General features: G+C 50.4%; 8 protein-coding genes and 1 long non-coding RNA gene across 10 annotated transcripts; 3 read left to right on the top strand and 6 right to left on the bottom strand.

The window, feature by feature from the left end:
• Positions 1-22,971: 22,971 nt before the first annotated feature.
• On the bottom strand, positions 22,972-79,540 carry RPH3AL (rabphilin 3A like (without C2 domains)). Of its 2 annotated transcripts, XM_077311230.1 has the most exons (11): positions 79,384-79,540; positions 75,625-75,769; positions 71,483-71,605; positions 70,983-71,095; positions 69,834-69,977; positions 64,538-64,667; positions 53,189-53,278; positions 44,352-44,526; positions 32,726-32,839; positions 30,341-30,523; positions 22,972-23,947 (listed from the first exon to the last, which is right to left on the bottom strand). In XM_077311230.1, exons 4-11 carry the CDS (start codon positions 71,057-71,059, stop codon positions 23,913-23,915), a joined length of 948 nt encoding a protein of 315 aa, XP_077167345.1. In that variant the 5' UTR covers positions 71,060-71,095; positions 71,483-71,605; positions 75,625-75,769; positions 79,384-79,540; the 3' UTR covers positions 22,972-23,912. The 2 variants fall into 2 exon arrangements, with proteins under 2 accessions (XP_077167345.1, XP_077167343.1); XM_077311228.1 differs by lacking the exon at positions 75,625-75,769.
• Positions 79,541-91,380: 11,840 nt separating this feature from the next.
• Positions 91,381-96,650, top strand: LIAT1 (ligand of ATE1). Its single transcript, XM_077311903.1, has 3 exons — positions 91,381-91,513; positions 93,030-93,281; positions 96,104-96,650. Exons 2-3 carry the CDS (start codon positions 93,155-93,157, stop codon positions 96,520-96,522), a joined length of 546 nt encoding a protein of 181 aa, XP_077168018.1. The 5' UTR covers positions 91,381-91,513; positions 93,030-93,154; the 3' UTR covers positions 96,523-96,650.
• Positions 96,651-101,641: 4,991 nt separating this feature from the next.
• RFLNB (refilin B) lies at positions 101,642-109,683 on the bottom strand. Its single transcript, XM_077311970.1, has 3 exons — positions 109,390-109,683; positions 103,372-103,478; positions 101,642-102,558 (listed from the first exon to the last, which is right to left on the bottom strand). Exons 1-3 carry the CDS (start codon positions 109,603-109,605, stop codon positions 102,243-102,245), a joined length of 639 nt encoding a protein of 212 aa, XP_077168085.1. The 5' UTR covers positions 109,606-109,683; the 3' UTR covers positions 101,642-102,242.
• A 10,848-nt stretch (positions 109,684-120,531) lies between these two features.
• On the bottom strand, positions 120,532-165,869 carry VPS53 (VPS53 subunit of GARP complex). The gene is made up of 22 exons (XM_077311324.1): positions 165,742-165,869; positions 162,572-162,652; positions 159,565-159,614; positions 157,743-157,809; positions 148,844-148,930; positions 147,127-147,242; positions 145,375-145,494; positions 144,712-144,790; positions 143,565-143,708; positions 141,247-141,389; positions 138,763-138,904; positions 137,931-138,032; positions 137,039-137,133; positions 135,588-135,830; positions 134,503-134,653; positions 133,721-133,803; positions 130,661-130,739; positions 129,352-129,500; positions 128,358-128,427; positions 125,603-125,740; positions 124,762-124,866; positions 120,532-123,336 (listed from the first exon to the last, which is right to left on the bottom strand). Exons 1-22 carry the CDS (start codon positions 165,823-165,825, stop codon positions 123,166-123,168), a joined length of 2,499 nt encoding a protein of 832 aa, XP_077167439.1. The 5' UTR covers positions 165,826-165,869; the 3' UTR covers positions 120,532-123,165.
• Positions 165,870-166,770: 901 nt separating this feature from the next.
• Positions 166,771-194,836, bottom strand: LOC143824950 (uncharacterized). Its single transcript, XR_013226918.1, has 4 exons — positions 194,466-194,836; positions 188,921-189,019; positions 188,676-188,764; positions 166,771-167,075 (listed from the first exon to the last, which is right to left on the bottom strand). It is a non-coding gene; the product is annotated as an uncharacterized LOC143824950 (long non-coding RNA).
• Positions 193,655-215,889, top strand: TLCD3A (TLC domain containing 3A). Its single transcript, XM_077312811.1, has 5 exons — positions 193,655-194,145; positions 201,667-201,750; positions 208,031-208,244; positions 209,687-209,782; positions 212,650-215,889. The coding sequence occupies exons 1-5, from the start codon at positions 193,670-193,672 to the stop codon at positions 212,920-212,922; spliced, it is 1,143 nt and encodes a 380-aa protein (XP_077168926.1). The 5' UTR covers positions 193,655-193,669; the 3' UTR covers positions 212,923-215,889.
• A 3,219-nt stretch (positions 215,890-219,108) lies between these two features.
• On the bottom strand, positions 219,109-225,623 carry GEMIN4 (gem nuclear organelle associated protein 4). Its single transcript, XM_077312810.1, has 2 exons — positions 225,282-225,623; positions 219,109-222,430 (listed from the first exon to the last, which is right to left on the bottom strand). Exons 1-2 carry the CDS (start codon positions 225,394-225,396, stop codon positions 219,276-219,278), a joined length of 3,270 nt encoding a protein of 1,089 aa, XP_077168925.1. The 5' UTR covers positions 225,397-225,623; the 3' UTR covers positions 219,109-219,275.
• Positions 225,624-229,329: 3,706 nt separating this feature from the next.
• On the bottom strand, positions 229,330-241,999 carry GLOD4 (glyoxalase domain containing 4). The gene is made up of 9 exons (XM_077311577.1): positions 241,841-241,999; positions 240,360-240,409; positions 238,601-238,721; positions 237,866-238,010; positions 237,060-237,196; positions 234,643-234,729; positions 233,699-233,812; positions 232,456-232,542; positions 229,330-231,017 (listed from the first exon to the last, which is right to left on the bottom strand). The coding sequence occupies exons 1-9, from the start codon at positions 241,928-241,930 to the stop codon at positions 230,952-230,954; spliced, it is 897 nt and encodes a 298-aa protein (XP_077167692.1). The 5' UTR covers positions 241,931-241,999; the 3' UTR covers positions 229,330-230,951.
• A 1,401-nt stretch (positions 242,000-243,400) lies between these two features.
• On the top strand, positions 243,401-249,988 carry MRM3 (mitochondrial rRNA methyltransferase 3). Its single transcript, XM_077311145.1, has 4 exons — positions 243,401-243,783; positions 245,517-245,761; positions 247,557-247,724; positions 248,847-249,988. Exons 1-4 carry the CDS (start codon positions 243,503-243,505, stop codon positions 249,392-249,394), a joined length of 1,242 nt encoding a protein of 413 aa, XP_077167260.1. The 5' UTR covers positions 243,401-243,502; the 3' UTR covers positions 249,395-249,988.
• The last annotated feature ends 3,118 nt before the right edge of the window (positions 249,989-253,106 follow it).

Here is a 253,106-nt window from a genome sequence, read left to right as displayed (position 1 = left end):
ATCAAACCCCGTTTTCCAAATTAGAGTCTGCTGGTCTTAACCACTCCACCAAGTCAAGTCAGGGGTTCGCCAAGAACTGATCTGTCTATTCTCAATTCATTTATTTAATCCTTTATTTTAGAAAGCTATCTTGTGGCAGGGAGTTCTGCATGCTAATTACCCATGGTGGGAAGTGGTTTTTCCTTGGCTAGTCCCAGGGATACCGGCAGCCATCTGCTTTGGGGGACTCCAACTTTTATGGTTACAGGACTTGGGGAGGGGAAGCCCTATGCAGTCACGCCCACCCCAAGAGCAAAAGGGCCCAGACCGTGTAGTCTTTCCTTACAATGTCTCTGACGGTTCCCAATGCCCCTTTTCTGCACAGACCAATAGTGTACTAGTTAAAGAGCTTCAGCCTCTAATCTGGAGAACTGGGAAAGATGCTCCACTCCTTCATATGCAGCCAGCTGGGTGACCTTGGGCCAGTCACAGTTCTCTTAGGGCTGTTCTCACAGAACAGTTCTATTAGAGCTTTCTCAGTCCCACCTATCTCATAGAGCAGGGGTAGTCAAACTGCGGCCCTCCAGATGTCCATGGACTACAATTCCCAGAAGCCTCTGCCAGCAAATGCTGGCAGGGGCTCCTGGGAATTGTAGTCCATGGACATCTGGAGGGCCGCAGTTTGACTACCCCTGTCATAGAGTGTTTGGGGAGAGGAAGGGAAAGCGATTGTAAGGCGCTTTGGGACTCCTTCAGCTAGGGAAAAGCAGGGTACAAAAAACAGTTCTGGAGAGTCAGTGTGGTGTCGTGGCAGGCTCTAATCCAGGCTTGACTCCCTGATCCTCCACATGCAGCCAGATGTGTGACCTTGGGCCAGTCACAGTTCTCTCAGAGCTCTCTCGGCCTGACCTACCTCACAGGCATCTGTTGTAGGGAGGGGGAAATGTAGGCTGACTTGAGACGTCTTTGGACGGTAAAAAGCAGAGACCCAAAAAGAGCTTTCCTTGTTCCCAAGGTCTCCTGCTGCCTCCCTGCTCTGCCCTCCCCAACACACCTTGCCTGACACATTCAGACGGTTCACATGTGCCGGGGAGCGAGGCGAGGCGGTCAAACCAGCTGCAGCCCTCATTTCAGACGGCAGGTGGTAGAGTCCACCTTTGAATCTCCCTTCGCTTTACCATCTCTCTGCGAGCAGCGAAGCAGAATCCTCTTTCCTTCCCGTGCCAAACTGGGGCTCTATCTGTAAGGAGCTCTGAATGGAGAAGAGCTGCAAAAACCCCAGGAACACATCCCCCAGACGAGGGGCCAACTTTTCTCTACCTTGGGGCACCTGGAAAACCAACAGAGCTTCATTCTGGGTATAAGTTTTCGTCTGCACTCGGCTATAAGCTTGTACCCAGAATGGAACGTTGTTGGTCTTCAGTGACCAGTCTAGGCTTAAGGGGGTGGCAGGTTACAGTGGATGAGCGATAGGGGTGTGAGTGTCCTGCATAGTGCAGGGGGGTGGACTAGATGACCCATGAGGTCCCTTCCAACTCTATTCTTCCATTATTCTATTCCCGGTGCCACTGAATTCAAACCTTGTCCTGTTCCTCTAGCCCAGCATTTCCCATTTTATTTGCATGAGGGGCACTGCAGGCAAAGCGTGGTGAGGTGAGGAGATGGGGGACTGTTTTTATGTTTATTTGGCTATTTGTACCATAAAATCAGAATCCAGTAGCACCTTTAAGACCAACAAAGATTTATTCAGGGCGTGAGCTTTCAAGTGCAAGCACTCTTCGTCAAACTGTGATCTTCTTACATGGCAGGGAATATATAGCAAACATCAATTCTGTCCCATCAGTAGACTGTGTCAAAACCAAATACAGCCAATGATAATCCTTTGTCAAAACAGCCAATCAATCCCCTAGAATTCGATGTACTTTACAAAAACACAAGAACAGACCAAATTGCCTTTTATGACTGATCAAAGGCTCCCAACTTAAAAAAAAAAAAAGTTGTGTATGGAGGGTGTGGCAGGGGCGTGGCCACCTGACATCACTTCCGAGGTACCTCAAAGCCTGAAACCCGGGGAAAGCCTCCTTCAGACCAACACGGCAACTCACCTGCGTCTTGTGTCCACAGTGTCAGAGATGAGGCCATGCATGGGAACTGTGAAGCGTGTATATTAACAGCTTGGCTCCTTTGCTCTGCCAGTTGTAGAGGCCAACCTCCATGCTGTGGCCCAGCCAGCTCCAGTTCCTCCTCATCTGTTTACAGCTTGCTGCTAGCGCCGCTCTCCCCCACCTACATCCCTGCCCCACATCCATAAGCTCCTGCCCATGCTGCTGTGACTGCCCTGCAGGGTTAAGCCATGGGTAGCCCATCTGCCCATGGCAGGCAAACCAAACTCCCCCTGAGCCCATTCTGCACACACTGGATAATGCACTTTCAAAGTGCTTTTGCAGCTGGATTTTCCTGTGCAGAACAGGATAATCTACTTCTAAGGTGCATTGAAAGTGCATTATCCAATGTGTCCAGAAGGCTGCCCTTGGCCAGAAATGCTGATTCCTGAGGCCTCAGGAGGCACAAGACCTTCTCCCTGACAAGGCCTCCTGAATTGTAAGCTCCTAGGGGCAGAGACCTGTCCCTGCCAGTTTTTTTTCTATTACAACCCCCATCACCATCTCCAGACTCTTCTAAGAAAGCTTACACTTTCCCTCATTTGTTTGTTCATGTCACTGTGACCTGGAGCGTCTATGATGAAAAGCAGAGCTCTCGCTTTCTTTCTTGCCCCCCCCATGCAAAATCGGGCAGAACCAGCTAGCTGATGAGGAAAATGGGAGCTGATTAATGGGCTTTCAGCGAAGGGGAGACCCAGTTATTGGTCATGCCCTCCAGCGATTCACAAACCTCTATTTCAGCTGGCTTGTCTCAGCCACTAACAATGAATACTAATTAATGGGAAATCAAAGGCAGTTTGCAGTGCAGGTTATCCCTACCTGCTGGTGGGAAATCAACAGCTTTCTTTATGGGAAGGGGAGGGAGGGAGAGGCCAGCGGTTCCCAATTTGGGTGTAGCGGGAAGCTGTTTGCACTGGCAAGAAGCCAGGACATGAAGGAGCCATCCTGCCCATTACCAGGGTTAACTAGTCCAGGGGTAGTCAACCCGTGGTCCTCCAGATGTTCACGGACTACAATTCCCATGAGCCCCTGCCAGCAAACACTGTAGTCCTTGAACATCTGGAGGACCACAGGTTGACTACCCCTTTACTAGGCAACAGGCTCTGTGCTCCATGATTAGTTGGCAGTTTTGCATCATAACATTTCATCCTGGCCTTTGTCAGATGTTCCATGCGGGGACAGAAGCTGTAGGGAACAAAACGCAGGTTAGGTGGCATGCAACCAAGCTGGAAATACATGCAGTGTCCTCTTCAGATGTGAGGGTGACCAGTGGCCATGCATATCAGGGGAACTGAAGACTGCATGCCCTCCCGGCATGCAGGGTTGGGCAGCCCCAAACGCAGCCTCGGTCAAAGGCTCCTGTTCTTCCTGCGTTTCACGACCTTGCTTCCCCCTCTTACTACTTCCTGCAGAAAAGGCCTGCCTAGCAAGAAGCCCATGGGTTGTCCAAGAGGCAGAGTGGTCCAGACCATGAAAGCTACAGCTGGGATTAGTACTTCGGTTCTGGAGGCCTCCCTTTGAAAAGGAGGAGGAGAAAACTGATGAGGATGATCCGGGGACTGGTGAGCAAGCCCTGGGAGGAAAGGCTGAGGGACATGGGAATGTTCAGCCTGGAGGAGAGAAGGTTGAGAGGGGACATGATGGCTCTCTTGGAGGATCTGAAAGGTTGTCACTTGGAGGAGGGAAAGAGAAGGTTCCTGTTGGCAGAAGAGAGGACCCGTAATAAAGGGTTTATAGAATGGCACAGGCAAGGTAATTAGGGGAAAATATTTTTATAGTCACAGTAGTTCAGCAGCGGAATGGGCTGCCTAAGGAGGAGGTGAGCTCCCCCTCACTGGCAGTCTTCAAGCAGTGGCTGGAAAGAGACTTCTCCTGGATGCTTGAGGCTGATCCTGTCTTGAGCAGGAGGTGGGGCTAGATGGCCTGTGTGGCCCCTTCCCACTCTAGGATTCTATGAGTCTGTTCTTATTGTCTATCATGGTTGTTACTTACACATGGCATGCCAAGGCTGAAGGTCCCAGGCACAGGCCAAGAGGAACCAGTGCTTTTACAGAGCTAAGTTGGTGCTTTTGGGCACCTGATCCCCAAACAGGGCTCCTGACCTCCAGCCATCTGCAGCAATAGGGCTGCAGAGCCAATCAGAGAGCATGCAATAGAGCAAAGCCTGGAAAACGTATGCAATTTTTAATATGGTGTTAGTGAAAGCAATGACACATGTATAAGCAGCATAAGCTTAGCATTAAAATATTAAGACTCCACAGCAAGGTGCCCTCAGAAAGGTGCTTTTTGGGAAGATGTCAGGCGTGGGTTCAGGAGTGGATAACATGGACCCTTGGAGACCTAGATGCTTGAAACTCATGGTGCACCTCCCTGGGATGCCCCCTATAATCCCTACAAGTTCCATGCAGGTTGGACTTGGGGAGGACCAGATTACATACCCTCAAACAAGGTGCCCCCAGGAAACCTTTTTTGGGGAGCTATTAGGCACAGGCTCAGGAATGTATATAGTGGAACATAGTGGACATATAGAGCCTCTTGTGGCACAGAGTGGTAAGGCAGCTGACATGCAGTCTGAAAGCTCTGCCCATGAGGCTGGGAGTTTGAGCCCAGCAGCCGGCTCAAGGTTGACTCAGCCTTCCATTCTTCCGAGGTCGGTAAAATGAGTACCCAGCTTGCTGGGGGGTAAACGGTAATGACTGGGGAAGGCACTGGCAAACCCCGTATTGAGTCTGCCATGAAAACGCTGGAGGGCGTCACCCCAAGGGTCAGACATGACTCGGTGCTTGCACAGGGGATACCTTTACCGTTACCTTTAGTGGACATATAGTGGAACCTGGGCCTCTCCCCCACGCTTTTCAACATCTATATGCGCCCTCTGTCACAGCTGGTCCGGGGATTTGGGTTGGGCTGTCATCAGTACTCTGATGACACCAGTTCTATCTCCTGATGGACGGACTCCCCCCAGAAACATTTGCCAGCTGTTTGGAAGCAGTGGCTGAATGGCTCAAGCAGAGTCGCCTAAAACTCAACCCCTCCAAGACGGAGGTCCTGTGGCTGGATAGAAGGGGGCAGCACCAGGAAGTGTGCCTCCCCTGCCTGGATGGGGTGCAGCTTATGGGGTGCGGCTTATGGCTGTGCCCGCAGCCAGGAATTTGGGGGTGATCTTTGATGCCTCCTTGTCTATGGAAGCTCAGATCACAAAGGTAGCCTGTAAGACGTTTTACCATCTGCACCAATTCTTTTTTTTTACAGTGTAGAATCACCTCTGTAAGGCCTATGCTCAGCTTGGCATGCGCTGAGCCCTCCCAGAAGTCCAGGGGAAGGTTGCACTTGTCCAAGAGTACTTGCATCCACAATCAAGAGCTCCTCCTATGTTCTGCATCTGACCTCTGTCTCCAGGTAAGCCCAAGGGCATAAGGCACATGGCAGACGCACACAGGTTGGGAAAGGCCTGTGGGAGAGACCCACAGCTCCATTCACCGCCCCCCCCACGACATGGCAAAGCCAGACCATGTGCCAAGGAGCTGAGGGGGGAGGGGAGTCCTGTGGCTCATCAGCTCCTATTAGGTTAATACCGTCTAATTGTAATGCCTCACTCAGCGGTGAGCTGTCATTCGGAGAGATTAGCCAGCCGGCAGTTCCTCTCTGCTCCTCTCCTTTCCTGGGCAGAAACGGCCCTTTCATTTGTTTAAGACGTTTGTATTCTGCCTCTCGGTGGTGGCAGCCAAAAACACCCAAGGACCAAGAAAGCAACTTCGCTTTGAAGAAGAAGAGAAGAAGAGTTGGTTCTTAGATGCCGCTTTACCCGAAGGAGTCTCAAAGTGGCTTACAGTCACCTTCCCTTTCCTCTCCCCACAACAGACACCCTGTGAGGTGGGTGAGGCTGAGAGAGCCCTGATATTACTGAAGAAGAAGAAGAGTTGGTTCTTAGATGCCGCTTTTCTCTACCCGAAGGAGTCTCAAAGTGGCTTACAGTCACCTTCCCTTTCCTCTCCCCACAACAGACACCCTGTGGGGTGAGTGAGGCTGAGAGAGCCCTGATATTACTGAAGAAGAAGAAGAGTTGGTTCTTAGATGCCGCTTTTCTCTACCCGAAGGAGTCTCAAAGTGGCTTACAGTCACCTTCCCTTTCCTCTCCCCACAACAGACACCCTGTGGGGTGAGTGAGGCTGAGAGAGCCCTGATATTACTGAAGAAGAAGAAGAGTTGGTTCTTAGATGCCGCTTTTCTCTACCCGAAGGAGTCTCAAAGTGGCTTACAGTCACCTTCCCTTTCCTCTCCCCACAACAGACACCCTGTGGGGTGAGTGAGGCTGAGAGAGCCCTGATATTACTGAAGAAGAAGAAGAGTTGGTTCTTAGATGCCGCTTTTCTCTACCCGAAGGAGTCTCAAAGTGGCTTACAGTCACCTTCCCTTTCCTCTCCCCACAACAGACACCCTGTGAGGGAGGTGAGGCTGAGAGAGCCCTGATATTACTGAAGAAGAAGAGTTGGTTCTTATATGCTGCTTTTCCCTACCCGAAGGAGTCTCAAAGCAGCTTACATTCACCTTCCCTTTCCTCTCCCCACAACAGACACCCTGTGGGGTGAGTGAGGCTGAGAGAGCCCTGATATTCCTGCTCGGTCAGAACAGCATTATCAGTGCTGTGGCGAGCCCAAGGTCACCCAGCTGGATGCATGTGGGGGAGTGCAGAATCGAACCCGGCTCGCCAGATTAGAAGTCCTCACTCCTAACCACTACACCAAACTGGCTCTCAGATACACAACTCCAAAACCACAAAGCAGTTCAGTGTATGGCAAAGAGAGACAGCATGTCAAGAGGCCAACTTGCCCTGAACACAGGAAGATTCAAATGAAGTAGCACAACAAAATTTGAGCACAGGGGCCCCTTTAACAAAGATTTAGTCAAAGCGTGTGCATGCACACTTCCACAGACAAACACAGGAAGGTCCAGCCACTTTCAGGGAAGAACAATGGGGAGAACTAACAGGGAAGGCCTTCCCGAAACTTCTGCTAGTTTGGGGGCCTGGACTGAAAAGGCCCTGCTGCTTTCAGTGAGGGTCTGAAGGCCCCCAACAAAATAGAGTGTGGAAGTTGTGCTTTCCCAAAAGGTTCACCAGAGGGCTGAATTAAGCTGTTCCTTTTCATTCCTTTTATAAGAAGAAAAAGAAGAGTTGGTATTAAAGTATTAAAGCGGCTTACATTCGTCTTGGTACACCGGGGTCTCAGACAGAGGTCTTTCACATCCCCTACAGCCTGTTCCTTTAATTGGAGATGATGGGGATTGAACCTGAGACCCTCTGCCAGACAAGCAGGTGCTCCGTCACGGAGCCACAGTCCAGGGTCTCAGGCTGAGGTCTTTCACAACCTCTACAGACTGGTCCTTTAGCTGGAGATGCCAGCGATTGGACCTGGGATCTTCTGCCGTCCAAGCAGATGTTCTACCACTGAATTGTGACCCCTCTCCATGGGGGTCCAGGGTCCTGAGTCCAGGGTCTCAGGGTCTTTCCCATCACCTGCTGCCTGGTCTTTTAAACTGGAGACACCGGGGATTGAACCTGGGACCTTCTGTCTGCCAAGTATGTGCTCCTCTATCTAGAACTGCCAACCTCCAGGTGATACCCGGTTACCTCTTGCTATTATGATTGGTCCCCAGTGACCAAGATCAGTCAATCAATCAATCAATTGACTTTTGGTCTCTGTTATGTAACAACTTCATATAACTTGGTCTGAACGGCTGTAATAAAGTTTGATTGATTGACCAAGATCAGCCCCCCGGAAGAAAACAGCTGCTTTGGAGGATGACCCACGTGGCATTATACCTGGCCGAGGTCTCCCCCTTCTCCCGACCCAGCCTTCCCCAGGCTCCACTTCCAAATCTCTGGGTATTTCCCAACCTGAGCCAACATTCCCCCCCACATCACGAACCCCTGTTCTTGACCTATAGTTTTCATCCCTTTTGATGTTTGGCTTTTTCCTTCCTGAGACCCGCTTGAAAGTGCCCCTCCCACCCCCCTCAAAGCATCCTCCTGCCTTCCCTCTCTTATAGCCTCTTGCAAGGATGGCCTTGCTGGGAGCTCAGTCTAAACACCAGATGGCCGACTTGGCTGTTTTGGCACCTTGTAGATCAGAGGCAACTGTATTGCCCTTTCTGTGTGAATTGGGGTTCCTGCCCAAAGCAATCCCTTTCTAAGATATGTAACCCCCTTGGCTTAATGTCTCTGTCAAGAATCCTGCCTAATAAAATCAGAGTCCAGTAGCATCTTTAAGACCAACAAAGATTTATTCAAGGTGTGAGCTTTCGAGTGCAAGAATAAATCTTTGTTGTTCTTAAAGGTGCTACTGGACTCTGATTTTATTGTGCTCCTTCAGACCAGCATGGCTACCCATTTGAAAAAAATCCTGTCTGTGAGCTGTTTGCGAAGAGCTGATCTTTGTCCTGATTCCCCAAATAAAGACTTCTACTTGAAGCTTCAGACTGAAGGCCAAGAGGGATGTCTGTCGTGCAGATCTGCCGGGTCTCAACCGCTTGGTTCCTGACAAACCCCCCAAAGAGGGGTAACACCTGGGGGGTGTCACCAATCAACACCAGCACGCACACACACACACACTGTTGCTAGTCCCGAAAGTAAAACCAGAGGTGGGTGCCAAAGGTTAGTAAGAGGTGAGGAGGCAGGGAGTCATGTGCAGCAGGTAGCCCTGCCCCCACTTCCTTTCAAAGGATTTTTGACATCTCCACCATCCACCGGCTGGCCTCCAGGCAGCTCCAGCGATCTAGCCGTGTCCTCAGCGTGCCAAAAAATGATAAACCTATGAGCACCCGGCAACCGCGCAAGGAGGGGAGCCACTGAGGAAGCAGTGCCAAGTCCCGATCGAGAAGGGCAGGCCTGAGAAATTAATTTACAGCCAAGTTAGATTGGAAAGTCAAATCTGATCAACCCCTTCACAGCTCACAGCGGGAGGAGGCATCCACCGAGGGAGGGGGGGCCGGCCATTAAAAGCCTCCTGCCTCGGTTCACTTGGCCAAGCACAGCAGGAAACTTGCAAAAAAATAAAAAATAAAAACCAGGACTGATCGACATTTGCCACACCAACAAACGTGCGCCTGAACCAGTTTGGATGCGAGGGGTGTCCAAAATACAAGATTGGTCATTAGGACCGTTCTCATCTTGCCTGCTCTCTTAGCAACTAGCCCAATGTTAGATTCAAATGAGTAGCCGTGTTGGTCTGAAGTAGCACAATAAAGCCAGAGTCCAGTGGCACCTTTAAGACCAACAAAGCTCACGCCTTGAATAAATCTTTGTGGGTCTTAAAGGTGCTACTGGGCAATGATTTTATTGCCCAATGTTGTTCATTTCTTTTATGCCATTTGTATACGATTGATGCAGCAAATGGCTATTTTAATAATAGTATTGCTAGTTGGTAGGGGCTTTTTTTTGGGGGGGGGAGTCTGGTCAGGAAAAGAAGCCGGTGCAGTGGGGGAAACCTCATCAGTAGAGTGGCCAGGTGCCCCTATCCACTGGCAGGGGGTGGCGTTGCTAGCTCCGGGTTGGGGAACAAGATTTGGGGATGGAGCCGGTATAGGCCAGGGACATGAGTGGGGTGTAACGGAGTCCACCCGCCAAAAGATCTGCTGTCCCCAAGGAAACTGCTTTCTGGAGATCAGGTGTAATTCCAGGGAGGTCCCCAGGTCCCACCTGGAAGCTGGCATCTCTCAGGTGGAAACTAGAATTTTCAACCCTAAAAGCAGCCTGTGGGCAAAACTTTGCAACATCTACCTTAGACCAAGCCTGCCCAAGGAACAGTCAGTGGCAAGTTCAAAAATCATCAGCGGCCAGTTCTTAATTGACGTACCTAATGTTATAAATTGGAAGTATTAACAAAAGGCCCCCGATGTTTTCCGCTGGCAGTCTGCACGGCATGAGAAGATTTCCAAGGCTTAAGGCTAAATTACGGCTCTCGCACAGAGGAGTTAAACACCTCACAGAAGAGAAGCATCTCATGTGTGTCAGGAAAAAGGAAAAACCTTTCTATACAGAGTAAAACAATAGCTGAGAGTGATCTTCCTGGATATTACATATCTTAGAAGGTGGAGCTCCAAAAAACAACACTAGACCAGTATTTGTTGGGGCTACGCCTATCAGATTTCCCTTGACCACCCAGCTATCCTTCGTAATTGGTTTTAGATAAGAGTGCATCATTTAATAGTATTGACCACTGAGGAAGACCCAGTAGGGTCAAAATGCATTTGGTCCGTTCATGTGCAGTTAGATCTGTATCGTTTTTTTAATATAGTTTTTACTTGGCCAAGACCAGCCTTGCAGCTTGAAGCTCTCGAGGCTGAGAGGACGCACACGGCTGTGTTCAAAAATGGCGAACCCCGCAAGAGCGGCGCTTTGTCCTGAGAGAACGCAGTCCCTGGTTGTGTAAATAAATCCCTTTCACGCAGAGTAGGCAGAAGCCCTGGCCTGTCTTGCCATATCTCAGAAGGAAAGCAGGGTCAGCCCCAGCTAGTCCTTCAGTGGGAGACCCGCCAAGGATATCCAGGGCTGTTATGCATTGGCAGGCAACAAGGACAAACCCCCTCGGATCACCTCCTCCAGCACGAGGGAGAAGTCACAATCTCCCATTTGAGGCTCAGTCGTGGAATGATGCATCTCCGAAAGGGAGACCTCATTATTGTATTATATTTATTATTATTATTATATTTATATTTATACCCCGCCTCCCCCCGAAGGCTCGAGGCGGCTGTGGTTATGTGGTTGCCAACTCCACAGCAGCAAATTCCTGGAGATAAAAGTAAAGGTAAAGGTATCCCCTGTGCAAACACCGAGTCATGTCTGACCCTTGGGGTGACGCCCTCCAGCGTTTTCATGGCAGACTCAATACGGGGTGGTTTGCCAGTGCCTTCCCCAGTCATTACCGTTTACCCCCCAGCAAGCTGGATACTCATTTTACCGACCTCGGAAGGATGGAAGGCTGAGTCAACCTTGAGCCGGCTGCTGGGATTCAACTCCCAACCTCATGGGCAGACAGATTCAGACAGCATGTCGCTGCCTTACCACTCTGCGCCACAAGAGGCTCTTCCTGGAGATGGGGAGGGGGAAATTTGGGGATGGCAGGATTTGGGGAGAGGAGGGAATATAATGACATGGAGTTGAGTTTCCTGTGAGAGCAGGCACGGTGTAAGGGTTAAGAGCCGGATTGCAGCCCTGGCTGAGCAGAGTGGAAATACGGTGAGATGAGAGGAGAGAATTGGCCACAATAGTAAAATTGGCGAATCGAGTAAATAGAAGGCCATTGAGGGAATTGAATGATCAGAGGGGCTTCTTCCTGGATTTTGTGGACAAGTAAAAGTATTCTCTCTGCCTTTTGCTGCAAAGCAATAATCTGGCTCAGTGGTTCTCAACCTTCCTAATGCCGCAACCATTTAATACAATGCCTCATGTCGTAATGACCCCCCAACCATAAAATTCTGCAAGTGTTCTTTCACAGAAATTAAACCAAAACTGACCAATGGCATGAAGATCCATTGTTCATGATTGTATAGAAATTGTTTTTTCCCAGGTTTCTCAGTTCAGTTCTGCCTCTTGTCCCATCATGCCGATCTCGCTCTTTTCCGCTGCTCCAGACAGACAAACGCTCTATCTCGATCTACCCCGCAAGGCTGTTGTGTGGATGGTGCCCCCCCCCAGCCAAGCTGCTTGCCCTGTCGCAATCCCTGTGAAAGGGTCATTTGACCCCTCAAAGGGATCCTGACCCCCAGGTTGAGAACCAGTGGCCTAGAGCTTTAATAGTGGAATATACACAAGGGAAATGCTGAGTAGAGATGTTAATGTATTACGTATTACGCATGTTAATGTGGGAACTATTCATCTTTTGTTTACAAGTTCTATTCCAATGTACTTTTCTTGATGTTTTCATTGTGTTGATTCAAAATTGTATTTTTTTTTTTTTTAAGAGAGCCCTGGATGGGCCATCGGCAACTAATTCAACCGGGAACGAACGAGAGCGCGCAGGCCGATGAGAGGAGCCATTGCGTTCTCTGATGTGAAGAGGAGAAGTCCCATCAGCCTGGTCCCGGGGCCTTGCGGACGCCCAAAGCCACCAATCCAATTTCCGCGTGTTGTTTTACAAATGGGACAAGGGTAATTAAAGCGTCAGCAATGCCTCTCTGCCAGCCTGAAAGCAGACAGCCTGCTGCCACTGGATCTGACAAAGTCTCCTTGCCAAAGTAATTAACCTGATGCAAATTGCAATCCCGGAGAGGTCAGGCAGATGGAAAGCCACCCCTAGGGGGCCTTCAGCGCTTGGGCTCAGTATTCAGGCCGATGGGGGTGCTGAGTCCCAAACACCACTTGAAGGGGGGACGGCTGCTGGGTCTCCCCGTGGCCAGCAGCAGGGGATGGGGGCACATTGGCCAGATCCAAGTTGGGAAACGTAACGGAGATTTGAGTACGAAAACTGGGAAGGACAGGACCTCAGTGGGGCTCAGAGGAGAGCCACCTTGGCCTAGCGGCTAAGAGCAGCAGCTTCTAATCTGGAGAGCCAGCTTTGATTCCCTGCTCCTCCAGATGCAGCCAGCTGGGTGACCTTGGACTGGTCACAGTCTTGTTACAGCTGAGCAGTTTCTCCCAGAGCTCCCTCAGCCCCACCTACCTCACGGGGCGTTGTTGTGGGGAGAGGAAGGGGAGGCGATCGTCAGCCACTTGAATATTCCTTCTGGCTCTTCTTATAAAATGCTATAGAGCCCCCCCCCCCAAAAAAAGTATCTGTTTTCTCCAGATGAACTGATCTCTATATTCTCTAGATCAGGGGTAGTCAAACTGCGGCCCTCCAGATGTCCATGGACTACAATTCCCCGGAGCCCCTGCCAGCAAATGCTGGCAGGGGCTCCTGGGAATTGTAGTCCATGGACATCTGGAGGGCCGCAGTTTGACTACCCCTGCTCTAGATGGGCTGCAATTCTGGGGGATCCCCAGGTGGCACCTGGAGGCTGGCATCCCTAGCAATGGCACAAGGCAGCCCACCCATAGCGGGAGCCAATTCTGTCCACCAGTCTGCCTCCTCGCTTACCTCAGTGCGTGCCAAACATGCATATGACTGACTCCACTCTGGCCCTTTTGTTATAGCAGGAGAAGTATCTGAGCATGCACAGAGTGCTTTCTCCTGTACCAGTGAACAACTACAGCCTGCTTCCCACACTTAGGGTTAAAGAGCAGACGTTGTTTCCAAAGCAGGTCCCCCCAAAGTCCCAGCGCCCCCCCTCTGACCATGCACCCTCTGTGCTCCCATGACACCGTGCTGACAGCACTGTCCACACCTCTGCTGAAATGTTTCAAAATATCTCTGACCCCCAATATTCCCTTCTCTCTGCTTCATCTTCTGCCAAACGGCTCACTTCTGCCCACTAGGTAGTGCGTGGCCATTATGAAAAGTGACAGGCTTAACAAGTCCAGGGATCCCGAGCAAGAAGGCCCATCTGCCTCTTCCCACCGCCTCATCTTCTCTCCTGCGTGACAGAAGTCCTTGGGGGAGAGGCTGAACTTGCCAGATCTCCTTAAAGCAACCCCCCCCCTTCTTCCCCAGACAGAGAGAGTTGTGAATCTGCCCTTCTTCATTTCCCCTTGTTCTCATTTGCAGCCGCATTTCGCCTGTTTCCTCCTGTTTGTTTCTCGTGCACCATCAGCAGCCAGCTGATGCAAAGACGTTAAACGCTGCATACATTTAGACAGGAAACAGTCTACGTGAGAAGTCAGAAGATAATGCAAAACTGGTCCAGGCTAGCTCCATCTTGTCAGGTTGCGGCAGCCAAGAGGGGTCGGCCGGGATGGGAGACCATCTAGTCCGGGGTCACTACGCAGAGTCAGGTGAGGGCAAAGCACCTCTTGGGATCTCTCACCTTGAAGACCCCACGGGGTGGCCTTCAGTTCTCACTTGACATCAGTGTCCAGCACCACAGCCTTGGGGGCTTACGCTGCTCAAAGGAGGGAGAAGAGCCACAATTTTTAGCCAAACAATCGGGTGCAAAATTCAGTCGCATCCCTAAAAGGGGAGGGGGTGGAAGACTGACTCATGGTTTGCAAAATGGTTCTGATCCAGAAGCTGGTTTGATATAAAAAGATTTAAACATCATGTTTTGGACAAGTGGTTCGCGGCTTAGATGAAGACCCTGCCAGCTGGCCTCCTGTTTGGTGGAAAGGTAGAGGCCGGAGCCATCCCTCCACCCCCCCCCAGTTTGGCCACCCTTAGCCTAGGGCAACCGAAAGCACTTCCACTTTGGGCAACACCTGGGACTCCTTGCACCCCCACCCCCAGGGCTGCATGCACTCAACATGTTCAAGACCTGCCGGAGAGGGTGCCCATCTGCTCATGCCCCCAGCGTCCCAGAAACGTCCACCTTCATACGTGTGCATGGGATTTCACTTTGTTGGTTGGTACAAAGTGTCAGATGGATATAGAAACAAGTAAGGACACACCGGTGCCCTTTTTCAAAGGCAGGAAAAAGGCATGATTGATGCCCACTAGGAAGGACAAGCCTGACAGCCAGTCCAGTATTCGGTTTACCGGGATGTGATATCTGCACTAGAAGAAATATTCCACTCAAAAGCACCGCGGACGGGCCAGAGTGCCTCAGTCAGTGGACCGGTAATCTGGGCTCCTCTTGAAATTGTAAATCATCAGTTCTAGACGCAGAGGTATGCTAAGGACTCACTTTGCAGCCAGCCAAAGCCTTTCCTCTTTTGCTTTTAAAAATGGCTTTCATCGTAACAACAAAATTGTTGGAACTTTGTTGGAACCGCAACAATGTTAATGCACAGGTCTTTTTCGCTAGTGTTTCAGATTGCTTGCAAGAGTGTAGTGCTTTTCGGAAGGTGAATCCACTTTTCCCAATTTCCCTAGAAGCGCAACAATGAATCACTTTTAGCAGAACTGTTGCAGGATTGTTGCAGATTGTGTGCAACGTCTTGCGGAACTGCAAATTAGTAGTGTTTACAATTTGCAACCCTTCTGCTACATTAAACTTGTGCGGAATGGACCTGTGAAATGACCATTGGAAATTAGCAGTGGTTTCAGTTGGCTGGAAAGCAAACACAGTATTTAAGCACGTAATAATTTATGGTTGGTTCATGGGAAAAATGGGAAGAGAATGGGAAGTAATGATGCTGGAACAAGCAAAGGGGGAAAACTCAAAAGATGGCTTGCCAAACCTCTGCGACATTTTCAACTCTCTTTATGGCACAATTGGTTAGGACAGTCTGCATAGTTATGCTGTGTTTTTTCAATCGCCACAAACCAGAGATTATTATGCACATGTTTACCTGCATTTTCACTGTGTTATGTGCATTGGATTTTCTTTCTCCTCCTTTCAGCACTTATATTAACTTCTGGTCGCTGTTTTCCCAGGTTTTCTGAGAGTGGTTTTGTGCTGGTTTCCCCCTTTACTTTGCTTCCAAGCTGAAGGTAATTCAAATGCATGCAGATTCCCTCATATTCCCCCATTTCTACCTGCCCCTTGGTGGTCACTCCACTGCTACACTGAGGTCGTTCCTCGTACTCAGCACTTCCTACCATCCTCCTTCCTTCATCGAACCTGTGGGACCATGATATCTGAGGGGCCACCTCTCTCATTGTGCCCCCTGTAGGACACTATGTTTGAGTGAGAAAAATCTGCTCAGAGTTCCCAGCCTTACAGAAATCAAATTGGCCTCAACCAGAGCCAGGGCCTTTTCAACCCTGGCCACCGCCTGGTAGAATGCTTTGCCAAATGAGATCAGAGCCCTGTGTGACCTTAGACAGTTCCGCAGGACTTGTAAGACACAACTGTTCCACCAGGCCTATGGGTTGAGGACAGAAGTAGCACCATTGGTCTCTCGGTCTGACCCGGCCAGGCTGAAAAACCTACACTGCAGCTTTCGAAGGATGCCCCCCTTCCCAATTACCAGAGCCAATTTTATTGTTTTAATGTATAAAATTTTGGTTTTAACTGTTATTAATCTTGAGATTTTATACAGGGATTTAATGTATTGTAGAAATATGTAATCGACCCTGAGTTTTTGAACACAGGGCGGAATATGAATTTCCAAATAAATAAGAATAAGCTCCATTATTGCTTACATTTTCCATCTTTAAAAAAATTACAAGCACTTTTGAGTCTATCAATATGAGTTTATCGCTAATCTTGAATTGCTGGTGAAAAATGGGCAAGGAAAGCATTAAAGGTTTGGCTAGGGGTAGTGTGCATGTGTGCAGTTCATTTTTGTTTTAAGATTTGTGCCTTCAGGAGGAGACATTGAATAGGTGGCCAGAGAGGCAGCAACAGGGATGTCATGAAGGGAGGGATCAAATAGCCAGGCATGTGTTGTCCTAGTGGTGCCCTCCCCCCAGCACACAAATGGCTGTCCGAGCCTGTCCCCTTGCCAGTCTCTGGCAACTTGATAGCCATCTGCCCTTGCACTGGGCTCCCGCTTGGTGCTGATGGCTGGTGGGGAGGGGGGGCTTTCCAGAGCTGCTGAGGGCAGGCAGGTTTGTTGGCAGAGGAGGAGAAGGCTGAATAAAACCAGAATACAGTCACAGAACACTCTGGAATACAATAAGCTGCAAGCAAGATGGCTTGGATTCTGCATTAAGCTAATAGCATACTAATTATAGCCACTCCACAGGCAGTGTGAAAGCAACCCAAGCTGAACAAAATTAAGCTCACACTGGGGGTGATGAATACAATGCCTGCCTTTGCCCTTGGAGACACTCAACACCAGCTCAGACCTACCCTTAGTAGATGGGGAAAGGACTGGAAAAATGGAGATTTCAGAGAGTCAGTATCACAAGCCCTACCTAGAGTTTCCAGCTCCAGATTGGGAAATACCTGGCGATTTGGGTAGTGGAGCCTGAGGGGGGAAAGATTTAGGCCTCAGCAGGGTAGAGTGCTTCCAGAGCAGTCCATTTCACCAGGGGAACTGATCTCTGGCTTGGGGGTCAGTTGTGTCATGGACCAGGCAGCTCCGGAGCCAAGTGATGTAGAAGACTCCTCTATGGAAGATAGCTAGCAAACCTGGCCCAAATCCACAGAGCCACTGCAGGAGGAGACAGCCTCTGAGAAGCTAGGCGTAGATCCACAGCCAGTACAATGGCCCATCAGCCCTGGGGTGGCAACAGAGAGTCAGTTCAGCTGCCCTCTCACCAGAGCCTTGGGAACAGCATAGAAGGAAGACAAGGAGGGAACTGCAAAACAGAAGATTGGCAGCACAGCCCTGGCTCCGCATCAGCAATGAGGATGAGTGTTTCCAGGAGCAGGGCTGAGGCAGCTGGCAGGTGATTACCATGATGTTGTGATGCTAAAAACAAGAAAGGGGCTGCGTGGAAGCAAGTGTCCCTTAGTTACTAACCTTGCAGCCTGTATTCCGGACTGATTTCCTTGTCTCTGACCTGGCCTGTGGCTTAGAACTCTGTTCCTAGATTTCCCCAGGGACTCGAAGCTGTGTGTGCTGTCTAACCAGTATCTGGACTCTGGAATGGCATTCTGACAAACCCTGATGGCTAGAAATTCTCCCCGTCTGGCTGCAGTTATGTCTGCAATCAGGACGGGATGTAATCCCGGGAGACTTTGGGCTCACCACAGCACTGAGAAAGCTGTTCTGATCGAGCAAGAATATCAGGGCTCTCTCAGCCTCAACCCCCTCACAGGGTGTCTGTTTTGGGGAGAGGAAAGGGAAGGTGAATGTAAGCCGCTTTGAGACTCCTTTGGGTAGAGAAAAGTGGCATATAAGAACCAACTCTTCTTCTCCTTCAGTAGTATTAGGGCTCTCTCAGCCTCACCCACCTCACAGGGTGTCTGTTGTGGGGAGAGGAAAGGGAAGGCTATTGTAAGCCACTTTGAGACTCCTTCAGGTAGAGAAAAGCAGCATATAAAAACCAACTCTTCTTCTTTTTCTTCCAGATTAGAAGCTGCCGCTTTTAACCACGGTGCCCAGCTGCTCCTGGTAGTGAAAAGCTGAGTATAAAACCCAACCCTTTCTCTTCCAACAGAGGCCAGCCGTGTGTCTCTGCAAAACCCACAAGCCCGTCAGAGAAGCGACCGTCTCCTTTCACAGGGAGGTCAGCTCCGGTTTCACGTGGCAGCAGAGTGATCAGCTTTTCAAACTGGGAAAAATATTAATTCCACTGACTCTTTCGCCTTGCTCCCAGGAGCTTCCTGGAGACCTCCAGAGAATTAAAGCACAGGACCCCTTTTTCTCAAGGGCATACAAATCCATTCTCTCTGGGGTGTGCGACGGAGCAAAAACCCATCAGGACTAGATTTCCATGCTCTCTAAAAAGAAATTTCAGGAAAGACAAGAAAAATAGGAGACGGAAACCCTGGGAGGTAGCATCACTGGCCCAGAGGTTTAAATGCTCCCTCATTATAGCAAATAAAAAAAAATTGTTTCGAATCCAAAAGGCAGGGACCGAGCTAGGCAGCAACATTTGCAAGCCTTTGCTCCAGCGGCAGACGGCCTGCGTTGCCAGGAATTCTTGGGCTATGGTTGTGCATCTGACCTTTAAATTCTTTAAAATTCTGTGTGCTGATATTTATTTACCTTTTTAGTGCCCCTAGGCCCAAAGTAGATTTATTTGGGGTGAAGCGGAGCTATGTACATTGCATCTTCAAGGCTGATTATTAGGGAAGATAGAGTCATAGAATCACAGAATCGTAGAGTTGGAAGGGGCCATACAGGCCATCTAGTCCAGCCCCCTGCTCAACGCAGGATCAGCCCTAAGCATCCAAGAAAAGCGTGCATCCAACCTTTGCTTGAAGACTGCCAGTTGCCCCCTGTTTGTCACCGGTGGGTGGAGGAGGGTGGCATGCCCTCTATCATGAAGAGTGCCTCTGTTGTGCAGTGTATTGTGTGATATTGTGTGGTTTGTTTTGGTTGAAAGGTGCATGCCCCTGTATTCTCTTGACTTTAACGCTAGGGTGGGTGTAACGATGCTGCATTGGCAGATAAATCTGGGACTCGGCTAATGGATGAAGGAAGTGATCCGTTGTTTACCGACCAAAATCTCTTGATCCGGTGGCATTTATACACCTCTTTTGTCTACCAGAAGGAGTCTGCGGCTTATATTTGCCTTCCCTTTCCTCTCCCCATAACAGACTCCCTGCGAGGCAGGTGAGGCTGAGACAGCCCTGAGATTACTGCTCGGTCAGAACAGAAGAAGAGTTGGTTCTTATACGCTGCTTTTCTCTTAACAAAAGGAGTCTCTGGCTTACAATCGCCTTCCCTTTCCTCTCCCCACAACAGACACCCTGTGAGGGGGTTGAGGCTGAGAGAGCTCTGATATTCCTGCTCGATCAGAACAGCTTTCTCAGTGCTGTGGCGAGCCCAAGGTCACCCAGCTGGCTGCATATGGAGGAGCAAGGAATCAAACCCAGCTCACCAGATTAGAAGCTCCTAACCACTACACCAAGCTGGCTCTACCACTACACCAAGGCCACGCAAATGCTGTCATGCGCTGGTTTTAAAATGTTCCCCCGTACAGTTTCTGTACGCCAATAGCCCAAGTTGCACAAAACTGCCTCCCATCCAAAGCTTGGGTTCAAACTGGCAAAGGAAGGTTGCACCTGGGGGGGAAGAATGGACCTGCCAGCCCAGCCAGACCACAGTCCCTGTTGGCTGTGTTAAAACAAAATCCAAACTGCAATTAGCACAGAGAGCTCTCAGAAAAGAAATTGTGAAAGGGGTGGGGGTGGTTTGGGGAAGAACGGGTGGGGAGAGAAGCCAGGTATGAATAGCCTTGAGACTGAATTGCAGGGCCAAAGGTACAGATATATTTAGAGAGCCATATGATTTCGACAAACAATACACCGATTTCTTTGGTGGGAAAACGTTGAATGGCCCCTTTCATTGTCGGGCAAATTGAATGACAAGCCGAAGGCCAAGAACGAGGATTCTGCAGCTGCGATTAAATCCTACATTATGCTGGGTGGTTTTTAGCAGAAGGGGGGGCGGGTGGAATGTTTATGCAGGAAAATTAAAGATGGGACGACAAAAGATGTGTTATTAATAGCACCGGGGGCAGGAAGATGGGGAAGTTTCAGGGCCGGCTCCTTTCTCCTCCTCTCGGTTCTCCTCTTACTTCTGGGCTTGGCTCCTTGGAACGAGCTCTCCATGCTTTTGGAGAGCAACTATGAGCTTCCAGCAGGTGGGACCCGAGCGCCATGGCTTGGAGCTGCGGAAACCGCCCAAGGGAAGTCCCGAGATCCTGAGTCCCAACAGAGAGATTTCCCCACGGCATTCATGGGAAGCGAAGCAGTGGGGGAGCACTGACAGCACGGCAAATGCCGCAGCTGTTTTGTTTGGTTTTTTGGTCATCCATCTTACTACAAACATGGTGGCCACCTCCCTGCCTTACATTTTTGTCCCACTTTTCAGCCAGCTGGTTCCCAAAGCAGCTCTCAGCAAAGACCAACAGAAATAAAATCATAGAATCATAGTGTTGGAAGGGACCATCCAGGCTGTCTGGTCCAGCTCCCTGCTCAATGCAGGATCAGCCTGAAACCTCCAGGAGAAGTATCAGTACAGCCGCTGCTTGAAGACTGTCAGTGAGGGGGAGCTCCCCACCTCCTTAGGCAGCCCATTCCACTGCTGAACTGGACTGAGACTGAGAGCGAACAAATAAAAAACTGTATGATTAAGTGGATGCAAAAGCTAAACCATGATGTATCTTTAGACGAAGGGGAGCAACTATAGGGGGAAAATGTAAAGCTTACAAAATGTCAGGCCTGAAGGGAAAACTGGCATAAAACGTTGGTATGTAACGCCAAAAGGAATGAGTAGAATGTCAAATAACCATGACGATAAATATCAGAGATGTTATCAAACAATTGGTTCCATTGATCATACGTGGTGGCGATTATAATTGTTATTATTGTTGTTGTTATTAATTTAATTTATTACCCGCCTCCCCCTGAAGGCTCGAGGAGCGGTTACAAAATTCGGCTAAACCCCCCAATATCCCATTAAAACCTATATAAAACCAGAAATACAAAGAATACAAAATCTCATAGACCAAGAAACTGTGGCAAAAAAACTCCTCCTGAGCCTAAAGCCAGATCTTCTCCATCTAGAGGGGGTGGAGTAGAGCAGGGGTAGTCAAACTGCGGCCCTCCAGATGTCCATGGACTACAATTGCCAGGAGCGCCCTGCCAGCAAATGCTGGCAGGGGGCTCCTGGGAATTGTAGTCCATGGACATCTGGAGGGCCGCAGTTTGACTACCCCTGGTGTAGAGGGTGCTCTTGGTACCACCATTCATATGAGGGGGGGGAGAGAAGGTTAAAAAAGCTTCTTAGGGGGGGGAGGTTAAAAAATTCTGGATCAGAGTACACGCAATGCTACAGCAGACATTCAATATCAAATTTCCAATGTATTGTGATTGTATTTTAAGTGTTTTTCCTGAAGAATGACCAGCCAGCGCGGGAGAGTTTTTCTTCCATGCTACAACTGTGGCGAGATTGTTAATGGCCCAACAGGGGAAACAACCAGACCTACCTGAGATGACAGACTCGCTCGATAAAACCAGAGAAATTTGCAAAAGGGCCAAGCTAACAAGCTTGGTGAATAGACCATTGGATGAGTTCCAGGACCACTGGCGTGTCTACATCGACTACATAAGCAAATAGTCTTTATGATATATATATACATGAGTTTAGATGACCAATTGGGGATTGTTACACTGACTGTGTTTCTGTTTTCCTCTACCTTCATTTCTAACAAATAAAATAAGATTATGTTTTTTCAACCAGCCGTTAGAAGGAAGCTAGAAGACTCAGCGCTCTCAGTGGGAACGACATACAAACTCCGTGGAAGTTTCGATTAAAAGAAATCTCCGCTTCTGACAAAAGCTGGGGGGGAAGAGGCCTTCTTTCCTCTGTCGGCAGTAATGAAATCTGATAGAACGACGTGGAAGCCGGCCCGTGCTTCAGTGCGTAAACGGCACAAAAGAAAGAAACGCAACGGGAACATTAGAAGAGAGGCAGGATGAAAACACGGCAACGTTTGAAATTGGAAATGCAACAACATGAAAAATAACCTTTTGTGGACGGCCCCGGATGGCTTGTTCTCCTCAGACGGTGGCAGCTAAGCAGGGTTGGCCTTGGTTAGGAGTTGGATGGGAGACCAGCAAGGATGTCAAGGGTTGCTACGCAAGAGGCCGGCAATGGCAAACCACCTCTGCAGAAGTCCTGCCTTGAAATCTTTGCAGCAGGGTTTCCCAACCATGGTCCTGAGGCACCGTACCATACCGTGAAGGCCCCTCAATGATACCGCGGAAGGAGGAGGGTTCAAGATGGCGGCTGGGGAGAGCCCTCCCACCCCGTGCCTGTGTTTTCTGGCTCCAGGTGAAAAGGAAGGAAAATGGCCCTAAGGAATTTTGTTGGGCATTGATCACAACCAGGGCCTTTTCTGCCCTGGATCCTGCTTGTTGGAAGGGCCCTGACGGAACTGGCCATGTTCTGCAGGGCCGGCAAGATGGATTTCTTCCTCTAGAAAAAATCCATATAGGCAAGGCCTACTAGGACCTCTTGTCGAGAGAGGCGGGGGATAGATAGATAGATAGAGAGAGAGACAGAGACAGAGACAGAGAGACAGAGAGAGAGACAGAGAGACAGAGAGAGAGACAGAGAGAGACAGAGAGACTGAGACTGAGAGAGACTGAGAGAGTCAGAGAGAGAGAGAAAGAGAGAGACAGAGAGAGACAGAGAGAGACAGAGAGACTGAGACTGAGAGAGACTGAGAGAGACAGAGAGAGACAGAGAGACAGAGACAGACCACATAAGAAAAAACAATACATACAGTTTCAAGGGTCGAGTAAGCGACAGGTTTAATTCATGAAGAAAACCAAGAGAATACAGGGGCATAACCTTTCAACAAAAACCAAAACAAACCACACAACATCACACAATACACTGCGCAACAGAGGCACTCTTCATGATGGAGGGCATGCCACTCCCCTCCACCCACCCATGACAAAAAGGGGGGGCATCTGTCTGTGGACCAGCAAGCAGGGCAGAAAGACATAAGCCCAAGTTTGGGCTTGAGACACGAGCATGGGGGTGGGAGCGGGACAGCGCTTGCTCCGCAGAGACCCAATGGGTCTACCGCTTCCCTCGGCACCAAATCTGGTTGCTGCCCTCTTCAATTTCCTCTTCCTCAGAACAAGACCGCTGTGGAATGCTTTCTGCTTGCAGGGGACCGAAAATTCGTTGCCCCTTCACACCTTTCCTGCGAGGCCAAGCAGGTGGCAGAACGTAAGAGAATTCACCCACACACACATATACACACACACACACAAAATGTTTCAAGGCACACACAAAGTATAAGCCTTGTGGGCCCACAGCCTCTCCTTGGAGCAGCGCACGTCTCTCCGCTGTGCTCTCGTCGCTAGGCAGCATTGTAAGCACCCGACGGGAATGTCTCTAGAGGTCTCTAGATTCACCGGAACCTTCACAGTGGGAAGCACTCGAGATCGAAGGCTCGATGAAGATGGGTGGGGCCGATCCTCCAGGCTCCTCCGGGTCCCCCACCCCAACCCTTCCGGCTTCTTCTTCAGCGGTGAGAAGAGCGATAAGGAGGCATGGGCACAAGACGGACGGGCAGTCAGAGCGATGGCCTCATCTCCACACTGCCAAAGCCGGGTCACCGAGGCTGGTTCGCCACCGTGGCCTGCAGCTGCCGTTCACCCGAAGTTCCACGTGGCAAGCGGGGAAGAAAGCGTCTTGGATGTACAGGGTTGCCATCAGCGCCAGCGGCTGGTCGGGAGATGCCTTTTCCCTTTGGAAGCGAAGCAGACGAGATAAGACAAAATTAATTCCGCCTGGAAATAAAAGGTTGCCCTTGAAAAAAACAGGGAGGCCAAGATCGTCTGGAATGTAGTTATGCCCGCCTTTCTCCCCCATGGGGACCCAAAGCAGATGGGAGGTGGGAAGTAACTTCCACTCACAGCTGACTTACGGTGACCCTGTGAGGGGGTTCAAGGCAAGAGACATCCAGAGGTGGTTTGCCATTGTCTACCTCCATGCCACGTCCCTGGGGTTCCTTGGTGGTCTCCCATTCAAATGCTAGCCAGGGCTGACCCTGCTTAGCTTCTGAGATCAAGTTAACCTGGAATATCCGATTTACAAAGCAACTTACAACTAGGCAGGTGCACACACTCAAAAATTGTACCGTTTCAAGCCGAATCAGAATCACACAAATGACCCTTCCCTTTTTGGGATTTGGCCAAATCCGAAAAGCTTCAGGTCTTTTTCCTGTGCACAGTACACATATTCCCTTACTTCCCAGAGGAGAAGAGAACACCTGCCAAACAGCTGGTAATGACAGGTGCGCGGAGTCCTTCAAAGGTTTCCAACTTGGTGTAGTGATTAAAAGCGGTAACTTCTAATCTGGAGAGCCAGGTTTGATTCCCCGCTCCTCCACATGCAGATGGCTGGATGACCTTGGGCTAGTCACAGTCCTGATAGAGCTGTTGTCACAGAGCTGTTCTACCAGGACTCTTTCAGCCTCACGTACCTCACAGGGCGTATGTTGTGGGGAGAGGAAGGGAAGGCGATTGTAAGCCACTTTGAGACTCCTTTGGGTACAGAAAAGCAGGGTATAAAAGCCAACTCTTCATTTAGGCTTGAGGAGATCGAGGGCAGGGTGGCAATCCCAACACCACATTCCCCATGCCTTTAGGAGCCAGCTCCCCTCCCCCTTCTTAGGCACTGCCTGGGTAAGTGGGAGAGGGAAGCATTTAAAGGGCCCGCTAAGCAGCTGATGTGTCAGTATCAGCAGCTTCGTAGGCCCTTTAAATGCCTCCCCCTAAGGTGGCAACAGATAATATTCTTGTTGCCAGCAAAGGCTAGGGGGGAGGCATTTAAAGGGCCCACCAAGCATAGAGGCTGAGGCCTTTCCCCGATGTTGCTTCCTAGCTCTAGGATTCAGAGGATTAGTGCCTCTGAATGTGGAGGTTCCCCTCAAAGCCATGACTAGCAGCTACTGATAGATTTATCCTCCATCCAGTTCTCTTTTAAAGCTTTTTATTCCTGTGGCCATCTCAACATCCCACTGGCAGAGAATTCCACATTTTAATCTCCCTCTGTGTAAAGTAGTATTTCCTTTTGTCCACCCTGAACCTACTGCCCATCAGCTTCACTGGTTACCCTTGAGTTCTGATATTCTGGGAGAGAGAAAACGTTCTCTTTGTCACCCCATGCATCATTTTATGAATCTCTATCATGTCCCCTCTTAGTCGTCTCTTCTCTACACCGAAAAACCCCAGACTGTTCAGCTCCAACCCCTAATCATCTGTGGTTACCCCCACCCGCTGCACTTTCCCCAGCTCGGCAATATCCTTTTTGAGACACGGCGACCAGAACTGGATTGCAAACGAGCCACCCCACAGATCTATACCACGGCATTATAATATTGGCATTCTGTTCTCAATCCCTTTCACCCCTAACACAGAGTTTGCCTTTTTCAATCTCTGCAACACCCTTTCCTTGAGCTACCCACTACAACCCTGAGACCTTTTCCCCTCTGGGCATCAGCAAGTTCAGACCCCGTCAGCCTAAATTCCGGCCCTCTCTCATTCCACCTTCCACATTCAAAGACAAAACACAAACCGTGTGGGTTCCCCCCCCCCAGGCTCCACCCGCAGTTCTGGGCCCCTGCCACAATGGAGTACTGCGGGGGGCTATAGCGGCCACTAATGAAACGCTGATGGATCGCCACTTAGCAGCCTCTAATAAGGGAAGGTACAATGAAAGAGCAAAGCTCCTCGTGCCTTTCCCCCCTCCCCCTTCGAAGCGGCTCAGCCGTTATTCAATAAGACAGGGTATTAAAATGCAAATTAAGCCCTGTTCGAAAGGGGGTGGGAGGGAGAAAAAGACCACCGTTCCAATCTTAGATTTCCGTCACGCACGCTCTCCTCTTGGGGAGGTTTTTCTGCAAAGAGGGAATCCAGCTCTGCTTCCCGCTGATTTTTTTCATGACCCTCCAGTTCTACCTTCCCAGGGCTGGCGTTGGACCCTTGGTGGCAATCATTAAAAGCTCGCTAAAGGCTATAACGACGCGGGGAGTGATGGGTTGTGAGCCCGGCTGCTGTTAGATAACCCAGCCCCATGAATGCTTTCCAGAAGTAAGTCATTGCAGGACAGGAGCAGGAAGGAGAAAGCAGGGGGGGGGAAAAACTACAGAAACCAAAATGAGCCTGCTGTTTGCAAAGGTCTGCGAGGGAGGGGAAGTGAGGGCCTGCAGCCCATGCTGGACACCTGTCGCGATTATGCAGGAGTACATGAAAGCTGCAGGACGGGCCACCTGCCAGCAGGACTCGGCGGCCCCAAAAGAATTCGACAGACTACAGGACGCTGTCCGCCTTGTCACAGCCTAACCCCAGGATCGAATCTTGATCATGTTTTTATGGGGCGACACTCCCTAGCTTGGGCTTTCTCAACACTGGGGGTTCCTGATGACCCTGGAAGGGTTTCCCGAACGGGTGGGAGTGAGTGAATTAATTAATTGCATTTATATATGTATAAGAGCCTCTTGTGGCGCAGAATGGTAAGGCAGCCGACATGCAGTCTGAAGCTCTGCCCATGAGGCTGGGAGTTCAATCCCAGCAGCCGGCTCAAGGTCGACTCAGCCTTCCATCCTTCTGAGGTTGGTAAAATGAGTACCCAGCTTGCTGGGGGGTAAACGGTAATGACTGGGGAAGGCACTGGCAAACCACCCAGTATTGAGTCTGCCATGAAAACGCTAGAGGGCGTCACCCCAAGGGTCAGACATGACCCGGTGCTTGCACAGGTGATACCTTTACCTTTACCTTTATATATGTATATATGTGATTTTTGTTTATATGTGTGTGCGTGCATACATACATACATACATACATACATACATACATACATACACACATACATACATACATACATACATACATACACACACACACACACATACACACACACAAACATTTATTGTGATAAGCCCAGTCTTTCTTGGAGTTTCCAAAGGGACTACACGCAGTCCCCTTGTAAAGCTAAGAACATCAATGAGCTGTGAAGTAGCTCAGTCATAAGAACATCAGAAGAGCCCTGCTGGATCAGTCCAGTGGCCCATCCAGTCCAGCCTCCTGCCTCACACTGTGGCCAGCCAGTTCCTCTGGAGGGCCAGCAACAGGGCAGAGAGGCCGAGGCCTTCCTCTGATGTTGCCTCCACACTCTGGGGCTCAAAGGCTGATTGTCTCTGAACATGGAGGTTCCCTTCAGTCAGCATGGCTAAGAGTCGCTGATAGACCTCTCCTCCACGAATCAGTTTAATCCCCTTTTATAGCCACCTATGCCCCTGGCCATCAAATTCCGCACTTTAATCTCTCGTTCCCATTCCGTACACGTAGGACAACGCACCTTCATGTGCTTTGCAAAACAGGAAAATCTGCTTCTACAGTGCAATGAAAGTGCACGATGCAAGGCATGCGAAAACTGTGTCAGGTAGCCCCTTTTCTATCCCGAGAGGTTGCCCCGAACGGATCAGTGCCTCTCGGGGGTCCACACGTTGATTTATTCATGTCCTGACTTCCCACTACGCCAAAATGACATCGAACGCCGGTAGCATCATTGCTTAAGACGATTCTACAATAACGCCCCCACCCCCACGCACACACACACACACACACACTTCTTAACACGCCCACCCACCAAAGACGGCAAAGCGGCCTGAGTCAGCCTCTCCCTTGGGGATACTCAGTTCTACCGGCTGACTAAGAATTTGGCTCCCTCGCAGCAAGACAGCTTCCTCCAGAGGCTCACAGCTACGTTCCGCCCTCCTCCCCGCCCAGGTGGTCTCAACAGCCTTGGTCCTCCCCTAGCACCCACAGCCCTCTGATGCAGGGGTAGTCAACCTGCGGTCCTCCAGATGTTCATGGACTACAATTCCCATGAGCCCCTGCCAGCGTTCGCTGGCAGGGGCTCATGGGAATTGTAGTCCATGAACATCTGGAGGACCACAGGTTGACTACCCCTGCTCTGATGAATCACAAAGGGAAGGGTCTTTTGCTGGCAGGGAGGCCTGGTTTAGGCAGATCTGACACATCCTCAGGCCCCTGACTGCCAGGCACCTGCGACACAAGGTGGGCCAAGGGAGGGAGGTGCAAAAGGCAGAACTGGTTGGCAGCATAGGGGGAGGGGGGCAGGGATTTTAGATATTATTTATTTTCTCCCCGGTGGGGGCCCCCCAGAGCAGCTTGCATTGTTCTCTTCTCCTTTGTATGATCTTCACAACAATCCTGAGAGGTAGGCTTGGCTGAGACTGGCCTAGGTCACACAGAGAACTTTCACGGCGTGAATGGGGATTCAAACCTGGGTCTCTTGAATAGTAGCCTGACTCTGGCTCTCCAGTGGCGGCCTGGCTTAAAATGGTGAATCTGTGGGCAAGGCATCTTCCTCTTGCAGGGTGGGTTTTTTTGCTGGTTTTTCTTCCCCCCATTCAGGGCTGCTGGTGGTTAGAAGGCAGGGGCTCTCAGGGACTCAGGCAGTGGTTTCAGCCTCCCCTCCATCCACCCATGAGGCCAGAGTTATTCAGCAAAGCTCTCTCACCCTCCTGCAGTCTTTATTCCTCACTGTTTTTCCCCCCAAGCAAGCTGATTGGGGAAGGAAAGAGAAAGGGACTTCTGCTTGGAGCCGGCTGGTTAAGGCAGCAGCCTGTGATCGGATGAGCCGGGTTTGATTCCCCGTTCCTCCACCACATGCATCCAGCTGGGTGACCTTGGGCTAGTCACAGTTCCCTTAGAGCTGTTCTCGCAGAACAGTTCTCTTGGAAGTCTCTCAGCCCCACCGACCTCACAGGGCGTCTGCTGTGGGAGAGGAAGGGAATGTGTTTGTAAGCCACTTTGGGTAGTGAAAAGTGGGATATAAAAATCAACTCTACCCTTGTTCTCATGATGTTTTATATGCCATTAAAGGTTTTTTGAATTTGAATTTGAAAATCAACTCTTCTGCTGTTGCTGCTACGCCAGGGATTGCTGGTATGCAGATGCCGGAGGAAAAAAAACAGTTTAAATAAAACTTTCCACGCCTCTGTTAATTAAAAAAGACCCTCAGAAAGGCAGCACCCGCTGAATTTTCACCCCACCGAACAAAGTCACACTTTTTAATTTTAGTTAAAACTTCCCTGTTCTTGCCAACCTAATTTGCACCTTAAGAACCAGCGGGAAGCAAGCGTCAACAGAGAAGGTGCAACAACTGGAAACACTCCACCACAAAGAAAAAGATGGACAAAAGCAACACGTGGCCCTCACTTCTGGTTCCCACTTGGAACTAGGCGTGTGCACTTGCGGCCCGATCCAGCCCGATTTGGATTTGGCTCCCATTAAAGTCAATGACGCCATTGACTTTAATGGGAATTCCGATGTTTCTGCCTTTTCAGGGACCTTGGGGGGTGGAGGTTTCAGATATGGCCTCCAAACTTTCAGGGTAACTCCAGGAGGCTCTCCCCTGACCCCCCTCCAAATTTCACAATGCTTGGACCACGGGGTCCGCTTCCAGGGGTTCCGAAAGAGGGTGCCCATGCACTCCATTCTATCCAATGGGAAAGACTCTCCATTGGATAGAATGGAGCAGATGGGGGCAACCCTCTTTTGGAACCCCTGGAAGTAGTACAAGTGTTATAAAATTTGGAGGGCAGTCAGGGGAGCTACCCTGAAAGTTTGGAGGCTGTAACTGAAACTCAGCTTCCATACCTTCAAGTACCTTCGGGCTACGTGTCGTAAGGAGTGCGGACGTCTCATCTGGCGAGCCGGGTTTGATTCCCCGCTCCCCCACATGCAACCAGCTGGGAGGGGGAATATCAGGGCTCTCTCAGCCTCCCCTCCCTCACAGGGGGTCTGTTGTGGGGGGAGGAAGGGAAGGCGAACATAAGCCGCTTTGAGACTCCTTTGGGTTGAGAAAAGCGGCATATAAGAACCAACTCTTCTTCTTCTTCAGTAATATCAGGGCTCTCTCAGCCTCACACAGGGTGTCTGTTGTGGGGGGAGGAAGGGAAGGCGAACGTAAGCCGCTTGAGACTCCTTCGGGTAGAGAAAAGCGGCATATAAGAACCGACTCTTCTTCTTCTTCTTCTCCTCCAAGTGTTGCACCCCATCCCTTCTACAGCTCACTTCCCACTCCCCCCCCCCCCGGCTCAACTCACCAGCGGTGCTGCGGCTGGCGTCGCTGTCTTCGTCCTTGACGGGCAGGTCACTTGGACAGCTTTCGGTGGTGCTCAGGACCCCGCCCCGGTCACTCCCCAGGCTGCTCTGGCTTCCCGACAAGATGCTCCCCAGGGGCCGGCCAGCACTCCTTGTCGGGGTCCGGGCAGCTTCACCTCCGCCAGCTGGAGTGGAGGAAAAACAGAAGGTTGGAACTCTCCGCAGGTGTGTGAAAATTAGGATTTATCGCTTTCAAGAGGCGGCCAACGGACCATGATCGCCAATGGCAGCAAGGAAGGAGACGGAATTTCACCACTTGTTTGATCCAAATGTCCCAGTTTTGATTAGGCTTCACCCTCACAAGATATGCAAGCGGAGTCTTTATTGTTGGGAGATTTTTTTGCCTTGCGCCAAACTCCAAATTGATGATTTACAAATGATATTTTGACAAAAAACAGCAACATTATTCTCATTCCGAAGAAGAAGAGCTGGTTTTTAGACCCTTCTTTCCCCTCCCCAAAGGAGTCCCAAAGCCACTTACAAACACCTCTCCCTTCCTCTCCCCAAAACAGACACCCTCTGAGATGGGTGGGGCTGAGAGAGCCATACCAGCTCTGCGAGAACAGCCCTAAGAGAACTGTGACTGGCTCAAGGTTGCCCAGCTGGCTGCATGGGGAGGAAGAGCAGGGAATCAAGCCCTGGTGCTCTTGACACCACCAAACTGGCTCTCATTGACTGTCCATCAATTACCAGGTTCAGCTCAAGGTGCTGACCATCACGGGAACACACAAAGCTGCCTTCTGTTGAACCCAACCATCAGTCCAATAAGGTCAGTATTGTCTACTCAGGCTGGCAGTAGCCATCTAGGATCTCAAGTTGAGGTCTTTCAGGTTACCTGGAGATACCTGGGATTGCACCTGGGACCTTCTGCATGCCAAGCAGAGGCTCTACCTCGGAGCCACAGAGCCTCCCAAGTGCAAAGTCCTTCATGGTCTTGGTCCATCCTGCTTGCGGGACAGCCTTTCCCCGCTATGCTCCACCATGACAGCTTCAGGCATCGAAGCAGACGCCACCCAGGATATGGGCAAAATCGACAACTGCCTGCTCAGGTGCCTTCTCTGTGGTAGCTCCCACCTTGAGCTGGCCTGCCTGAGGAGGCCGGGAATGCTCCCACTCACATGGGATCGTGCAAATGATGCAAAACTCATTATTCAGGGGGCTTTTGGACACAGGTGACAGGGCTGCACAGTCACAAAATGGTTCAGAAAGATGCTTTAGTAAAGGGGCAGAGACCCTATTGTGTACGCTACTGACTGTCACTGTAAGTGCAATTTCTCCATCGCTTAGCACAGTCTTTTTTCAACTTTTTCAACACTGGGAAACCCCTGAAACATTCTTCAGGCTTCGAGAAACCCCAGAAGTGGCACAATCATGCAGATTAGGGCTGGGAAGCAGAGCTGTAGACACGCCCACCCAGGGCCCCTCCCCTTCCCACCCCTACAGGCCCATCATTGGCCATTTTGGGAGGGGTGGGTGGGTCAACATGACCATATATGGTCATGATTACGATGATGTCTGAAGAAACCCCTCCATTGGAGCTTGTCAATTATGCCCAATTGCCTCGGTTCTACACAAAACAATGTTTGCTTGGTTGTTTGGTTGGTTGGTTGGTAGATAAAGAAATGCCAAAATGTGTAGCAGATTAAATCTTCCACAATTTATTATATTACAAACTGCTGGATAGTCATGAGAGAGCATGGGAAAGGAAGCAAGGCAAAACACAAGGCCTGGAAAACCTGGGTATGTTCCTTTAATATTTTTTTTAAATGCGCCTTTTCTGAGACAGTTAGTGGAAAATCCTCCGCACTTCTGCACCCCAGACGTGCTTTCTTTCATGTGCAAAGAACTGCCTGCAGAGGATTTCCCCCCTCCGCAGAATTTTTTCCCACACCTCCTGCCCCCTCTTCTCCCAATAAATATTTAACAATCAAAAGAAGATCAGAAACATGTATTCCAAATTGCTCTTGGAGAGCAAATAGTGTTGTCTTCACATTGTTAAAGCGGGATCCGGAAGACCCGAGTTCAAATCCCCATTCCGTCACAAAACTCACGGAACGATCTTGGCTTTCTCTCTCTCTCTCTCTCTCTCTCTCTTCCCCAAACCTACTACTCCAAAAGAAGGTCAGGCCGGGGGAGACTCGGGTTCAGATCCTTCTGTGTCTGTTCAGTTCATTTCTTGCCCTTGGGCCAGTCAGTCTTTCCATGCCTGACCTTGCCGGGTTGTAAAGAGATAGCGGAAGGCCCTGAGGTCCTTTGAGCAAAGATAAAAACATGACGGAAACCTCTAGAAGTAGAAGGGCTTGTGCAAATGCACTCTTTTCTCTCACCTGTCTCATCTCGTGGCTTTTTTATCTTGAAAGCTCTCGACCTGGCAAGCAAGGACCGGTCATCCACGCTCGAAGAGCTGAAATCTGAGTCGCTCTCACTGTCGCTGGAGACCACTGTGGAATGAGAGGTGGAAGAAGAAGAAAGGTTGGTTTTCTTATCCCGCTTTCTGCTACCTGAAGGAGTCTCAAAGCGTCTTACAAACACCTTTCCCTTCCTTTCCCCACAACTGAAACCCTGGGAGGTTAGGTGGGGCTGAGAGAGTGCGGAGAGAACTGTGAGAACAGCCCTAAGAGAACTGGGACTGGCCCAAGGATGCACGTGGAGGGGAGTGGGGAATCAAACCCAGTTCTCCATATTAGAGTCCGTCACTCTTAACCCTGACACCACCATGCTAACTCTCCCCATAACAGGCTCCTTTTGAGGCAGGTGGGGGCTGAGGGAGTTCTGAGAGAAATGGTGACAGGTCCAAGTTATCCACTGGCCTTATTTATGCAAGTCTTTTTCTTTTCTTACAAGAGGCTGCAGCATAAAGGTCTGAGCTAGAACTTCCTTGCACACAGAGTTGGTTCTTAGATGCCGCTTTCCACTACCCGAAGGAGGCTCAAAGTGGCTTACAATTGCCTTCCCTTTCCTCTCCCCACAACGGACACCCTGTGAGGTGGGTGAGGCTGAGAGAGCCCTGATATCACTGAAGAAGAAGAAGAAGAGTTGGTTCTTATATGCCGCTTTTCTCTACCCGAAGGAGGCTCAAAGTGGCTTACATTCGCCTTCCCTTTCCTCTCCCCACAACAGACACCCTGTGGGGTGGGTGAGGCTGAGAGAGCCCTGATATCCATGCCTGGTCAGAACAGTTTTATCATTGCAGTGGTGAGCCCAAGGTCATCCAGCTGGCTGCATGTGGGGGAATGCAGATTCAAACCCGGCATGCCAGAGTCCACACTCCTAACCACGACACCAAACTGGCTCTTTAGTTCTGAATGATCCTTCACAGTAAAGGGGCTGCCTTCTTCCATACATCCTGGTCCAAGAATTCAGATCGCAGGAAGGTGTTTAGAGTATAATTTACTGATTGTGCTAAGGAGACTTATGGGTCTATAATTGGCCGGCAAAGTTTTGCTATACTGCCAGCAGAGTGCGGAAATCTTTGGCTATTGTTGATGCTGAATGACCTGACTGTCAAAATGCTGTATTCATGTTTTGTGCCTTTGTCAACTCCCTGATGCCAAATGTCCTGTTAATGTATGTCTGTAGATACTTTGATGCTGGTCAATGACCGTAATAAATAAAACAAACAAACAGATCGCAGGAAGAGGCTCTCCTGAGTAGCCGAATTAAAGATGCTTGTTTGGTGAGTACACAAGATGGGGACTTTTCAGTGGCAGCCCCACAATTATGGAACAACCTCCCTCATGGTCAATCTTATCTACCATATCATTTTTCTTGCACGTGTGAAGCAGGCTTATGAGTTTCTAGGGAAGCCCAGCTCTGCATGCAGGGGGAGGAGCTTCCTAGAACTCCTCCCCCTTAGAACTCCTCCCCCCTCCTTTCCCATCTTTTAAAGATTTCCGCCATCGGTACAATCTGACATGCTGGTACGCCAACGTTTGATTGGTTTTTTTCCACTGGGTTTGCACTGCTAGTTTATAACTTGCCTTGGCCCTGTTTCTTTCCTAGGCGAAAGGTGTAATAACATGGCAATTACATTTTCAATCAAACGTAACAGCTCGGCAATACGGAACAGGCGAGAGAAAACCGTTCCGCAGATGACGCTTAATTCATTTATGGACTTCATTGCCGGAAGCGGCGGTGACAGAGGGCCGTTGGCTACAGCGAAGCAGACAGAAATACAGTGACAAAAATTCTGACAAACGCTCTCCGTCATGACAGCTTAATGGGACTTCCATGCACAAGGCCAGCATGCCTCTGTAAAGCAAATACAAAGGCCAGAACCCCAAAACTGGGCTTGTCTACACCTGAACTGAACTTTCCAGCAGTCCCTAGCTGGCCCCTGCCAGAGTCAGCACGCTGGATCTAAGGCAGTGGTCCCCAACCTCTTTATCACTGGGGACCGGTCAACGCTTGACAATTTTACTGAGGCCCGGGGAGGGGGGGTAGTCATTTGCCGAGGGACGTCGCTTCTGCCACCTGAGCCCCTGCTCTGCTTGCTTTCCCGCCGGTGCCCCTGACTTCCCGCTGCCCGCTGGGGGGCACTGCCAGCAGCAGCTGAGCAGTGCTAAGACGAAGGGAAGCCCAAGCCATGGCAGCCGCTGGAGAACACCAAAGGTGAGCCGGCGGCAGAGTGGCAGGGCAGCCCCCAAGGCAGCCTTGGGGAGGAGGATGAGGAGGAGCCGTGGCCCAGTACGGACTGATCTATGGACCGGTCCCGGTCCCCAGACCAAGGGTTGGGGACAGCTGATCTAAGGTACCTTTGGCCCAATTCTGCAAGGTTTTTTCTTAAGACCTTACCGAGCCCATCCAAATGATATTTTTGAACGATAATGCTGACCGCGTTGTCATACACGAAAGTTATGTGCTCACTTCGCATGTCAAAGGTCAAACTGTGGGCAGCAGGACTGACACTTGGGACACCCTAAACTCTGGGCACAGGAGTATATTTTAAGGGCACACGCTTGACTGTGCATGCACACCGTTAGTTCCGTGAGCTTAAACATTACTGGATTTTGTAATGCGCCCATGTAAAAAGAGCCAGACTCTCTAAGTGTTGGGGTGTCCTGCAGCATTTGTATCATGTGACATGAAGATACCATATTGAGTCAACGTATTGGTCCAACAAGGTCAGTACAAGCTGCTGCTGCTGCTGCTGCTCTTCCTCCTCCTGCTCCTCCTCCTCCTCCTTCTTCTGCCTGGTCCTTTCAACTATAGGGCTGTCCTGGATGGGGCCTGAGACCTCCTGCATGCCAAGCAGATCCTCTCCCACTGAGCCATGGCCCGGCTCTTCCAACGGCGAACAAGGTGGGCATTGATGCATTCCTGACTTCAGCATTAAAACCCCTTGGCACAGGAGCAGGTGGCATGACCAAGCAAAAGCGATTGGGCTGAAGCCAGTTTTGCCTGGTCTAAAAAGAGTAGAAAATTGAAGCACTTCTTTCGGCTTTTGTGAGGGAACTGACCTAAGCATTCAGGATCCTCAACAGGTGGCTCGGCTAGGTGCCCGCTGTGTCTGGATGCCGACTTCTGTGCCCCTGCACTGCCTGCTCGACTTCCCAAAACACATGCTATGAGACGGATGAAAACACTCCAGTTGAGAATGTCAGAGATGGAGTTCCCTCCATGATGCCTGACATGGAGCTTAATCTGCAAGGCTCATTCCAGATTTCGAGAGGCACTCCTCTTCCCTGCACCCTTCCCCCAACACCTCACCAGCCCTATCGCCACCTGCACCCACAGGTGCCCGTGCTACCCACAGGTCCATTCCCTGACAATGCTGCGCAGTATGTGCAGCTGAGTGGCAGAGTATGCAAGCATGTCCTGGCCAGATGCCCCAGTTTCTTGGCCACTGCCCCACTCCAGCGTATGCTGACACCCCCCTTGCCTAGAAGGTGGCATTACACGGCTGGACAATATTGCTCGGAAGCAGAGTGTTGAATTGTTGTTTCTTTCCCACCCTGGCTCCCAGAGGGGCTATCTCTGTGCCCATCCAATGCCCACGGCCACCGACAATCTCCCACACATCAGGCTTCAGCGGAAGAGCTACTCGTAAAGGCAGCTTTGAAGCTCCCACTAGGCGGATGAAGAGCCACGACGAATAATATCGGCTGCCCACATCCACCCAAACATTTGGATACTGTGAAATTGCCTCTGAAAAAATCAGTTTGTGAAATAATATTCTTTTTGATGCGGGGGAGAGGGAAAGATGGTGTTTATGCTGCAACATTTCTAGGGTTGCTGGATCCCAGTTGGGAAACTCCTAGAGTTTTGAAGGTGGAACACAATCATCCCCCCCCCACCCCAGGCATCCACTTTCTCTGTGGAGAGAGCGCTACTGGTCTCTGTAGTGTGGAGATGTGCTATAATTATGGGGCGTTCCCAATTTGCACCCGAAGGCTGGCATCCCTAAAAATTGTAGTTGCGAGACCCTGCAGGAGGAAGGAGAGGCTGATTCTGTGAAGTCTTAAGGGGGTGGCAGGTTACAGTGGATGAGCAATAGGGTTGAGAGTGCCATGCATAGTGCAGGGGGTTGGACTAGATGACCCAGGAGGTCCCTACCAACTCTATTATTCTATGATTCTATGATTCTATGAAAGAAACTTGAAGCCGAGGCCAAACGTTTCCGTTATCCCATCGGACTGCAGATTTTAAACGGGGAAGGAGCATCACATTCCCCATGACTGGCCGACAGCCAGTTCTGACTTCCTTTTTTCAAGGGGAAAAAAAAACTAAACAAAACCAAGAATGTTCCAAAGGCAGGCCTCATTAAACATCACCCCCTTCTCTCAGTGTTTCTGAAAGGGGGAGAGAGAAGGGAAAGTGAGACAACCACACCTTGGTTCTGCTGACACAAACCTAAGGGTGCTACTGGAATTCAGCCGTGAAAATTGGCAAGCACTTCGGCTATTTAAGTACTATGTGGATAAAAAGGCAAGTCTAATTTAGCTACCAGCTGTTTGATGGGGGTGGGAACTGTGATGGATAGGGAAGACAGAGAATTCTCCCTTTTAGTCACAATGCCAATGAGTGACCATGGCAGCAGCACACAGGTGGCTCCCCGGGAGGCAAATCTGAGCCCAGTATTTAGAAGAAAAAGAAGAGTTGGTTCTTATATGCCGCTTTTCTCTACCCTTAGGAGTCTCAAAGCGGCTTACAATCCCCTTCCCTTCCCTCTCCCTGCAACAGACATCCTGTAAGGCTGAGAGAGCTCTGAAAGGACTGCTCTATCAGGCCTGTGACTAGCTCGAGATCACCCAGCTGGCTGCATGTGGAGGAGCGCAGCATCAAACCTGACTCGCCCGATTAGAAGTCCACGATTAGAAGTCCTCCTAACCACTACACTAAGCTGGCCCCCCCAACCTTTTCCAAAAGACCTGTTATAAGACAGAGGATGCATCACACCGTGAGGTGCAAACTGTGAGTCCCACTGAGGACAAAACATTTCCTCGGAATGCTGCTCTCCTCCTGTGCCCACTTGCAACGGAACATAAAGATCTTCCAACTTGATTGACGCAAAAGTAATTTCTCTCATCCTCCATCCACCCACGGCTTTGTCCAGGTGATTGTCATGTCTAATTCTTATAAACAAGATGTGCAGAAGAGAATTGAAAGCCAACCTTCCCCACTGGAAAACAACTGCTGTCCTCCTACTGTTTTCCTAGATTTCCGAGCAGAACATCTCGTTGGCACGAAGGACGTGCGATGCAGCTCGGATAAGCCCGAAAATACTCGAATCAATGCTGAATTGGGTTATTTTTCGGGTTTATCCGAGCCATATCACACCTCCCATTCGTTTAAATGAGCCAAACCGGAGAAGTTCGATTGGGGTGATTTGTGATTTGGGTGATTGAGAAAGACCCTGCCAAACAGCTAATTCTGAGGATCAGCTGTTTGGTGGGGACTTAAATGTCTCCCCAGAAGATCCCACTGAGGCTGTGAAGACCCAGTTCTGTACAGCCTCAGATGGAGTCTGCTGGGGGAAAAGACAGCTGATCCTGAGGACCTGCTGCTTGACATGGTCTTTAAATGTCCCCCCAGAAGACCCTTGCCTGAGGCTGCAGAGAGCAGGCTCTCCCAGATCCATTTAAATGCCTCCCCCCCCCCCCCCAGCATGTCTTCTCCCTCCATGCACTGTTGGGGGGGGGCATTTAAATATCCCCAAACAGCTGATCTGCAGAACGAAGCTTACCTCCCTGGCTCAGCTGTTTGTCGGACGGTGGCCGAATCAATTCAGCTGTACTTGAATCACCCAAATCTGAATCCCCATAATGGCATTCAGGTGATTTGGGTACACCCAAATCAAAGCAGCACCAATTTTTTTCCTTGGTGCACATCCCTAGTTGCCACTGTCAGGAATTCAGAACTTCAAGATTTGGTTCTGATTGGCACAGGTCACTGCAGGCTCAGATGTAAGCAACGTCTGATCCCGCACTTGACAGGGAGTAGGAAGTCCTTGAATTGGCTAGGCCAAGCATACGGTACTCAGAGCCTGGCCTTTTGCCTCATGTTGTCAATGGAACAGCACCTTCTACCGGTGGCACTTTATGCTATGTTTATGCTATGTTCATCCCCATCCACTTTACAGCAATATCTAAGGGAGCCTGGGGTTGAAATTGGGACAGTAGCCCACAGCTCCAGCCTCAATGTCTTCTTAACAGAGCTTGTAACATGAGGGCTGCAGCCTTCAGCCTGAAGGTTGAAGAACTATACCCTTTTGACATGCAGCGAACCCCAAAACTAATCTGGGTCTCTGGAACTGTCTACTGAGAATTCATGGCATTTAGTGCCATCTATGGCATGATGCACATCATGCTGGTTTTGAAAGGCCTGCACTGGCTCCTTATTCTCTACCCAATTCAAGGTATTGATGCTAAAATATAAAGCCCTGAATGGTTTGGGCCCCAGCTATTTGAAGGAGTGCCTTCCACCATACAGACCTGCCCAAGTACTGAGATCTCAAAGAGAGACCCTTCTTGTACCTTCAACTCTCTCAGAGACGCAGGGGGGCGGTGATATGCAGGAGGGCTTTCTCTGTGGTGGCCCCCATACTTTAGAACAGCCTCCTTGGGGATTCACCAGGCGCCTATTTTATATAGATTTCAGCATCTGGTGAAAACACACCCAGGCCTTTTATATCTAGTTTCCTATGTGCTGTCCCGCCAGAGAGGGAGTTATGTTTGAAATGTTTTTAATATATTTTAGATTATTTTGTTCCATAGTTGTGACTGTCCTGGGACCTTCAGGTGAAGATGTGGGATATAAATTCCCACATAAACAAATAATCATAGGAAAAGATCTTGGATTTTCCTACTGTTGCAAGACTGAGATCCCTGGCTTCAGTTTCATTCATCCCTTGTGCAAATCTGACCCACGATTCTGTACTATTCTGTGGTGTTGTTTCCTCATAAGGATTTTTTCCCTTGTTCAACATTCCTTGCCCATCAATAAATCAGCATCATGCACATCTCCGGCACAGACCATATAGGCACGACATATTATATTAAAACCTGCATAAAATGCATGCAGATTTACTTTCACTTCCAAGAGTAGAAAAAAGAAAAGAAGAGAATGAAAAGTCAACCAAAAGAATAATCAATTCTTTTCTTTTATTTAAAGGAAGGTAAGAGGTGTATGCTACCCTTGTATGGCCACGGCCCACGGCCAATTACAAATGCAGCCAAATGCTGCTGTCAGCATCAGCCCAGTGACAAATCGAGAGAAGGCTGAGGCCTAATTTGAGTTGGGTTTCCTTGGCAACATCAGGAAGAGCAAAAGCACCCTCGTGCCTCTGTAGCAATGAAAACGAGTGTATACCACACATTTTTCAAAAAGTTGGTGTACAGAAGCTCTTGCCCACCGAAATCCCATTTCCCAAAGCTTCTGCCCTAACACAATCACTTGGGTGCCATTTGAAAAGGACAGTACTGTATAGTGGTCAGAGTGTGCTTTTTTCCCCCATTTCCTTCTTAAACTACAGCATGGTCCCAGCCCCTCCAAGCAGGTCATTGGTTTCTCTTGCACAGGCTCAGCTACCACATCCGGTTAGGCCCCTAAGCGCTCAAACTGTCCCCAAGAGAAGGTTAGTAGTGTTATCAATAAGCCAAAAATGAAATAGGCTGCCTAAGGAGGTGGTGAGCTCCCCCTCACTGGCAGTCTTCAAGCAAAGGTTGGATACACACTTTTCCTGGATGCTCTAGGATGCTTAGGGCTGATCCTGCGTTGAGCAGGGGGTTGGACTAGATGGCCTGTGTGGCCCCTTCCAACTCTATGATTCTGTGATTCTGTGAAATCAAGAGGCCAAAATAATGAATCTTCCATTATCGTTCCATTTAGCAGTTAAAAATAAAATAAGGCGTATCTCTTGGCCGAACATAGGTTTGGTTTGTATTCCTTTGTACACATTATGATATTTTGTTAATTATGCTGAAACTATTTATTTGTAGGTTTTGGAGTGGCAATCATTGAGGAAGAATCAGAAAACGGGATAAATGTACCTGGGACCCCGTTCTGATTGCCAAGAAGTTGAATGATTAATATACTTAATATACCTAATTATTTTGGCCTTTTGATTCCGTTTTTGGCTTATCTATAACAGTGGGAATCAACGGTGCAGCTTCTTCGCATTGAATTAGTAGAGTTATCAGTCAAGGCAAGACTGGGTTGAATGACCTGGGGAGGGAGGGGATCTCTCGTAGGGTCAAGGGACAGTCAAGACCATTACTGATAAGACGGCCGGCTGAGGAAAGGGGCTCACAAGGGGGAGAATCTCCACGTCTCGACGGCTTCCTTGCTTTTACGCTGGCAATTTACAATTCTAGATGTAAGCAGGAGGCATTAAAATCCCCTAAATAAATAAAATCGATTTGGCTCAGCCGAAAAAAAAACACAAATGGCCGAGATGCACAATTTCCAGATGGACCGGTGGCCGGCGTCCAGGAGACCGGTAAACCTTGCAGCTGCCGGCCGGTTCTTTCCTCCTTAATGGCACCACGACCTCTGAGCTGGGAGAGCTTTGTTAGAGAGGTGGCTTTAAATGACCGGCAGGAAGAATGCCAATGCCCCCCCCCCGCCCCACGCTGCTTCCTGGGACGCCCCCAACGAGACCCGGCCCAAGGCATCGACACTGGCCGACAACCTCCTTTCTCCACGCGCCGACTGCAGAGGTTTAATCAACTGGAGGCCAAAAAGGGACGGCTAATTTCCGCAGACAGAAAGAAATGAAATTAAACTCATTCCTGCCTGCGGGGGAAGGAGGAGGGGTGACACTGCACCAATTTAAAATGCTCAAAGGGGGGGGAGTTAATTCGTGGCAAAGGGAAAAGGGGAAGCGACAAGCAATGGTTGGGGAAATCTGTGCTAAAGAGCCAGTTTGGTGTAGTGCAGGGGTAGTCAAACTGCGGCCCTCCGGTTGTCTATGGACTACAATTCCCATGAGCCCCTGCCAGCGAATGCTGGCAGGGGTTCATGGGAATTGTAGTCCACGGACATCTGGAGGGCCGCAGTTTGACTACCCCTAGTGTAGTGGTTAGTAGTGCTGAATTCTAATCTGGCATGCCGGGTTCGAATCTGCACTCCCCCACATGCAGCCAGCTGGGTGACTTTGGGCTCACCACGGTGCTGATAAAACTGTTCTGACGGGCAGGGATATCAGGGCTCTCTCAGCCTCACCCACCCCACAGGGTGTCTGATGTGGGGAGAGGAAAGGGAAGGCGATTGTAAGCTGCTTTCAGACTCCTTTGGGTAGAGAAAAGCGGCATATAAGAACCAACTCTTCTTCTTCCTCTTCAGTAATCTCAGGGCTCTCTCAGCCTCACCTCCCTCACAGGGTGCCTGTTGTGGGGAGAGGAAAGGGAAGGTGACTGTAAGCTGCTTTGAGACTCCTTTGGGTAGACAAAAGTGGCATATAAGAACCAACTTACGGAGCTTAAACAATTCCGCAGGGCCTGCAAAAAGGAGCTGTTCCGCCAGACATTTGGCTGAGACCAGACGTAATCAACAGCGACCGAAGGGCCCCTGCTCCCCCCCGCCCCCCTTCAGAATTCCACCAATAAGCCCTGGACCTGTTTGTACTGCTGCATTGTTGCATTATTATATTGTGCTGTTGCACTGTTATCTGGTTACAATTATTAGTTATTATTATAAGGTTATTCACATGTTTTTATAGACCGTTTTATGTATTGTTCCTTGTTATTATGTAAACCGTCCTGAGCCTCTGGGGAGGGCGGTATATAAGTATGATGATAAATAATTAAAAATAAATAAACTCTTCTTCTTCTTCGGCTGAAGGACCTGAAGGAATGAGGTTGCTGAACCGCACCACACAAGGTGATGGACCACGTATAAAGATGCTTTAAAAAATAAATAGCCAACAGTTAAGCCTCCATGGACCGAGACAATATATCTAAGAATCAGGTGAAAGAAGAACCAAAAGGGAAGCTTGCAAGGTTCTAACAGAGCTGTACCAGGAAATTGAAGGGCTGGACGAGCATCCTCCACACAGCGCCTGTGGGTACCACGGCACCTGCTGGCATCTTTTCTGGAACCTGTCCAATGCTTTAGGGAAGTGGGTGGAGCTGAGTCGGGCTTTTGCCCAGCTAGGCTTCTGATTGGCTGTTGAAGATCTGAATAAGTACGCACATGTTTGAAAACGTTGCTTTGGCTCTTCCCTGCGTGACTGACACTAAGCCACAGCAACGCTGTGGTGGCTGGCTGTGATTGGCTGATTTTGCCCCTGCGCCCACCACGTCGTATCAGCATTCCAGAGGTTCCCACAAGGTCAAAAAGTTGGGGCCTTGAGACAGGCACCTCTCTGGCCTGCTCCAGAAAGACATTTGGGAGCAGGCGTTTTGGGAAAACCTGGTTCAAGCCTCACTTTCTCCACCCCAGGATCTCTCAGGTAGCCTCCTGCCATGGTCATTTCGTAGGGTCATTTGCCATGTATCAGTAACCACAGCTTTCACTGTATTGCCACTTGCAAATGTAAGGGGGGCGGGGGGAGAGTTGGTTCATTGTCAATGACCTGCAAAAACCAGCCTGATTATAACGGCCTCTGTAGTTTGCGTCTGTTGCCGTCTCTCCTATTGCAGTCTAATTGCCAATTTACGTTTTTGGAAATGGGACCGTGGGACGGAGAGTCCGGTCTTGCAGGGATGATGCATTGTGCACCTTGAAGCCACCGTTTCATGAGCTTTCCCTGGGATTTTAATAGGGGGGGGGGGGTTTCTTGCGTGCCTGGGGGTGCGGCTTTTGGGGTTATATTACTCGCTGAAGAAGAGGAAGAGCTGGTTTCTATATACCTTGCTTTTGTCTGCCAGGAGTCTCAAAGCAGCTTACAATCACCTTCCCTCCCTCTCCCACAACAGGCATTCTGTAAGGTAGGGGGGCTGAGAGAGCTCTGCTCTGCAAGAACAGCTCTTAACAGAACTGTGACTGGCCCAAGGTTACCCAACAGGCTGCATGTGGAGGAGCGGGGAGTCAAACCCTGCTCGTCGGATTAGAAGTCGCCATTCTTAACCAACACACCAGTGCATCGCTTCCCGTTTTAGTATTAGCAAGAGCAATCGTCAGCTTCGTATCATTAACAATAAACAGCTTTTGCTGCTATGCCGAGTGTATTCACTGAGAAAGTGGACGGGGACCTGAGACTCCAGCTGTAAAACAGGACATTTGCACACAGAGGCAATCTATCTCTGACAGACAGCTGTTTGGAGACAACTGGAGCTCCTGGGTCCTGCTAGCAGATATACTCCTGTGCCCAGGTTCAGGCAGGTTAGTCTTTGTGCCAGACTAGATGCCCCATGGTCTTTCGTCCTGATCCAGCAAGGCTGCTCTTCCATTCCTGGACAGAGCGAGCTCTGTGGGTTGACACAAGAGTGACAGGCGACAAAGGGATTGGACTCGCCCCTCCCCGAGTAGCCCTGTTATCCGGCAACAGAGAGACGGAAAAGAAACACTGACCTCTTCCCCTGGCCCAGGTGTAGGAGCGAGCTGCAGCGACGCCTTTGACCGCCAGGGTCGGCGATTCCACAAGGTGAGGCCTCCGGGGCAGCTCTTTAGCCCTGCCAATGCTTTTCAAGGGCAAGATGTACTTGGGGAGGCCTTTGTAGAACCAGGCGCCGGATCGCTTCCAGACCTAAGGACAAAACAACAGGCAAGGGACAACAGTCACTACTCCAGCCAACCAGAAAGTGAGCTGCTTGTGCCAATCTCATGGGACCACCCAAAACGATGAATCAACAGAAATAAACCCTCCTGCAGCAGCCTGATGAGAAAGACTGAGCGTGCTCCTGGAGGCGCTGAGGACATCTTGAGGGCAGCTGAGAGTCAGGTGAGATAATGCTGAGATTGGCCAGATGCATTTCTTGGGAGGATAAAGCATCCTGGCGATTTCCAAACTGCATTCCCCAGATGTCCATGCTAGCAGGGGCTCATGGGAATTGTAGTCCATGGACATCTGGAAAGCCACAGTTTGGCTACTTCTGTGCTAGCTGCTTTTTGGCTCTTTGTTAGATGCAAGTCTTGCGGAAGTGGAAACTCCTAGAGTCACAGGGCACACTGGACAGCGGAGGACAGCTACCACAACTGAAAATGGGGCAGAACCTGCAAAACCAAGGCTTAAGTGCCCAGCTTGAATTTCAAAGGCTGGTCAGATCTGACTCAAATAATCCCCAATTTAATTTTATTTCATCTTTGCAAGAACTGCTGCTTCGGAAGGTGGGCTCTGGCATTATCCCCCTCTGAAGCCATGTCCCCTCGCCAGTTCCCGCCCTCCTCAAGCTCCACCCTTCAAATCCACAGCCATATCCCAACCAAGAGCTGGCAGCCTCAACTTAGTCGCACCCAACCACACCGTAGCAGGCAGCCACCCGAACTTCCAGGAAAGGTTGCAGCACCCCTGGGGAGCACTTGCATAACCCCAGGGTTCCCCGGTTGGGAATCCTTGCTCTAGAAAGTCTATGAGATTGGAATTCCTGCCATGCAAGGGTTGAGATCTTATCAGTGTACAGAAATCACAGTGCAAGACTGTCGCAGATAACGTCTGTCCCGCGGGAGGGTGCTCCAGTTTGTGACCCTGGCTTCAGCTGGTGGGACCCCCCTAGAACTAAGAAAAACAAGGTGGGTCTTTCAAGCTGGAAGTCCACCCACTTTTGCGCTACCCCTTGCCCTAAAGGCCAAGGACATGGGTCCCGGCTGCACAAGCTGGCAAAGACTCCCATGGAGGAGGAAAGGAAACATGCATGGCAGAGACGTGCCCCGGAGATGCCAAGGGATTAACCAACACTTCCTCAATGCTCTACAAAACCCAGAGGGCAAGCAGAGTGTTGTATTTAACACTGCGAGGCCAAAAGCATCTTCTGATATGCCAAAGGGGTTGCCCATGAGCGATTCGGCCTGAAGAGGAAGACGAGCCGAGAGAGAAGGTTTTCGCAAAGAGAAGAGAGGCAGCCAAGCTCCTGGAAGGCCTCGCCTTCCAATTTAGATGGTAAGAGCCAGATTGTGATGAAGGGCGATTATTAAACACATTTAATATACACAGTTTGCTACAAAGAAAAGGCAGCAAGGATGAAGCCAGGGTGGGGGTGGGGGGGTAGAGAAACTGAGGAGAAAACAAAGCAATACTCAAAAACCCAATTTTGCTTTGGCGGATGGCAGCAAAGCTAATAATGAACTAACAAAATGCCTCGCACCGAGGAGGAGGAAATGCCTTTAAAAAGGAAGAAAACAGAGGACAGAAGCGCTACGGGGGAGGAAAAAAAAGAAAACATTTCAGGCAGACGATTACAAAGCCTCCAAAAGACTTCTTGCCCAGGACAAAAGGATGAGAGAAGTTTTATCTGTGGCCTGCAAAAGCGTTATTACACAGAACTCTTTGCAAAGAGGGTTCTTGTGGGTGGGGAGGACACGTTGAAATCGCAGCCAAGTGTGAAATGTAGGAGGAAGCTGGGGTTGCCAGCTCTAGGGAAATTCCTGGAGATTTGGGGGCAGAGCCCGGGGAGAGCAGAGTCTGGAGAGGGGCTTTGCAGCTAGTTTATATTTAAGAACTGCGCTGATGCCTCCCGCTCTGCAATTCCCCAACAGTTGCGTGGGCCTGGCCCCTTCCCTCCAACCCTGGTAGAATGACGCATGTTGGTGCGCCAGCCTCAGAACCCAGGAGGAGCCTAAAATCAGGTGCTGGAATTCAGCTCTGGTGAGCTGCATCCCCCCCCCAAAAAGCCGTGGAGGTACTGAAAACCACCCCGTCCTCCGTCTTTCCCCCCACACGAACATACACCGAGCCCCCTGCGTTCAAAGCTTTCCAAAGGAAGCCGAAATTGTCTGGGGACAAATCCAGCGATTTATTCGGCAGGACCAAATTTGGCAGCTAAAGCCTGAAACAGCCACTGTTCAAGTTCCTGGCCTCATTCAAGGAACAGATGGGTGGAATCAAAGGAAGATGTTATAAGGTGGGGAAGCGGGGAGGGGGAGGAAGAGACCCAAACCAAAAAGGAGGCGAAAACGAAGACATCCAATTGGCAGTATCTTGGTGAAGGGCTGCTTTGGGGACCCCATTCACCTGAGAAACGATCCAAACCTGCTGAATATAATCTTCTCAAGTGACACAGGAGCTTACATCTCCCTTCCAGCAGATCTGCTCCTGTTTGCTTAATCCACACCATACATATTATTTTGTATCACTTCTTCTGCTCTTCCTAGTCATCCAGGGCCCAAAGTCCTGAAGGCTGCAAGCCTGAGGGCCCAACTGAACAATACAGCAGACACAAATGTCTTGCAGTGACGTTGCCAGGGCCCATCGCCTCAGGGGGGAGAAAGGGCTTCACTTTTTCTTCATGGACAGTTTTCTACAGCAGAAATGACTAAGAGAGGTCCTGATTGTCCAGCTATGGAGTTCCATGTGCTGCAATCCGTTGGTGAGAGAGCCAGTTTGATGTAGTGGTTAGGAGTGCAGACTTCTAATCTGGCAAGCCAGGTTCGATTCTGCATTCCCCCACATGCAGCCAGCTGGGTGACTTTGGGCTCACCATGGCACTGTTAAAGCTGTTCTGACCGAGCAAGAATATCAGGACTTTCTCAGCCTCACCCACCTCACAGTGTGTCCATTGTGGGGAGAGGAAAGGGAAGCTAACTGCAAGCCACTTTGAGACTCCTTCGGGTAGAGAAAAGTGGCATATAAGAACCAACTCTTCTTCTTCTTCTATATCTGAAGCCCCACAGTGGGACACACTGCCCACCTCCTCAGGGCCATTTCAACATGGGAAGGAAGGCCAATGAACTTTAGATGGTTTGGGCCTAAACTAACAAGGCTCCCCCTTTGCTGGCATACCTGAAACTAACTCTGGCCGTCACAGCCTTGGAGATGCCCAAGGAGTGTGTCATGTTCTCCCAGGAAGTTTGAGGGAGAAAGTTCACAGCGGATTTCCCCAGTGAGATACTTCCAGGTCAATGCTATGCAGGCTCACTCTGGTCTCGGTGGGTTGAGACCGGAGCAGCTAGATTTGACCTTGGGTGCTAATATTTGCCCTTGTGTGATGGCAGGGTGCATGGAGCACATGCTGCCCAGACCACCAGGCACGCTCCAGCCCATTCTGCTAGCGAGCGCAACAGTTTATATGATTATTGATGGCATAATATGCAAACTGCCGGCACGCTCACTTGCCTTCCCCAGCAATGGGATGAAGAAGGGGAACGGGGACGTTTGACCTTTTCAGTTGAGAGCCTTGCAAGGGCATTATTTGTACCCATCATTCACACCAGGCTGTCTCAACCTGGCTTTTGTGAAACCCTGGGCTTTCTTGATGGCCCTGGAAGGGTTTCCCGAATGGGTGAGAGTTAAGTGATTTTTAATACATATTTTTTAATTCGGTAAACATTTATCGGATGATGTGACCATATGATGATGATGACGATGATGATGTCATTCGTTCAGTCATGTCCGAACCTTGGTGATTCTCTAGGAAAGTCTCTGCCATGTGCCCCTGTCTCTGACTGCTTCTCTTAGTTGGTTCATGGTCATCCCTGTGTCGGCTTTGATCGTGTTGAGCCAGCGGATCCTTTGGAGACCACGTTCCCTTTGGCCGCTGACCATGCCGAGCATTAATGATTTTTCTAGCGAATTTGATCGCATGGTGTGTCCAAAGTAAGTGAGCTTTAGCCGTAATATCTTCCCTTCTAATGACATGGTTGGTTTGCTCCTCTCTAAAACTATCTTGTTGGTAACTTTGGCTGTCCGTGGTATTTGCAGCATTCGTCTCCAACACCAGAATTCAAAAGCATCTATTCTCCTCCTGTCTTCTCCTTCTGTCAGCACCCCCCCCCCAATGGCCAATTATGGGTCTGGAGTGGGTGGGAAAAGGAGGAGCCCCCAGTGGGTGTGTACATTGCTATGTTTCCTGACCATATTCTGCACAATCTCACCACTTCTGGGGTTTCTCCCTGAAGAATGTTTCAGGGATTTCTCAATGGTAAAAAAGCTGAGGTTTATCTACACTGATGCATTCTGGGGCTGGGAAATTATTTTTTAAGAACAACCAAGCCCGTGTGACTAAACCCCACAAAGGGAGTTAAATTCGCCCACTGCATCTCCAACCTTGGAGTCTGAAGAAGTCTTGCAGGGTTGGGGAGTTTCAGTTAAATCCTCATAAGAAGAGCCCTGCTGAATGAATGAATGAATGAATGAATGAATGAATGAATGAATGAATGAATGAATGAATTTGCAGTCATTTAGAGCAAAGCAACACTTAAAATATCAAGTGGATACAATAGACCAGTGGTCCCCAACCTTCCTGAGGCTGGGGACCGGCAGGGCAACTGTCCCGCCCGCTCATCGCACCATGCGCGGCCGAAATCGCACATGCGCGGCACTTTCGCGCATGCGCAAAAGTGCAGCGCATGCGCTATTTTGGCCGCACATGCGCAGTGCGCAGTGCGCAGTGCGGCCCTGATTCCCTCTCCCCGCCCTCCCGCAGTAAGAAGCTTCCCGGGCCACAAGCTTGCGGCCTGGGAAGTTTTTTACTGCGGGGGGGGGAGAGGGAGCCGCGGCCCAGCGGCATGGCCTTCACGGCCCGGTACCGGGCTGCGGCTCACAGGTTGGGGACCACTGCAATAGACTGTTTAAATTGATGAAAGGTAAAGGTAAAGGTAAAGGTAAAGGTAAAGGTAAAGGTAAAGGTAAAGGTAAAGGTAAAGGTAAAGGTAAAGGTAAAGGTATCCCCTGTGCAAGCACTGAGTCATGTCTGACCCTTGGGGTGACGCCCTCCAGCCTTTTCATGGCAGACTCAGTACGGGGTGTTTTGCCAGTGCCTTCCCCAGTCATTACCGTTTACCCCCCAGCAAGCTGGGTACTCATTTTACCGACCTCGGAAGGATGGAAGGCTGAGTCAACCTTGAGCCGGCTGCTGGGATTGAACTCCCAGCCTCACGGGCAGAGCTTTCAGATGTCTGCCTTACCACTCTGCACCACAAGAGGCTCTTTGATGAAATATAAAATGGCCAATAAAAAATTAAAATCCATTGTATTTTAAGCTGTAAAAATAGCATAACCCCCCCCCCAAAAAAACCCTACTATAATATCTATAGAAGAGCTAAGCAACTGGATGGCAGCAGCCCTCCCTAATTGGACATGCTTGGATAGAACTGGAGAATTTGTGCCACAAAGTGTGCACTCTCCCAGTTGGCAGCAGATGACCAAGATTAAGACAAAACAGGGCCTGGTTTCAAAAATTACACAGACTGTTAAGTTGAAAGCTTAATGGGGCATTAAGGTTGCCTTACAGAAGACTGCCCTTGAGCCGGAGTCACCAGCTCCCCATTCCAGGGACCTCTGCAGGACCTTGGAGAGTTCATCAGGGAGCAGACATTTCCTGACCATTGAGAAACCCCTGAAACATTCTTCAGGCTTCAAGAAGCACCAGAAGGGGCGCAATATGCAGAATACGGTTGAGAAGCAGAGCTGTGTGGTCACCCACCTGGGGCCCCGCCCTTTCCCACACCCATCATTGGCCACTTTGAGGCGGGGGCGTCAACATGACCATATACAATTATATCACCCAATAAATGCTTAACACATTAAAAAAATATATAAAATATTAACTCCCACCCATTCGGGGAAACCCTTCCAGGGCTGTCAAGAAACCCCAGGGTTTCACGAAAGCCTGGTTGAGGAAGCCTGCACTGGAGGGCCGAACTACACGTTGCATTTTCTAAAGCAGATCTTTTCAACCTTTTGACTGGGGAGGAATTTAAGCTCTGAGCAACCCCGATAGTGGTGACCTGCACCTTCGGAGAGGTAGGAGCCAGCCAATCAATCAATCAATCAATCAATCAATCAATCAATCAATCATTTGCCATTTCCATTCTGGAGAAGGCACTAGGACTGTCGAGCAACAGGGGAAGGCACTCCAGTGACGTCTAGTGATGTCAGCAGCCACAGAACCTCGGGGCGTTCTCGTGTAACATGTTGGGAATCTCTGTTCTAAAGAACTGGATCTGGGTTCCCTACACTTGACTCACTTTCCAAATGTCCTTTTGAAAGCCTGCAAGGGCTCCCAATTCAGCTCCGGGGCCAAATCAGGCCTTGCCAGGCTGAAAAAGGAACACATTATACCATCCGTCTCTCTGTCTGTGTCACGCTGAGGGGCAGCCTGAGCAATGCAGGGGTATCTGTGGGCCACGCAGAGTCCTGCTATGGCCGGCCTCGCTGCTGGAGGGAAGATGCAGCAGAAGAAAGAAGCTACCCTAGACTACAATTAACAAATTAACAATTTAACAATGGATAAAAATCGAAATATCTTATCTCTTCTTTTAATGTTAATCAAACAACCAAAAACAGACTCCAAAACGGACTCCAGATTTGTACCGTTTTCCACGTGGCATTTTCATCAGTGGCTGTTTCCAACTTAGTATGTGCTGAGGATCGAGTCCTTCACTACTTATATGACCTGTTATTCTTCACCTATATTTTAACCTATATTTTAACAATATATATATTGGCCTTTAGCTCACAGGTATGGGGAAGCTTAGTCAAAAGAGGGAAGATGCAGCCAAGCCACACATGTCTCTTCTCCCCCGCCCCCCCCCCAAACTCCCACCAGCCCTCTTTGCCACAGCCTTGGCCTCTCAACCAGCAAGTTTCCTAGAGCAGTGGCCCCCAACCTTTTTGTCAACGCTTGACAATTTTAATGAGGCCCGGGAGGGCTAGTCTTTTGCCGAGGGACATCGCCACCACCACCTGCTCCACTTGCTTTCCCGCTGACTTCCTGCTGCCCGCTGGGGGGCACTGCCAGCAGCAGCTTCACAGTGCCCTGCCGAGGGGGAGCCCCAGCCATGGCGGCAGCCGGAGAGCACCAAAGGTGAGCCAGCAGCAGAGTGGCAGGGCAGCCCCCGAGGCAGCAGCTGGGCAGGAGGAGCCACGGCCCGGTACCGACTGATCTACAGACCGGTCCCGGTCCCTGGACCGGGGTTGGGGACAGCTGTCCTAGAACAGGGGTAGTCAACCTGTGGTCCTCCAGATGTTCATGGACTACAATTCCCATGAGCGTTTGCTGGCAGGTGCTCATGGGAATTGTAGTCCATGAACATCTGGAGGACCACAGGTTGACTACCCCTGTCCTAGAGCACGTTGTGTTTTTTTGCACAATGGGCTTTATTGCTAGTCAGCAATAAAACTACCGAAGATGAAAGGGTTCCAATTTGGAGGGTAAAGGGGACAGTACTGCCTTCAGCCCAGTCATTTTCTCTCTCGTTCCCGCACACCCCACACGGCCGGAAGAGAAAAGAAACCAAACTGAGCCTAAAGGAGAGGGAGATAAAGAGAAGAATGGAAGCATTAGTCCTTCAGCCGCAGAAAAGGGAGCCAAAGGTTATCGCATGCCGACTACTGTTTACGACGAGGCTCGGAGAACCGGAGACGTTTTAGTGCCATCTTCGGCGCAGTGATTGTGAATTTTTATTTTATTGTCCTTCTAGGCAGTATTTTAAAAGGAGGCAATTATCCTGAGGCCTGTGGAGAAGTCAAATGCACCACAAAGAGAAAGAAAACGGCCCTTCAGATCAAGTCGGGTAAAAAGAACTTTGCGGAGTTGTGAGACACAATCCACCTGGGAAAACACAGAAATGAGAGCCGGAGTCCGGCTGGCTGCTGCACTAGCCAACCACCAAGCTTTGAGATGTGGTGCCGTCAGCTGGGGGCAGGGGGATTTCGGGCTTCAATGGGGTACAGGAGATTCACAACCAGCACCAAAGCCCTACACTTAGATGCCGTCACCTCCATGGTGTCGTGGTTAAGAGCTGAGGCTTCTAATCTGGCCAGCCAGGTTTGATTCCCCACTCCTCCACATGCAGCCAGCTGGGTGACCTTGGGCTGGCCACAGCACTGAGAAGGCTGTTCTGACTGAGCAGGAATATCAGGGCTCTCTCAGCCTCACCCACCTCACAGGGTGTCAGTTGTGGGGAGAGGAAAGGGAAGGCAAATGTAAGCCACTTTGAGACTCCTTCGGGGAGAGAAAAGCAGCATATAAGAACCAACTCTTCTTCTTCTTCAGTAATATCAGGGCTCTCTCAGCCTCACCTCCCTCACAGGGTGTCTGTGGTGGGGAGAGGAAAGGGAAGGCGATTGTAAGCTGCTTTGAGACCCCTTCAAGTGGGGACAAGCACGGTATAAAAAGCAACTCTTATACTCAAGGTTTAAAAAGCAAAAGAAATCTTGCATATCTCAATGGTTCTACTCCAGGGGGGTTTGAACTACACGGAAGAGGGGAGAATTTGCAAACGACAGAGACTCCTTTCCTCAATCAACCCACCTCGCGCTGCTCGCTGCAGATCTTGCACAACCAGAGGGGCCGTTTTGAGGTGCCCGTCGCCGTTTCAATGCCGCACTTGGTGCAGACTTTCTGGAAGACAAAAGATTCAGGAGAACACGGTGGAACAAGCAGCCCAAACAAGAACTTGCGTTGGCTCTAAACATCAATGTGAATAAAGTTCATGCAGAGAAACTTGTGTCAAATGTCCTCTTTCTTTTATTCTGAAAGGTTTACATTAAAAAAATCTTTTATTCTCCGTCCTTGTGAAAGGACGGAGTTCCTGGACACCCCCTCCCCACCCTTGCCAAATTTTAGCATGAGCCACAGGGGGCCAAACAAGTCAGCCAGTCAAGATTATTGCAGCTAGTCTGGCCTTTAACAACCTTTTGACCATGGAGGAGCCTGTGAAATAATTTTTCCGACTTCAAAGAGCCCGAGAAGTGATTTCAGCAGGCCACGCCTCCCTGCCACACCCCCAGAAGTGACATCATCACCCATGTTAACAGGCAGGCTCAAGGAGGACTGGAGAAGAGGAGAGACAGGAGATGGTTTAAGGTGGGAGTAAGTGTGAGAGCTTCTTGTGGCGCAGAGTGGTAAGGCAGCCGTCTGAAAGCTTTGCCCATGAGGCTGGGAGTTCAATCCCAGCAGCCGGCTCAAGGTTGACTCAGCCTTCCATCCTTCTGAGGTCGGTAAAATGAGTACCCAGCTTGCTGGGGGGTAAACGGTCATGACTGGGGAAGGCACTGGCAAACCACCCCGTATTGAGTCTGCCATGAAAACGCTAGAGGGCATCACCCCAAGGGTCAGACATGACTCGGTGCTTGCACAGGGGATACCTTTACCTTTAAGTGTGTAGGCTCCCAGGCACAGAAACCACAAGAGAACTCATGCTCCAAAGGGGGGGAGCTAGCAATGGACGTGGCCAATTCCCTAGCTTGTGGCTATGTCCACTAAGGCAGGAGGGGAAAGGCCATGGACCCCCTCTGGAGACCACACAATCCCTGATCTAACCATTTGATGCAACAAGGAAGATGATAAAAGAATACAAATAAAAACAGATATAGACAAATGTTAAAACATTATGTTAAAAGTATTATTAGAGCCATAAACTCAACAGTTAATTACTTCAGTTGAATCTTGGATCTAACTTTTTGGACGGAGATCCAACGGCATCCGCTGGGCTCCCCAGAAACCTTTCCCCACGATCTGAATTCAAATCAACCACCTGCGGGATCAGGGTTAGAAGATAATGCGGTTGATGCTGTGATTATGGAATGTTGCAATTCTTCTTGTCTTCAGTTCTGAGATCTGTTGTTCTGATGTTATGCTATGAATTTACACCGTAATATCCCTACGTTTTATGTAAACCACCCTGAGCCTCGGGAAGGGCAGTATAGAAATATAAGTAACAAACAATCAAGCCAGCTTGGTGTAGTGGTTAGGAACATCGAAGTCTAATCTGGTGAGCTGGGTTTGATTCATGCTCCTCCTCTACATGCAGCCAGCTGGGTGACCTTGGCCTTGCCACAGCACTGATAAAGCTGTTCTAAACGAGCAGTGATATCAGGGCTCTCTCAACTTCACCTCCCTCACAAGGGAGAGGAAAGGGGAAGGCGACCGTAAGCCGCTTTGAGACTCCTTCGGGTAGAGAAAAGCAGCATATAAGAACCAATTCTTCTTCTTCAGTAATATCAGGGCTCTCTCAGCCTCACCTCCCTCACAGGGTGTCTGTTGTGGGGAGAGGAAAGGGAAGGGGATTGGAAGCCCCTTTGAACCTCCTTCGGGTAGAGAAAAGCAGCATATAAAAACCAACTCTTCTTCTTCTGAATAAAATGTGCAAACAAGGAAACTCTGTGTGACACACAGGCATCACATAGGGAGAGCCAGCATGGTGTTGTGGCTAAGAGTGGCAGCTTCTAATCTAGAGATCCGGGTTTGCTTTTCTGCTCCCCCTACACATGCAGCCAGCTGGGTAACCTTGGACTTGTCACAGTCCTGATAGAGATGCTCTTACAGAGAAGTCTTGTAAGAGCTCTTTCATCCCCATCCACCTCACAGGGTGACTGTTCGGGGGAGAGGAATGGTTGGCGAATGTAAGCCGCTTTGAGACTGCATCAGGTGATAAAAAAGCAGTGTGCAAGAACCAGCTCTTCTACTTCATCCGCTTTGAGACTCCTCCGGGCAGTGAAAAGCAGGGCATGAAAGCCAACTCTTCTTTTTCTACGTCTGAAAAGCAAAACTAGTGTCTAGAGAGGATTCCCACCAAAAAAATTAACCCTAGGGTTTGCAGATCATGGACAGAACAAAATGTAACAGGGAGAAATCCCCTGGAGAAGAGGAGTTGCATTCACAAGTATGCTGATCGCTGGGGATTTGCAGATAGCGCCCCGTCAATATTGCCGATGACATTGTCTGAGAGCGTAAAAGGCACTCTCAGGTTTTGATCCGAAATATTTACTAGGTAAGGAACCCAACAAGTCACAAGGGCTCTGGTGTGAACATGTCCCCCCACCCACCCACCAACCATGCCTGAGGAAAAACCCCAAACAAACCCACCCACCCAAGGCTGGCGGATCAAGAAGTGCTTCAAATGAGATGTAAAGGGGGAAATTGCCAGAGCGCCACGGAAATCAATCCACCTGATGAGACAACAGCACTATTCTGGCACGCCAGGGGGAGGGGGGGCGAGTGGTGGGAAATTAAGGCCCGGGACTGAACCGCAGCAGCTGCGGATGACAGCAATGGCTATTGACTGAGATGAGGTGGGCCAGCAAAGCTGTCCAAACAGGCCTGCCTAGAGAAGTCCCTGCTGCACAACATGACAAAGGGAAGTAAAGCAACCTCGGATGGTGAATGCTACAGCCCGGTCTGCCATGTGGCATTTCTCTATTCAGCTTGCACAATGCAGAACCTCTCCTTGCAAAAAAAAGATACATATTTCCAGTATGCTGCTCCAAAGAGAGCCAGCAAAATTTGTATAGGGGTCTTTGGCCCCAAGGACATCATAGAATCGTAGAGTTGGAAGGGACCTCCTGGGTCATCTAGTCCAACCCCCTGCACTATGCAGGACACTTACAAGCCTATCATCCACTGTCACCTGCCATCCCTTTGAGCCTTCACAGAATCAGCCTCTCCATCAGATGGCTATTCAGAACCCACCACCTCCTGAGGAAGCCTGTTCCACTGAGAAACCACTCTAACTGTCAGGAACTTCTTCCTGGTGTTTACACAGAATTTCTTTTGAATTAATTTCATCCCATTGGTTCTGGTCTGTCCCTCTGGGGCGTCCCTCTGAGATAAATAGACCTCAACCAGAGCCAGGATCTGGTGGAACGCCCGCCTATAAGGGATCAGGACCCTGACTGGCTCCGCAGGGCTTGTAAAACAGAGATGTTCCCCCAGGCCGAACGGACATCACCGAATAAAGCTGGCCTCCCTATCGAAGCCCCGTTCGTTCCATCTGGGCCTAACAACATCTCTTGGCCCTTCTCCTCCTCTGGCCAAAGACTAGAAACAGGCAATGAAGGACACACCTGTTTCACCTGCTGAAGACTTTAATTAGTTGCTGCAGATTATATTTTTATACATTTTAACTGTTGTGTCTTACTCTGACATACCCAGCCCTGGGACTGGAGACACAATGCAGGTAACAAACATAATAAAAATAATAATTTTATAAAGCCCTTCCCAGAACTCCACCTGGTTTGGAAGCCACTTTCTGGGGCTACTGCAGGCAAGTCCCTGCAGGGATACGAGGGTCAGCACTAGGGTTGTGCGCGTCAGCCGCTATGCCCGAAGTGGCCAGTGCCACAGCTTTTCTACTTCTTGCAAATACTAGAACTCGAGGGCATCAAATAAGCTGATTTGCAGTAGGTTCAGGACTTGTTGGCCACTGTGTGAGACAGGATGCTGGACCAGAGGGACCAATGGTCCAATCCAGCAGGCTTCCTCTGATGTTCAGGATTTCAGAAATTTGCAGAAAACTGTGCTCAAATCATTAGCTGTCCACAACTTTCCTGAACCGCAACACTTTTCTCTGTTTAGGAATTAACTGTGCCTGCCCCATCCCACCCCACCCCACCCCTTTCCTGCAGCAGCTGAGATGCTCTGCATTCGAAAGCTACCGTTCCTAGGAAAGAAAAAGACAGTCAAGTGCTCCCCCCTTGTGGACACCGCAGGGATTTTTTAACCAAGCTACATACACTTAAAAGGGGGAAATATTCCATCCCCCCCTCCCTTCCCCTCCCCAATTACATCACGAAAGAATCAAAACAATTCGCTTTGCTTGGGGAGAAGGGAGAGAAGGCTTTGCAGGGATTACAATTTGCATTTCCTCAGGGTGCTTATATCTTAGCGGTGCCTCTGGATTCAAATTCTGTTCTTAAAATACTAGCTATTAAAATCTCCTCTCTGGGCCCCAGCATGACACACACCAGATTTGATGCACGCTTCTGTTAGTCAATATTCAAACGGGTCACCGTGCTGGTCTGAAGCAGCACAACAAAATCAGAGTCCAGTGGCACCTTTAAGACCAACAAAGATTTATTCAAGGCGTGAGCTTTCGAGCGCAAGCACTCGATAATAAAATCAGAGCCCAGGGTTTCAAGTGCTTGCGCTCGAAAGCTCACGCCTTGAATAAATCTTTGTTGGTCTTAAAGGGGTCACTGGACTCTGATTCTATTAGTCAAATTAGAAGAGAAGAAGAAGAAGAGTTGGTTCTTATATGCCGCTTTTCTCTACCCGAAGGAGGCTCAAAGCGGCTTACAGTCGCCTTCCCATTCCTCTCCCCACAACAGACACCCTGTGGGGTGGGTGAGGCTGAGAGAGCTATGATATTCCTGCTCGGTCAGAACAGTTTTATCAGAGCCGTGGCAAGCCCAAGGTCACCCAGCTGGCTGCATGTGGGGGAGTGCAGAATCGAACCCGGCATGCCAGATTACAAATCCACACTCCTAACCACTACACCAAACTGGCTCTCCATCTTCCGATGGCCCTGCACCTTGCATGGAAGGCATAAACTGGGAGAGGGGAGGGGCAGCACGGTCAGGAACAAATCAGTCGGGGTTCTTCAAGAATCTGGGGAACGCCAGGAGCTGGGCAGCAACAGTCTTACTCAGTTTCCCCAAATCACGCCCATAGGGTTCTCAAGATGAGAGACCTTCAAAGGCAATTTGCCATTTTCTGCCTCCCCACCAGTGTGTGGTACAGTGCAGGGGTAGTCAACCTGTGGTCCTCCAGATGTCCATGGACTACAATTCCCATGAGCCCCTGCCAGCATTTGCTGGCAGGGGTTGTGGGAATTGTAGTCCATGGACATCTGGAGGACCAAAGGTTGACTACCCCTGATGCTGTGGATTAAGAGCGGTGGCTTCTAATCTGGAGAACCAGGCTTGATTCCCTGCTCCTCCACGTGAAGCCAGCTGGGTGACCTTGGGCTAGTCACAGTTCTCCTGCAGAGCAGTTCTCCTAGAGCTGCCACGGCTTCACCTACCCTCCCAGGATGTCTGTTGCAGGAGGAGGAAGGGAAAGGTGTTTGTAAACTACTCTGGGACTCCTTTGGGTAGGGGAAACCAGGGTCTAAAAACCAGCTCTTCTCAGCTTTTCTTCCCCTTCAGAAAGGCGGACATCAGACTCCCAAGTGACCAGCAGGGGCTGCAAGCTACCATAAGGGAAGAGACTGGAAGAGCAGAACAGCAGATCTGTCTGCTACTTTATTTAATTGCATTTTTATACTGCCCTTCCCTCCGGGGCTCGAGGCGGTTTGCTCTTAGAAATTAGGCAAAGTTTGATGCATCACATATCTGAGAGGCCTTCCCCTCTTCTGCAGCCTTCGGAGACATCAGCTTTCAAGTTTATTTTCCTTGGAGCAGGCTTTCTCAACCAGGGTTTCAGGGGTGGGCGTTAATTTTTTAATATATTTTTTTAAATTTGTTAAACATTTATTTGCCAATTGGAGCCCACCCTCCCAAAATGGCCATTGGTGGGCCTGGAGGGATTAGGAAGGGGAAGGACCCCAGCTCTGCTTCCCCAACCATATTCTGCACCATCGTTCCACTTTCAGGGGTTTCTTGAAGGTAGAAGAGCTGAGAAAGGCTGCCCCGGAGACGTGTCAAAGATCCACCAGGAGAGTTTTCTAGAAATGCCGGAAAAACTGTTTTATACAGAACCAGCTCTTCTTCTCCTCGTTCCTTGGAGGTTTCCCTGTCCAAATACTAGCCTGGGCTACCCCTGCTTAGCTTCTGAGATCTAGCAAGACAGGGCTAGCCTCGGCAGTGATAAAAGCCCCATTGTATGAAGTGGGCATCTTGAACAGAGGGAAAGAATTATTTCTAGGTTCCTGTTCAGAAAGCAATGCATCCTTTGGCTCACGGTGCCATAGAGCACAGTCGGGCTGCTGGCAACCCCAATTCTCAAGGAAACCTCAGGCATATCCCCCGATCCTCAAACCCTTTGCCTTCGTTTCTGAAGGCGGCTAATCCCGCCCCTTCCAGCTGGCCAGCTGGGACAAAGTTCTCTGCCTCTTCTCCCAGAGCTGCTCTTTAATAGATGGGATTAATCGGAAGATTACCGGGAGTAAATTATCCACGCTACAATAAACCTGTTAGTCGTCGAGGTGCCGAGAAAATCTCTGCTATGACGGACTACGGCAGCCTCTCTCAACTTTTTTACCACTGAGAAACCCCCGAAACATCCTTCAGGCTTCGATAAACACCCCTAAGTGGCACAATCGTGCGGAATATGGCTGGGGAGCAGAACAGGGGACAGGCAGGCCGCTCCCCTTCCCATTCCCTCCAGGCCATTTAGGGAGGGGTGGGTTGACATGACCATAATGGTCATACCACCCGATAACATTTAACTAATTTTTAAAATATATTAAAAATTAACTCCCTCCCAAAAAAACAGGAAACCTTCCAGGGCTGTCAAGAAGCCCCAGGGGTTCACAAAACCCTGGTTGAGAAACGCTGTTCTGAGCAGCTTACAGCCGCCTTCCCTTCCTCTCCCCACAACAGACACCCTGTGAGGGAGGTGGAGTTGAGAGAGCCCTGATATTGCTGAAGAAGAAGAAGAGTTGTTTTTTCTCTGCTCGAAGGAGTCTCAAAGCGGCATACAGTCACCTTTCCCTTTCCCACAAGAGACACCCTGTGAGGCCGGTGAGTCTGAGAGAGCTCAGAGAGAACTGGAACTGGCTCAAGGTCACCCAGCTGGCTGCCTGTGGAGGAGGAGTAGGGAATCAAACCCAGTTTTCCAGATGAGAGGCCGCCATTCTTAATTACAACACCAAGCTGGCTCTTGGTGAAAGGCCAGTTTCATATACATATGGAAAACCCTTCCAGAGCTGCCAAGAAACCTCAGAGCTTCACAAAACCTTGGTTGAGAAAGCCTGGAGTAAGAACTTTGTGCACACAGACAGGGGAATGAGGAGAGAGAACGGACCGGCCCCTCTTCATGGTGCAGATGGGTCACTTTTTAAAATCCTCCCCTATTATAATTGTATGTATTTATTGTTTGATTCTTGCCCTGCCATTCCCCAAAGGGGCTCAGGGTGGCTAACAATAATAATTAGGTACAAAGTAAGCAATTAAGTATTTAGGCATTTAGAATCTAAGCCTGCAGGGAGGTGTCCTAACCACCTTTGGGGGAAGACCCCGGACTGGCTTGGTACCGTGGCTTTGAACTGTGTTCTGTACTCTGGAAAACTAGGTTTGATTCCCCCCTTCTCCTCCACATGCAGCCTGCTGGGTGACCTTGGGCCAGTCTCAGTTCTCTCAGAGCTCTCTCAGCCCCACATACCTCAAAGGGTATCTGCTGTGGGGAGAGGAAGGGAAAGGTGTTAATAAGCCACTTGGGGACCTCTTCAGGTAGCGAAAAGCGGAGTATAAACCGACTCTTCTTCTTTTACAAAAAGAGAAGCGAAGCAAGGTCTGCCAACCTCCAGGTGGTGGCTGGAAATCAGTTCAAATAATAGCTCTTAAGAGCAACTTCAATGCAGATTAAGCAGAGAGAGAGGGGAAAAGGTAATAAAAACAGGTTACACAATTAAGAAACTGGCAGGTGAATTTCCACCAGGCCAGACTGGATTATGAAGATTTTTGGTGGGGGGATCACTCGAGCATGAAATTGGGGTCACTATGGGTGGGCAGGTACTTGCAAGTTCCGGCATTATGCAGGGGGTTGGACTAGATGACCCTGAATGTCCCTTCGAACTCTATGATTCTTTGATTTCCCCTCCATTCTATGACGACAACCAGCACTCCAGCAAACCCTTGTTGGGGTTTGTACAGGCTCCTCCGATGTCTGAACCAAAAAGGTTCATATCACGGGTGATTCCACCCTTGCACCCCACTCCTATGCAACCAATGAAAGAAGGAAGCTGCAAAAATCGCTAATTTTAATTAAAAACTTTCAGCACAAGCCAAATAAAAATGGTGTGAAAATGAAGACTGGTCAGATAGTCTCTGGTATGGTTGCCAGCCTCCAGGGTGGGGAAGCAAGTAGATGACCATTCACGAAGCGCTTTGAAGCTTCTGAGCAAGCTGTGATAAGTGTAAGTCTTTATTCAAAACAACAGCTGAAAACCACAACCGCTGAATTGGTTTTTCGATGGACTGCCTCAGCAGCCAGCATCTGTATTGAATTCCTTACATGTAGGATATGTCAAACATGCAAGATATGTTGCATTGTTTACACTGTTTATATTGTTACAACTATCCTTATCCATTGTTGCTTCTCTATATATTTCTGAAACAGCCTAGGGGGTGGGACCTGTCCGGCTGTCCAAGTTAGAATAGGGCCAATCAGGGTGCAGCCAGCTTTGCCCTGATTGGCCCTGCCCCTGCAGCTCCCTCCCTCTGTCCCTGGACTGAGAGCCTCTTTGCTCTCAGATGCCTCAGTGCCTGGAGCCAGCAGCAGGTGAGAGGGCCCTGGGCAAAGGGTATGTGGAGGGTTTGCTAACGAGGGTCTCCTGGCCTGCTGACTGCCTGCTAAGGAGCTCTGTCTCGGCCCTGCTAATGAGCGGCCCAGCCCCCAGCCCCCGCACCGGCCCACTTGATTTGGCTGCGAGCTGTGGCCAAAGCCACCTTAAGCTGCCTGGCCAGGGGCCAGGGGAGAAGACCCTTTCAGGGCCTGTTCTAAGGAACAGACTTTGACGCTAGTCATTATTATTATTGTACAGTTGTTCATGTCATTGTGCATATGTTCCATGTTTCATGTATTATTCATAAGTTCCATGTAAACCGCCCTGAGCCTCTGGGGAGGGTGGTATATAAATATAATAATAAAAATAAAATAAATAAAATAAAATATATACAAAATCAAAAGACAAAAACTAAATAAAACCCAACAAATTGTATTCTGGTATTACATTTAGAGCTAGCATAAATGACTGTTTATAAACAGCCACAAAAAAAAAAAAACAGAATTTCACTGAGAAAATGTATCACGCGTGAAGAATTCAGTAACGCCTACAGCCATGGGGAAACAATGTAAATTGTGTGTTGCACAAAGAGAGACTTACTGAAAGCAATACAAATTCCAGAGTAAAATACAATTCCCTAGCATAAAATTTCTTGCGGGGGTGTAACGCTAAATGTAATACCAGAATGTAATTTGTTTGCTCTTTCTGATTTTGTATATATTTGACCTATTCTGCATCAGCCTTTCTCAACCTTTTTGCCATTATGAAACCCCTGAAACGTTCTTCAGCCTTCGAGAAAACCCAGAAGTGGCACAATCGTGCAGAATATGGTTTGGAAGCAGAGCTGTGGACACGCCCACCCGGGGCCCCTCCCCTTCCCACTGGCCATGGGGCACAGCGGGCAGCGGGAAGTCAGGAGCACCGGCGGGAAAGCATGCAGAACAGGGGCTCAGGCGGCAGCAACGACGTCCCTCGGCAAAAGACTACCCCCCCCCCGGGACCTCAGTAAAATTGTCAAGCGTTGACCAGTCCCCAGTGATAAAAAGGTTGGGGACCACTGCTCTAGATGTTTAGGGCCTTGGACATTGGTTAGGGTACACCCACACTAGCTCTGGTTGAGTTCTACACAAAGACTTGTGGACAGGTCTTCTGTTTACAGATTTCCACTGCATTTCCCCCCTAGGGTGCCGTATAAGAAGTTTTCACATCAAAAAGTATTGGGGGGGAAGCCGTATGGCCCATGAGTTACGAGCATATCAGCTTTTGTTTGTGAACCATGTGGAATTCTCGCTTTGGGTCCTGGTCTTCCTGGCAGCAGACAGGCCCGTGGGGGAAGGGATCCCTTCCGTTTGGGAAGTCACCATTCCCAATGAAAGCTCTTGCCCCCTTCACCCTGCCTTGCTATGGGGCAGAAGCAGTTCCCCTGAGAAGAAACTGAGCCCAAGACAGCACCAGGCACCCAGCGTAAACCACCAGCAGAGGGCAGCTTTGAGCCGTCCAAATCCCTGGCTCACAATCCACTAGCACAGGGGTAGTCAACCTGTGGTTCTCCAGATGTTCATGGACTACATTTCCCATGGGAATTGTAGTCCATGAACATCTGGAGGACCACAGGTTGACTACCCCTGCACTAGCAGCACCTTAATTATCTAATCTCATTTGACCTGACTGCTAGATTTTGGCCTCAACTCCTTTAGGCGCTTGGCCTTGAACATCCAAACTGAACCTCCCACAGTGGTAAACCAATATATCTGAGTCCAGTAGCACCTTTAAGACTGAGTCTGCCGAAGAGTGCTTGCACTCGAAAGCTTACGCCCTGAATAAATCTTTGTTGGTCTTAAAGGCGCCACTGGACTCTGAATTTATTGTGCTACTTCAGACCTCATTTGAATCTATCAATATTTCTGATGGTCCCTTGCTCTTTCATGCCAAACCCCCAAATTCATTTAGGTGTTTGGCTGTGAAAATCTAAATGGAACCCACAGGTTGGTCAGATATTTCTGACTGTCCCTTGCCCTTTCATGCCACCTGAAAAAGATGCAGCTAGCCAGCTCATTCCATCAGCTGGGAGGGCGGGATCGCCACAAATGGGTCATTTCTTAGTGATATTTTCAGGGAATAAGCTACGGCAGGGGTAGTCAACCTGTGGTCCTTCAAATGTTCATGGACTACAATTCCCATGAGCCACTGGCAGGGGCTCATGGGAATTGTTGTCCATGAACATCTGGAGGAACACAGGTTGACTACCCCTGAGCTACGGCACAGGAGAGTTTGTAGATTGTTTTCGAGGTTCAGGAATGATTGATTTCTAGGCTCCCCAGTTTTGCAGGAAGAGGAACAGTACTGGATAAACCAGTACCGAAAGCCAAAACCCCAAATGCGGAATATGAAGTCGACTACAGGAAAAGCCGCAAGACGCCAAATCAGCCACTCACCTTTTTGCAGTCCTGGCAGAAGACCGCAGTGCTCCCCAGCAAGCCGAGCGTCTCCCCACAGAGCAGGCACTGAGAAAGCCCGTTGCCCATCATGTTCTTCCGCATGTTCTCCAGCCGCTCCACCAGGCGCCTGCAAAGAGGAGACTCTGTTGGGAGGAGGCGTGGCCAAGATCCACTTCGAACTTGGCTGGAGCCTAGCTCCCCCAGGGTCACTGGTGGGAACTTCTTCCAACCAAAGGTCAGGTTCGGGCATTGCTTTGGAGGATGGCAGGTCCACAGCTGTGGGTCTTTCTATATTCCCTGGTCTGGTAAACATGAGATATGACAGCCACGCCCTAGAAGGAACTTCCAGGCTTACCAAAAACGACACCACTTCCCCACAGCAGGTCCCACCTTTCCCTTCTTTACCAGGGCTGCAAAACCGCCTCAAAAACCGGGAGCCCCAAAGTGGAACTGGCCCTCAGTGGCTTCGGGGATACCTGGCTTGGAGGAGGAGGAGGAGGAGGGCGAAAAAGCAGCCTCTTTCTGCCCATCCAAGAAGCTGAATGGGTTCACGCTCCTTTGCCAATCTGCCGTGTGACACGAGGCCTTCATTCCCACGCCACGTCTGGAACATGGCTGCCAAAGTGCAGAAGAAGTGATGCCCCATTTCTTGGGAAGGGGGTAAAGATTTGTACTGGGGGAGGGGGGGAAGGGATTCACTCTGCAACAGGTACAGAAACCCACCCCTGCTCATGAAAGCACAGAAGGGATTTCCCCCGGTCCCATCCTCACGTTCGCCACTCTATACAGAGAAGCGGTTAAGAGCAGTGGCCTCTGATTTGGAGAACCGGGTTTGATTCCCTGCTCCTCCTCCACATGCAGCCAGCTGGGTGGCCTTCAGCTAGTCACAGTGCTGTTCTCTCACAGAGCAGTTCTGTCAGAGCTCTCTCAGCCCCGTCCACCTCACAAGGGATCTGTTGTGGAGAGAGGAAGGGGAGGTGACTGTCAGCCGCTTTGAGACTCCTTCGGAGAGGGAAAAGCGGGGTATAAAAGCAAACTCTTCTGCTGCTATGCCCTCTGCTCCTCACATGCACGCAAGGCCACAAAGCACTCCCTGGCAGATCTGAACTGCTCAAGAAAGAATGAATGGCCTGTGGGAGTGACAGTTTAAGACGAGGAAAGTTCCCAGCCTTAGCACACCTCCTCTGGCTCTCGACAAGCCCGGAAATTAAAAGGCATCCGAATCCACTGGGCCAAGACGAATGCCTTGGAGGAACTGCAAATACTGCAAATTATGCTGAATTGCCAGCTGGGGTGCAAGGAGATACGGTTATTCATCCCTTAACTGTTGACATCGTGAGCCTTCCCGTTTTGCTCGTTTCTGTGGCTGGCTTTCCTGCGGTGTTGACTTCTTTGACTCCAATTTTACACTGCTGGCACAAGGACTGGCCTTTATTATAAAAGTAACAGGCAGGAAATAGCAAGGACCTGTGGGGAGGTCTTATTTCTCCTGCATGCTCTATCTATATTCTCCTCCCCTTCCCTGAAAAAAAGCCATTAGCCTCTCCTCTTTTTCCTGTTTCCTCACTATCCCACCCTCCAGCCAGCCTACCTTTACCTGCCCTCCCCCCTTTTTTTACCTTTCTCTCCCTCCTGGCAGCCTCTCCCTAGGAACCCCCAAGGACTTGTGAGGGGCAACTCATGGTCCAAAGAGATGTGCCAACATCCACAGCTGAGATCTGACATCCACAGCTGAGATTATGCCATTGGAAAGACTTGGCCATGCTCACGGTAAGGTAGACTGAGGCGTTTGCTCTCCCTCCCCCCCAGTTTGGTGTAGTGGTTAGGAGTGCGGACTTCTAATCTGGCATGCCGGGTTCAATTCTGCGCTCCCCCACATGCAGCCAGCTGGGTGACCTTGGGCTCGCCACGGCACTGATAAAGCTGTGCTGACCGGGCAGTGATATCAGGGCTCTCTCAGCCTCACCCATCTCACAGGTTGTATGTTACGGGGAGAGGAAAGGGAAGGCGACTGTAAGCCGCTTTGAGCCTCCTTTGGGTGGGGAAAAGCGGCATATAAGAACCAACTCTTCTTCTTTTTCTTTTCATAGAGATCTTTTCATGCCAAATCAGCTATTTATTTATTGAAGGATTTATATACCCTCCCCCCCTCAGACATACCATCTCGGGAGGTTGACACAATCTAAAAACTCGATAAAACCAATAAAAATGAACATAATTTTTTTAAGCCACAATTCATTCCTGTTGCAGCAAGCTAAACATTTATAATAATTCGTAATCTGCCCAGTTTTAAAGTTAGGAGGAATCAGAGGGGGGGGGGAAGGAGGGGAGGGAGGAAAGCCTGAGATTCAGAACTAATTTTCGTGGCTGTCTCACTGGCGCCGTTTCTGCACTCGAGAAAGTGCGGCAGGAGAGATAAGACCGCTTTAGGCTGCTCCTGAGGTGGGCTCGACTCCTCATGGCATTTTTAAATCTCTTTAAACCGTCTGCAACGCCCACGGGTCTTCCTTTTGCTAAGATTGCAAATTGTCCTGCAAATCTGAGGCTTTTTTTCAGTATTCTGGAAAGATTCAGCCGGATTTAGCTGTGCACCAATTTGGCTACATGGGGAATTAGACATTTGGGGCTTTCGTCACCCTGGTCGTGGTAGAAAGACTTCCATTTCATTGGAGTGAGGGGAGGGCCACTCCCCCAATGGTGACTTGGGGGTATAATCCAGAGGGGGCTCACCTGACACCCACCCATCGGTGGAACTGGAGGAAACTGGTGTCCCTGCTGTGGTACCAGCCCAGAAAGGTACAGGTGTAACTGACCAGTGGCAGCAAAGCCACTCCGAATGCAACCCATGTGTGAAATTTCCATTTTTTCAACAGAAACACCGAAGACACGAAACTGGGGAATGTCCCTCAACAGAAGGCTCGAGGCACATGGCCAACTGGAGGAGCAGAGGGGTGGAGTGGGGGGCATAAGCTAATAATTCTACATAACGGGGAGGAAAAAAACCCTTTCAATGGACTCGAGAAAATGGCAAACCAGCGCATAACTCCAGGCAAACAATTTCCCGGAGAATTACAGAGAGACGAGGTGGGCGACCGCTCACGGACAGCTTGCCGCTCCAAGCTCTACACAGCTTAAATAGGATTCTGCTCCCGGCTTTGAACCGCTCCAACCCCCCCTTGGTTCGGGCAGCATTAAACCGGCTGCGGCAATAAAGAAATCCCTCTTTTTAATGGAGTATTAAGGCGGCAGTTACCGTCCTTAACTCCCAAGGAGCCTCTGCATGCCGGAGGAGAAAGCCGCAATTATGCGCTACGGCAGAGGTTTTACAATGCGCGGCTACTGTCACGCTCCCGAAAGCAGAATCCATCTTCTGGGGGCGGATTTGTCACAACGGGAGTTCGGTCACAAATTCTGCTGCCCTGACGGAATATGCAATTTGTTTTCCCGCTGCAGGGCCCGTCTTATCAGCAAGAAGAGGCAAACCTTGTCTGTCTGTCTGTCTCTCTCTCACACACCACACACACAGACAGAGCAAGCAGGAACATCGCGAAAAGCGAAGGGTCAGCAGCAAAAGAACACACACACTCACGTTCACATGTATCTGCCTTGTGTTGGATCAGACCTTGCTCCCCCAAGGTCAGTGCTGTCTACTCAGGCCGGCAGCTGCTCTCCAAGGTCTCAGGCACCACCTGCTGTCAGATCCTTTAACTAGAGATGCCAGGGATTGAACTGGGGACCTTCTGTGTGTCAAGCAAATTATTTTCCACTGAGCCACAGTCTTTTCCCACGCAGCCTGCAGCAGGCCCCCGGAATGAGCCCTGGAATCTTTGGCGGAAAAGGAAGGAGCTCAGGCGTCCAGAAAGACCTTGCTGGGCATGAGATCCTGAAGAGCAGGTGGAAGTCAGAGGAGACCAGGAGCTGGGGCTGGATTTCAGGCCATGGAAGGCCCATCACTTCCCGTTGGGCTTGCTAAGGCGGTGCTGGTTGGCCCAAGTCCCCCTTTGTTTAGAGGGAGGGAGGTCCCAGGAGTCCATGTGGAGGCTGGTGCACCTTCCTGCTTTGTGGAGAGGCAGCAAAGCCTGGAGAGAAGGTGGGAATTACCCTGGCCCTCACCACACCCTGCTAGGGTTGCCGGCCTCCAGGTGGGGCCTGGAGAGCTCCTGGAATTAGAAATGACCTCCAAGGTACAGGGATCAATCCCCTTGGGGAAAATGGGTGCTTCAAAGGGTGGGCTCTACAGTGGTACACAGCCAGTGAGGAGGAGGTCAGACCAGGAAGCATCTGATGCACCTACAAGCATACCCCACTTCCCACTATCAGAAGGAGTTTCAACGGCTGACTATCGTCTTCCCTTCCTCTCCCTGCAAGACGCACCCTGTGAGGGAGAGCTCTGAGAGAAATTGCTCTGTGAGAACAGCTCTATCAGGCCTGGGACTAGCCCAAGGTGACCCAAGGTGGCTGCATGTGGAGGAGCAGGGACTCAAACCCAGCTCCCAGAGTAGATTAGAAGCCCAGCACTCTTAACCACTATACCAAGCTGGCTTGGCATGGAGTAGTGGTTAAGAGCAGCTGCCTCTAATCTGCAGAACCAGGCTTGATTCCCCACTGCTTTTCCACATGCAGCCAGCTGGGCGACCTTGAGCTAGTCACAGTTGTCCTAGGGCTGCTCTCGCAAAGCAGTTCACTTAGTGCTCTCTAAGGCCTACCTACCTCACAGGGTGTCTGTTGTGGGGAGAGGAAGGGAAAAGTGTTTGTGAGCCACTAAAAGACTCCTTTTGGTAGAGAAAAGCAGCCTATAAAAACCAACTCTTCTTCTTTTCAAATGGAGGAGCAAGGCTTGTGCTGCCAATCTCCAGGTGGTGGCTGGGGATCTCCCGAGATTACAGCTGATCTCCAGGGGACACGGATCAGCACAACTTGAGAAAATGCCTGCTTTGGAGGGTGACCTCTATGGCCACAGGCCCCACTGAAGTCCCTCCTCATGCCTCACATTGCTCGTGGTCCTTCCCCCAAATATCCAGGTCTTTCCCAACCTGGATCTGGCAACCCTAAGAGCAACCCCTTCCTCATGCTCAGCTCAGGAAAGCCTGGTGCAGCCATGAATGCTCCCATCACCCTCTGCATGCTCTGCACCCATGCCCCCACCACCGTCAGCAGCCACCTTCATGAGCATCCCTCACAGACACCTGATGAACCAGCCGTGGACTCTGCCTCCCTCCCAAACAGTCCTCCAGAGGGGCAGACAAACGGAAAGAGAAAAGACAGAAAGGCAGGAAGTGGCAAGCCAGGGTACCCGATTCTTTGCTGCTCAATCAGGTCGAGTCTCTCCGCCCGCCGGATGACCTCCAGGATGACCTCCATCTCCTGGGTGCTGAGGGCTTGCTTCTTGCGCTGCCGGTCCGTTTGGAAGGTGTGCACAGACCAGCCAGTCTGAAGCCTACGAGGAAGCAAGGGAGAGACGAAAGGAAACAGCTTTGAAGCTTAGAAGAGCAATGGCTTTAAAAACAACAACGAAGGTGTCGTTTTATTATTTACTATATATCATTTTTAATTTATTAGATTTCTATAGCAGCCCCATCCGGCATAGCCATCTCGGGGAGGGTCACAACAATACAACAGAACAGCACAGTTCAGCAATAGCAATAGAACAATGTAAAAGTTTGAAAAGTTGACATCTTTTTAAATGATCCTGTTCCCTGTAGCTGCCAAACGCAACCATCGGTCAGAAATTAAAACTCAAGGGCATCCAAAGCAAGCTGATGGGCAGTAGGTTCACGACAGACAAAAGGAAATACCACTTTACACAGAGAGGGATTAAAATGTAGAATTCACTGCGAGAGGATGCTGTGGCTACTAGCCCTGGTGACTGAGGGGAACCTCCATTTTCTGAGGCCCTAAACCTCTGAATCCCAGAGCCAGGAGGCAACATTGGGAGAAGTCCTCCGCCTCTGTTTTTATTCTTTTTCCGTTAAATTTATATGCTGCCTCTTGCCGATAAAGTGGTCTCAACTAACAACAGCTACAATATTAACAGGCGTCAGTTTAAAACATCACACTAAAAGGAAGCCCACATAAACAGACCCATCCAATGAAAAAATTAATGGAAGAGCTCTGCTTTGCAGGCACTGTGGGACTTAGATTATTCCTGCAGGGCCCTCGTACCGTCTGACAACTGGTTCCACCAGGACGGGGCTGCCACAAAGACGGCCCTTGCCCCTGGAGATGCTTGGCAAACATGGACTATTGATCCGATCCAGCGTGACTCTGCATACGTTCTTAAAGATGGAACAACAGACCAAGAGCAATGAGGACAACTCTAGAGCTAAGTTGTTTTTAAAAGCACATTGAAAGTCCCCCACATATAACCTGACAAAAATCGCACCCCCCCCCTGCTCCATCTACCCACTCAACAGGCCGAAAGGGGGCTGCCCTGGAGACGTACTTGGCCCTCAGAGCCAGCTGCCTGTCATTCGGACACACCCACTGGTCGTTTCCGTTGCCAAAAATCGTGTCGGCCATGGCACGGCGCCTCGGAGGTGACCGATTGCATTAAGTCTGCAGAAAAGAGAAAAGGCATTAAACAGCTGGGCAAGGCCCCCACCGCAAGAAGCCTGTCCGAGATGCTCACAGAAGCTCCCACCCCCCTGGCATTTTGCAAACAACAGAAAGCTGAATTATTCTTTTTTACATGAGCTGCGTGGTTCTGAAAGATGCTTCAATAATACTACACTACGGCATACAGCATGTAATTTTATGGTATGTCTTACCCGACTGTTTAATTTCAGCATTGTTTAAGATTGTTGAATTCTGGGCACAAGCTTTTCACGGGCATGCACACTTAATCTGTGCCCGACAGATACCCCAAATTAAACTGTGCTCATCTTAAGGGTACCACAGGACCCAAAATCTCTTCTATAGTTTCAAAACAACACGGCTACCCACCTGAATCTATATCATGTTAGTTGTTCTGCTCAGTTTCAGCTCTGTCCCAGATTGCTGCTTGGTTTCGGATCCCTACAGGCTTGGGCTGCCAAATCCAGATGGGGAAATTCCAGGAGAAAGAGTCTGGAAAGCACAGAGTTTGGGGAGGGGGGAGGCATCAATAGGGTACAACCCCATGGGGTCCACCCTCCAAAGCAGCCCTTTTCTCCAAGGGAACTCATCTCTGTAGTGTTGAGAGTGGCTGTAATTCCGGAAGATCTCCAGGTTCTACTTGGAGCCTACCAAACCAACTGCAATCCTAATCCTATTTCACTGCTTATTGGATGGCTCATCTTGTTGACTGTACCAACTTAAAACTTGTGACTGGCCTTGAGTTTTGGTGAGAAACGTAGACAAAAAAAGCAATTTTTTTAAAAAACGACAGCGCTGCTCACAAAAATTAACTTTGAAGCCATGTGCCACAGTCGGAGAGGCAGCCCCTCCCCACCATCCAGGGCCATCCCTCTGGGGTAAAAAGGTAAAGGTATCCCCTGTGCAAGCACTGAGTCATGTCTGACCCTTGGGGTGACGCCCTCCAACGTTTTCATGGCAGACTCAATACGGGGTGGTTTGCCAGTGCCTTCCCCAGTCATTACCGTTTACCCCCCAGCAAGCTGGGTATTAACTTTACCAACCTCGGAAGGATGGAAGGCTGAGTCAACCTTGAGCCGGCTGCTGGGACTGAACTCCCAGCCTCATGGGCAGACAGCTTCAGAAAGCATTTCTGCTGCCTTACCACTCTGCACCACAAGAGGCTCCCCCTCTGGGGTAGGAAAAGCTCAAACAAGACAGAAATGGCCCCGATCCTACCACTGCCCTTCAGAGTTAAGTAAGTTCAGGCAGGAAGGAGGAATGGAGGTTGGACTCTGAGTTTCATACCCCAAAACATGTCTAAACTACTGGCTCTCCAGCTGGGTAGTCCAACAACTTTGTTCACCACTCTTTCCCCAACAGGTTTAACCATGCCAGGTAACTGAATCTTCCATGTGCATAGGAAGTCTACCTGTGAGTACCAGATGCTGCTGGCAAAACTCCACAAGGAAAGTCTATCAGCCTTTGAGGTCTACTTATGAGCCTGATCCAGCAAAGCTGTAAAGCGGGGGGGGGGGGCAAATTGTGGCTCCCTAGATGTCCATGGACTACAATTACCATGAGCCCCTGCCAGCTGGCAGGGGCTCATGGTAATTGTAGTCCATGGACATCTAGGGAGCCACAGTTTGGCCCCCCCCCTGCTCTAAAGGGATTCATCCCCCTGCTTACTCCAACAGCTTTAACAAGGCACAGGCCCATGTGCTCACCCTCAAGAGCTGCAAGACTCACCCAGAAGGGACGCCACGACCCGCTGGGCGCCTATCCGCAGCAGTTCACAGAAGCTTTCCTACTAAATATTTAGAGGCGCCTATATTCAATATTTGCATTTCCTGGCAGCCACAACTGCCAGCAAGTAAATATAGCTCTGGAGGAGACAGCCTGAGAAAAAAGAAAAACAGCGCGCCGTTCGCCAGGTACATGTCAAAAAGCCAGTTTTGCTGCCCTCCAAACCCGAAAAACAGCCTGCACCAGGTGCCTTGACCCTCTTTCCCTCCCAGCCTCGGCCTCTCCTTTGGCAAGGTCCCCTCGCTATCTGCTTTCTCACACGAGGCTCCGTAAACTGGAGGAAACGCAGCTTGACCTTGGCCCCTCTGCAGGCCGGGAAAACACACGGACAACCACAGCAGCGGCCGTCTGCCCGGTTCCCAGCAGCAGGAGACAGAGCGCAAATGCCCACGTGCTCTGACTGTGAAGAGCCAAACACACTTCCCACCCAGTGCAAAGAGGCAGGGTTGGCACATCCCTCCAGCTTCTCTCCTTAAAAAAAATGCTAAGCACAACGGAAGAGTTGAGGACCACGGCAGAACATTTCTCCGCTCCCCATAAAGGAAAGCTTGGTGCAGAGGCTGCAGGTGCCGCAAGGCACGATGCTGGGAATTTTAGGGTCAGAACCTGGAATCCTGAATCCATCGCAAACACACGCCCAGTTCTGGTCCTCAGTGGCACCAAGGTAGACTGCGGCCGGCAGGAGAGGATTGCTATAGAGAAATAAATCCTGGGGAAATTTCAGAAAGGGGAGGTCGCAATCAAGCATTAGCACATATTTCAGCAATGTGGAAAGAGAAATGAGGGATGGATCCCTGACGTGCATCCTGACTGAAGCATGCACAGGGAACAGGGATGCCAGCCTCCAGGTGGGACCTGGTGATCCCCAGGAGTTACAGCTCGTCTCCAGACTCCCAAAACCAGTTCCCCTGGGGGAAATGGCTGCTTTGGAGGGTACATCAGTAAGAGCCAATCGTTGGAGTGTCAGAGTAGGATCTGGCGGACCCAGATTCGAATCTCTGCTTGGCCATGGAAGCTTGCTGTGTGACACTGGGCCAGTCATGCGCTCTTAGTTTAACTCAGCTTAAAGGGCTGCTGTGAGAATAAGATGGAGGAGAAAATAATGACATTTTAAGCTACTTTGAGCCATGACTAGGAGAAAAATCAGGGTATAAATCTTTAAAAAAAAAAACCAAGTAACACAAATTCTACAAAAATTGTTGTCCATTCCCAGTGGGGACTCATAGTTAAGCCTCTGTCAAACTCCCCAAAAGCAGATTTCTTGTTGAAGATGCCAGCCACGGACAGTATTTCCCACGCAAAAGCGCACACAGTCACTTAAACGCTACAAAGGCATTCCCCAAGAGAAACATCAGGCTAACAAGGTCAAAGCAATACAAATTTCCTTCCCAGGAGATATATGGGAAAGACTTCAGGCCTTTAAGCTATGAGGAAATACTACACAGATAAATAACGCCTAAACAGGTCAAGGAAACAGCTCACGGCAAGAACAGGTGAACAGGTAAGCAGCGGACACAGTCTTATCAGCATCCCCCTGGAAACCAGGCCTAGGTAGCCAAAGAGAGGAACAATTCTGCCTTTCCTAAACTTTGTTGTCCATGTTTGTCACGAGACCATGTTTCGCTTGTTGATATCCTGCCGATCCAAAACACTTGAATTTGCACAAATCGTTCAGGAAGGTAATGCAAAAGCAAATACTCGGGGATTTGCTTTACCAAAAGAAGCAGCATGGGATCAAACACATGGCTCCACGCCACTTGCACGCTGAAAATAACACTCCCAGAATGGGGAAAGCTGCAGGTTTAATGGGAGGGGAGCAGACAGGAGAAAGCCAAGAGAGAAAAGTGCATCATCAGAGACTCAGGGGTCAGTCGGCACAAGGGAGAAAGAAGGCCAAAGAACCGACATGGCTGGGAAATGCAGTGTTATCTCTCATCAACGCGCCCCTGCAAGTTCACCACATGGCGCATTGACCCACAGCCCAGCAACTAGGCAATAAAGCAGCTGTGGGCTACAGCAGGCCTTGCCACGATCTGCCAGTTTCCCACCGTCTCCCAAGGACTCCGCTTCGGGTCCGGTGGAGTCGCTTTCCTGTTTTTCCATCCACCGAGGCCGGTGCTGCTGTGTCATTCATTACCTTCCGCTACGTAAGCCGGCCCGATTGTGCCAAAGGAGAAACCTTAGCAACCCGAACAAACAACCCCCTGAGTTGCCATGACAAGGAAGCAACAGGCAAGGAGGGGAAGGGAAAGAGACACTGAAAAACCGCACTCCCTGTCCTGGGAAGCGGAGGCGAAAGGTGACGGAGGGAGGCATTCCCGGCAAACCTGCATTAGGATTTCAGTCACTGAAGGAGGAACTCATGTCAAATGCCCAGAAGGAAATCCTCCTGCTCATAAAAAGCTCCTGTACAGCGGCTTCCATCTGTTTCCAGGTGTCTGAGCAGGGGAGTCAAACTGCGGCCCTCCAGATGTCCATGGACTACAATTCCCATGAGAATTGTAGTCCATGGACATCTGAAGGGCCACAGTTTGACTACCCCTGGGTTTGAGAATGCACAATTTTCCCCAGATACCTGCTGCGAGCATTTCAAAGACTGCCTAGATGCTTTGACAGGCGGCTTGTTTTGCATTCAGCTGTGTGTTTATTTATTGACTCACTTTGTTTATATCCTCGATGGAGTCCCAGAGCATTTCTGCACCACTTAAATGTAGTGAAATGCTTACCTTATATAGTCTTTATACTCCGGCCCCTCTATACAACATCGCCAACATCCAGCGTCCAGGCAGCAAACTGTTCGCTACAGCCTCCGTTTTAAAGCACGAGTTGGGGAATCACATAAAGTGGATTCCTCGATCTATTTAGCGCAAGCTACAGGAGAGCAACCAGCAGGCAATCAGCAGAGGGAAGGTCTGGAGGCTCAAACGCGCTAAAGGTGCCTGCCTTGTCCCGCCCTCACACCCACCTCCCTCTCTCTTGTTCCTGGAGATGGGAATGTCTTTTTAAAAAGGTCTAACATCCCGGAGCAACGAATAGGCAGACACGCGTCCAGGCAATGATAGAAATAAAATTCCCCCCCCTCCCAAAGTGATAACACACATGCCTTTCCGAAGTTCCCCCCTCCAAAATCAGGAACGAGATTAATTTTTAAAAGTTATAGGCATATAAGCATTTATATGGAGAACTATGAATTTTTAAAAAATTAGCAGGCATCGTGGGACCTTTAAAGCATGGAGAAAGGGGATTGGCTGCCTGGATTGATAGACAGGTGGAAGAATCGCGAGTAAAGTGCATTGCTCTTTTTCAACATTTCCAGCAGGCAATGCGGAGGGTGAGAAGCGCAAAAAGGCAGCAGACAAAAAGCAACACAGCAAAAAGGTGAGGAGGGGCGACTCTATTTTTACTGCTGTGCGGAAACGCCCCCAGAGTAGCTTACATTCTATTCCTCGTCTCCATTTTACCCTCACAACAACCTTGCGAGGTGGGTTAGGCTGAGAAAGGCACCAGGAAGGATTTGAACCTAGATCTCGCAGATGCTTGTCCAACTAACTGCAGGCCCTGAACCCACTTGCAGGCTCATCTTGAGAATGGAAAAGCCAGGCTACAAATGGGAATTTTCAAACCAGAAGGACGTGAAATTCTGAAACATCCCTATTCCTTCCAATGGAGAACATGCCACCACTTTTTATCCTAGGGCAGGGTGGCCAAAACGGTGGCTCTCCAGATGTCCATGGACTACAATTCCCATGAGCCACTGCCAGCCTGTGGCAAACATCAACAAACCCTCAGGATACTTTTAATAGCATCAAGAACACAAACCCCAGTGACTGGCCCACCGCTATCAGTAGCCAAAGGCCCCAGCAGACCCAGAAGCTGTGCTCATCCAGAAGACCTGTCTGATGCCCCATTAAGGAGAGCATTCACAAATGCCAGCTTCCAAAAACTGCCTTCTGCCTATCTTCAGGGCAGATGTGACAAAATCCCCCTAGATTTGCATCACAGAGGCTGATTCTGGGAAGGCTCAAGGGGGTGGCAGGTTACACTGTCAGCGATAGGGCTGTGGGTGTCCTGCACTGTGCAGGGGGTTGGACTAGATGACCCAGGAGGTCCCTTCCAACTCTATGATTCTATGTCTCCGTCCTGGTGCCCTCAATCAGATTGAAGACCTTCCTCATTATCTTTTACAGAGCTGCTTTTATTTCAGGGTATCCCACATTCGCTTCGAACACGGGGGGGGGGGGGCGTACAAGCCCACCCCCTACTCTCAGGGATGCCTCCTTCAAGCTGCTATTGATCCGTCTGTATTTTATTTCCCTTATGGCTAAGCCCGCTCTGTATTTTTATCACGGTACTCTTAATTTCAGTATTTTCATTACATTTTACGGTTGTTTTTACGTGTCTCTTGTATGTTTAAGGCCTGTGCCCAGGAAATTAACACCAGGGAAACGCCGGCCTCCCTGCTCATAAAACAGGTAACGCTTCCTCCATTACGCCAACCTGCCCAACAGAAACTGATTCCCCTTTGGAAGGTTTTTAAGGAGGTGGTTTAATATTATAGTTTAACTAATCCATAGAACCATAGCTTTGGAAGGGATCTCCATGGTCATCTAGTCCAGCCCCTGTCATAATGTAGGAAACATAGGTACCTGCCCACCCGCAGAGACCCCGATTCCATGTCCAGATGATGTCCCTCCAAAAAAAATCTCACAACAAGGATTCTTGCCCCTTAAGTGGAATACAGACTCCTTCCCCACCCCACTCCTCCCTTGCCTCTCACTTCCACACCCCGCGTGGTCCCTCCCTCCTCCCTCTCTCTCTTAGACACACACACAAACTCCTTCCCCCCAATCCCCCCTGCCCTCTCCCTTACCTATTGCTTCCCTGATCTCATCCCTGCCCCTTCCCCGCCTTTGACACATATACCACACACACATCCTGTCTCCTCACCTTTTGCAGTAGGAGGGCCGCTGTGTTCAGCAGCCACCCACCACCTCACCTGGGTGACCTGTGGCTGGCTGCTGCAGAGCTACTTTGGGGCTCCTGCAGCGCTGTGGCTGAGCTGGCCTGGCCTCCGCCGGCACCAGCTCCGCGACTTGGCCAGCATTTTGTCGCCACAGTGGCCCTGAATCAGTATGTGGTGCCCCTATGGCTGAGCCAGCCTCCTTGGACGCCACCACCACCACTGGCCGCCTCCATGGTGGCTGCAACTCAATGTGTTTTGGTGCACTCAGTGGGCAGGACTTACGGCCTACTTCCGTTCCACCAAACGCACCAGAAGATGTGTTCCACATTTTAAAAAAGAAGAACAGAATACCTGGCCAGTTTGGCCTGGAAGGAATTCACCTCCTGACCCCAAAGCCAGCTTGGTGTAGTGGTTAGGAGTGCAGACCTAATCTGGCATGCCAGGTTTGATTCCGCACTCCCCCACATGCAACCAGCTGGGTGACCTTGGGCTTGCCACAGCACTGATAAAGCTGTTCTGACCGAGCAGTGATATCAGGGCTCTCTCAGCCTCACCCCACCTTACAGGGTATCTGTTGAGGGGAGAGGAAAGGGAAGGCGATTGTAAGCCACTTTGAGGCTCCTTCGGGTAGAGAAAAGCGGCATATAAGAACCAACTCTTCTTCTTCTTCAAAGTGGCAATGGGCATTTCCGTGGGCATGCAAGAAAGGGCCGCAAGAGCCAAGCACCGACACAATCCCTTCTGCCCACCCACTCACCTAAGTTCCCAGAATCTGCCGTCAGATGGCTCTCCAGCCTCTGCTTAAAAACTTCCAAAGAAGGAGAACCCACCACTTCCCGAGGAAGCCTGTTCCACTGTTCCATATATGTTAATTTCAAACATCTAAAGGTTGTTTGTTATCCATGTAACTGAATACTTGTAAACTTATTGTTATTACCCTCCCTGAGCCAGCAGGGAAGGGCAGGCTATAAAAATAAAGTTATCATTATTGCTGTTATTAATCAGGATTTTGAACGGAGGGTTGGCAATTCACCCCAGAACCTTCCTGCAACTTCTTAATTAACTCTTTCTCACTTTTCCTCGAATATATAAACTTTTTAAATATATATTTTTCCCCTCTCTGGTCCCATTGTCCATCCATTTCCATTGATTCACAGAACCATATCCTAGAACGAAATTCCCGGGGCTGCTTTTTGTATTCCTTCCTTCATAGCAATCTGTCTGGAGGGGGGAGGGGTCCACCCCATACCCCACCCCCAACCTTGTGCACAGCCTTGCACATAATAAATTGCCAACTTACTACTGCTGCTTATATGGGGAGGGGGGGGTTCCTAACTACAAATCACTCCCTGAGTTTGACAAGTGCTTTTGGGGGGGGGGAGGGGCAAAAGCAAACCCCCAAAACCTCCTACCTCCCGCGATCCCCCCCTCTCCCCAGGAGGCTTCGCAAACCACCTTTCTTCGGATAGATTCAAGAAAGGGAAAGTTTGCAGCAAGCGCGAGCAAAGTCCAAGCCGCTCACCTGGCCCGCTGCAGAGGGCGGCTGCGGCTGGACCCTCCCGGCGCCTCTGCCCGCCGCCGGGGAGCGCGACCCCGTCCACCGGACCGCCGCGCCGGCCCCAGCTGCCTCCCGGAGGCGCGCTCCGAGCCGACTGGCCTTAAATCAACACGGCGCCGGCAGCCCGCGCGGAGGCGGCGAAAGCGCGGCCTGGATCACCGGAAAGGACGGCGCGCCAGGCCGGGAGAGCAAACCCGCAACGGGCTCCTCCTTCCCGGGCAATGCCCGGGGGAAACCGGGGGTGGGCGGCGTGCCTGAGGGTTGTCTGGCCCCAAGCGCCCCCCTTCCCGTTGCATTTCTTCGTTTTGGTCAATCGCAGTCGGGCCAAGGGGGGGCTGGACTAGATGACCCTGGAGGTCCCTTCCAGCTCTACGGTTCTATGATTCCTTAGCCTTTCGCCATTGCCCTCTCTGGTAGCTGTTTATCTACTGTGGCAGGTCTCTGTAAATTACTCTCTTCCACCGCCCAGGAATGCATCTGTCCTTAATCGCACATCTGGACATTTTTATTCCCTCTCCTATGTTTTGCCAACTGGAGTTGGACCCAAAAGACTCATCATCTTACAACAGCTGCTTATTCCAGCGAGGCTCTTGAATCAGCTCAACATCTTCATTATACTGCGTGTTGGTTGGATACCTTCGTGATGCTGTTTTGCTAACTTACTTCTAATTTACTCTCTCCTTTTGAGCCTCTTGTGGCACAGAGTGGTAAGGCAGCAGACATGCAGTCTGAAAGCTCTGCCCATGAGGCTGGGAGTTCAATCCCAGCAGCCGGCTCAAGGTTGACTCAGCCTTCCATTCTTCCAAGGTCGGTAAAATGAGTACCCAGCTTGCTTGCTGGGGGGTAAACGGTAATGACTGGGGAAGGGACTGGCAAACCACCCCGTATTGAGTCTGCCATGAAAACACTAGAGGGCGTCACCCCAAGGGTCAGACATGACTCGGTGCTTGCACAGGGGATACCTTTACCTTTACCTATGTAGGCAGCCTGGAGAGTGCCATTTCATTGTCCGAAGGAGTGTGCATGCGCATGAAAACTCACGCCTTGAAGCAGACGTTGTGGGTCTTAAAAGTGCCACTGGACTCAAGCGTTGTTCCGCTGCTTCAGACCAACACAGCTACGCCCTTGAATCTCTCTTCTTTTCCAGGGGGTGCGCACACTGTACGGAGGGCTGAGATGCACGAGTGACACAGCATGTGGACACACTTCAGGATGTGTACCCTACACAGACCCAAATGAGCTTACAACAGGGCGGGGGATACTGTACAAATCAAGCAGTGAACAAACAGCAGGGACATCTTGGGCTGGGCCGGGTCTCACTGGCTTGTCTGAAGACGAACACACACAGAGGCAAACACAGCTAGGGTTGCCAGCTCTGGGGTGGGAAATACCTGGAGGCTTTGGGGGTGGAGCCGGGCAGGAGGAGAAAGGCTGTGAATCTGCTCTGGAGCTCCAGCGGACCCCCGGGGGTCCACGGGCCCTTGGTTTTGAATCCCTGCTCTAGGCATTTCCCAATCTGGAGTCAGCAGCCGTCCCCTCCTGTCAGACGACACAAGGCCCGCAGGATCTGACGCCAGCCATTTACACACAGGGGTAGTCAAACTGTGGCCCTCCAGATGTCCATGGACTACAATTCCCAGGAGCCCCTGCCAGCATTTGGACATCTGGAGGGCCGCAGTTTGACTACCCCTGCACTGAAGGCAACTTGCCCTGCAATTATTTCCAGCAGCTTTAAAAGATCTATAGGAGAGATCTGGTGCAAGGTCCAATTGAAAAAAGGGTGCGAAAATAAAATTGGGCAAATTCTGTTGCACGACGGAAATGCATCATCGGGAGACGGATGTGTTGGGTGGAAGCAACGGGGAAGAGAAATGCAAAAACCCTCTTCTTCAAGAAGAAGGAAGCAATGGGCAATTGCTGGCAGGGGCTCATGGGAATTGTAGTCCATGGACATCTGGAGGACCACAGGTTGACTACCCCTGCTTTAAACCACCATCAGTGGGTTCTGTGGGTCAACAGCAGAGCCTCCGGTGTGAATGGCAGCAGGAGAGCAAAAGGTGAGCAAAACTGTCTGAGGAAGAGGGCCTGCACTCGAGAGCTCACGCCTTGAATAAATCTTTGTTGGTCTTAAAGGTCCCACTGGACTCTGATTTTATTCTCCTGTCTTTGTTTCCCAACTGTTTCTCCACTCCCATTTTCCTGTCCTTCACCGCCACGGTCTAGGGAGATGCTTTCAGCGTTAAACACCCCTGATATTGCCTTTATGCGCAGAAGCACCAAGCTGCACCATTCCTTACGTTTCCTAGAAGAAGAAGAAGAAGAAGAAGAAGAAGAAGAAGAAGAAGAAGAAGAAGAAGAAGAAGAAGAAGAAAGGAGTTGGTTCTTATATGCGGCTTTTTCTCTACCAGAAGGAGGCTCAAAGTGTCTTACAATCGCCTTTCCTCTCCCCACAACAGACACCCTGTGAGGGAGGTGAGGCTGAGAGAGCCCTGATATTACTGAAGAAGAAGAGTTGGTTCTTAAATATGCCACTTTTCTCTACCCGAAGGAGTCTCAGAGCGGCTGACAATCGCTGAGAGACAGGTGAGGCTGAGAGAGCCCTGATATTCCTACTTGGTCAGAACAGCTTTATCAGTGCTGTGGCCAGCCCAAGGTCACCCAGCTGGCTGCATGTGGGGAAGCACAGAATCGAACCCAGCTCGGCAGATAAGAAGTCCACACTCCTAACTGCTACACTAAACTGGCTCTTGCTGCTTACATTTAATTTAAACGCAGCTCTGCATGATCGAGCCGTTAGCTAAACGGGCCGTGTCCGGGGTGTTTGTTTTCATTAAAAACACAACTAGTGAGCAGGAAACTTCATTCGAACAAAGGGCAACCTAATTGAAAAGGGATGCATGTGTATCAAAAGCTTGAACGGTAAAAACTAATAAAGTTATGAGCTTTTCATAACCATGCGTAAACAACTTTTGGACATGCGCAGATGCTAATCTCTCTACAGAAGATAGTGAGCTTTTTAATTTTAGCTTTAGGTTTTGCATTTTTTTAGCTGTTAAAACTTATTCTAGCTGTTTATATTTTGATCAGTGTTTTATGCTTTTAATTTTTACCTGGCAATGCAGGGAACTCTTAGAGCTTTTGGCGTTACTATAAATATGCTTTAATGGGCAAAGGGAGGGTAAAGGTAAAGGTATCCCCTGTGCAAGCACCGGGTCATGTCTGATCCTTGGGGTGATGCCTTCTAGCGTTATCATGGCAGACTCAATATAGGGTGGTTTGCCAGTGCCTTCCCCAGTAATTTGTGTTTACCCCCCAGCAAGCTGGGTACTCATTTTACCGACCCCGGAAGGATGAAAGGGTGAGTCAACCTTGAGCTGGCTGCTGGGATCGAACTCCCAGCCTCATGGGCAGAGCTTCAGACAGCATGTCAGCTGCCTTACCATCCTGCGCCACAAGAGGCTCAAAAGGGAGGGTAGAATGTCATTATAGGCTACTAATTTTTTTTCCCTAGGTTACCGCAACCTTGTGCCTTATCTCATGGCATTTGGCATGGAGCGCATTAGTTCCCATGCTACACAATGAAATGTCCTTCCTTTTGCTATCTTGCAGGCCAACGGTGGAATGTTTCTATTTAACCATTATTTTTCATCTTTAACTAGAAACTCAAAATGGAATTTCTCTGGTCCTTGTGCCACAAAGCTGGCTGACACATCCTTGGCTTCTACAGGTTCTGCACCGACGGGCTGCCGGCCACACACCGATGTGAAGAAGGCTATTTTGTTTGCGTGCAAACATTGCCCTTCATGTGCGGAACATATGCTCCGACATGCTGTTGCTAACAGGAATTGACAGTATGTACTGCAAACAGGGAGAGCCCCACGTTCTGCAGATAAACGCTTCCTCTGACTTTCACTCACACCCCTGCATTAATTTTCTGTTGTGACTAACAGGGTGGATCTTTGATCTCAACCTACAGCCCAAATCCAGCAAAGAGCTGAAGGGATAGGCAAGGGGGAAAACTGAGATCATCTCTGCCGTGAAAGGAAGCCACTTCATCCAGGTTGGAATGAACGGAGAACCTTCAGCGGCTCTCGGTGCCCCTCCATCAATGTTGCTGCACCCAAGAGGAGAAGGTTTAGGGGGCTTAAACTCAGAAAGCCATCCCCATCTGCACCAAACCATTCACCGGGAAACTGGGGAACTGGCAAGCTCCCCACCCATATCCAGTTTTGCTTCCAAGAGAGAAGACCGGGGAAGAGATGGTTAAGAGGTGTGTGTGGGGGGGGGGGGTTAATAGATGCAGGAAGGTGGAATCTCCAACAACCTCGGATGCCACAACAGCACTGCAACAGTTCATACTTAAGGACTGAGCCGCAATGGCACCAGGAAACTGAAAAGAAAACAGACACACAGTGGGGAAAACCTAGGATGCAAGGGTTCAGGAGGCTCCCCATCAGGATTCCCAGCTGCATCATATTTCCTTCCTAGTGGATTATCTCCCCCCCCCCTCCTTCATTGCAGGTTTACGAGCCTCCCACGCTTTCATTTCCCACTGCAGCACCCTTTCCTGCACAACGGGGAAAGGGCAAGTTATAAATCTGCATCGCAGGAAATGCGCACATGGCCTCGCCACGGTTACAGGTGCCGGCTCTGTGGCATTCAGCTGAGCGCAGACAGAACTGCCGGTTGCCATGACACCCCACATCTCTGAAGCACTCTGTGTCCACGACATGAGAGCACCACAAGGCAGCGTTACGGCCACAGATGTTTTAAGCCAGCAGTGACATCCTGTTCCGGAGTCCCCCTGTCAAGATAAGGCAAAGGCAGCCGGGGTAATCGGGCCGATAAAAAACATATTCCGCAGGCAGCTTTTCATCCCGAGCAGAAGGCGCCAGCGTGCTTTGCAAGATTAAACTTCTAAGAAACGTTTTGGCCACTTTCGGGAGCATAAAAGAGAGAGGCGGTATTTCTAATTACTGCCGGCGTGTGTGAGCAGCTCCAGCGCTTAATTCGCTCTGGCCGCTGAGACCCCCCCAGCCTTGTTAATTCAAGATAGGAACCGCAGAATAGAATCATAGAGTTGGAAAGGCTCCCACAAGGTCATCTAGTCCAACCCCTTGCACAATGCTGGAACTCACAACTACCTGCCCACCCACAATGACCCCAATTTCATGCCCAAGTGATTCCCCCACCCCACCCCGCACCAAAAAATCCCCAGAATCCAGCCTGGACGGGAAGAAATTTACCCACAACCCCACTTTAAAAAAAATCTTTATTTTGATTGCATTACAGTACAAACTCATTATTTCTGCCATGCTCACTTCTCTCCCCGACTCGCCTGGCCCGACCAATGGGCTGTGGGTGAAGAGCCACCTTGAGGGATGAGGCACACCACTGAACTCTGCTGCCCTTTAATGCCTTTGGCTTTACTGCAAGCGGTTGGCATCCAGGAGACGTGAGAACAGGTGGCTCCTGCATTTGAGTCTGTCCCCCCCCCCCATGGTCCCTGGCAACCCTCCTTGGATTGGGTGGTGATCAAGAAAAAGGGGGGGCATTTTCCTTATTTTGATTGTGTTAGGACGCAATTGCGTTATCGCATATAGTGCAAAGGGGGGGGCAGGACAGGAGGTGGGGACCGTCCATTCTCCCACCAGAAGTACAAAACACATGCCACAAATGGAGGCCTGATCAGTGACAGAGCAAACCACAAACGCAGAATGCCAGGTGCGAATTCAGAGTCTGCATTTCGAATTCCGTGCAGTGAGAACACGCCGGCAAATCACAACTGTGGAAACAGTCTTACTTTTGCTCCTGCCTTGGCAACTGGGGAGACAGTTAAGTACGCTCAAGGAGAGACATGGGACCCCAGGGGCATCTGTTTCTGACCCCACACTTTACCTCCCGTGCACAATGTGTGGGTGATAAAGTTAGGGAGGGTCAGAAAAGGAAGAACTTGGCAATCCCAGCTGCCCCACCAATTATTAAGCACACACAACGAACACAGGACCACCACTATCACTCCCAAGCAACACATCTTTGGAATCCTGATCTCAAAGGATCATAAATGTTCCCCAGCAGCCCTCCCCATGGTGCTTATTCGGAAGTACGTCCCATCTGTTTCCGTAAACCTTTCCAGGAAGCGCCTTACAATTGCTGAGGTCATGCAGAATACGCCCCCCCCCCCCATGCAACCCTTTCACATTTGCTCCTGGGAAAAGCAAATACAAAAGAGCAGGGAAGTAGCTGGGGCGCATGTTTTGCCTGCTTGTCTCTGGTGGAACCCCAGGAAGACGAAAGGCAGAACTGCTGCAGAGCAGAGGTCTCTAACCCTTTTCAGCCTGTGTCCACCTTTGGAATTCTGCCATAGGGTGGCGGACACAACAAAATGGTTGCCGCAGAAGAAGAAGAAGAAGAAGAAGAAGAAGAAGAAGAAGAAGAAGAAGAAGAAGAAGAAGAAGAGTTGGTTCTTATATGCCGCTTTTCCCTACCCGAAGGAGGCTCAAAGCGGCTTACAATCACCTTCCCTTTCCTCTCCCCACAACAGACACCCTGTGGGGTGGGTGAGGCTGAGAGAGCGCTGATATCACTGCCCAGTCAGAACAGCTTTAACAGTGCCGTGGCGAGCCCAAAGTCACCCAGCTGGTTGCATGTGGGGGAGCGCAGAATCGAACCCGGCATGCCAGATTAGAAGTCCGCACTCCTAACCACTACACCAAACTGGCTCCTCTCAGGAGGAGCCACACACGCAGAGGAAGCCCAGGTGCATGCGAGAACAGGGGTCCTTTTTGAATACACTGGGAAAGAGGAATGAGCCAAAACAAAGCAAAAACTGTGTTGGCTACAATATTCACTTCTCTGCATAGTTCATCAGGCCTTCAGTGGCCAATCAGAAGCCCTGAGGGGCAAGAGACCCTCCTGGCCCCACCGCCTTTCTAGAAATTCTTGGTGGGTCCCAAGGAAGGTGTTGTCATGATGCCCTTGGGCACCACGTTGGGGAACCCTGCTGCGGAAGATTCCTGTCATCAGACCCTGGAGAGACGCTTACCAGTCAGACAGCATTCAGCTCAGGCAAGTGAGGGTCTGACCCAGCAGCACTTGCGAAAATGTCAAACGTTCCTGTTATCTCCAGACTGCCTCAAACGAAACTCTTGGCCGTTCTGTGTCTGTTCAGGCATCCTCACAGAAGGGACTGGAAGCAAGTTCCTATGAGTCACTTCTTAATCCCGGCAACTTTGTATGCAAAATTATGCCACTCTATTTTAAACTGTCTTTATATGCAATCTACCCCTCAGCCATCGCTTGGCTATAATGTGGGGGGCGGCAAAGAATAAGACAGAGTTCTTCCCCCAGGGTTAATAACAAGAAGACCCCTCCTCAGGCTATGCACTAACATCTTGTGCACCCCACCCCAGGGTTGACTGCTGCGAGGTGTGTGCGTGTGTGTTTATGCTGCCAATCTTGTTTTACTGGGGGTTTTGGGGGGTCTGATGGTTATTGTTTTTTATGGAGTTTGATGGGGGGGGTTATAGACTGTAATCCGCCACAAGTCTCCGGCGAATGGCAGGCTAGAAATGCAACAATAAATACATTAAATAAATAATAAAAGTTATATTTTTATATACATACATACACACACATATACATATATTTTATATATCTGTTCCACTTAATATTTCTGGTAAGGGCTTGGAGGAGGAGCGTGTCTCATGGCTTAAGTGCCACTCAGCACAACACCCACTCAGGGTGGCTGCCCCGCCTCTGAGTGCCTCCTCCTCCAACTGGCTCACCTGTCTGTCCAGCAGCCAGCCAATTGCCTTCCATCCTCCACCCTGACCACCCCCTCCTTCTTCCACTTCCCTCCAAGGCTCGGAGGCTGCAGATCCCTGATGCGTGAGAGCTGTCCCTGCTAACAGCTTACTGCAGCCTTTCCAGGTCCCGGAGGGAGGGAGAGACTGTCTGCAGAGTTCTTCCACCCCATCTCCCTAATCTAGTGCCTGTTGTATTCCTGAATGCAATGGGCTTTGCCCCTCGTTATATATTATATATTATATAATTATATTTTATATATTATATATACAGATCTATAGGATCCCATGGGAACTCTGGAGAGGGTCCGTGGCCTTTCCCTTCCAGCCTTAATGGACTCAGCCACAAGCTAGGGAACTGGCCCCTTCCATTCCTTCCCCTTCCAAGTATGAGTGAGTTATCTTTTGGTTTATATGTCTGCATGCCTACCCCTGCCTTAAGCATCCTCCTGCCTGTCCCCCACTAAGTCCTCCTCGAGCCTGCCTGTTAACGTAGGTGGTGATGTCACTTCTGGGGGTGTGGCTGGCTAACATCACTTCTGGGGACCCTCGAAGCCTTTGAAATTATTACAGAGGCTCCTCCATGGTCAAAATATTGAAATATGCTGATATTGACTAATCTCGCCTTGGTTTTGCTCTTCCCAGCATCTCTTCACTGCCCACTAGTGGCAGATGCGAGAATGAAGTCTGAATAAAGCTCTCTTGGCCAGCAAATGTTGTTGTTATGTGCGAAGTCGTGTCCGACCCATCGCGACCCCATGGACAATGATCCTCCAGGCCTTCCTGTCCTCTACCATTCCCCGGAGTCCATTTAAGTTTGCACCTACTGCTTCAGTGACTCCATCCATCCACCTCATTCTCTGTCGTCCCCTTCTTCTTTTGCCCTCGATCTCTCCCAGCATTAGGCTCTTCTCCAGGGAGTCCTTCCTTCTCATGAGGTGGCCAAAATATTTGAGTTTCATCTTCAGGATCTGGCCTTCTAAAGAGCAGTCAGGGCTGATCTCCTCTAGGACTGACTGGTTTGTTCGCCTTGCAGTCCAAGGGACTCGCAAGAGTCTTCTCCAGCACCAGAGTTCAAAAGCCTCAATTCTTTGACGCTCGGCCTTCCTTATGGTCCAACTTTCGCAGCCATACATTGCAACTGGGAAGACCATAGCCTTGACTAAACGCACTTTTGTTGGCAGGGTGATGTCTCTGCTTTTTAGGATGCTGTCTAGATTTGCCATAGCTTTCCTCCCCAGGAGCAAGCGTCTTTTAATTTCTTTGCTGCAGTCCCCATCTGCAGTGATCTTGGAGCCCAGGAAAATAAAATCTGTCACTATCTCCATTTCTTCCCCTTCTATTTGCCAGGAATTGAGAGGGCTGGATGCCATGATCTTTGTTTTCTTGATGTTGAGTTTCAAGCCAACTTTGGCACTCTCCTCCTTCACCCGCATCAACAGGCTCTTTAGTTCCTCTTCATTTTCTGCCATTAGAGTGGTATCATCTGCATATCTGAGGTTGTTGATATTTCTCCCTGCAATCTTGATCCCAATTTGTGACTCCTCTAATCCCGCATTTCTCATGATGTGCTCTGCATACAAGTTAAATAGGCAAGGCGACAGTATACAGCCTTGCCGAACTCCTTTCTCAATTTTGAACCTGTCAGTGATTCCATGTTCAGTTCTCACTGTTGCTTCTTGACCTGCATATAAATTTCTCAAGAGACAAATAAGATGCTCTGGTATTCCCATCTCTTTAAGAACTTGCCACAATTTGTTGTGCTCCACACAATCAAAGGCTTTAGCATAGTCAATGAAGCAGAAGTAGACGTTCTTCTGGTACTCCCTAGCTTTCTCCATGATCCAGCGTATGTTGGCAATTTGATCTCTAGTTCCTCTGCCTCTTCGAAATCCTGCCTGTACTTCTGGAAGTTCTCGGTCCACATATTGCTGGAGCCTAGCTTGTAGGATTTTGAGCATAACTTTGCTAGCATGGCCAGCAAATAACCAATCACAAAACATGCTGTGGGGTGCCAGGACACGCAAGGTCACATGTAGTTTGTAATGGGCCCGCAGCTATGATTTAAACATGCAGAAAGTGTTGTGGTCCATTCGTCTCAGCTTGTATGTAGTCAGAGCAAGCTGGGTTAGTCTGTCTGAAGCAGCAGAAAGGAGCAAGTGTCTAGTAGCACCTTAAAAATTAACAAAATTTGTGGCAGAGTAAGAGCCTCTTGTGGCGCAGAGTGGTAAGGCAGCCGTCTGAAAGCTTTGCCCATGAGGCTGGGAGTTCAATCCCAGCAGCCGGCTCAAGGTTGACTCAGCCTTCCATCCTTCCGAGGTCGGTAAAATGAGTACCCAGCTTGCTGGGGGGTAAACGGTAATGACTGGGGAAGGCACTGGCAAACCACCCTGTATTGAGTCTGCCATGAAAACGGTGGAGGGCGTCACCCCAAGGGTCAGACATGACTCGGTGCTTGCACAGGGGATACCTTTACCTTTACCTTTACTGTTCACTTCTTCAGATACAGCTAGAACGGGGGTCCATCTGTCTTCTGTATTGGAGAGTGGAATGATTTCAAATGCTGAATGACAATAGCAGCCATGATTGGATTAGGTGTGATATGCAGAAGGGTAGCAGAAACGAGCACTAGTAATGAGAAAGGAAACCCAGGTCTTAATTCAGCCCAGGAGGATGCATTGTCTTGAGCTTCATTATCAGCTGCAGTTCAGCAGTCTCTGTTCCTAATCTCCCTTTGAAATTCCTTTGCAAGAGAACTGCTACTCTCAAGTCAGCAGCCAAATGTCTTGGAAGTTTCAAATGTTCTCCAACTGATTTTTGAATGTCGTAGTTTCTAATGTCACATTTATGTCTGTTGATTTTTGTTGAAGGTACCAGCCTGTTTGCCCAATGCAGAGGATGGCAGGGGATCGCTGACACGTGATGGCATAAATTGTATTAGAGCAGGGGTGGCCAAACAGTGGCTCTCCAGATTACCATGGACTACAATTCCCATGAGCCCCTGCCAACACCATCCAGCTGCAATATTCTGCAAGCTGCAGAATCCTCTGACATAATCTCAGCTGTGGCTTCTGTGATCACAATGGAATAGAAAGAGGCACTTTACGAATATGCAAGAGAAGAGGAGCAAGGCTCCAGCGAGAGGGAGCTACGATCCTCCTCATCTACCGCACCAGAGTCACAACAAGAGGGAGGGCTGCAATTATACTTTTTGTGCAGTGATAGAATAATTGTAGCAATCTTCCCTGCACCATGCTAACGGCATGACTTGCCTTGGAAAGCTGCCAGGCCTGAAGTTTATTAATTAGAACAGTGGGCCGATCATATTTTGTTTAAAGCAACAATAATGGCAGCGATAATTACTGTTTGGGAGAGCCGTGTCTCTTTTCGGGAGCGTTAAGCCTTCCTTATTATCCATATTCATTACGGTGAAGGTACCTGTGGGGCAAAGGATGGGAGTGCCATAAGATGAAACAACAAAAACCCAAACAACAAGCGCTTTTCTGGGTCTGACCAGTAGCCCATTCCACACTAGTCAGACTTGTGCCAATTTAGCAGATTTTCAGACTCCACAGAATGCTTCTTCTGGCTAGGTGCTAAGCAAAGCATCTGTTGGCGGCGAGTTCCAAAGTTTGTGCATGGCGTAAAAGAAAGGTTTCTTTTGTGTTGGCTTTAAAACAATTTGCAAATGACCTTGGATTCTGGATAAGCTGCAGCTGATTTTTCCAAATTTGGAAGAGGGAGACAGACAGACAGACAGACAGACAAGAAAGAAAGAAAGAAAGAAAGAAAGAAAGAAAGAAAGAAAGAAAGAAAGAAAGAAAGAAAGAAAGAAAGAAAGAAAGAAAGAAAGAAAGAAAGAAAGAAAGAAAGAAAGAAAGAAAGAAAGAAAGAAAGATATAGTTTACATAGTTCAAATAAGTAATTACATTTAAGGCTGAAATCAAATCATTAAAAGCCACTTTCTTTTTTTTTTAAAGACATTAAAATCTAATAGAACAGGGGTGGCAGGAGATCATGGGAACTGTAGTCCAGGCCACCCCTGTTATAGAAGATTCCTTTGGGGGGGTGCTTGGACTGTCTTCTCAACCCCACCCTTCTGGGCAGGGAACTACTTTGTCCCAAGCGCGGATGGCGCTAGGCCGGCTCAAGTTCCAAGGGATCGCTGCGACGTTGCCTAGGAGACGCGTCCTCGCGCGGGGAAGGGGGCGGGGCGTTGGAGCCAGCGGAGGCTCCCGGTCCCAGGAGGGGAGCAGCGGCGGAGGGGCCCCTCCCCCACCTCACCCCCTGTAATCCCTCGGGGGGGCACTGGGGGGGGGCAGGGGAAAGATGGGGAGGGTTCCTGGAGGGGGGGGGGCTTCCTGAGGAGAAGGGGCTGCCAACCCCCTGAAGGGAATAAATGCCCTCCCCCCTTTATGGAGACTTCAGTGGGGAGGCTTTACCAGCTGGAGGGAAGCATGGAGGGGGTTGCCAGCTCTGGCTTGGGAAGGCCCTGGAGATTTCGGGGGTGGAGCTGGGGGTGGGCAGGTTTTTGGGTGCGGCGGAGTCTCTTGCTCTGGATTCCACCCAGGGGAACTGACCTCTGGCTCCTGGAGACGAGCTGAAATTCCAGGGGATCCCCAGGCCTCACCTGGAGGTTGGCACCCCTAAAAGAATGGCATGCCATGAAAACCAGGAACCAAAAAAAAGGTTTTTTTAAAAAGGGAAATGTCTGTAGGCTGAGACTCTTTAGTTAAAGAGCAATTTAGGGGAGTGTTTTGAAGGAGAAGAAAGACAGTGGGGGGGGGGAGATAAGGAAGCCCTCAATTTTAAGGTGAAAGCGTCTCTTGTGGTAGGAGGGAGGAATGTTGTAGTCAAGGATGGCAACTCCGGGGGGGTAGAAGAGTAACAGGGTGATGGGTTACTGAAGGGAAAGGGGACAAGGGCAGTGTTCCCTCTAGGGGAATTGAGTAGAGCAGTTCCCATCCTGAGCGGAATAGAACTGCTGTAATCTCATTATGGGTTCTGGGCAATGCAAGACCCTGTGAGGCTCCAGGTTGCTCCTGAGCTAGGGATTCCTGCCTTCATGGATGGTTGCTCATGCACGTAACTTAGTGGACAGCTGATAAATTAGGATTCTGAGTGGGCAGCAGAAGGCAGAACAACTAGATCAGGGGTAGTCAACCTGTGGTCCTCCAGATGTCCATGGACTACAATTCCCATGAGTCCCTGCCAGCATTTGCTGGCAGGGGCTCATGGGAATTGTAGTCCATGAATATCTGGAGGACTACTGGTTGACTACCCCTGAACTAGATTACAGCACAGGAACACCCTACAGACACACAATATCTTTGAGGCATAAGATTTTGAGAGACCAAGCTCCCTTTGTCAGATCTCCTCAAAAATCTTGGTCCCTAAGGTGCTACTGGACTCAAATCTGGCTTTTCTACTGCCGACCAATACAGCTACCCTTTGCACCAATCTTAATAGAGGGCAGAGATACTGAAAGGGAGCAACTGGGTTGGAGGAAAATTACTGACATGATTATGGGAGGGGGGGGAGGTGGACAGACCAAGATGAGAAGGAAGGAACCATGTTAGTTTGTGAAAGAACAGCTGGATTTGAGTGAAGTAGCGCCTTATGACACTGGCAAGAGCTTCAGGGACATGAGCTTTCAAGAGTCAAAGCTCCCTTCCTCAGAAGAGACGGGGTGAGGCAGAGGAAGAAGAATTAGCTGGGGGGAGGGCGCTGAAGTAAAGGAAGATGGTCATTGTGTAGGGACCTCTAATCGTATTCTCTGCATCATCTCCATGCTCTGATTCATAGGATTCTTCAGAGGGTCCAGATGTGCCACTTCTTCATACAGGGATAGCCTCATCTGCAGTCTTTTACCTTCAGGCTCCACTTCAGCAGCAGCAGCAGCACCCGCAGGCCAGAAGGCTGTTGGGAGGATGGAGATGTATGCACAAAACCTGTTGCCTTATGCGGAAGGGGCCAAGCTCAGCAAGACACAGCAGGCCTTGGGAAAGAAGAAAAGCAAGAAGAAGAAGAAGAAGAAAAAGGGCACACAGGATGATGGTAGGTAACCTTCAAGGCCTGCATTCTTTTCAGCAATTCACGACAGCCCTACCATTCATTGCAGAGAAGCCAGCCATGCAAAGAAGAAGAGTTGGCTTTTATACTTTTCACTGCCCAAAGGCATCTTGAAGAGGCTTGCCATCCCTTCCTCATCCCACAATAGACACCCTGTGAGGTAAGTTGGGCTGAGAGAGCTCTGAGAGGACTGCTCCGGGAGAACAGTTCTAACAGGGTTCCTTTCTGTTGGGTTCCCTGCTGTAATTTTTCTCCGGGTTGATCATAGGATTTAGTTATATCCTAATGTAAATATGCATTGTTTATATGGCATACATAAGTGATCCAGAATATCTGATTGATTGATTTGATTTATATACCACCTGTCCCGGTAAGCCAGCTGTGTGCAGTGTGCAACATGATATATATACAATACAAGCAAATATTTTTAAATTAATTTTAAACGTTTTTAAAATAGCCGTTAAAAACAACTTCTCGTTGGGAAAGTGTCCATTGTCAACATTCACAGACAGACGGTGGTCTGGATCTCCCATTGGTTGAAGGTGAATAATAGTGTTAGGGAAAGTTAGGGCCACATGGAGCAGGGGTACTCAAACTGCGGCCCTCCAGATGTCCATGGACTACAATTCCCAGGAGCCCCCTGCCAGCGTTTGCTGGCAGGGGGCTCCTGGGAATTGTAGTCCATGGACATCTGGAGGGCCGCAGTTTGACTACCCCTGCTATGGAGGTTTGATGTTCACCTTTCATCAGCCCCAACCAAAAGCCTTGCAGAAGAGCTCCATCTTGTGGGCCCTGTGGAACTCTGCTAGCTCCAACATGACCTGAATGTTAGATTCAAATGGGTAGCCGTGTTGGTCTGAAGTAGCACAATAGAATCAGAGGCCAGTACGGAGAGTGCTTGCACTCGAAAGCTCAAACCCTGAATAAATCTTTGTTGGTCTTAAAGGTGCTACTGGACTCTGATTCTATTGTGCTACTTAGGACCTGAATGTGTTCTTGGAGGTCATTCCACCAGGTTGGGACCAGGACACAGAAATGTCCTAGCTCTGGTTGAGACCAGACCTGTATCCTTGGGGCCAGGGATCACCACTTGGTTGGTGTTAGCAGAGCATAACACTCTTCCAGGGGGCGGGGTGTAGATAGAAAGGCAGCTTCTCAGACCTTTTCCGCACCAAAGCCACCACACTGGGCTGCTGCCAGGTGTTTCAGCCCAGGCAGGTTGCCCAGCCTTTTCCTGGGTCTGTACGGGGGAGCATTTTCCCCGCCGGACCCAGTCCACCCCAGATTTGTGCCTCCAGACGAGGCAGCCAGGGCGGAGAGGTTCCGCTGGGTGGCTCCACTGTTGGGAGAATTCCTTTGTTTTTTTAAGGTTACAGTGCAATCCCACCTTCTTAAAAATTAACAAAATGCCCTAGGTGGCTACTTGGCACTGTGTAGCACCACAGAGCCGCCTGGGGCACTTTTTTCCCCTTCCGGGATGCCGTAAGTCAATCAAAGGCAGGGAGGAATCAGATCAGGACAGCCCAACTCTTCCCTGCCAGATGACCCTGGCTCAACGTAGGCCCCAGTGGCACCTGTGGCAAGGAAGGGAACGCAGAAGAATCCACATTCCCTTGCTGTGGAGCAATGGAAGGCCTGAGTCGAGTCAGCCCCAGGCCAGTGCCAATGTCATCTGGAAGTGGGCATTAGCCCTGAAACGGGACAAGCACCAGCCCAGGCGGAATTCCCCGTGTAGCAAAGGTCTCAGGTACATAGGACCTGGACCGTGAATGGCCTTGTGGGTAAGCACCAGCACCTTAAGCTTGATCTGGAATTCAACTGGGAGCCAGGGCAGCTGTTGGGGTATCCCTTTCTGGCATAGGCGGTAGCAGTGATCATCTGCTTCCATGATGGAATCAGATATTTAGCTAAACTGGAATGGAGAGGCCAGAACGATGAATTGTAACACTGATAATCAAGTGAGAAGGAAGGGTAGCATTTTAAGCACATGCACACCTTCTGTTGCCCTGGCCTGGATAGTTGGATGCTGTCACATCTCAGATGCTAAACTGGGAGAGCTTAATACTTGGATGGGAGACCCCCATGGAATTCTAGGCTGGCTATGCAGAGGAAGGTAAAGGCAAAACCACCTCTGAACAGCTCTTGCCTTGGAAACCCTAGAGTAGTGGTTCTCAACCTGGGGGTTGGGACCCCTTTGGGAGTGGAACAACCCTTTCACAGGGGTCGTGGCAGGGCAAGCAGCTTGGCCGGGAAGGGGGGGTGCCACCACTGTTGCTGCTCCTCCTGAAGCCAATTTATATACAATTTATATGTCATCATGAACAATGGATCTTCACACCATTGGTCTGTTTCGGTTTAATTTCTGTGAAAGAACACTTGCATCATTTTACGGTTGGGGGTCACCACAACATGAGGAAATGTATTAAAGGGTCATGGCAGTAGGAAGGTTGAGAACCACTGCCCTACAGGGTTGCTGTAAACCAGCTGCGACTTGACTGCGAAGGAGAAAACAAAATTAGCTTCTTGTTGAAACAGCAGAGGGCGCGAGTGCCTTCGCATTTCTCCAGCAGTAAGACGTGAAAATGTTCTGTGTGGGAGAACTGAGGGGGTGCAATATTATATTCAGGAATTTTGTCCTGCAACTCTTGAAAATTGCTTCAGATAGGCCTGCTGAATTGTTTCTGAAAGCTCTTAATGCATTTTCCCAACACAAGTATTTTCATGTGTTCCGTTTAGACCCGGCCCCTGCCGTAATCACTTTGTGGAAATTGCTCAGGATTGCACTAATACCATTCTTTTCGCAGCAGAAAAGCAACCAGGCAAAAGCAAAAAGCAGCCTGCGTTCTTGTCCTCCCCTGAAATGCGCAGCAGCACGCCGATGGAAGACGATGCCGCAAAAGAAGCCGCAGGCAGGACAACGCATCAGCTCCTCACCTCCATATCCAACTCTTCGTTATTGACCGAAGGCCACTCCCATGAATCTAACGAGAGCCTTCGATGGAACGGGATTCTGGATGATCCAGTGGCAGAAGAGGAGAGGCTGTGGCAATACAGACTGAACAGGAGGAAACGCTACGACGCATACATCCATCACAGCCTACCTCCGGAGCCGTCCCTCACACTCAAGCACCTGCCACAGCTCTGTAAAGTGGCTCATCTGAACGGTGACCACTTGTTCTGTAAGACAGAACTCCCCACTGCTTCATCACAGAATTCTAAGCCATGACCACCGCATCAAAGGGGCAGGCTGCCTGGGTTCCAGTTATTTCCCAGGAAATGGTGTAAATCTTTCAACCCATTCTTGGTTCTTCTTCTCTCTCTTTTTTTAAAGCAAAGAGAAGAGTTTAATATGCAGCTAGGTTAACTGTTTCTTTAATTATTCATTCTTCATCAATTGCCCAAGCAATACTATTATTTAAAAAAAAATCAAAACCTTACATGGATGGTTATAAAATAAAGCTTGAGAACACCCATCTAACCTTCCCCTTCCATAACTACTGACCAGCAGGGGGTGGGACTAGATGGCCTGTATGTCCCCTTCCAACTCTATGATTCTATTAAGCAAGGCGGATTAAAAATAGGGGATTTTGTCACAACCCGAATGCAATTTAAATATATATGGTTCTAGTCAAAGCCACCAAACAATTAAGTTATACTTTCTTTTTAAAGCGTGCATTCAAGTCTCCAACACCAGCAGAATAATTTTCTTCTGAGCCTTTTGCGCTACAAGATTAATCAGTATAAATTGACTGTTGTTCCTCTCTGCTTGGTCCCCAAATTACCAACTGGTATTGTATCCCCCAACTGTTGCTTGAGAAAGTGCAGAGGGTGCTAATTTTGGATATGAGGGGTCCCATCCCAAGAAAAAGAGCCTCTTGTGGCGCAGAGTGGTAAGGCAGCCGTCTGAAAGCTTTGCCCATGAGGCTTGGAGTTCGATCCCAGCAGCCGGCTCAAGGTTGACTCAGCCTTCCATCCTTCCGAGGTCGGTAAAATGAGTACCCAGCTTGCTGGGGGGTAAACGGTAATGACTGGGGAAGGCACTGGCAAACCACCCCGTATTGAGTCTGCCATGAAAACGCTAGAGGGCATCACCCCAAGGGTCAGACATGACCCGGTGCTTGCACAGGGGATACCTTTACCTTTATCCCAAGAAAACTTTTCTGGGATTAAACCCCATTGAATAACTTTTTTTTTGGGAGGGGGACATTTGTAACCTGCCACAAGCCAGCTCTGGGAGTGACAGGAAATAAATAAAATAATAACTTGAATAGGAGGCTGGATTGCCTCGTAGGCACCCAGCTTCGGCCAGACTTTCCGCTACAACCTACTAGAATGTTTAGATCTGTTTATTTATTCACGTCTCACTCTTCTTCCAAATAGCTCAGGGTGGCATATGTAGTCTGGCCTTCCTGTTTTGCCCCCAAACATCTTGTGAGGTAGTTTTAGGTCATATGGTTCACCCATGTCCGCAGGTGGTTTTGTGGCCAAGGAGAGCCAAAAGTCAGTCTCCCCCATCTGTTTAACCCCCTATCCACTACAGTTGGCTCTTCTGGGCATTTCCACATCCCATAATAGTCTACAACTACAGGGACATTTTCGGTGTTGATTCAGTGTTAAGTTTTCAGTATCTCCAAAATGTCCCTTTTTGTAGGGTTAAGCATTTGAAATAAGCATAATGAAATAATGATACACAAAAATACTAAATTATCCTTTAAAAGGAAAGCCTAAATCCCAATCTGAATAGCTTTTACAATATCAAGTTCGCATCCTATTTCATATATAGGAATCCAGCAGACAGAATAAAATAAAACCTGAAATATGAAAGAACAAGCCCAGACTGTATTCCCCTTACAGGTTTATTCAGCGGTAATTTTCGGCCGCGCTCAGCCAATATTGTGGGAGAGACACCCTGGGCATTCACAGTAACCATCAACAAGTATCAATGAATACAATGCACTTCTATGTGTTCTTCGGACTATTTATTGCTAATTTAAAAGGAGAAAAATTAAAGCAAATTGTACAGTCTCAGGAGTGGTAGAAACTGCATCACAGCATCGACAGAGTGATGGCCAGGTCTCCCTGAGGATGCAGAAATGTCAGTTAACTTTGAAATCATGTTCTGACACTTTTTAAAACATTCTTTATTTAAAAGGAGTGAAGACCAATCGTGTTTAAAGACGCACAGAGGCAATGGCCAGGATGGTTTTAAAGGATGAAGCTTTTATTGTAGAAAAACAAGATCAGAGGAACTCCATGGCCTACCTATCCTAAAATTCCATGTCCACCGCTGTGTTCCCAAGAAGTGTGTTGAAAGTCATAGAAGCAGCCTTCAGATTATAAGAGAAGCCCTGAGTTTCCACTAGGGTGGGGGTAGTCAACCTGTGGTCCTCCAGATGTTCATGGACTACAATTCCCATGAGCCCCTGCCAGCATTTGGGTATGAAGGGTATGAAGAAGAGCTGATTTCTGGTACCCCGCTTGTTAGTATCCAAAGGAGTCTCAAAGGGGCTGACAATCGTCAACCCCTCCCCTCCCCACAACGTCCTGTGAGGTGATGCTGAGAGAGCTCTGAGAGAACTGTGACAGTCCCAAGGTCACCCAGCTGACTGCACGTGGAGGAGTGAGGAATCAAACTCTGTTCTCCAGATTAGTGGCCACCAAGCTGGTGCTCAAGAAGTCCCTTTAGGAACACAGTAGATCTAATCACCACTAGTCTAATTCCGCCTCCTGTTTCCAGCACTAGCTGTCCGAGGGCCACTTGGAAGCCCTGCCCTTTACTAAGCGCTCTGCGTGTTTCCTTGCAAGGACGAGTATCACCTAGGAATCGTTGGAGATCATTCAAATGCCTGCGCAAAAGCATGCTTTGGATGCTGGCCCAGCCATTCCTACAGCGAAGTGTTGCTATCGCAAAATTAAAACTGCCGGACCAAAGGGTTCAAAAACAATCCCTCACCAGCAATCTCCTTCCCCCTCCTGAAACCTGTTCCACACACTAGGCATATCTGTGTAGTTCAGCACTCCCGCTCAGGAAGCTTCTGGCACACTCTGGACATCTACGCTCCCTTTTCTTCTTTCTCTGCTGACAAAAGAGAAGCAAAAAATACCAGAGGGGCAAAAGAATTACCTGAGCGGACAAGTCCTAATTCCTGGCCAGTGAAACCTTCACCTTCCTATGCCTGGCTTCTTCTGCTTCACACGCCACCAAGAGTGTGGGGAAAGGGTACAGAACACATCGACAACCCTTTGGTGTTCAAGAATACAGTCATGCTCTCTTCCCTGCACTTCTGTCATGTAACGGATCTTTCATAGAATGCTCTTCCTAGTCTCACGACGCTTGTTACAGCTGCTGGGGGAAAGCATGCATTCCTCTCCTGCATTAACTTTGCAGCCTATTTTTGTACATTTTAATGTATGCTTTGTACATTAAAAAGGGAGAGCTTGGATGGGGCTGTGGCTCAGTGTCAGAGCACGTGCCTTAAGTGCTGCAGGTCCCAGATTCTACTGGCACATCCTACTTGAGGACCTCAGGTAGGAGGTGTTGGGGAAGACCTTTCTTGGCCGTGGGCTCTGGGGACGTGCTGCCAGAGCAGACTGGCTTCGCAGAAGACAATCGTATCCATATGATCCCAGTTGGGTAGCCCTGTTCACCTGTCTGTAACAGCAGAAAAGAGCAGGAGTCCAGTCTGAAGAAGTGAATACTGACTCACAAAGAGCTGTTTTGTTTTGTTTTGTACCCCCACTTTTCACTACCCGAAGGCTCCATGAAAACAGTTCTTAGAGGCCTGTGATGAGACCAAAGTCACCCAGCTGGCTGCACGTGGAAGAGGAAGGGGGAATTGAACCCCGGTTCCCCAGATTAGTGTGCGCCTCAACCACTACACCATGCTGGCTCTCCAAAAACAGCTCATCCCCTGCGAGAAATTTTGTTAGTCTTTAATATCCTACTGGCCTCTTGCTCTTTTCTACTGTGCAGCCTTTCCATTCTGAGCACTCCTCAAGAGATGCCAACTTCCAAAACAAAAGGACATAATTAAGAGTCTAAAATCTTTGGTAACTATTCAGTAACCCCTAACAGGCCCCCACCCCACCCAAGTTCTCAAGGACTGACTTGCTTACTGGCAGTTTCCCTCCCAACCCAATGAAATGCAGGCTGCAAGTAACATGTCAAACTCTCTGCATCTATTCAAGTGGGTCGCCGTGTTGGTCTGTAGTAGCACAAGAGAATCAGAGTCCAGTGACACCTTTAAGACCAACAAAGATTTATTCAAGGTGTGAGCTTTCGAGTGCAAGCACTCTTCCTCAGAAGTTCATAGTTTGAGGAAGAGTTCCTGCACTCGAAAGCTCACGCCTTGAATCAATCTTTGTTGGTCTTAAAGGTGCCACTGGACTCTGATTTTGTTGTGTCTCTGCATCTAGACCAGGGGTAGTCAAACTGCGGCCCTCCAGATGTCCATGGACTTCAATTCCCAGGAGCCCCTGCCAGCATTCGCTGGCAGGGGCTCCTGGGAATTGTAGTCCATGGACATCTGGAGGGCCGCAGTTTGACTACCCCTGATCTAGACAGACAGTAAGTGATCCCTTTGACCCACACTCTGGAGATGATGGTAAGAGTTTTCTTTCTTTTTTAACATGTTGTACTTACAGCTTCAGGAAACAAGCACTGTTTTAGTTGTGGAAGTAGCAGACTGAGGCGTGCTTCAGGCGTGCATAACCAGCTCCGTATAGCGGCGCCACAGAAACAAAAAGAAATAGCAACACAAAACAACCTCCCCTTCTCATAATGAAGCAACTCTGACCACCAGCACCACCTGCCTCGCAGGAGAAGCCTAAAACACCTCTCAACACTTCCCACTTGCAAGAACCACCAATCCCCAAGACCAGCCGTGAAGTGACCCACCCACATCGTCCTCTCTGGAATCCCACACTAACCTGCTCCCCTCTAAACTGCATTCTGGTCTCTCCCATAGAACACCGTCCCGCAACTCACGCCTACTTCTCAGCGATGTGCAGAGAACACGCATGTAATGTTCCCCCCTTTGGGTCAAAGAGGGTCTCCCCCTGTCCCGCCCTCGCTCTCAGCGTTTAAAGTGCTGCTGCCAACGAATCCCGGCAGTTCTGAAGAGCAAGGACTGGGAATTTCTTTAAAAGAGTGTTCCTGGTGTTCTCCGGACAAACGTTTCGTTTCATAAGAACACACAACCTCTGGCACGCTGAGCCACAGCGAGCAGCTTGCAGTGCGTTAACTGAAAAGGAGAAAAAATCTCATTAATTCACTAGGCAGAGCAGACAGGCAAACCGGGTTGATGCAAAACTATTTGAACTGTCTAATGAAAATTCAGTTTCCCCCCCCCCTCTGGAGAACTAAACAAAAGGAAGAAGCAAAAGAGAGCATAAAGGCTATCGTGGGGAAAGAGCAGTATCCGTCATGGGGGCCTGTCCCCTAGCCGGCCTGCCCTAGCACACTGACCACTCTCTATTTTTACACAGCGAGGTTCTGTGACAAGTGAAAATAAATTATGGCTTCTGATTCCCGGAAGAGTTTTAAAAAATCAAATCCTTAATGCACATGGGCAACCGACAGGGCTTCTGCAGCTTGGAGAGTCAATTCAAGGGTGTTTTCCAACCGAAGTCGGCCATCCTGTTCTGTGGAAGTGAGTAAATTTGCTCTGCAAAGAGATTCCCTTCCTTTTCACCACGTAGAAGGCGGGACTGGGATGAGGACCCTGGCATCCCAGGAGGAAGCAAACAATTTCTCGGGGACAGGGGAGGGGGAAAGGAATTACATTCCTATAAGCACAAGAATTAAGTGCAGGCCGACAGGCTCCTTGGGGCCGAAGAGGGGCACGGGGACAGAGGTAGCTGCGGACGGAAGTCATCGGAGAGGCAGGACAGTCAAGCGCTCCCGCCGCCCCGTTTCAATGGAATGAGAGGGCTGAAGAGGAGCAATCAGCAATCGCTGCAGGAGCCCTCGGCGGACTCCAGCTCCACGCTGGACAAAAAGCGCCGCGCCGCCTTCTTGCAGTTGTAATCCAGTGTGGTGGTGTAGACCGTCGTGGTGTGCTTGGGGTAGATGATGGCGGTGCTGGTGAAATGCCTGGCCTTGGGGCGGGGCTCGAAGCGCATCTCGGCCTTGTAGCTGCGCCACGTGCTGTGGGGAACGCAGATGACCGTCTGGCTGCAAGAGGCCACCCCGAGCCCCATCGGCATGTAGACGTTGTTAATGAAGTGCTTCTCCGAGTCATATTTCACCGAAGAGGTATACCTGGGGGTGGGGGGGGCAACGAGAGGCGGGGAGCAAGATGGTTAGCATCCTAACTGGCATAAGCTAAAGTCTCTTTCTTTTTTTATTCAAACTTAGCCAGAACTCAGCTTTTAGCAGGGACTGTAAGACGGAGCTCTTCCAGCAGGTCTATGGTTGAGGCCAGTGCAAAGAGAAGATCTGTGGGCTCCCCAGAAGGGAGGGAGGGAGGGAGGGAGGGAAGTATTCCTCCACATTCTACTAGTGGTGGCCAGCAGTTCTTCCCTAGTCCCCAGTGTGGGAGGTGGGGGGTTGGTTTGCCACTGCGTTTGTTATTGTGTTTTAGCGGGGGTTTTAGGAGACTTGTAACCCACCACTAGCTGGCTGGTCTATGGTTGAGGCCAGTGCAAAGAGAAGATCTGTGGGCTCCCCGGGAGGGAGGGAGGGAAGTATTCCTCCACATTCTACTAGTGGTGGCCAGCAGTTCTTCCCTAGTCCCCAGTGTGGGAGGTGGGGGGTTGGTTTGCCACTGCGTTTGTTATTGTGTTTTAGCGGGGGTTTTAGGAGACTTGTAACCCACCACTAGCTGGCTTTGCTGAGATTATCGGGAAATGAATGAATGAATGAATGAATGAATGAATGAATGAATGAATGAATGAATGAATGAATGAATGAATGAATGAATGAATGATGATGAAGTATCAGAATAATCTTCACCCTGCCGTTCTCTGCAAGGCCACCAAAATACACTGCTCCAGAAACACGCAGCCTCAGGAAGCCCTCTTGCTCCTTCACCCTCAACCGCAGAACACCAGCAACTGTAAAACCAAAATGTACCTGACATCCTTGGGAGGTAACGGGTCAAACTCCACCCCTTCGCCGAAGGAGAGAAGGCACAGCCGGGAGGTGCAGCCGGGGAGCAGAGGATTCGGAGAGGAAGCATTCTGCAAACGTCCCAAAGCAAAAGAACAGTTTATTCATTTATATTTGGATTTCTCCACTGCCACTCCCAAAACCAGTCCGGCTCATGGCGGCTTACAATAAATTAGTTGCATCGATGCAGGCAAGGTAACGACCCATTGTGAAAGAAATAACGTGTGAGGGGAACTGGGCGGGGAGAGAAGTCAGAAATTAAAGCATGGCCAGGTCACTTGAAAGATAAACAAGCAACTTCCCAGTTGCCAAGGCGATTCTAGTTAATGAACTTGGGAGAATATAAGTTTTTTTCAATTGTGCTTGCTCAGACAGGGAGTCCAAACCAGGGTTCTGGAGTCTCCTGGGGCTCTGCAAGAGCTCCCCAGAGGTTCTGTGGCTTTTCCCAGAAGTTCAGGCAGCCGCTGACATCACCAGACGTCACTGGAGCCCACTTCTCCTGTTGCTCTGCAGACCTAGCCTCTTTCTCCACAAGAGAAATGGCCAGTTGATTGATTGGCTGTTTCCCACGTCTTACTTCTGCGCCCACTTCTCTGAAAAGGCAAGTCACCGCTTTGGAGATTCCTCGAAGCCTGAAAAAATATTTCAGGGGTTCCTCCGCAGTCCAAAGTTTGAAAAAGGCTGTCTCAGAGGTTGTGGGTCATTTTATCCTGAGCCTGCAAGTGAGCAAATGCTCAAAATGCTCCGGCTAGTCCCACATGCCTCCAGCGCAAATCTGTGTGACACGCATCAGTCCCGCGACAGGCACGCCATATTTCCGACAGCGCGTCAGTCGCGGGATTGATGCGTGTCACACAGAGATGCTCTGGAGGCATGTGGGACTAGCTGGTGCTCAAAATACCCCAACACCACTTCCGATGGCTCTTACTTGAACCATGTCGACGATCATCGTCACAACACCAAAGTACTCCGGGTCTTTAGCTCCTGTACGTCATGACCATTTTTACTTTTTTGAGCCAACGGGGGAGAGAAACCAGCAATTTCCCGAAAGCCACCAGGCCACAGCGTGCTGGAACAGAACCCCCAACAATTCCCCCAGAGAGGTGGCAGCGGCAGCTACTGTCCAGGCCTCATTCAGAGGCTTGGAACAAATTTCTGGTTCTCCGCACCCACCTCTTAAAGTCGATCCAGTCTTCAAGTTGCAAGGCAACCATCTTTGGTCTCCATTCTTGCTGTGACCAGAGTCAGTGGGAATCAGGGCAGGGACCAGCCACTAAAACCTGTAATCCCATCCCTGAAACACTCGACATAAATGAAGCAGCTGCCGATTATCCATCCCTTGCCCTGCTGCCCCCTTCTCCCATCACCTCCCCCCCCCTCCATCCTCTCCACCTGTTGCCTTGCATTTCAAGGGCAAGCTCTGCCTGGGGCCCAGATCTTTAACAGGCAGTGGTGCTCAAGAGTCACAGCTGCGATCCCCCCCCCCCGGCCCACTCCCACAACAAGCAGTTGTTGACTGGGGATCACCCCGACTCCCTGGTGGGCAGCATGACCAACAAATGTGGGTCAAGGTATTTTTAGCAGCTGCTGGCCTCTGAAAGGCTGGGGCGGAAGCAGGGGCTGTGGGCTGGAGAGAGGGAGGGAAATAAAAGACAAAGAGCCACAGGCAAGAAGTCTTTTTGCTCCTATGCTGCAAGCAAGCAAAGAAGTGATTTCATTTTGTTCCCCTCCTCTTCCTCCGAGATTGATGTCGGGGTTGGGGAGACATCTGAAGATCGCCAAACCGAGTAGATTCAGGGGGGTCGCCGTGTTGGTCTGAAGCAACAGAACCAATTTATAGTCCCTGGGGCACTTTTAAGACCAACAAAGTTGTATTTGAGGTATGAGCTTTCGTGTGCACATGCACTTCCTCAGAGACAATGTTGTGGAATGCAAGTCTTCAGTCCATACGTATAAGCAAGTGTGAGGGTAAATTTAACATACAGCGTAATTGAAATGGTTAACGGATTCCAGAGATAAATGGGGAGGGGGGGAAGGAAACAGCAATTTGGATTTGTTTGTATTCACTTGAGCTGGAATTGCATAGGAAATATTTGGTGCACAATAAATGTATCTAACAAGGCCTGAGTTCAGCGGCATCTTTAAGGCCAACAAAAAGCCTGAGTGGTGTAGCGCAGGGGTAGTCAACCTGTGGTCCTCCAGATGTCCATGGACTACAATTCCCATGAGCTCTTGCCTGGCAGATGCTCATGGGAATTGTAGTCCATGGACATCTGGAGGACCACAGGTTGACTACTCCTGGTGTAGCGGTTAAGAGCAGCCGCTTCTCATCTGGCAAGTCGGGTTTGATTCCCCGCTCCTCCAGAGGCAGCTAGCTGGGCAACCTGGGACTAGTCACAGTTCTGACAGACTGTTCTCACAGGGCTGTCCTGCCAGAGCTCTCTCAGCCTCACCTACCTCGCAGGGTGTCTGTTGTGGGGTGTGGAAGGGAAAGCAATTGTCAGCCATTTTGAGGCTCCTGCCAGCAGTGAAAAGTGGGGTATAAAACCCAACTCTTTTTCTTTATTCTGGGTATAAGCTTTTGGGTGCATGTTCGTTCCCAGAATAAAACTTTGCTGGGCTTAAAGGTGCCACTAGCCTCCAACCTGGCTCTGTGGCTTCAGACCAACATGGCAACCCACTTGAACCAGCCTTTAAAGAATGGTTCGTCACAATATGACCCAGCCCAGCCTTCAGAGTGCCAGTGGCAATGATGTCCATCTCTTCATTTGTGAAATCTGCCACCTCGCCTGTCGTGGCATCAGTTGGACCAGAGAGTCAAGACGGAGGGTGGAGGCTCCTGCTCTATTTGCCCCAAAGAAACATGACCCTAAATGCAAGACAAACCCTGAGATAAAACATGTGCACACTAAGCTAGTTCTTGCAGGATAGAACTGTAACTTGTATGCAAATATAAGATGAACCCTCCCCCATTTCTGATGGCACGACTGGGGGTGGGACCCCAAACACCCCTTGTCTTCTAAGTACAGAATATTTTATAAGGGAGCAATATTATTTGCTGGGGACACCCCCAGGTCTTGGGCTAACACCCTCCCCATGTTAGCTGCAGTCTGGGATTCCTGTGCAACCTGTATGTGGGTGAGAAGGGACCTAACGGCCAGCATGAGCAACTACTAACAGGAGACGACAGGCTGAGGAGAAGAGAAAAACAAAAGAAGAGAAGATAAGCTACTTTTTGTACACCACTTATTACTACCTGGAGTCTCAAAACGGCTTACAATCACTTCCCTTTCTTCTCCTTGCAACAGGCACCCTGTGAGGTAGGTAGGACCGTGAGAGCTCTGACAGAACTGCTCTGTGAGAACAACTCTAAGAGAACTGGGACTAGCCCACAGTCACCCAGCTGGCTGCATGTGGAGGAGGAGTGGTGAATCAAACCTGCCTGTCCGGATAAGAGGCTGCTGCTCTGCTAGTTCTTATTTGGGAAAACAGAAGCATTTGGGACTTCTTTGGCCTGCAGCTGGGTCCCACACCATCCCAGAGAACATGTAGCAGTTCTCCATCGTCAGGATCACACCATTTCCTTTGGGATGGAGCTACCCCTGCATGCCTACCGGGGGCTGCCTTTCAGAAACATTAACCGGTACAAAACAGGGCAGCCAGGCAGCCATCAGGGGCTGGTTGCAGAGACTGCATCCCCCCCCCCCCCCACAAGTTGAAAGATAGGCGCCAGTTCCCAAAAGACCATCTCCTCCCATCGTCCAGCCCAACAGTTCAGATCTGGCTCTCAAGCCCTGCCATCTGCACCCCCACCTTCAGAGAAGAGGCGGGTGACAATCAGAGACAGGGCATCCTCAGTGCTGGCACCTGGCCTTTGGAATGCCCTCCCGCTGATGGCTCACCTGACACCGCCTTTAACCTCACCCCCGGCTAAACACCTCTATTTATTCTGTATCCTTTCCTATAGGCATTCTACATATTGGCGGGAGGAGCAGTGCATGCTGGGAGAATTCTATCTGTTGCGTTTTGTCAGTTGGCGTCAGTTCGTGTCAGTTAACGGAATCTCCCTCAGTCAGTCATTGCCTCTGCTTCTCCGTACTTGTGTGTTTTGAGACACAGCCAGGGTCTCAACCAGCTGCTGTCACAAACAGAAGGGTGTTACAAACAAAGTGCACTTCAGCCAGAACGCACGAGGCTGAATCTATGTTTATTACAGTTTTGCCAGCTGAGGAGAAGAGAAAAGCCTGCCAGCTGTGCCAGAAACGTCCTTCACATTTTTTTAACTGTGTATATAAGGGAATGTGCTTAACAGTTACTCCAAGAAAACTGAATGATTAGTTCAAGAAAAAGAAAAACTGCCCAAGTGAAACACAACCTGATCTCAACCGAGACGGCAACGTGGTCGCAAAAGAAAACTTCCCCGCTTACTCTGCCTGGGATTCTGTGGAGCCTCAAGGTTCTCACACAGATTCTCATATTCAACATAGGTTTAAAAATCACGAACTCAGCCTCAAATTCAATTTTTACAATACTATTGACCCAGGCTTTAATGGGGAGATTTTATCTTATCACCTTGGGTTGTTTCTGTTTTATGGATAGCTCTTAGGCAGTTTATGGTCGAGGGCTTGCGTTTTTAATGGCTTGGGTTGTATTATCAGAGAGATCCAGGTTCGAATCACGGTTTGTGCGAAGGAAGCTCGCTGGGTGACCTCAGGTCAGTCACCCTCTCTCAGCTTAACCTACCTGGCAGGTGTGCAGTGAGGATAAAATGGAGAAGAGGAGAACCATGTGGGTCACTTTGGGTCCCCATTGGGGAGAAGTGTGTGTGTGGGGAGGTTTTTTTTTACTAATGAATGGTTAATGGTTTTTAATCATATGCTGTCTCGAGCGAGACCCTGAAGGGGCAGCGGAAAGTCTACATGTATAAAGAAGCATAATTCACAAGTCGACCTTTCGAAAGGACACAAGGGAACAGCCCCGCCCAATATAATACAGGGGTAGTCAACCTGTGGTCCTCCAGATGTCCATGGACTACAATTCCCATGAGCCCCTGCCAGCAAACGCTGACAGGGGCTCATGGGAATTGTAGTCCATGGACATCTGGAGGGCCACCTCTTAGAGGACAAAAGGCACAGGGAGGCATCCCTCTTCTGGTAGGCAACAGGGCTGCAAGGACCACCTAACTTGTTGCACCTTACGGCGGAAGGCCACATGCAACCACAGCAAGAAGGAGCTATCTCAAGAAGACGGCACAGTCAAGCAGTACAAATCTGCCAGTCCCCGGGCAAAGCAAGGCACCCGCAACCTCACCTTCGCCTGCATAGCTCTCATTCCGGCCTACCTAACAGGGCTGTTGGTCAACATCTGGCAACCTTTTGAGCATGGAGGAGCCCCTGGATTATTTGTCAGGCTTCAAGGGGCCCGGGAATGGAGTCCAAGCAGGCTGCAGGGGAAAACCCAGGAGCTCCCATGGAGACCCCGCTGGGAATCTCTGGCTCTGCAGCTCTGGAGAGATGCTAACTTTTCCTTCTCTTTCGCCCACCTGGCATCAGGATTCCAGAGGTGGCACATCTCCCCCCCCCCAGTAGGGTGCTGGGGCAATCCACAAAGAGACTGCAAGCTGATTAGGGGGTTCTACAATAATGTATTTTATTAAGATCCTCTGTCCTTATTTTCCTTTGGGGGGGGGCAGAACTCAATGCTCGTTTTCGGAGCGAGTCCTTCCTCGGTGGCTTAAACAGCGTCTTGCAAAAGATAATGGTTTTCGAATCTGCCCGATCTCAATATAACCTCCAACTATCACCTTGCCCGCTGGGTTTAACTTTCAATAGTTGTTTATGTTGGATCGTGGACTAAGCCTACGGAGGTCCCAAAGGCGCTGGGGCAAGGCTGCTCCTGTTGAATCTCTGCCTGCCACGCACCTGCCTAGGGGGAAGCAGGGCAGGGGGTCGCACGAGGCATGGCCAACCCGCGCGCACTCACCGCCTTGGGGGTCGCCGCTGCTCCGGCCGGCTCGGGCTCCTGCTGGGCGAGTCCGCGCTCGGGGCCGCTGCAGGCGCCCGCGGGCAGCCAGTTGGCGGGGCTGGGGCTGGGGCTGGGCGGCAGGCCGGAGTCGGGGCTGTCGAGGGGCCGCTCGGCGCGGCGCTTGGCGTCCGGCCACTCGGGCGCCTCCTGCGGCAAGCTCAGCCGCCCCACCATCGCCACTGCCGCCGCCGCTCTGCCCGCCACCAGGCCCCGGCCCCGGCCGGCCGCGCCCCGCCTCCTCCGCGCCGCCTCCGCCCCGGCCCGCGCCCACGCCGCCCGCGGCAGCAGCAGCAGCAGCCCACCGGGGAGGGCGAGCCCGCGCATGCAGGGGGGCGGAAGGCAGCCTCCGGGCAGCTGCGCGCCCTCTCCAGGCGGGACGTTGTGTCGCCCGTGCTCAGGTGTGCTTGCAGAAGAAGAAGAAGAAGAAGAAGAAGAAGAAGAAGAAGAGCTGGGGGCTTGCGAGCTCGCTTTGCACGACCCAAAGTGGTTGGCGATCAGGCGCCCTGAGGGGGAGGGGGAGCCGAGAGAGCTCTGAGAGAACTGGGACTCGCTCAAGGTCACCCAGCTGGCCGCGCGTGGAGGAGCACTGGGGAATTAAAAAACCCCTGGCTGTGAGCTACTGCACTCTGCTGAGCCCCAAGAAGAGCTGTTTTTGCTCCCCTGCTTTTTACTACCCAGAGGAGTCTCTAAGGAACCCTGTCTCTGCCCGTAACAAACACCCTGTGAGATAGGTGAGGCTGAGAGAGCTCTAAGAGAACTGTGCCTGGCCCTAGGTCATCCTACTGGCTGCATGTGGAGGAGAAGGGGGGAATCAAACCCAGTTCTCCAGATCGGAGGCCGCCGCTCTCAGCTGCTACACCAAGAATGTGTTGGGTCTGCTATGGAACACTGTTTTTTATCAGGCATGTCCTTTAGGCTGCAGACCGATACACACCTGAGAGCTCCCTGTACATTTTTCCTTAATGCTGTTTCCTCCTCACTCCCCATAAGGTTTACTGTAAAGCTAGGAATAAGTTAGTTACCCACCCCTTAAAAAGATGTCATCTCACAAACAGAAATTCATGAAGAAACACAACAAATGAGAAGATTCTCCTGGCTTGGCCATCACACCCCAAGGAGAGACATTGCGCCATTAACAATCTTGAGGTGGCATTCCTCTCAGACAGAGACACAGTAGACAGCCTCCTTTGGAATTGGTCCCTCCAACCTTCAATTCAAGTTTATTTTTCCCAGCAGTTCTCTTTGCAGCATGTTAGTCTACCACATTTTTACAAGGAGTTTACAGGAGCATACACGGAAGCATACCCTTCTCTATTTTTATCCTCACAACAACCCTGCAAGGTAGGCTCACAATGAACCCATCATGGCTGAGTGGGGGGATATGAACCCACATCTTCTTGTTCACAACACTTCAGTTCATGCTGAGATTAAAAACTCGAAATTCTCCTTTTTCAGACCACTCTTTCCGTGCTCCGGAGACTCATATTCTAAGAACCTTGAGAGAGAGAGAGGAAAACAGCCCTGTCTCTTTCTGGGAGTGACATTTGCATGAATGGAAGCAGTTGGGAAGACGTGCAAATGAAAAACAGGCCTGCAAAACCACACTGGTGGCCGGGGGATTGCTGGAAACCCATTTCACACTTTGGGAGTGAATCACAGAATTTGCAACTCAGCAGCCTTGTCTGGGAAAGAGTGTTTTTTCAAAGGTCAAACTGCTTTTCGAGGAATGTGGTGCTTATTTGCGGGGGGCATTTTCCATCCAGCCGGCAGACGCGAGCCCTCCAGCTCCAGTTCAGTTGTACTGGGCTATTTATAGGTTCTGAGTAAGAGGAAAGAGGCTGTCCAGCAGAAGCAGCCTATGACTGAACCACTGGCCAAAAGAGGGGGTGTGTGCCAGGTCTCAGCACCAGAAGCACTTTGCAGAGAGGGAACCCCTCTTGGGAAGAGACAGGCGGAGGGACAGCAGATCCCATTCCTGAGTGGGGAGAACTCACTTTGTGTGCGGAGAGACTCACATTTGACCGTCTTCCTTTTAAAAAAGACCCTTGAGTAGCAAAAGTCGGAAAAGGTCAGAGTCACTCAGTGCCGGGGAAAGCAGACCCTCATGAGCTGGGCAGACCAAAGAAAGCAACATGTAGAAAGCAGCCCACCATGGAGAGCTGATGGGGTCCTTCTGTGGAGCAGGCTTCCTCGGGAGGTTGTGGGTTCTCCATCTTTGGAGATTTTTAAACAGAGGCTGCAGAGCCATCTGACGGAGAGGCTGATTGTGTGAAGGCAAAGGGGTGGCAGGTTACAGTTGATGAGTGTCCTCCATAATTGGACTAGATGACCCATGAGATACCCTCCAATTCTATGATTCTGTGACCCCTGGTCTTTTCCCAAGCTCTCTTCTTTAGCCTCGGAGATCTCTTCCGGCACTCAGATTTGGGGCCTGCGTCTGACAGCCCGATAGCACTGAAAGTTGTAAGGTGTGCTGGTGGGAATTGCTTCAATTACTTTTGAAAAGGTTTGAGACAGGAAGATCAGGATAGTGGGGTGACCCTGGAACAAGCTGCATATCCCACACTGGTCAGACCACACAGGGAGTCCTGGCTGCAGTTCGGGAGGCCTCACTTCAAAAAGGACATGGACAAAATCGAGAGGGTGCAAAGGAACGTGACCAGGGTGATCCAGGGCCTGGGGAGGAAAGGCTGAGGGACCTGGAAATGTACAGCCTGGAGAAGTGAAGGCTGAGAGGGGACAGGATGGCTTTTGATTTGTCCAGAGTCAACATTTATTGTTACAGTCATTCAGACCAAGTTATACAAGCAAAATCATAAGAGACCATGGCAGTATGGTTACCACTCTTGTCACTTGGAGGAGACAACAACATCAGTGAAAGAAGAAAACACTGTGGCACAGCTGGCAAAACCAACCAAAAAAGTAAAGGTAAAAAGGTAAAGGTATCCCCTGTGCAAGCACCGAGTCATGTCTGACCCTTGGGGTGACGCCCTCTAGCGTTTTCATGGCAGACTCAATACGGGGTGGTTTGCCAGTGCCTTCCCCAGTCATGACCGTTTACCCCCCCAGCAAGCTGGGTACTCATTTTACCGACCTCGGAAGGATGGAAGGCTGAGTCAACCTTGAGCCGGCTGCTGGGATCAAACTCCCAGCCTCATGGGCAAAGCTTTCAGACAGCTGCCTTACCACTCTGCGCCACAAGAGGCTCTTTAAAAAAAAAAAAAAAACCTTTACCTTACCTAAAAAAGTAAAAGGTGCATATAAATGTTGCCTTATTTTTATTCCAATGTGCGCTGCGTTTCCAGCATTGAATACCTTGTTCCACCTTCACAATCATAACATATTTCATGCTCCAGATTCAACCCTAGATGTTTTTCCATTCCTACCTACTTGCTGTAACATTTCATATATCAAAAGTACAAAGGAAAGTCAATGATACATCTCATAACGAGACAATGAAAGCGGCTTCTGCTCAAAATCCACTTCCTTATACACTTCTATTTAACTTGTTCCCATGCTGCTTCAGCATTGCAATAACATAATTTTAAAACTGTTTCTCATTCTCCATTTGTCTTCTGCTTTCATGATGCTCCATCTCTCCTCAAATGTCGGAATTGATCTGTTTCTCAACTAGGTTGTCAATGTCATAATTGGCCGATTTAGTTTCCCATTCTTCTAAGCTTGGACAGACCTCTAATTTCCATTTTGCTGCTCAATAATTCCAGCTTTAAACATTACAGTTTAATGTTAATATTATTATTGTTGTATGAAAGTGGTTATGTAAACTAAGTTCTATGTACCGTTTCTATATTTGATGTAAACCACCCTGAGCCTCAGGGGAGGGCGGTATATAAATAAACAAACAAAAGAGCTGCTTTCACCATATATTTAAATATTTCTTCCGAAATTGTCAGTACTTTATTAGGCAGTATTGCTAAACGCATGTTCTTAGCTCCCATAGGCAATGCAAATTGTAATATGTTCTGCCCCTTCCTATGTATTTCCTTCCAACATACATTTTCTTTTTTACAAGTCCACCACATATGATAAAAGGTTCCATCCATGTCTTGATGTTTCCAGCATTTCCCTTTTTAGTTTTTGTCTACTTTCTCAACATCCTTTGGGGTCTTAAAAACATTTTGTACGTGTCCAAGCAAGGGTGCAGGGCCCATGGCTGCCTCCTGTTGTTGGCTGCACCTGGCATGCAGAGGTAGATTGCCTATGCACATGGAGTTCCATCTAGCCATTAGGGCCCACCTTCCACATAAAAAGATTTGAAAGGCTGCCCTGGTTCCTGTTTCTTTTCTACTGGCAAAGGTTTTCCTTCCAAGACGTTGGAGTACCTGCCTCAGAAAAGCGTGCCATGTTTCCATGACGAGGCTTAAGATAATCTGGTGGCCATACGGAATCATTTGCTCCATGCACCTCCTTACCCAACCTTGCCGATAGTCTCATGTAAACAGAGGTGCGCCTTTTCTACCAAGGGATTGAAGCGACATGGCCAAAGGAGCACTGCGATGTTTGCACTCATAGCTGAACCATTTGCCAAGGCGATAAAGCAGAGGCGTCGGCCAGGAGCCGTTGGGGCAAAATTGCTCATGTGTACCAAACAAAGGTGGATTTTGACCCTGCACACCCGCATAAATCCTGGGACATAAATTCCATAAATACCTCACGGTGAATCACCACTGACAGACCTCTGTTCCAGATGCTGATCCAGTCCCGGCTTGAAGCTATGTGTGGAGCTGCTGCCACTTCCTGCAGCAGTGAATCCCACTGGTTAATGACTCTTCTGGTGAAGAAGTCCTTCCTTTGATCTGTTCAATGTTCCCTGCTCATTGATTCCACTGAGTGCCCACAAGATTGGCAATTTTAGGCATTAGGGGTATCTGATTGGTTGGACCAGCCAGCAGGAGACGGGGGCAGCTTACCAGGAGCCAGAAGAATCAGGAAGTAAATGTGACGCCCCTGGGTCTCCTGGAGGTGACATAGCACATTGTGGATATCAGTGGTGATGCTCTAGTTTGTGGGCAGAACCTGTATGGTAGAATTAGCTTCTATGCACAGTTTTGCCCCAAAACCATTGCCCAGCCCCCAACGTGACTTCCGGAGATGCAGAGATCGTGTTGATTTCGGGGTTGCTCCCTCTCCACATCTGGTAAATTTCCACAGTTTTTTAAATCTAAAAATGGGGGGGAGGCTCCAGACCAGGGGGTTTCCTTCCAGTGGGGATTGGACACCCTTTTGAGCATCCAGCTGCTAAATATTTTAAGCTGGGTGGGGTGAGCCCTTTGAACTTGACCACACATCTCTATAGATCCAGCTTGGTGTAGTGCTTAGGAGCACCGAATTCTAATCTAGCCAGCTGGGTTTGATTCCCTGCTCCTCCTCCACATGCAGCCAGCTGGGTGACCTTGGGCTTGCCACAGCACTGATAGAGCTGTTTTGACTGAGCAGTGATATCAGGGCTCTCTCAGTCTCACCTCCCTCACAGAGTGTCTGTTGTGGGGAGAGGAATGGGAAGGCGATTGTAAAGAAACAAAACGGCATATAAAATCCAACTCTTCTTTTTCTAATCTGGAGAGCTGGGTTTCATTCCCTACTTTTCTAAATGAAGCCAGCTTGGTGACCTTGGGCTGGTCACAGTCCTGTTCGAGCTGTTCTCATATATCAGTTCTGCCAGAGCACTCTCAGCCTCACCTCCCTCACAGGGTGTCTGATGTGGGGTGAGGAAAGGGATGGTAATTCCCCCCTAGTTTTCCTTGACAGAATTAGCAACTGCTTGGCCTTTAAAAGTTGCAAGCCGAGAAGAGAGTTGACCGCAGCACCCAATTAAGATGCTTGTTCAAAGCCACATTAAAAATTATCAGAATCTCCTTGTACTGTGTTCCCCACTCAACCCAAAATATGACAAATGAAAATGACAAATGCCAGAACTGAGACCTCGACTTCTGCCTTCCTCAATGGCTGTTCCCTTTCAGTGTCCGTAAGATTCGTTCCAAACCGTTCTGCAAAGGATTATATCATCAAAGCATGGGCATCAAGCTCACAAAGTGGCGGGGAGGGAGATGCGGAACGCACCGTTCCTTTGTGAGTTTGGAACAAGTCGTCATATAGACGTTGAAAGAGAATAACTACTGAGGGAGGGTTTCTTCCGAAAACATGGTCGAAGCCGAGGTCCCTGTTCTGACATTTCCCATTTTCATTTATCACATTTCGGACTGAGTGGGGATCACCGGACAAAGGGAATCTGAGAATCTTTATGTGGTGTTGAATAAGCATCTTAATTGGGCTGCCGTGGTCGATTCTCTTTTCGGTTTGTATCTCGCTTGGATCGACAGTCTTTCTCCCGCTGGCTTTGGAAAGGGTCAGGCCCCCGTGGAGTAAATCAATATTGCAGGCAGCAAAAGAGAATTTGATGCGCAATTGCGGACTGGGCAGAAAGAGCAATGTACTGCTGGGTTTTTCGTCAGGCCTTGCGTGTGTGCTTACAAGCATGTCCCTATTTCTCCCTATTAAACCTTGAAGTACATGCCTAAGGGGTCTGGCTGCCTACAGGGGTGTCACTATTGCCTCTGGCTTGTGCCATGGCACAATGTCCCAGGATTGTTTTGGGTGTCTTTTGGGTGTCTTTCTCCCTCCATTCCACCCCCACTGTTTCTCAGGCCCCTGGGCCATCTGGACTCCTATCATGCTCTGCATGTTTAGCTGTCCTCCCTGCCTCTAGATTTGTTGTAAATGGTGCATACTCTTTGACAAGGTGATGCACCCTGTAAGATCACATCCTGTGGGAACAAATGGCACAGGGGGAGGGGGATGCCTGGCTCTGTATCTGCTCCAAACTTCTATGTGCTTTCCACTTTAGCGACAATGCCTCCTATGTAGCCGTTCGTCGTCTCTTTAATAAACTACTGAAGCTCAGAATTTACCTTTGGGGGGCGAACTGCCATAGAACATGACGGGGAAGCACTTAGATCTCCCCAACAGCGACTAGATGTTGCTCCCTGCAGAGACGCACTGCTCAGGACTTCCATCTGGCCACAGTGGCATGTCCCTTTAGCTGATGGTTGAGGAAGGAGCACCAATGGCTGGGCAGGGAGTGGGGAAGAGGTTCCCTCTGAATGCAACACTCAGCCACATCTCCCATTCTGTGCTCTGTCGGAGCTTCTCGAGAGTCACTGCTGGGGAAAGACTCCTGGAGGTGATGGGCAGGGAAGTAAGGAAACGCTTTCCCCAGGTCCAAGGACGTCTCAGCAACTATCTCGGCCTGCCAGCCGCAGCGGGCGAACCCGATCCGTCAGAGACATTCCTCGGCCCCCCCTCGTGCAGCGGCAAGTCAGCAGCCAGCGGCGTCTGTGGCTTGTAGCTATGCACTTTGGTGGGAACGCCGGCTGCTTCCTCCAGGAATTCCACATTCTTCTCACGATGGGTGTCTTGTTGAAACTGGATATCGGAAACACCGAGGCCCAGCTGAGCGGGCGCTCAAGAGGCAGATGGAGGGAAGGGGGAAGAGTCGGGATTTCCTTTGGGGCTGGAGGGCCGGGTGAGGGGGGGGGGCTGGGGCCAGGCCAAGTGTTGCTAGGTCCCTCCACCACCAGCCTCCAGCACAGGATGGGGCTAGGGTTGCCAGCTCCATGTGGGGAAGCTCCTAGAGATCTGGGGAGGACAGGGACCTCAGGGGGGTACAATGCCCCAAAGAACCCACCCTCCAAGGCATGTTTTCTCTGTGGTCTAAACATGAGTTGTGATTCTGGGGGTTCCCCAAGTTGAATCTGGAGGCTGCATTCCCTAGCTGGACCCCCCCCCCCCCAGGAGGTCACAACCTGTAAGCTGAAAGCTCTTTAGCCAGAGACAGAATGCGTTGTGTTGAACAGATGCTTCAGCCTCCACTTGGCCTGCATTGCTTGATTCTAGCCGGCGTGGCACAAGAGAGACGAACAGGATTTTCGAGGTGAAAGCTTTCAAGAGCTAAAGCTCTCTGCACGTGGTATCTGGAGAAGGGAGCGTGGGCTTTTGAAAGTTTATACCCCCCCCCACCCCCCAAAAAAATCCTGTTCATCTCTGTAGCGGAACGGGCCTGCTTTTGCCTGCAGGCCCTGTTCCACCCATCCCTCCAAAAGTTTACCCAACAACTGGATAGGATTTTCTTTCTCAAGTAACCCGCTGTCACCAACTGAACCTTCATAAGGAATTGCCTGCTGGGAGGGTCAAGACCCCTCGCTTCCTTTCCCCAGACCTCAGGCCTTGCCTCTGTGTCTCCCACTGCCCAAGGCCTGGTCACCACAGGGACAGTTTACTGCCTTGTGATCCCCTGGCACTTGCCAACTGCCAGCCTTCTCCCTGGCACTCCTTTTACAACGGTGTATGCAAGATGGTGAAGGTCTATGTCAGGGGTAGTCAAACTGTGGCCCTCCAGATGTCCATGGACTACAATTCCCAGGAGCCCCAGCCAGCAAATGCTGGCAGGGGCTCCTGGGAATTGTAGTCCATGGACATCTGGAGGGCCGCAGTTTGACTACCCCTGGTCTATGTGGTACAGAGCCACTACCAGCATCCAAAGTTATGGGTGTTAAAAAGAAAGTTCATAAGCGTACATTTGGCACAGCTCCAGATGGAGCAAGGGATCCAAAGGAACTAGGTAAAACACAGCTTCTCTGTCCCTTTTTCTATATATGCCAGCTTAGTGTAGTGGTTGGGAGCACCGACTTCTAATCGGGCGAGCTGGGCTTGATTCTGTGCTCCTCCTCCACATGCAGCCAGCTGGCTGACCTTGGGCTCGCCACAGCACTGATAAAGCTGTTCTGACCGAGCAGGAATATCAGGGCTCTCTCAGCCTCACCCACCCCACAGGGTGTGTGTTGTGGGGAGAGGAAAGGGAAGGCGACTGTAAGCCGCTTTGAGCCTCCTTCGGGTAGAGAAAGTAGCATATAAGAACCAACTCTTCTTCTTCTTCTTCTTCTTCTTCAGTAATCTCAGGGCCCTCTCAGCCACACCTCCCTCAAAGGGTGTGTGTTGTGGGGAGAGGAAAGGGAAGGCGACTGTAAGCCGCTTTGAGCCTCCTTCGGGTAGAGAAAAGCAGCATATAAGAACCGACTCTTCTTCTTCTTCAGTAATATCAGGGCTCGCTCAGCCTCACCCACCTCACAGAATGTCTGTGGTGGGGAGCGGAAAGGGAAGGCGACTGTAATCTGCTTTGAGACCGGGTAGAGAAAAGCAGCATATAAGAACCAACTCTTCTTCTTCTTCAGTAATCTCAGGCCTCTCTCTGCCTCACCCAACTCACAAGGTGTCTGTTGTGGGGAGAGGAAAGGGAAGATGAATGTAAGCCGCTTTGAGACTCCTGGTAGAGAAAAGGGGCATAGAAGAACCAACTCTTCTTCTTCCTCAGTAATATCAGGGCTCTCTCAACCTCACCTCCCTCACAGGGTGTCTACTGTGGTGAAGATAATTCAAGAGAGAAACAGAGAGAGGCTCCTAGAGAGTTTGGACCCCCACCCCCACCCCACATATACACACACACTGGTAAATTCTTTGCACGCCAATTAGGCGTGTGCACCTGTCAAATGCTTGGGTGGGAAACAGCTTTCCCACCCACTCCTGTCCTACAGCGCACAGCTGCAGAGCAGCCACGGCATGCCCAGGAGATACACCCCTCCACTCCCCTGTTTGTGGCTTCTGACCTATCCCTCTGGGGCTGATCAAGGGGCTTGTCCTTAGTGGAGGCATCAAACTGTCAAGCCACTAAGCGCCTGAATTTAGACAAGGGATGACAGCCACGCTTTTGAGTTGAAAATTTCAGTGTTTCTGGAGATGTTTTGGCAACTCGGGGCAAGAATTGGAGCAAAATGTATGCAAAGATGCAGAGAGTGGTTTCTTGCAGCCCAGGACATGGGATATTCAATACCCAGGGTTTTTTTGGTTGCTTTATAGAGAGAGTACTTTTGGCCTTCAATATGATGTTTCGTTTCATTTATGGTACAGTCAGGGATTTTGGTTTGGGGGGGGCATCATCTGGATATGGAGTTGTGGGCCACTGTGGGTGGGCAGGTAGTTGTGAATTTCCTGCATTCTGCAGGGGGTTGGACTAGATGACCCTGGAGGTACCCTTCTACAATTCTATATGTAATGTAGCCAGGAGATCTGAGGTCTAGCAGCCAGGCAAGGGACTTTCAAAGATTCTTTCCCTCTGCTTCATGACCCCTGGCGTTCCTTGGAAGAACTATCACCTGAGTCTTTGGAGCTCTCCCATCCAAGTAGTTTCCGAAATCTGACGGGATCAGGCTTGCCTGCGCTATCCAGATCAGGATTTCATCTCCCCTAAGAAAAGGGAAGCTTTATTTGAACAATATCAGCTAAAAAGGTTTCTGCAACCCAACGCTCCAATTCCAAAGTGCAGCCACCCCAATACGCCCCCCTCCTGAACCTGCAAAACATTCCCTGGTTCAGCATTGTCCAACAAGAGCTTGCAGGAAAGACTCCAGGACGAAACATGGCCCATTAAAGACAAAATGAGCAAGGGATGTGCTTCTTCCGAATGACACCCTTCACGGGCTGCAGAGATGCCCTTGGGTTTGGGCGGCCACTGTCACCGCAAGGACATCAAGGGTGAACAGATAATGGCTGGTCCTTCCCTGGCGGTTAAGTGGAATGAAGCCATCTTGGCCCAGAGCAGCCCCCCATGGAGCATCTCTGCTCTCCTGAATGCCACCACCACTACCACCCCAGACAACTTTTGTGTTTCTGTAACATCTATTTTTATACGGTGGCCACCTCATGAGAAGGAAGGACTCCCTGGAGAAGAGCCTAATACTGGGAGCGATCGAGGGCAAAAGAAGAAGGGGACGACAGAGAATGAGGTGGCTGGATGGAGTCCCTGAAGCAGTCGGTGCAAGCCTAAATGGACTCCGGGGAATGGTAGAGGACAGGAAGGCCTGGAGGATCATTGTCCATGGGGTCGCGATGGGTCGGACACGACTTCGCACCTAACAACAAAACATCTATTTTTAAAGTACTGCTGATGCTCAGACATGCAATTATCCAATTTTGCACTACCCATCTTGGACTCCGGCTGTGCTTGGTAAAAACAAGCGTCCAGAATCATTTCAGACACAGGCCGGGTTTTCAAAAAGGAGCCCCGGGTCTCTTTATTAATAGAATATGTACAACAAAAGACACCTTAAAGCACCGTCCAGAACCGTTCGGGCCTAATAAATACAGAAGAGATCATTTTCAAGTCAGTGGAAAGGGCGAGGGGGGGAGGGAGAGCAGATTTAATTATTTAATTGGGGTGCGGGTGGAGACTGGCCATTGGAAGGGGTTCTTGATGCCGCCCCCTGTGCTCCATTTTAAGTCATTTTTGTACGGGGGGGATTCATTGCTGGAAGCAAGGAATGAACGCAGCGACGGTTCTTTCTTCCTTTCCCCTTTTTGGCCTTTCTGGAACCTGGAATGTGGAGTGTGCGCATGTGGAGAGGTGTGGTGGCGGGGAGGAGGAGGGGGACATAGCAACCCTGCCCTGTTTGCTCTTGAGGGAAGGCCACCCATAAACCTTAGAGCAACGAGTCACACCCGCCCCTTGACTCATCTCCCTTCTGCCGGCCGACTTGCACTGAGAACAAGCTCGGCGTGACCTGGATCGTGACTAAACAGGGGCAAAGGGCCAAGGGAGTGAGACCCAAGACTCCTTGGGAGTAGAGCAGCATCTCCAAAGGTTCGGAGCCCCCTGGAAGGCACCACCTGGCTCTCTGCACTGCCAACCTGAAGGCAGGGCTGGCTAGAAAGACGGGTGTCCAGCACAAAGGGGGCCCTGTGGAAGGGGAGGACTGTGGACCTATGACCCCACCCTCCCTTCTGCAGAATAAAGCGGTCCCACCTTGGGAATTTAAATTCCGTCAAGTCACCCAACATTCCAAGGATCACCATCATCATTTCTATGGTTACAATCCCCTTTCTGAAGTGGGTCTGGCGCTTAAGAGCCCTGGCCTAGGCTTGGCTGGCTGGTTGGCAGGGACCGGGGTGAGTAACGGAGGGGCCCCCTCCAGACGTCCGGCCCGCAGATCTCGGTTGTTCCACAACACTGCCCAGTCGGATGGGATGGCTCCTGGCCGGTGGGAAGCTGAGGGAGATCGGGCAAGCCGTGAAGCGGCCCCTGCTCATCGCCAAGGGAGGACACGCCAGGGAGCTGGGAAGGCCTTGGGCCAGGAAAGGGGCACCTCGCCCAGGAATCTCAGCCAGGAAACAAGGAGGAACAGTCAGCAAAGGACACAGGAAACGAGGAAGGGGCGGGACGGCTGGGTAAGAAGGCAAACACAACTTGAGGAAGCCCAGCTAGCAAATCATCCGTTGGCTTTTTTTCCGGCAGGATGCAAAGCGGCTCTCCTGCAGAGTTAGAAATCAAGGCTTTCCGAGGCCAGCCCTAGCTAAGCTGGCTGGTTTTAGGAACACGTCACCGACTTCAGGGCTCCAAGCCCTTTCCTAGCAGCTCTGGAGGGCCGTGCAAGATCTCCAATGGCTGGCCTAACAGGAGGGTGAAGCAGGCCGGCGAGGGACTGCTGAACAAGGGAAGCTCTGCAGTTGGAGAAATGCAGGATGGCCACCCCAGGGCTGAAACGTACACAAACACACATATGTGGACGTGCACCCAGGGCGATGTCTTGTACAGCTTGCCTCAGGCCGTGTCACACTGTCAGAATGTGTTCTCCTCCCTCTCCCCCGCCCACCCGCGCAAGCTGCACGAAACATTCCTGGGGAGGGAGCAGAGCGAGGAGCCCCCCCCCCCCCCCGCATGCTCCTCAGTGGCAAGCCCCAGATTCTTGACCCTGGTCCTTTGGAGACACCCAGGCGGAGGAAGCCGGAGGGAAACAAGGGAAGGGGGACAAAAATGGCCACAGAAAAGGAAAGAGGAACAAGGGAGAAATGAAATGGGAAGGCTCTGCACTTCAGGCCGCACCTGCAGGGGATCTTCAAAAGGCCAGGTTGCAGCAGCTTTAACTGACCAAAGTTGGAGATCCTAGACCAGGGGTCGTCAAACTGTGGCCCTCCAGATGTCCATGGACTACAATTCCCAGAAATCTGGGAATTGTAGTCCATGGACATCTGGAGGGCCGCAGTTTGACTACCCCTGTCCTAGCCCTTCTGCTTAACGGCCAAGGGGACGCCCTGTTCCTCCCAACCGAGATCCAGTTTGGACCACCCTTTTAGGGGTGGCTTGCAGGCACCCTCTTAATGTAACCACCGGGCCATATGCAAACAGCAGGGCCCTAATAGTGCTGCACTCTGGTGCGTGGGAAAGTCCCTAGGAGAAACGGAGGACACGGAACGTGAGGGGACAGGGGGAGGTGAAAACAGCACATTTGCAACTCTTGCCCTTTGGTCAGGTTTGTGGCTGCTCCTGGCCATTTAAAGAAAGGGCAGGTGGGGAACAAGCAGGAGAGTTCTCCATCGAGGGGAAGATTCGAAAGAAAAGAGTCTGTTGCCAGCAGGCCAGAGTAGAAGAAGCTGGCATAATCCCCTCCCCACCCCCCACCCCTGCGTCGTGAGGTTCTCCTGACTGTGGGTTTGGGGAATGTGCCTAGTGCAAGGAAGGGGCAGGAAGGGTCTCACGGAGGAAAGGGGGTGGATCCAGAACAGACGTGATCTGGACCAGGAGTGCAAACTCAGACAGGGGGTGGAATAGGGAAGGGCCTCCACCCTGGGCAACAAAGGCGAGGAGGGCAAAAACACACCCTGCCCTCTTCACAGCCTCTTTTTGATGAGCTTCTCCAGCTTGCGGATGCGGGAGGACTCCTGCTCGGGCGTGGCGGCCGCCAGGGAGAGGGAGGCCGCGTTCTCCACCCCGGAGGGAGGGGCCGGGAGCCTCTGGCGGAACAACTCCAGCATGCTGCTCTGCTCGCTCCGCTTGAGACCCTGCCGGGGGAAGACAACCAAGGAGGGGGTGGTCAGTCACAGGGAGGAGGCGGCCTTGCGCTCAGGAAGAAAGGGAGGGGGCAGCTTTGCGGTTTCACCACTGGTTCCTCTACACCAGTGGTCCCCAACCTTTTTATCACCGGGGACCAGTCAACGCTTGACAAATTTACTGAGGCCTGGGGAGGGGGTAGTAGTCTTTTGCTGAGGGGCGTTGCTGCCACCGCCTGAGTCGCTGCTCCCCTTGCTTTCCTGCTGCCCGCTGGGGGGCGTTGCCAGCAGCAGCTGCGCAGTGCCACGCTGAGCAGCCAGTGGGGAAGGGCATGGGGGGGACCAGGGGAGGCTTGGGTTCAGTGCTGTTGAGCCCTGATGGGAGCCCCAGGCCCTAGTAGCCGCCCCATCTCAGGGCAGGTTGACACTGGCCCACCCGTCAGTCATGTTTTCCTTCTACAGGGACCTTGTGCCTGGCTCTTGAGCTGCTAGCTGGGCTTCTACAGCAGGGATTCCCAAACAGTATGCCACGGTGTGCATGGAGCAATTTTAATAATATATATTTTAATTTAGATTTCATCCTTATATGGGCGGGCCCCGCCCCCTCCCCTCCCAAAGTGGCCAATGAGGGGCCTGGAGGGAGGGCCAAGGCTCCTCTAACTTCGACTTGACCTGTGTTGGTGGCACTCAAGGAGGGAAGTGTTTTTGTTTAATTTGGGGGGGGGGGTCCGAGGGGCCTGCTTGGGCCTAGTGCCGGGGAGCAGCCCTATGTTTGGACTGTGGCCAGGAGGCTCTAGTCTGCAGAAGGCCCCTGGAGAGCTCTGAGGCTCAGGGAGGCGGGAGAGGGGCCTGCTGCAGTCGAGTGCCTAGATGCGGGCGGCTGCTAGGCCCAGCCAGGCCCCGGCAAGCCCTGGGGCTTGGAGGACGGCCGAGGAACCCGGCAGGGAGGCATGGCCAGCTGGCATCACTTCCAGTGTGCTTCGAAGCTGGGTTTTTTTTTCCTCCACAGTCAAGAAGTTTAAAAAGGAAGGGGCATTCCTCTCAAAGCAGGGACGCCTGCTTCCAGAGCAGACCAGACTGCGGCCCAATGTGTTAGGAGAAGGCAACACCCAGAGAAGCTGGAGAAAAGTCTGGCCTTGGCATCCCGGCCTGCCTTGCTTGTTAATGCTCCTCAAGGAAGGGCAGGCCAGGGGTTGCCCTGAAGGACCGCCCCAAGGCAAGGCACAAACCTGGATAGGTTTCATGTATAGTTTCAGTTACATGTAAACCGCTCTGAGCCTTCGGGGAGGGCGGGATAAAAATATGAATAAAATAAAATAAATAAATAAACCTGGCCACTGCACTGCCCTCCCCCGAGAAAGCTTTGTGTCCCGTCCCCCCCCCCGCACCCAGGTGGGCCTCCCAAGGGCCAAGCAGAGCCCCCGGCCTTCTCCTGACCTTCATGTCCAGGATCTTCTGGAAGGTGTCTGTGCTGCAGTCGGCCAGGAGCTTGATGTAGTTGTCCACAAAGACCACCGGGGGCTCGTGCGGCGCCATCACGACCTGCAGGGACGGAGAGCCACACCCACTTATTTATTTATCGCAATTATATGCCACCCTCCTCCGAGGCTCAGGGCGGTTTACATGGAACACAGGAACAGGAACAATACAGAGAAGTCCGTAATCATTAATCGAAGAACAAAGGAACATGAGGTCGCAGGGCAGGCCTTTCGGGAAGGAGGGCAGCCACGGCCAGGAAGGCTCTCCCTGAATTTTAGGCACCGCAAGAGCACCTTGACGACAACCCTGAAGATTCAGAACTGACCAAGAAGAAGATCTAGTTTTAAGATCTAGTGAGCAAAACTTGGCTCAGGACCCCCAGCCCCAAAGAGATAAACCTGGCCTTGACCTGGTGGAACACCCTACCCAGCGAGGATCAGGGCCCAGCAGGACTTACTGTTGATGCTGAGTGACCTGGCTGTTAAAATGCTGTAATAATTTGTGTGGTTTTGTTTATACCTTGATGCCGGTCAATGACCTTAGATAAAGTTAATTGTAATCGACCTTGCCCTCACTGGCGCACGCTCTGCCCTCTTCCTGCAACCGTAACCCACAAGTTAGATGGGGAGCTGCATTACTCTGTCTGTGGCAGCAGAAAAAAGAGTTCAGGAGCACCTTACAGGCTAACAGCATTGGTGGCTAGTTTTAGCCTCTCTGCCGCCCAGCACCTTTGAGTGGAGCACTGAGGACCACACCCACAAAAGCCCGCTCCATTCCACGGGAGAAGAGGCCATGTTACCTTGAGGATCATTTCTGCCCGGGTCATGCCCTTCACCACGATCTTGGTGTAGCTGGCGGGGGCCTTCCTCACCACCTGGGACCCGATGGACGGCAGGTCCAGGAGGACCATCTTCAGCGAGTGCGTGTCCAACAGCAGCTGCAGCAGACGGAAGGTGGTGTTGAAGGACACTCTCTCTCATCCGCTGCTCCTGGGCAACTCCTCCCCGGCCTTCCCCCTCACACGAAAGCCGCCACCGAGTCTGGCATTTGGTTCCCCACCCTCTGCCTCCCCCAAGGATGGCATCTCTGTCTAGAACCGACTTTGTAAGCCTTCTGGGGCAGATACACCTTGCTTCCTCACATCCAGAGAAGGCTCAAAAAGAGCCCGCCTGGTGTCGTGGCTAAGAGCAGTGGCCTCTGGTCTGGAGAACTGGGTTTGATTCCCCTATTCCTCCTTCACATGCAGACAGCTGGGGGACCTTGGACCCCATCACAGTTCTCCCAGAGCTCTCTCAGCCTCGCCTACCTCACAAGGGTATCTGTTGTGGAAAGAGAAAAGCAAGGCGACTGTAAGCCTCTTTGAGATTCCTTTGGGGTGTGAAAAGCGGGGTACAAACCCACCAGCTCTTCTTCTTCTAGTGCAGCTCAGCTGCCCAGGAGAGGCAGAGGGGCTGAGAAGTCTACAAACTGAGACCCTCTTGGAAACAGAGAGAGAAGCTGTTTTGAACTCCTAACAGGAACCTGTGTGGGATGCAGGCAGTGTATTGAAAAAGGACACACTCGTAGTTCTGGTCTGGCATCTAGCGCATTGTTGGCCACAGGTTTGGAAATGGAAGCTGGGGTGGGTCGCCCTGTGCCCCCACCCTGTGACCAACAAACCCCATTTAGCTATGCTTGGAATCGATCCCTTCGCTGGATTCCCGGAGGCCAAACCCTCCTCTGGCCTTACGAGGCCAAGATTCACGGGAAGCTCAAATTCGCCGGCCTCCCCGAAGCAGGAGGGCAGCTGTGGTTTCTCTCTCTTTTACGCAATCCCTCGGGCAGGGAGAACAAGCAATCCCCCCTAGTCTTAAAGAACAAGGAGAGGGAAGGCGGGGGGAGAGACACCATTCCAACCCGGTCACCTTTGTAAACAGCCGGGAACTCGCAGATGAGCGGCTTTTAAGAGAGTCCGGTTGGGTACGAGATGCTTGGTGTGGGCCCTCAGACACCAATGAAATTTGCTCCGCGTGCCAAGGGAGAATGGCGCTCCAGCTAATCAAAACCAAATGCCAAGAGGCATTGGAACTTGTCTCTCTCTCCCCCTCTCCCGTTAAAGAGAGAGAGAGAGATTGCATTTCATTTCACAGATGTGCAGTTGGTGCACAAGCTGCTCTCTTGCGTAATGCCTTGGGAGCAGGAAGCCTCTTGGGCCTCACTCCGGAACATTCCCCAATTGGGGAGAGCCAACACTGCCCCCCCCAGCTGCCCCCAGCCCCATTAGAGCCATGCCGAAGCAGCTGTAGTTGGGACCGACAGCTGAGCAGAGGGGGAGCCCCTTAGCTGCTTCCCTGCAGAAAGACTGGCGAGGCTGTTCGGGGATACATTTCCAAAGAAGTCAACAGGTGCGGCCCCTGAAGGCGTAGATGGGAGACCTTGACGCCGCATAATCCTCCTCTCCCTGCAGCAACCAACTCTGAACAAAAGCCTTAGCAGCCAGGGAGGCTCCTGGAGTGGGCGACCTGAGGATCCAGACTGCAGCTGCCTCGCTGGGGCAACCTGCTGTTCCTTAGCTCCTGCTTGCTGTTGCAGAGCTTGTGCCAGCAAACCTCCGGGCAGAGAAGGCCTTCCACCCCCACAGGGTCTCTCAGCCACAGCTGTCTCAGACCAAACAGAAGGGTGCTCTCTGTGGAGTTCAGGCTCAGGATGAGAGCCCTACGAACAGAACTTGCATTGAAAGGAAGAAACAGGGAACATGCAAGAGTGAGAGATGCACAAGCAGAAGCGTGTCTGCGCATTCTCGTCTAGCCACACAAAACACCTGTTGGCAAACGGCTGGCAGCCAGCCTATCCTCAAGAGAGCATTGGAAGGGGGGAGTGTGCAAAGCGCACAGTCCTACCGCTGTGATGCCAAAAGCCCTGTTTTGTTTTCTCTCTTCCCTTGCGTAGGCTGAACCAACAAATCGTGACTTGTGCATCGTTTCGCGATTCCTCTGGGCAACATTCCAACACAATATTCTGAACCTCGCTTTTGTTTTCATTGTGTCTCAACGCCACCAAGAGAAATGCTGAATCAGACTGTCAGCTCATCAAGGTGGACTGGCAGCAGCAGCTCTCCTGGGTCTCAGGATGAGGTCTTTCCCATCACCTACCGCCTGGTCTTTTTAACTGGAGATGCCGGGGATTCAACCAGGGAACTTCTGCATGCCTAGCAGAGGCTCTTCCACTGAGCCGCGGCCTCTCTCCATGGCTCTTTAGGGCCTCAGACGGATGACTTTCCCACCACCTGCCTCCAGAATCTTTTAGTGGAAGATGCTGGGGATTGAACTGGGGACTTTCTGCAATCCCAGCAGACACTGTACCACAAAGGCTTCCCTCAATGTCCGTGGCAAACGAGAGCGGAATTAAAAGGATGCTAAAGGATGGGTATGTTTGCCCCTCCCCACAGTCAGGGAGGGATCCAGCCAGAGCTCAGCCTGAATGTCTCTTCTCTCCCCCCGTGACTGCTAGCCTTTGCTCAGCACCACCCGCCTTGTGCCACCCCCGCCCGCCCCCAGTGACTTTGGAGGGCTCACCTGTTCCGCCCCCACCATGCTGATCGGCTTGCACCTGAAGAGATGGTTGATGAACTTGGGAATGAACGAGCTGCAGGGAAGAACAGGAGAATTGACGGCAGGGCAGCAGATGGCCCGAAAGGGCTGCAGGTGCATGGAGGGGGGGGGGCCCTGAGCATTTTTGAGGCAAAGCGCAGCATCAGCACAACCCCAGCAAAAGCATGCAGCATCTGAACAGCTTATCCCCAGGCCACCGTGGAGAATGCAAAGCCCCTTGGTTCTCTCAATGGGTCTGCTAGGACCAATCAGCATCCTGCTGGCAGGGGCTCATGGGAATTGTAGTCTATGGACCTCTGGAGAGCCACAGTTTGGCCATCCCTGCAATATGCAATTCACTTGTGGAACTCATTGCCACAAGATTTGGTGACGGCCTGATATTTTTTAGGTCGTATTTTTAGGATTCACATGATGCTGTCAGACATTTAAATGGTACCTCCATTGTCAGAGGCAGTACACCTCAACGTGCCACTTGCTGGGGGCAGAACATGGCAGATACACCAGCCTGTGCTCAGAGGGTCACCGGGGCTCGCACCGAGGGTCAGCATGACACAGCTCCAATCTCATGGGCTTGCCCACCCTGTGAAGGTTTTTCCTGCAGATATTTATGCAAAAACAGCACCTAGGCAAGTATTCTGTTTTCCCACAGTGGCCAAGGAGAAACCCCACAAGGTAGCAGCCAAGTAGAAGCCCCACCACCCAGCAACTGGCATTCAGAGGTATGGTGCCCCTGAACATGGAGGTTCCATTAGCTAGTGATGGAGCCTTTCTCCTCCATAAACATGCCTCCCCTCTTTCTCAAGACATCTAAGCCAGTGGCCACCACTGCATCCTGAGGACACGCGAGTTCCATGTTATGCACGTTCATCCTCCCTTGCGCCGGTCCTGAAGCCACCCTTGGGCTGAGTGCCTCCAGAAGCAGCGGCCCACATTTCTTGCGCGCAGAGCGGCCACTCACTTGGCGAACTTGATGCAGAACTGTGTGAAGTACTTGCGGGTGGAGGCCAGGTTGTCGCGGATGATGGGGACGTTCTGCTTGATGTGCAGGATCACGGAGGTGACGTACGGGCTCTGGTCGCCCACGTGCTCCACGTTCTGCCACGGCATCTGCAGGGGTTGAGGAGAAATGAGCCAGAGGTGGTGGCACACGCCTAGAGCTGGAAACCGCAGCCTGGCTGAACTTTCGAGAGCAACATTTCCCACCCACAGAGCTTGATTCCTTGGGTAACTTTGCAGAACTTAAAATGGGACACCTTCCATTTGGAATTCCTGAGCAGTTAAAAGAAAGAATGGTGTGTTTAACGGGCAGTGCCAGGGACCTCTGGGGCACGAAGGCCCCCTCTCCCCCTTTACACTCCCCGTCAACCTGTTGAGGTGGAGAAACAGTGACATGGCCAAAGTCATCCAGTGGCTGAGCCGAGATTTGAACTCAGGGCTCCTCAAAATAACACTCTAGGCCAGGGGTGGCCAAACTGTGGCACTCCAGATGTCGCTGTACGATTCCCATGAGGCCCTGCCAGCAATCCGTTCCTGGCAGGGGCTCGTGGTAATTGTAGTCTATGGACATTTGGAGAGAGTTCGGCTGCCCCTGCTCTACGCCATGCACCATTGAACTTAAGCTTTGCGTCTTCAAACATGGCAGCCTGGTTAAAGAGGCCAGGCTGAGAGGAGCAGCAGAAATGAAAGTTCATGCATGTCGAGAAGGGAAAAGGTAATTATCATGGGTGAAGGGGAAACTGAAAAGTCTTCATTCGGAGCCTTTGGGGCTTGGGACAGAATTTGGGAGTTTGTTGTTTGCCTTTCTGCTGCCCCTAAGGGATTTCTATGTGGGGATATTTGCAAGGGGATTCTTTCCTCAGTGTTTTCTGGTGCTGCTCTATTGGAATCCCCCTCCCCCACCCCCACCCCGATTTTGGGATTTCTGAAAAATCCTAGACCCAATCACCATACCAGCATTTGGATCCAGGATTTTTCAGGAATCCTGAAATACCAGTTAAAAAAAAAATAAAAAATTGCACACCCCTAACAGCAGTGCAACATATACCAATTGCTGCCTCAAGATGCCAGGATCCAAGACAGCTAAAACAGAGCCTCCATGTCCAGAGGCAGTCTATCACAACTATCAGATGCTGAGGGCAAACCCCCTCCTTTCCCTGACAGATGCTGCCTTGGCTTCCAGGACAGAAGAGGGAAAAAGGACAGAATCGTGGTCAGGGAAAGATCCACGTCAGTCACACACTTCCTCCCCCACAAGCTTGAGACTCCACCTTGCTCATGGCTGTGAGGGCTGGATCGCAGGCTGCGTCCAAATCCTGCACCAGAAGCTGGATGCTGTTGGAAATCACGCTGGAGGGAAACAGGAAGAGAGAGAACATCGTTTCAGGCAGGGCGACTGCAGCTTTCCATAGAGCTGGGACACCCACCCCCATGCACACAACGGCCAACCCAAGTGACAATTAGAGCTCACTCCCCTCCCTCCCAGAGAGTCTGTTGTGGGGAGAGGAAGGGAAGGAGATTGTAAGCCACTTTGAGACTCCTTTGGGCAGTGAAAAGACAGCTTTGATGGACCCATTCATGGAAGAAGGATTGGTTTTTATACCCCACTCTTCACTACCCGAATGAGTTTCAAAGCGAACTTCCTCTCCCCACAACAGACACCCTGGGAGGTAGATGAGGCTGAGAGCACACTGAGAAGAATATTCTGTGAGAACAGCTCTACCAGGACTGTGACTAGCCCAAGGTCACCCAGCTGGCTGTATGTGGAGGAGCGGGGAATCAAACCTGGCTTGCCAGATTAGAAGCTGCCGCTCTTAACCATTACATCACGCTGGCTGTCCATGTTCTATGGAAGACCAGGAAGTGTCCGTTGTGGGGAGAAGTAGGGATTTGTAAACTGTTTTGAGATTGTAAGCTGCTTTGAGACTCCTTCAGGCAATGAACAGCGGGGTATAAAAACCAACTCTTCTTCTTCATCTAGAGGTCACCTGTCAGAACCAGATCCTTACCCGGCCTCAAGTTAACCTGACCCTGGTATAGGCCATTGATGGCTGCCTGTCAAATTCGGGGTTGGTTACTCGTGAGGCAGGACCAATCCTGATTCATTCTAGGAACCCTGCAAGCATCTGGGTTCAGCTACTGAGTCAACTAATTAGGCTGATAAAAGGTAGACGTGGAGGAGAACACATTTGTGGGAGCAACGTTTTGCTACCACTGTTCCATCCACCAAGTCTTTTGGCAGAGTCTTACTGCTAACCTTGTGTTTGTTTTCTAGAAAGGAATCCTCATATCCTGATACCCTGCCTTACCTCCAGACCTTGAAATCCAGCCCTCCCTGCTACTTTGGGTAGAACATCCAGCTCCAGACCTTTTTGTGGACTGGTTTGCTACGTCTGTTTTTGTTATTTATACCTTTGCCTCTGTGCCTCCCAGATACTTCTGACCTGTATGTCACATTTGATTAATTTCCATTGCCTGTGTATGGTCCAGAGACTGTCGGTAAACACCAGGCGTAGCCTTAGAAGGAACACCAGGCATAGCCTTAGATGCCCTTCTACATATTTGGATTGGATGGGAAGGGGGGGCACAGTCTCACAGAAAGTGCCATCACACAATCCAGTCAGCTGCCCACCTCACAGAGGGCTACATCTGTCCGAGGAAAAAGAAAAACTTCACCCAGGCATGGTCTACTCTTTTGTTTTCTAATTAAGGGTGTCAACCATCCTCTAGAACTCTCAAAACCATTTTTGACAAAGCGACTGACCTACAGCTATGCTCTCCATGCCCCTCCCAGGCCTCAATTCACCATGTCTGCTGGAAGAGCTCTTACAATCTGTCCAAAGCCTCATGTGGAACACCGTCCTTAATAGAAACATCACTCCTCGTCTTGTTCAATTTTCAACTTGCGCGGCTCTATGTCATCTCGGCCGACGGCTTCATCAGAAAGGGGGCAGAGAAGCGACCCTTTTTCATCTTTTAAAGAAGCTGGGGGAGGTGTGTGTGTGGGGGGAGGAAGCAGAGAGGGACACAAGATGTTCCCTTTGGAGAAGAAGCACAGGCGGGTGCTTTGAGATGACCCAGCTGTCTTTGCTTCTGATGCCACACACTCCCACACAACCCTAACTGCTTGGCATACCAATGCTAAGACGGGATCTGGGGTGGCAATGCGCGACATTAGCCTGGCCCAGCTCACCAGGGCACTGTGTGAGGCAGGAGATGACAACCGCTGAAGGTTTAGGTTCCCAACCTCCCAGAGTCCGTGGGCACCTCTGAAATTCTGACAACGCATTGGGGTGGGGGGTGCAGCTACCGAACGGCTGCACAAAATGGCTGCTACAAGAGGAGGAGTCACTCGCAAAATGGCTGCCACAGCTGAACTTCAGTCACGCTGAAAATTATTGTGCTGTGGTGGCAGCTACTGCCAAATCACTGTTCTTTAAAAATCTGCACAGCCAACCAAATCTGCAGTGGTCATTTGCCCACATTCTAAAAACATTTCACAGGTACCAGGAAAGGTGTCAGCAAGTTCCCTGGTGCCCAAGGGCACCACACTGGAGACCCCTGGTTTAGAATGAAGGGCAGCTGGCTTGGGGCAACACAGCAGCTCCTGAGATGACGTCTGGTATGTTTAGTGCTTCCCCAGAAGCTTTTGTCAGCAAGAGGGCTACACCGAAGGGAAAGCAAAAGGGACATTCCATTCCAGCCAGCAGCTTGCTGAAGGAACGAGAAAGTAGGACAAGTGCGAGAGTTGGGCATGACAATGGCTATCGGCTGCCCTTTGATAACCCTGGTCCTCAAGGGAGCGAGACTGGGACCAAGGGCACATGTGTCCACAAGCCACAGCCATTCAAGGGACCCACCACCATTGCCCAACATGCTTGCTGTGTGTGCAACCGTGTTCCTCACACAAGAGCAATCTTTGCACACAAATCTGAGAACCATAGGCACCAAAAGGGGGTGCAACAGGGGCCCAAACGGTGCATGCACACATGCAAATGTTCCCCGTGCATCTGTCATGTGTTTTCACAGCAGGCTCGTCCACACATCTTTCGGTTTCGTTTCTGTTTGGTGGTTCTAAGACCTTTTGGAATCTGTGGGCACTCTTTGGAACTCTGATACGGGGTGGGGAGTGCAAGAGCACAGAGGCTGCCCCGGGAGACAGAGCTACACGCACCACGGAAGCCCACGTTCCCTGAATAAAACCAGCGTCGTGGTGGCTGCTGCCACTGAAACGCCATTGGAAGCTGCCCAGTCCTGTGGGGCCCGAGGGCTGCAGCAAAGCCCCAAAGCGACACCCGGCCCCAAAGTGAGAACCGCTGCTAGAAACGTACGTGCTGAAGGTGTCCATTTCCCCCGTCAGGTTGATCCTTTCCACCAGGCTGGTGTCTACTTTCTCTTTGAGCTTTTCTTCAAGCTGTTGAACAGGGGAAGGGAAAACGGAAAAGAAATCTCTTTTGACAAAAGCAACCTGGCTCGCAAACCGTCCTGCAAGGTTTTCACTTATGTGCATTTTTTAAATGACTATTCTAGCTAATACTTTTAATGGCTATTTTATGTATTTTATGTATTTATTATGCTGCAAACCGCCCCGAGCCGGTATTTGGGAGGGGTGGTTATATAAATCCAAATATACAAATGTCTTGGGAAGAGGCTGTGGCTCAGCGGTAGAGCGCTGGCTTGGCATACAGAAAGTCCCAGGTTCAATCCCCGGCATCTCTCACTAAAAGGTGATGGGAAAGATCTTCGCCTGAGAGAGAGCCGCTACTGGTCAGCATAGACTACATTGCTGGCAGGGGCTCATGGGAATTGTAGTCCATGAACATCTGGAGGATCACAGGTTGACTACCCTTGCGTTATAAGACTCAAACCCCGTAATGGGGGTCCGGCCATACAGAATTCAACCGCAGAGTCATCTGGGCTTCGCCTGTCCCAACAGGCAATGATTCTGCAAGAGCTGAGATTTCTGCTTTCATTTTAAATGCCAGGGATGGAAATCTGGCATCTTGCCCCTGCCAAGCTCCCCCCCCCCCCATCGAGGACGTGCCCCTTTTGCCACCACCCGTGAGACGGTTTGCACCTCTTTGCACTCTTGGGCAATTCCTCTCCCCTTTACCTGCTGTGTTGTGGCCAAGCAGTACTCAGCTGTACTCAGGATGCTGCAGATCAGACAGAGCTCCTCCAGGGTGAACTTGGCCACTTCAGAGCCCTCCTTCTCCTTCAGAAGGCTGGTGATGTTCAGGCCGCCCCCGCCGCCGCTGCTCGTCCTGTTGCAGGGTGAAGGGAGATGTCAACTTGCCTGAAAGTTGTAGTGCCTAGCCCTGCCCTTGCCTCAAGGAACCCACCAGGGTTCCTCCCCACCATGAGAATGCAGTGAAACTCTGGGTGGGAAGGATGCAGGCTAATTTTCCCTGACCCTTCTTGCCTACTGACCATATCTGATGGTGAACTGGTTGGATCGTGCCAACTGCTGAAGAATCACAACAGGAACACCCACGGTTAAGGCTGGGGTTTCCATGAGCCTAGGAGGACTCCCTTTGTCATGTGCAGGATGGGGATCAATGAACCAAAGGAGGGGCGGGGAGAACACCCTCTAAAAGGCACGGGATGTCGAAAGCAGCTGAGAGTGATTTAACGGGGAAAATTCAACTGCTTGGGCCCCAGATGACCTACAGAATTCCGGAGGAGATAATTTCAGAGGGTAGCTGAGATGGTCTGCAGTAGAACCGTTAGATTTGAGCCCAGAATCACTTTAGAGACTGTGAAGAAATGCATTCTTTTCTATGGAGGTTTGAACTGAGCCTGTTAACAGATTTCCACCCCTCCCCAGGTCAGAGACAGGTAGGGAAGAGGAAGTCTTTCTAGGCTCACTTCAGCTCTCTCTGAAGAAACACTAATAGGTCCAGCTAAAGACAACGGGGTGGGCAAGCTCCTGTGTGCTAATCCTGGACTTCCTTGATGAACTGTGATCTAACAGGAGGGGGAAGATTTGGAAGACAGTAGCCCCAGGGAGAAGGGTGAATGTTTATAAACAATTTATCACTCCCCCCACAGAACTTTTAATTGGACCCCATCTCCATTTCCCGCTTCCTTCTACCAGCCCTCTTCAACACTTCATTCATTCCCCCACTTGCAGCCCTGCAGATTCTCAGTCCTGAAGAGGGGCACCCCGTGCCCACATGCAAAGAGTACCAAACTTACTTAGGCAAGTTCCCTGAGAGGATCTTCCAAGCATACTCCCGGAGATACTTCTGGAAGATGGTGGTCAGGGCAATCATTGGCTCGCCGGTGCTCAGCTGCGAACACTGGACCATACACTTCTTGTAGTAGACAAAGAGGTCGGCGCAGCTGGGCAGGACAGCCCCTCCTTCGTCCACATTCGGCTTGGGGGGCCCTTGGGCCTTGAAATCTCCCACAAACCTGTCGATAAGCTCACTAAGGTTTCTAAACAGGAAATAGAAACAGGAAACAAAAACCCGCCATATTAATCTAAACAGGATATTTGAACCGAGAGATAAACACCAAGTTCCAAATTGTTAACCTGATGTACAGAGCCTTCCGAATTCAAGCTTAGGGTCTCACAGGCTGAACCCCCCTCTTCTTCCAAATGTTCCCCCTCCAATTATATTAAAATGGGAAACTTCTCCCTCTTCCCCTGTCAAGGTGCCTAGAATCTCTGACGGCAGCATTCCAGATGCAAAGAGTCCAAGGCAGAGCAGTTCACCGAAGCCCTGCAATCTGACAGGACATAGAACTACACTGTCCAGAGTTCCTGGGGCCTGGGGTGGGGTGGTGGTAGACTCTAGGCCAAGCTTTCTCAATCAGGGTTTTGTGGAAAACCTGTGGTTTCTCAAAGGGGTTTTGTGAAAAACCTGTGGTTTCTGAAGGGGTTTTCTAAATAGGTGAAAGTTAATTCATTTATAAAATATTTTTTAAATGTGTTCAATATTTATCATGTGATTTGGCAATGTTGACTCACCCACCCCTCCCAAAACGGCCAATGATGGGTCTGGAGGAGGAGGGGCCCTGGGTGGGCATGGACACAGCTTTACTTCCCAACCATATTCTGCATGACTGCGCCACTTCTGGGCTTTCTCGAAGCCTGAAGAATGTTTCAGGGGTTTCTCAATGGTTAACAAGCTGAGAACGGTGGCCCTAGGCACCCAGTTTGGTGTAGTGGTTAGGAGTGTGGACTTCTAATCTGGCATGCCAGGTTCGATTCTGCGCTCCCCCACATGGAACCAGCTGGGTGACCTTGAGCTTGCCACGGCACTGATAAAAATCTGTTCTGACCGGGCAGTGATATCAGGGCTCTCTCAGCCTCACCCACCCCACAGGTTGTTTGTTGTGGGGAGAGGAAAGAGAAGGCGACTGTAAGCTGCTTTGAGATTCCATCGGGTAGAGAAAAGCAGCATATAAGAACGAACTCTTCTTCTTCTTCTTCTACAAGAAGGGGGATGGAGGAAGAGAAAGAAGGAGACCTTCCAGCTGATGCCTCTACCCCATTGCCAGTTAAAAGCACGGGTGCTACACCCTTCACGAAAGGAACCTGCTCCATCTCCAGACATTTCAGTGGGACTCTTATTAAGGGGACATTTCCTGGCGAATCAGACCCAGGAAATGCAACTTGCCCAGAGCAGCCCAATACTCACTTGTCCTGGGATTCAATGTAGACGTAGAGGTGGGGCTCAAAGCACTTGGAAATGATGCCGTGGAAGGGGTTCTCTGGGACCTTGGGCCTTTTGGGCTGGAAGGGGAAGAGGCAGGTGAGGCTTGGAACCAGACAGAAAAACATTCTCCCTCCTCCCATCCCGGCCGGCCAGTGGGGGTGACCAGCAAAGTGCCTTATTTGAACTGGCAAGAAACGGTTCTCAAAACTGCAAGAAGTAGCTCTAGAGTAGCACGTGGCAGGGCTTGTTTGAGTCTTGGAAGAACAGGGAGAACAGGACTCACTGTAAAGGGGGGGCGGGAGCCATTCCTCTACCAAGCTCTGTGCCTCCCCTTCCCCCAGTACAAGTTGAAATAAGCTCTAGGAAATAATGGGGAGAATGCCAAAAATAAACTCTGCAAAGCAACTACTGTTCTGCATTCAGTTATTATTTGGGCTGTCCAGCCATGGAATTTCATGTCTCTCGGACTGCGTGACCCAGAGAAGAGGCAAGGGGGCTTCAGGCATTCGGTTTCGTGGTTTTGAAAATCAACAGCCTCTGACTTCGGCAAAGAGGGGGAGGTGAAACCCACTCCCCCCCCCCCCCCGTGGTTTCTCCCAACATTTCCCTCTGCTGGATGTGGAGGTCGCCTTCACTTCACCGCCCGATTAAGACAACTTTTACCCAGATGCTTCTGCTTAAAATCCCTTCCTTTGAGCTGCAAGGATTCCAACACCCCACCACCCTCTCCTTGGGGAAGACGGGGAAATTCCTTTCGGTGACCACGTGGGAAGCTCCGGGAAGTACATCTCCCACCCTTCCTGCACCGGCCTCTGCTCCCTATCACATTCGGAGCGAAGAAGTGCGGGGCTGCTAGGGAAATCCTAAGGTTTACTTTCTCAATGTCGCTCTTTTCCGAGGTGGCTTCTTCGGTCTCCGGCGTAGTTTCGTCCTCCAGGAAGGGATTGGTGCAAGGCGGAGGAGGCTCAGCTTTCTTCTGTGAAGGGACAATTGAGAGGTCAGCAAAGGAAGACGCAGCAGTGCAAACAAGCCGGTGCAGGTGCCTCCACATGCCCTTCTTCATGGTCTTTGATAGCACTCTGTGTTTGCTGCCTTGTGGTTACAATGAGCCCGGACCCAAGCCCTGCAGGCTGGTCAGGAAAGCTGGGACAGGCCCGCGTCTGTCGGACGTCCGTATGATCCCACCGCCAGCTGGATTCTGCCTGCACCTCCACCCCCCCCGAAGAGAGAGCACGGAACCTGAATGAACACCCCTTCCATCATCCAACCTCTCACAAAACCTGCCACCAATTTTGTTAGCCTTTAAGGCAGGGGTAGTCAAATTGCGGCCCTCCAGATGTCCATGGACTACAATTCCCAGGAGCCCCCTGCCAGCGTTCGCGTGGCAGGGGGCTCCTGGGAATTGTAGTCCATGGACATCTGGAGGGCCGCAGTTTGACTACCCCTGCATTAAGGTGTTAGACTCCCCCCCCCCCCACGCACACACACACACACAAACACCACTGTCCTCTGTTCAGAGAGGCCTTCAGCTAACCTTTCCTTTGGGCATGTGCAGACGCACGCCCCATCCTGCTTTGATAGTGATTTGCACTAATGACTTGACCATTGCCGTTTTAAAGCTCCAGGCTCCCCCCCGCCCCCCGTCAGTGGGGTCCTTTCACAATCCCGGCAGTGGGGGATGGAGCCAGGGATCGAAGCCTCCTTACCGCCACCACGTCGGACAAAGTGCTGCCCGAGAAGCGCTTGGCCAGCAGCCCTTCAAAATTGGTGGTCCTCTGGATGGCGAACAGAAGCAGCTTCACCTCAATCTCCTTGGCTCTGGTGCGCATGATCTTCGCCAGCTCCGTCCTGGAGGGGAAGGGGAGCAAGAGGAAGGCGACTCAAAGCAAGCAGGATGTCTCCTGTAGGCCCCAACAGGAGGGGAGGCGTTTGCAGAAATCTTGTTCCAGAGAAACAGAAATGAAGAGTATCCCAAGCCATTCGAAGAAGAAGAGCAGTTTTAAAAATATCCTGCTTTTTACTATCCGATGGAGTCCCAAAGTGGCTTAGAAATACCTTTCCCTTCCTCTCCCCTGTGAGGTCGGTGGGGCTGAGAGCTCCAAGCAAACTGCTCTATGAGAACAGCTCTAAGAGAACTGCTGTAGGAGAACAGCTTCAAGAGAACTGTGACTAGCTGAAGGTCAGGCAGCTGGCTGCATGTGGAGAAGCATGGGATTTCCAGATCAGAGGCCGCCACTGGCTCTCACCTGCTGCACATGGGCTGAACCTCTCTGGCAGGGGTCTGTAACATGACACAGACTCTGGTGCCCAGGGTTGCCTGCTTCCAGGCAGGGCCTGGAGATCTCCTGGAATTCAAGGAGGATACTGACAAGCTGGAGCATGTTCAGAGAAGGGTTACTAGGATGGTGGAGGGGTTGGAATCCATGACTTGTGAGGAAAGGCGGAGAGAGTTGGGTTATTTGTAGCTTGGACAAGAGGACGGCAAGGGGCGATAGGATAGCTGTGCTTTTATATTTATATTTATATTTATATTTATATTTATATTTATATTTATATTTATATTTATATTTATATTTATATTTATATTTATATTTATATTTATATTTATATTTATATTTATATTTATATTTATATTTATATTTATATTATTTATATTCATATTCATATTCATATATTATATTTATATACCGCCCTCCCCGGAGGCTCGGGGCGGTTTACATAAGAACAAGGAACAATACATAAAATGGTCTATAAAAACATGTGAATAACCTTATAATAATAATAACTAATAGTTGTAACCATATAACAATGTAACAGTATAAACAATATAACAATACAACAGTGCAGACTTTATGACTACATAAAGGGGAGACCTGTTGAAGAAGGGGGCCAACTGGTCTACTGCAGCTTGAGAGACCAGGACTAGGAGCCATGGGATCAAATGACAGGGAAGGAGGCTCCACTTAAATTTTAGAAGGTTTTTTCTGACGGAGAGGGCCCTTATTCCCTTATTCCCAGGGCGCCGGGCCGCGGTTCCCTCTCCCCCTCTTCCCCCCCCTCCCGCAGTAAGAAGCTTCCAGGGCCACAAGCTTGCGGCCTGGGAAGTTTTTTACTGCGGGGGGAGGGCGGGGAGAGGGAACCGTGGCCCGGTGCCCTGGCCTTCGCGGCCCGGCACCGGGCCGCGGACCGCAGGTTGGGGACCACTGGTATATAACATCAAAAGTAATAGCAAAAATGTCCAAAGGATGTGATAAGAAGTGTTGGAAATGTCATGAAAAAGTCTTTCATATGTGGTGGAGATGTGTATAGATTTGGGGCCAAAATACATGCAATCTTGGAAGAAATGTTTAATCATAAGTTTCCATTGAAACCTGAATCTACGCTGTTAAGCACATGCCCGGAATCTTTTCCTCCTCATGCCAGAAATCTATTTTTCTACGCTACAACGGCAGCAAGACTCGTATTAGCCAAGAATTGGAATTTTCAAGATATATACGGTTGACTCTTGGCTAGACAAACTTGCTGACCTGGCAAAAATGGCAAAACCTACATCTAAGGTAAATAGAGAGTCAGCTGAAGAATTTCGGGAGCAGGGAAGCTTCTATTTGGACTATCTTACTCAATGAGACGTGAAACAAGAAAGAAAAGACAGGGGGCGGGGGGTGGGTGGGCAAAGGTCAGGGGGGATATTGTGTTTGAAACTTCTCCTTTATTTTTCTTCCTGCATATTCTTACAAACTAAAAAGATTAATAAAAATAAACAAACAGATGTCAACTTATCTCCAGACAGCATGATCAGTTCCCCTGGAGGAAACAGAAGCTGCCTTGTAGGGCGCATTCCAAGGCATTACAACTCACGGAGGGCCCCCCTCCCTAGCCCCACCCCCTCCAAATCACCAGGAATTTCCGAACCCACAGCTGGCAGCAAGACACCTGTGGCCTCGGCCTGGCCCAGCAAATGGTTACCTTCAGGCGCCTCTTGGAATGGAAAGGTCTGCATGCCCCTGGGGCACCAACCCATCAGGCCCTGAACCAACAGCTCCCTGTGCCTTCTGGCCATGGAAGAAATCAGCCAGGTAGACAGGAACGCGCAGATAAATGGAAAATGGGCCGCCACGGTGGCTGGATAGCAACAGGCCAGCGCCATGCGTAGAAGCAAGCACCCTTTGGGCTTCCCAGAAGCTGCGCACCTTGTGATGTGACAGAAGTCCACGGCAATCCGCTCCGTCATGCACCATTCCAGAGGGAACATGCGGCCATACTTCTCCTCATAGTCCACCAGCTGGCGTTTTATCCAAGCGTAGCGCCGGTCGATTTTGTCCAGCCAGGCCACCTGAGAGGGGGAGAATGGAGCGTGACGGTCATCGTCCTCGGAGAGGGGTCAGGGAACTGGGGAATCGGCAAGCAGTGTCCCCGCGTGGCTTCCTCCAAACTAGGGTTGCTCAAGCTCCTACCGACTGGACTCACACGCTATTCACGGGTTGCAAACCGGGAGCTGATTTTCCAGTCCTCAGCAGGATGGTCTGTTGCCCTGTTCGCGGCTGTTCGACACCTAGTTACCTCCGTCCCTCCCTTCAGTTTATATACCGCCCTCCCTTAAGGCTCAGGCTTTCTAACCAGGCAGCACAGTGCAACTGGCTTTTGCGCCTGCACTCCCACGCAATCATAGAATCATAGAGTTGGAGGGGACCGCCTGGGTCATCTAGTCCAACCCCCTGCACTATGCAGGACACTCACATCCCTATCGCTCATCCACTCTAACCTGCCACCCACTTGAACCTTCACAGAATCAGCCTTTCCAGCTTGTTTAAAAATCTCCAAAGATGGAGAACCCACCACCTCCCGAGGAACTGAGTTCTGCTTACCCCTTGGGCGGCCATCCCACCCTGCAAGCAGAAAGACAAGTGTGCTCAATATCTGGCCCTTGCAGGATCGACAGCTGCCTTCCAAGGGGATACCCATCAATGACTGCTGTTCACTCTCAAACAAGATGAAGACAAAGAGCTGCCTTCTTGTTCCTCACTTTTTACTCCCCAAAGGAGTCTCAAAGCGGCTTACAATTGCCTTCCTCTTCACAAAGCAGTCACCGTTCTCTCAGGATACTCTCATTCCCCACAGGGTGTCTGTCATGGGGAGAGGAAGGGAAGGTCAGCCCCTGCACCACTGTGTTCCTTTGCTCTTAGGCTCAGCCAATGTGCTGTGAAAGGTGCTGTCCTCTAGTCTGGAGAACTGGGTTTGATTCCCCACTCCTCCACACGCAGGTAGGTAGGGCTGAGAGAGCCCTAAGAGAACTGCTGTGTGAGAACAGCTCTAAGAGAACTGTGTCTGGTCCAAGGATACGCAGGAGGCTGCATGTGGAGGAGTGGGGAATCAAACCCAGTTCTCCAGATTAGAGGGTGGTGCTCTTAACACCACGCTGGCTGAACATAACAGCAAAAGTACTTAAATAACACATTGGTGATGGGACTGATGTAGAGGGGGCTGAGAGCATCCGGAGAGAACTGCGACTGGCCCAAGGTCACCAGTAGGTCTCAAAGCGACTTATGATCGCCTTCTTTTCCTTTCCTCTCCCCGACAACAGACACCCTGTAAGGCTGAGAGAGTTCTGTGAGAACTGTAACTAGCCCAAGGTCATCCAGCTGGCTGCATGTGGAGGAAGAGTGGAAAATTGAACCAGTTCTCCAGATTAGAAGCTGTCACTCTTAATCACGACATCGAGCTGGCTGTCAGAGAACCAGAAATGCTACTGGACACAGAGTGGAATTTGCTGCCAGAGGATGTAGTGGTGGCCACAGGAATAAACCGCTTTAAAAAGGAGGTGGGATAGATTAACGCAGGAGAAGTCAATTAATGGCCACTAGCCATGGCGACTGAGGGGAACCTTCACAATCAGAGGCACTAATCCGCTGAATCCCAGGGGCCGGAGGAAACTGGCTCTGCCCCTCTGCCCTGTTGCTGGCTGTTGAGAAGAACTGGGTGGCCACAGTGTGGGACAGGATACTGTACCCTCACTGGTCTGACCCAGCAGGGCTCTTCTGATGTTCTGATGAAGGACTCAGCCTCTGTGCCTTGTTGTTGGCCTCCCGGAGGAACCAGGTGGCCACTGGGTGTTAGACAGGATGCTGGACTGGATGGGCCCCCAGTCTGATCCAGTAGGTCTCTCCTTATGCTCTTGACTGGGTTCAGATCCCCACCCTGTCATGAAAGCTTAGCCAGTGACCTCAGGCCAGTCTCACACACACTCAGCCTAACCCCCCATGCATGGTCGTTGTGCGGACAAAATTAAGGAAAGGAGAACTGCACAAGCTGCTTTGGATCCTTGCTGGAGAGTAAAGCAGGGATTGCAGGAAGCAAATAAACAACATGCATGCGGTCCTGAGGCCCTTGGAGGAAGGGCAGGATAAAGAAGGCAGGAGGGAGAGGAAGCCGGTATACGTGGCAGCCTGCAAGGCACAGCACCCGGGGTCTCCTCAAGACGGACACACAAAGGCCAAGAGTCCCGGCTTACGTCTTGGTTTTCCTGGAAAAGCAAGAGGTATTCGGAGAGGTGCTGTTTGATGAACTTCTTGATGATCTCCTGCTTGATTCGGGGATCCAAGACGTTGGCGACCAGACACGCGTCTCGAAGGACGTTGCTGGGCCCCCCGGCCCTCTACCGAGAAAGGACAAAGGGGACGTTTTTTTACAACAAGCTGGTCTTGATCTGGAGAACGCCAAATCTTTACGTACAAGAGAGGAAGAAAACTTTCCAAGGGGGTGCCGAGGATGGCATTTGGTTTCGATCAATGCAGACTGCTGGTTTTATCCAGAGCACTGCCCCCTCCCCGACAAACACCCGCAGGCAAGTGCTCACAGAAGGGGCTGCCGATCCAGACTTGCATTTTCTATCTGAAAGTTGGAAATATGAAATGGCTCCAGCACAAGCACTGGATATGGAGTCCAATGTTCTGGGACTGGCGTATCCACAGGACTGCCTGTTCCACTACATCTCCCGAAGTACGCTGAGGTCAGCGGACCAAAACCTGCTTCGGCCAAAGAGAGGGGAGACCAGCCTCGGCCAGGGCCTTTTCAGCCGTGGCCCCGGCCTGGCGGAACGCTCTGCTGAAAGACATCAGGCTTGGTGGGGCCTTAACCAGTTCCGCAGGGCCTGTAGCACAGAGCTGTTCCGTCAGGCCTGCGGGTTGAGGCCCAAACAGAAGATCGAGAAGGGGTGACATCACTGCTGAAATGGAAGTAAGATCAGCCCCTCCAAAATATCTTATTCCCTCCCAGTTCAAATTAAATGGGGTCCGATAAACCTCACAATTACTTTTTAATGATTTATGTTCTGATCTGATTCTAGGATTGTTTTAAACCATGTGGACACCCGGCCTGAGCTATCCAGGAACCCCCTCCTAGACCAATGTGACTGCTGACTGCTGAGTCGAGTGTAGGTGGGGAGGAGGCTGAAGCTGTCCCCCTTTCCTTTCCCACCTGCTGTTTCTCCTTTGCAAATGAGTTCATCCCCACCCCAAGCCCCCCACCCCGGCATCTCCTGCTATTCCCAGGAACACAGCCTGGGGGTCCCCAGCGGCCGCTGAGTTCACTGCTTCGCCCTGAGATAAGGAAGGAAGATACCAGGCCTGCTACTTATCACGGCAAGCGAAGTTTCTTACCTTTGTGTTTTGGGACGGAAAAGCTTCTTCGAAGTCTGCCAGGATCTGCTGCCCCAACTCGTTCTGGGCGGCCTTTACCCTGCCGAACGACAAACGGACATTCAAGGCCACCTGTGCAAGCGGCTGGCCAAAGATACACCCGGCCTTTGACGCTGGCTGGGGCTCATGGGAATTGTAGTCCATGGACATCTGGAGGACCACAGGTTGACTACCTCTGCCTTAAGGCAGAGCTTAAGCGAAATCACAGCTGATAATAAGCCTGTGATCCTGCAGGCAGAAGTTCAGCAGAGAAAAGCTAACTGACTGCTTTTCCTTGGTACACTTGCTTTCTACATGCAAGGAGAGTCTCAAGAGGGCCACTCTCCACCCCAACCATCCCTTCCATAGCATCTCATGGACAACTGAACAGGCTCCAGTTGTGCCAATGAAGGACTTGTCCAGTCTTCTGCACGGCACATCGAGGTTCTCCTTTGCTATTCTGTCACGTTTGAACCACCTGTTCCTTCCAGGGGCTCCGGGCAGACACCACAGTTTTCCAGGTTATCCTCGCAGCCCCCCGGCCCATGCAGGAGATTAAGTGGAGAAAGCCTGGCCCAGAGAGCTTGGCAGATGAACGGGGAGACCTTTCAACCCCTCTCAGGGGTAGAGGCACTGCCTGGTTACCTTTCGGAAAGCTGCCGGATCTGTGGGATCCCCGTGTACTTGCTGAAGTGCTCCAGCACATTCACGACGCCCTGTAGGAGGTTGGCCACCTCGCCATACTGCCTCCGCCGGGTCATGGCCCTGCAACAGAAGTGAGGGACAGAGTGGGGTGGAGGAAATAACATGGCTGGCTCCAGGGGGCAAGGCAAAGTGACCCTTGGCCTGCAAGGCGATCCAGTCTAAGAGAACACTCTAGCCCAGGGGTAATCAACCTGTGGTCCTCCAGATGTGCATGGACTACAATTCTCATGAGCCCCTGCCAGCGTTTGCTGGCAGGGGCTCATGGGAATTGCAGTCCACGGACATCTGGAGGACCACAGGTTGACTACCCCTGCTCAAGCCCATTAAAGGAACTTCTCTTTGACCGGCAACGGGCACAACACCCAAGAGCTCCTCGGGTGCAAGGCTCTTTGGGCACCACCCAAAATGCTGGCTTCAGCCAGAGAATTTCCCAGATGACTGGGCTTGTTTCTCGTTCCAAAAAATATAGATTTCTTAAAAGAAAAGAAGACGAGCTAGGTTTTTTTTTTAAACTCTGCTTTTCACAACCCGAAGGAGGCCTAAAGCATTTTACAAATCTACTTCCCTGCCTCTCCCCACAACAGATGCCCTGTGAGGTAGATGGGGATGAGAGCGCTGAGAGAACTGCTGTAGAACAGCTCTAAAAGAACTGTGACTGCCCAAAGTCACACAGCTGGCTCCATGTTGAGGAGTGGGGAATCAAATTCAGTTCTCCAGACTGGAGGCCAATGCTCTTAACCACACCACACTCTTTAACCACTGCTCTTTAACCGCAATGCACATGCTCTGCTTTGTGCAGGCGTGTGTGGGGAGATAGACATTTCCGTTCCACTAAGGAACTGTTTAATTTCATTTTTTGCTTAAGCAAAAACATTCAGCAAATGTCTAGTACTGCTTGAAGAGGAAGAGGAGAAGGAAAACCACTTCAAAGACTTCTAGAACCAGAATTCTTCACCCCCATCAAGAAGAATTTGTTGGTGGGAAGAGCTTGTAAGGTGCAGCTGACTTTGTGTGAGCCCTGGTGGGGGTTTCAAGGCAAGAGAATAACAGGGATGGGGTGGGGCCTGGCGGGCACAAGGTCCCCGGTTCAATCCCCGGCATCTCCAGTTAAAAATCAGATAGAAGGGGATGTGAAAGACCTCTGCTAGTCAGGGTAGACAACACTGGTTTTGATGGGCCAAGGGTCTGATTCAGCAGAAGGCAGCCTCAGGTGTGTTCATAAAGTGGTTCCCTGTTGCCTGCCTCTGCAATGCATTTTTGTCCTTCCTTGGTGGACTCCCATCCAAATGCTATCCAGGACAGACTCTGCTTAGCTTCCAAGACCAGTCAAGAGCAGGCTAGGCCGGGCAACCCTGGTCTAGTCTATGTTAGTTTAAAACCTGCTAAAATAGTGTATTCTGCCTGACAGCATTAAAATCCTGCAGGCAAGAAGGATGCTCCTTAACCAAATTCGTGTTCTGTTCCTTTTTGGCTGGTTGTGGGGAGTGGCACAGAAATTGAAGTCCCTTCCCCAGTGACTGGACAGTCTCCTCTTTGACTTCTGAGGTTTGAGCCAGAGTGGCAGATGCCAGAAGGATCTCAGAACGCCCACCAGGTCTCTCAGGACACTGGACTTGGCACCACAACTTCCTTGCGCGTTTTAGTCGGATTCCTGCAAATCGCAGCTGACGCTCAACCCGACACATGGCTTACTCGAGAGAGTCCACCCCGCCAGCCAGCATGTGGAGATGGTTCAGTGTCGTGATGGAGGTGGTCAAGTGGCGCTTAGCGTGGTCCAACTGCTTGATATCGCGGGTGATTTCTTTAACCTAGTGGGTAAAAGAGAAGAGGAAGAGCTGGTTTTTGGCCCCCACTTTTCACGATCCAAAAGATTCCCAAAGTGGCTTACAAACCTTTCCCTTCTTTCCCCCACAACAGACACCCTGGAAGGCAGGTGGGGCTGAGAGATCTCGGAGAGACCTGCTTTGTGACTGGCCCAAGGATACCCAGCTGGCTGCTTGAGGAGGAGCGGGGAATCAAACCCAGTTCTCCACATTTGTCGCTGCTGCTCTTAAGAAGAGCTGTTTTTTATGCCCCCTTTTCACTACCCGAAGGAGTCTCAAAGCGGCTTACAATTGTCTATCCTTCCTCTCCCCACAACAGACCACCCTTCTCAGGTAGGTGAGGATGAGAGAGCCCTGAGAGAACCGAGACTGGCCCAAGGACACCCAGCTGGTTAGATGTGGAGAAAGAGCTCCATTTAACAGGCCCTGCAGAACTGCAAAAGCTCCTGCACGGCCCTCAGCACTTCTGGTCAGGGTCAGGACTAAGAAAGCCCTGGTCAAGGCCAGGTGAATCTCCTGTGGGCCGAGAATCGCCAGTAGATTAGCACCTGCAGAATGAAGGGCTCTGAGGAAGGCATGAGGAAGTGGTCTTCTCTCAGATATGTGGGTCCAGACTGTAGAGGGCCTTAAAGGTTAATACCAGAACCTTGAACTGCGTCCAGTCCACAATTGGCAACCAATGCAGCTTCTGCAGCACTGACTGGATATGGGCCCTGCAAGGTGTTCCAGCGAGGACCCTAGCTGCTTCATTATGTACCAGCTGCAATTTCCAGGTCAAGGACAAGGGAAGGCCCACATAGAGCGAGTTACAGAAATCAATCCTGGAGGTGACCGTCACGTGGATCACAATGGCCAGGTGTTCTGGGGACAGGTAGGGCACTAGTAGTTTTGCCTGGCGAAGGTGGAAAAATGCCATGTGCACTACTCTCGGGATCTGTGCCCCTGTAGTAAGTGAGGTGTCTAGGATCATTCCCAAGTTCCTGGCACAGGACGTGATATTAAGATGCGCCCCAGCCAGGTAGGGCAAACATACTTCCTGATCTGCCCTCTTCCTTCCCAGCCACAGGACTTCTGTTTTCGAATCATAGAACAATAGAGTTGGAAGGGGCCTCCTGGGTCATCTAGTCCAACCCCCTGTACTATGCAGGACACTCACATCCCTATCGCTCATCTACTGTCACCTGCCACCCCCTTGAGCCTTCACAGAATCAGCCTCTCCGTCCGATGGCTATCAGCCTCTGCTTAAAAATTTCCAAATTTTCTTGGAGGGGTTGAGTTTCAGGTGACTCTGCTAAAGCCATTCAGCTACCACTTCCAAAGCAAATGTATTGGGGCGGGGGGGGGGGAGTCTGGGCATGGGGGAGAGGACTGCCATGGGGAACCCCACAAGGGAGTTGAAAGGGGAGAGATAACTCTTCCCCCACTGCGACCCTCTGTGTCCGGTTCCGTGGGCCCCTGCTCTTACGACCACAGCCCCACGCTGGCTCTCTTTGCTGCAGAAGGCCACCCAAACAACCCAGAAGGCAAAGAACAAAGAAGTTTACTTTTAAAGTGCTAAGAGGAAAACAAGACAGCTCATCACTTACCATCTGCTCTGACTTTTCCGCTTTGTCCTTGATGTCTTTGATTTTGCCGAAGAGCTGCTGGATGGCTTTTTGGGCCTCTTCGAGAGCCTGCAGCAAGAAGGAAAGAATAAATTGGCTTCCCACTGCGACTCGTTTTTTTGTTTTCTTTTCGTTAAGAAGCAAAGTGAGAACGAAATGAAGGCACGCTTTTCTGAACCAGTCAGCACCTGGTCTCCATCGCCGACAGAGGAATTCCTGGACCAAAGACTAGGCCCTTCTCACAACCCCTGAGACTCAAGGTGTTATAAGCACCTACAGTTAGGGAGTGCTTTTAAGAGAAAGTGTTTTGAAGTCTTCACAACAACCCTGTGAGGCAGATCAACAAAAAGCTTGCAGATCGGGAGCCAAGACATTTTGGATACAAGTACACGGGCGCATGCAAAAGATGGCAAAGTCTAATACACAAATGAGACCAGAAGCATTTCTTTTAGCATAGACAAAACTTTGGAAAACAGTCCAGGGACTTTGTTTTTCTATACGATTGCAGCTGTGAGACTCTTATACGCTCCGAACGGGAAAACTACAGCAGAGGACTGGAGGCTGAAGATATTCGAGTTTGCTGAAAGGGCTAACCTTACGAAGCTGATTAGAGAGAAGACCACTTCCTTTGTGACTAATTGGAAGCCTATGATTGACTCCTTGCAGGAAAGCGAGAAAAAATGACGGAATGACTCGCAGTTGGAGAGAGTAAAGAAAACAAATGTCGAATTGATGTCAGTGTTAACTTAAAAGTACGCTTGGTATAAATCAATAAATCTGGTGTACTTCTGATGATCATAAATGAGGCTGATGAGAAACCTGAATATGATCCGGCTGACTAGGGGCCCCCAAAACTGATTGAAATCAAGTTGTTCTGTACGTTCTTTGTTCTTTCTCTCTTGCATGTGTGCACGTGTGTGCTTTTTTCTTCTAAAATGGGTATTAAAATCTTTTTGGGGAAAACAGTTGCAGATGGGAGCAGCTCAGTTCACACAGAACACAAGACCATGTTTGTTCATTCCGGGCATTCGTATTTGTAATAAAAAGTCACAGTTCTCTCTGGGCTCTCTCAGCTCTACCTGTCGCACAAGGTGTCTTCTGCGGGGAGAGGAAGGCGACTGTAGGCTGCCGTGAGGCCCATGTGGTCAGCTGGGTGACTTTGGGCCGGTCACAGGTCTCTCAGAGCTCCCTCAGCCCCACCTACCTCACAGGGTTGTTGTTGTGAGGAGAGAAAGGGTAGGCAATTGTAACCCGCTGTGAGACGCCTTCAGGCAGCAAAAAATGGGTACAAACCCCCAGCTCTTCCAGCCTCTCTGCAGACTGCAGAGTCAGATATCAGGGGCAACGGTAGCAGCCTCTGTCAGCAGGGGGCTTTGCGTCCCACTGCCAGGGAAAATAAAGAGGAACTGCTCAAACCAGAGCGGTTTTTCCATTACAGATTAATAGCAATTCCTTTCTTTTCTGCTTAAATTTATCTTCTCACGCCAGGAAGAAGGTCTTGGCAGTGATCACCAGCCCCTTTAAACAAAACAAAAATTATATACATTCTGTTCCAGAGGCTTCTCCCCCCTCACCGCCCCCGCCCCACAACTACACAATTAATTGGGCCCAGAATGCCTGTCCTCAATTTATCCAACCGCAGTCTACGGCAGCTGCTGTTTGTCACTGGACAGTTATTCAAGCCGAAAATAGCCCAAGTTAAGCTGTTGTAGACGTCAAGCCGTCGACGGGCCCAGTGAAGAGGCCGACCCGGAGCCTCGGCTCCTAGTAGAGTCCCCCGCCATGATTCCATGATTCCCAGAAGAACGTAAGAGGAGCTATGTCGGATCAGGCCAATGGCCCACCCAGTTCAACACTTTGGAGGTCTCAAGGCACAGATGAAGTTCTGGGCTCTAGACAATTCCCCCCACATTGAAGGGGAGAATTTGTCCTTGCACCTGTCCAAAAATGGACCCTGAAGCAGGGATGCCAGCCTCCAGATGGGGCCTGGGGATCCCCTAGAGCAGGGGTAGTCAAACTGCGGCCCTCCAGATGTCCATGGACTACAATTCCCAGGAGCCCCTGCCAGCATTTGCTGGCAGGGGCTCCTGGGAATTGTAGTCCATGGACATCTGGAGGGCTGCAGTTTGACTACCCCTGCCCTAGAGCATTGTAGTCCATGAACATCTGGAGGACCACAGGTTGACTACCCCTGCCCTAGAACAGGCTTTCTCAGCCAGGGTTTTGTGAAATCTTGGGGTTGCTTGATGGCCCTGGAAGGGTTTTCCCTTATAGATGCGAGTTAATTAATTTTTAATCTATTTTTAAAATTTGTTACATGTTCATGGGATGATATGACCATATATAGTCACGTCAACCCATTTCCCTTCTTCCCAAAATGGCCAATGATGGTCCTGGAGGGGGTAGGAAGGGGCAGGGGCCCAGGTGGGCGTGTCCACAGCTCTGCTTCCCAACCATATTCTGCACTATTTCGCCACTTCTGGGGTTTCTCGGAGCCTGAAGGATGTTTCAGGGGTTTCTTAATGGTAAAAAAGTTGAGGACGGCTGCCCTAGAATTACGGATCATCTCCAGACTGCAATGGTCAATTCTCCTGGGGAGGGTGGAAGCTTTGGAGGGTGGGCACTGTGGCACTGCACCCCACTGAGGCCCCTGGCCTTCCCAGGCTCCATCTACACATTCCCACGAATTTCCTAACCAGGATCAGGCAACCCTCACCCCATCCCAACCCATTCTCTGGGAGCTCTTTAGCTTCAATTGGGCGTGGGGAGATTGGGAACAGAGTTCAAGGCAGACCAGAAGGCTGTGGAAACCGCTGGTACTGCTCCATTTCTGTGTACAGAATGATGAAGTGAAGCCAGGGTGGCTGCATTTCCCTCCTTGGAACAGGTTCTCCAACCCCTTCCCTGCCCCTTTAAACCTAGCGCCGAGTTTGTGCAACCCAAGGACACACCTAACACAGGCATGGCCAAACTGTGGCCCTCCAGATGTCCATGGACTACAACTCCCACAAGCCCCTGCCTGCTGGGAATCGTCGTCCATGGACATCTGGAGAGCCACAGTTCGGCCTCCCCTGCAACATCGCGCATTCCTTGCACCTCACAAGTTCCGTCTCCACCAAGAGCAATGTCCTGGCTCAAGATGGCTTTGGGCTTCCGAGCAGAACCAGACTTTGCCCGCAGTTGCAAGCCTGCACGGAAACACAATGTCCCGGAGAACAAACACATCTCAGTGCTGCCGCGAGGCTTGGCGCCTGCCCCCTGCCGTAAGCAGGCTGCCGACTGAAAGGGCTTATTGTGCTCGGTGCCCAGGAGCCCCCTTTGCCAGATTGGGGGGGGGGGGACTGAATAACCCTCCAAGAACAAAAAGCCAAATTTCCACCTCACAGCTGTTTCTTATTCTCGATTTGCAAAAGCAGAGAGGAGGGAGAGGGGGCTGCCTGGACTTGGTTAATGGGGGCTGCAGAATCCCCTGTGCACACAACCCCTTGCCTGATCGCCCTTGGAGAACCACAGTCGCCTCCAGGCAACCCAAAAAAGGAGGTCGTTCCCCCGCCCCGCTTCTGTACCCCAAATTCTACTGAGCATGCTCTCTTCCACTGCGAGCGACATAAACGCCACAGAGGAGGGCCTCCTAAAACCATGGATGAGAAGGGATGGCTCCCACAACACCAAGAAGTTAACCAGTTACTTTCTCCAAGATCGCCACCCTCAGATGACTGGAATCATTGCCGGGTTTCTGTATCTGTCCCTATTCACACCCTGCAATAACTCTTCTTGGTTGCCGGAGCCTGAATTTTGATGGCTTTCCCTCTTTTAGGGATTACAATCTTATGGTTTATTCATATATATATATACATATGCCAATAAAGGCATTGAATTTGATAAATTGAATTTGATGGATTTAATGGATTTTATTGGGGGTTTTAAAATGTTGTAACCCGCCACGAGCCGTAAGGGAGTGGCGGGCAATAAATCGAAAGATAATAATAATAATAATAATAATAATAATAATAATAATAATAATAATAATAATAATAATAATAATAATAATAATAATAATAATAATAATAATAATAATAATAATAATAATAACCAGAGAATGTTTTGACTAAAATTAAGGGTCGCTTTAGCTCTACATTTCTGGTAGAGCGGTGCTTGGCACAGACAAGCAGCACAAGGAGAAATGTGTTCTCTTTAATGTAACCCTGAAGGCTGACTGGGTGACCCTTGCCATGTCAGAGGTTGAGATCAGGGCTCCAGGGCTAGCCTGGAGACTTTGGGTTGTGGACCTGGAGATCGTGAGAGGGAGGGGAATGATGGCATTAGTCCGAGGATGCAACCAGCCTACATAACCCCTTCTTCTAGGCACAGGTTCTTTCTGGACTCTAGACCCCGTGTCTGTTTTCCCTTTGCTGCAGCCAACTAAAAGCATAAGAATGGTTTTCCAGCCTGGCGTGCCTTTGGGTAATGTTAGGCTAGGCAAAGGACACCGTTAGAGGCCTGGGGGCTATGAACATCAGCTTGCCAGCCGCAGGAGATAGATTAGTTGTTTTTAGCTGGGTTACGCACGCTGCCTTGAGGACCACATGGGGCAGAAAAATAAGGAGTTAAAAGAAGAAGAAGAGTTGGTTCTTATGTGCCGCTTTTCCCTACCCGAAGGAGGCTCAAAGCGGCTTACAGTCGCCTTCCCTTTCCTCTCCCCACAACAGACTCCCTGTGAGGTGAGTGAGGCTAAGAGAGCCCTGTTATCACTGCTCGGTCAGAACAATTTTATCAGTGCCGTGGCAAGCCCAAGGTCACCCAGCTGGCTGCATGTGGGGGAGCGGGGAATCGAACCCGGCATGCCAGATTAGAAGTCCGCACTCCTAATCACTACACCAAACTGGCTCTCCAATAAAATAATTTTAAAGAGGTTTCAATTGCCCCTTTCAGGCTTCAGAGAAAAGCCATGGGAGAGAAGAGAGTGGCAGAGGGGGAAAGGAGCCACCCCCCTCCCATCTCTGCCTGAGCTAGCCAGGTGTGGAGCATTCAGCAATCTCAACGGTGTCCCAGAGCCAAGTCTCCTAAGCGGGAGGAGAAGGGCAGGAGAACATCTGTGGCGTGAGCCCTCGGCAGACATCTGGGCCTGCCAGGTGTAGTGGAAGCCACTTTCCAGGTCCCTGCCAGGGCACTGCAAACAGCCGATGTCTGACTGAGTTGGGGGGGGAGGGCGACACTTGAGTCACACCCTGCCCCGGAATGTTCCATGGCCACACCTTCCTTTCCACAAGGGGATAATTAACAAAGCATATATATTTTTAAAAGCACTGTAAGGCAGGGGTAGTCAACCTGTGGGGTAGTCAACCTGTGGTCCTCCCGATGTCCATGGACTACAATTCCCATGAGCCCCTGCCAGCAAATGCTGGCAGGGGCTCATGGGAATTGTAGTCCATGGACATCGGGAGGACCACAGGTTGACTACCCGTGCTGTAAGGGACCAAACAGATTTGTTAATAAAAGGGCATCAGCAAACAGGGAGGCCAAAATAAGATGGGACTCTACATGCTCATAGTAAATTGCAGGGGTAGATGCTTTATAACGAGGAAGGTTACTGCAGGGGTAGATGCTTTATAACGAGGAAGGTTACTGTCGGCATGCAGGGTGAGGGTCATCATTGTGTACGCCACTAGTCTGACCCTAGCTGGTTCCCGTACCCCACGGATCCTCCCAAGGACAAGGGGATTATTTGACTATTTATTTTGAGATTTCTATTCTGCTCAGGGCAGTTTTGAAATGCATTAACAAATTCCAATCTATAATAAGCTTTAAATGATTCAAACTCAATTCTGCACCTAAGCTTTAAAACATCAGAACAGCAATTTAAATATTAAATGTTAAAATACGAACGCTGCCTGCAATGCTACCATTAATCGAACGGAAACTCAACCCTTGATTTACGGTCATTCAGACCAGTACGGAATACACCATATCACTACAGGACGTCACAGAATATTAAATGCATTGCTGATGAAATGATTCTAAATATCAGGAAATCGTAAAATCAGGCACGAGAGACAATTCATAAAATTCGTAAAAGTACATTATCCTTTGAAAGTACCACGCAATGTGATGGCAGCTGCACAGAATTTGGCAGCACAGGCAGTAATTTGGCGGTTCTCGTTGCTTCGAGGTTCCTTCATAATTTCCTGATGCCAGACCCTTCCTAATATTGGTTCTAATAATGGACTACACTGATATTCAAATTAATTTTAATACAGCACTGCGGCCAGATAAAACAGATAGCAAGAAAAAACACTTCAGAGTAGAAAACTGCATAATCAGGGAGCCAGTATAAAATTTAAAATATATAAAATTGTATAATTGATGGGTGCATTCTAAAAAATGCATAGTAAAATTCCTCTAAAAATCTTCACTTAAGTTGTCTTTCCCGTGTGCTAAGCACATGCGCACCAAATTTGGCAACCTGCTTAATAATATGGCCCCTACTATTCCACAGGAGGAATTTTACTTGCAGAGACACAAAACTATTTATCAGAACGCATGGCCCAGGGGTAGTCAAACTGCGGCGAACGCTGGCAGGGGCTCATGGGAATTGTAGTCCATGGACATCTGGAGGGCCGCAGTTTGACTACCCCTGGCATGGCCCATGAAAGGCATTTCCGAGTCTCCCTTTAGGCTCCCGGAGAAGCAAAAAACAGCGTCCAATTTTTTTCCTACAAAAGATTTCGAAGCCATTGTTGTTTCACAGAAGAAGACAACATGTTGGCGGTCAAAAGGTGTGTGTACATGGGGGAAAGTAGTGGGGGGGGGGGGGTAGGACAGCCTCACACAAGCTGTTATTCACAAGTCTAGTATCTCAGACAGACAATCTGGTCTCTCTCTTCCCCCTGGGACAGAGCAGACGAGGAAAAGAAAGAAATAGCAATTACTTGCAATGTTTCCTTTTTGTCTGGCGTGGAAGCGGGAGGGGGAGAGAGAAAGCGAAGAACGTCCACCGCAGACTGAAGCACTTATTCAAGAGGCCCGCCTGTGTAATTTGACCAGCTCTGGCCTTCCACACTCTGACCTACTGAAGCTGGGACATTCTTGACATTTTTGCTGGCTTTGGCCTACCCAACGCCTGCTGCCCCTGCAGTGAAGCCATGATGCGGAGAGATGAGAACTGAGGCTGGGCACATTGATGCTATTAGGGATGGGCAAAGCTCAAGCAAAATCAGCCATCAAATGAAGGATTGAGGATATAGAGCAGGGGTAGTCAAACTGCGGCCCTCCAGATGTCCATGGACTACAATTCCCATGAGCCCCTGCCAGTGTTCGCTGGCAGGGGCTCATGGGAATTGTAGTCCATGGACATCTGGAGGGCCGCAGTTTGACTATCCCTGATATAGGGAGACAAATGAACCTTTTGTGCTCCCCAAAGTACTTGGCAACTTCAAGTCTGAGGTATATTCAAGCCCCAGCTGAATATCTAATCTGGCGAGCCGGGTTTGATTTCCCGCTCCCCCACATGCAGCCAGCTGGGTGACCTTGGGCTTGCCACGGCACTGATAAAGCTGTTCTGACCGGGCAGTGATATCAGGGCCCTCTCAGCCTCACCCACCCCACAGGGTGTCTGTTGTGGGGAGAGGAATGGGAAGGCGACTGTAAGCCGCTTTAAGCCTCCTTCGGGTAGAGAAAAGTGGCATATAAGAACCAACTCTTCTTCTCCTTCTTCTCCTTCTCCTTCTCCTTCTCCTCCTCCTCCTCCTCCTCCTTCTTCTTCTCCTTCTTCTTCTCCCCCCACCATGACCGCAGGCCTTTCAAAGCAGCAACTCAGCTTCCAGAGCAGTTCCACAACAAGGCTCATACCAGGCTGTTGCATGCTAATTTGGTTTAACAATCACAAATACAACAGGCACTGAGACACATCTTGGGGCAAGATGAAGTTAGACACTGGTTCTGTGTGAAATGCCAAATGAGAGCATTTCATTCATAGCAACGCTCCCAATCCAGAAGCAGCTGGCTTAATAGAGTATTAACGGGGAATAAGGGTTGTGGCTCAGGGGCAGAGCCTCTGCTTGGCGTGCATAAGGTTCCCGGTTCAATCGCTGGCATCTCCGGTTGCAAGGACCAGGAAGGAGGTAATGGGAAAGACCTCACGACCCTGGAGAGCCACAGACAGGGGCTGTGGCTCAGTGGCAAAGCCTCTGCTTGGCAGGCAGAAGATCCCAGGTTGAGTTCCTGGCATCTCCAGTTAAAGGACCAGGCTGTAAGGGTTGTGGAAGTCCTCTGCCTGAGACCCTGGGGAGACATGGAGAGGAGCTGTGGCCTTTGCCCACGTTCAATCTCTGGCATTTCCGGCTAAAAGGAGAAGGCAGTACGTTATATGAAAGACCTCTGCCTCTAAGACCCTGGAGAAAAGCTGCCAGTCTGAGTAGATGATACTGGACCAAAGGTCTGATTTAGTAGTAGGCAGCTTCATGTGTTAATGGTATCCCCTGTGCAAGCACCGAGTCATGTCTGACCCTTGGGGTGACGCCCTCCAGCGTTTTCATGGCAGACTCAATACAGGGTGGTTTGCCAGTGCCTTCCCCAGTCATTACCATTTACCCCCCAGCAAGCTGGGTACTCATTTTACCGACCTCGGAAGGATGGAAGGCTGAGTCAACCTTGAGCTGGCTGCTGGGACTGAACTCCCAGCCTCATGGGCAGAGCTTTCAGACTGCATGTCTGCTGCCTTACCATTTTGCGCCACAAGAGGCTCCGTGTTCATATTGTACTGGGACAAAATTCCGAGGGTTAGGGTTTTCCAGATGAGGAGATAGATGAGTCAGATGCACACGCTGTTTGAAATAGGGCCTCCTTTCCACGATCTGTATTTCAACCAAGGAGGAACACGTACCTGGCGGCCATCTTGTCCCACGTTGGTCTGTCCTCTCACTACCGTCCGGATGTTGTCATCCAACCGCCTGCAAGGAAACGGCAGACAATAATGCGCTGGGCTGGAGTCGAACATGCCATTCAGTCAGAACGCTTTTGGGGAAGAGCCCCGCTTTAAGCAACAGTCCACCCTTGAGCCCGAGGGATGTTCCACCAACCTCATTTGCCAAGTGGGATTCTTGTCCCTATTTTCCCAAACGTATTAGAAAGAACACCATTGCTGATATTCCCAACTGGCTCTCTCTGGGAACTTCAAGAGGGACAATCACAACGGTTCCTCAGTGGAACAGGCTTCCTCGGGAGAGGGTGGGTTCTCCTTCTTTGCACGTTTGAAAGCAGAGGCTAGAGAGCCAGCTGCCAGAAATCCTAGGCTAATGCTACATCACACCCCTTGCCTGATTTTTCTGCCTACTGTTAGAGAATCTTAAAAATTGGGAGACTCCAATTTACTCTTTTGAAAGATTTTAAAATTTTAATGTAGAGTAGCGATCCCCAACCTGTGGGCTGCGGACCACATGTGGTCCTTCGACTAATTGGAGGTGGGCCCTGAAGGACGCCTTCTCCCCCCCCCCCGGCCCTTTACAACACACTTTGGGTGTCATTGTCTCCCATCACTCCCAGATGGGACTATCTCGTTGCAGAGAAACAAGCTCAGGGTTCCCATTGATTTGTCATTGTCATGAGTTAAAATTTCCATGAAAATAAAATGTGCCTTATGTTCACTGTTGTGGCGTGTCTGTATCTTATTTTGAAGGGATGTTTAAACATTACCATAGCGATCAGAGAGCGTTAGGGCAGTGGTTGAGAGTAGAGGAGTAAACTACCCCCCCCCCCACCGGGCCTCAGTAAAAGCCGTTGAGTGGTCCCCGGTGATAAAAAGGTTGGGGACTACTGATGTAGAGGAATGACCTATTTTAGTTCTTTTTAATTTTGTTCTTGTTTTTTTAATCTATTGGTCAATGCCTGTGAATAAATGATTGACTGATGGAGAGAAACGCAGATTCTGTGAACTTAGGCAGAACATAAAAGGGTGGGCAGACGGGACTGTGCCCATGCTTGGCTCTTATGGCCCTTTCTTGCATGTCCAGGGAAATGTTGATCTCCACTCTGGGGTCGGAAGGCAAATTTCTTCCAGACCAAACTGGCCAGACTCTGGTTTGGGGTGAGAGCATCATCTAGACTTGGAATTGGGGACACTGTGGGTGAGCAGGCAGTTGTAAATTTCCTGCATTCTGCATAGGGTTGGAGTAGATGACCTTGGAGATCCCTTCCAACTCTATGATTCTATGAAGTACATTGCATCTTTATAGACACCCAATTCTGGGCATCCTGGCATGATGCCGTGGCCAAGGTGTAATGAATTCCCTTGGGTTCGGGGCCTAAATTCCACCTTCCCAGGGAAAGGACACCTAACTCAGAAGAGCACAACCCTTTTGTGGCCAGAAAGTCCCAAAATCAATCCACCATCTCTCCAGTTTAGTCCCCAAAAGATCTCAGAGCTGTGAAAAAAACAGAGAACGGCAGTTTCAGCAGACCACACGGCTCATGAGAGCTGACTAGGGCCTCCAACTCTGGAGGCAGTCTACCTCCAAATGTGTTGCTGGGGGAAACAAGGAGAGGCTTGGGCCTCCTTTCTGTGGGGCTTCCAGGGCATCAGCAATCAGTCTTGGACTTGACGGGCCACCAGTGTAATCCAGCAGGGCCCTCCCAAGGCCCTTCTGGTACATGCAGCAACAATCTGGTTCAGCAGAAAGCTTCGTGGTGCAGAAGCACGAGCCACTTGCCTTATTTTTAGCTTGATTTTATTCACCACGTCATCGATGTTTGCCAAAGACTGCAAGACAAAAACAAAAATGGGATCATTCCACCACACTCATGACATCTGAAGATGTGCTTGGCAGATCCACAAAGGTGCTACACCTAAAAATAGGAAGGACTTTGTCCACACTCCCCAAATGAAAGCAAGCATCTACACTGACAACCAGATTCGGTTTGAAGGAACCATAAATGTGCTGCGCCAACCCCCTCCCGAGGAATCCTGTGAACTGTAGTTTGGACGGAATGTCAAGATTCCTCTGCTGCAGATTTCTTTTTTAAAATATAGATAATAATTTAATGGAGTTTTACATAGAAAAGAGTTAGAACAAGAGTAAAATCAAGTCGAACGTTAATCTGCATCTTCCGCCAGGCATATGGTTGAGGCCAGGGCGGCTCCCGGGACTGTCAGCTGTGGATCTCTAGCTGAAACCAACTAAGCCCCTCGCTCACAGATAGAGAGTAATAGACCTTCGCTAGATGGGGGAGGGGAGTGGGTTATATATTTATTATCAGCCATTGTGATATTGCCTTTTAATTGCATTTTAATGGGATTTTATTGTTCTTATGAATTCTGTAAGCCAACATGAGACCTTTGAGAGCGGCGGTAAATGAATGAATGAATGAATGAATGAATGAATGAATGAATGAATGAATGAATGAATGAATGAATGAATGAGAAGTCCCAATGTTCTTGGGATTCTTCTGGGGGTCTTCGGTTCACTAGGTTAGTCCCTTAACTGTTCCCTAAATCAGTTCGGCAGGGCTTGCAAAAGGGAGCTCCTCCGCCAGGCATTTGGTTGAGGTTGACCGAAACTAAATAACATCTGCTGGGCCCTGAACCTCCCTCCCTTGGACCCATGCAGCAGTTCTGACCAATCACAAGCCTGTTAAGATTGTTCACTGTGTTTGAATGTTATTTTCTCTGCTTAATGTTGTTTTTACTGTTCCCTTTCATTCGTTATAATCAGTGAGTTGGATGTATTGTTCTGTTACACTCTATGTCAGGGGTAGTCAAACTGCGGCCCTCCAGATGTCCATGGACTACAATTCCCAGGAGCCCTTGCCAGCATTCGCTGGCGAATGCTGGCAAGGGCTCCTGGGAATTGTAGTCCATGGACATCTGGAGGGCCGCAGTTTGACTACCCCTGCTCTATGTGAACAGCCTTGAGTCTTGGCGAGGGCAGTAAACAAATGCGATCAATCAATGAACAAACACAGTTTGCCATTACAAGCAAACTCCTTAAGCTTTACCAGCCTGCTGCAGATTTCTAAGCTTCCTTGCAGAATTGCAGACACCTGGGCACTGGATAGATGATTCAGCTGCAATCCTAAACTACCTCTGTTTTGTGGGAAGTCCCACTGATTTTGGTGATTTTCCTCCCGCAATTAACTACCCACCATTATTTTGCAAGCTCACTGGGGCAGGGAGCTATCCTCTTCCATGTCACGCTCTAACTTTCCCAACACTGGAAAGTATCCAAGAGCCAACCCAGCTCTCTCTGTAGGCTGCAGATTGTGGAGTCCCAGCTTGTGGGAGACCCAGCTCTCCTACATTTGTTCGTGGAAATATATCTTTTGGAGGGCCAAGAGGAGAGAAGTCCGTGTTATTTACTCAACCAGAGAGCAGCAGTGACCTCTGGTGGCTAAAGGAGACAGTGCAAATCTTGGCTGCAAAGAGCCTTGAACCTGCATCTCCCATCAAACAGGAGGAGGGAGTGAACTGCCAAAATAGTGGGGGGAGGAGATGGAGCAGTGAAAAGCACAGAAAGTCATAAACTGTCACACAGACACACACCCACAGAGGGATATAGATATAGATGCATGGGTGTGGGAATGTACTAGGAACCCAGAAACCATAAAAACAATGCCATCAAGGAGACCAAGAAATGAACAGATCCACACCAGCTTTGCTCAGTTCTTCCACCACAGACTTCCACAGGAAAGTGCGTTTCTCTAGGAGGGCTTTTGGGGAAGTTGCAATGAGAGTGTATATGCCTTTCAAAAGGGACTAGAAGAACTGGATTTTTTTGTGCCCTGCTTTTCAGTACCTGAAGGAGTTCCAAAGTGGCTTACAAATGCCTTCCCCTCCTCTTCTCACAACTGACACCCTGTGAGGTAGGTAGGGGTGAGAAAGCTCTAAGAAAACGGCTCTGTGAGAACAGCACTAGGAGAACTGAGTCACAAAGACAAAACCCGCTTCAAGAGGGGCTTGGGTAGCCGTATGGAGCAGAGGCCTATCAGTGGCTATTAGCCACAAGGTGTATTATACATTTAGTGCAAAAAACAGACGTATTGCAAGAGCAGCTGGTGGTGAAGAGCTCAGATGCAGTGCAGGATTCATTTCTCTTGGATCACAAATGGATCAAGAATGGTGGCTGCAGTGAGGAAATTAAACATCAAAATTGCTCTGTGCCGCTCAGCCATGCTAAGCTTGAACTGAGCACGGAAAAGCGAGAATGAAAGCCCGATTCCCAATCACAGATCAGCTCGATCTATCCTATTTCCAATAACCGCTCGTAGCTGTGAAAGTTGGACAATGAAAAAATTGGATAGGAGGAGAGTCAATTTGTTTGAACTCTGGTGCCGGAGGGGATGGGTGGGGATTCCACGGACAGCAAAAGTCACAAACAAGGAAATACAGAGCGCGTTAAAGCCTGATAGGTCACGGGAAGGCAAAATCACAAAGCTTCAGCTCACTTGACCCAACTTAATGCAGAGAGCGATTACGCTAGGACTGGTCAACGGTACAAGGAAACCAGGCCGATGGTTTCTGGTATCTGGGTTTGGCGACTGTGATACAGAGTGATGGACTGGATGAGCTATTGGCCTGATCCAACATGGCTTATGACAACATTTAGGTGCAAACTTAATTTTTAAAAACAACATTGAAAGAGAGGTGCCAATGCTCGTGAGCTTGCATTTCAGACATGGACATAGTTTGTTCACACACAACTCCCCAGGAAATTTACTTACTTGTTCGGTTGGGAAGAGTGTATTAATATATTCCACAGCATTAAAATCAGCCCTGTCTAGAGGATCTTGACTAGGGAAGACCTACAGGCAAAGGAAACAAGAGTACACTCAGTTCACAGCCTGTAACATCTCATAACATCCATTATTTCAATCTGCATCAAGCTAATTATTGTAACAAATGCAGTCTTTACCAGATATGTGCAAACCATGATGCTATGCAGCAATGGGAAGAAGCCACAGCTTGGTGATAGTTTTGGATACTGAAAAAACCCACATTCAGCCCCTGGTAGTAAGGGTTAAAGGACCTCGGGTAGTGATGCATGGAAAGACCTTGTGCTACCTGGAATGCCACTGCCAATGGGAGCAGTTGACCCTGAGCCAGTCAGACCACTTGGCCTGAGACAGTTTTTAGTGCTTCAGTAAAGCTCTCCAGTTTCACCTAGAGAAGCCACTGCCTAGTGGGGCTCAGCACCTGGTCTGTATGCAGAGGGTCCCATGTTCAATCTCTGAAACCACTTTTCTTTAATTAAAATACTATTATGAGGCCTGCACCTCAAGAAGGGTTGCAGTTGATCTGTTGCTGCTGCAGCAGCAATTGTTCCAAGGTGGAAACCATCTTTGATCTAACCCCACGTCCCTCCAGGCATAGATTCTATCTACTTTCCAGCTACATGGAGGAGAAGAAGAGTTGGTTCTTAGATGCCACTTTTCTCTACCTGAAGGAGTCTCAGAGCGGCTTCCAATCACCTTCCCTTTCCTCTCCTCTCCCCACAATAGACGCCCTGTGAGGGAGGTGAGGCTGAGAGAGGACTGATATTACTGCTTGGTCAGAACAGCTTTATCAGTGCTGTGGCGAGCCGAAGGTCACGTGGGGGAGTACAGAATCAAACCCGGCTCGCCAGATTAGAAAACAGCGCACCTAACCACTATACCAAGCAGATCCCCTATTGGGAAGTGATGCTCTGAGGAGCCATAAGTGACATGTCACAGAGCTACATGCAGTTCCTGAGAAGGAGGTATTATATAACAAGCCTTTTAATTACCAGAGTACCTTTGAGGATCTAGAGCAGGGGTAGTCAAACTGTGGCCCTCCAGATGTCCATGGACTACAATTCCCAGGAGCCCTCTGCCAGCAAACGCTGGCAGGGGGCTCCTGGGAATTGTAGTCCATGGACATCTGGAGGGCCGCAGTTTGACTACCCCTGATCTAGAGAGTTCTTTCGCCACTGCTGGGAGTTTTGTTTCATGTCCCAGCACTCTACAGCAGAATGCCTCACTCCATTGGAGTTGGAGTGTACGCTACTCCCCTATCCTTTCCTCTTCACCTCTTTGATAATTGGGGGAGGGATGGGATTTTTAGCCGTCATGTTAGTAGATTGATGCATTAATGGGAATTTTAATGGGGTTAGTTGTTGTGACCTGCCTCGAGCCTGTCGGGAGAGGCGGGAAATAAATCTAAAAATAATAATAATAATAATAATAATAGTTCATCTGTCTGTGTCAACCCAGCTTCAAGCCCAAAACCACTACAGCTCCACAGCTATGGTAAAAGCCTCACAGGCAAACTGTGCAGCATTGTAAACATTAAACTTTTAAAATTTGGGGCCCAAGTTGATGACATTTCGACAGCTCCTTAAAAAATGGCCAGTTTTCCTGGAATGCAGATCAGGTTGTCAGTACTTTGGAGAACCACAGGGTGCGTATCAAAGCGCCACTGAGGGAGCATTGCTGACATCAAAGGATCCTGGGCACTGACCAAGACTTTTCTTTGCCTCAGAAACCTTGGAGAGCAGCTGCTGGTTACAGCAGATAACCCTGAGCTAGACAGGGGCATCCAATATTCACCCCAAAGCATGCTTTTGCACACATGTACCAGTTTACATACTTCTTGTGGCCCCACTTCATCTTCTCCTCTCGGAATCTTTCCTCTCTCGCACCCTGAGCTCTCCCCTTTGCAGGCTCCACATGGGGTGAATAAGGAGGGCCAAGCACTACCACATACTGCCATTTAAAATCCATATGGGGGGGGGGTTGCTTGTGCTTTTTGAAAGAAGTGTAATGTTTTTGATACTGCCTGTTGGCCTCTTTTTCTTTTTAAATTTATTTCCCAGCACTGCCTATTTGCTGCCCTCTTCCCCTTTCTGATACTGCCTGTTTGCTGCCTTCTGTTCTTTTTTCTAGTTATTTTCCAGCGCTGCCTGTTTGCTGCCCTCTTCCCCTTTGTCATACTGCCTGTTTGCTGCTCTCTGTCCTTTTTACATTTATTTCCTAATAATGCTGCCTGTTTGCTGCCCTCTTCCCCTTTCTGAGACTGCCTGTTTGATGCCCTCTTCCCCTTTCTGAGACTGCCTGTTTGCTGCCTTCTGTTCTTTTTTTCCAGTTATTTTCCAGCGCTGCCTGTTTGCTGCCCTCTTCCCCTTTCTGAGACTGCCTGTTTGCTGCTTTCTGTCCTTTTTACATTTATTTCCTAATAATGCTGCCTGTTAACTGCCCTCTGCCTCTTTCTGAGACTGCCTGTTTGCTGCTTTCTGTCCTTTTTACATTTATTTCCTAACAATGCTGCCTGTTTGCTGCCCTCTTCCCCTTTCTGAGACTGCCTGTTTGCTGCTTTCTGTCCTTTTTACATTTATTTCCTAATAATGCTGCCTGTTAACTGCCCTCTGCCTCTTTCTGAGACTGCCTGTTTGCTGCTTTCTGTCCTTTTTACATTTATTTCCTAACAATGCTGCCTGTTTGCTGCCCTCTTCCCCTTTCTGAGACTGCCTGTTTGCTGCTTTCTGTCCTTTTTACATTTATTTCCTAACAATGCTGCCTGTTTGCTGCCCTCTTCCCCTTTCTGAGACTGCCTGTTTGCTGCTTTCTGTCCTTTTTACATTTATTTCCTAACAATGCTGCCTGTTTGCTGCCCTCTTCCCCTTTCTGAGACTGCCTGTTTGCTGCTTTCTGTCCTTTTTACATTTATTTCCTAACAATGCTGCCTGTTTGCTGCTTTCTGTCCTTTTTACATTTATTTCCTAATAATGCTGCCTGTTTGCTGCCCTCTTCCCCTTCCCTGCTCCTGGCTGCTCCCTTTTCCCTTTCCCATGGCGGGCGGCGGGTTCCCTCTCGAGGCTGGCGGCTGTCCCTCCGGGCGCCCCTTGGCTGGGTCCGGCGGCTCCCCGGCGGGCTACCTGCTCGATGGCCAGCTGCACCTCGGGCGCCAGTTGCAGGGCCGCCTCCAGCTCGCAGGCGAAGTCCAGCTCTTCCTCCTCCATCCCGGCCTGCCCCGCGCGGCCCCACTTCCGGGCACGGCGGCATTCTGGGAGTCGGGAGGACTCGGGGGCGGGGCCAGGCGCGCGCAAGCTCAAGCCACGCCCCCCGCCGCGAGAAGGGCGGGGCTGCCAGGAGCCGGCGTGGAGAGAGGCGGGGCGGGGCTCTGGCGCTGACGAGCGTGCCTCTGGGCGTGGGCAGAGTGCCTTCCTCAGACCCAGCACAAGGGCATGAGTGGCGCGTCTGGGAGTTGAGGTTGCCAGCCTCCCGGTGGTGGCTGGTACTCTCCCGTTGCTGCAACCGATTTCCAGGTCTGCCTGGAGAAAATGCTCACTTTGCAAGAAGAAGTGACTCTATTTGCTACCCCGTTTTTACTACCCGAGGGACTCTCAAAGCTGCTCAGCATCAACATCAATAATAATAATGTTGATTATTCCATGACTGAACAATTTGATCTCAGCAGCATTGTTGTAATTCATGCTGTGTTGTAATTGTTACTGATAGATTTTGATGATCTATTGAAAATTGTATAATGTTATAAATTGTTATAATGTTCCATGTAAATTTATGCAATGTTCCATGTAAACCGCCCAGAGCCGTAAATAATTTGTGGTATAAAAATCTGAACAAACGAATGAATGAATGAATGAATGAATGAATGAATGAATGAATGAATGAATGAAATGTCTATACTGCCCTTCCCCATAGGGGGGGGCACAATCTTGCTCCGTTTCCAAGATCTGATCAGGCTGGCTTGGACCACCCCAGTGCAGGAGATCTCCAGGTCTAGTTCCTTTGGCTGTATATTTCTAAGCATGTGCAGAATAATTCTACTGTGATTAAAGTAAAGGATTTTTTGCTCTGATGAAAATAAAGGAATCCGATCAAATCAGGATGTCTTAGAATAGGTGCACAGTCTGAGGGGCATAATCTGCTTTATATATATATATATTTTTTTTACAAAGTGGGGGGTGGGATTTTGGATTGCAGACATCCTGTTCTGGTGAGTGGCTGATGGGACACTTTCAGCCACTTTGTTTCCCCCTTATCTTCAGCACAGACTTCAGCTTCCATCCTGACCGATGAGTCAGCAGCACAGATTCCATGGAATGCGTGAACTCTGACACAATTAAAGGACTTCCTCATAACCACACGCTCTTCATCTTCCTACACATTTCCTCCGCCTCTCTTTTCTTCCTTTGGATCCAGATAAATCCATCCCAGCACTGCATTGGAGACAGTCAGAAAATTTTGCCTGCAGGACAGCAGGAGAAGAAGAGTTCGCTTTTCATACTGTGTTTTTCACTACCCAAAGGAGTCCCAAAGCAGTATACAAACATCTTTCCCCACAACAGACATCCTATGAGGTAGGTGGGGCTGAGAGAGCTCTAACAGGACTGCTCTTTGAGAACAGCTCTAAGAGAACTAGCCCAAGGTCACTCAGCTGTCTGTATGTAGAGGAGTGGGGAATCAAACCCAATTCTCCAGATTATCAGATTTATATACCATCCTTCCCCGAAGGCTCAGGTTCGTTTACAGAGCATCATAAAACAGATTAAAGTCCACCACTTTTAGCCATTACACCATGCTGGCTCTCAGCCGATACCCTTTTCTTCAAGGAGGCTGCCTGTTGCATCTCTGCATGATGACTTCTTTCCCATTGTGGTTCGCCCAAGAGCCCCAAGCGATGAACTCCTCTGAAGAGGTTATCCTTTTAATCTAAAAGCCCCGTGTGGCAGTAAGAGAACAATAAATCCCACATTTTAATTTTGGAGAAAAACCCTGTGCCTCGTCTTTGGAAAACGCTAGCTTCAATCAGTAAAGGTAAAGGTAAAGGTATCCCCTGTGCAAGCACCGAGTCATGTCTGACCCTTGGGGTGACGCCCTCTAGCGTTTTCATGGCAGACTCAATACGGGGTGGTTTGCCAGTGCCTTCCCCAGTCATGACCGTTTACCCCCCAGCAAGCTAGGTACTCATTTTACCGACCTCGGAAGGATGGAAGGCTGAGTTGACCTTGAGCCGGCTGCTGGGATTGAACTCCCAGCCTTATGGGCAAAGCTTTCAGACGGCTGCCTTACCACTCTACGCCACAAGAGGCTCAGCTTCAATCAGTATAATTCTATTAATATCCAAAGGTTTGTTTTATTGAACAAAGCTTCTGATCCATAATGGGAGAAATCATGAGGGACAAAAGGGGGGTTTCTAGGAAGGTAAGGGGTGCTAGACCCTTGGGTAGGGTTGCCAGTGAGTTGGGAAATACCTGGAGACTTTGGGGGTGGGGGCAGGGAGGGACCTCAATGGAGTATAATAATAGAATCATATAGAGTTGGGACCTCCAGGGTCATCTAGTCCAACCCTCTGCAGAATGCAGGAAATTCACAACTATAATGCCGCTACGGAGCCCTCCCTCCAAAGCAGCAATTTCCTCCAAGGAAACGGATCTCTGTCGCAAGGAGAAGAGCTGGGGACTATTACCCCTAAAGGGGAAAGTCCAAGAGGCCATGAGCCAGCCACTTGGCCAAAGTTCAGTTTCTGAACTCACAGATGAAAGGAACCCCTGGAGCTGCCTTCTGCAGAGCTTTACTGCTGCTCTGGTTCACCCAGTCTGGTCTTCTCCACTTGGCATCTGCTCTCCAGAGCCTTAGGCCAGAGAAGAGCATTTCTCAGCCTGGGATATTAACCCGGGACCTTCTTCAGGCTAAGAAGAAGCTTAAGAAGTGGAGCCTCCTCTGCCGGACCCTCCCCAAGATGCTATGTAGATTGCCTTGACTTCCATGGAAGGGAAATGACAAGCTCAAAATGTCATTCCTAATGATAACTCGTAAGATTATGAAACCTCAGCCTGAGGCGGGGAGGCTCCACCCCTGGCCCCATCAGGCCATGGACTCTTTCCACATCTTGTCTCTCAACTCCCAGCCTTGCTGCGTTGGAGGCCAGGCACTGCAGCTCACTTTGAAGAGGTCCCTGTGGCTTAACATGCCATCGATCAAAGAGAGGAAAAGTGGAGAAATTAGGCACAGGCCAGCAGTCCAGGAAAGACAAGGACAGGATGACTGTTTCATGATGAGCCCAATGAACCACTGCAAGGTGATAGAAGCAGCGTGAGAGACGGTGTGGAGAAGTTCAGAGTGAAAATGTATTACAGAGATACTCAAGAAAATCCCCTGCACACAGTTTTCTCAGGGGAGCTCCAAATACATTTTTCTTCACTGATTTCCCCACAGCTGCCGAATTCATGGGGGGGGGGGAAGCACACAGGCTTGATCCATATATCCATAGAATAAATTGTCACTTCTCCACTGCGTCATCAGCATTTGGCCTTGTATTCTTTCGTCTTGTGTCCATGACGCACGCCCTGCTTGCTTTAGATTTGCTGAGCTTTCGGCCCACAACTTTCTGATTCGAATTCAGTTATGTGATTCGTTCTGTGTTTCTGAAGCCCGCAGGAATAATCGGCATTGACTCGGTGAGGTTTCCACGCATGGAAGCAACAATCCGTATTTTTTTATGAAAGGGCTATGAACCCCCCTGGTCAATGGTGTCCCGCTTTACCAGTGTTAAAATCAGGTCACCTTAGACAACTGGGTTGCTTGGACGCATCTCCCCAAGAGGCTTTGCTGTGGGCCCAAGGCAATAAATCTTTATTACAACCCACGCACGAACCATGCAAAACCAGAAAAAAAACATGGTTCTTGAACCAATTACCGGCTTAAAATCTACATACTTAATTGAACCGAGCATATCTAACAGTTTTAGGATAGCAATCTGACTAAATTCTACACAAGGTATTCTCTCGCCCCGTATTCTCATTGCCAAGGACAGAAAATGAGCCACAGGTGTCGTAGTTCTGTGGTGGACCCCCACCAGTAAGATTTGGAAAGTCTTCTGCTCAGAGAGCAGTTTTTTGTAACCCAACAAAAGTATCAATCAGTCGAAGCAAGCCTGCATATAAAACCTACGATGCAATAACTTGTGAACTAGTGAGTCAGTCAAGTTATCAGGCAGGGGAAAAAAACTACTATTAGAAGGAATGTTTGTATATCTTCCTGTTATCGAGGCAGATACTAGCGTGTTAAACCTAGCCAGTGTAAATGCAAGCTCCGTTAATATCGATACGTAACGTGTATTGAGACAAGATCATTGGGGCTAAATTGACTAGAAAGGGAAGAAGACACTCCCTGGACTGAAATCAATGTTTCCTGAAAACCAGGATCTGTCATACAGCCATTGATTTCTAAAATAGCCTTAAAATTCCTAGGGATTTTTTTAAAAGAAGGGAAAGGATGGGAGATACGCTTCTGGATGGGAGATACGCTTCTGGGTAGCAGTGTGTATGAATGTGATCTTGGGGTACTTGTGGACTGTAAGCTAAATATGAGTATAGAGTGTGATGTGGTGGTAAAGAAGGCAACTGCAGCCTTGGGCTGTATCAACAGAGGCATCACATCAAAATCACAAGATGTCATCGTCCCACTGTATACTGCATTGGTCAGACCCCACCTGGAGTCCTGAGTGCAGTTCTGAAGGCCTCACTTCAAAAAGAAGGTTCAGGGGAGAGCGACAAGGATGATCCGGGGCCTGCAGACCAAGCCCTATGATGAAAGGCTGAGGGACTTGGGCATATTAAGCCTGGAGAAGAGGAGGTGGAGATGGGACAGGATGGCTGCGTTTAAGTATTTGAAAGGTGGTCACTTAGAGGAGAGCAAAGAAAGCTTCTAATTGGCAGCAGAGGATAGGACCTGCAGTAATGGCTTTAAACTACATGCAGGATGGTACCCGCTACATATCAGGAAAACATTTTCACAGCTGTGGAATTGGCTGCCTCAGGAGGTGGTGAGTTCCCCCTCACTGGCAGTCTTTAAGCAGCGGCTGGACAGAGACTTCTGGATCCTTTCTCAATGTTTCTCAGCCTTTCTCAATGTTTTTACTGCTGAGAAACCTCTGCAACATTCTTTAGGCTTCTAAACCCACCAGAAGCGGTGTGATCATGTAGAATTTGGTTGAGAAACATAGTTGTGTACATCCCGACCTGGGAAGGGAGGGTGGGTCAACGTGACCATATACAATTATAGCCCCTGATAAATGTTTAACAAATTAAAAATTTTTTAAAATATCTTAAATATTAATTAACTCCCACCCATTCAGGAAATCTTTCCAGGGAAGTCAAGAAACCCCAGGGCTTCATGACCCTCTGGTTGAGAAAGCCTGTTTCACCCTGATCATGCTTGACAATTTTACTGAGGCCCCAGGGGGGGGGGTAGTCTTTTGCCAAGGGACGTTGCCGCCACCTGAGCCCCTGCTCCGCTTGCTTTCCCGCCGGCACCCCTGACTTCCCGCCGCCCACTGGGGGGTGCTGCCAGCAGCACCTGCACAGTGCCACGCCGAGGGGGAGCCCCAGCTATGGCGGCCGCCGGAGAGCACCAAAGGTGAGCCGGCCGCATAGTGGCACGGCAGCCCCCGAGGCAGCAGCCAGGGAGGAGGACGAGGAGGAGCCGTGGCCCAGTACCGACTGATCCATGGACCGGCACCAGTCCCCGGACCGGGGGTTGGGGACAGCTGATCTACAGGACTTGTCCGATTTCATATTCTCCTTTCACCCAACCATTCAATGAGAGGTGGTTCCCAAGGAAAGGATTTTTGCATTATTAATAGTTAGACGTTTTGTTTTCTGAACAATTACCTAAAGAATGCCTGCAAGGCTCTCGTTAGTCACACTTTGGTTTATGAGAGAATTATCATATTACCTGCATGTAGAGGTTCTTTCACCACACAAGTTACGAGTTATATCACTTACAATTTCAATAACGAGGGAACCATCCAGATGGGCAGCCAAGTTAGTCTGAGTCTAGCAGAACCAGAAGGACACAACATTTGTTGTGCGGAGTGAGTTTTCGTAACTGGACTCTTGTTCTTTTCTACTGCTAAGGAGCCAACCCACAACCTTGTTGGACTCCTTTGCCCAGTGGCATTTCTGACATAAGATGGCCAAACTTTTAAAAACGTGCTTACGTTATTATGTTATGATGGGGTGACTCAAGGAACAATAAAAGCCTTGGATCTATATTATATCTTTTGAATTTAGAACACTTTTCTTTTTTGTCTCTTAGCCTCACCCACCTCACAGGGTGTCTGTTATGAGAAGAAGAAAGGGAAGGTGATTGTAAGCCGCTTTGAGACTCCTTCTGGTAGAGAAAAGCGGCATATAAGAACCAACTCTTCCTCTTCTTCAGTAATCTCAGGGCTCTCTCAGCCTCACCCACCTCACAGGGTGTCTGTTGTGGGGAGAGGAAAGGGAAGGCGACTGTAAGCCGCTTTGAGACTCCAACTCTTCTTCTAAAAAGGTTGAGAAAGGCTGGTCTGAGCTTTCATGTTCATGCATACTTCTGTATCTGAAGAAGTATATCTGTACTTGAAGAGGTGGTCATGCGCACAAAAGCGTAAACTTCGAATAAGACTTTGCTGGTCTTTAAAGGTGCCTCTGGACTCAAACTTTGTTCTGTTGGATGTTGTAATATTGCATGCAAGAGGATCTGGGACGAAAGGGCTTAAGAGAATTTGGGATACACCTGGCAGTTGGTTCCACCTTCTCATCGGTGAGAAACTGAACCATCTTTGACTGTTTTTGTTTCTTTTAGAGAACCTCTCTGCTTCTCTCCCTTACCTGGGCTTGGGGCTGTAGCAAATCAACCTTTTTGAATTTAATCTGTTCACAATAAGCTATCTTGCTGTAGTGCTTAAGAGCAGCAGCCTCTACTCTGGCAAGCCGGGTTTGATTGCCTACTCTTCCACATGCAGCCAGTTGGGTGACCTTGGGCTAGTCACAGTTCTGATAGAGCTGTTCTCGCAAGGCAGTTCTCATAGAGTTCTCTCAGTCCCAACTACCTCACAGAATGTCCGTTGGTGGAGAGGAAGGGAAGGTGATTGTAAGTAAAGAGTGGAATATAAAAACCGACTCTTCTTCTAAGTTTAAGGTGACCAGATTTTAACATTGGTAAAGCAGGACACCATTGACCGGGGGGGGGGTTCTTGATTAAAAATTTGTTCTATATGGAGCAACAAAAAGTTTAATAGAACGCATAGAACGCAAAAATAATATCATAATATATATATATATTTTTAATTTCAATATAAGTACAATTTGCCATGTACCCCCAGATGTCCCTCCAAAAGTGGGACAATCTGGTCACCTTATCTAAGTTAAATGTACCTATATAAAGATAGAGTCAAATGGGTAGCCATGTTGGTCTGAAGCAACAAAGGAAAGTTGGAGTCCAGTGGCACCTTTAAGATCATCAGTTTAATTCTGGGTAGAAGTGTTTGTGTGAATGTACACTTCTTCGGCTATCTCATGAAGGTGTCCCAAGAAGCATGCATGTAGACAAAAGCTTATATCCAGAATTAAACTTTATTGGTCTTATGGGTACTCAAACTTTGTCCTGTACCTCTATGAATATGTAAGCTGTGCTTCTATTTTTGTAAGTAAAATTTCTTTCTCTCATTACCATTGGTGTCAGATCATCTTTGCAACTCATTTGAACAGCACTTTCCCCTTAACTGAGGAACATGGAGAATAAAGCTTCTGTGCTTCCAAGGCAAATGATTTTTATTTTTAAATTTAACCCACCAGATTCATCTCAGAACGAGCTCAGTATTTATAAGCTCGGTGAGCCTTCAGAAAAATCTTGTCTGTTCTCCAAGAATTCTCTCCTCGTTTCATTTTACCACATTTTTCTTTGGCTCTCACCTTACATGGGGCCTGTTTCATGCCAGGGAGGCGTCTGATCAGCAGCTGGCTTTTGTACTCTCAAAGGAGAGGAAGAGTGGTGCGTTTCCTCCACCCCAGCCTGACTGTTCCAGCAATCTTTGGTGCATCTGCTTTGTTCTAAGCCTGAAGTAATCCAGTTTAGCCTACAACACGCCTGAAAACTCCCCCGTCAGGGAAGACTCCTCCATTTTGCCCCAAACCACCGTTTTCTGTCCCTCCATCCTCCCCTTGCTCTTTTGTTTTGTAACAAACATCTGTAACAAACAAACTGTTTTGTAACAAACAAACTGATGAAAAGTTCTTGGAAGCATGAAAGTTTGCACAAGGTTTTATGATATGTAATTTGGGCCCAATAAAAAGATGCTACTCTGACTTGTTTTTGAAGTGCTCCGGCCTGACAGACTCTGCTTGGGGGCTCTGACAGCCCTTACACAGGCTTGTAGTTGTCTGGGTTTTGTCTACTCTGCCCTCACCCCACCCTGCCAACCATGAGTGGGACGTTCACACAGCTCTTCTTCCCAGCCGTATTCTGCATGATCAGGCCACTTCTGGGTTTTTTTGAGGCCTGAAGAATGTTCCAGGGATTTCTCAGTGGTAAAAAAAAGTCTGCAGTAAGGTCAAAAGAACATAAAAGCCTTTATAAAATATATTAACATTAAAAGAGTCAAACCTTAAAATACGCGGCTGTCAGCATCACACTATGAAAACGGCTCTAATTTGTGATTACAATTCAGCTTTGCCTGCAAGTCCGGCAGGGCACGGGTGTCGTCTGACAATGTATTCCGCAGGGGAGGGGACCACAACTGAGAAGGCCCTTCCCCTGGGGACAGCTGACTCAGCCATCCTGGGGCCAGTCCGAATGGCTGCTTTGGAGGATGGGCTGCATAGTTTGTACCATGCTGAGATCCCACTCCTCCCTAAATCCTGCCCTAACTAGGCTCTACCATGTCAAAAATATTTCCCCATTCAAAGCTGGCAACCCAGCTCTGCGAGGCCCCCATTTCACAACCTGAGCAGAAGAATAAAAGAGGGGATAATATTTAATTTGAGATATGCCTGGGGAAGGCACTGGCAAACCACCCCGTATTGAGTCTGCCATGAAAACGCTGGAGGGCGTCACCCCAAGGGTGAGACATGACTCGGTGCTTGCACAGGGTATACCTTTACCTTTACCTTTATGCCTGTCCCCAGGTGGGACCTGGGCATCCCCTGATTTTACAGCTAATCTCCAGGTGGCAGAGATCAGTTCCCCCGGAGAAAAGGGCTGCCTTGGAGGATGGACTCTGTAGCATTATACTCCACTGACATTCTTCATTGCCCCAAATCCCACCCACTCCTGGTTCCCAAAGATTCCAGGTATTTCCCAACCCAGAGCTGGCAACCCTAGCTGAGCCTTATGAATTGAACAGATTCATATAACAAAACAGGGTTGCAAAATTTGGTGCTGTCAATAAAAAAAACAACCCTGTGGGGTAGGGCAGCCACAGAGGAATCAGGCTGCCCTATGAACAAGTATAGCCAAGAGACTATTTAAACCCAGACCTGCCCTAGCTCTCTTCCAGACCAGCTCTGAACTGCTTGTTCTGATATGTAGACCTCTCTTATTGTGGAAAGTCTGCATGCTTTAGATTGCTTTGGGATTTTGCAGACACTCCCATGTACCCAGGCATGCCCCTGCAAGCCCCACAATAAACACCTGAAACGTTGCTATACCTTCAGGAGTGTTTTCTCCCTTGCACACTTTCCTGCACTTTCAAATCTGCCTCCAGGATTAGCTGAGCCTTCAGATCTGTGCGCTGGTCATGTCCAGGGGCTGGGCCCCAGTTGCTGGGCCGCTGGAAAGAAGTGTGGTACCCATGATAAACTTCCCCAATTCTGCAGGGCCTACAAAAGGGAGCTCCTCCACCAGGCATTTGTGTGAGACCAACCAACTCAAACATCTGCTGCCCCCCCTCAGACACCCTTCCATGACTGACCAATCTGACCTGCCCAGGGATTGTCATTGTTGTTCTGTTAATAACACTGTTCTGGTTGTCATGTTATGTTATGATTATGTTATGCCAAGTTATGTTATGATTGTTATTTATTGCATTATAATATTCCATGTAAGCATTCCACAAAGTTTAAGGTAAACTGCCCAGAGCCGTAGGGAAGGGCGGCATAGAAATCTAATTAATTAATTAATTAATTTGGGAAGAACAAAGCCAGGCTAAGTTAAAATCAAGACGGGTAGCCTTATTAGAAGAGAAGAGGAAGAAGAAGAGTTGGTTTTTAGACCCAACTTTTCACTACCTGAAGGATTCTCAAAACAGCTTACATTCGCTTCCCTTTCTTCTCCCCACAACAGACATCCTGTGAGGTGGGTGAGGCTGAGAGAGCCCTGATATTACTGAAGAAGAAGAAGAGTTGGTTCTTATATGCCACTTTTCTCTACCCGAAGGAGTTTCAAAGCGGCTTACATTCACCTTCCCCTCCTCTCCCCAAAACAACCCTGTGAGGGAGGGGAGGCAGAGAGAGCCCTGATATTACTGAAGAAGAAGAGTTGGTTCTTATATGCCGCTTTTCTCTACCCGAAGGAGTCTCAAAGAAGCTTACAGTCGCCTTCCCTTTCCTCTCCCCACAACAGATCCTGTGAAGGAAATGAGGCTGAGAACTACAAGCATTCATGTATGTATGTATGTATGTATGTATGTATGTATGTATGTACGTATGTATGTTTCGATTTATCTCCTGCCACCTTCACAAAGTGACTTGTTACTCTATGTTACCCTCGCAGCCCCTCCCTCGAATTTGAATGATGCCATGCTCAATAATAGCATGCCAGGCTCTCCACCTTCCCAGGCTACATTTTCCCAGACTAAAGTACGCACAAACTTCTAATCACTACACGTATTCCTAAGGGCACAGATCAGTCCGGCAAGGTCACAATGACAAAACACCTGCAAAAAGGAGAGCTGTGAGAAGCCACTTCAAAATTAAAACATACGTTAAAAATAGGTCAAAAGGAACATGATTTAGCCAAAGCTAGGAGCATACAACAAGTCAAAAAAAACCATAGGAGAAAACATTAAATATAAACAGGTCAGGAAATCATTATATGGCAAGTTCATACAGGATCTTGATAGTTACATTGAGGGTTTTCTGGGAGGTTACCGGTTTACTTTAGTTTTACTTAGCTTCTATACAGAGGCTACATCATAAATGACCATTGTGTTTCAGGGAGTTCCAGTGACACACCTCACACATAAGCAGTGCCTGGCCACATGGCACTATTATTAATTGTTGTTGTTGTTGTTCTTTTCACTGCTTCTGATAAGAGAGGGCCTGTCCCATGTTCTCACAATGGAAGCATTCAAAGCTGGGCCACCCACTGGCACCACGGGTGTTGAGCCACACTCTAAGAACACCCCAGCCCTCTTGGTCTTATTACTGTTACTAATAAAGAGCATTCAAGAGGGTAGCCGTGTTGGTCTGAAGCAGCACAACAAAACAGAATCAGAGTCCAGTGGCACCTTTAAGACCAACAGAGATTTATTCAGGGCGTGAGCTTTTGAGTGCAGGCACTCTGGTCTCAGGATAAGATAGTTACCAGCTCAGCTTCTACTTGTAGGAATGTTTCACACTTGAGTGGAGACAGATGGGGCAAGCAACAAATGGTCAAGTGTAAGCCTTTGGTCACTAACATAGGCAGTTTTATTTCTCCTATGTTTTTGTGAACTGCAACTGAATTCGAGGGGACTGGTTGGCTGTTTTAGCATAGAATTGTCATATGGCCGTATCTGGATGTAGTGAAATTGTTTACTAATTTAATAGGATTAACTGTTGCTTATATATTCCCACTGTCATGACGGTCAGTTCATAGTCTGAGGAAGAGTGCTAGCACTCGAAAGCTCACGCCTTGAATAAATCTTTGTTGGACTTAAAAGTGCCGCTGATTTTATTTTATTAAAGAGCATGATACATTAATGCAGGGGTGACCAAACGATAGCTCTCCTGATGTATGTGGACTACAATTACCATGAGCCCCTGCCAGCATGGCAGGGGCTCATGGTTATTGTAGTCCACAGACATCTGGAGAGCCACCATTTGGCCACCCCTGCTTTACTGAGGAACAACAATCCCTCCCTCCAAACCCAGCGAAGTTACAATCTGAACTTTGCAAATCGGGACTTGCAGAAAGGAGGCCAGGTCTTTAGATGTGTGACGCATCCTTGCTTCAGCCACCATGGCCCATTTCCGTCTTTGAAGGATTAATATCAGAACTAGGTCAACCAGTGAAAGCAAGCCAGGATGGTGGAAGGGGTCAAACCTTTCCCTGCACAGCTCCAATCTACATTCAAGGTTCTAAATAACTATAATTTTAAAAGACCTACTTCAACCAATAACGGGCTGCCCCAGGGGGGGAGTTTGAGCACAGAGAGAGATGCAGGGGCCTTCCCATTCATTCTTCTGATAGACCAGTGGGATGCTTTGTCCAGTCCTGCCCCATTTAGGGTAATGAACAAAATGCCTAGTTTCAAAGCTACCTTCATCTCCGCTGACTGCTTCCATTTCTGCTCCGAATCTTTTCCGTCCCCTGATTGGCCAAAAGTCCCAGGTTTAAAACAAACAAGCCAGCGAGCAAACCCAAAGCATCTTTTGAAAGAAGTCACTCCTCTAAGCAAGGGAAATCCAAAATCAACCATCCCATGAAAATTCCACCGATTGCATTTCTTATAAAGATGCTGAATCCTAATGCAGGAATGGCTTAAACTGAAAATCAATAAGGAATATATTAAAATATATTAAGTTTCAGTGCTGGAGATGGCAAGCCAGGTTATGACAATCAATGACTATAACAGAATTTCCTGTAAGTTCGACAGTAAATAACAAGATGTTCTTTGAGCTAATTGAGTTTGGCCTGTCAAGGAGAAGTCTTTAGCAAGGCAGAGAAACATTCCTGAGCCAGGTAATAAATATATTTAAATTGGTTTTGTCCGGAAAAAGAAGTGCGTGCATGTTGACGGTGGGGTGTGTCTTAACAGAAAGTTGAAAAGGGTTTAGAAAAATAACATTATGAATATGTATATACTAGATTTTGGATTTGGGGGATCTTCTGTTTGGTGACTCTGACAGAAGCCTCTTATTCTGCAGCTGCCGAATAAAGATATTTTCTTCTTACATATGTTCTTATTGGTTAATCAATTAATTAATTGGTCACATTATTGAGAGCTTCGTCATTGGATAGTGGACCCAACACTAGGAACTTCTATAAGTCTTCCTGAGCTAGCTCCCAGCAAGGAAAGAACAAGAAGATAGATATTCAAGAATTATTCTCAGAATTTGGTTTCTGTCTTATGTACCTTGGTGCTTGTCCACACCTTTATCTATTTCATAGAATCATAGAATAATAGAGATGGAAGGGATATCATGGGTCATCTAGTCCAACCCCCTGCACTATGCAGGACACTCACAATCCTGTTGCTCATCTATTTGATGCTTACCAAGAGACAGAAAGGGTCTTTTAAAGGTTTGCAAGCCCAAACTTAAGTATTGCACAGCAGCCCTGTATTTGTTTGTTTATTTATTTATATACTGCCCTCCCCTAAGGCTCAGAGCGGTTCACATGGAACGAAAACAAACTCAGTGACTATATGGAATAATAAACAAAGAAATAACATTTTAACAAAATAAACAATCTAACACAGAGGTCCCCAACCTGTGGGCCACGGCCCGGTGCCGGGCCGTGAAGGCCATGGCGCCGGGCCGCGGCTCCCTCTCCCCGCCCCCCCCCGTAGTAAAAAACTTCCCAGGCCGCAAGCTTGCGGCCCGGGAAGCTTCTTACTGCGGGAGGGCGGGGAGAGGGAATCAGGGCCAGGCCGCGCGGCCGTGCGGGCGCGGCCCGATGCGCGGGCGTGGCCCACGGGGGCACGGGCCGTGGGCACGGCCCGATGCCCTGCCGGTCCCCAGCCTCAGAAAGGTTGGGGACCACTGATCTAACAGACTCATGGTTGGTAAGGTCAGTCCATCTTAAGCCTGATCCGGAATTCAACTGGTAACCAATGCAATTGTTGGAGAACGGGCCAGATGCGGGACCTCCATGGTGTCGCTCTGAGGACTCTGGCCACTGCATTCTGGACCTGCTGTAATTTCCGGATCAAGGTTAAGGATAGGCCTGCATAGAGCAACTTGAAGAAGTCTAGCCTACAGGTAACCATTCCATGGATCACTGTGGCAAGGTGTTCCAGGGCCAAGTAGGGCACTAGTAGTTTGGCTTGGTGAAGGTGAGAGAAAGCCAGCTGTGCTACTCTTGTGACCTGGGCCTCCATGGAGAGGGAGTTTCCAGGATCATGTCCAGGTTCCAGGCAGAGTGAGCCACTGATAGCTGCACACTAGTTGGCTTAGGGCGGGATAGAAGTTTAAAGAAATAATAATAGTTGAAGAATGAACACTGAAGCAACGAACGACACACGAAGCTGCCCTATCAGACTCCGAATCAGACCCTAAATCAGACCCTTGGTCCATCAAGGTCAGCCTTGTCTACTCAAACTGACAGCTGTTCTTTACCGAATCGGGCAGAGGGACTTTTCCATCACCACCTATCTGGTCTTTTCATCTGGAAATGCTGGGAATTGGACCACAGCTCCTGCCCAGTCATCCCTCAGTCAATTCATTGATTAGTTAATTGCTTCAGTCTACTGGGGGGTAAACGGTAATGACTGGGGAAGACACTGGCAAACCACCCCGTATTGAGTCTGCCATGAAAACGCTGGAGGGCGTTACCCCAAGAGTCAGACATGACCCAGTGCTTGCACAGGGGATACTTTTACCTTTACCTTTTACATGAGTTTACACATGAATCAAACCATTTTAAAGCACCCACCCCTTTGTTCCTAGGTGAGAGCCAGCTTGTTGTACTGGTTAGGAGCACGGGCTTCAAATCTGGCGAGCTGGGTTTGATTCCCCGCTCCTCCACACGCAGCTAGCTGGGTGACCTTAGGCTTGCCACCACACTGATAAAGCTGTTCTGACCCAGCCGGAATGCAAGGGCTCTCTCAGCCTCACCTACCCAGCGTGTCTGTTGTGGGGACTGAAAGCCGCTTTGAGACTCCCTCAGGTAGAGAAAAGCAGCATATAAGAACCAACTATTCTTCTTCTGATAGACACCTGGATCTGTGTTGCAGAAGAGGTATCACACTCGGAAGCAGATAAATAATTTCTGAATTCATTAAAGTTTTTATATTCTGAACTTTCCCTCCATTCATAGAATCATAGTTGGAAGGGGCCATATGGGCCATCTAGTCCAGTCCCCTGCTCAATGTAGGATCAGCCTAAAGCATCTATGATAAGTATTTGTCCAACTGCTGCTCGAAGACCACCAGTAAGGGGGAAGTTCACCTCTTCCTTTGCAGCCAATTCCACTGTGAACGCCTCCCCCCCCCCAGATATCTAGTACAAGTCGTTTAAACCCTCTATTGCTTAGTCCTGTCCTCTGCTGCCAACAGGAACCACTCTCTGCCCTCCTCCAAGTGCCAACCTTTCAGATACTTCAAGAGAACCATCAAGTCCCCTCTCCTGTGGATAGAGAAGATGTTATTTTACCTTTGACAATGTAGGTTTGCAGTCGCACTGCAATGCAGACTATGCCATAAAAAAAAATACTCAGCAGGAAATGGAGAGGGGAGGGCGGGTGCGAGGGCGGGACAATGCTGTAGAGACTATTGCACCTTTCCCCCTCCTTACAGGTTTGCCCCTGGTTGCTCACTGATGGGATGTGTGGTGGTTGTAAATCCAATATTGGACATTTCCCTCATTGCGAGTTAAAAATGGTCAAAACTCGACCTCGGGATCCAGGCAATGTGATGTGGAGGGGGCTCTAAAAGCTGACAACATTCAGAGGTTGTCCAGGGACAGATTCCTCTTGCAGAAATGGCCTTACTTTGTAATATATTTTTAAACTTTGTTGAACACTTATTGGGTGATATGACCGTATATGATTACGTTGACCTGCCATGACCAGTAATGGGCCTGGAAGAGGTAGGGAGGCACCCCAGGTGGGCGTGTCCACAGTTCTACTTCCGAACCATATTCTCCACAATCGCACCACTTCTGGGGCTTCTCAAAGCCTGAACAATGTTTCAGGAGATTCTCACTGGTAAAAGAAAGTTGAGAAAGGCTGCTATTAGGCATCATAATTCTCTAACTGCAGAATAGTAGAAGAGATGGGAACTGTGAATAGAACCTAATGTATTCCACAGAGGGAGACAAGAAGCCGCCAAAACAGACTGAACTGGATAGTCTGCAATCATATTACATTGCATACTGCATGCCCCATCCTGTTGACTGCATTGATCCAATGCTGAACACATCCCTTGAGGTTTAGTGAGTAAATAATGTAAAATTGTTGCTGTTACAGGTTAGGTCCCTGTATGGAGAAACAATCTGAAATTTACCGTACAGGGAGAAAGTCTGAGGGAACAGAGAAAAAGAACAGTTGGTTTTTATACCCCGCCTTTCACTGCCAGAAAGAGTCTCAAAAGTGGCTGACAACTGCCTTCCCTTCCTCTCACCACAACAGACACCCTGTGAGGTAGGTGGTGTTGAGAGAGCTTTGTAAGAACTGCTCTAACAGTACTGTGACTCAACAAAATCGGAGTCCAATAGCACCTTTAAGACCAACAAAGATTTATTCATGGTGTGAGCTTTCATGTACATGCACTCTTCCCCAGACTAATGAACTACCACCATAACTGATTTTGTTGTGCTACTTCAAACCGACACGGCTACCCGCTTGAATCAGTACTGTGAGTAGGTCATCCAGCTGGCTGCATGAGGAGTAAGGAATCAAACCTGGCTGTCCAGATTAAGAGCTACCACTCTTAACCACTACACCAAGCTGGTGGAGGCACCACTAAAAGAGGGGAAAAGAAGACACCTCTTCCAGTTTCATGCACCTAGGCTTCATTTCTGAAAGAAACGGGGATGTCAGAGATTGTGCCAAAGGTTTTTACAGGAAAGGCAGGTCTTGAGCAGGGACCTGAAGGCCAGTAGAGAGGTGGCCTACAGCAGGAGTCCTGGGAGGCAGTTCTAGGCCTTACAGCTGGCAAGGGGGAATGAGAGAAACCCAGGAGAGAGAGAGAGAGAGAGAGAGAGAGAGAGAGCTGAGTTGCACACCTGATGCATCACATCAGAAGATCTCCCATTCATAAAAACGGAATGTGCTCTCATTTGCTTAGGCATTTTTAAAGGAGGACAACCTGCAAGTAGGTGTGAGCAAAGGGAAAAGTCTTGAGCAACCAGCAAGCTGCCTATTTCAGTGCTTTGGAGAGAGATAAGAAGAGAAACTTTCCTGCCCTTGCAGGAGAAGGAAGGGTGGGGTCCGGAGATGGCTCATAATGTTTGCTATAGGTATCTGGAGCCTGTAGGTATCTGGAACACGCATACACACATGCCCCCTTCTGCAGCAAGTGTCCAGCCACCCAGGTGACAGCTTGGGGCAGGACCATGCTGATGTCCTACTCACTCCCAACATGAGCCTGATCTTCCACCAGGCAGGCCCAAGCTTTGCCCCCTCCCGGGGGTGGGGGAAATGCTTCTGAAGCCTGGCTTGCAGCAATGGCTCTGGTAAAGATGGAGGTTCCTCTCCTGGGGATGATGGGATGCCTTGACCTGCCCCATCCTTCAGGTGCCATGATGTTTGTTGATTCTCTCCTTCCTTCCCCATCTGAAGGGCACAAAGGTTGCCCAGGAAATGGTATTGTCCATCCACTTTCAGTGCACTTTGGAACTTGATTTTGCTGTGCAAAACGGTAAAAATCCACTTGCAAACCGTCACTAGAGTGGACCTGCATTATTTAACACCTGTGAAAAATGCCTTCAGTTTTAATTCCTGAGAAAAGAAACCCTTTGGCAGATGTAAGCAATCTTCAAGTTTGACAGAGTGCTGCAAGCAAAAAACGACCAATCTCTGCCCCAAGGAACTACTAACTAACTTTTTTTTTTGGGGGGGGGGGATTAATATAAAAAGCTTGAGAACTCATGTAGATATGTGTTTTGTGTTTTAGCCTTCATTAGAACAGCCCCTTTTACATTTCTCCTTGTTCTCAGATGTTGCTGTTGTGAGCTTTGATATTTGGCTTATTTTGGTTGCTGGCCTTCCTGATTCCTTTGAATCTTTTTCTGTTATTGAAGCAAAAAAAAAATGTCAGCGATTGCAAAAATGTACTGGGGGGGGGGGAATTCAGCCCAGCGCAACTAAGATTGGCATGAGAAGACAGATTGGCTTCCAAGAGGGCTTCCCTCATGCGCTGATTGGAGTACCCTGTTGCGACTGGTTTGGGCCAAGAACGACACAACATCCGCTGCCTCCCTCAAAGAACACGGACGGACAAACCCGATTTGCCACTTCTGGAAACAGCCACGGGTATCTTGTGACAAAGAACTGGGTGAGATTGGATCAGCACTGACACGTCCCACGTGGACACAACTCCCTGTTTGTGCTTCCGGTTTTAATTGAGGCCTGGGCTGATTATAAAATTCTCTGTTTGGGACAGATTGCTTTAAAGGGTGGGAGGAAAACAACAACAGGAACCCAAGCACAGGGACAAGCAGCACTTGCTAGGAATAAAGAATTAAACAGAAAGTAGCCCAAAGTACCTTGGTTACCTGATTTAGGGATGCAGTCTATTACACCCGTTCACAGAGGACGCTGCCTGCTGAAAACCAGATTTGCTATGGATCCCAAACATGTGTAATTAAACACAGTACCAAACAGTTTTAAAAACATGTAGTGAGCTTGTGAAATATATGGTAACAGCTGCCACGATCTTAGATGCATCGAAATGGGAAAAAAATATCCTTACCCGATCTTGCAGACTGATTAAATAAACTGAAGGGATATGGGTCAATGGCAAAACTTACATATTTGGTGCACAATAGATTTGGTGCACAATCAGGTTTTAATAGAAAATGGAGACCAATGTTAGATTGTATGCATTGATCAAGTGAGATGGAAAGAAATAATTGATTCATATGAGGTATTTGTAAACCAGTAATTTTCAACAGTGGCCATATGGTGCCCTGGGGAGCTCTGGCACACACACACTGAAAAATGTGGTAAAAGGTAAAGGTAAAGGTATCCCCTGTGCAAGCACTGGGTCATGTCTGACCCTTGGGGTGACACCCTCTAGCGTTTTCATGGCAGACTCAATACGGGGTGGTTTGCCAGTACCTTCCCCAGTCATTACCGTTTACCCCCCAGCAAGCTGGGTACTCATTTTACCGACCTCGGAAGGATGGAAGGCTGAGTCGACCTTGAGCTGGCTGCTGGGATCGAACTCCCAGCCTCATGGGCAGAGCTTTCAGACGGCTGCCTTACCACTCTGCGCCACAAGAAGCTCTTTTTGTCACATATGATATAATTAATTGCTAGGAAGTTTAACCTTTGCCAAGGGAAAGAAAAGGAAATCATGTAACCCATTCCTTTGTGTGTGTTTGAATTAATGCATTCAAGAAAAAAAGATGAACGCACATGCTTGTCTTGGTTTAATGTTCTAGAAATCTGTCTTGCATAAATATAGGGTAAGGAATGTTGGGTATAGATAGTTCACTCTTAGCCTAGGCCTTTTTAAGCCTAGCTTTCTGTGCAAGTGGCCAGCTTATCGCAATAGGCCCTGGAATCTGAGAAGAGCTCCTAAAAAGGCTGGGGCCAAACAAAATCAAGAATGGTTGATGGAAATGATGGAAACATGAAAACTCAGGATGAAATATAATGGGTACTCTGAGGTAGCGTTGGCGAGATCAAGGGAGAAAAAATATACATTGTAAAATGTCATCTCGATATTTATAGTTCTGTAAATGTAATACGTAGTAACGTTTTGTTCTCTACACTCTGTAATATGGCGTGTCCTTTTCTTTTCTGAATAAATCAAAGTTTTTACAGGGGGGAAAAAAGGAGGCTGTCCACTGGGCATCCACTTCAATGGTTGCCCAGGTTCACCTTCCGTCCATGCAGGAGGCACACCCAGAAACACAAGAATAAGTTCTGTGAAGAACAGGTAATTGTTACTCTCACACAGCCTTAAAAAAATAATCTTGATATATGTGATAGTGAGAACAAAGTGTACCTTGAATATTAATTCTGAAAATAACACTGCTTCAGTGACTGGAAGTATGAATAAAAAAAAGCAAGCAGGAATCAAAAGGTAAAAAGAATTTTTCTAATAATATTTATACTAATACTACTTATACTAATTGTAGCTCTATTCAGTGGGTAGCTAGGCACAGACTATCCTTTCTGAGAACTGACCACTGACAGCTAACTCCCTCCCCAAATTCACAGTCCACTCTCTCTGAGGTGAAAACTGACCACTGACATCTATCTGCCTCCCCCAATCCACAGTCCACCCTCTCTGAGGTGAAAACTGACCACTGACAGCTCCCTCCCCAAATTCACAATCCACCCTCTCTGAGGTGAAAAAGGACCACTGACACCTAACTCCCCCCAAAATTCACAGTCCACTCTCTCTGAGGTCAAAACTGAGCACAAATTTACAGTCCACACAAATTCACAGTCCACTCTCTCTGAGGTAAAAACTGACCATTGACAGCTCCCTCCCCAAATTCACAATCCACCCTCTCTGAGGTCAAAACTGACCACTGACAGCTAACTTCCTCCCAAATTCACAGTCCACCCTCTCTGAGGTGAAAACTGACCACTGATAGCTAACTCCCTCCCCAAATTCACCGTCTACCCTCTCTGAGGTGAAAAATGACCACTGACAGCTAACTCTTTCCCTCCTTCAACAACCCAAAGCTCTCTGAAATCCAACTGGATATTCTCAGGGTCTCCAAATATACCCAGATCGGACCTTGGCAGGGGATTGGCTGTTGGCAACGAAAACCCAGATCATCTCCTATTCATCACAATCAGCTTTTGCCAAAATGCCGGCTGTGACCGTTTAATGAAAAGGGTGATCTGGCCACAGTGACTGATAGCATCCAAACTAGATTACTGTAAGAAGCTCCACGTCAGTGAATTCATCTTCAAAATGTGGCAGACAAATGTGGCAGACAAAATGTGTCAGGGGAAAGATATAGGGACAGTGTTTCTCCAGTGTCCAGAGATCTCCAGTGGCTGCCCATTTGTGTTGTCAGTCCCTTCCCTACATGGTTTGGTACTTGAAGGAACAATTCCTCCCTTAATGTCCAGCTAGCTGGCTAAATTCTGCCCCTTGAGCCCTGCTCTTTGTTTCTCTGTCTTCAGAGTCAGCTGGCAAACAGAGGCAGTGCCTTTTTGGTGCTGGCACCCCACCTTTAAAATACCCTTTGCATTGAGACTACCCTTGACCTAGACGCTCATCCTACTGTCTTGTAGGTTCCAAGCAAAAACATTTCTTTTTACCCAGGCTTTTAAAACGAGGATCTTTTTAATCTTTGAAGGTATTTTATAATCTGTTTCTACCCTGAGATGTGTTTTATGAATACATTTTATGTCACTTGGTGATATGCTCTTTTAATGCTTTTGTTTTTAATAGTTTCCTTTTAATTCTGCCCATTTATGGTGTAGGTTTTATTGGTATAACTTTTCCTTGAGCAAGTCTCTGGAGAGGTGGCACAGATGTTAGATAAATAAATACATGTAATGTTTATGAATTGTTGACATTAAAAAATCTTACATGAAAAAGAACAGGGTTGGTTTTTATTTTGTCCCCTTACAAATTCAAGTTTGCTATTTAAAAGGCAGCTACTCTCTGATTCCAATAAACATCTTTCAGTTTAAAAAGTTATCCTTTTCTCCCTCAAAGCACTCTTCCTTGCTCATAGTCAAAGGATGTAAAGGAAGAACTCTTTCAGGATGACTTAAATATGGTAATCTTCTAACCTCTTCCCTGAACCAAGAGGAATTTTGTGTGGGCAGAGCTAAACCAGTCAGGTTGATAACATTTAGGACACAATTACTTGGAATTAAAAAAAAAACAGGTACTTGCCTATTTAAAAACTCTCCTCTCAGTTCTTTAAATATAAGTTGTCATGCCACAATTAAAAAATATATTTTTTACTAAAAAATTATTAGATTAGATTACTGCTTGGAGGCTCTTCACGGCTATGATCCTGCTTACAAAGAACTGAGAAAATTATTTGTGCCCATTACTATGGAAAACATGGGACATCCATTCCAGAGTTCTTTTGGGGAAGGGTAGCACAAGAAATGAGTCCAATTGAAATTACGAATGACAGAATTCTTGGACGGCTAGTGAAATTAAAATCAAATAATCATCTAAAGTGAAACTGTTGTATTGTAACACTGGTACCTAAAATGGATCTACCGGGGATGCACAAATTATAGACAGCCTAATATCTGTTTTATTTTTCAGACTTTTTAGTCGCTGCTTATTTGAAGCGTCTTGGGCGATTTACGACATTAAAACCAATAAAAACAAATAACGAATATAAAACATTAACATTAAAAAAAATTCAAATGTTAAATAAGTTGTTATCATCATTGTTATCAATAAGTTGTTATCACCACTGTTAAAACAGGTCAGAGATATGGCTACCATCCAAAGGTCAACCTAAGTAGTTCAACTTTGCATGATCTGCAGAAATTAAGCAAGTTTGGCAGATCACAGATAAGGGCCACAACTGAGAAGGCCCTTCCCCTGGTGACAGCTAACAGAGCAATCCTCTGCTTGCTCAATTACCTTCCCCAGTAAAGATAGATTAGACCCTGGACCAGGGGTAGTCAAACTGCGGCCCTCCAGATGTCCATGGACTACAATTCCCACAAGCCCCTGCCAGCATTCGCTGGCAGGGGCTCGTGGGAATTGTAGTCCATAGACATCTGGAGGGCCGCAGTTTGACTACCTGGACAGTAATTGGTCAGCTTTTTATCTATGGAGGATTTCTTTAGAAAAGGTCAGGCACTGGCAAACCACCCCGTATTGAGTCTGCCATGAAAACGCTAGAGGGCGTCACCCTGAGGGTCAGACATGACCCGGTGCTTGCACAGGGGATACCTTTACCCTTTTAACAATCGCCTCTTTAAGGGAGCTGGGGAAACAGCCCTGCGAGAGGGACAAATTAATAACCTGTCTCAAAGAGCCACTTACCACTTTGTGGCGTCATTTTACCAGCCACGAGGGACAAGGATCCAAGGAGCAGGCAGGCAGCTTCACAGCTGTCCAGATCCTGTCAATATCTGCAAGGGTGTGTAAATAGGCAGAAGCCATTAGTCAAATTAGGATTATTAAACACATCCAGCAACAGAGCCTATCTCACCAAATGTTTGAAATTCTTCAGAGGAGTTAGTCAAATTAGGATTATTAAACACATCCAGCAACAGAGCCTATCTCACCAAATGTTTGAAATTCTTCGGGAGAGTTATGTAGATGTGTGATCCAGCAGGCATTATGTATTTGGGGTTCCAAAGGCTTCAGATAAGGTCATCAGACTCCTGAGGAAATGGAAAAACAAAGGTTCCCCCTCAGATTAAGAACTGGTTGAACAACAGGAAGGAATAGGAAAGTGGATGGTTTCCACCATGAAGGGAAGTTGTCAGCAGGTTCCCCCAAGAATCCATATTGGGGCTGGATTCAGGTGGAATCTGTGTTGGTTTGAAGCCAACCAACACTTTTTGGTTGTCACTTTTTTGTCCGTTGTCACTTTTTCAGTTACAGTAACACAAGAATTTCTCAACTATTACATATAGGTTGGGAGGGGTAGTTAGTTATTCTTACTGGAAATCTAATCCCTCACCCCGCCCCAACCTATACATAAAGGCTAAAGAAGTGTTGTTTCACTGTATCTGAAGAACTGTGCATGCACAGAAAAGCTTACTCCTCGCATGAAACTCTGTTGGTTTTAAAGGCGCCACTGGTCTCAACACTGTGTTCTGTTGAGACTGGAGTTATTTATTTTGTTCATAAATGATTTGGAACGGGGGGTCAGCAATACTGAGGCCAAGTTTGCAGGTGATACAGAATTATTCAGGACTAGGGGCAAAGCCCATTGTATCCAAGAATACAACGGGCGCTAGAGCTTGGCAGTTAGGACAGCCTTGGGGCGAAAAGGGCTGGTGCAGCCTGTCCAAGCCTCTGTTCTCATCCCCCTTGGCAGCCCTACTGACCTCCCCTCCCTTCGGTGGTCAGGAGCAGACTGGCAGCCAGACTGGACTGGGTGAATGGAATTTTGGTCTGTCCTGGTGAGGGGCCAATAGGAAGGCGCTTTGCGCGCCTCCCCATTGGCTGCTTGGTCCTGGATGGACACTCGGAGGGCCCAATCAGGAGCCGCTTCGCGGCTCCTGATTGAGCTCTCTGAGTTTTTATCCTGGACAGGGCCCGCCCTAACTCCTCCCCAGGTGGCCTTACCCTTTTATTTAATACCGCAGGAACGGTTAAAGATGGTAAAAACAAAACCTAATTTTAAATACATGCTGATAGGGGTTTGCACTAGAGAGCAAGCTGGGGTGGTGGTTAAAATGTTAGATGAGGACCTGGGAAACCCAGGTTCGAATCCACACTAGTGGCATGGAAGCTTGCTAGGGGATTTTGGACCAAGCGCACACACTCATTCTAACCTAGCTTGCAGGGTTGTTGTGAGGGAAAAATGGAGGAGAGGAGAATGATGTATGCTTTGGGTCCCCATTGGAGTGAAAAGCAGAATCTTTAAACCGCCCGTGGCGCCACAGGCGCCACGGACTATATAATTCGTTAAGCCCCCTTGAGGTGGGCTTTGTCCGTGATGAGGAAGGGTCCGGATTGGACCCTTCCTCACGACAGACAATCGGAGGGACCAATTGGCAGGCGCGAAGCCCTCCGATTCCCAGCTCCAGCAACTGCGAGCCGCGCTTCGCTCCGCGCCTCTCGCCGCGTCAGGCCGCCGCCCGAGGGAGCCCCCGGCAGTTGCCGCGTCAGGCCGCCGCCCGAGGGAGCCCCCGGGAGTCGCGCGAAGCACGGCTGCCGGGGGTTCCCTGCCTGGCGGGCTGACGCGGCGAGAGGCGCAAAGCGCCTCTCGCCGCGTCAGCCCGCCGCTGCCGGAAGATCGCCGCCAAGATCGCCGCCGCCGACCAGCCTGCCGCCGACCAGCCCGCTGCCGCTGCAGCCGACGACTCAAGTAAGCACCTAGCGCCCGCTGCATTCCCCTGCAGCGGGCTTGCTTACTAGTATATATATAAATCAATAAAAGAGAAGCGATCCTGACATTAGGCTGATCCTGCACTCAGCAGGGGGTTGGACTAGATGGCCTGGATGGCCCCTTTTGACTCTAGGATTCTATAATAATTCTATAACAGAGAGCTCTACAAAAAATGTTTTCTTGGTGTGCAGTAATGGTCAAAAAGGCAAACTCCATGCTAGGGATTATTAGGAAGGGAATGAAAATAAAATGCCCCATATTATAATATCCCTGTATAGATCTCTGGCCTTGTTTTTTTTTTTTTAATACTGTTCTGGTTGGAGCATCTTCTTTCTAAGGAAAAGCTGAGTTCTGGGTCTTTTAATTTTATTAACTTCTACATTGTCTAAAATTGTATAAATTATGTGTGGAATGGAGAACGTAAACAGAGAGAACTCTTTCTCCCTGCCCCTTAATACAGAAACTTGGGGACACCAGTGAAGGCGATGGGCAATAGAGCTAGGATGCTGAGCGGCAGAACATCTGTTTCGCATGCAGAAGGTCCTGGGTTCAATCTCCGGTGCCCCCAGTAAAAAATAGAAGAAGAAGAAGAAGAAGAAGAAGAAGAAGAGTTGCCGCTTTTCCCTACCCGAAGGAGGCTCAAAGCAGCTTACAGTCGCCTTCCCATTCCTCTCCCCACAACAGACACCCTGTGGGGTGGGTGACGCTGAGAGAGCCCTGATATCACTGCTCCGTCAGAACAGCTTTATCAGTGCCATGGTGAGCCCAAGGTCACCTAGCTGGTTGCATGTGGGGGAGCGCAGAATCGAACCCAGCATGCCAGATTAGAAGTCCGCACTCCTAACCACTACACCAAACTGGCTCTGGTAGAGTCAAAATATCTGGTAGGTGATGTGAAAGACGTTTGCCTGAGCCTTTAGAGAGGCCTTGCCAGTCTGAATAGACAATACCGACTCCAATGGAGTAAGGGCCTGATTCAGCACAAGGCTGTTTCCTGTGCTCAAGTACTTTACGCAATGTGTAATTAAGCAGGTCCACTGATGGCTGCTAGTCACAGTGACTAAAGACATATTCAGAGGCAGTAAATTCTACATGCAGACAGTTAACCGCTGAATACCAGTTTGACGAGGCAGCGTCCAGGAAAGTGAAGCACTGGGCCCCTATCCCCTGCTTGCTGGCCTGCCAGGGCTACTGGTTGTGTGAAAAAGGATGTTGGAACCGATGGACCAGTGGTCTGATCTAGCAAGGCCCTTTTTATGAGTTCATTCGGGTAGCCATCAAGGCATAACGCATAGGATCGCAAAATTTTGCACGAGGGCATGCAACAGACGTAAGCAGATGGTTAGATCCTTAAACGCAGCTGATATATAATGACAATGCTAAAGGCTGATCTTAGCATAGCCCGTGGCAAGTTTTTTTTAAGGGGGTTTTATAGCGAAGTAAACAGAAACATTTAGGTGGTGAAATGGGTTCCCTCTAACAATGCTAAAGTTGCCAACTCTGGGTTGGGAAATACCTGGAGACTTTGGGCTGGAGCCAGGAGTGGGCGGGATTTGGGGCATGGAGGAATCTCAGTGGAAGATAATGCTCTGGAGTCCCCCCTCCCAAGGAGCCATTTTCTCCAGGAGAACTGATCTCTGTTGCCTGGAGAGGAGCTGTAAAACCAGGGGATCCAAGCTTGGGACTGGCATCCCTAAACAGTCCTGTTTTACCCCTACGTGTGCCCTGCTCTTATTTCTGTAAATACAAGTATCACAAGCATTGTTGTTGTTGTTAGGTGCAAAGTCGTGTCCGACCCATCGTGACCCCATGGACAATGATCCTCCAGGCCATCCTGTCCTCCACCATTCCCCGGAGTCCATTTAAGTTTGCACCAACTGCTTCAGTGACTCCATCCAGCCACCTCATTCTCTGTCATCCCCTTCTTCTTTTGCCCTCGATCGCTCCCAGCATTAGGCTCTTCTCCAGGGAGTCCTTCCTTCTCATGAGGTGGCCAAAGTACTTGAGTTTCATCTTCAATCACAAGCATACTATCGCAAGCATACTATATAGCAACCAGACTGAACGACAAACTCCAGGGTTGGTCTACACCAGGCTTTCTCATCTAGGGGTTTGTGAAACCCTGGGGTTTCTTGACAGCCCTGGGAAGGTTTCCTAAATGGGTGGGAGGTAATTAATCTTTATAGATATTTGTTAAACGTTTTTTGGAGAGATGACCATATATGTTCATGTCAACCCAACCTCCCCCCCCCAATGGCTCATTATGGGCCTGGAGGGGGTGGAAAGGGGAGAGGCCCTGGGTGGGAGTGTCCACTCAAAGCCTGAAGAATATTTCATGGGTTTCTCGATGGTGAAAAAGTTGAGAAAGGCTGGTCTACACAGAAAGTAAGAGGTGGCAGGCTAAAAGAGGCCATCCCAAGATAACCCTTGCCCACAACAAACTGCAGTATTGCACAAACATTTCTCTGCCGGAGATGTAAGATGTAAGAGACTCTCATTCTCACAGAGGGCTTGCGCTGGCCGTACCTCCTGATAAACAGAAGGCATCAGCATTCCGGCATTCCCTTTACAACACCTCCTCTTGTCTTAGGTGCAAAAGTCACCACTCCCAGTGCAATTGCAATCTCCTGATCCGAGATTAGTCACTGCTGGTGTTCCCTTTTACAGGCCCTGCGGAAGGGTGGCAGCTCCCGTGGGGGTCCTCCTCAGCAGTCCCGGGAACTCCTTCTGGGTCGGGCCCAGAATCGAGGACGCATCAAACCCACATATCTGAGGAAGTGTGCATGGCCATGGAAGCCGACGCCAGCCTCCCGTGGGGACCTGGCGACACCCCCCCCCCGCCTTACACCTTTCCCGAGGTCAGATCCCCTTTGGGGGGCGCCCTCCCCAGGCTCCCTCCGCCCAAACTCCAGGAGGGTGCCCAGCTGGAGCGGGCAGGGGAGGATCTGCCCACCCTAGTCCTGAGCCTGGCATGAGCGCGGGTTGGGGGGGGGGATCCAGAGCCAGCTGGGGACTTCCCGGCCGCCCCTTGGCCCGGCGATCTTCACCCCCCATCGCCCCTTGGCCCGGCTGGAGCGTCCCCAGCGGCCGTCGGGAGGCTCCCAGCGCCTGGGCTAGCCTCGCCCAGGGGGCGGTTCGGGAGCCCCCGGCGTCCCGCCTTTCCCAGGCTCTGTCTCGGGAGGCGGCGCGCCGTCCGCCCCTTCCTTCCTTGCTGCCCTGCCCTGCGCCCTCCTCCTCCTCCCGCCCGCCCGCCTGCCGCCGCCGGGCGCAGGCCGGCCTGCTGTTGACAAGCGGGGCTGCGCGGCTGGCGGACGGCGCGGGGGGCATGTGGCAGACGCTGGTCCTCGGGGCCCTGCTCTTCCCGGCGCTCTTCGCCGCCTGCCTGCGGAGCCTGGCCAGCCTCGCGCCCGCATGGAGCCGCAAGGACCGCTTGGTGCTCAGCAGCAGGTACCGACCGGGAGACGCAGCCAGGTGGCCAGGCAGGGCGCGCCGCCGTCGGGGCTGGACGGGCGCGGGGGGCGCCGGCTGCGGCCAGGCCCGCGGAGGTCTTGGGGCGGCGGCGGCGGCGGCGCGGCTGCTCTCGGGGCGGGGCGGAGGCAGGGGGGCGCGCGGGCAGCCCTCCCGGAGCGTTTCCGTGCAGAGGGACCAGGGGCTGCTTCTCCCCGGGCCCGGGGCGCATGAATGAATGGGCCGAGGGGCCGCCGCCGCGCACGCCGCGGGCTTGTTTGCGCAGGGAGGGGAGGAGAGGGGCGGGCCGGAGGAATCACCTGCGGAGCGTGGTGGAGTGTTGACCTTGCTGGGAGCGCGCCGGAGCCGGAGCCGGCATGGTTTATGTAGGGCGGCGTGGTTTACATACGGCTTCGAGCACAACCTGGCGAGGTGGGCTGGGGAGATGGGAGGGGAGGAGAGGAGCGGGGGCTGGCAGGGCTCTCGGCTGGCCTGAGGTCGCCGGATGGGCTCCTGGCGGAAGCCACCTCTCAGTCCAGGAGCTCCGGGCACATCAAATGACGGTAGTGACTTGTCACAATCAGATATTGGACTGGTAGACGGTGTTCTGCTCCGGGAATTCGAAGAGCTGCGCTTGAGATCTGGGAATTCGAGGATCTGCACTTCAAGATCTGGGAATTCCAGATGCCTCTTTGCCAGATTCTCGCTGTGCCAGGAGCTGAGCTGATGCACTTTACTCATTGCCCAAAATGTTTCATGAGGCTTTTAGCCTCTGTTTCAAGAGCTCCAGTAAAATCAGCACTGGGGCTGCCTCCCAGAAGCATTCCAACTATTATTAGTAATAATAGTATTAGTAGTAGTAGTAATAAATTCATTTGTATCACGCTGCTTTTCTCCTCAACAGGGACCCAAAGCAGCTTCCATCATTCCATCCTCTCAACAACCCTGTGAGGTAGGCTAGGGTGAGAGAATGTGAGTAGCCCAAGGCCAACCACCTAGCGAGCTTCCGTGGCAGAGTGGGGATTAGAACCCGGGTCTCCCGGGTCTTTGTCTCACCACTGGGTCATCCTAGCTCAGCTGACCATATGCTCAGCTGTTCACGGGAGATGGTGCACCCAACGTTTGGCAGCAGAGGGAAAGGACCGTTGAGTCTGAAGGAGCCCAGTTGCGTGGACCTGGTGTCCGGAGCAGATTGTAGCCCTGTGGATGTGTTGTGAAAATTAAATTCATGAGGGAGGACTCTGATGCTGCTCTCGACATGGAGGAATGGTGGCAAGAAAAATATTTGGCTAAGAGGGAGTTCAGCGGGAAACATCCTGCCCTCGTGAGTACAGTGGGAGGACAGGCCCTTTAAAATTTCTGAATTACTCCCGGGTGGCATGCCCCGTTCCTCCATGTGGCCCTCCTCACAGGGTTGTCATGAAGATAAATTGAGGAATGGTATGCCGCTCTGGGCTTCTTGGAAGAGAAGCAGGAGTTCCGCGTACATTGGACAATGCCCTCTCAAATGTGCTTTTGCAGCTGGGTTTTCCTGTGTGGAACAGGAAAATCGGCTTCTAAAGGGTATTGGAAGTGCGCAGGGCATCACATCATTTATGGCAGCCTTGTAGAGCAGGGCTGGCCAAACTGTGGCTCTCCAGATGTCCATGGACTATAGTTACCATGAGGCCCTACCAGCAGAGATAGCAACCCTAAGGTAATCCTAGTCCATGGACATTTATTTATTTTTAGATTTATATACCACCGCTACCCAGCAGGTCTTCTGGCGGTTTACATAATAAAATACTAAAAATACAATAAAACCCCCAAAATTTACCCAATTAACAGTAAAAAAAACAATATAAGAGGCAGCAGTGGACATCCTCTATCATCTATTCTAATCCCATCTTGTTCAGCCTGAGGCCCTCCCAGTGAGAGAGGGACCTGGTCCGATAGACCCTGGGATCCAAGCTGGAAACCCGGGGCTCTGCCCTGGCCTCAACCATATGCCTGGCGGAAGAGCTCCGTTTTGGAGGGCCTGCGGAAAGGTGGTAACTCCGGCAGGGCACTCAGCTCTTCTGGGAACTAATTCCACCAGGTTGGGGCCAGGACCGAAAAGGCCCTGGCCCAGGCCAGGCGAACGTCCTGGAGGCCCAGGACAGCCAGTAAATTCCTACCCGCAGAACGAAGGGCTCTGCGGGGAACATAAGCAACCAAGCAGTCCTGCAGGTAGGCAGGACCCAGACCGCGTATTGCCTTAAAAGTTAACACCAATACCTTAAACTTGACCTGGAAACAAAACTGGTGAGCAGTGCAGATGATGGAGCACCGGCCCCTGCTAGGTCTCTCACATCTTGGGCTAGAATGTGAGACTCAGCATGGCACCATGCTTCCGATTCCCACAGAGCCTCCTCAGAGGGAGCTTCATTTAAAGAACGGATTCTCAGAATCATGACCTTTTCTTTTTCTGCAAACTCTCCAGCAAAAACAGGGGTAGGATGGAATAGAAAGGGAAGGAGGTGAGCTCAGAGCAGTGACTGGAAGACAAAGAGTTGATTTTTATGCCCCAGCTTTTCACTCCCCGAAGGAGTCTCAAAGCGGCTTTCAATCGCCTTCCCTTCCTCTCCCCACAACAGACACCCTGTGAGGGAGGTGAGGCTGAGAGAGCCCTGAGATTAGTGAAGAAGAAGAAGAATCGCTGCTTTTCTCTACTTAATTGAGTCTCAAAGTGGCTTACAGTCACCTTACCTTCTCTCTCCCCACCACAGACACCCTGCGAGGTGGGTGAGGCTGAGAGAGCTCGGACAGGACTGTTCTGTGAGACCTTTCTTCACATAGGGAATTACGCCTGTGCTGGCGCTCATTGGTTTGCAGAGCTAATCCCTGCTTCCAGATGATGTTGGCACCAAGTCTGGCTCGACTCAGGCCTTCATTTGCCCCCTGGCAAGGGAACACAGATTTTTGCCATCGGGGCCTATGTCTGGGCAGGCCTGTGTGCTAGGGAAGAGTCGGGCCATTTAGGCCCAGCTCCTGCCTGGATTACTGAGTCCCAAAAGGGACAAAAAACGCCCCAGCCAGCTCTATGGCACTGTGCAGCGCCGCAGAGCAAGCTGGGGCATTTTTTATTTTCAAGAAGTTAGGACTGCATTGTTATGCAATCCCACCTTCTTGAAAATAAAACAAAGAGCCCCGAACCACCACGAAGCGAAGTGGAACCTCTCCGTCCTGGCTTCCTCCTTCGGGGGCAGAAATCTGGGGCGGACAGGGTGCGCCAGGCAAAACAGCCCCCCTTGGGGATTCAGGGAATGGCAAGGAAAACTGCCCTGTTGCAAAAGCCTGGCGGTAGCTGCCGGTGCAGGAAAGGTATCAGAACAGCATTCTCAGGACTGTGACTGGACCAAGGTCACCCAGCTGGCTTCATGTGGAGGAGCGGGGAATCAAACCCGGCTCACCAGATTAGAAACTGCCGCTCTTAACCATTACATCACGCTGACTAATGCAGAGACGCAACATTCGCCCTCTTCTGGCATCAGGTGATGCATTTCTACATGGGGAGCTGTTGGCCGAGCTGGTCCACACCTGATGCAAAGACGCGGTCTGACAGGCAGGTCAGAGCAGTGACTCATCCAGAGACACATCCCGTGAGCTCCTATCTAAGTGGCTGGATTGCGTTCATCAGAGCTGTCTGGGCCTTTTATTTATTTCTGTCCAGCTGCTTGCGAATGGCTCCAGATATTGAGACTCATCGGCTTCAACTTCTCTCTCGGTGACCTGCCCTGTGTGCGAGAGGAGAATAATCCTCCTTAGACTGTCTTGTGCTTACGTTTTCATACAAGAATATAAGAAGGACGGTCTAACAACTAAACCTAACAGAGAAAGACCTATCCGATGGCAATACAATTAAATAAAGATATCCCCATACCTATGTGAGCCTGTGGCCAGTATTATATTATTACTATACATAAGGTTTATATTCTTGATACTTATAAAACTGATAAAAATATTGAAGACTCAGAGGACTTGTCACTCAGGAAAGAATTTCACAGAAAACGGAAATCACCTAGATGCCATTTTGACAAGAAGTCCTACTGAATAAACAGATAAGGAAAACTGTAAAAGGGACACTTCCTTTATTTTATTGTATTGTATTTTATTGTATTGCCATTGGACAGGTCTTTCTCTCTCTGTTAGGTTGTGCTTAAGTTTGGGCACGTGCCGTTGCCCATTTTTACTCTGGCTGTTTGAAAGTGGATCAACTGTCCAAGACCTCTGGGACAGTTTTCCAAGAATGCGGGAACATGTTGAGTGCAGCAATGTTGAAAAATGAGTTCCTGGGCTCTGCAAGCAGGATTTGAAGCGGCTGCTGAGACCACCCCGAAAGGCAAATGCCACCCACCCACCCACCCACCTGTCAGCACGGGCATTCCATTCCTGGGAGCTCCCCGAGGGATTAATCCCTTGAGAAGTCTGAGCACGTGCAGATCTCCTGACCCTTCTGCCAGCTCCACGCTGTCTGAGAGAGCTGCCCTGCAGCCTTGAAGGAGCCAGTCAAATCCAGGGCCAGCCACCACTTTTCCTTCCAACCTTTTTGGCGGAGTGTTTTGGGGACGTTATTTGCTCCCACCTGTAAGATTAGGTGGACTGCTTGTGGAGCTTCCAGAAAGTTTGATGGGTGTTGCCTACCGCTCAGGGTTGTTGTGACGATGAACTGATTGGGGAGGAAGGCAGGATATAAATGAATTAAATAAATAAATATAAATACTGGGATTTGGGAGGGGCACCGTTTTTTCTCGGTCTGCTGAGTTCTGTTCATTCATTCATTCATTCATTCAGGTGTTTATATACTGTCCAACTCGAAAACTGTCTCGGGGCGGTTTACGCGATTTAAAACAAAATAAAACCAATAAATGAATCATAGGCCCAACAAGTTACATGTATAAAGTTAAAACAACCACCATTGATTTCTGTCACACCTGCCATTGCTGATGGGCATGAAGTTGGGGTTACAGTGGGCGGGCAGGTACTTGTTGAGTATCCTGCATTGTTCAGGGGGTTGGACTAGATGACCCCGGAGATCCCTTCCAACTCTGCGATTCTATGGTGATTCGACAATATTGGCCCATCTGATGTTAAAATAAGAGGAATCGGGGGTGGGGAGGGGAACAGAGGGCTGTGGGGGCCGGAGGGAGGCCAGTTGAGGCCAGACAGATTTCCTTGGGGCCAGGGATCCTCAGCAGACTGGCACTGCATGATCAAAGAGCTCTCTGGGGAACATATTCAGAGAAGCAGTCCGTCGGGTACGCAGGGCCCAGACCACGTAAGATCTTAATGGTTCAAACCAGACCCTTCCAGTAAGATGCGCAGTGCAAGGCGTTCTTCTTTAGTGATTTATGACATTGGCATTTAAATGCATGTCAGGTTCCCGGTTTGTTTTTAAGCTGCTCGCTTTCATCGTAAACTAGAGGAAAGATAAAATCAGAGGAAAGACGGGAAGAAAACTCTAACCCCATGGGCTATCCATATGAAACAGACCACTGGGAATGCTGGGAGTTGAACCTGGGATTCCTTTGCATGCAAAGCAGACGCTCTGTCTCCGAGCCGTGGCCGCTTCCCAAGCCTCAAGAAAATCATCCAACAACCTGGGAGAGTCCAACAACGGACCTCATGTCTACCCCGGCTCTCGAAAGCCTTTCAAGCAGGGTCCTTCCCTTGCCAATGCGGGAAACGGGCTAAAAACATCCCCAAACAGCGAACCAGCCAGTAACGCGGTCCACATTGCATGCTGCATTTTTCAATGCATGGGTCAAATCAAAGGCAGCAAACCTCCGTGCATCATGCTGCAGAAAGCCCTCGGACTTCCTGTTCTCTTTATGCCCACATTGTGCCCTCTCCAAATGGCACCACAGTTCGTTCCCATGAGCCAGCGTCGTTCCTTCTTGCTGTTTTCAAAGCGCTGGGAGAACACACCGCCAGAAGCCCTCGTGAGAATAATCCAAACACACACACACACACCCAGTTCCGTAAATACTACCTAGACAGTGGGCCAACTCGCCCAGTTTTTCCAAAGACACCCGGACAAACAAATGGGGAAACGGACAGAGACCGAAACACAAAACGCAGCCCCCCTGACAAGTGAATGAATGAATAATAGAAGGCAAGCAGGCTTTATTGATTTAAGAATATTTGCCTTGTTATCTGAACACGGCAACCTTGCCAATTTGCCTTTTAACAGGTTGGTGGGCAAGGCTGTGGGTGCTTTCAGGCATGCACACGAAAGCTGACACCCGGATTCAAATCTTGTGGGTCTTAAAGGTGCCCCTGGACTCAAACTTTGTTCTGCTGCTTCAGGCCAACGTGACCACCCACCTGAATCTATCTACAGAATCCTAGAGTGGGAAAGGGCCACGCAGGCCATCTAGTCCCACCCCCTGCTCAACGCAGGATCAGCCTAAAGCATCCTGGATAAGCATCTGTCCAGCTGCTGCTTGAAGACCACCAGTGAGGGGGGGCCTTCACCACTCTTTAAGCAGTTTATTCCACTGCTGAACTACTCAGGCTGTGAAATCCCCCCCATCCCCGAAATCTAACTGATATTGTTCTATACGTCATGTAAGCCCATTTCTGCATGCGCATGAAAACTTAGTTGGTCTTAAAAGTTTCCCCTAGATTCAAACTTTGTTCCATTGCTTCAGACCGACATGGTGACCCACCTGAATCTTGTATGGAGTATATGTTTTTGTGTGGGGCAGCAAAAATGGCACCCTTTAATTACATTGCTGAAACCTCCTCCTGCCCCTGGAGGTCTGAGTTGGACCTTCATGATTAGCCGCCGTGGGATGCACAGGGTCTGGCTCTGGTGGCAGTCTGGGGGGAGGGAATTCCAGAGTCGAGGGGCAGCAGCCCCATAAAGATCTGTCTGGTTGCTCCTATGGCCTTGTTTCGGTGCCTGCCTGGATGGCTGGTTTTCAGGTTAGGGTGCGGTTGCATTTTACTGCCTCTTTTGACTCTGAATTCCCTGCTTTCCTTCTGGTTCTTTCTTGTGCGGCGGAGCTGTGGCTCAGGGGCAGAGCATCTGCTCGGCGTGCAGAAGGGCCCAGGGTCAATCCCCAGCAGCATCTCCAGTTGAAAGGGCCAGGCGATGGGAAAGACCTCTGCCTGAGACTGTAGAGAGCTGCTGCCAGCCTGAGCACACACTACCGACTTTGATGGAGGAAGGGCCTGATTTGGTTTAAGGCAGCTTCATGAGTGTTCATGTACGATGCATTGCTTTAGAGCAGGGGTGGCCAAACTATGTCTCTTGAGATGTCCAGGGATTACAATTCCCATGGTGCAAACGTCACACACCCCTGTCAGAGGAGCCAGATGGAAAGGAAATCGGTTCACTTCTTGGCGCCAGTCAATATTTACTTATCGATGCCGTGTTGCTACGCTGATGCACAAAGGGGCTTTGTTTTTGCGGCTGGGAGCAGGAAGACAGGTGTGAACTGCTGCCCTAAAGGTAGCTGTGTAGTCATTGTTTTTTTTTTCCTGCTCTCCCTACAGGCTGGTCTCCTCCATCCAAGCCATGATGGCTACACTCTCGGGCCTCGTCGTCATCTTTAGCTGCAAGGATGTGGTACATGACAGGTGAGCGAAACACAAAGAGCCATATAAACCTGAGGCAGGGGTGTGGGAAGGACTTTCACCCAGAGAGAGACAGCATGCCAGCTGCCGCACTCTGCCCTCTTCCCGGAGAGCAAGCCCTGCTTCCCAAGGCCACAGGCAAAAGATCGGGGCTGCCGATTGCCTGCTGCTTATTTAAAGCAGAAAGCCTGACTCTAAAGCAGAAAGCCTAACTCTAAAGCAGAAAGCCTGACTCTTTATTGTTTTAGGGGATTGGTTTTTATGTGACCCGCCTCAAGCCTCCGGAGGGAGGCAGGATATAAATTAAACAATAATAATAATAATAAGCAGACAATCGCTTCTTGCCCAGAAACTGTTTAAACATCGCCGGAATGACCTTAAAAGAGACGCCAGGAGGAAATGTTCTCCACTACACCCTGGCATTGCACACTCTGCTGAATGTTATCTGCCTCTGTGCTTGGAGCATTTATTATTAATTTAATTTCTAAGCCACCGCTCCTGGCCTGCCAGCTCCTGGCAGCTTACAACATCAAAATACAATACGGCAATAAAAGTACAGAAAAAAAAACGCACCCACATCCCTGTGCCAGTCCTTACCGCCCCCACCTCTCTACCGCCATATATCTGGGATATTATCGTGGGACGTATTGTTGATATATTGACAGCTCCCAATTTGAGACGGCCGTATATGCTTGCGCGATGGATCCCGTTACCATCAGCCCAAACGGAAGGGTCGTTTCCTTCCAATACCTCGAAACCAGGGTTACTGTGACTGCCAAAGGGTAGAACTTGATCCATCGCTCCATGTTTTCTTTTACTGTCCAAAATATGATGCAGAAAGAGAGAATGTCCCTAGCTTTCTATACCTTGTGACAGGGGTAGCCAAATCGTGGTGCTCCAGAAGTTCACGGACCACAAGTCCCATGAGCCCCTGCCAGCATGGTGCTGGCAGGGACTCATGGGACTTGTAGTCCGTGGACATCTGGAGGGACACGGTTTGGCCACCCCTGCCGTATGGAGCTGCCAAGCCATCCATGACTGGACAGCACTTTACCTTACCACTGTCCAATCCTGAAGCTTCACTTCATCCGCCAGGGTCAGGTCTGCCAGCTGGCGCTGCCTCATGTCCTTCTGCCCCTGGAAGTAGGCCTTGAGGCCTAGACTCTGTGAGCAAGCCCTGTCTCTATAGCTGGCTGGGGCAGGTAGGAGCTTGACTCTGCAAAGTTCCTGGCTCAGCATCCCCCACAGGCCTGTCCCTCTCACAGGCAAGAGATACCATCAAGGAAGTGTCCAGCTCCCGCACAAGAGAAAACGAATTCCCTGGTCCTTGCCGGCTCCGAACTGCCTCTTGTTTATCGGCCGCTGCTCCCCCACATATATAGGTCCTTTCCCTCTTGCCCGGAGTGGCGGGCGCCCTTCAAAATACACAGCCTGTAGTGGTGATTTTAAACAGGCTCCCGCCAGGGTTCAGACACTTCAGTGACATCCCCACAGCCGAATGCAAGGAGCAAAAATTGCAACCTCCCCCCCTCCCTCGTTTTGTGCGTCTTCAAGAAGCTTTTATCTCCCCATTTGGTCCCACCCTTCCCTCAAAAAACTTCAGTGGTGGCGTGTTTTCTCGCCAGCCTGTTTTGTCCTCACAACAACCCTGCGAAGTGGGTGGCCTTCAGTCCCCTAGTGCAGGGGTAGTCAACCTGTGGTCCTCCAGATGTCCATGGACTACAATTCCCATGAGCCCCTGCCAGCAAATGCTGGCAGGGGCTCATGGGAATTGTAGTCCATGGACATCTGGAGGACCACAGGTTGACTACCCCTGCACTAGTGAGCTTCAGGGCAGAGCGGGGCTTTGAAATCTTGAGCCGCAACAGAATGGCACCTTTCATGCTGCGCTTTGTGTCGCACGCAAAGATGCTTTCCCCATCAAGCGAGCCCGGGCCGGCTCCGTGGAAAGGAATTAGCTGTGGAGCTGAGAAGACACTTTGTACATGCTCAGAGAACTGAGCAATTGAGATTATGTCATTCGTCTGCCGGCTGCTGATTGGAGCAGAGTGGGGTTCTGTTGTGTTTGCTGCTCGGAAGGATGCAGTTAGAGGGTTTTACTCCAAGGCAGGACTGTAGAGTGTAGAGTACCGAGCAAGTGGGAGTCCTTCCCCTCCATCTTTCTCCCCAAAGACCCACTTTGCTTACACTCCTTTCCACAGAACCCACTAATCAAATACCCCCATGTCCCTGGCATGAATAGTAACACTTTTCGTTATCTCTGTCTTTCACTGCTTAAACACCCATTTTGTCCCATAGCCTTACACTACTTGTGTCTTCCATCCACACCCTTTTCTTCCTTAGTTGTCCCTCCCACATTCTCTTGGTTAGCTCTGTCTTCCTCCCTCCTCATCTGCCTTCCAACAGTCCCCACAGCTGGTAAAATATGTGATTGCATCTCAGATAAACGCATCCTGGCTCCTCTTCAGTGTAGCGCTTAAGAATGGCAGCCTCTAATCTGGAGAACCAGGCTTCATTCCCCACTCCCCCATATGGTGACTTTGGGACATTCACAGTTCTCTCAGAGCTCTCTCGGCCCTACCTACCTCGCAGGGTGTCTGCTGTGAGGAGGAGAAGTATAGGCGGTTGTCATCTTTCAGGTACATCTTGAAACTCCTTCTGGTAGTAGAAAGCAGGGTACAAAAAAACAACTCTTTCCTCACATACACACCCAGAGATACTCTTTCTAAGCATCTGTATTTCCCAATGCATGAATATGGAAGAATCTTCACATTGGCACGCTCTAACGCTTTTCTGACAGCAGAAATGGCAGGACAGGGCTTTAAATAGCAGCTTCTATTTGCTTATGTAAATGCGAGGCAAAACAAGTTGATTCACGTAATATTATACTGCTTTATGTACAATAAACTCAGAGAAAGGAATCGCCCCTTGGATAAGGAAGTTAGTAGAAACCTCTGAGAGCCAAAGGATAAGTTTTCTGTTAAATGGCTCATCACGAAAGTTATGAGGTCTGCTCTTAGCTTCAAGAGGGGACTGGATAAACATCTGGAGCAGAGGTTCATCAGTAGCTAGATGAAGGGAGAAGAGTTGGTTCTTATATGCTGCTTTCCTCTACCCGAAGGAGGCTCAAAGCGGCTTACAGTCGCCTTCCCTTTCCTCTCCCCACCACAGACACCCTGTAAGGCGGATAAGGCTGAGAGAGCCCTGATATTACTGAAGATGAAGAAGAGTTGGTTCTAATATGCCGCTTTTCTCTACCCGAAGGAGTCTCAAAGCAGCTTACAGTCGCCTTCCCTTTCCTCTCCCCATAACATACAACCTGTGAGATGGGTGAGGCTGAGAGAGCCCTGATATCACTGCTCGCTCAGAACAGCTTTATCAGTGCTGTGGCCGGCCCAAGGTCACCCAGCTGGCTGCATGTGGGGGAGTGCAGAATCGAACACGGAATGCCAGATTAGAAGTCCACACTCCTAATCACTCCACCAAACAAGTACAGGTGGAACGCCCTTCCTGGAGTAGTGTTGCTCTGTATTCTTGGTGCTTTGGGGGGAAAGAGTAGGAGGGGTTCTGGCCCATCTGGTGGACCTCCTGATAGCAACGGGATTTTGGCCATGGTGTGACACAGAGTTCTGGACTGGATGGGCCATTGGCCTGACCCAACATGGCGTCTCTTACGTTCTTATGACATACGGAGTCACTTGACCTCGGAAGGCCAGTGAACTTCCAGGAGGCAATTTCTGGCCTCAGGAGGGAGTGGAGGGAAACAAAATCATTTTAACTCTATACTTGCACTTTCCCACACTACTGACTTTTGCCACGCAAATGATTCAGGGCAGGGAGCTGTGGTGGTTCTTACTCCACGCTGCCCATTGGTGGTGCTTTGTGGGTTACGCTACATCCAGTTCCCTGATGAAAACATCGCCGTGGCATAAGCGGTAGGATACCTAGTCAGTTAAACGTCTTCCGGGTTATGCAAGCTTCCTTGCTACAGTGGGGGAAAGCACTGCAGTTGTTTCCCAATAGCCCTCCCTGCATGCCTTACAAAGAGATACAGAGAAGGGCTGTGTTTAAATCTCCCCCACCCCCCCAGCTTTTTATATAGTCTCAGATACGAGTCCAGGATGACAAGATCGTGGAGGGTAAACCAATCCCCCCTCTTTTCTGAGCATGTAGACCAGGGGTCCCCAATGCAGTGCCCCCTGGGTGCACAGAGCCCACCAATGCTTTTTAGAAAACAGACGTGGCTTTTGCCCTGCAAGGCTTCTGACGGGCAGATTTTTAAAAAACATGGCATTGTCAGCAGGTGCCACCTCTACACAAAGATCTTCACTGCGGCAGCCCTTTCGGGACTGGCGCCTCCCATCGCGGCAGCCTTGTTCTGGCAGCTGTATTGTGGATGTGCCCGCCGTGCCATAGCAGACTTCCTGATGTGCCCGCAGGCTCAGTAAGGTTGTCCCTCAGCACAGGAACCGAACCAGCAAGATCCTCCTTTGGAGGTCTGCTCTTAGCAGGGAACCTGTGATGTCCGTGGGCTGAGGAACACACAGACGCTGGAACCACTGCAGCTCTGTATCGGTGCCAGAACATGATGCAAGCTGCACCAAGACTGCACTTAAAAACCCACGCCAACCATCCCCCCCCCCAATATATACACACAAAAGACAATGGAGCACCCATGTCCGTGGGAGATTGGTTGCATGCAGGTTTGAACTGATTGGATCCTGGCTTGGGATCCTGGCAGCGGATTGGTCGAGACCATGCTCTCTTGAATCCTACTTCAGGCCTCAAGCTCGGTCCTTCGTAGGATTGTTAACATGGCCGCATGCATAACAGAACCTACCCGGACAGCTTGATTTCCCGAGACTTTGATTGCAAGGAAAGAGGGCTGGGGTGGGAGTGTTCCAGGACTATACACTGTGCAGAGGAAAAGACACTCCTCTCTCCGAACATTAAGAGCCAACGTGCTGTGCTCGTTAGAGTGGAACCAGAGTCCGGGAGACCTGGCTTCAGATCCACACACACTCTGTCAAGGAGCGGCTTAGAGTCTCAATAGAGGACAAAGATAGACTAGAAATGAAATGCATAACTCAAATGCAGGGTCCTCCCCAGGCAGTGATTAGAAACAGGTTAATGGAAGGAAGCTCTTTTTGGCATGAGTAACTCCAGCGGCCACTGGTACCCCGGTGGCTGATGGGGCAGAGCGCATGGCAGCCAATGGTAGATGGAACCAGAGCCAAAAGTAGAATCATAGAATCATAGAGTTGGAAGGGGCCATACAGGCCATCTAGTCCAACCCCCTGCTCTACGCAGGATCAGCCCAAAGCATCCTAAAGCATCCAAGAAAAGTGTGTATCCAACCTTTGCTTGAAGACTGCCAGTGAGGGGGAGCTCACCACCTCCTTAGGCAGCCTATTAGCAGACTCCAAGTAGGTGGAACCAGAGCCAACCGTAGGCGGAGCCTGCTCATTCTGTTTCTGCCCATCACCCCCTTTCGCAATGATATTAGAAAACTCGCAAGCACCGACCCGTACGCGGGTTCCAGGCTTATGCAACATCCCCTTATGCAACAATAGTTACAAATAAAGTGGGTTCTCCATCTTTGGAGATTTTTAAACAGAGTCTGGAGAGCCATCTGACAGAGAGGCTGATTCTGTGAAGGCTCAAGGGGGTGGCAGGTGACAGTAGATGAGCGATAGGGATGTGAATGTCCTGCATAGTGCAGGGGGTTGGACTAGATGACCCTTGAAGTCCCTTCCAACTCTATTATTCTAAGTTTGTATTGGAAGGGAAGGCGCACAAACATTTTTCTCTTAAGTACATCGAATGTTCATCAACTGGCAGAGGAGAGTCTGTTAATAGCTGCTAGCCCTGTAAGTGAAGAAGAACCTCCATGCACAGAAGCAGTATATTCCTGAATATATGCCCTGAACAGTTTGCCTTCATCCCCCTTGGAAGAGATTCCTGGAAACACGTGGACAGTCCCTGATAAAATCGTGGCTTCATCCAGCAACCCTACCCCCTTTGTACGCCATCGCCCCGCTGGGATTGATCCCTGATATGCAGTAGTGTTTAATGCCACATATTATGGGATAGGTGGCAGCCAGAAAGCACTGAGTGCTTGGCGGCTGACGGCCCGCCAAGTTTCGTTTTTGACATCTGCATAGAATTGCTGAATCCATTGATAAGATCAACTTGGATTGGCAGAAATCGAATAGGGAAAAAAAATACTTTTTCTTTTTGCACGACTCTCCTTTATGCTCCCATGTGCCGTTTCCTCCAACAGGCACTGGTTGGCCCAAGAGTACACCTGGATGGTGGTTTCTTACATGACCTACGACCTCTACGTCATGTACCTCTGCTACTGGCACAAGAATGAAGAGAAAGGCGAGACCCAGAAGAAACACTCCCTGGAGAGCATGAAGGGCTTCCTGAGGACGGAACGGCTGATGGTCACGCACCACATCTTTATCCTCCTCGTCCTCACCCCCGTAGCTGTGGTGAGAGCCCCCAAAGAGGGACCCAGTGGGAGGGCTGAGCTGGAAATGGGGGGGGGGGGCAGGGGGAGGTATTTGGCTTCTTAGGTTTCACTCAGTGGGAGTTTTATGTCTCAGACTCAGAAAACCTTTATTGGCATCCGCAAACACAATCCAAGGAAGCAAAATAGATTAAACAATAATAGGAGTTTTCTGTCTGCGGTCTTGGAGGTCTCCCACTTTCCTGGCTTCCCGAAGGGCTGACCAATGTATGCTTTTGGGGGCAAAAGGTGACGAAGGTAACCCATCTGCTTAAGATGCTCAAACGGCATCGGGAGGGAGGCGAAAGGGACTGTGACTGTGGAAGAGTGTTTGGTTCCCATGCAGCAAAACCCAGATTCAGACCTGGGAAATCCAGCTGAGGGCTATGGGGGTGCATCAGGCCTGGTTTAAGGATCCTCAGCAGAGCAAGCTGTTGCTTGTGCTGCCCAACTAACCACAAGGGCACCCTTCCTAGGGAACATTGGAAGCCACTGATGCTTTCATTTTGCTGAAAGCATTTCTCCCACCTTGCAGGGATGTGCCAGTCCAGTGCCCCAGTATCTAAGGCAGGGGTAGTCAAACTGCGGCCCTCCAGATGTCCATGGACTACAATTCCCAGAAGCGAATGCTGGCAGGGGCTTCTGGGAATTGTAGTCCATGGACATCTGGAGGGCCGCAGTTTGACTACCCCTGATCTAAGGGAACCTTCACACTTACGCAGCTCATGGTCAACAAGCAATGTGCATGCTCAGTTACTAAGAGAGCATGCTTATCACCCTTTTTCAGTCTTGCGGTCCACAAGTCGCATGAGTCTGAAGAGCCCCTGACAACCCCAGTGTGCAGGCCCCCTAAACGTACAGCATCACTACGGCCCTGCAGCATGTGCTGCTAGGGTAAAGCTACTTCTGGGGAAGACACGTGAAATCAGGCGCCAGGTAGACAAAACAGTACTGGGAAAGGCAGAGGTGAAGAAAATCTAGTACAGACCAGTAAGAAAGTGGCTGAAAGTGCACAGTTCCTCAGACAAGGGAACGGGGATCATAAGAGTACAGATATGAGGAAGTAAGTTAATAGCAAATTAGTAAACAGCATCACAACATCCTAAATACGCAGTATGATAAGTCATTGCTAGGCTGTACCTCTTATGATCCCTGTTCCATTGTCTGAGGAAGCGTGCATGCACATGAAAGCTCACACCTTGAATCAATCTTTGTTGGTCTTTGTTGGTTGGGGTAGAGAGCGCTGTGAGAAAACTGGGACGGGCCCAAAGTCATCCACCCTTGGACGGCGGGGGTGGGGTGGGGAATCAAACCCAGTTCTCCAGATTATAGTTCACCGCTCTTAACCACCGCGCCATGCTTGGCTAGAAGCCATGGATGCCTCGTTCTCCAGCCTAAAACCCCATCCGTTCCTTTCCTTTGCAGCATCTCCGGGGCGAGCTGGGGGACTTCTTTGTTGGTTGCATCTACACAGCAGAACTCAGTACCCCATTTGTGTCCCTGGGCAAGATCCTGATGCAGGTAAGCAGGGCTTTCTTTAGGGAGTTTGCCTGCTGCACCTCCAGAGGGCTGGCCGAGAATGAAACCGAGGGGAGAAAGTTCTCTCGGCTCTCTGCACAATTCTACATTTATTTATTTTTCCTATGGTGTGTGTAACGTAGCAGGGAGAACCAAGGACTGTCTAGGGACATTCAGAGGTAGTTTGCGATCTCCTGCCTCTGCTTCATGACCCCTGGTGTTCCTTGGAGGAGCTACCAGCCAAATCCTTGGAGGTCTCCCCTCCAAACAGTAGGCGGGGTCAGCACTGCTTAAGCTTTTGAGATCTAACAGGATCAGGCTTCCCGGTCTCTCGAAGTCAGGGCTGTAATTCTACAAATCCTACCAATCCCTGCCTCGGTCCTCTTTTATTTTCCCCATGCTTTCCTTCATCAGGAAGAGGCTGCAAGACATCGATTGGTCTTTGTTGCCCAAAGGGAACGTGAAACACTTTCCCAATTTGGCCTCTTGATTGGGAAGAGGCAGCGACTCACACAGAGACACACACAAGGTCATCTTGCAGCATTTTTGGTTTGGCAGTGAATGCCCCCGCACCTGACACAAAGAAAGGCCATCATTAAATACCCTCGACAGATGTCAGCTACAAGGAAGGCAGGCCAGAGCAATCATCTGTCATTATCAAAATTATTTGCATCCTGTTTGCCATCGTTCAAAGCAGATTATCATGCCAACATGCAAGAACATCTCACACCACCGTCGGGATGAGATAAAACCACAGCGTAGGCCTGAAATTAATTTAACATAGCACTGGAGCACATGACGCTGCCTTTGTAACCATTGTGGTGTAGTGGAGTGGTTAAGAGTTGCAGCTTCTAATCTGGTGAGCCCGGTTTGATTCCCCGCTCCTCCCCATGCAGCCAGCTGGGTGACCTTGGGCTAGTCACAGTCCTGATAGTACTGTTCTCACAGAGCAATGATATCAGGGCTTTCTCAGCCCCCCCCCCACACACACACACAGGGTGTCTGTTGTGGGGAGAGGAAAGGGAAGGCGATTGTCAGCCGCTTTGAGACTCCTTCAGGCAATGGAAGGCAGGGTATAAAAACCAACTCTGGTTCTGCTCCATATTGCCCTCTCTGATTGGCTGTGGTTCTCCCCAAGATCACACGGAGAGTAAACTAGGGACCGCCTGCGTGCAAAGCCAATGCTAAGCTTCTGAAGGGCTGGCCCTGTCGCAGTTTGAAGAGTAAAACCACAAGAGAGAACCATAACCCATCACAGCTGCCGGCCAAACCCAAATTGCACCAGAAGCCAAACCAAAGAGATTAGCCAAAGGCCTGAACTGCAAGGGCCTAGCCAGCATCAGCACAGAATACCCCACAGCAAGGGATAGCAGCCAGGCCACAATCAGATACGAATCCTAGGCAATCATAAGCTGCCTGGAACCACAAGGGAGGCCAGGGAAAAAATTTTACTTTTAAAAATACATACATACATACAGGAGTCAAGAAACTGCTTTATCAAATGTTACCTCCATCTGCTTTACCAGGAGCTTGACAGAATGACTCCTTCCCCAGTCTTTGAGCTACTGCCTCCTTCGGACACCTCAGGGTCCCAGGGGAGCTGCTTCCTGGGCTCAGGGAGATGTTTTGGTTACTTGGTCTCAGCTACACAAAGGACCATTAAGGGGCAGCTGGGGCCTTTTATATCCCCTTTGTCCCACCCACTTCTTGCCTGTCTCAGCTTGCTTCTGAGGAGACCCTTTCTCCCCAGGCCTTTGCTCCACAGGGAGAAGAAGAGGAGCTGGTTTTCCAAACCCCACTTTTCATTGCCTGAAGGAATGCCAAAATGGCTTACAAAGACCTTTGCCTTCTTCTCCCCACATCGGACGCCCTGGTAGTTAGTGTGGCTGAGAGAGCTCTGAGAGAACTGCTCTGTGATAGCAGCTCTAGTGGGACTGTGATGAGCCCAAGGTCACCCAGCTGACTACATGTGGAGGAGTGGGGAGTCAAACCCAGCTGGCCAGATTAGGGATTCCACTCTTAACCACTAAACCATGCTAGCTGTCAGCCTGCCCTTTTAACAAACCCTGCAGACTCCTCCTCTCTGCCTTGTCACTGTGCCACCGCCTCCTTGGATTGCAGTTCTCTGTTCCCCGGGGACTAGGCTGCTGCAGAGTGAAACAGGCCTGCTTCTCCCTCTGTGTTGGGGTGCTCCAGGTATGACAGGGCCTCAGATGAACTAGAGCAAGAACTCATGCAGAGATACAGCATTCAGACTCTTTTGTGGAGGAGCATTTGGGGGCTTTAAATTTTTGCCTTCTTCCTCTACCAGGCCCCCAAGCACACAAAGGGGGGTAGTGGTGAGATTTTGTTCGTGTATTTCAGCAATTTTTCTGCTGCCTCTCCAGAAAAACTACCGGGGGCCAATCCCAGGAATGTTAAAACAGCATAAAAACAGCATAAAAACAGCATAAAACCCTAAAGAAATCAACCGCTTTGAGAATTACTCACCAGCAGCAATACATGCTTTAGGATGCTTTGGGGCTGATCCTGCGTTGAGCGGGGGGGTTGGACTAGATGGCCTGTATGGCCCCTTCCCACTCTAGGATTCTATGATTCCATCCTAAACACAATCCGAGGGTAGCAAGAAAAATAACGCAGCCACAACCTGCCTAATGAGCATCACCCAAATCAGCATGAAATCAGTATGAAGACAAAGAAAAGGGGATAATGCAGCAGACCTCCAAAACATCCAAGCCAGTAAATCAGCCCAGTAACAAAGGCCCTGGATGGTAGAACTTGGAGCAGGTTTTGGATGGGTGGGCAGGATGGTCCGAATGCCCCCCCTCCCGGTCCGGCACTTCAAATTCTGCTTCCTTTTGTCTCCGCAGCTCAAGCGACAAGACTCACTCCTGCACAAAGTGAACGGAATCCTCATCTTGGCCACCTTCTTCCTCTGCCGGATCCTCCTCTTCCCCTTCATGTACTGGTGCTACGCCCGACATTCGGGGCTGCCCCTCTACGAGGTGCCCTTCCGCATCCCCCTCCACTGCAACGTGGCCAACGCGCTCCTCATCGCCCCGCAGCTCTACTGGTTCTTCCTCATCTGCCGCAAGGCCATACGCCTCTACCGCGGCACGCCGACTCCGGACCGAAGCAGATAACGGCGGGCTTGGGACTGCCCTGCAAACTCCAGCCACGGGGCCCGAAGGGTCTAAAACCTGTGGGGACCTGTGGCAGAAGCGCAAGTTCCTTTCGGCGCATGCGGAAGACACGGGGCTGGTCGGAAGGCCGGCCTCCCACCCTCCAGCTGTCTCGTGTGCCCGACTGACCACACAGCCTGTGCCGGTCGAGCCCTTGCTGGCCTCCAGCATTGGGTGTTGGATATGGAATGACTGCAAGCCAGTAGGCTTGGGAGGGGGGGGGCACCAGGCCCTGGTCACAGCCCCCAGCCCCCAGGGGCCCCGGTCACCGTTTGAGGTTGGGGCGGGGCCCAGTCGCCTTCCCTTTCCTCTCCCCACAACAGACGCCCTGTGAGGGAGGAGAGGCTGAGAGAGCCCTGAGATTACTGAAGAAGAGGAGTTGGTTCTTATATGCCACTTTTCCCTACCTGAAGGAAGCTCAAAGCGGCTTACAGTTGCCTTCCCTTTCCTCTCCCCACAACAGACACCTTGTGTGGTGGGTGAGGGCGAGAGACCCCTGATATTCTTGCTCGGTCAGAACAGCTTTCTCAGTGCTGTGGTGAGCCCAAGTCACCAGCTGGCTGCATGTGGGGGAGCACAGAATCGAACCCGGCATGCCACACTAGAAGTCTGCACTCCTAACCACTACACCAAACTAGCTCTCATAAAGGCTAACAGAATTTGTGCCAGGGCATGAGCTTCCATGAGTCGCTGCTGGCTTCTTCTGAAAAGCTCTGACCCTCCCTCAACTTTTGTCAGTCTTTAAGGGGCTGCTGGACTCTTGCGCTGTCCGGCTCTTAGCAATTCCTAAGCTCATGGAGCTAACCTGACCGGGATGGCCCAGGCAAGCCCGATCCTGTCAGTTCTCAGAAGCCAAGCAGGGTCAGTCCTGGCTGGCATTCAGAAGGGGGAGCTCCGAGGAACGTCAGAGTTGTGACACAGGGACAGGCAGTGGCAAGCCACCCGTGAACCATTTTTGCCTGGCAGCCGGACCATCTCAGGGTCTCCTGGCTACCGGACACAATGTGCCGCACAATGAATAAATAGCTGGTTGAACCTTTTAAAGCTGTGGAAGATAGAACAGGCTGAGGACTGAGATTCTGTGCCACGGCCCTCGATTGGGCGCGATTCCAGAACTGCAGACGTTGCAAAAAAGTGGGTGAGCCTCACTGGGTTAACCATGGGATCTGCATTCTCCCTGGCCCATCTGCTGAGGAAGGGCAAATATTATGGGAAGAAGATTACTCCAGGGGGAAACTCTGGTCCCTGGTCAAGGAGATTCTTCTCCCTGGCACAGATTACCTCCTCCAGAGTTGCAGGGCCACTTTACCCATAGAGCACAGCCCAGTTCGTATTCACAAAATGTGCCTCTGCTGGGTTTCCAGGCCACCACCTCGGACAATGGTGACTTTTATGATCCATTACGTGCCTTACACGCAGCTGAATGGAAAGCTAGCCGCTGCCCCGTGGCCTTTTTCTAAACACTGCACTAAATCCAGTTTGTTACTGGTGGGGTCAGCCAGCTGCTGGTTAATACCGCAATATCAATTCTGGAAATTACCCGTTGTCAAGTTTACTTGTATTGTAATGGTGTATATACCTGAAGGGTTTTTAATTTAAGAACGCAGATTATACACTTTGTCTTCTCCTGTTTGGTCTTCGGAGTTAATTAAGGACTAGGGTCGCCCTTTCAGGTTTTGGTCCCGGGTTGGGGCAGGGAGAGGTTTGCGCAAGAGATGAAACCGCAAAGCTCAAAAGTCACACTGGACCAAGATTAGGACTTTTGTCGTTGCTTACCTTTAATACCTTGTGACGATCAGTACACTGGGGAGTCCTGAAAGTCATGGGTAGTCTGTAACGTGGACTGGAATGATCACGTGTCTCCCTCCTCCCCCCCCCTTTCTAAACGACAACCCTGCAGTATTTTTAACATTCTTAGTTGGTGATCATAGGGCCAGGGTGGCCAAACTGTGGGTCTCCATGGACTACAATTCCCATGAGGCTGGCAGGGACTCTTGGGAATTGGAATCCATGGACATCTGGAGACCCACAGTTTGGCTACTCGTCATAGAAGTTGCTAGGTCTGCCTAATATTTTGGGGAGAAAAACAGGGCCACTCTATAGTTCGCCATCTGGACCAAGAAAAGTGCAGGAGTAAAAATTAGTTTAAAGAACATTTACGGTTGCTTACCTTTAATACCTCTTGAAGATCCTTACACTGGGGAGTCCCCAAAAAGTCACAGGTAGTCTGTAAGGAGGAGTTATGTGTCTCCCCCCCCCTTTCTAAATGAAAACCTTCAGGATTTTTAACAATTAGTCACTGGCATTCTCTGTTGGCTCATCCAGGTGTCCTGGGGTGGCCAAGATGTGGCTCTCCAGATGTCCACGGACTACAGTTCCCATGAGGCCCTACTGCTGGCAGGGGTTCATGGGAATTGTAGTCCATGGCCATCTGGAGAGCCACAGTTTGACCAGCCGTTCGATCGGCCCAATATTTTGGGGAGAAAAACAGGACCATCCGGGTCATAGATTTCACTGCTCTTTTGGGTTTTCCAGGTGATCGCAAAGTGGTGTCTAGACCAGGGGTAGTCAAACTGCGGCCCTCCAGATGTCCATGGACTACAATTCCCACATGCTCCTGCCAGCATTCGCTGGCAGGGGCTTCATGGGAATTGTAGTCCATGGACATCTGGAGTGCCATACCCCTGGTCTAGACTACCCCTGGTCTAGACCTGGCAAAAACAGCTCTGCAGATCTTTGCTGATAGCTGTGGCAGGCAAAGGGATGACTTTTGAGACACCTGGGTGCGTGTTTTGACAATCTGACAAGACAGCCTTTGGGGAGAGGCCCTCTCCACGCAGCTAATAGGATTGTGCCACTAAGGGCTTTCTCACGAGGCTCAAGCCTCAACTCCTGAAAGCAGCCAAATAAAGATTAAAGACATTTCAACCGCTGGATTTGTCTTGCCCGTCTCATGGGAGCACACACACAACAAATGTTTGGGAACCGATGCCAAAATACCCAGCGGGAGGACACTTCCAATACGCAGAGGAGCTTCGATCTCTCCCTGGGAAGATTAAATGTGGAGCTCTGCTTGTCTTGAAACAGTACGTTTTTCCTTCCCAGGTCCAAGGAAGTGTAAGAGGGGTTTTCAGGTTCAGTCCCTGATCTTTCCAGCCAGGATTTCAACAGCAAACATGCAAAGGCGCTTTGCCAGTCCTTTGAAAAACAGATTGCTAGAGCAGGCAGGACCGGCCTAGAAAGAGCAACGGCTGGATCCCAGCTGAGAGATTTCATATTTTAGCACTCTTCTAAAAACGGGAAAGGGGGTTACAGGATCCCATTGGCCCACTGGTGTATTCCCAGTTCCACCGGTGAGGTCCCAGCTGGGTCAGGGCTGTGGGCATGTGTGTGCTTCTATTTTGGTCATGGCCTCTTTTGGGACGGCGGGAAATTCACTGGAGGACAACTCCTCTGAAGTCTATTTTAAACAAGAGTTCTGTTGCTCCTTATTAAAGAGTGGAAATTCTCTAACCCAGCCTTTCTCAACCTTTTCTTTTTGGACCATTGCCCTTTGAGGAACTCTTTGCAAGGTTCCTGGCCCTCCTGCAGTAGGCCGGCCACTTGTGCAAGGAGCTGGGCTAAAAAAGACCTAAGCTAAGAGTGAAATAACTCTGCCCCACATACCTGGCCTTATATATACGCAAAACAGATTTCTAGAACATTCAACCCAGTATGTGCATTCATTAATTCGAGCACACACAAAGGAACAGATCACATGATTTTGTTTTCTCTCCCCTGATGAAAGTAAAAACTTTTAGCAATTAATGATATCAAATGTTACAAAAAGGTTATTTCATCAGTTCAGTTACCAGCCCCCATCCCCACCCCCTGACGCTTCAGGCTTCCCTTCTCAACATTTTTTCTCCTTCAAATGTGCCAGAGCCTCTGTAAAGAATGGTTGCTCTAACCCAGAGTGGTCAAATTGTGTTTCTCTGGGGAAAAAGGGCCGTTCTTTTTGTACCTTGCTTTTTACTACCCGAAGGAGTCTCACAGCAGCTTCCAATCACCTTCCTTTCCTCTGCCCGCCACAGACACGCTATGAGGGTGGGTGGGCTGAGAGAACTGTGACTAGCCCCAACATCATCCTGCAGGCCTCATGTGTCTCAACGTGACTTACAAACTCCTTCCCTTCCTCTCCCCACAACAGGCTCCTTTTGAGGTAGTTGGGGCTGAGAGTGCTCTGAGGGAACTGGGACTGGCCCAAGGTCACCCAGATGGCTGCATGAGGAGGAGTGGGGAATCAAACCCAGTTCTCCAGATTAGAGTCCACCACTGTCAACCATGACACAATCCTGGCACATAGAAGAAGAGTTGGTTTTTATATGCCACTTTTCTCTACCGGGAAGAAGAAGAGTTAGTTCTTATATGCCACTTTTCTCTACCCGAGGGAGGCTCAAAGCAGCTTACAGTCGCCTTCCCTTTCCTCTACCCACAACAGACACCCTGTGAGGTGGGTGAGGTTGAGAGAGCCCTGATATTCCTGCTTGGTCAGAACAGCTTTATCAGTGCTGTGGCCAGCCCAAGGTCACCCAGCTGCTACATGTGAAGGAGGAGCGGGGAATCAAACCAGGCTCTCCAGGTTAGAAATCTGCACCGCTAACCACTACACCAAGGAGTTTTCTTGTCCATCATAGGAGGAAACTATGAAAACAAGTTTAAAATCAATTTAAAGATTCATAGAATCAGGGTCATCTAGTTCAACCCCCTGCACAACACAGGAACTCACAACTACCTGCCCACCCATGGTGACCCCAATTTCATGCCCAAGTGATTCCCCCACCGAAAATCTCCAAATCCAGTGTGGCCTGGAGGAAATTCACCTACCATCCCACAGTGGCGATCAGGAAGGACCACAAGAAATACCGACACATCCCTTCCTGCCCACCGCCTCACGATCTGCCTACGTTCATAAAATCAGCATTTCTGTCAGATAGCTCTCCAGCCTCTACTTAAAAACTTCCAATGGAGAACCAATCACCTGAGGAAGCCTGTTCCACTGAGGAACCACTCTAACTGTGAGGAACTTCTTCCGGATGTTTAGCCAAAAATACTTTTGAATTTCAACCCACTGGTTCTGGTACGACAGAAAACATCTCTAATCCATCTTCTATGCAGGGGTAGTCAACCTGTGGTCCTCCAGGTGTCCATGGACTACAATTCCCATGAGCCCCTGCCAGCGTTTGCTGGCAGGGGCTCATGGGAATTGTAGTCCATGGACACCTGGAGGACCACAGGTTGACTACCTATTCTATAGGACAGCCCTTCAAGTATTTGAAGATGGCGATTAAGGTTGAGCACTTCGGCGTCCAAAGTGGCTGCTTGCGCCTAAAACAGCCAGCCACCTATGTCTCCTTCCCTTCAGGCTAAACAGACCAAGCTCCGCATAACCTTTCCTCATAAACCCCTCACCATCTTTGTAGCCCTCCTCTGGACACGCTCTAGTTTCTCTATATCTTTCTTCAGTTGTGGTGCCCAAAACTGAACACAGGAGGTCTTACCAGAGCAGAGTAAAGCGGTAACATCACCTCCCGTGAATTAATCCTATTGAACTATAAAGGAGTAGCCAGGAGAGGCTCTTGCAACAGAAATATTGACTTCAGCAATTTTCATTTTGACCACAGTTATAAAAAGGAAGGAGAAACAAGACCCTTGAGGGGAGCCCTTCCTTTCCACCAAATTCCTGACAGGCTAAAAAACACCACCGACCACCCCGTGTTGCGAGATTCGTCCCTGGTGAGTTCAGCCTAGTCTCGACCTCCAAAAATATGATTCTGGTGGGTCACCATGCTGGTCTGAAGCAGCAGAACACAGTCTGAGTCCAGGCCTAACTGGAAGACCAACCAAAGTTTTATTCTGGGCTGATTGATATTTTTGCGTGCATGTCCACATTTGAAGAAATGTGAATGCACACAAAAATGTATATAAAACTCGGCTGGCCCTCAAGGGGCCCCTGGACTTTGCTCCGAAAACTGATGTCTGGGTAGAGCCCACCCTTGAGGTGGAACCAGCTCTGCATTCTGGCCCCGTTCTGACTACCGAACGTGCTCTGTCCAGAGGTGCGCAATGACAGCGCATGTACCAGCAACGAGCCCATTTAAACACGAGAAGAGAGATAGAGGTTTATTATAGATCTTGTCAAAGTTCCATCGGACTGCTCTGGGCAAAACGCCGGCATCTTTCCGCCTCCCGCGCATGGCACGAACCCGGGGCTTTTGGCTTCAGCGTGCGCCGAAAGAAAACCTGGCCACAGGCTTCCTGACCGACGTCCCTTTTCACAGTTTGCTCAGCTTCTGCTGGAGCATGGTGCGTAGCTCCTTGTTGGTGACGTTCTCTGTGATGGACTCCAGGAAGTGCTTCTCGTTGGCCTTCCGCAGGGCGCGGCCGAGGGACTCGTCCGAGTCGCAGAGCATCTGGTACTGAGAGAGGATCTCCAAGGAGAGGAGCAGGAGGGGCTCCCCGGTCCCCTCGGGCAACATGGCCGCCACGTGGAGCGCGTGGCAGAACATTTGGATGTACACGAAGGACAACTCCCGCGTCACGTTCTTCTCCTCCGCGGGGTGCCGCTGGCAACGGGCCACGCTCTTGACAGAGCCCAGCAGTTCGGAGAGGCTGAGGCAGTAGAGCCTGGCCACGTGCTTCCACGCCTCCACGGGGAGCCACGTGGCGCCGCTCGAGCTGCACAGGAACTGGAAGCCCCGCAAGAGGAGCACGGAGAACTGGAGGTGACAAGCAAAAGGCTGGAAGTTCAGCAGAGGCAGATGCTGAACGTACTCCAAGGAGTACGGGACATAGAGGACCTCCCTTTCCAGGAGGCTCCTGATCACGTGGATGAGCCTCCTCCATTCGCTCTGGCTGCACCACGGGAAAACCTGGACCAGGGCCAGCAGAAAGCCCTTGCTGAACAGGTTGACTTCTTCGGGGTTGTCCATGTTGACCTTGAGGAGGACGAGCATCTGCTCCCTCAAGGCGGTGGAGACACAGCTGCACTCCAGCCACGCCAGAAGCCCACTCCCCACCCCATAGGTGGGGAGGGAACGGGACGTCCACTCGTCCTCCGGGAGCTTGCAGACCTCAAACAGTGTGGCCGGGACTTCGTTTTTGAAGTGCTCCCCGTAAACGTTCTTCAGGCGGAGGCCGATGGTCCAGTCCAAGGCCTTGACCTTCTTGTGCAGCCACGCGACCGACTGGGTCCACAGTTCCAAAGACACGGCGTCCTTCTGAACCAAGAGGACGTCGCAGAGTTGAGCCAGGATGCCGGCCACCACATCTTTGGTCTCCAGCGAATAGCTGTGCCGCTCGGGAGGTTCGTGCCAATAACGTGTGAATTCGTGGAGGAGCTTGCAGAGGCAGAAGATGAGCGGGAACGGGTGGCAGGTATGAATCCAGTGCTGGTCTGAAGGCACCTTCAGAGCCATGTCAAGGATCTGCAGACAGAGCTCGAGGTGAGGGAAGTCCGATCTCAGAAACGGGATGACAAGATTCTGGGTCACCTCTGCCGGGACCAAGAGGGGGATGGCTCCGCTCGGCTGCAGGAGGCACTCCAGAAACTCCAAGAAGTGCTCCTTCTCCTTGGCCGAGGACAACTTGTCTGTGACGGTCTCTTTCAAGCATGCCAGGACGAGGCTGATGCCCTCGTCCTGACCGTGAGGTTCCGGGATGCTGAGAGCCGGGAAAGAACACAAGATCTCGGCCAGGAAGTGGTGCGTCCCTAGGTTGGCCACGGCCAAGTTGCAGATCTTCTTGACTGTCGCTTCTGGGTAGAGCACGGCCAAGCGGGCCACCGTATTCACCACTTTCATGAAGCCTTCTCCGGAGGCGCTCAGAATGATCTGGTTGAACGCGATGTTGAGCTCCTCCGGGAAGCCTTCCCCGATGGGCTTCAAGATTCCGGACAGGCCTTGCCGGCCCCACCTTGACAAGACGCCGGAGATCACCGTGTTCTTGTCCAGCAATGACAGCTCCAGGAAACAGTCCAGGATGACTTTGAGCCCTTTTGTCTGCAGCTCGTGGCTTTGGGCGGAGTCGGCGGCTGTGCCCAATGAGGCCGCGGTCTCCAGCAACTTCAAGACCAGCTCCGGCTTCTGGAACAGCTCCTTGTTCTTCCCGAGGCAAGCCAACCAGTCCTTTGAGGACGCCCAGCTTTTCTCCGAAGCAAAGATGGAGCACATCTCCGCGTGCCGCTCCATCTTCTCGTCGATAATCACCATGGCTACCGAGGCCACGAGGCTGCTGTCCGAATGCCTCCCTCTCCCCTGGGAGTTGACTTTCTTTAAGAAGTTCGCAATCCGTTCCCCCACCTCCAGCATCCCCGGCCCCGTTTCCTTCTCTAGATCCTCCAGCTTGGCGCCGCTGGTCAGCTTCTTCCTCAAGGAGTCCAGGCTGTCGAGGAGCCTGTAGCTCTCGTAGCAGATCTCCTGGGGGTTGTTGAGGAGTCCCTGCAGCTCCGCCGACCACTCCTCCAGCAAGGAGCAGAGGAAGCCCAGCTGGCTGACTAACTGTCCGCTCCACAGCTTGGACACGCTAAGCAAGCTGACCGACCTCTCGGCCTCCTTCACCTTCTCGTCCAGCTCCCTCTTGTTGTACCGGTTCTCGCAGTCTCTGACCCAAAGGGTGACCACCAACGAAATCTTGTCCAAGTAAACCCGGGCGGGCAAGGAAGTGGTCTCTCTCTCAGCCGGGACCAAAACAGAAAGCACGTCCGCCAGGTTGGCGAGGGCATAGCACTTGGTCTTGGCAGGGCCAACGCTCCCCTTGATCAGCTGGAGTCCCTCCATCAAGGACAGGAGGAGGCTGGCAATGGTGGGGAATTCGGGCGCGTCGCTCTTGAACCTTTTGGGAACGTGGGGGGGTTCGTCTGGGTCCGGGAGGTGCTGGCGAGAGAACACACCAAAGAGCAAGGTCAGCCTGTCCTTCTGCTCGTCCCTGTGCTTCAGGATTTCCCACCAGACGTCCAGGAAGAACGACACGTCCTCCGGGGTGGTCTCGTTGGCCACGTATTTGACGAAAGTCTCCAATTCCTGCTGGCAGACGTGTTCCGGCAGGGCCATGAGGAGTTGCACGAAGAGCCGAGGGGCGTTGACTGCTTTGAAGACCTCAAAGAGGACGGTGTGGTTGACCTCCGGGATCATGTTGCTCACCGAGAAGAAGACGTCGTCTTTCCATCTCTGGTTCACGGAGGGAGACGAGGCCCCCAAGAGGAGGATTTTGGACCAGAGGATGACGGCCGCTTTCTTCTTCCAAGCGCTGGGCTGGGGGGGATAGATGGAGTAAGAGGTGCAGATCTCCTGCAGGGCGTCGATGACGGGCTTCCGAACTTTGCACCAATCGGACTTGGTCAGCTCCGACAGCGGCTTGGGGTGGCACAGCCGGGACGCCAGCAGGAACCCGCCGTGGAGGATGGTCGCTTCTCCGCAGATGGTCACCGGCCCTGTTTGGAAACGAAGACATGCCCTGTTGAGGACCCGAAAATTGGATATGGGACACCCAGAGTCAAGGGCTGGAGCTGGAGGCCCCAGAACCACAAGGCCGGGGCTGTGTGATGAAGAGAGCAGCTCAACTGCGAGAAAACTATTTCTCCTCGAGGACGTATCCTCCAGATGCACCCAAGCGCCTCGCAGTCCCTGAAGGGAATAACAATTCCTGTTTCTATGCGTGCTCAAAGGATGCTGGGTCTGGAGATCGGTGCAGCCTACTGGCTTCCACCCAATGTGGGCACATGATGCGAGCATGCAAAATACAGGCACACGTACAGAGCGGGCACCCTCGATGGGGAACGCTTGCAGGGAGGGAGCCTGAAGCTCAGCTGTGGAATTCACATAGGAGGCCTCCAGGTTCTTCTCTAGGGAAAACTGCAAGTGTTAGGGGAAGGCCTGTCTTTGCTGCAGAACCTTAGAGAGTCACTGCCTGTCAGACAAAAAAACGACAGGCAGGGTATGGATGTGAAGGCTTCCCCCTGTTCTCTTTGCCCCTCCTGACCTGCCCTCCTTTATACACTTGCCTAATCCCCCTTTAAAGTCATCTGAATTAGCTGTCACCACTACCTCTGAGGGTAGCAGGTTCTGCAAGAGAATTATGCACTGCATGTAGCATTTCCGGTTTAGTCTGCCGCTGATATGCAGCCGAAAGTTCTGCTTGCAATCGATACATGCAGCCTCCTGAATTTTTTTGAGGGAAAAGCACTTGGGGTATTCTCAGAAGCACCCTTCTTCATGACGTGTAATGGTGACAGCAGAGTAACCAAGGAGACACACCTTCCGTGGCTCAGTGGCAGAGCATTCTCCCGGTCTGAAATGCAGTCATGGGGCAAACTGCACTCAATGAATGCCTGCCTGATGGAATTTGGGCCCTGCCAAAGCAAACAGGTAGAAGAAATCTTACAACCTTTCCCCCCCTCTTCCCAACCTAAGGTTCTTTTGCAAAGATTGTGGCAATTTGTACTGCTCTTTAAGCAGCCAAGTCTTTAAACAAAAGGCCATTGAATCATAGAGTCAGAGAACCATAGAGTTGGAAGGAACCTCCAGGGTCTAGTCCAGGGGTACTCAAACTGCAGCCCTCCAGATATCCATGGACTACAATTCCCAGCAGCCCCTGCCAGTGAATGCTGGCAGGGGCTCCTGGGAATTGTAGTCCATGGACATCTGGAAGGCTGCAGTTTGACTACCCCTGGTCTAGTCCAACCACCTGCAGAATGCAGGAAATTCAAAGAGTAAAGTGTTTCTGATTCTATGCACTAAAACAAAACAAAACAAAAAACACCCTGTTCAGGTGTGATGAGGAATGCACACACCTCCTGCCTGTCCTGAACACATCTGTTGGTAAGAAAACGCCAACACGCATTCGCTTTATGAATGAAACCAGCACCTGGATAAATGCAAGGTCTGAATATCATGTTCAGTTCCACATGCACTGGCTGTAACATTAGAATTACTCGATGTAAGCATGAAGGAAATAATTCTTCTACTTTATATATTAATTCCCCTCCTTTATTTAGTGGCTGGATTTTGGGTCCCCCCCCCCCCTTTTAAAGATTTTTTTAAATTACGCAAACACAGGATACAGGTTGTGTGTGCATTTGCTGTTCTTTATGCAGAGGGCTGCAGCTGTTTTAAAATAACCGTTTGAGTCCAGTGGGATCCTGGGCTCAAACATTGTCCTGCTGTTTAAGACTGACAGGGCTCCTCTCCTGAATCAGCCTTTTAAAAAGCAGCAACCAGCCACTACCTTGGAGCAGGGGCAGAGGGCTATTCCCCTGGAGAACTTGGGTGTTTGTGGGGGGTGTGGGGGGGATGGAACCTGGCCAGTGTGGGCCTTGGGTTTGAGTGCCAGTTCAAGGCCTGGCCTCAACTCCCTAATCAGCCCCAAAGCAAACTGGGTGGGACCAGTCACTTTCCCTGGCACAGCTGTGGGGGGAAAGTGGGGGGGGGGGTGCACTGCCCCTACTAGGAAATGGGATAAATGAGACAGGCAGGCAAAGAACCATGCATTATGCTCAAAGTTGCCCTTTATTATTATTTTTTAAAAAGTAATGTGCTTGCACAGAGGCCGGGTACCCTCTGAGCAGATGGACATTTTTCGGAGACTGACTCCAGTGGCACCTTTAGGACCAGCATGCCCAGAATTCAACTTTGTTAAAGCTGCCGCTGGACTCAAACTCTATTCGATTGCTCCAGATCGGAGCAAACTGTGGCTCTCCAGATGCCCATGGACTACAATTCCCGTGAGCCCCTGCCAGCAGCTGGATCACCCTTTTTGTTTGAAGCAGGGGTGGCCAAACTGGCTCCCCAGATGCCCATGGACTACAATTCCCGTGAGCCCCTGCCAGCAGCTGGATCACCCTTTTTGTTTGAAGCAGGGGTGGCCAAACTGGCTCCCCAGATGCCCATGGACTACAATTCCCGTGAGCCCCTGCCAGCAGCTGGATCACCCTTTTTGTTTGAAGCAGGGGTGGCCAAACTGGCTCCCCAGATGCCCATGGACTACAATTCCCGTGAGCCCCTGCCAGCAGCTGGATCACCCTTTTTGTTTGAAGCAGGGGTGGCCAAACTGGCTCCCCAGATGCCCATGGACTACAATTCCACGTGCTGGCAGGGACTCTTGGTATTTGTCGTCCAGGGGCCTCTGGAGAGCAAAAGTCTCCCCCCTCCCCGTGAGTTCGAACCCCCGCGGCGCCCCACCCGGAAGGATCTCCCAAAGAGGAGGTCAGCGAGGCCTCTCCAAGCCACGTGTGCCTCGGGGCATGTGCCGAGCGCCGCTCCCTCCCTGGCCGCCCGGCTACCCACCTAGGTCCATGGTTCCTGCAGGCGCCGGGCGGCCCGCGTGGCCCAGCTGGGCGCTCCGCCGCCGCCAGCCCTGCCCGTCCTCCGCGCCCCCCGACGCGTCGCCCGCCGCCGCCATTGTGCGCTCAAGGCGCGCCCACAAAGCCGCCGCTGCCGCAGTCCGTCGCCAGCCACTCCGCCCGCCCGCCCGGCCGCCAGCCGCCCACCGCACCGCCTCCTCCGCCTCCTTCTCCTCGGCCGGCAAGACGGGGCACCGCCGGGGCCGGAAGCGCCGAAACAGCTACCTCTGCCGGCTGATGCGCAACACCGCCCGACGGCGCCGAGCGCCTCCCCTGCCCGTCTACACCGGCTGGTAAGGGCGCCCGCCGGCCCCGCAATCCAGGCTCACCGCCCACCCGCCGGCAGGAAAGGCAGGCGTCGGAAGGGGACTTCGGGGGACGGCCTCCAGGCGGGCCCGGGGGATACTCCGGAATCCAGGCTCACCTCCCGGCGGGAGGAAAGGCAGGCGTCGGAAGGGGACTTCGGGGGACGGCCTCCAGGCGGGCCCGGGGGATACTCCGGAATCCAGGCTCACCTCCCGCCGGGAGGAAAGGCAGGCGTCGGAAGGGGACTTCGGGGGGATGGGCTCCAGGCGGGCCCGGGGATACTCCGGAATCCAGGCTCACCTCCCGGCGGGAGGAAAGGCAGGCGTCGGAAGGGGACTTCGAGGGACAGGCTCCAGGCGGGCCCGGGGATACTCCGGAATCCAGGCTCACCTCCCGGCGGGAGGAAAGGCAGGCGTGGGAAGGGGACTTCGGGGGGATTCGAACTCAGCTCTCTCAAATCGTAATCGGAAGCCTCTGAATCCAAGAGCCAGAAGAGATAAAGGGGAAGGCATCAGCCTCTGTGCCCTGTGGTTGGCCCTCCAGAAGAACTGGTTGGCCTCTGGGTGAGACAGGAGGCTGGACTCTTGTTCTGATCTAGGAGGGCTCTTCAGAGGTTATCATGACACTCTGAACCCCCCCCCCCCTCAAGAAGTTCAGGCTCTTGAGCAGACTAGAACCAAACCTGGAACACATGAACCAGCCTCTGGGGTCACTTTGGTATTCTGACAGGCAAGCGGTTCTCTAGGGCTGGCTTTCTCAACCAGGGGTTCGTGATGGCCCTGGAAGGGCTTCCTGATCGGGTGGGTGGTCATTTGTCAAACATTTGTTAAACATTTCTTGGGTGATATGACCATACATCAGGGGTAGTCAAACTGCGGCCCTCCAGATGTCCTCATTAGCTGTCTTTGGTTGTGACACAGTCTACTGATGTAACATAATTGATTTTTGCAATATATTGCCTGTCATGTAAGAACATCATAATCTGAGGAAGAGTGCTTGCACTCGAAAGCTCACACCCTGAATAAATCTTTGTTGGTCTTAAAGGTGCCACTGGACTCTGATTTTATTGTGCTACTTCAGACCAACACTTGAATTTGAATCATTTGAATCTATGTTTTTGACTTGTAACCCAAGCTCTAGGGAAGGGTGGACTAAGAGTACAAATAATTTGGAAAATGCAGTTTGAAAACGTTGCCAATCAAATTGTCGTGCATCTGCTAGAATATGAGACCTGTAATCTATTAGGCAAGTGGGCGGCCCCAGGGCCCATCACAACAGCAGTAAAATCAAGCCAAATTCAGGATCTCTCCAGATATGCCAAAAAAGAAATACCCACACTGTCCCACCCCTATGCTTCCAAGAAATGCAATAAGGACTGAACATGCTGTGGGAGGCACCGAATACTGAGAGCAGCTGAGAGTTAGATAAAAGGGAGCCCAGACCTGTTCAAGCCCTGCTCCACGGTAGACCGGCATCTCCAGCATAGTGTCGTGGTTAAGAGTGGTGGCCTCTGATCTAGAGAACTGGGTTCAGTTCCCCACTCCTCCTCCACAGGCAGCCAGCTGGGTGAGCTTGGGCCAGTCCCAGTTCTCTCAGAGCTCTCTCAGCTTTACCTACCTCACAGGGGGTCTGTGTTGGGGAGAAAAAGGGAAGGTGATTGTAACCTGCTTTGAGACTCCTTTGGGTAGTGAAAAGCAGGGTATAAAACCAATTCTTCGTGTTCTTAAAAAGCACCAGGCAGGCAATGAAAGACAGCAAGGAGTCAGAGCACAGAATTTTGACCTATGCCAGTGGTCCCCAACCCCCGGTCCGCAGCTCAGTGCTGGGCCGTGAGAGCGGCCAATTAGGTTGTGGCCCTGCAAGCTTCTTGCTGCGGGAGGGGGGGGGGAGGGAAGCGTGGCCGTCAGCGCAAACAGGTATGTGCGGGCCTGTCGTGCATGCGCCCCTGGGAGCGCAAATCACATGCTCAGCAGGTCCATGCATGCATGAAACCGCCATGCGTGCGCATTTGCGGCCCTGCTGGGCATAAACGCGCATGCACGTTTGAGAAGGCCCCGGGTCGTCCTCTCCCCCTACCCCTTGGCACCGATCCGCAACCGGGAAAAGGATGTGGACCGCTGGTCTATGCAACAGAAGGTCATTTCCTGTGTTCTCGTTGAAGCTCAATGGAATCCTGCAAGAGTCGACTGTGAATCCCACAAACCATTTCTACCCCACCCACCCACCCCACCCCTGCTACACTGGCTCACATCTGGCCGTTAACCTTCAGTGACAAGAGAGTAAAACCCTCCCCGTTCCCCGTCTTTCTCTCTCCTCTTGTCTGCAACTCCAGGGACAGCCATCGCAAGCGGAATGTACGTCAGATCTCCCGGAAGTCCCTCTGCACCGGCAAGAAGGAGGGGGCGCTCATGACGACGTGTCTACGGCTGCGTTTGAAGAAACCACACCCTTGGGCAGACAAGTGACCGGGGCGCTCTGGGATGAGAAACGGGGGTCATGGAGCCTTTGCCAGACTGCGCCGATGCCCTTCTCTGGGCCAGGAATCCAGGGATGAGGCCGCCGGACCTGCCTGGCCCCAGCAGAGGAACGGAAGAAGAAACCGGGGGGCTCAAGACGTCTGGAGGGTGACTGGGACACTCTACCTTGTGGGCAGAGAAAATCTCCTTTGCATTGAAGGCGATTAAACTCCACTGAATTGCAGTCATTCGAAATGCCTAGGCCTGTCTTCGGTTCAAACCCTGCCGCCTCGTATCAATTGCACGACGTCAGAGTCATTGGGTGTGTAAGGCAGGCTTTCTCAACCAGGGTTACTTGATGGCCCTGGGTTTCCTGAATTTGTTAAACATTTATGGGTGATATGACCGTATATGTTCATGTCAACCTCCCCTCCAAGTGGCCACTGATGGGCCTGGAGGGGGTGGGAAGGGGAGGGGCCTAGGGTGGGCATGTGCACAGCTGTGCTTGCCAACCAAATTCGGCACGATTGCACCACTTCTGGGGCTTCTCAAAGCCTGAAGAACATTTCGGGTTTCTCAGTGGTAAAAAAGTTGAGAAAGACTGGTGTAAGGGGTGAGGATGTCCGAATGCACCCTCTGTTTTAAAAAGCATAAGAAAGCCCGATTGTAGAAAGCCAGTGCACCAGGAAGAAGGCTAGCTGCCACCCTTTCCTGATGCGCTACCTTTCCAAGGGCAGAGCACAACAGTAAAGTTGTCTAAACACGGACAATCCTGCTGCCTGCAGGCTGAAGAGGGTCTCTGTCGTCAGGGCTATTACAATGTGGTTCATCTCTCAAGTGTAAACTGTGTGCAAAGTTGCTTCATTTTCCCGAGGAAGGCGTTTTGCCAGGGTTTGCGTTTTTAAAGGGTTAAGTTTTTCATCCATTCCTGCAACTAAAATTAATCTTTTCTGGCGCAGACCCGAATTGCCCCTGCATTTGCTCCGCAGCAGCGAAGGAAGCCGCAGAATTCCGGTTTTCACTTTTTGAAGCGGCATCTAAGGGGGGCCTGCCAAGGTGGGCCCCCTCTTTGCCACCCGGAGCCGTCTTAGCACCTTGCGTAATCCCTGCTTCTGTTCTAGGGTTGTAATGCAGAGCCAGTTTTCACGGGAGCCCTGCCTGGGTCAGGGCTTGGGGGATGGGAACTTCTGCCTTGCTGCCTGTCCTAAAGAGAAGACACGTGAGAGCCTGAAGCATTGAGAGGTTCTTTATTTTGGAAAACCACAGCCTGCTGTGTGGGACGGGGGGAGGCGGGCTCAGAGCCATTGCCCCCTACCCCCCCCCCAAAAGCCATTCAATTGGTTATGCAACTTCAAGGCAACATTGTACAGTGGAATGACCTTGGGCTCACTACTGCCCAGCAACCACGAACGGGAGGGGGGCAGAAAGAGGAATAAAAAGAGGCCGGGGTGGTGCTCTCCCCTGAACTGGTGCTCCAAGCTATGTGCAGGGGCTCCCCCCCCCCCCAGGCTGTGTCTCCAGGGACACTGTTTTGAAGAACAGCCTTGGGAAAACGTCAGGCTTCCTTCTTCCCTTCTTGCTCCCGGCCCCCGTTCTGGAAAAGGGCTGTGGATTATTTCTTCTGGCCGGCAAGGAAGGGGCTGGAAACCGACCAAGTGCGCCTAGAGGAGCTGACTGGAAAACTAATTGGAGGGCTATTGGAATGCTCTCCCGGCTGTCCGTGCAAAAAGGAAGAGAGACTCCCTTTCCTCCTGATGTTCCGGAGGGGCTGGAAAGATGGGCCGGTTCGCTTCAGGCCCATTTCTGCACAGTGAAAGCACAGAAGGAGCGGCTGATCGCCAACGCCTGGGTGCTGAGGCAGCTGTCTCACCCGCCCCAGCAAAACGGGACACCCTAGGCCGGGCGTGGGAACAAGGGGGTGGGTGGGGCAGCCGTTGCACACACAAGCGTGCAAGTAATGCCGCTCTCCCACCAGTCCAGTCAAACAAGGAGTGGAACATCTCACTGCAGATTCAGAGGAACTAGGAGGAAGCCATAGTTCAAGCATGCAAAGGCAGCTGGGTGTTTCCTGACCCTCTCCCACTGGCTTGCCAAGGTTTGGGAATGCAAGAAACCGATCCGAAGGCAAACCAAAAACCTCACGAAATCAAAGAGAAGAGCAGCCTCTGGTGTCTTCTTTGCTTGTTCTTTACTTGCCCCGACAGAAAGAAGACACAAGAAGAGACTGTTCTGTTTGATGTCAAAAGGTTTCTTGTTGGCCTTAGGATCGGTTTCTTGTTCTGTTCTAGTATTCACCTCGAAACCGTCCTTGTTTTGCTCCCGTTATAACTAAGGTTTGGGAATGGGCAACTCAAAGCATCTCCCCCCCCCCCGAGTCCAACAGAACCTGGTTACCAGAGAGGTTGGTGCATTCCTTGTCCGGGGGCTTCAAGACAGAGAATGGGTTGGACCCAGATTGAATTGACAGCTGGATTACCTTTTACCACTGCAGGACCCCCTCCCCCCCACACACACACTTATGTCATTCATTAGGCTCTCCTGTCCCCCAGGAGCGGCATACTGTGGTCACTGGACTGCATTAGGCTGCAGTGGGACGGGGGAAGTTCCCTTCTGCCACCGGAGAAAACTGGTCTGGATCCACCTACCATGCTGTAAGGCACTCTTCTTGTCCCCCCCCCCCCTTCCAGGAAGCAGCATCAATTCAAAACTGGGGAGAGGGTGCTGGTTTCCACATCGCTGTTTTTAAAAAGCACATCTCGAGCCAAGGCTGACATCCACAGCTGAGTGGTCAGAAGGAGACCCCCTCCTCCCCTGGGCCTCAAACCTCAACAGGGCTCTCACAGCGGCTCTGGCTAGGCAGAAGGCTTGGTGCTGTTCTTCTTGGCAAACCATTCGTTGCTCTTGTCAGCTGCCATTGCCTGTGGGAGAAAAGAAGAAGAGTTGGTTCCTAGATGCTGCTTTTCTCTACTCGAAGGAGTCTCAAAGCGCCTTACATTTGCCTTCCCTTTCCTCTCCCCACAACAGACACCCTGTGAAGGAGGTGAGGCTGAGAGAGCCCTGATATTACTGAAGAAGAAGAAGAAGAAGGGTTGGTTCTTAGATGCTGCTTTTCTCTACTCGAAGGAGTCTCAAAGCGCCTTACATTTGCCTTCCCTTTCCTCTCCCCACAACAGACACCCTGTGAGGGAGGTGAGGCTGAGAGAGCCCTGATATTACTGAAGGAGAAGAAGAGTTGGTTCTTATATGCCGCTTTTCTCTATCCAAAGGTGTCTCAAAGCGTCTTACACTTGCCTTCCCTTTCCTCTCCCCACAACAGAGACCCTGTCAGGTGGGTGAGGCTGGGAGAGCCCTGAGATTACTGCCCGGTCAGAACAGTTTTATCAGTGCTGTGGCGAGCCTAAGGTCACCCTGCTGGCTGCATGTGGAGGAGGAGGAGGAAGAGGGACTTAAACATGCCTCGCCAGATTAGAAGTCCCCACTCCTAACCACTACATCAAGAAAACGCCACATCCCAACTGAGCAGGGGTGAGAAAAGTGGTTGAGGAAGTCCCACAGAGTTAAGAAGAGCCAGTTGGGCCGGCCTACCTTGCCGGGCGATTCTGAGGATGGAATGGGGAAGGGGAGAGCTATGTCTGGTGCCCTGTGCTCCTTCAAAGGAGGAATGGAAACAGGATCACCCCACAGAGGAGCAAAGCGGGGCTTGTGCTCCCCTGCTTTCTCAATTAGCTCCGTGCACCCTATTTTCATAGAAAGGCAACAAGCACAATGCCCTAACCTCGGTGGCGGGCATGCTGCTGCACTGCCTGGCCTGCTACTGCGATAATGCCCAAATTTCATCAGATCCTCCTCAGGATGCCTGGAGATGTCCCATAATTATAACTGATCTCTAGATCACAGACAGATGTTGCTCCACAGAAAAGGGCGGAGTCTAAGGCTTGATGCCCGAGGTTCCTCCCCAGGTTCCATTCCATTTGAATGCGGGCAGGCAAGAACAAGGCCTACTTCACAGAGCTGGAAGTATTGGCAGACGCCATGGTTCTCACTGGCACCTGGGGGTAACACTGCCTTAGGCAGGGGTGGGCAAACTGTGGCCCTCCAGCTGTCCGTGGACTACATTCCCATGAGCCCCTCAAGGCCGCAATTTGCCCACCCCTGCCGTAGGGTATGTCCTACCTCTCCTAGTTCCTCCCTCAAAACTTGGGAGCAGCATCCAGCTTTCTGAATTTGTAGCAGGCGAGAGTCTAGATCTCAAGGGCTGGTAACTTGGCTAAGGGCACCTGCGATTACGGCTCCAAAAGCCTCCCGGGAAGCCGTGGCAGCGCCACATCTCCTCCCGGCGGACAAAGACTGACTCACCTCGTCCAAGAGCTTCCCGCCATTCGGGTCCGGTTTGGAAAGTTCCCGAAAGCCTTCGTCCCCAACGAAGCAGATTTCGTGGCCGTCCTAAAACAGATTGCAGCGGATGGAAAGAAAGCAAGTGACTTGCATTCCTGGCTAGCACGGGCTGCATTCCTAACAAACGCTGATCCCACGGCAGGGTTACTCGCGAGCCAGCATCAGGAGTGCAAGGGGTGCTTCACGGGCAACAGATGCCCTGCCCCAAGGAAGTTACAATCTAGACCAGGGGTAGTCAAACTGCGGCCCTCCAGATGTCCATGGACTACAATTCCCAGGAGCCCTTGCCAGCATTCGCTGGCGAATGCTGGCAAGGGCTCCTGGGAATTGTAGTCCATGGACATCTGGAGGGCTGCAGTTTGACTACCCCTGATCTAGACAGTGGGGAGGAACGGTGTATGTGATGGAGGGGGCCAGCACCTCACAGAGAGGAGAGGAAAAGGCTGAAGGAATCCACCTTGACCTTTTTTCACGGACAGCTGTGGCAGGCAATACCTCTGGGCTATGGGGGGTGGGTGGGAGGAAACAGGGTTTGTCAGTGGCCACCCATTTAAAGACATCTCCTGCTCAATTCTATGCACAAGATGACCCAATTAATAATTTCTGAAGTGTGGAATTAGTAGCCAAACATGTCGGCCGGTATTTAGAATAGCTTTGAAAAAAATATTAGAAAAAAATCCCCAAGGTTGATCAATGGCTATTAGGCAGAATAACTGAGTGGAAGAAGAACAGCTGGGTTTTATACTCCGCTTTTCACTGCCCGAAGGTGTCTCAAAGCAGCTTGCAATCCCCTTCCCTTCCTCTCCCCACAACAGACACCCTGAGAGGTCGGTGGGGCTGAGAGAGCTCTAAGAGAAGTGCTCTGTGAGAACATTTCTAGCAGGATCGTGATGAGTCCAGGGTGACGACCCAGCTGGCTGCATGTGGAGGAGTGGGGAATCAAACCCAGTTTACCAGATTAGAACCCTCTGCTCAATCACGATGGTTCCCTTACGGGGAGCTCCCTGGAGCCTTGATGTGCAGGATCCCACCAACATGCAATGCCTGTCCAATAATAGGGACATTCCCAGGAGATCTAGAGCACCCACTCGGCAGACAGAAGAGCCGCCTAGATAGTCCCTGGACCCAATCCAGCAGTGGTCCTCTGACATTTGGCCCCTCCAGGGCCCCTAAGACCCTCTCCTCCATTTCCCGTGATACTCACGGGGTCCGCCAGGATGACCACTTGGACAGTTGCTTTTCCTGGGGTCTCCAGGCTCACGAAAGGCGTCAAGATTTTCTGATTCTCCTTTTTCATCAAGGCTTCGATCTCCAGAAGCTTGGGAGCAAACAGAACAAGCAGGTCTCGGACTGGGGAAACCCGGGTCTGAGTACATTCAAGCCCTAGAGTAGCGATCCCCAACCTGTGGGCCACGGACCAGATGTGGTCCTTCGACTAACTGGGGGTGGGCCCCAAAGGACGCCTTCTCCTCCCCCCCCAGCCCTTTACAACACACTTCGGGTGTCATTGTCTCCCATCACTCCCAGATGGGACTATCTCGTTGCAGAGAAACAAGCTCAGGGTTCCCATTGATCTGTCATTGTCATGAGTTAAAATTTCCATGCAAATAAAATGTTCCTTATGTTCATTGTTGTGGCATGTCTGTATCTTATTTTGAAGGGATGTTTAAACATTACCATAGTGATCAGAGAGCACTAGGGCAGTGGTTGAGAGTAGAGGAGTAAACTACCCCCCCCCACACCGGGCCTCAGTAAAAGGCATTGAGTGGTCCCCGGTGAGTGGTCCCTGGTGATAAAAAGGTTGGGGACCCCTGCCCTGGAGGACTCTGGGGCAAAGTGATTCGGCCTGGCCTACCTCCTGGAGTTGCTGTGACAATTAAGTGGCAGCAAGGACAACCAGAAGCACCTTGCAGAGTAAAAACGAGACCAGAAGACCCTCGTAGCAGCAAGAAGCCAGCGGAGGACTGCTCCCAGGAAAACACTGCCTTAACCTTTCACACCCCCGGATTTCCTGGAGAGGGTCACAGCACCCTTCTGATTCCCAGCAGTAAACGCAGGATGGGAGGGCTGCTTTGATGCCACCCCCAGGATCCCCCTTCCAAGTGACCCTCTGGAGAAAAGCACATGGCCTGCGAGGGGAGGGCTTACCTGCTCCTTCGGGCAAGAGAAGGCAATCCGTCCAAAGGCGGTCTTGTGGTCCACAGCTTGGCCAATGCCCTGCAGCTCCAGTTTGCACTGGTGGAGGAAGCAAAATAGGAAGCAGCTGAGAGAAGCAAGGCAGCACTAGGCTGTCCCAGTGGGACTTCTGCAGAGAACCAATGGAAATCGCTCCTGGCTTCCATTGGGGTCAAATGCATCGGCCTTGCACATCAGGAGGAGGAGGAGGGCTTGGCAGAGAGGGCTGCCTCCCCACCGTTTCACATTTTTATTTATTCATTATGCATTGGATTTATATGTCGCCCTTTCCGGCAAGCTGGCTTGGGGCGGTTAACGGTTGCAAATTGCAAGATAAAACAAATATACAATCAAAATACTTAATTAGCACCCCCCCCCTCCAAATAAAACAGTTAAAGACAACTCCTTACAGTTAAAGACAACGCCTGTAGCTGTTCCGGGAGCCCCTTCCACCAGGTAGGGGCCAGGACAGAGACAGCCCTGGTTGATGTCAAAGGTACCTCTTGAGGTCCAGGGATTGCCAGCCTGTTCGTATTAGCTGAGCATCAAGTCTTGGGTGGGAGGGGGTGTATTCAGTTAGGCGATGCCTCAGGTAAGAGGGGCCCAGGCTGCGAATGGCCTTAAGGACATCATGTGTGTGTCTTAAGAGGGACACAAGCAGGCCAAAAAGAAACAACTCCGAGTGGCCTGAATGGGGGGCAAGGAAGGCAGGCTGGAGTTCAAACTGAGTTGCCTGGGAGTCTAACGTGCAACGGAGTTAGTGGAACTGCCTCTAGGTTGGTTAGCAAATGGATTCAGGGGTCCCTGTACCCGGGGAGGCTTAAAGGATACACAAATGGGCTTTCAAGCAATCACGTATGGGGACCTTTGCAATAGATTTTCTCTCCAAAACGAAAAGGGAGCCGCTGCACTCCGACGTTTCAGCTCCAGGGCACCTTTGCCACCCCCCAACACACGCAAGTGGGCAGAGAGGCACCAGCCTCTTGGCCAGGGTTGCCCTGGCCATCCCCAAACAACCCTTCCTTCCTGCTGGCGCTTCAGACAGTGGGAGCCCCCGAGAGTGCTCAGCTCTGCTTTCCGCATTCACAGAACGGGATCCGAGTGTGGGATGTGGCCACCGCACACAACTACAGAATGGTCTGTTTCAAGTGAACTGGACAGGTGTGTTTATGTACATTCTTATTATGTATTCTATTTTGTATTACTATGTTTTAAGATAGGTGCCTCTTGTAGCGCAGAGTGGTAAGGCAGCTGACATGCTGTCTGAAGCTTTGCCCATGAGGCTGGGAGTTTGATTCCAGCAGCCGGCTCAAGGTTGACTCAGCCTTCCATCCTTCCGAGGTCGGTAAAGTGAGTACCCAGCTTGCTGGGGGGTACACGGTAATGACTGGGGAAGGCACTGGCAAACCACCCCGTATTGAGTCTGCCAAGAAAACGCTAGAGGGCGTCACCCCAAGGGTCAGACATGACCCGGTGCTTGCACAGGGGATACCTTTACCTTCACCTTAAGATATTTTAATTCCTGGTTTTAATGGACATTTTGCATCATCTTGTGCTGCTCTATGACCGTAATAAAACTAAACTAAATGACTACAGAAAAGCTGCCAGATGCCGAATGAAGCCCTTGGTCCATCATGGACAGTCTGGCCTACTCAGACCAGCAAGTAAATGGAATAGTTTTCAAGCTGGCAATGGCAAATGAACAGTTTATTGCACCATGGACTATTCCTCAAAATTCCAAAACACCAAAACGAACTCCAAGGTATTTTTTTGTTCTCAGTATCATTCATCAGTGATGTAAAATACTTTTTAACCTTTAATAATAGGTCCTCATTAAATGCATTCCTATCATATATCAGCAGGATAAAACTTAAGTAAAGGTAAAGGTATCCCCTGTGAAAGCACCGAGTCACGTCTGACCCTTGGGGTGACGCCCTCCAGCGTTTTCATGGCAGACTCAATACGGGGTGGTTTGCCAGTGCCTTTCCCACTGGCTTAATCCTATAATATGTATGCGATTCAGTCTTCAAATGTTTCTACAGTGGTCTACAAATATTAGCATCGCCAAGTGTAAATGCTCTTTAGTAGTGACCTACTCAGACTGCCGGCAGGTCCCCAAGGTGTCAGGCAGAGGTCTTTGGCAGGACCCCCTATCTGAAACCCTCAACTGGAGATGCCAGGGGATTGAGCCTGGGACTTTCTCCGCATGCAGAGCGGACTCTCTTCCACTGAGTCACAGCCTCTCTGTGGCCTGACCGGAGACCTGCAGGAGGCAGCTTCACAGGGAAGAACAATGCAGCAGGGAAGCCATACAAGAAAAAAGGGGTCTCCCTCTTAAAAGCAGCCAGTCAAGCAAGCCAAAGGGAGCGTGAGGGATGACCCGGACCTACCTGGTTGTCTGCGTAGCCAAGCAGAACGCGTTGCTGGGGCTCATCCTCTTGGTAGACCTTCATGCCCAGCAACTTGGACCAGAAGGCCACTGACCTCGGAAGACTCGAGACGGCTAAAGAGACCTTCAGCACTGGATCTAGAGGAGGAAGAGGACCTGGGTTTTTGAACCCTGCTTTTCACTACCAGAAGGAGTCTTGGAGCGGCTCATAATCACCTACACTTCCTCTCCCCACAGCAGGGTGAGAGAGCTCTTGGAGAACTGTGATTAGCGCAAGGTCACCCAGATGACTCCATGTGGAAGAGTGGGGGATCAAACCCAGCTCTCCAGATTAGAGGCCACCGCTCTTAGCCACTACACCACGCTGGCTCGTTCTACAAGAGGCACCCCACAAGGCAGGTAGAGGAAAGGGAGTTCTGAGAGAACTGTGACTGGCTCAAGGTCACCCAGCTGACTGAAGGTGGAGGAGTGGGGAATCAAGGCCAGCTCTCCAGATTAGAGGCCGCTGCTCTTAACCACTACACCATGCTGGCTCTCTACACAAGACTTGAGAAAGGGTCATCTTCCTCATTGGGAAATGCATGCAAACCACCAGCTGCCACCCCCCCCATCCCTCCTCCCTCCTCAAGTGTACCTTTGAGCCAAAAAGAAGACCAGGGTCAAACTCTTTGCTCCGAGGATCCTTGCCCACATCACCCCCCCCTCATACCCACCGATTATCTCACTGCCATCCCAACTGCAGCAGACAACAGGGGGGAGCAAGTGGAGCTGACAAGGCACTGCAGAGAGAACACCTGGCCCCCTCACCTGGCTTGGGTGATTCTCTGTCTTCCAGGTAGAACTTGTAGCCTCCAGGAGCTTCCGCAAGATAAAGCCCCCCTGAGATTTCCTTGAGGGGCCACTCCAGCTTCTTGGCATTGCTCACAGCTTGGCGGGACGCAACCGTCAACCCCTGGCATGGGCAGAAGACATAAAATAAGAGGGAGACGGGTGACAGGCAGCTACTTGGAGCAACTGATTCCTTCCCCTCTTACAGTGAAAGATCTTATTGGAAGTCTCCCTCCTCTTTTAGACACAGGGAAAGGACAAGAAACCGGGCCCTGTACCTGTCTTGCCTGTCTCTGAACCCCCTCCCCTGTTCTGCTCACCTGGCAAAGAGCCTTTTAAGCTTTCCGTGCCAGGTGAAGACACTTCCACCTCTCAGCAATTGCTCGATTTCTCTTGTTCCCTACACTTTGCAGGTCTGTATTTTTTTAAATGGACCCCTTTATGCAAGGCCTCCTTCTAGGTATTTACTGCCATTTGAATCTCTCCTCCATTTGTCCTGGATTCTCAAACATTAAAATGTTTGTCACTATTATTTTTGTTGTGAAATCTTCCTTTATTTGTAGGTTGCCCCCACGGCTCTTGGTCAAGAGAACGCGGGCAATAATCAGCTATAAAGACACCAGTTCAAAAGAAACCCAGACGAGAGCAGATATTTCGTACTAAGCATGGGACAGGCCTGCAAAGTTCAGGGTAATCTCAGAAAGCCACACTTACCAAAAAATCATTGCCAAGGCGGTAGTCTCCGACACCATAGTTGTAGGTTAACTCCGCCACAAAGTGATCATCTTCAGGACCATACCCCACCATGGTTTTACTCCATTTGCCATCATAGGGACTAGAAACACATTTGCCGTTATTTATATCCATGTCAGAAACCCAATGACCAGTCATCGACAGCGACCTTCCTCTGGATACCCCAAACTTCAACACCCCAATCTTCAACTGAAGTTGGCAGCCACCTTGTTCGACTGACGAGTCAAATATTCCACAGTATGTGGGGCAGCTCCCGCACCCGTGACGGTATCCCTTACTGGCAGCCAACTCCCTACATACTAGTTATGCATTACGTTTTTTTTTTAAGGAAGGATAATTCCATGAAAGTATTCCCATAGATAAAAGCTATAACAAATAACTTAAAAAAAATTGTTTTGCACAAACAGTTACAACAACACATTTTTGTAATGAGCAGAGGCATTTAGAAGCTGGTTTTATTACCCTGCTTTTTACTACCCAAAGTGGCTTACGATCACCTTAACTATTAATTTTTATTCTAGGTTTAATGGTTTATAGTTTTTTGTTATGGCTGGCAATTGCTGTAATGAAATTTGAGTGCCTTCCCTTCCTTTCCCAACAAGACACCCTGTCAGGTCGGTGAGGCTGAGAAAACTCAAAGAGAACTGGCCCAAGGTCATCCAGAATATGGAGGACTGTGGAATCAAACCCAGTTCTCCATATTAGAGGCTCTTAACCACTACACCAGGGGTAGTCAACCTGTGGTCCTCCAGATGTCCATGGATTACAATTCCCATGAACCCGTGCCAGTGTTTGCTGGAAGGGGCTCATGGGAATTGTAGACCATGAACATCTGGAGGACCACAGGTTGACTACCCCTGCACTGCACCATGCACTGATGAAGTTAACCATTTATTATGTGAACCTTTGATTGGTCCAAAAGACAAAAGAACTGGTTAGCACTTTCAATGTGCTCAGACGTTTGGCTCAGTTTTCTCTTAGGCCTGATTAATATCTGTAAGAAGGTGAAGTGGAAGAGCTATAGTTGAAAGGACTATATTCCTTCAAACAGCTAAATGCGGATTCCATTGCTGCAACAGGTTTTTGCAGGTAAAAAAATTCCTGCAGACAGAAATACAGCACAGTACGGATTTCCTGTCCCTTTCTTTGCTTTCAGTACTGGTTTTCTGCCGGGCTCATGTCTCTGACATCTCTTTTCCCTATGTGTGTGAACCAATGCTATCTGATGCAGAGTTATTCCAGACTAGCATGTTAAAAGCAATTAGTTAGACTGAAATAACTCAGTACAGGGTAGCCCTCCAGTATCCAGCACCGTGTCCTAGTCTGTCCTCTTATCCAAAGCACAAATGTTCTCCTTTTTAAATTTTTTTAATCCCCTTCCTCCATTTATATTGCAATTTTACTGCTGATATGCTAACATTTGACACACTAGAATGTTGATGAACATTCCGCAGAAATCACAACAGATCAGCAGTAGCAATCTAAAGAAGGCCCTCAAGTGATTTTTAGCTTAGCATGTATAATAATGTCAACAGACTAATAAGTTCCACTTTGCTAGAGCATTCTGATTCCCTGAAAATCAACTTGCATTCCCCGGGAGAACAGCAGTAATTGTAAATACTTAGGGAAATGAATGAAACCACAAAGCAGAATTACTGGCTGCAACTTTCCTCTTTAAAAAAATAAGCATTACTTCAAATCAATAAGAAAGTCAACACACCCATTGCAGGTAGCTTTGCAACCTTCTTCAAATTCTTCATGTCTTAGAACCTAGAGGAGCAAGCAGAGGTAGCCAAGCAAGATTCAGTACAGCAATATCAGACAGTCCGACCCAGAGCAATTCACCCATAAAGCCCCTGGTCAAGTCTTACTCGGTTCAAGAAATACAATCTGTATTAATGGCTCTACAATAATACTATATAGAAGTGTATGTGAAAAAACTCCTTATTCAGATAATAAGGGCTCATTCAGTCAGCTGTGAGTCATTAACCGAATCTTGGAGGGAGGGGAAAAACCCTCTTGACTTATTATTCATAACATATATTTTTATAGTTAAAGGTAAAGGTAAAGGTATCCCCTGTGCAAGCACCGGGTCATGTCTGACCCTTGGGGTGACGCCCTCTAGCGTTTTCTTGGCAGACTCAATACGGGGTGGTTTGCCAGTGCCTTCCCCAGTCATTACCGTTTACCCCCCAGCAAGCAAGCTGGGTACTCATTTTACCGACCTCGGAAGGATGGAAGGCTGAGTCAACCTTGAGCCGGCTGCTGGGATTGAACTCCCAGCCTCATGGGCAAAGCTGTCAGACGGCTGCCTTACCACTCTGCGCCACAAGAGGCTCATATATATATATATTTTATAGTTATTTTTATATTTTTATAGTTAGTAGATCCAAAATAGTGGCGGATCAACAGAAGAGCAAATATTGGTGGGTGAATAAGGCATTTTTAGCACATTTGTAGTAATGATGGATGTTAACTGCAGGAGTGTGGCTTATGAATGCATGATTCATTTATTTATTTTCTTTTATTTATTAAGAAGAACACATACAAAAGCAACTGCTCTCAGCGTCAGCCTCCTTTGGCAACAAGTGGCCAACAATACTTCCCCACCTTACAGGGAAGCTGTTAGGATCCCTTTAAAAGACAAGATGCAGGAAAGAGTTTTGAATGCCGTCTAAAAGCCAAGCATTATCCCGACCGCCTCCTCCATCAAGCCAAAGCTCTTCCCTCCCCATCCACCAAGACTGCAATTCTATCCATACTTCCCCGGCAGAAAGCCCCCTTGCAGCCAGCAGAGCTTACTCACGAGAAAACAGGCACAGAATTGCACTGCAAACAGGAGCAGCTGCAATGCAACGAATCAGGTTCCTCCCTCCCCTTAACCCTAGCACTGATTTAGTGGCTGCATGGTCCCGCCTTGCAGGAGAGTCACACTTTGGACACTCCTGCCCTAAAGGAGACCCAGACCGGCGTTTCCATCTTCCTTTCCTGCCTTTATGTCCTACAACAACCCTGCGAGGTCGGCCATGCGGAGAGTCAGCATTTCAGACGCCAGGAAACTCTCCATCGGGGCGCCCCCGGACCAGGTGGCCGTGCAAGCCAGCAGCCAAGGCGGCATCACCTTCAGCCTCACCAGCCCCCCGGGACCCCGGGACCCCCACAGCCAGCACCTCAGTTCTGACGTCCTCTCCCCACACTTACGCGCATGCCCAGAACCTCCCGATAGAAACGGAGGGTCTGGGCTCGGTCGCCGACTTTAAAGACGAAGTGCAGCGCTCGCCGGGCCCCCATTTCAAGGCCGCCTCTGCGCAGGCTCCGTATGGACACCCTCCCTACGGCGCGGGGCACTGACGTCACTCACGAGACAGCCCCCGGGGAAGCCCGCTTTCAGGTGGACGCTCTATGGGGCTCTCTATTGTAAGAGTCAGGTGGAACAGCGCCACGCTTAGGCTGGAGGTTATATTGATTTATTGTTATATTTTATTTATATATTTATATACCGCCCTCCCGTTTTGGCTCAGGGCGCTTTGGGTTGAAGTTAGAGAATACAAGAATCTGTCATCATTTTGAACGTACAACAGTATTAAAGGGAGGAGCCTTCATAGAACTCTGTGCTGCAGTCATACTGCAGCCAGTGGAGTAGGCGCTCTGAATGCGCCTTTGAAGGAGACTTTGCTGTTCCGCACAGGGAAATCCAGCTGCAAAAGCACTTATCCTGCTTGTGTGGAACGAGGAGGGGCAGGAAACAAGATTCTCCTTTCTTGCACCATTTCTCAAGGCCAGAAAAAGGGTCTGGGGGAATTGTCAGGGGGATGGAGACACCGACAGGCCCTGGCTGCTTCTACTAAACTTGAGAGCTGCCGCATGGTTCTCTTTCTTTCTCGCTATGGTTGTACAGACTATAGTTGCCAGGTCTGGCCTGGGGAATACCTGGAGACTTTGGGGGTGGAGCTGGGAGTGGGCAGGGCTAGACCTCAGTGAATATAATGCTATGGTGGTTTAGGGATGCAAGCTGTTATGTGATATCGCCATGTTAACAAGGGACCGAGCTCGATGTCAGATCTAAGTAAGCATGGTCTTGACCAATAAGCTCCAAGGATCCCCACCGTGGGATCCAATCAGTTGGAATCAATCATAGTGGACCTAATCAGTGGTGTGTGACCCCTTTTGTGTGATTGTGTAACGATGCTGGGGTTTGTTGTGCGGTCTTGGTACTACTTGTATCCCATTCTGGCACCAATAAAGAGCTGCGCAATGCCCCCGGAATCTAACACCAGCCCCCACATGAGAACTGGACAGCTCATCTCCAGGCGACAAGAGATCAGTTCCCCTGGAGAGAACGACTGTCCTGGTGGGAGGGCTCCATAACATGGATGCCTGAGCCCCAAATCCCGCCTCCTCCATGGATTTCCTACCCCAGAGCAAGCAGCTCTATATGGAGCCCCTTTCTCTGTCCTTTGGAGAGGAGCTGTAATTCCGGGGGATCCCCAGGCCCCACCGGGAGGCTGGCACCCCAGGGGGAAACCTTCCACGCCTCCATGAGGCAGACTGGATGCTGCAGAAGCCCGTTTCGGGGGGGGGGGCTGCAGCCACGAGGGCCCCGAAGGCCAGCCAAGCGAGAGCGAGTCACAGCCTGTGCTGAAGCCACGTCGGGCGGGAGACCCGGGACTGCGTGGGGCTTGAGGGCGTTGCTAGGAGCAATGCCTATCACGTGACACAAAGCAGCCTGACGCCGCTTCCCGTCCTGCGCCCAGAACCAAGATGGCGCCACCGGAAACGGGGAACCCTCGCGGCTAGGCACGCCGCTTGCGTCGCACCGGAAACGCTGAAGCCCGCGCCCCTTCCGCTGTGCCCTGGACCGCGATGGCGTCCCTCGTGAGGCGAGCGGCGCGGCTCTGCTTCTTGCTGCCGAGGCCGCCGTCGGAGGGAGCCGGCCGCGCGCGAGGCGTGCGGGCGCTGCGAAGGACCCCCCTCAGGGTGCTCCCTCCCCGCACGCAGGCGCAGGAGGCCGCCCCGCAGACCCCGCCGCGAGCCGCCCCTCGCAAGAAGTCCCCCGCGCGGCAGCGGCCAGCGCCGGCGAAGGAGCCGCCGATGCAGGTGGAGGCGCGCTACGAGCGCGCTTGGCCGGGAGATAAGAGACTAAGGTAGGTCGCCCCGCCTCCCGATCCGCAATGCCTCTCGGGAGTTGTAGTTCGGAAGGAAGCTGGAATGGGGGGCCGGCTCCAGGCTCGACAACCCACCTCGAAAGGCATTGTGGGAATGAGGGGGGACGAGGCTCTAAATGGGTTACCAACTGAGTGTCGGGAGATTCTCGAGATTTAGTAGCTGATGGAGCTACTTTATGTAGGGCAGGAGTAGTCAACCTGTGGTCCTCCAGATTTATTTATTTTATTTATGTAAGGGGAAGGGGCTCATGGGAATTGTAGTCCATGAATATCTGGAGGACCACAGGTTGACTACTCCTGCTCTAGATGTTCAGGGGCTCATGGGAATTGTAGTCGATGGACTTCTGGAGGACCACAGGTTGACTACCCCTGTAGCGGGGAGAGGATGGGAAGGTGACTGCAAGCCGCTTTGGGACTCCTTTGGGTAGTGAAAAGCAGGGTATCAAAAACCAGCTCTTTTTCTCCAGAGGCGGCTGGCATTACAGCACATTTTCAAGGACATGTTTTGCACCAGACAGGTATCTGTTTTGAAGGAGAAGCCCTGGAATCTTACTTGTGTATTGCCCGTATCAGTCACCCATGGCATCCAAGCAGGATTGCTGATGCCAGGTTGGGAAAATTTCTGGTGATCTGGGGGTTCCGCCCGGGGAGGTACTTCGGGAATAAGCAAGGGGTCTCCAGACTTTTTGAACCTCTGGACCCCATGGGAATTCTGACACGGAATGATGAATACAGCCAGGAAATGGCTGTTGCAGGAGCCTCTTCCTCTGCCTGCCGGGCCAGACCTGGAGTTTGAGGTGGTACCCTCTGAATGGGGCGAGGGATCTGGGCTGAGGGGTTACTCGAAGACAGAAGAGGCGAGGCAGTGCCCTGCATCTCTCCCAGCAGGTGGAGGGCCATGAGGTGCTGGAGGGGCAGCAAAAGGTGAGCCCACTAGAGGAGCAGCCCCATGCACACACACATGTGCCCCTCCGCTGCTTTTCATGGGGCCCTGCTGAATAGCCCCCCCCCTCACCTTTCTTCCTTTTTCAACTACTACCATGAAGTTCCTACTTCCTGGACAGCTTCCCCAAATGCCCATGATTGTTACTAAGAGGTATGGGGAGAGGAGCATGTGAGAGACTGGCAGGGAGGAAAGAAGGAGAAAGATGTGAAGGGCAGGGAGGGCTGGCCTGTTTTGCGCTGGTCGAAGTCTTGACAGAGAAGAGGGGCAAGGATGAAAAACACCATTATACTCGGGCTAACATTTCATGTTATGAGCCTCTTGTGGCGCAGAGTGGTAAGGCAGCCGTCTGAAAGCTCTGCCCATGAGGCTGGGAGTTCGATCCCAGCAGCCGGCTCAAGGTTGACTCAGCCTTCCATCCTTCCGAGGTCGGTAAAATGAGTACCCAGCTTGCTGGGGGGTAAACGGTAATGACTGGGGAAGGCACTGGGAAACCACCCCGTATTGAGTCTGCCATGAAAACGCTAGAGGGCATCACCCCAAGGGTCAGACATGACTCGGTGCTTGCACAGGGGATACCTTTACCTTTAACATTTCATCGGGGAGGACGGGTCGAAAGGCTGACACTACCGCGGACCCTGAGGTATTGCTCTGGCCAGGGGAGCTCCATGGAATTCTCCAGCCCTGTTTTTTTCTACAAAGCACCAGGCTACCTGCTCCTAAAGAAGGCAGTTCTCCTACTGACTCTGACTTGTTTCCCCCACCTCAGCAAAGTGGTGACCATTGCAAAGTCGAGGGCGTTCCGGGAGAAGCACGGGAAGATCTTGCTGGAAGGCCAGCGCCTCATCACCGACGCACTGACAGTCGGCGCCATCCCCCAGATGCTCTTTTTCAGTGCTGTGGAACACCTGCGGGAGCTGCCGGCGGCCAAGCTGAAACGCGCCAGCCTCATCAAGGTCCGGTTCGACGAGATCAAGACCTGGTCGGACGTTATCACTCCGCAAGGAGTGATCGGTAAGCACGAGGCCTTGCTGAGGGGAACCCCGGAGGGACAGACCAGAGCCGATGGGATGAAATTAATTCAAAAGAAATTGCGTCTAAACATCTGGAAGAAGTTACTGACAGAGTGGTTTCACAGTGGAACAGGCTTCCTCGGGAGGTGGTGGGAGATTTTTAAACAGAGGCTGGATAGCCATCTGACGGTTCAAGGGGGTGGCAGGTTACAGTGGGATGAACGATAGGGTTGTGAGTGTCTTGCATAGTGCAGGGGGTTGGACTAGATCAGTGGTCCCCAGCCTCTGGTCCGGGGACCGGGCCGCGGCTCCTCCTTGTCCTCCTTCCCAGCTGTTGCCTTGGGGGCTGCCCTGCCACTCTGCCACCAGGTCACCTTTGGTGCTCTCCAGCAGCCGCCATGGCTGGGGCTCCCCCTTGGCGTGGCACTGTGCAGCTGCTGCTGGGAGCACCCCCCAGTGGGCAGCGGGAAGTCAGGGGCGCCAGGGCTCAGGCGGCGGTAACATCCCTCAGCAAATCACTATCCCCCCCCCCCCAGGCCTCAGTAAAATCATCAAGCGTTGACTGGTCCCTAATGATAAAAAGGTTGGGGACCACTGGACTAGATGACCCAGGAGGTCCCTTCCAACTCTATGGTTCTTCTGGGGTGCGTCACCAGGGCGGGAGCCTGGTTGAGAAATCTTTGGTCTCTCTCCCTTTTATCAATGTGCACGGGAACCAAAAAGTCATGCTCTTGCTGGAGGATCATCAATGAGCTTCCTGTCTGTACTGGCCAGGACTGGTCTTGTTCCTCCATCAGTTTCCAGAGAGGCTGTGGGTTTCTGGGCCTGAGGCAGGAAGCAGCCGGAGGGAGGCGTTACACCCATTCCATTAGGACGGCTTGCTTTTCCTTCCAAGGAGAAATTGTGGGCCACCCCCCACCCCCACCCCCTTTAGCGTAATCTACTCCACAGGGCTGTTCTAATAAAATGAAGAAGGGGAGACTCTTATACATTGCCCTGAGCCTGTTGGGGGGAAGGTGCAATTCAAACTGATGCATGGGATAAATAGCCATATTTATTGAAAAATACTAGGCGTGCTGTCCAACTTCCGCTTGCTTGCTTAAAGACATGCTGCGATAGTAGGGCAGGCTTCAAGCAGCAGCCGGACTGGTCCTTTTCCTGGACGCTTTAGGCTGATCCTGCATTGAGCAGGGGTTGGGACCAGAAGGCCTGCATGGCCCCTTCCCACTCTAGGATTCTAGGAGTCGAGTTCAGCAGTGAAAGGGGCTGCCTAAGGAGGTGGGGAGGTCCCCCTCACTGGCAGTCTCCAAGCAGCGTCTGGACGGGTACTTTTCCTGGACGCTTTAGGCTGGTCTTGCATTGAGCAGCGGATGGGATTAGATGGCCCTCCCCATCTAAATTTTTCCCTCTCTCCTTGTTCCTGCCTTCTGCCCTGGACGGCTTTCCCAGCCCCCACTTATTTTCCTGTCAAGTCACAGTCGACTGATGGAGACCCCTGGTGGGGTTTGCCATGCTCCTCAGAGGTCTCCCATCCAAGTGCTAACCCTGCCTCGCTCCTGAGATCTGATGAGATCAGGCTCTCCGGGGCAGGGAATCCCTGCCCTTTACTCAAAGTTTTCTGAATGCATGCCCTTCCCGCTACGGAATCTGGCTTCTTTTGCAAGCAAACGCAAGCTTGGCATTCCTTTCAGGAAATGTTTCCCCCCCCCCCCCCCAGTCCCCGGGGTGTGCTACTCCCTTGGCCCCCAAGCCTTGCTCGTCTTCCCGCCTTGACTTCCGTTGACCTCTTTCTGCAGGCATCTTCTCCAGGCCGGACCACTCCAAGATGACTTACCCCACAGTCCAGCAGAGGCACAGGCTGCCCTTGTCTCTGATCTGTGACAACATCCGCGACCCGGGCAACCTGGGCACCATCCTGAGGTCGGCGGCCGGGGCGGGCTGCGAGAGAGTCCTGCTTGTCAAAGGTACGGAGAGGGAGGCGGCTCTTGATCCTGCTCTTATTTCCCAGGAGTGGCGGGAACCCCAGAAGCAAGAGACTGCTATTTGAGGAGCCCCACTCGATTCTAAGAGCCTCTTGTGGTGCAGAGTGGTAAGGCAGCAGACGGGCAGTCTGAAAGCTCTGCCCATGAGGCTGGGAGTTCGATCCCAGCAGCCGGCTCAAGGTTGACTCAGCCTTCCATCCTTCCGAGGTCGGTAAAATGAGTACCCAGCTTGCTGGGGGGTAAACGGTAATGACTGGGGAAGGCACTGGCAAACCACCCCGTATTGAGTCTGCCATGAAAACGCTGGAGGGCGTCACCCCAAGGGTCAGACATGACCCGGTGCTTGCACAGGGGATACCTTTACCTTTACTCTATTCTAAGGTGAGAGGTTTCTGTGTGTGTTTGGGGGGTGGAAATTGCAGCTAGAGAATTCAGCCAAAGCGTGGTCAATCAATAAGATCATTTCCCCCCCCCCCCCAAAAAAAAAGCCGCAGAACTAGGACAGGGGTGGTTCTGCTGGAAGCAGAGACCAAGGCTGTCTGCCAAGGTGCGTTTCCACCCCCAAGATCCACCTTTGCTGACAGGGGTTGGGGGGTCATGCATTTCAAGGCCACCAGGCCTCATTTTTCTGCATGGCCAAACCTGTGCCCCTTCAGAATCGTGTGCTGCTCGTGCCCCCAAGACAGTCGTGTGGAGGAGCTTGATTAGCAGGACCAGGGCAGAAAGAAGAAAGTGCTTTCTATGGGCCCAGAAATGCTTCCCTCTCCTATGCAAAGAACGTGGATGTCCATGAACTGGCTAGAAGCACAGAGCATTTGGTGCGGCCCTTCTGCGGCCACACCCCTTCCCTTTCCAAAATGACTGGAAGGGCAACCCGAGACCGGCCTCCTTGAAGAGTGACAGGTAGCCTCACAAGCCCTCCCCCCCCCATAGGCAGCTGCAGCCCCCACCTGCTCCTAATGCTTGGTCCCATTGCAGACGAAGCCGGCAGGCCCCATGGAGCAGGAGAAGGGGTCAGGTCTCCCCGCCTTGTACCCTGGCCATGGGAAGGTCTCCCTTGCTCCCGATTTCTGACGCTGCCCTTTCCCTCCTCTCTCCTGCCAGGCTGCGTTGACGTGTGGGAGCCCAAAGTGCTTCGAGCAGGGATGGGCGCTCACTTCCACCTCCCCATCATCTCCAACCTGGACTGGGAGGAGGTCCCCAATTACCTTCCCCCGGACACGCGCATGCACATGGCGGACGTCACCATGGAGCCCAGCCCTCGCGCCCAGGAGGAGCCCGCCGTGCGGGTGAAGGACAGCTGGCCCTACGAGCGGAAATCGCAGCATTCTGACACAGAGAGCGACGAGGAGGAGGACGCAGGGGCGGGCCCGCTGGAAATCCAGCTGTACTCCGAGCTGTGGGTGGAGGAGCCGATGGCTCTGGTGATAGGGGGAGAGACCCACGGCGTGAGCGGGGCAGCCAAGCAGCTGGCGAGCAGCACGGGTGGGCGGCGGCTGGTCATCCCCGCGGTGCCTGGCGTGGAGAGTCTGAATGCAGCCATGGCTGCCAGCATCCTGCTCTTTGAAGCCAAGAGGCAGCTGCAGCAAGGAGTGGATACCGGAAGCCACGTGGAGCCCAAGGGCCGGCATCTGCCGGGCCGGGTAGCTTAGCCTCACCTTCCTTTAGGCCGACCCTCCGTCTCTTCCGGCTAGAGGAATTCACTCTGCTGCCCTGGAACAGAGAGCAGGTGACGGTGGGGAAGAGAAACGAGCAAGGATCAGAGCTGGGTGTTTGGGAACAGTTGCCCAGGATAAAGATACGAAGAGTGAGCGTCTTGTCAAATCAGCTAGGCAGAACTCCTGGCCTCACGGATTCAGGCTGCAGAGCTATGCAGAGTGCCTGTTTCGGAATGGCCTCTCCATCAAGCCCCCGGCATGTAGAGGGCGTGGTAAGGGGGCAGGCTGAGCAGAGCGCTCTCCCAGATGCCACCCTCCCCTAGCTGCGGCGGGGGAACCATGTGCCGGTGAAGAGGATTCCAAGATCGGGACTCCTCCCCTTTGCAAGGGAACGGTTTGACCGTCCACCACTTCTAAGCGGCTGTATTTCGGAGGGAAATAAAGGGGAGGGGGTGGGGGTGGTTTGCCTGAAAAGCGGAGCTGAGTTTCTTCCACCCTTGCCCACGTAACTGGCGTGGAAGATGGCACAAGATGCCAAGGGCCACCTTGGCCAATGTAAACTGAAATAAATTCCCTCATGTGACTCGCTGGCTGGTGTGAGACTCAGGACTCTTATCAACATAGAAGTGGACGCAAAGCACAGGCAAGTTCGTAGCTGACCTTGTGCACTGGAGCCTTCTTCCTTCTGCTGAGCGACCCTTTCGTCTCCCTCCTTCTCCCCCTCCTTCTCCTTCAAGGCACCAGCAGGGGTGCCTTGACCCAACTCCTTCCATTGCCGGCTGAAAGCCATCTGGGTCAAAGCGCTTCCTCCTCTTCCGGAGCTGGTCCGATCACACAGAGAACCTTCTAAAAATCCTAGGCGCTGGCGGGGTTGAGAAGAGAGTCGCCCCTGCAACTTTCCATCTGTTTCCACTGAAAGTGGCCATGCTGTTTACTGTGAAACCAGATGTGTAGAAAATCAACTCTGGATTCCCCTGTCAGTCTGTTTAGAATAGGGGAGAGGAAAGCCGCTTGTTCTCTAGCGCTCTGCAGTTTCGGCTCTCAGCGTGTCTCTGTTACAAATGGAAAGTTCTTTCTTTGTTAAAAAAATGCCATCCTCGGGCCACACCATGGCTGCTTCTTCTCCCAAATTCGAGCTGTTGCCATGGGCCAGAAACATGTTCGCTTACTTTTAAAGTGTGGCTGCTCTGCCAGCCAGACCTTGCACATTTCTTTCTCTCTCTTTTTTTAAACATATCTCTAATCCTTAAAAGTAGTCGTTTACGGACCAGATGTATCTCATTCTATAGGTTTTTAGGTAGATCCTAGATTCAGGTTGCAAAACTCGGTTTGGCCAGGAGGTGGCAGCACAGGCACAGATGTAGTTCATGTATATTATGGGATACACCACATCTGTCTGCATGGCAAGGATTGCAACTCTGAAGGTTTTTTTTCACATAAGAAAACTTTGTACAGCAAGGGGGGGGGGGGAAGGCTCTCTCAGCTTGATGGAGTGATTTGATTCCCTGCTATTCCCCTCCATGCAGCCAGCTGGGTGACCTTGGGCTGGCCACAGCACTGGTAAAGCTGTTCTGACCAAGCAGTGATATCAGGGCTCCCTCAGCCTCCCCTCCCTCACAGGGTGTCTGTTGTGGGGGGAGGAATGGGAAGGTGACTGTAAGCTCCTTTGAGACTCTTTCGGGTAGAAAAAAGCGCCATATAAGACCCAACTCTTCTTCATTAAGATCAGGGCTCTCTCATCCTCACCCACCTCACAGGGTGACTGTTGTGGGGAGAGGAAAGGGAAGGCGACTGTAAGCTGCTTTGAGACTCCTTTGGGTAGAGAAAAGTGGCATATAAGAACCAACTCTTCTTCTAATGGTTTTTCGTTTGTAGGGATTTCTTGCATTTTGAAATAACCCCCCCCCCCCCCCGTCCTGGTAATCTGAAATGATGCACTCTATTCTGCCACCATAGGGACTAGAAACTTGAAACCGAGCTCTCGTCAGCATGGCGTAATGGTTAACAGTGGTGGCTTCTAATCTGGAGAGCTAGGTTTGATTCCTCACTCCTCCACACGCAGCCATCTGGGTGACCTTGGGCCAGCCAGTTCTCTCGGAGCGCTCTCAGCCCCACCTTCCTCGCAGGGCACCTGTGGCAGGGAGAGGAAGGCCTGGCAATTGTATGCCGCTTTAAGACTCCCTACAGGTAGTGAAAAGCGGGGTATAAAAACCAACTTCTAATTTGCACAACCAGAAACGATCCCTGTAATTCCCTGGCCTTGATTAGCTTGTTCCTGGAAGGCTCTTCCCCTCCTCAAGGGTGACCCACGCATGTCACCACACACAAGAGCAGGCCATGCTCCCAATGAGCGCAAGTCATGAGAACAGTTTTTATTACAAAGTTCCAATCACCATGTACAGTTTTTTACAATGTCACTTTGCCAAGGGATGGAATTGGGGGGGGGGGGCGTTGGCTGTGCTGGTCGAGGTGCCCCCCACCCTCCCAAGCCCGAAAAGAACATCACAGAAGACAGCGCTTGACCTTCAGAGAACCAACCCACTGTTAGGTCTTTAGGAGAGCGGAGGGTTCTGGTGCAAGGGGGGAGGGGGCCACTGTACCCCTCACAGATAATAGCAGAGGGGACCCTGGCACACCACAGAACAGCTACAGGTTGACCTCTACGACTGGGGCCCATCCCCCTCTGCCTATCTTACCTCCCAGGGTGATGGTGGAAGGGGGTTACCAGCCCTGGGGATGGAGGGGAACCTCCATATTCAGAGGCACTCTGCCTTTGAATCCCCCGGCCAGGAGACTTTCCAGAGGAACTGGTTAGCCACAGCGTGAGATGGGATGCTGGATGAGAGGAACCGCTGGTCTCATTCAGCAGGGCTCTTCTTGGACTGTCCTAACTCCGGAGGAAGAGGCAGCTAAAGATGTACCCAGTCTCCTGGGGCGTCAGAATGGGGCTGAAGTCACCCCCTGAGCGCAGGGACGCATGCCACACGGTGGGAGCACCAGGAGAGATGGAATCTGTCCCGCTATGGGCTCAACCACTGAGCCTTCTCTCCATCTGACACGTGGGGGAAAGGGACAGAACCAGCTGCTCTTCCAGGCAGGCCTTGCCAGGAGCGGGAGGGGGGGAGGTGAGGAATGGACCGCCGTCTGCTCTGGGGCCCGAAATACTCATGGCCACCCAGAAGCTTCTCAGCATTGACGATGGGCCCAACTGGTCTGCTCAGGCCTCTGCCTGGAGGGGACGTACGTTCCCTCTCGCCCGGCCCTGGTCGTTATCAGAAACCGAGCAGGTTCAGTGTCACCATTGCACCCTCCCTCCAAAACTGCCAAGGTGGACCCCTGGGCTCAGAGGCAGAGCAGCAGGTGATGGGGCTTGGATGTAGCCCTCTGCCCATCTCTCCTGGCCAATGAATGCTGGAGAGAGGCATTAAACCATCATGGGAAGACAACACCCCCACACACACACCGTTTTCCACTCCTGCTCCCCAATACAATGAGCCGCAGAAATCGTGGTGGGGTGGTTGTTTTGAAAATTAAAACTACGTCTAAACTAAAGGACGTAGAGTTGACCCCCCCCCCCGACACACCCCTGCTATTAGAGCAACTGTTTCGACAAGGTTTTGCCTGTTTAAAAAGGAGCCTCATTTTCGGTGCAGGTACGAAAAAGAGGCAGAAATAGGAGGTTTTGTTTATTGCTTAGTTTGCAAAG

This window comes from Paroedura picta, chromosome 15 (genome assembly GCF_049243985.1).
Source record: "Paroedura picta isolate Pp20150507F chromosome 15, Ppicta_v3.0, whole genome shotgun sequence".
NCBI classification, from domain to species: domain Eukaryota; kingdom Metazoa; phylum Chordata; class Lepidosauria; order Squamata; family Gekkonidae; genus Paroedura; species Paroedura picta.
Note: the sequence above shows the minus strand (reverse complement) of the source record. Positions and strands in the feature narration are given on the sequence as shown.

Excerpts from the sequence above, each read along its gene's own strand:
- GEMIN4 (XM_077312810.1), bottom strand. The coding sequence starts at position 225,396 with ATGGCGGCGGCGGGCGACGCGTCGGGGGGCGCGGAGGACGGGCAGGGC. Across the intron at positions 222,431-225,281 it reads TGCAGGAACCATGGACCTAG|GGCCGGTGACCATCTGCGGA; the intron begins GTGGGTAGCCGG and ends GTTTCCAAACAG.
- GLOD4 (XM_077311577.1), bottom strand. The coding sequence starts at position 241,930 with ATGGGGGCCCGGCGAGCGCTGCACTTCGTCTTTAAAGTCGGCGACCGA. Across the intron at positions 234,730-237,059 it reads TTGGCTACGCAGACAACCAG|TGCAAACTGGAGCTGCAGGG; the intron begins GTAGGTCCGGGT and ends TTCCTCCACCAG. Across the intron at positions 233,813-234,642 it reads TCTCTTGCCCGAAGGAGCAG|CTTCTGGAGATCGAAGCCTT; the intron begins GTAAGCCCTCCC and ends TTTGCTCCCAAG.
- TLCD3A (XM_077312811.1), top strand. The coding sequence starts at position 193,670 with ATGAGCGCGGGTTGGGGGGGGGGATCCAGAGCCAGCTGGGGACTTCCC. Across the intron at positions 194,146-201,666 it reads CGCTTGGTGCTCAGCAGCAG|GCTGGTCTCCTCCATCCAAG; the intron begins GTACCGACCGGG and ends CTCTCCCTACAG. Across the intron at positions 201,751-208,030 it reads AAGGATGTGGTACATGACAG|GCACTGGTTGGCCCAAGAGT; the intron begins GTGAGCGAAACA and ends TTCCTCCAACAG.
- LIAT1 (XM_077311903.1), top strand. The coding sequence starts at position 93,155 with ATGGAGATGTATGCACAAAACCTGTTGCCTTATGCGGAAGGGGCCAAG. Across the intron at positions 93,282-96,103 it reads AAAGGGCACACAGGATGATG|AAAAGCAACCAGGCAAAAGC; the intron begins GTAGGTAACCTT and ends TTTTCGCAGCAG.
- RFLNB (XM_077311970.1), bottom strand. The coding sequence starts at position 109,605 with ATGGTGGGGCGGCTGAGCTTGCCGCAGGAGGCGCCCGAGTGGCCGGAC. Across the intron at positions 103,479-109,389 it reads CAGCGGCGACCCCCAAGGCG|AATGCTTCCTCTCCGAATCC; the intron begins GTGAGTGCGCGC and ends GGACGTTTGCAG. Across the intron at positions 102,559-103,371 it reads TTACCTCCCAAGGATGTCAG|GTATACCTCTTCGGTGAAAT; the intron begins GTACATTTTGGT and ends CCCCACCCCCAG.
- RPH3AL (XM_077311230.1), bottom strand. The coding sequence starts at position 71,059 with ATGGCCGACACGATTTTTGGCAACGGAAACGACCAGTGGGTGTGTCCG. Across the intron at positions 32,840-44,351 it reads CACCTGGGCCAGGGGAAGAG|TGGTCTCCAGCGACAGTGAG; the intron begins GTCAGTGTTTCT and ends CTCATTCCACAG. Across the intron at positions 23,948-30,340 it reads CGCCAGCCGCAGCACCGCTG|GGAAAAGGCATCTCCCGACC; the intron begins GTGAGTTGAGCC and ends TCGCTTCCAAAG.
- VPS53 (XM_077311324.1), bottom strand. The coding sequence starts at position 165,825 with ATGGAGGAGGAAGAGCTGGACTTCGCCTGCGAGCTGGAGGCGGCCCTG. Across the intron at positions 143,709-144,711 it reads TTCCGTCCCAAAACACAAAG|AGGGCCGGGGGGCCCAGCAA; the intron begins GTAAGAAACTTC and ends CTTTCTCGGTAG. Across the intron at positions 133,804-134,502 it reads GCTTGGCCACAACACAGCAG|CTTGAAGAAAAGCTCAAAGA; the intron begins GTAAAGGGGAGA and ends CCTGTTCAACAG.
- MRM3 (XM_077311145.1), top strand. The coding sequence starts at position 243,503 with ATGGCGTCCCTCGTGAGGCGAGCGGCGCGGCTCTGCTTCTTGCTGCCG. Across the intron at positions 243,784-245,516 it reads CCGGGAGATAAGAGACTAAG|CAAAGTGGTGACCATTGCAA; the intron begins GTAGGTCGCCCC and ends CCCCCACCTCAG. Across the intron at positions 245,762-247,556 it reads CACTCCGCAAGGAGTGATCG|GCATCTTCTCCAGGCCGGAC; the intron begins GTAAGCACGAGG and ends CTCTTTCTGCAG.